The sequence below is a fragment of the Clinocottus analis genome, unplaced genomic scaffold (genome assembly GCF_023055335.1).
Source record: "Clinocottus analis isolate CAN_PGR_092001 unplaced genomic scaffold, fCliAna1.0.p SCAF_2, whole genome shotgun sequence".
Taxonomy (NCBI): Eukaryota; Metazoa; Chordata; class Actinopteri; order Perciformes; family Cottidae; genus Clinocottus; species Clinocottus analis.
In genome coordinates this window covers 19,522,756-19,789,599 of record NW_027175931.1, presented here as the reverse complement: position 1 = coordinate 19,789,599, position 266,844 = coordinate 19,522,756, and the positions used below count along the sequence as shown (strand labels likewise).

Below are 266,844 nucleotides of genomic sequence, written 5' to 3'. Positions count from 1 at the left end.
ATTAACGTCTGGCTCAATGACTCGGAGTAGCCAAGTTGTTCCTTCAAAGTGTTTCTTTGCCTTTTTTTTTTTTTTAAAGTCAGTCTCCTCTGACTCCTCTTGTCCTCCCTCCTCCACTCATTACTCAATATACATGTCAGCGTCAGCTTTTTGTCCAAAAAGAGACACTCCTTTTATTCTGTACTGTACATACTATCTGATTAATGTGCCAATTGTTTTTATTTCCATTCTATCACTCAGAGATCGAGTTGCAACCACTTTCTGTCCTGCTTCTTTAGTAATCTTTGCGCCAACGCTGCTTGGGATGGAAGGAGCAGAAGAAAGGGGGCTGAGGAAGTGAGGCATACCCCAGACCTGCTTTGAAGCGGTGCCAATATTTTTGCATAAGCTTGCAGTTTGGATGATGTTCGGTGCAGCAGGATTTAGGAAAGAGAAAAATGAGCTTTTAACGTTGAAGTCACGGAGAGGTCCCTCAGGAGGACAGTCCTGTTTTCCACTTAGTGCACAATGGCTGGCCAAAGTCGTCCTCAAACGTAAAATATAAACTCTCTCAGTCTACTACTTCTTCTGCATGAAAACAACATCTGTTTTAGAAATACAGCAGGACTTGTCTTTGCTTCTGTGTAAACGTTTCCTTTTTGAGGATATTGCCAAGATCCTTGAAAAAAACCTGAGCTTGTTTTCCATTCAGGATCGCTGTTTTGAAGTTTCCCTTCTGTGAGAGAGATCATTCGTTTCAGGGAGGGGTCCTCTGGCCCGGACAGTCCCCTCTGTCTCTCCTCAGACCGATACACAAAGGTCATAGCTGAAGTTGAAGAATATAAGACTCAAAAGCCAGCCTTAAACTTTCCTGGCGCAGGGTGTGCAACCAACAGCCCTGTGCTGCTTCAGGGCAATGCAGGATGAAAATAGCTAATTACATGTTAGCAAGCTCCATGTTTACCATGCGGAGCAGGGTCACGTGCAGCTCAGTGTTCAGCGCTGCCCTTTGGCTCTGCTCTCTTTCAAATGACTTGGTAAATGATCTGCAGGTACGGTGTCGTTCTTAAACACGCGGCGGCTCACACACTAGTGTCGTTCCGGCTTAGCGAGCTCCTCGGTCAACGTGCGCTGCAAGTCAGATGGCAGCCGGGCGGTGGAGAAGGAGGAGATGGTGGTAAAGGCGGAGAAAGGCCCAACCCATGAGGCTTTTTTCTCGCCCATGAAAAATAACACATCAAAGAGGAGCTGTGGTTTATTGAGTTAAACAGATCTGCCTCTCGGTGCAAGAACTGAAGCAGGGGCGTACTGTAAGTGAGTGAGTTGGTGAATCCACGTCCAACAGCAGTGGAAAAAAACACTCAGGTGTGGAAAACATCTCTATTCCTGAGTAGAATAACATTACATTTTACACTTGCAAATCATCTGACAACAAGCTTTGGTTGAGCATTAAACTTCGGTATGAACCTTGGAAACATTAGTTTGACCTACAGAAATCAACTTGGGTAACATTCTTGGTAAGGATTGAGATTACAGCCCCCAAAGTACATTGTAAATATACTTTTTACATTCAGGGGATTATTGAAGTATTTACTGGCTGTGCATGACTTAGGAGCTTTTAGGAGGGGGCTATAAATAAATACAACTCAAGAACATGTTTTAATACCTTACTACATGTCAAATATTTACGCATTTAAGATATATGTTTTAGATACACAATACAATAATTATCATTACAATTTCTAAACTGTTCCTTAAAAAAAGAAAAAGATCAAGTAAAAAGTACCGTGTGATTGTAGTTATTATTATTATAGAATTAAAAAACCCTCGTTGCCCAACTTCTTGTTTTAATTCTACGCACTTCCAAAGCATTTTGGTGCAGGTATCAGCCCTCATTCATTGTGTTATTGATCTCACACACGCACGAGTTACACTGCTGGGCCTTCACGTATATTCAGTCTCAAATCATCCCAAATCTAATCTTCTTCTACTGACAGGCAGCTCCAGCCCTCCAAAGCAAACGGCGTTAGCTGTGAGTCATTGGTATGAATCAACTTACCTGCAACAAACTGTAGCAGCTGTGAAGAATGTAAAATCATGTTTCAATATTGTGACGTCAGCTGAGTAAAAAACAAATAAGAAAGACAACCACAAATGAGTCATCAAATAAACGAGAGGCCTCCTTAATACACTCTACTGCAGGAGTAGATGATGTTTTCTATGCGAGACTTCATGTTTAGATTGATTTTTAAAAAAGTTTGGAGACGACAGATATTCCAGACAAAGGCTTGATTTCTCATAATTCTCCCATCTGTGTTCGAGAGCATCTCTGTGTTGCATCGCAGACTGGATGACAAAGAGTTGTAGCGCACAACTTTACATGATAAGGTTGTCTGATCACGCTGGCCCCACTGACCGGTTGGCTTCTCATGACGCAACAACTGGACTGCACGGGATCGTAAAATACAGCAGGAGGATTTATTATTTGGAAAGGAAAAGACTGCCTCTCCTGCATATTGATTCATGCATTCCCTCTGATGTACATCCATCCAGCGAGCTTTTGAAAACCAGTCAAGGAAGACCAGAGGCAATAAACTGGGGCCAAAGGTCATTCAGACCCACCGTGGCTACCTGCCAGAAGCATGATGCTGCGATGCTCGGATCAATCCCCGGCGTGGATTACTGAAATAACACACCAGCCCCGGGGGGAGAGAACCTGGAGGCGTCCACAGGCCATACGCTCGCCCATCCACACCGATGAAATCTCTGATTGATCATGATGAATGTGCTACAAACACTGTGTGGTTGATTCGACGAAACAGGATGAGCAACAGCAGAAGAGTAAATCCAGCGTGAGAAGCTGAAACCATAAAATATTCAATCCTATTTTTGCATTATTGAGACAGAGTTGCTGTTACTTTTTGGGCTACTTGAGTTACATTATGATGCGTGTAAAGTCTACTTTTTAGGCGAGGGTAGATGATTACGTTATCATCATGTGAAAATGCTAATTTAAAACACATAATGAGTATTAATATTGACCTAGTTTAGGTTGAATTAGAAGCAGAGGGGGGGTGTCCTTTTCACTTTGGATGTGACTGAAATTGAAGATCTGCCCAGGTAGCAGGGGAATTTGGGGAATAAAGTAGAGGATAGCAAGCCACAGGGACACCCAGGACAGTCAGAGTGACATTCTTTAACAGAGGTTTTGATGTGGAGGACCAGGAAGCCTCCAGAGGTTCACACGCTGCTGGAATGATTTGTCATTGTGAATGTCGACTCGTGTAAGCAACGGTCACTAGAGGCCTCCTCAGGTTCACCGGCTCGAACTGCAAATATCCTGCGTGTACCGCACGCATGGCCATCCGAGTTCAATAATGAATAAATAACAGAATAAATGTTTAATATAAATTTATGTTGATGTTAAATACCAAACGCCGTGAGTGAGTTTTATTCTGGGATCGACATAGCTTTGAAATAAATAAATTCACATGCGACACGGATGTCATCTTATGTAATGCATGCAACATTAAAGCATTAGTTTCCTCTCTGTAATAAATTAAACAGTGCAGTCAGAGACAAATCAGGGACTTACATTTTTGTTTTTTGTACTAAATACATGTTTTGAATCAACAGTTAACCATCTCTGTAGAAATGAATGCTATTCTCGCCTATTTTGACAACGCTATTTTGCGAATGTTTATGATAAATTGTTTAAAATCTTAATTTCGTACAGTCACAGTGCTGTGCTCTGTCTGCAAGGTTTAAGGCCCATGTAATAGCACAGGCGTGTTTGTGTACGCAGTCCAAACGATTCGAATTTTTTCGCATCACATAGACAAATCAGGAAGCAACAGATTTCCAGAAACCACAACTCAAAAACACACTTTTCTCGGCTGACAGTAACATTTCTTTCAATATGTATCAATATGACTTCCAGATCATCTGTACAGGTTCTAACATGCACTTGGCATGCACAACTGTTGAAAAAAAAGGTGTACAACAAAGAAAAGGAAACCCAAGAAGAGCATCAAGCAGTTAATATCATCATAATCATTATTCATAGTGAATAGTGGAGGAAGTATCAAGATCATTTACTGTATTAAAAGTAATAATACCACACTATTGGTATACTCTTATCATCATGGATGAATTTTGATGATTAATTTCTTCATTAATCAATTGATTGTAATCATTCAGAAGTGAGAGGATTCAGGATTACCCACAATATGTTTAATGTTGAATGTCTAACCAATAATGAAGAGCTCAACATGAAGTTAATTCAAACTATGGCATAAAATTAAAATTCAATACATTTGTGAACATGGAATTATGAAATTTTTTGCTTACAAAATGACTATAATGATTATCAACTGCAAATGAATTTACTGTTAATCGACTAAATGATTGGTCTCAAAAGTACAGTACGTAATTTGCTGGCCTACGTAAGTACTTACATAAATGTATTTAGTTTCATCACACCACTGTTAATAACCACAGTATATATTGCTATTCAACGGCCACAATGGGCATAAAAGTAGATATATTATTTTACCATGGATGGTTTGAAAGGGAGATGCCGGCAGTTTACTTCAAGGTGTCGGCCGGGTGAAGGAGCTTTTTTAACTTCACAAAAAGTCTGAATATTTATGAACCTCTCGTCCTACAAAGCAAACCAGACCCGGCCATGGATGACCAGACCACGGCTGGCTAACTCATGCGCGAGTGTCAAAGGTTACCGACTGCCCACACTAGTATTGTGGACTTCCGCAGATTTCCGCAGATATTTCTTGCTCAAAATAACGTTATCGTGGGAATAAATAGGGTGTATGAGAGTGTTAAACCTCAGGTGTGCAGAAACCAGTTTGCAAATGTGCAGCACCAGTCAGGTCACAAGGGACGTGTTGTTGTTCCTGTGTAGCGTAAATTAATTGATAAATTAAATGATGAAGTGATATGATATCGATGCATTGGCAGACATACTTGCCATTTCAGCACGTGAGCATGTATTGGAGGCCTTTCTGATACTGTTATTGGTATCGTGACAACTCTACGCTTTCTTTGAGGATTGATACTTTTTCAATAACACATGTTTTAATAATGTAATCTTCATTATTTACATTTGATAGTCACGAAAGTATCGAAGTAAAAGAAGAAAAAAAATACAATTACATTTTCAAGCCAAGGCTTCACAGATGAAGTAACATTTTCAAACAAACTCAACTAAAATGCTTATCAAACAGAATAAAATAAGAGCTTAATCTTGGATTTCACCTCCTCTTGAATCCTCTCACTACTAAACACATAGTTGTGTTTTGCTTGTGGAAACAAATCTCTTTGGCCTGAAGTATTGTAGATTATCTTAACTCCAGTCTTTAGCCCCTAAGTAATGGCTTTCTGTTACCCCAACCATGCAACCCATCATCTGGCAGCATGGTAAATGCCACATGGCAGATTCATGAGCAGCGCAAAAGACAAAAATATATATATTTTTTAGCCTATTTTTATCGCCTATTTCTGGAGTTCAAATGACATTTTTGTAAGACAACTAGCGGGTATCGGCTAGTAAAAAGTGATGCATAAGATTTTTTTTGAACACAGGATAAAACTCTTGTCTTCCATGTCCATTCATTGTAACCTCTTACCCCACAGATGAGGCATTAGTTTGAAGAGGAAAATAAACACATCATGTGCTATTGAGTCTGCCTAAATTTTACTTTTTTTCCAGTAATAACAATAACAACACAGAAACGTGAACAAAAAAAACATTGATTTTGAATTTGGGATTTGTTCATCTGACTAAAAGTCTTTGAAACATTACAGAAAAGAGTACATTATTGAAAAATATTCAAGTTTTATATCACAATAGCTCAGTCTGCTGGAAAGCTATGTGTGGGTAAAATACTGTGAATGTTAAACCAATAAAACTTGCATTTAAAAATGGTCAAAGTATACATGATTTGTTGTTAAGTCTCTTTAACCTGCAGATACTCTGGTTATAATTGTTTTATTTGTATAATTTGGGAAAATATACATGTTTTTTCTTTTTTTTTAAAGGATTTATGAATCAATACTTTTTTTCAGTCCTAGGCATGGTAAATACGCAGCGGGTTGCATACTACCAAGAGAATAATTCAGTGTTATACTCATGGAGTAAAGCCCGGCAGTAGCGATGTCACACTCCTGTCAAGCCCAGTTTAATCCTATTACAACCACTTTCATCATCACCAAGATATCTAGATTAAATTTCCTATGTCAACAGCGATTATACAGGGAGGGCAATGGGATTGCTGAAGCATCCAGATGGGCAGAGGCAACTGGAAGTGATCAGTAATAGTATAAGTATAGATTATATCGTTCGCCACTGGCTTTGGGATGCCGCACAAGACTTTGCCTTTTCTGCTACGCGTCTCTCAATTATCCAGTTGAAGAAGTGAAATCAAATCCATGTGAGTCTTTAGTTGCATCTCAGGACTGAAAAAGAAAAAAGAAAAAAAAACAATCATTGTTTCATGTTAAGGAAAAAAAGGAAATCAGAAATCCAGAGAAAATCTTGACCAGATGGTCAGGCCAAGATTATCCTCTGAACATGGCTTCCCTGTCTCTCTGAGCCCCCGATGGCGACACTGTCGTTTCAAAGGAGTCGTGGACTAAACACATTCAGCCCCGTGTCAAGCAGGTCCCTCCACCGGGGGTCGACATGTTTAGTATCTTTCTGTGTTTGCTGTAACGCGGTCAGGGAAGGGTTACTCAAATAAGTGTGGTTTGTCTTTAAGCCCAGCTGTATTGAAACACACAGCACCACCCACACTTGTCTCTAGCTTTATTCCCACATCTGCGCCGTGGCTCAAATATCACCACCTCCCCCCACAAGCTGCTGCCATAGGCGGAGGACACCGCCTTGCACAAGCTCGCAGGTTGTCTCATGTCTCGCTCATTTGGAGACACCACCCTCAACCCCTGTGATAACCTCACCTCCCGGAGTGGAACATTAGCTCTGCTTTATTTGGAAAATGCTTTTCCAGAAAGCAGGATGCCCAGATGTAAAGCAAGCACACACGCACGCACGCACACACACACACACACACACACACACACACACACACACACACACACACACACAAAGCCCCTCTCCTCTGCTCCTCCTGAGCTGCAGAAACAGTCAGTTTCATCTCTCCGGTGGGTGTTTTTTTTTTTGTTTTTTTTTGGACCACCTGACGGAGACGGAGAGGACGGTGTGAGGAGCACTTGATGCATCTATTGGAGAAGTGTCAGCGAGCAGAGGTAGAGGGGAGCGGTTGCCACGGTGAACATGCGCCATTCCACCAAGCCGGCCTCTGATTGGCCGACGCCACAGCTGAGGGACGGAAATTCTGCCAATTGGAAACAATTGATGTTTTGTTGCCGGGCCAAGCTGTCCTTGGCCCGGCAACAAAACCTGACATTTATCGGCAACAAGGTTGCTCATCAGGTTTAAAAAGGTGACACTTAAAGAAGGGCTCACACGTGTGGTCGTCTGTGCTGCTTGATGGGTTTATTTTGTTCCTGATTAAAGTGACTAACGATCCAATATAATTGGTGAAAGAACTATTTGGATTTTTTTTTATTCAAATAAAGTAGCAATACTTTACTTACAGTAGAATTAACAGTGAACCGTAAATAAGAAAACTTTTGCTTTCATGGTCATGAATCAGTCAAAATGCCATAATATATATATACATATATATATGTACATAATATAACTCTTAAGAGGCTATTATGCTGTATAACGATTACTTAATAAAGTGCCTTAAACATCAGAGGATGGCTGTTGTTCTGTTTTTATATTCTTAGACAATATCAGACAGGAAGGAAGTGATGAAAACTATCAAAGACCATAGAACATTTGAAAATGTCAAGTGTTGTTGCTATCCCAGTTGAACCAGCAGCCACTGTCTCTAGGAGCAAAATAAAACTGTACCTGAGTATTGATTACTGAGGGCTGCAAGCCAAACACAAAATCTAAGTCTGCAGTTCATGTGGCATACAGCAAGAAAAACAACCTTGAGATAAGCAGCCATTGTTTTTATGAATGAAGTATGAATACTATTATAACATTTGCCACATTGCAGGATTATGTGAATGCTGATCACATCTATTCTTAATATTAGATTACCTTCAAATGATGAATATGTCAAACTATATGTACATTTCAGGCTTGTAATGTTATAGTTAGGAATTATTTACATACTTTATTAAATCTGAGTAGTTCATACAAACAGATCCTCCCTGCTTTTATTAAAATACCATCTCTCTATGATTTCAAGCTGTTTGAAGCTGTGCGACATGAACTTTCTGAACTTGGTGCAAAAGATGAAAAGCAGTGGGCTCAGCATGCTCCACAGAGGTTTCTGCCTCTTCTAAGTATTATTTTTTTTTTATTACCTACTTTAAATAAGTTGGGTATAAGACTTTTATTTCCTTCTTGCAATGAAAAACTAAAGAAGTTGATGATGAAAGCCTCCTAAATCTAACATCAAATTAAACTTCTGATCTCGTTTACGTGATCATGTTACACATGAACATTACAGCCGCCTCAAAATCATCAAAGAATTTGTGAGTCTTTTTGTGTAACTTTCCTTTATTGCTGGGGTATTTCATGCTGACGAGAAAAGGTTTCTCCATGTGTTACTTAAAAGGAATCTGGTGTTATTTTGACACGTGTCAGTGTAAAGTCAGGTGTGCAGTAATGCAAGGTGGCAGCATGTCCCGATGTCATTCATTAGTCATGCATCTCCAACAGCCAGACACTGATTCGTCAGCAGCATGTGAGTAATTGATTCAGGCGGGCGTGCTTAAACAATTGGCTCTAATTGCATTACTCTTTTGGACCATGACAACTATTGTGAAGCTGAAATTTGCCCCTCCAGCTCCGCTAATTGCATATGTAAATCAGCTATATTTGCCCCCTAACAAGAGGGGAGAGTTAATGCGATAAAAGGAAGTTGTCCAATATGGTTGATTTACAGCCGGACTGGCAGGCGTCCACTGGTGGAGGTGGAAGCAGACAACACAGATCTGTTCACCTTGCACTGTGTCCATCAGACGAAATGATGGCATTGGCTGTGTTTTGGTATGAAAAATGTAAGGGAGTGAAGAGTGGCCAAAAAAGAGTGAGGGTAAATATGTTTTATTTTTCATGGCTAGTCTGACAGAGGAGCCTATTGTTGTTCTTATTAAGGGCAACGTGTGACCCATCAGATGCATGCAGGTTGTTGAATCTGCATTAAAACAGTCAGTTCACATCACCAATTAGTTCTCATTACCATATCACAGGCTACTTTTCTTTTTTATTTAGTTCTCAATTTCTTGTTGTAGTGACAAAAAAGGTAATCAGAAAAATCGTTTTGTATTGTCATTGTTGCTGACCAAAGAATTGAAAAAAGTGACAATTGTGTTGGTCGTTATTATTCCATTAAGATATGAAGCGATATCTGGGGCAATTAGACAGCACGATAACTCATTATTTCATATGAGTGGTTGCTAAATATGTACAGAAATATCCCCTCTATTGCGTCTCGGGAGTGTGGGGGGGTAACAGCATGGAAGTAGGTCGCATTGATCGGCCACTGTATTGAGAACTGACGGCAGCAGAGAAGGGAAACGTTTCACAGTTTGACAGCAGTGAGCTCATTCCCTCACAGAGGTGGTGGCTAATCGAGCGTGTTGAACTGAAAAACCTGAACCCCCATCAGTCAGCTGATTGTTTCAGTCAAGAGGAAGTTCCAAAGAAAATTAGGGCCCTTGCTTTTTTAAACAACCGACATGAACATAGATTTCAGTGCCAAAAATAATGTTGGTACGTTCCCTTGAAGGCTCAGACTCCTCAGGATGAGTTGTGTGTCACGCGTGGCGGCGCAAGGAGTGCTGAGGACGACAGGGTCACGTTTCAGTTTCCAGTCGGCGGTCCCTCCTGCCTCTCAACCCTGCTGCGGACTCTTCCTCCTACTCCTCCTCCGCCTCCTCCTCGGGGTGTGTTGAGCAGCCGTTCACATCTGGAGCTGCAAACATGGCGCCAGCCCAGCGCTGAGCCAACACCACAGAAACACACACTCGTTACTGTTTGTCCCAAGATGTTGTTGTGTGGTGGCACCAGAGAGAGTTTGCTCACACTTAACTCCTTATGTAGCCATACAGAAGATCTGATGCTGTTTAAGTCAAGCAGGAAAAAGAGTCAGTCTACTTTTAAAAAAATCCCTCCCGGTGAAGTGTCCTTAAAAGCGTCTTAAATTAATCCTGAGAAATTAACCTAAGCAGACGCCATTCCCTTCCCATTGAGGCAGAGCAGACCCTCATGCATGTTAATTGTTCACAGCTTTTATAATCCAGTCTTCCTCATGTGGGACCTCATCCAGTCTGCCTGTTTCTGATTAAGAATCAGCCACGTGGGACGAGAGATGCGGAGAGAGGGATCGGTGGGACTTTTTTTGGGGGGGGGATTGCATGATCCAAAGCTATTGTCTGAAACTTTCCTGTCATGCTCAAAGTTGTGATTATTGCTCATTTTCTCAGCTGAATGAAAGTAATTCATGCCAAATACAGCTGGTTAATTACATAAGTAGAAAAGGCAGGCAACAGAGAGATAAGGATTTTTTTTAAATTTTTGAACAGCCTGAAAACTTAAAACTGTAGTCTTTTACTTTCTTGGGATGCCATGTTCAGGGACAATGTCTACATTTTCTAGTATGTTGCTTAATGCATGTTTTACCTGAGTTATGTTCACTTCACTATTTCAGAGGTAGAGAAAAAAAGTGCCCTATAGCAAAAATAAGTACTGTAAAATCAACTACTTATACCATGCTTAAGTACTCATTTGTACTCATGGTTGAATGCACTTATTAGTAAGTCGCCTTCATACAGTACACGAGTGTTCTTATAACCTAACTTTATAATTTCTCTATATATATATATTTCTTTCTATTCTTTTCTGAAAGCACACAACAATCAAGCTTAAAGATCCTGAAAACTTGGTCTCCTCATTCATGCCTCACTGAGAAAGAGTCAGCTGCGTTAACATCTTTAGTTAGACTTTAACACTCAAAAACTCTGTTTTCTCAGGACTGGGTAGATGTGGTTTGTTTGAAGTAACTAAATTCAAATGTCGCAACACTCTGAGTGGTGCACGTGACATCTCCCCTTTACCCATTCAGACACTCCCACTTCAAACCAGTGAGAAAAGCAGAGAAAAAGAACAAAGATGTATATGTAAAAAAAAAAAACAGTTTATGTGAATCACCATAAGTGTTCTAACTTTGGGAGAAAATGTTTGTTTGTTTAAAATCAAAACACTCATATTAGGAAACTGGTGAAGATATGGTTTAAACGTGGGATTTATTGGCCCCGTGTGGTCTCTGGCTTTATGGCCCCTGGCTGTGTCCCACATGCTGGAGCAGACCAGGCTGCAGGTCTTGGGCTGACGGAAGATAAAGAATATGATCATTAGGCAGTAGTGTTTCTCTATTGATGGGTCACCAGGGAGCCCTCCATCACTGACAAGGCCATCCGCTCTGTCGTGCCTCCGCTCTCGGTCAGTGTGTCGGATTACAAACACATGGAGCAGATTAAGGATATGTGGCACTTTACCGGGGCGACGTCCACCACACCCTGACTAAGCAGTGGTTGGTTTGTTCGGAGGTCCTGCCTTGTTTTCTCTATAAACACAATGTACATTTAAGACTTGTTGTTGCAGGATGGTCCCCATTCACTGCAGCTGAGGTCACTGTTGTAAAGCCGTCTGAGGAATGTTGCTGGAATTTGGCCCTTATTGTTGAGAAGAAGAGTCATCTCATGAAAAATAAACCATAGCTTACATGTCGAGCGACTACTTTTGAAAAGTAGATCAGTCTTATCCAAGCACACTGCAAATACATTCGATTTAGGACGTTTTAATTTTTTTCTCGCCAAATGGGGCATCTTTACAAGCTGAAAATACGTCATGTTATCACATTTTAAAGCTAATGGCAACCATCTTAGCAAACAGTTGCCTATTTTATACATCCGGCAGACACGTAGTAACATTAACATTTATTTGGAGTCATAAATCTGGCTAACTGACAAACGTATGTCTAATATTGACTGACCTTTTAGTGCTGTATTTGGTCTCTACCAACTCCTGACGGCTGTATCTGTCTCTTTAGCTTTTAAATGATCTGCTTTGTTCAGCATCTACTTGCTAACTGTGTCTGTTTGTACCATGGTGCCATGAAAATCTACCAGTTTGTGAAACCATCAGCCTGGTGTCTTCCTGAATTTTCAAGGCAAATAGTACTGTTCAATTTCCCCCCCAAAAAAACAAGCACAGTTCATATGTGAGTTGTTAAACACAATTGTACCTTTGAAGGGAAATACATCAGAGGGATTCAAGTGCAAGGTCATCTGCAGCGCAGTGGTCCAAGCCTGTGTGTATCTTGCTCAAGGACACTTCAGAAATCCTGTGAGACTTCATTGAGCTTGTGTGTACATTGCACACATTGTCCAGTTTGGCCGGCACTCAACATTCCTGCTTTTTTAATACATTGTATAGTGACTCCAGCATCCTTTGTGTCGTTGTCGAAGCTGCTCAGCACGGTTTACACATAAAAGAAGAGTATAACGTTATGCCATGTCCAACAGTCGAGCAGCTCAGGGACTTTTTGCCACATCATGAGCCACAGTGATAAACCGATGGAGCCATTCATAAGCAAAAGGTGTTCTCGCGCAAATAAGTGCAAATATTTATAAAACAAGGGATTTTGCAAAGCTGCCGATGAAGCTCTGAGAGCTTGAGAGTGTGTCAGGAGACAACAGTGTCTTATTTCTAGTAACCTAACACATGAAACTCTTTGGCTGCTTGAGTTCAAAAAGCACAAACTGCTTTCAACTACTCAGGGTCAGTTTACCCAAATTACAATTCTATTGCCTATTGTAATTTTGCCAATAATATGTTTTGTAGTAAGCTAAGACAACTGACTGCTTCAGCGTGAGCGTGATATCCTTTCATCTAACGAGACTGAGATATTCTAACGAGAATATATATGATATATATTCTCAAAACTATTCCTTCAATACTATAACACATAAAAGTGGTGTGACGAGTATAATACTAAGTTAATCTGGTTGAATTGATTTTTAAAAGTTAAATATTTCAAACCTGACCTTTTGAATTCCGCAATTTCGCAATTATACTAAATGTTGTTTTCTCGCCTTCACGACTCTTTAAATCTTTGCTGTAGGGCTTTGTAAGAGAGTGTCAGACTATCTAAGCAAAATGGAATTTACCAGAAATACACAACCCGACCCGGGCTGGTGTTATTTGATTTAAAGAGAAAAGTGTGGGACTGAATGCACATGACTCATGGGTTGAAAGAGCTGTTTACGGCCTGCGAACAACCCAGCATATACAGCTTTAATAATCAGCAGCAAAAACAGAAATGAGTTGATCAGCACTGATCCGGTCTATCACCCTCCACGTCTCCACACTGCATATATAATAACAGCATAGACTCGGATAAGACGACTAAAAATAGATCACAAAGTGTTATCTCAGTCGCTGAGACGGTACAGTATGTACCACTGTCGCTGTCACGAAGGAAACATCAGCCCCGAAGTCTCCCGTTTCCATCGTGTTCCTTTAGATGTAGCTGTTAATATTAACGCCGCCTTATCAAGTTGTATACGTCTGTAACAGTGTCACACTGTGAAGGAGGGCACAGATGATACTTGGGGCAGGCGTGGGACGTTTGACACATGCTCGTGAGTGACTCAGAGACGGTTATCTTTAGTCTGGAAAGTACACATAAAGATGAAGTCATTTACATCTCAGAGTCTTTTCGTCCAGGATCGGCTCAACCGAATGCGTCCGGCCTTATGGGTAGTTTAGAATTTACTGGCAGAAATGTTGAGACACTTGCCAGGTTTCTTCCTCCACCATGGAAGTGAACAGACTCTCGTTTGTGGAGCTTGCAGGCCTCTGACATACAAATTCAACAGGGACTTATGATATCGTGATTACTTTGGATAATCCACTGAAAAGAGAGGTTGCGTGATAATTATTTAATGCCATTTCTTCAATTTGATGAGCTAAAACTGTCTGGAGGCAGATACATCAAAACCTCAGCATATAAAACCAAAGTATTGATTACTAAATCCACCTCTATTTTTTAAGCTCATACTGTTTTCATGATCAGATTTTAGCTTTGCAATTACATACAGATATAATTTGTCTTTTAATTGCTCTGAACTGCAGAATGAAACTGTTTCACATTTCATTTCATCTGAAAGAGACCAAACGTAAAGACCTCCTCTTACAGATATATTACATGTCTTAAAGCCAGAGGGGAAAAGGACACGCTCTCCAACTCAAATAATGAATCTACTGAACCAGTCTTGAAACTAGTTTGTGGTTGAAATGGGGTGACGCTGGATACGTTCAGCAACTGACTGATCAAACAAGTATTACGTCAGAAGCTGGAGAGAAATTAGGGCGATAACGTTGTAATGGCCTCCAGTGGGTATACATCTTAGTCAGCTGAGCCTGTCAAGACAACAGAGGGTGAAGGAGTTGAGGTCTGAAGGTCGTGAACTGTCGTTATGAGCTTCGTCATGACAGATGAAATAAAGATAGATAGGTAGAAGATGTGTCTCTCTCTCTCTCTCTCTCTCTCTCTCTCTCTCTCTCTCTCTCTTTCTCTCTCTCTCTCTCTCTCTCTTTCAGAATCATCAAAAGAGAACTTGTGTTGCCTCTTTGCGGGAAAAAAATAGCCATAAGAGACATAATGGAAACATTTTAAAATGAGGACTTGCACTGCAATCAAGCGCCACACTAGAAACCAGTGACAGAGGACGAAGAGTCGAAACCAAAGTTGTAGGTTTGATTTCAGCTTGCAGATGGAAACAGTTCTCTGTTAACACTCCTCTCCTCTGACCAACAGGGAGGGCCCTGACCTTTGACACCAGCTGGATGGCTATTCTTGTCGGGAGGGGTTTCTCCCTGCTGCCGGTGTGCCGCTGGTTTAACAGCATAATGAAAAAAGCCTTTCATCAGAAAAAACAGCCATATGTCTTCTAAGCCCCCGCCCAACCAGGGAACAACTCACGTGTTCATCTGCTTCAGTCAGGACATTATTGATTATTTCTCAGGAGATTTACATTGTGTGTCAAATGTGAATAAGATTTACTGCGGGGAGCAGTTCAGTAGGCTGACCTCTGCTGACAAATACATTTCACTGAAAGACTCGAGTGGGCCTTGTGTGCCTGTAATCTACGGGTATAATATTGAACAGCGGGGTTGGGATTGAAGAGATAAAGCTGTAATCCCGACCTGCAATTTTGAAATCCACTTGATAATCCTGGTTAAAATGTGGAGCTGCAGTTTTGTGTCAGCGTATGAAAACTCTGCTATCTGTTATATGTTTGATCAGTGCAACATTTGTCCCAATGCAGAACGTCACGTCACGCGTCCCTGATCAGATTCATGGTATTTGTCAAAGCTGGGAACACGCGTCTACATTTTAGATGTAGACGCGATACATCTAAAATCTAAGATAATGGATTAAGAAAACTATCAAAGTGATGTTTGCACTAACTTCATCTAACTCCACTACCTCACTGCTTGTTGCAGCAGAAATGTTGATATTGGGAACATTTTCAAGAGCTCTGATCCTAAAATCCCAATGGCCCACAATTAGACCACTTATTCTGTAGCACATTGGTATATATAATACAAAACAAATGCCTGTTATAGCAGTGCTTTAATGCTACTATGTAAATAACGGTTCTTCACGCAGTTTTATATTATAAAACTTGTCATATAATTGCTAAAATGTAGGCACATGATCACATGTATTCCCAGTTGCACATCCGGTGTTGTTCTCTGCAGGTTGTTGTACACGGATGACCCTTTTCCCATTGTCACATTGTTTTCGCATTTGATACAATCAAGTAGAGTCACTTTCAGAATTAAAATGTCCCAGATACTATTAACAGATAAGTAATCCAGTGATACCCAGACTGACCATGTCCCCTCCTGAAAGTGTGTATTGGAAATCTCTCTGTGAGGTTTATGAGGACCTGAAGCTGCTCGATACCCTCTCTGTGTGAAGCACCACTTCACAAGCACTCAAGCAAAGTGGCAGGCTTTCGCTGAATAACATCATTGGTTGTGGATGACAACAGAGAGAAAATATTAAAGACAAGCTTTTACCCCAAAAACTTGTTTTGCTTTTCTGCACTTATGTCACTGACCTGTCATTATAGTAGGGGAGTTTCTTCTTCTTCTTCCTCTAATACATTTAACTTCAGTGGTAAAGCATTAGCGGGAGCCGTGGCCTCTTCCTGAATTAAACATTGTGCCATCAAAGCCCAGAGGGAGTGTTACCTTGATACCCGCAGCAGTAGATGAAAAGCTAGGTCTGCCTGTACAAGACTCTCAAAACCTAACGTTACACATCATACTTTAGTTGCATCATATCACCGACTCTACTATTTATAACACACTGTAGTGCGTCCTGAGGCTGATTTAAAACATTAAGCATTATGAGCAGCCTCAGCGCTTCTTCCTCCTGATTAACACACAAGATCAGCACTTTTTAAACCACGCGCTAACTTTTGGCACACTTTCTTTCTCTCTTTGTTCCTGCAGTTTGAGTTGCCAGACCGACTTTGCTGTGGTGGAGGTGTCGCCCGGTGAGTTCCCGATGGCACAAAAGCCCGGGGGTCCCATTCCCAGTGATAGCAAATGGTCGCTGAGGGGTTGAAGAGAAGAAGTAAACAGGAGACGACCCTGCAGCTCAAACAGGGAGCCCTCTGTCAACGCGGTGGTCGTATGTCAGTGTCATTAGATACTGGAGTTGCATTCAGAAGGCGGGGGGAAAACAATAAGCACAAAAGAGCCGTCCAATGTACGGTAAAGCAGAAAATAGTACGCTACGGCATGGTTTTGCTCATCATTTAGAAATGTTATTTTGTCATTTTACATCAAAACATAGCATGAAGCAAGAACAAATGATGATTAAATTGCTTATTTTCTTTCTATAATAACGTTAGCATACCGAAAACAATACATAAATTGCTGCATTATAATGCACTTACCCCATGGACCTTTAAACTCAATAACGTTTTACAAAGAGCACTGTCTTTTGCTGGATTACTTTTATTGGTAATCCTTAAAGCATCTCTATAGGAGAATTATCTGTAAAATGACAAACTATTTATTTAGTTTGACCAAAAACGTAAAAGTGAGTTGGTAACCTTTTTTTTTTTTTTGAGTAGAAATGCTTTTAGTTCCACATTTTTATTTTTTTTGGTAATTGATAGACAAGAAACGTTATTGTTGGCATGTGCCTGTGTGTGTCCACCACAGAGCTCACATTTGTGTCACCGTGTGAAGAGCAGATAAGGAGATCGTTCAAAGAGTCGGTGCTATTGTGACTGTTGTGAGGCAAGTTTCTTTGGCTCATGCAGGAAGCGTGTAAACTGAGCTGGACTGCAAACAGGAAGTGAGTGATGGATTTCAGGTTTTGTTCCAGCAGAGACAGGACGCGTTCAAGACTTCCTCAATCGCTTCAGCACATGGTCGAGTTGTTAGAAAGCTGTTGAGTTGTTGCGATGTCGGAAAAATAATGCGGTTGAGTCCTGTGGTCACCGGGTAATTTCACAAAGTTCTTTTTAATCTTTTATATTAAACTTTAAGTGTGTCTTTTTTTTAAAGAGCTGTATTAGCAAAGAAAAAAAGGCCTCTTGTTTTTGTCCTTGTCGTGGCCGTCTTTGGAATAAAGAAATTGTGATCCTACAATATGAAGACGTGGCAGAAGAGGAGGACATACTGCAGTACTTCCACTGTTTGCAGTTCCTGGTGGTCCCAGAGTCGTGACCCCCGGTGCTGCAGCAGACAGGTGCTGCCACATTATCCTCATCCTGCTCCATCTGCTGCAGCCGGCCTCAAGTTAATTAAGAGGGGTTATGATTTTGGAATATTGGTTCACAATCAGTTTTTATGTCTCAAATATACCACACCTTGAAAAAAAAAATAATATTTAATATTTAGAAAGGACCTCATGGCAAAGAAAACATATTTTTTTAAACAGGAGACGTTTATCTTAACCAACATATTTTAAAGGAAACCATGAACTTCTTATATCCATGACACCTTCATTCATTTTCAGAAATGCCCTTTTCCACCTTCTCAGTATTGCAGTTGTATGCAATACAAACTATTCAACTACATTAAACTGACATCTTAAACAATACTTAACTTTGCAGCACCTTTTTGTAATCATCTGGGATGAAATGTAATGCTTGTTTAATTATCATCCAGTTGTAAATAGCCACTAACCTCCACTTCCTCATCCACCCTGGCTTAGTTTTTTTTGATTAAACAAACAAAACCTTCATCATTAAATTGCGCACCAAATGATGCAATCCCTGTGCCAGATAGCTTCCTCTCAATTTCAGTTGATTGTTTGAGATTCATTCAGGATACAATTCAATGTGTCTTCTGTGAGACTGCAAAGAGAGCAGAAATCCGAATAGTGGGCCGATGCTGTCTTTTTTACTGCCGGGGTTATTCAAATGCACCTTCGTGAGCTCTGTTTCAGAGGATCAACAACTGAGCCAAACCTTCTGATGAGACAAACAGAAACCTGGAGTTGGCTGGAGACCCTCAATAACAGCCCCACTTTTATCCTGTTTAATGTCAAATGCATGCATTGTATTTGTACACATTTCTTCATTCCTTGACGTTCATTGTATTCATGCCTTTGCGGTGCAATTTGTCAGGAAGAGAGAGACACACAAAATCCAGTCTGTTTCTCCAGCCTACAGGCCAACACCAGTGTTTGAGCTTTCTGTCAGTGTCGCTCATGCACTCCGTGAGCAGTGCCCCTCCATGGTACGGCTTCTTTACCCTCAGCTACAGAGTTCAAAGGTCAGATTCATCCCTCTTTTTTACTTACTCTGTCTCTGGTGTTACATTCCCCTGAAACTGATACAGCTGACACAAAAGTTCGACTTACTTTTCTGCTACAGCTGCAGAGGTTCAGAGGCAGCAGCCCGACTCACAACTGACACGCTGACGCAAAAGACACTTTGGACTTTTTGAATCCCAACACTTTAACACGGCAAACTGCTGCTGAAATGCTCTGAGAGCTTTGAGACTTCTAGTGATAGATCTGCTGACTTGCCGTTGTTTTGTTTTCTTCAATGTAGATTCAAAGCAATTCAATTGTTTGGCTGATTATACGAAAAAGGCATGGGTCGGTATCACCTATGGCAACACGAGTCTTGTCCACTATCCTATTCCAGTGACTGGCATAATAATGACTTTGAGCATATCCGCGGTGGTGTGACGGTAGATGCACAGCCGTGCTGTCTCTGACACAGTGCATGCCTGTACAGTCTCCCTGTAATCAGCATCCTGGCTGCTGGAGATAAGGCACAGTGCCACAGTGTGAGGCTGCGGCGAGCTTTCTGAAGGAGACTTCAGGGCAAAGCATCTACACCAGCAACCCCACTGCGGACGCTTCTGCCGGCCATTTTACCACTCCACCATCATTATCCAACACATTTCACCACTCTAACATCTTTGCTGTATGTAGTAATTACTGTAAATCCTTTCAAAAGACCAAAATAACTTTTTAGTTTGTCATCTAGGTCAGTGATTAGCAACCAGGGGCCCGCCATGGGGTACTGCTGCAGGCGCCAGGGGGTATGTGTAGAGGTTGTGGAGGAGCTCAGCCAATTTGAAAAGCTAGAAATAATGATTTGATTAAAATATATACATACACACATCAAGTCAGCTGCAATGAAAGTGCCTACAAATTAATTAGCAAGCGATCCAGCAGCCAACGGCAACAAATACAAAATAATATAAGCTAATAATGAGCTAAAAGTAAAGGAAACACATTTTAAATGATTAGCTTGTCGGTCCTGCTTCCAGGTGGTGGTACAGAAGCAAAACTGACCTCAATTTAAATTGACAGTTCAACTGTTACAACAATAATCTACTTTGATGTATTTAATTTCGAATGAAGACATTAAACATGTGGAGTCGCTGAGAGGTTACTTGAGTTCATCTGATATGGATAAGGGGGTATCATGTGGACAAAGACGGTTGGGAATCTGATATAGGTTGCTCCTTTTCTTTTAATAGTTCCTGTTTGTGTCAGTACACAGTCAGTAAATCCTGGATATATCAGGATTTGTCTTCCCTGGTTTCCCTCACCAGAACAGGCCATACAGTATACAATCCATCAGAGGAGACATGAAGGCTTAATCTTATTTTGTCAGTTTCTGTGCACCCGAGTTTTATGTCTCCATGTCAGTGCATATTATGTTCCGCAGAGCTTCCGGTCAATCACCTGACAACCACAGGAAGAAAAGAATAATCCCTTTTGAAATATATAACCTTATAAACCTTCATTTTCAGCTATAATGTACATCAAAGTGTGCATTTTTAATAACTGCAAACAAAAAATCTATGCACAGCAAAAAGTGAAGAAAATGTAAAGATCACTGTTTTACCACAAATGACACTACAGTACCAATATGTAACAATTAGGAAAAGAGCAATCACCTTTCTTAAAGCGTCTTGTATCACCTCTAAACAGTGATCTTTCCTCATGGCTTGGACTGTAATTTACTTTTTAATAGCTTCCATTCTTCCCTCGTTGCTGGACTGTCAGATAAAACCCCTAGATTAATTTCAACAACAGTCCTGTACTATATATCAGCTCCCAAACCCCTTAGTCAGTGAAAATACACTCCATGTGGACGTTGTCCATCAGCCAATAGAGTGGCAGGAAAAAAACATTTTTAACACATGCGAAGAGTGCTCCTTTATGGCTGCGTGTGCTCCATCTTTACAAACCCATGGACACAATCACACTGAAACATGTGGTTTTGATCGGCTCGCTTGCAAGACCGAGGCCAGTTAAAGCACCAATACACAACAATCACTCACTCTGCTGCAGCAACGAGAAACACATGCCAGTTTAAACCCTGAAGCCCTGATCCCAGTCCTTTTTTCAGTCATATCTTGTCCCGCGGGATCCTAGTTCCCAAGCTCGCAAACAATGGCTCTGCATTCATTCAACTTTTTCAAGGAGTTGTGGAACTGTAGATGCTCTCCCAAACATTGCGTTGTTATATTGCATTATATATCGGCTGATGTGTTAAATAGTTGGGGTGTAAATACATTTTCGTCTTCCATTGTTTCAGGATGTTTCTCAAACATCAGCAAACCTTTGATCAATTAAGATGTTAAGACAATACTGAACGTTAAATCAGCTTCACTGAGTTTGCCTGTGTTAGTATATTCACAGAGTAACATTATTATTCATTTATAGTCAAGTTTATGTTTCCACCTGATGAATGTAAAGATAAATCCATTGTTTTTTCCCTGCAATAAAACGTAAAAACAATGTTTTTGAATCAACTATGAAAATGAAATGAAAACAAAACATATTTCTGCCACTTTCATTCTCCTGTGAGAACTCTTCATTCTCTCTTAGCTCTTTTTTGGTCTCCATCAACTCTTCAGCTGCTAAATGCTCGATATGTTCACTGGCTTGTCGGTAACTCTGTTTGTATTTCTCGATTGCTGCTGAGCGAGTCGTGTACAATGAGGTTTTTAGATATATATATTTTTAGCTAAAACCACTTCTGGATGTGGCCAAAAACAATAAAAACAAAGTGTAAATTAAAAGAGCGAAGTTGCAGCCGAGCAGCTCGACAATGAGCTGAAATGTGCCATAAAGCTCTGTAAAGCCGAGAGGAGCCGCAGATAGGTTCATCTCTACAAGTGACTCCTTTCACACTCGTTCCCGAAACATTTCATGCCATGTTAACATCTTATTATATAAAACAAATTGATTATTGGCCCTTTACACATGCTTATTTAAAATCCTATTGGATTTTCCAAACTTTTCAAAGATACCAAAATATAATGGATTGTATTTTAAGGAAATGTGTATAAAATGATGCACAAGACATCTGGAATATTTCCATTTTGTAAAATAATTTAGCCATAAAAAACATTGGGCTCTTGGCTTTGAATATACACTCTGTAACATCATATAGTTTCAATGGAGATCTGCAACAAGCGGAGGAAATACCCATGAGGCTGCCAGACAGTGTGGAATAACATTATTTTCCAACTTTAGAGCCACAAGTGAAAAACAGGACGTTAAGGCCAAATTCCAGGCATTCTGTATTTCCAGATCTGTTTTTTTTCTCTTATAAAACAACTTGAAGATCACTGAGAATTGAAACATTTTTACTCTTCTTTTACCTGAGACTAGCAGAAAAAGAACACCATTATTTGAATTTCTAAAAAGCAAAGAAATCATGATAATTTTATTTTCCAAAACATCCCTTTTAGAGTAAAGTCACTTCCTGGGTCTTGGCTGACTTATCACACCTTCTCACAAACTGTGACGTACTTGTAAAAAATAGCCCGTTTGCCCGTCTCTTGGCTGTGATGTCTGTGAGTTGGCAACAGCATGGCATCCGTGTCCCTCTGCCATTTGGCATCGTTACACTGGGTCCATTGATTACAATCAGACCATCAATAGCACATTCCATACTCTTGTGAACTGTTAAAATAGACAAAAGAAACATCAACCCCCCCATCCAACAGCTGGCTTATCCCCCTCATGTGATCTGGTAAGAGTTCAAGCCGACAGGCCGTAGCCTACAACTGGTGGTTGTGTGGCAAGACTGGTGACGTCTAACCACCATGCTTGTGTCTATATCTCTCTCTGTCTCTCTCATGCTGTTGTCACTGCATTCCTGCTGTGACCCTGGTGGACATTCATTGCTCACTTCAGCACACAGTCACTTCGAACAGAGCAGGTGAAAAACAGGAATACTCTCACTCTACCGACAGGCTGCATACCGCTGTGCAAGGAGACTGTAGTGACGACGTCACACATTTTTAGCCACCCTGTAGAAAGAAGACGTGATACATTAACTTGACGCTCTCTTTAGTATTGAATGAGGTCATCCGGTCACACTCTGAGGATATTTTTCTTCCCACAGAGGCTCTAGGCCATTTATGCTCCAGCTACAACAGATCAGCCTTTATGAAAAAACGTTGTACATTGTTCTGTGTGAACCCTCCCTGTTATCTCTGTCCATTCTGTGAAACCCCACCATAGATAATGCATAATGCACATCACCATTCTTCCCCGAGATCCAGCCGAGGGGCATATTGTGTTAGGGAGCTCTCTACATTGTGCCGGGACCCAGGCAGGCTGAACACGGGCTGCGGGAGCAGGACTAAAGCAACAGGCCTGTGGTGTCTCTCCAGGGCGCCACTGGGAGATCCCCAGTGTGGAAACTATCAAGGCTCCAGCAGCTGATGTCTTCTGACAGTGTTGTGGTAGAGCCGCTCGGCCGTAAGAGGTACATGGGAAACGCAGTGCGGTTCACATAGGGAGCTCTGTTTCCATCCACACCTCTGCCTCAGTGGAGTCTTGACATTGCCCACTCTGGCCACATCTGTATATCTGCTGCAGTGGTGGTACTTTTACTCAGCATTTTAGGGGAATGTTGTACTTTTTATACTTAAAGTACATTCAGCTACTGCCACTGGAGTGGGATTTTAAATGCAGGGCTTTTTTTTAAAACTTGCAATTATGTATTTTATTAACTTTATGTAAGTAAAAGATCTGACTGCTTCCTCCACCACTGTTGTCCTGCTCCCTACAGTGTTTGAATTAACCTAATGGCTCCAAAAACGCTGTTGCCCTTTGGATAAAACGTCCACGTGGACTTTGTAGGGTTGCAGTCTGCTGAGCTGAGGCCTGACACGTGTTTTCTCAGGGCTCGCGTGTCGAGGTACGCCGCGTGGGAAACACTCGCATTCCACACCCACTTGTTGACCTCCCCGAACTCTCGCTGTGCTGATTCCTCGGTGTTACCTTGGCCGTGGGGACGGGATGTCCACCGAGCTCACGGAGAAGAGGAACATATGTAGTGGGAATCTCTCGTTCGGCAAAAATAAACTGATGACACATTTGTGTGGGAGGCATCTGTTTTCTATAATGTATTCACATCTAGCATTGCCTGGGTACTTTGCAGATATGGAGGGAAGTCATTGTGGATTATTATTGACATTTATGGAACACTTAATGCAGAGTCATTGTAATTTCACAAACGCCTCACGGCTCGTGCTTGAATGAAAATCATCAGTGTCAAGTGTTTCAGTTTCAAGAGCCATTTGAACCCAACTGAAAACTCTCCACTTATTACAAAACCTGGATGAAAGCAAACGTGCACAAGAGGAAAATAAAGAGCTGCGCCTCACAATGCCAAAAATGTGATACTTATCTAGAGTTTCCTCATGAGCGTTCTGTTTAAAGACACATAGTTCTGCCCTGAGTCACCATGTAGGACTCTGATAGTACGTTAACTTCTCTGCGTGACTCACGTTGGGTTTGGTATCGTAACAATCTTCTCACACAGCAGAGATTAGTTTATGATTAACAGCAGAATCTCAACTAACTGGAAACCCTGTGACGGGTGTTAATAAAATGGAACTTCATGCCATTTGTGTCACATGAGAGATGGAGGGAACAAGGCTTACCAAAGGTCAAGTCAAGGTCAAGAAAAGTCATGGTTTCAATTTCTTTCCCTGAACGGATACATAGCACATATTTAAGAAATACTGATGTGATTTCCTCTTGCACTTTTGTAAAGCTTGAGTATTTTTCAAGAGAGAGAGAAAGAATAAATGGTCCAATTATCCTGACTTTCAGTCCCTAATTCAGGTTAAGCTCCAAAACATCTATATACTACAATTCCCATAATGCAACTCAATAGCATATTGTGTTCCATTATGTTAATTTGGGTTTAATTACATGTCTGCTTGTTTTCAGGCACTATCATTGAGCACCAAGTGGGAGGTGGAGAGCCCCTTTATAAATGGAGGGTTGCTGCATCGTCTGTAAACTCCACACCTAATTGTCAAAATGCTCTCATTTAAGGCGTTGCAGGGCTATCATCTATCCTCCCTGCAGCTGTGTCGGAGGGACATTTTAGGAAATGATATAGAATAACTCATATTAAAAGTTATAGACATAATATATAATATTGCACCACACTACATGCCCTCGCTGCTCCCTTGTAAATCTTAATGTAATATATTCTAATGCGTAAGACAACAACAAAAAAATTGACTTAATTGCCAAAATTTAAGAGAGAATAAAAGTATTTGTTCCTTTTATTGAGTTACAAACAAGTTTGAACATAAGGTTTAATGCATTTTGTATTCATTGTGAATGAACTTAACCTGAAACCCATTTAATTGTGTATTCAATGTATTGACAGTAATACGCAACATAATAATCATAATAAAATAGCTGAACACTTTCTGTACACCAAAACAGCCTGTGTTTTCTCAATGAAGTATTTGTATTCAGTAAGTTAACATTTCCCTGTGAACACAGCAGCTGTATGTTGATGAGAGGTATTGCTGAGATGTGGACAGGTAGTCTAATACCTCAAATGATGACCGACATTACCACTCACATGTTCTTATTTTAGAACTAAATGAATGTAATTTTCTGTGCTTAACTGTACTCACAAATCCAATTTACAAAGCGAAGCTCTCAATGTGTACGACCGCTCCACGCAACCGCTCAATTGACAGGATATCGACGCTATCCAGGTGTCTCCACATGTTGCCTTTTGTCTGATCTTATTTAAGAGCGTGTGCCCATTTTACCTCTTTGCTTTTTTAAAGTGGCTTAATCTTGTTTCAGATCATTTCCATGACAGGAGCAGTTTAACACTTTTTCTTCGCCTCTAAGGCGTGCGCCAGATGCCCTCTTTTCTTCAGAGGGGCCCTCATATTCAAATCACAGCAGCTGGGAAGTGCTTTGGTAAGAAGCAAAAGAGTGGGCAGAGACTGGGGGAGTTTTTAAGGATGTAATGGGGTGGGGGTTGGGGGGTGTGAGTTTGTTTGGCCGGTGTATAATCTGGCACACGTCTATAGCAGAGAAACCCCAGGGCTCTCAGTCTTTGATCCACATTAGCAGTGCGAGGCCTGCAGGATGGTGGTGGTGGTGGGGGGGAAGGGGGGGGACCGCCTGGCCTTTCAGGGATTTTACTCTGGCAGTGACGACGTAGGAGAGAGAGGCACTTTAGGTAGGCGGGGGGTGGCATGTGGCTGGAGAGACAGCAGGTTGTCTGCCCACAGGCAGCGATGCTGCAGCAGGGGCCGCCGTAAGGGAGCACACATGTCACTGTGTGAGGCTGACTTTATTTTCTTTGTTAGTCTCCATGTTGATGATGGTTTCTACCCGCATTCACTGCCAAGATGAGATATTAAACACTATGCTCCCACATATGCTGACCCTGGCATTTCATATTGGCTGGCGGTGAGATTTGTGTTTTATTAAATTTATATAGAGACTACAGTACTGTCTTCATACAAATTGGTCTGCAGCAAAGATCAGCTTCCGAGCAATTATTTCCAGATTATATTTGACATGTTTATCTTTTATATATTGCTAAGAGTAGAGAGGGACGGGTCCTCGGATTTAAATTCGGGACATAGAGATCACATAATGTCGTATACGTTTCAGACTACTGATGCACCAGAACACCACCTTAGATGTAATGAACCCACCGTGTGCACTTTTGGTCTGGACCCCCTCAGGGAAATCGTAATACAACAAAATTTTAGACAAGAGCATGCTTCCCACTTTGTGGCAGCAGTTTGGTGAAGACGCTTTCTTGTTTCAACGTGACAAAGCCAGGAAATGGTTTTACTTAAGGGGCTTTCTGTGGAAGAACTTTACTGGTCTGACTCAACACCTTCCCAACACCTTCAGAAGTAACTGGAACATTGAAAGCAAAGCCGAGCCTTATCGCCCGACATCAGTGTTGGACTTCACTAACGCTCTTGTGACTGAATGGGAGCAAATCTCCGCAGCCAGAGGGCAAACTTTTCTTGTCTTCTCAGGAGAGCAGAGTGTTATTGCTGCCTATTGTCGCTCACTATTTTATTTGGATTGAGATGTTCAGAAGTCTCAAACGGGGACTAATGTGTGGGTGTTCGTAACATTTATGGTTAAATACAGTTGTTGTGAGCGTCAGGAAGGGCCGTTGAGGGTGAAACTGTCACAAAGAAAGAGAAGTTCCTCTTTTCAAGATAAGTAAATCATAACACTCTAACGAGATTGTTAAACAAACTGTCGTTCTGGCAGTTAGATGGAAATTCCTCCTAAAGGGAAACCACAACGGTGTCTTTATTGTGCAAAGTCTGTCGGGAGGAGGCCGCTTTGTCGTTACTCACAGATCTGTATGTTGCTCAGGGCACGATGACTGAGACTGTCCCCAGAGGTCTAAGGCAACCCTAGAGGGTCAGGAGACGGGACCCAGGGTACGCTGAACACACTTGTCACTGACGATTATCCTCACAGAGATGGCTCAGAGTAAAAAGACGAAAGGAGAGCATCTGTGTTTTAGTAGCCACACTCTGCCCCTTTTTATAAGCTAAGATTATTTGCTAAAAAATAAAGAGTCAGTTATCAGTTATAAAATAAAATCTCCCTTAAAAATCAAAGTTTCATCTTTGATTTTTAAGAGGTCTATAGTTTAACATTGCATTTACTTTGTCATATCAAATGGTTTCCAGATTTTTGTAAATGTCGCATCTCTACTGAATCAAAAGGTAATTTCATTCAAATCATACAGATTAAAACATACTTTCTTACTTATTTTGAGTGGTTTTGAGGCCAGCAGTTGAAGTTTTATGTATCGAGGCTCTGATATTATTGTTGTGCCAGATTTGCTGATATGCAGTTAACATGTGTGTGCCTGAGGATTAGGAGTTGTATTTGATTCAGGGGCCAAAGCTGGACCCATGGAGGCACTAAATATCAGGAATCAGATATTTATGGCATTAAAAAGAACTTTTTTCAGGGCAAGTCTTTCTATACTGGAGTGTATTTCAAGGCGGGGAAAACAATATGTTCGTCCATTATTCAATTTAACATGCGTTGGCCTGTAGAAGGCTAGTGTGGTGGTCTGCTCAGAAAAAGACAAAGAGAGACTTTCAAGGCGTTTATTGTTTTCTTAACAGAAACGGTGCAAGATCAACACCTTGTGGTAGAATGGAGAAAAGCCACCATCCCTTTATATGTCGAATTAAGAATAACATAATAAACTTCAAACAATAAATTAAAATATACCTTTTTTAAAGTTTTTGGGGGAATTTGTATTACTTTTTCTAATGTAACACAGAGAAGCATTTAAAAAGCACACTATTAGAGAGAGAGAGAGAGAGAGAGAGAGAGAGAGAGAGAGAGAGAGAGAGAGAGAGAAGAGAGAGAGAGAGAGAGAGAGAGAGAGAGAGAGAGAGAGAGAGAGAAAAGTAGGATCTAATGTGATAAATCCTATACTATTCTAAATTATTAATATGACAATTTTCATTAGAGAGAAACTTTTTGTTGAGAAATAAGGGCAAAATAGATTGTACCCACTGCGCTGTGAACAGGAAATAAGGGGAATCTATTTACATTTAAATGAAGTGGGTACTGTGAGAGAAATAGGGCAGAAATAGAAAAGCGAGGTAATGAATTTAGGATATAGGACGTGGGAGAGCCGAGGTTGGTCCATCTAGGGAGCCAGGTTATCGGATTTCCGGTCCGGTGTGACACGGTGGAGAAGGTTGTGGGCAGTTTCAGAATCACAATCACAATCAGAATCAGCTTTGTTGGCCATTTACATTTTCACATACATGGAATTTGACGCCGGATTCTGCGCTTCGTACTTCTTTTCAATGCAAGAGCTAGATATAAAAAGATAAATAAGAAATAAAGACCAAAAAATAAGACATTAGTGAAAATAGAAAAACAGTAAACAGTTGTCCAAAAAATGCAGCTTTTGTGAGATATTAAGTGATTTGTTGTATTAGGCGGTTGACAAGAACTGGTTTGTGACTGGGTTAGGGTGGCAAATCAGGACATAGATGGGGATAATAATGGGGATACAGATGGTTGGACTCCAGTCTCTAGTGGGAAAGGAGGACAAAAGAAGGGAGAGAACAGGCAAAGGGAGGGAAGTATGAAGGGCGGTCAACATCTGAAGAGAGGTTTGGAAGATAACAGTTCTGATGAAGGAAATAAAGCGGTGTGCAAGAAGAGGATGATGAGGGGGAATTCAAAATAACCCTTAAATTAAAAAAGGAAGATGAGCATATCGGTCTTAGCACGATAGCCTTATCTAGGGAAGTGTAAAAGAAGATCGGAGAGGTGGAAATGGCTAAAGTCCTGAGGGATGGAAACTTGTTGATAATATGTAAAACGGAAGAACAGAAAACCAAAGCTATGCTAATAGAAAGCATATGTAAGAACATGATAAGTGAGATAAGTGTGATGGAGTTTTTAATGCTTATAGCACATCATGGGGTAGTGGAAATTATGTGAATTAAATGGTAATATAATAATTAATGGGGAGAAACAATCTAGTATGCTTAAATCATGGAACTGGGATGGAAATAGGGAAGAAAAAAAAAACGAGAAAGAAGTACCACAAACATTGTCTTTCAGCAGCCGTGACTGAGAGAAATTTAGAAGGGTTAGTGACGAAGAAATGGAGAAAGTTAATGTCAATGAAGATGTTGAACAGCTAAATAAGTCTGTATGTCAAGCAATTCAATAAACCTTAAAGAATAAGAATAAGAACATGGCACACCTCCTTTCCTCCCGAAGGTGGCAGTAATGTAACACTGAGGACATCAGCTACCTTTAAATTGAAAGAAGAAGAAGTAAAAGAAGAAAACAATAATTGTGGTATTAGTTTTGTTGAAACTGTTCTCTTATGGACCGCCTGGCATCTTTTGGGAGTAAGTATGGATAGTATTACTCTAGCTAAATGTAACCGCTGCAGCTTTTATCTGAAAATGGCGCTCATTTGAGGATAAGTGCATCGGCTGCACTGCAGCAAGCATCGCCTCGCTAGCATTAGCACATATAGCTGTGTTTACATTTCAGCACATTTGCCAGTCTTTGAATATACGTTGTGGCAATAACAATATATGTCGTGTGTTCTACTGTCGGATAACTTCCAGACACGACAGATATGAAGGTGAGATAGTTAAATCGAGTGTCAGCACAGCTAGCATGAAGGCTAACGGTACCGTTTGTTTACAGCCGATGAGGCGATCAGGTGTATCAGTTAGTTTGACCACTAACAGCCTCGCCTCGTCTGGAGGTGATGAGGTTTGCATTATACCTCATGTTTGTCTTGTTAGTCGTGGGGATTAAAGACTAATCATGTTCGTTTCAGATGATCCTTTTGATAAACCACCGTGCAGAGGCTGCTCGTCTTTTCTCACTGAGCCGTACATTAAGTGTGCAGAGTGTGGACCGTCGCCTTTTTTACTCTGCCTCCAGGTGAGCACGTGCCAAATGTACTTAAATATTGTTAGTGCTCTTGTTTATTCACAGAATGAAATTACATTTTTATTCATTTTTATTTCAGTGTTTCACCAAAGGATTTGAATACAAGAAGCACGAGAGTGATCACAAATATGAAATCATGGTGAGTAAAATAAAAAGTATATTTCGCACATTCAGACACTCACACACTCACACTCTTTCTTCCCTATACAGACATCAGATTTCCCTGTGCTGGATCCTGGGTGGAAAGCACAGGAAGAGATGGCCTTGCTGGAAGCAGTCATGGACTGTGGCTTTGGAAACTGGTGAGAGCTTTGTCATCAACGTGTTGATGCAAAGATTGTCTGGAAGATATATTTACCTAACAGTCTATGTTTGTCTGAATATTACATTCCTCCCTCAATTTAAACACTCAAATTGTGACTGACTTTTATGACTGGTACTTTATACTATGACTTGTTTGATGTAATGTACAATATTTCAGCATGTAAAGACAACCACTTGCATATTGGCATTAAGATAATCCTTTTGTCCCAAAGCTGGGACATTTGCAACTCCTACAGCTGTTTACTGTTGGCTTTTAGGCCAAAATGTCGAGTTGGTTAGCTGCTCCTGGTTAAAAAAACTAACAAATAATAATGCTTCAAGACTTTTCATCATGAAATTGGTCTTTGAACAAATGCTACAAGTACAATACGTCTGCAGAGCTTTATAGGCTTTCATGAAAAAAGGGTTTAATGGGCTTGATTCCATCCTTTGAAACCTTGAGCGAAAGGCCTTTCCTGTTTTGTTTTTTTTTTGTTTTTTTAATGACTAAACTATATTTCCACCCCACTGTACTGTACTGTGTGACACGTATATAATAATTACAACCTGGTGGATTTAGGCATATGGTTTCCTTTGAGCTATGGTTGCACACTAACAATTTGTATTTGTGCTATTTGTCTCCTGCAGGCAGGATGTGGCGTATCAGATGCGCACTAAAACCAAGGAGGAATGCGAGAGCCACTATATGAAGAATTTTATCCATAACCCGCTATTCTCCTCCACCTTGCTCAGCCTCCGGAAGACAAAAGACTCGCGCTTTGCAGAGGGCGCCATTCCATTCAAACGTCAGTATCCACATTATCTGCCTTTGTTGTTGTCTTCACTAATGTTGCGGCAAGAATAAGACGCAACAAAATCAGACAAGTTTAGCAACAGGCATTTAATATTAGTCGGTTTTGTTGGGTGTTGCCGCCTCCCAGCCATGAGCCTTGAAAGCCTTTTTAATATTAAACTATATTTGGATAAAGTTTTGAAAATGATAGTAGCATCGATTATGGGCCTTCAGAGCAGCCTGACAAATTATTTTCATTAAGTAAACGAAAAGAGATTTAAAAACGTGCAGTCTGATACCTACTGACCAGTTGGACAGAAGGAGTTGGTGAGTCAGGAACTTGTCTTAGTTTCTCGAGGTCTCCATCTGTCACAACGTTTGAGAGCTCGACAAACATTTCACTGACTTGTTCAAGCAGCACAGACAGGAACTGTTCACATTTCTGATATTCCTTATGACTGCGATACGTATTCAAAAATCCATCCTTGGAAAGAGTTTGCAGGAAGATGATTTCTTGTTTTCGTACACAACACAAAGGAAATACTCAAATGTTGCATGTACTGTATCTCTCTGATCTCTGATTTTACAGCCACTGATGATCCTCCACGACCTACATTTGACTCTGTGCTGTCTCGCGATATGGCCGGATACATGCCCGCCAGAGCAGACTTCATGGAGGTGAGGGGATACATCCGTATTGTTCTTTATCATCTATGTGCTAACGGAGCCTTTCAATATGAACTAAAAAACAGAAATGGCAACAAGATGGCTATTATTGAAACCGTGTGTCTTATTGTTGTCTCCCAGCGTTTGCTTTTGTTAATGAATTGCTTTTGAATATGAGCACGCCTGGGATCATTGAACCACTGACTGTGACATTCAAACCACCAGATTATGAAAATAATTTTTCACTCTCCTGCTAGGAGTTTGACAACTATGCAGAATGGGACTTGAAAGACATCGACTTTGTGGATGATGATTCAGACATCCTACGTGGTGTGTAGAATCTAAATTGTTTTTAATTTTGAAAATTTGAAGGTGAACTTTGACTCATGTGTATTGTTTTATTTCAGCACTCAAGCTTTCAGTTGTTGATATTTATCATTCAAGACTAAGAGAGAGACAGCGAAGGAAAAAGTAGGTCATTCTTTTCTCCATTAAATGATGAATAATCAGTATTGATGTGTTTAGCATTATGTAATGACCCCAGTCTGTCAGTAGGTGGCACTTTAAGCTTCTACGTTGACCTTTTTAAAGCCTCATGCCCTACAGATCATTTTTATGCTTTCAGGTTGAATGAATGCATTTCATACTGAATTAAAATTTCTAAGGCAAACACATTTTGAACCACTATCTGTAGCTTCTTAATATTAATTAAATCAAATTTAAATGCTAATATATGTATCATTTCTAAACTGGATGAAGATTTTGTTATAAGCACTTTAAAGACACGAGTCCTGGGAGACTGCAATTGTTCAGCCGAGTGATTCTAATTGCATATTTTAGCCTTTTTTTTTTCAGGCTCTCATTACAAGCTCCAGGGAGTCATTTAGGTGCAATCAGAAAGGTCTCACGTCACCGGTGTTCATTATGATGGCAAAAGCATCGCATGGCAAAGGAGTTGACGTGACGATTGTAGGGTCAAAAGACTCGACCACTCTTAATATTTACTTATATTCAAACCTTAAATATCTTTGGGAACGGCGAAATGTGTCTGTTGTTCAGTGAATGCTGTGCATGTCAAACTGGCAATTTGTCAAGCTTTTGGCAGGTAAAGACAGCTTCTTCACTGCAGTAAAGTGTGTCAAATGTTTAAAACCCCACAGAATAGAAATGTTGCACATTTTGTGCGTTTAGTTTTCAGAGAAACGGTTATGCCCGACAATAAGAAAGAACACTCTTAGTGACTTTATATGACCCCTTTGCTCTCATGTACATTTGTCTTCAGAGCTGAAACAATTAGTTGATTTCAAGAAAAAAATAAAAATCAACATTTTTGATTGTCAACTCAAATGTCCATAAAATTACTATCAATGAGGGTAGACTAAATATTAGAAACACCTGCCCAGTAAAACATGTTACAGCTCAACAAACGTCAAACAAAACATACAGCTTGAAGAGAGTGATGAAAGTAACAGGTCATTGCAGCAGCCCCAGTTGCCTTGTTAGTTTTCTATGAAATAAATAATTTGCATTTGAAGGTGTTAGTTAGTTGGTACTCTTTCTAGAGAATCTCCTCCTTCAGCCCATTATCTGTCATTCTTTGACATCTGCAAGCAATCCTTGCTGTAATGGATCCATCACTAAATCAATTTTAATGTATTTGTGTTCCCTAAGCAGGGTGGAAAGGCACGTGTTACAGCTCCCTCCTCTTTCCTCTTATTGAACACATGTCACGGGCTGCTGTGTACAAGACAAGCCTATTTATTGGGCTTCCAATGCCACAATGGCTTTACGTACTGTAACAGCCAAGATTATTGCACATGGATAAATGCCAGGCTTAATGTTGCAGAGACATAGCGATCCAAAAAATATTGACTTGCAAACTAATAAATCTACATCTTGATTTCCTGCAGGGTTATCCGAGACCACGGACTGATCAACCTGCGGAAATTCCAGAGTAAGTCTTCTCGTGAAACTCTCACTGGCTCTTCTGTATTCTTAGCAACTCAGGGAGGCATCTGATACCTCGCGGCCAAATCTCTGCTTACGGTTTCTATGGATGCATGCAAACAACTGCAGCGTAATAACCACCGTTGACCTCTGTGCCTTAAGCTTGGCAACTGATGGAGTTTGCATTCATGATCGTGCTTGCAAATGGTCCGCTCGCCAGTATGCCTGGGCATGATTGCTTCCGCTAAGAATAGATCCCTGTGTGGGGAGCGCTGTTTCCACAATGAATGAAATGCAGGGCGCTCGTCATCGAAGGTTGGGTTTAAGCGGCGACCTCAGTGTCTTTTTTTTTTTTTTTGCGTCTCTTGGGTTTTTGCACCAAAGGTCGGACAGAAGGCGACGGCCTATATTTGTCTCTTTCTAACTACGTCCGACCACGCAGCCCGTTGTTGCAGCTCCACGTGTTGCTCTGTGAAATTGTCTGTGGTTTGGGGAGTTGAAGAGTTCTCCCCTCATGTTATATTTATGCGCCCTCCAGCCTCCAGTTAGCCTTCCTCCCTTGTTTCCTCCCTCCACTCCGTTATCTCCCTGGTCTTTCGAGACAAAGAGGAACTCTGAGTAGCTGTAGAGCTGCAGACTGGTTGTCATGGAGACTGTCAAAGACTGTGTGTCGGTACGGTGTGTGTGTGTGTGTGTGTGTGTGTGTATGTGTGTCACACGCAATAATGGAAGCAGTATCCGAGCCCGGGAGGCTCACGGTCTCATGTCTCAGTAAGTGCTGCAGGCAGATTGAGCACCTTTGTTGTGTTCAGGGCAGCGGGCCGTCTGATGTCCCGTGTGGGCGTGTTACAGTAAATGATTCAAGTCGGTGTTGTCTGTTTGCAGTCGGTGTTTGTGTGCACAGAAGTCTGGTGTTTGTCTCCAACATTGTTCTGTGTGTGTCCACTGTTTTGTTTCAGAGCATGACTTCATGTTTTTGGCTTGAGAGGCCAGCTGCTCCTTAGCAGATGCACACAAGAGCCTGGTGAAGGAACTTGACTGACACACACACTACCACCACTCCACTAACATACACACACTACCACCACTCTACTAACACACACACAACCGTCACACATGCTCACACACACTCCCGCCACACACAACCACTCCCTCCACATGTGCGAGCGCACACACACACACACACACACACACACACACACACACACACACACACACACACACACACACTCTACCACCACTCCACTAACATACACACACTACCACCACTCTACTAACACACACACAACCCTCACACACGCTCACACACACTCCCGCCACACACAACCACTCCCTCCACATGTGCGAGCACACACACACACACACACAGTACCACTACACAGACACACACACACACACACACACACTACCACCACTCCACACACACACACACGCACACACTGCTTTCCTCTCTGGCTCTGACACTTGTCCGTTACTCAGCAACACGGCCGACGCTTTAAGACAAACACAAAACACAACAAGCTCTTCAGAGCGTGAACAGTGTGTAGAGTTAAATGGTCGGTTACCCGTTGCTTTTTTTAATGCAGCGGGGTTGACTTGATCTGTGGGTTTATTACGTGTTCTTAAATCAGGCTCTGAATTCGTAAAAGGAGAAGACGAAAAAAATCCCAAACAAAACGTCATTTCGAACACTTTGGCTTCGACCAACACTTTGACTAAAATGCAGCAGTAAAAGGCAATGAAGCTTGAATTTCTGGACCCATTTTAGATGTTAGATCACTTGATTATTTATCAAGATAAGTCAAACAGCAGTGTTTTATTTAGAGATACCATTCTGCACCAATGTTCAATAATAATAATAATAAAGTGTTGACATAGAAATTTGCTTTGGTGCAGGTTCCAGTCCAGGAAATAAATAAATAAATGGAAGAATAAAATGATGAACTTACGGTTAGAATTAAAGGAGTTCAATAGAAACAAATGTGGATAAAGAGGATCTCTTCATATACTAATAATGGGGGTATGAGCTTGCTTGGCTGCTGAGCATCAGCATGTTAGCATGTTGACATTTCTCTCAAAACACCGCTCTGCTTGATTACAGCATGGCTGAAAACTTGGTTTTGTTAGGAGGATTGCAGGGTTTTTCTGTTAGTGTGAGCCTGTCAGTCAAACAGCATGCTGCTCTGTGCCGTCTGGTCGTAACCAGCCATGCAGTCTGATGCTCTGACAGATAGTCAATAGTCGTTAGCTTAACAGCAATGTATACAGCAGAGTTTACACAGGAAGTAGAGTTCTGTGTGACGCGTGATTTGTACAATGCAAGTGTGCAATGATTACCAGGAGGAAACTAAAATGTACAGATCCACACAGTCTGTTCTGTGAATCTCCACTCGGCAGCTTTACAAGATCATTATGGAGTTCAGCCACAGCGTTACTTTGATAATAGATCCTAATTATATATTGATAATATGCATCTAAATCCAGTGCTGAACCAGGTGATAAAGTAAACGATGCAATTTGTGTGAAATCAGGCAAACAAAAATAAACAAAATGACTGCACTTCCTTAAATCACATCAAACACTGATGTATAAAGAGGGTGGATTTTTCTTTCCTACTTCTTGTTGTATATGTTTATCTTCGACCCACTCACTTCTTTCCTCTCTCTCTCTTTCTCAGTGCTGGAGCGATGTTACCCAAAGGAGGTGCAGGAGCTGTATGACGTCATGAGACGATTCGCCAGAGTGGTTGGACCCGTTGAACACGACAAATTCATTGAAAGTCACGCACGTCAGTATCTGGTCGAGTATACATGACGGGCTCTGAAAGTCACAAACGCAGAATTCATGTGTGCCAAAGTGCCCGTTTCTCTTCATAGAGTCCCAGTAGAGTTTTATGTAGGAATAGGTGACAGAATATAGATAGATTGATAGATATGTACTTTATTAATCCCCAAGGGGATTTTTTTTTGTCAAAGTAGTAACAAATGAAATATGTATCTACATTTAGTGTATTCAGAGATGAAATAAAATGTAACGGAAATTAAATTAAATGCAGTGCCTTCAGCAGGTTAAAATAAATGTGAATGGAAATTAAATAAAATGTAAACAGGGAGTGCAAATATAGTAACATATATATTGTGCATAAAAAAAAAATAATAATCCACAGATCTGGCCGGAGGTGATTTGTTGTATAGTCTGATTGCTGTGGGCAGGAATGTTTTCCTGTAGCGGTCCTTGTGGCAGCGAAGCGTGATGAGTCTTTTGGAGAAATGTTGTTCCTCTGTCACCAGAACAGCTTCAATTGTTGGAGATTCTCCAAATTTCTGGGACTTTCTTTTTAACAAAATATTCTTTCATTTGGAGTTTTGATGACGGTGAAGAGTGCTGTCTGACACATTCGTTAAAGAATTGTGTTTCTGAACAGATTTCATTCTGGGTTTTTTCTGAAAAGTTTACAACTTTAGGACGTATGCCTGTTTGTTTTCTGGTTGGAAAGATTGATACCACTCGTATATCTGTCCCTTAGATATAAGGCCAGCAGCGGATTAGCTTAGCATTGCAGACTGTCAAATTGTTGTTTTCCTATTCTAGTGTTCTATATATGGAGTAAAACTGCAATCATTGTATTTTCTTTGAACGCTGAAGGAGCTGTGAAAACAAGTTGAGTCTTTGTTTCTGTTTCCATCAAATCCATAAAAGTCTATAGATGCTAAATGCTCCACTTTGTTCACCAGCAAGTCTCTAACTGTGTCTGTCTGTAGTTTGGTGCTGAGGAAGTCGTGTTCAGAGTTTTTAGCAACACAAACAGTGACGTTGTTGGGCAGACGGCTTAACAAGCAGAAACTGACCACTAAGCTGCCTCCTCACCCGACATCCGCTGAAACGCGAAACTCACTCCTCAAAGACGGATCCTAAGCTGAGGCTTTTGAGGTCAATGCCTTACCTCAACCATCTCTCGAGAGTTTAGAAAATGGAGGGTAACCATTTAGACACCGGTCTCTGTGCTGAGCTCAGCTAACCGGCTGCTCCACCAAGCAAAAAAGTTTCCCAAAATCTCAAACTGAAAACAATGTGCACACTGTGCATGTATGCATATTGATGGCTTTGGACTTTACATAACTCCTCATGAATCTTGAGTGAAGCCGAAATGCTTATTCATGATGTTGTCTGGAGTGTTGAGACTTTAGCCGTGGTTCAAGTGTCCCTCTTTTGAAAGAGTCTGTTCAGATTTGCCTTTCTCTCTTTTTCCTTGCAGTGGAGTTTGAGCTGAGGCGAGAGATCCGCAGGCTGCAGGAGTACAGAAAGGCCGGGATAAAATCTTTCTGCAGTGAGTTTAGTTTGACCTTTTCAATCCTCTGTTCAACAAAACTTTCATGCGTAAGCAGGGGAAATGTATTTATATTCAAATTTGGGCAGATGTCTTCATTTGGAGTTTGGTATGAAATTGTTTAATTTGCAGCAACAGCACAGTGAATCAGGTCTTTGAATCATTTTGGGGGAATTATAATGTTCGGCTCGGGTGTTTATGCATAACACACCAAGGTGATTAAAATTTTTAATGCGATGCAATAGACTTTGGAACGATATCAGAGAATTGCTGACAGACTTGAATATTCCCGTTTACATCGTGAATGATTTCAGTTACTTAAGCCTTCATAAATCATCAAGGCATCGTCCCACCTGGAAACGGCCCGTCGTCACCTTCAAGAGGATCGGTCACCACCCTTAACCCGTTGATGTGTCTGTGTAACCGCCTCCCAGGTGCCAAGGTGTACGAGCGGGCGAAGCGGATGCGGGAGGAGGAGCGGCGGAAGCGGACCATGTTGTGTGACGTGCTGCAGTACATCCAGGACGGCCGAGCCTGCCAGCAGTGGCTCAGCAAACAGGCGGCAATGTGAGGCGCTCCGCTTGTTATCCAGCATGTAGGAGAAGGGCTGCTGAAGTCGCACTCCTCGGAGACGCCGACCTCCGTCATCACACTCGCACACAGCCGCTCTGAGACGAGTAGAGCAGACGCTTATGTTGCTTTGCAGCCTCCTTAAACCTCAGTCTCCTCGGTATTTTAAGACGTTTTTGTGATCGTTGCTCTTTGGGTGAAACCAAGTTCCTCTAATCATTTTATAAAAAAATCTTGTATGTGCTGATGTTTTTTGGATGATGATTCAATTGAGTGCATATATATTGTGTGTGTGTGTGTGTGTGTGTGTGTGTGTGTGTGTGTGTGTGTGTGTGTGTGTGTGTGTGTGTGTGTGTGTGTGAGACTCTAACACTTGACTTTCTAATTTCAGAGACGCTGGCATCACTCCAGCTGTCACAACAATCACAGTCTCAGGTACGCAGCTTCTCTCCACCTTTCCGTCTGTACTCCCTCCTCTCGTTCCTCTACATGGGCCCCAGGCACAGTCACATTACTGCAGATGCTCCTCCATAAATACACTCGAAACATTGGCCCCTACGTGCATATTCATCCCGCCGTTCTTTTTTTTCACATTAGCGACCTTTACATAACCTTCAGAGCACAAATGGGAAGCACACTCCCATGCGGCTATATTTAAACAATTTGCTCATCGTAAATATTTGTTCCCCCTCTCGCCTCCAAGCAGAGTAATTAACTGCACGCAGTCGGTCTGCTGTTATGTTGTTTGTGGCGGAGAACAACACGAGGGTGCTTCGAATGTCTGTTTGACTGTTGTTGAATTTGTGCTCCACAGCAACAGGTAGGCGGAGCGCCCCTCCTCTCAATCTGACCGGGCTGCCGGGGACGGAGAAGCTCAACGAGCGGGAGAAAGAGGTATGCCTTTGCCTTATCTGTGCCTAAAGGGACATACAGATATACTGCAGTATGCTTCAAGTGAAGTAGAGTTGTCTCATGTGTCGCCCCGAATACCTCTAAAAGCAAAATGGATTATATTTTTACAGAACGGCCACAATCACACGCGAATAATCTCACCCTGTATGCATTTAATTAAGGATTACGCAACTATTTGTGGGAGACATCTTTTGTCTACGACTCAAAGTCCAGATAGTACCAAAAACATGAAATGGAATAAAATACATACAAAAGTACCATTGAAATACATAGACCTACCTGCTTTATAAATAGTCAGCTGTACCAATGTATCCACAGCTGGGACTGGTACTGTGTAGAACTAGACTTTGTTTGATAAAACCAAGATGATTTCGTTTTCAGAGCCATTAACTTGACAGGCACATTTCTACATACATTATTATGTATTCTAGTGGTGTATTATGTATCCTGGTAGTGTAATAAGGGCCATAGTTAGTTTCTCCTGTCCACAGGCTTGTTCCCAGCTGCACACGGCTAAATGGTCATCAGTATGCTAACCCGCTCTCAATGCTATCATGCTGATGTGTTGCAGGCATGATGTTTACCATGTTCACCATCATGATGTAGTGAGTTTGTGTGCTTACATGAACGGTTGTTTTGGGTCATAAAATGAACAGTCAGAGGATTACCAGAAGTTCCTCTTCTGGGGATCATGAATATCAATACAGAATGTCATAACGACAATAGTTATTTAGATTTCGGACGGACATTGGCACTTCCACACGTCTGTGTGTTCCTGCATACAGACGGTCTGATTCTCAAGCTCCCTCTGTTCGACCGGCGTTTCAGACGCCGCATTTTCATTTAAGCATACTGAGGCCTTAAATAAAACATTGCATATGTTTTGCAATGTCTCTTACTCCCATGCATTTGTTATGTGCTCGTAGTTATGCCAGGTCGTGCGGCTGGTGCCGGGGGCCTATCTGGAGTACAAGCAGGCTCTGCTGAACGAGTGCAGGCGGCAGGGCGGGCTGCGGCTGGCTCAGGCCCGAGCGCTCATCAAGATCGACGTCAACAAGACGCGCAAAATCTATGATTTCTTAATCAAGGAGGGCTACATCACTAAAGCCTAGGGAGCTTTCGTTTGACCTCAGGGGAGGTGGATTGTGGTTAGTGGTTCATGTTCTTTTTTTTGCTAATCTTGTAACATTGTGACTTGTGTTATGTTAGCGGTTCAGGTTGTTTGCTGCTCCTTTTTGAAATTTTGTAACATTTGTACGTTGTGTTTTGTCTAAAATGTATTAAAATGGAAAATCTCATATAATTTTGTCAGAAGAACAGGGGCTCATGCTAAATGAGGATGTATTTATTTCTCCTGTAATAAAATGTTTATGAAAAAAAAAGATGCATACTATATATTTTTATTTGCACTGAATTAATTGTCTTTACTTTGATAAACATGTCTGGGAAAACTATCTTACCGGCCCCATAGTTTCCCATAATTTACTGGAGATTAACTGTAAATCAATATAAAGTTTTTGTCAAGAATGTTGTTTTTATTCACTAATTTAAGGAAGGCAGAGACGGTTCAAATTAATTAATTCCAGTTAATTACAATGATAATCATTTAGTTCTTCAGTCAATTTACTTGCAGTCATACAATCAACATGTATGGTGGATAAAGTTCTCAATAATAGCAGTTCTGTCAAGAACATTTATCTAGAAATCAACAACTCCTAAACTTAACTAATCAAACACATTTGTTGGTAAAGCAAAGACAAAAAAAGTTATTTCAAGAAACCTCTTAAAACATTATTGGGAAATCAAATGTTCTTAAAGCAAACTTTGTTTGCAAAATAAAATGTAGCTGATGCAAGCAAGCAGGAGAGTCAATGTGTGGATCAACTGTATGAACAAGATGTATAATGATTCTGCCCCTCTAACGGTTTTCAATCCAATAAGTTAATGCATCATGTGTTCCTGTCTATAAATGTCCACTACAGCGTTCTAGAATATAAATTATACATCTTGTTGTACAGCCGTCCCATTCAGCCTGATCATTGATAAGCTGATGGTTCAGTCAGCATTTTTGTATGATGCTGCACAGTGACAGACAGCTCGTGACATCAGTGACTCGATCGGCTCTGTTTCCATCTGTGCACGTTTGCACGGTGAGACGTGGGATGGATCTGACACCGGCAGGAGGCCGTCAGCCTCCGTTGGGCTTATCTGAGCAGAGAGCAGCGGCAGCATCAACCTCGGTTAACGGCCTGATTACAACGGTAGATTCAAGCTTTGATTATAACAGACCGAGTCTGAGCTGAAATACTGAAATGCAGGGATAGGATCTGGATTTATGAGCATAATTATGCCTCCATCTTTATTAAATCACTGCGCCACAACAAACGAGGAGTAGCAGAGTTAAATTACTCGTTTCACTTCTGCTCATTTCACAGGAGGCAGGTTTCCTCTCGTGCCACAATTACCGTCTTTACCCAAAATATGGCCTCAACCGGCCTCAACAACCGAGGCTTTGACTCCATCCTCACTCCCTTTTTTTATTTTCTATTTAAAGCGTTCGGTTTGTGTTAGAGGAGATGTAGAAATGCCACTGAGAACTCGTCCATGTCACTGACAATAAAGCCACCATGTCACCTTTCAAGAGAACTGAAATCTATCGTACAATAGCTGCATCTTGCTTGATTGTGCGTCGCAGCACATTTAGAGTAGAGTGGGCACTTCTGGCCAAACGTCCCCTTACTTGTGAAGTGCATTGAAAAGAGAAAACGCTTTTAAAAGGTCAAACTCCAGCAACACATCTACAATTCAGATTCTTTTTTATTTTTCAAGGTGAGACATTTTGGGTTGTGGGTCATCACGAAAATATTCAGAGAAGGAAAAACGGCAGCCATCCAACAGCACAGGCACAGCGTGAAGACTGCATCCAATAGTGACCTCATAGTGTGCTGAGCACAATCACCCAGATATGGATATGGATGAGTTTGTTACATGATCCCGTTGCTTTATCAGAGGTGATTAAGGCCAGCTTCAGTCCACAATTATATTGCTCTTGATACTACAAGCGTCATTTGACTTCTGACCCAGACAATTTATTAAAAATGTCTCTAAATATTCTTATTTCCTCCACAGTTCTTTATTGTTGCTTTTTCACTTCAATTTATCTATGACCTGCAAGAGTAAATAGATTTTTTTTTAGGACAAGCTTATATGTCTGTTTGGTTATTACATGCTGCAAATGCTTTGCACAAGCTCTTGCTTGAGATTTATTTTGAGTGTTGCCTTCGATGCGACGGCTTTCTTTCTTTCTTTCTTGAAGGACGTGTGACTGGCTTTGTGTATCTCCACCAACTCGAGGAGAGGGATGTGAATGCAGACAACACTGGCAGATGACAGGAGGTGTTTTCCAGACATTAGTCAAGTGTAGTTAAATAAATGGGAGTCAAGTCACAAGTTAATAAGCCTCCCACGCCCCCGACTGCACTGGTTGCACATCGATTCACCATCCAGAGTACGACTTTCCAGCTGAGCAGGCTGCTCACCTGCTTCACCAGCGCGTGTTGTAGCACAGCCGTCTCTCTCGCTGCCGCCGTAGAGGCCGCGCTGTGGTGGCAGGGTCAGCAGACGGAGCAGATGTTGGTGTCAACGCTTTGCATGTGTGCAAAGATGCAACATTTCTCAATCCGCCCACCCGGTCTCCTTCTCAGATGCTCTTCTCTCTCTCTCTCTCTCTGTGCCTCCTGCTCTCTGCTGGTGTTGACGCCCTGCGACGGTCAATTGATGCCTTGTGCATCTGGTGGTCCAACAAACATCACACGGAGGCAATCAAACACGTGTTTTTGTAGTGATTTATTTTGGGGGGGGGGGGGGTTGTACTCGTGCTCTTGTCTTGTGGGTGTTCATGTGCCCACAAGCCATAAGACTTTATTGATGATTTTAACAATTTTGGCTCCAGACTCTGTGTTTGAGTCGTCGTAGAAACCGCAAATTAATTCCAATACGTGTGTTTCTTGTATGTATTTGTTCAGCAAAGTCTTGGGGGGGAAAAAGGTATATCTGCAAAAAAAAACAACACTTTTACAACATATTTTGATCGTAACTATGAACATCCAGCATGATATGAGCCAGAATTCCCAAAAATGCCTCATGGAGCGTCAATAAGACACATTTCTGGAAAGATTATGACCACAAGAATCAGAATGTGCAACAGAAATCACAATAAAACAAAGCCTTGGCCTGTTAGGAAGGAGTTTCAGTCAAAGGACTGTCGTTCGGTTAAAAAATGAAAAAAAAAATGTATTTTACGCAAAAAGATTGTGTAAATGGGGCATGCTGGGACTTAAAATGGGCGCGGGAGGATTTTCATGCACAGTTTCCTAAAGGTTAAGGAGAGGAAGCCCTCTTGCCTCAAACTCAGTTCTGCTATTTGACTTTTGGTGCTTTTCGTTCGCTCGTCATTGTTTTGTAATTGCAAATAGGCGTCGGAAACTGAATTGTTATGTCTTCATAAGAAAGACTTATAATCAAGATCACATACGTTTATCAGGATTAAATAATTTTCTTAATTTCAATCCGAGCCACTCGCCCTTCCTAACGTGCCTTTCTCGCTCGGTGGTGGTGAACCCATCAACAAAAGAGGTTACCGTGGCAACCAGGTCTGTGGCACGCTGGAGTCTGTGAGAGGAGAAGGGGGGGAGGAGGAGGGAGGAGGGCGGAGGAGCGGAGGGAGGGAGGAGGAGGGAAGGAGGGAGGGGACCGACATTCGCCCTGTTGCTCATGCTCATTTGCTGGGCAGAGGAGTCGTGACTAACCAGAGCCTCCCCCTCCCTCCTCACCCCCCCCCCCCCCCCCCCGCCTCCCTCCCCTCCCCGCCCATCTGTGTACGCGCTTTTTCTCACCGACTCACTAACATGGAAGAAAGGGAACAAGTGAAGACGAGCCATTAAGCTCTCAATAAGATATAATATAGAGGAAAGATGCCTCCACTGTGTTGTTATCCTCTCCGTGGATGGATTGTGTGTGCGTGTGTGTGTGCGTGCGTGCGTGTGTGTGTGTGTGTGTGTGTGTGCGTGTGTGTGTGTGTGTGTGTGTGTGTGTGTGTGTGTGTGTGTGTGGCGTCTCAGGTCTCGTTTGCACAGCAGCAAATGTGTTGGTTTGATGTCGGAGCATCACTGATCAGAGCGACGGGGAGTCTCCGCGCTGCGCTCAGCCACCTCGCTGCTCTCACGTGTTGCCTCGGCAAAAACACTCACATCTCGTGTCTATTTACCACCGTCACAGCTGGAGCCACGGGGGCCGCCTGTGGGATCAGCAGCAGACTTCGTTTAGACCCCCCCATCCATCCCATCTCCTCCCTCCTGGCTCAGCATCCCCACCACTGCTGGCCAGAGGACAGCCTCCATTCTCCAGTCTCACACATCCGCACAGACTGAAATAAAGGTATCTGGTGTTGCAAGCCAGCTGGAATCATGTTGGAGTCTTTGGTTTACTTTCTCGGGGATGATCATCCATCAACGTATGAGCAGACACCACTGCTCATCTGGACTCTTAGCGCGTGCCCGATATTTCCTGATACCACTTGTGTCTTTCTGCTTTCGTGCTTGCCGTCATCTTCCCACTCGAAGATTTTTCACGAGCAGCCTGAATGGGATCGCTGTGTCACGGCTGAGTTTGACGGCTGCCTTTAGGGAAGTGCCAAAACTGAACAGCACAGGTTATTATGTACTTGTGTATGAGAGATGTGCAAAGGATTTTACAGTCAAATCACCGTCTGCACTGACGATGCAATCTGTTATCCCGTGTAACAGGCGCTCAGGGTTAATCAATGTCACTCCCAGCTTCATTCAGAGCAGACAGCTCTGTCAGGACGAGGCTTCAGGTGCTTGTTATTACGGTGATGGTGTCATTGTAAATTTTCAGCCACCATGGCAGCCATATTAAACAGGAGCGTCTTCCCAGAATGCCTCTGACTCATCTGACATTTCACTCTGAACCCCAGTCGCTGTGTCTCCAGCCTGCAGCTCCCATCTTTCCCTCCCTTATCCCTCCATCCATCTCATCGATCGCTCGCTCACATTTCAGCGGTTCAAATTCAAGGTTGCCTGCCACTTCTTGAATAAGTGTTTTTTTTTAATTATTTTTTTATTTATTGTTCATTTACTCCAGTTCGTCAACATTAGCGCTTATGTTTGATGCCTTTAGCATTTTAAGTACATGGTTCAACAACAACAAAAATCAGTGTCAACGTCTTTTTTCTCCTATGTGCAGACTTTCACCTTTGCACCAGTTTGCGCTGCCTGCTACTGCGGCTGTTTGTTTCCAGTTGATTGAATTTGCAATGTAATTAGGAGCGACTGTGAGGCAAGGGGCCACGGGTTTATGGGTAGTGTAATATATCCCCCAGGAGCCCTTTGAAATAGGATTGACTTTGGACGGCATGTCTAATTATGGTTTTGTACACGGATATGTACACAAAGGGCTGCACAGCCCAGCTGAAGGTCTCCAATTGTGAGCACGGAGATGGTGGAAACGTCGACGAGTCTCGAAGGTCTGCAGGGATATCAAGCGGTTCCCTCCAGGGCATGCAGCGCATGATGAGATTTGCAATATCAGACCCATGTAACGGACAGTGTGTTTGTTTTCCATTCCCGCCTGCAGCCCACCATGTTAGGGCAACATTCAACTGGCCTATATGCGCGTATTTGAGTGTGCGTGAAAGAATTAGATAACTGAAATGGAAACATATTGCCCCTTCGGGGTTTGGTCATACATTGTTTATTACATCTCCAACTCCGAGTTTGCTCTCTGGGTTGTTTAGGTTCAAGACCTGCAACATGATCACACAGGTGGCTGCAGGCATTCAAATAAAGAGTTGTATGTGAACCGACTGTATCAGGTGCAGCTGCCTGTGCACTAGGAGGTCCAGGAATACAACCGATAGATGTGTGTAGATATCACACGAGTGTCAGGGAACTTCTGTTGTCTTGACGCCAAGTTGTTGGACTGCATTTGTGCGCAGTTTCTGTACGTGTCTGTCTGCCTGTCGCCACGGGGCAAGATGCAGTCATGAAACTAACGTGTTGTGTTGAGATCCAAATGAGTTTGAAGGTAGGGGAGGTTTGAGCACGGGCTCCAGAAGCGGGAAGGATATGAGTGCCGTGGAAGAGCTGAGGGGGCAAACCTTCCTCTGTTCAGGTGACGTTCAACATATCGATCAATCGTAGCTAATTTATCTGTCAAAGTCAATGAGTAGTGTGATTTATTTCAAAGAAGAATCTAATTGGGAATCAGAGCTGCATCACGGAGGACGTCAAGATCATGACGCCAGAATTTGGACGTCTATTGACATGATGTTGCATAGGTTTTTGGGCTGTTAAGGCTGGTTTGGATTTGTTCTGTGGGTTTTCCTGAAATACTCAGTTTGGTATATATATAATAGTTGTTTAGATAAGTGAGTTTTGACTGGGAAAATTTGATTCATGACCTCTTTTTTTCCACTCACTTCTAAAAAAAGAGCACCAGAAACATTTGGGGAAAACAAATGGTCTCTTGTTTAGGAAGAGACAGACTTGTGAAAGCCATCAAGATTGCATTTCAGCCAGGCTGCGATGATTCTCGAACCAGACATGAGGTTTGTTTGTTTTGTAGTTGATTCTCACCTGAGCTTTCATCATTGTGCTCTGGTGCTGGATCCCCACCAACTCTGTATGAGGAGCAAATGATGCCAGAAGAAAAAAAGAAAAGAATATACTCTGCACAATCAGCTTTCAGTAGCAGCATATTAATTGTAGACCCACTGCAAATATGTTTATTTTACAATGATAATCTGAAGTTGGGCGTTTCGCAACATTTGAAAGTCCCATTTATGTCATTGAGGGTTTTTACATCTCATTCATGTATAATAATCCAAGCAGAAAAGAAGGAAAGGATGATGTTTGGCTGCAGTGAGTGAAGGACATTAATGGAGGTTAATGTGAAGCCGTTTAGTTTACAGCTTTGTTGATGACTGCAGTAGATGTTTAGCACCCTATACTTTAAATGTGGGTTGAGATTAAACCAGGAATCCAAAGATGCATCACACTAAAAGCTCATTTAATCCCAATCTTATCATATTTTATAAAGTGAGTGTATGTGGTCCAACTTAAGCCGTCATATGATTGAAGTACAGTTAAAAACTACAATATTTCCCTCTGAAATGAAGGAAGGCGAGTAGAAAAAAAACAAGCTTAGTCTGGGTGTTTTCATCTGAATTCTATAATCCTACTTTTATTCTACATGTGCCACTAAACAACTTTCATAAGAATGAACGGGGCGCTGCCTCCAGGCTGGATCCTAGTGGTCCTACATGTCTCCTCCTCCTGCTCCTCCTTCTCTTCCTCCTCCTCCTCCTCCTCCTCCTCTGCGTGGCACGGATCACTCCTCATACAGAGGCTGCCCGGTGCGCGCCGCCGCTGTCAGCGTTGAAGCGGGCGGATGTACTGATGGCTCGTATTTCTGGCGACTTCCACATGATGTTGCTGAGTGTCGTGGTTGGTCTCCTGCTGCCTGGCCTCTCGCCCTCCTGCTGGACGTCTGTAAGAGCGGACTGACCGAAGAGAGAGGTGTGAGAACAGCGCGCCGGGTTGCTGCAGTCGGTGAAGGCGCTTTAATTGATAACCTCCATCTCTGCCCGGCTGAGAGTCGACTGGTAAGTTGAGTTCTACATCTAATGGAGGCAGTTCATCAGGCCATTTGTCATCATGACCTAGACTAACATGTTGTTGTCCCTCATGTAAACTCAAACAAAGCATTAACATATTGCAATATATGTTTGAGAGGCACTTATCCTTAGGATCAGTTTGCTGACGTAAGATGGGTGAAAGTGAAGAAACGAGCGGCACCTGCCACACTTCTTTCCGCGTGCCACATGTCGCTTAGTTTCGTCGTGTTCAAACAAGGACACTATCATCCCCCTATATATATATATATTGTACACTTCAAATAATCTGTTGTTCGCGGGGACGAGCAGCCCCGTGCGCGCACGAGCATTTCTACACGCTCTATTCCTCATCAAACTCTCTCAAAGCTCCGCATTTTCACACGCGCCATTGTCGCACTTCCGTCCACGGAGAGGCAGTGTGAATGTTTTAAAGTCTCTAAAACACCGATAGCTTTTAATGTTCCCGAGGAGGATGTCTGGATGTCAACTTTACGCGCACGAGCTCCACCTCGTGAAGCTGCTGCTCACGGGCATGCCGAGAGCGCACAGAGAAAGTCACCGACGCACGGTGTGGCTTTTCTTTGGAGATTCTCAAGTGTCAAACATATCTTGCTTTGAATCGATAATAATCATTTGATGAATAGGTGTGTCTGGTGCAGAAACAGTTGAAGACTAAACATGTGCAATGGCCTGGGCATCACATACGAACTATACCTGATATTAGGGCTGCAACTAACAATTAACTGAAGGAAATCCGCTCGTTGTCATCTTAAATTAGTTGTTCATTACTCGAAAGATTTGAACAACGCAATTGTGTATCATGATATTGTAATATATGATTTCATCGTGATATGATTCCATCTAAAGATGATCAATCTATTGATTATTGACCAGCATGACGAGAGCTTGTACACTCTGTTACTGATTCATTTTACAACTGAACCTGCTAATCGTTCCAGCTCCGTTTGATCCTCATTGCCTGGAGAACCAGTCATGTGTAAAAGTCTCCTTTGGCCTAAACAGAGTGTCATTGTTTAAACGTTAAGTGTCATAGTGATGGATGGTTGTTCCTCCTACTGTATAGCTTTTGAAGCCAAATGGATTTCTATGGCTACAAACAATGGGCTTCATTGTGTAATGCACCTGAAAGCAACGGCATTTCATCCACCGTGTGGTGTTGGGTTCGTAGTGCACACTCACCATCTCTCACTGCGCTGGCCCTGTGTCAAGCTCTCGCATTGGTGTCTGAGGTGCGACGTTGTGGTTGGAGTGCGTCGTTGCTTTTTGCAAGAAGATGTCAAAGCCCAACCCCGTCCTCAAGAGGAATGTGGCCCTGAACTCCCGTTGACCGACGCTCTATCTGTTGTTTTGTGGCTTGTAAAGTTGCACCCAGGTGTGTCCAGATAGATTTGAGAAGCTGTGTGACCGCTGCTCCTTTTTTTTTCTCCTGATAACTATCGAGACTGTTGGCAGCCGAGTCCCTTTCGGAGATCACACGGACAAAATAGATGGATTGCTTTCGACGGAGAGCTATACTGATGAGGGCTGCATGTCTGCTTGTGCACCTTTTTCTCCGCCGTTTGACTGTTTGTATTCTGTGGCGTGATGATGAGCGCCAGGCAATAATTTGATGCTGAGGTTCAGCTCAGAATCCAGTCGTCGTTGAGATTTTGACCAGAGAGAGAGAGAGAGAGAGATGGAGATGGAGAGGAAGAGGGAGAGGAAGAGGGAGGGAGGTCGCTGTCTGGTTTTGCTGCTCTAGTTTTCCTGCAGCAGGTGGGTCATGTTTCCAATTTGCGTGAGCGCCGGTGGAACCGGACCCTCGTGGAATCCCTCCCCCCCCCTTACCGAGAGAGAGTGAGAGAGACGTAGATGAGCAAAAAAAGATTTGTGAGGTGGGACCACCCGTAGACGGATTCACCTTGAATGACTGATAGCCGGGTTGTTTTTGTGACATCCGAAGAGGACGACGGGTTGATTTGTGAAACGCTGCTCTCGTCTCTGCTGTCCTTCGAATGCCACTGACCTTCCTCTGTGTTTTTCTTCTTTTCTTTGGAGAACCAATCCTCACAGTGAATTTGATTGACAGGCGGCTGCAGTATTCCCACTTTCTCCAGCATTACAGTAGATTGTTCTCGTTGCATAATCCTCCCTCCTCTGCTCTCCGGCCCGGCGCTGTGGTTCATCAGCACTTTGGAGACGGCACAGGATTATTCTGTTTCCTCATCTTCTTCATCTCTCTGTTGACTGTCTTATACTGTGGCCAGTAGGTTGCCATAGCGACTTTGTACCTATGTCAGCTGATGATGTACATGCTATTTATCAACATGAACTAATGCATCAGCTGTGCATCCCGCTGGAGCAAAAAAAATCAGCAAAGTTCCCCTTCCCCGCTCTAGCATCTGATTATATGATAAACCCTATTCACAAATAGTCAACAGCAAACACGCACTATATTGAAATTTGGTTCTTAAAATAATTGTGCTGTTAGTGCTAAGTTTCACTCACATCAGAATCAGAAAGAGAATCGGCTTTAATGGCCGTGTACATTTTCACATACATGGAATTTAACGCCGGTTTTACTTTGCTCTTTGTACTTGTATACATGAATTTCAAAAGATAAATATAAGAAAGACAAAAAAAAGACAAAAACGAGTAAACAGTGGTCCAGAAAGTGCAGATAGTGCAGGTGGAGGTGTCTGATTAATTGTTCATCTTCAGGTACTCAATTAACCTGAAGATCCTTTTTTAGATAAATCAATTAGTTATTTGGTGTGTTAATAAAGTAAAACAGGGAAACATGGTGATGTCATCAAACACCGTGACCAACAGTTTGAACACATCGACTCAATTTACTGTCACGTGAGACTAAAAAAAGCAGCGAATCCTCTGTGAGTATAAGGAGTGGAGAGTATCTCTGCTTGGAAAATGACTTGATTATTTATTAAAGGACCAATTGTTTGAGTTCAGCAAGACGTCCACAGGTTTGTACGAGACAAACTATCTGATGTAGGGCTTGTGTAGCAGTGACCGCCTCCTGCTTCGGTTGTTTCCCGGAGTCTGGAGCACTTGTGTATTGTGGGCCCGAAGTAATGCCTCTTCATGGCATTGTGCGTATGACACTTCCAGTACTCTGATCAGCTGAACTCTTTTGATTTGTTTTGGCTTCTGCATGTTTTCTCGCGTGTGGTTTGTGTACATAGCCGTGTTTCTGTCCCGGAAGCTTTGTCTTGCTGCTCCATGGCTGGAGGCTGACCTCAGCCGGGAGGCAGGTGGCGACCATTTCAGAGTCAAAGTGCATGCAGCGTAATTGGCAACAGGGAGAAACTGTGCCTCAACAGGAAGGAGGGAGTTGTTTTAGCCTTTTGATCCTTTTTTTTTCTTCCTCTGGTTGGTTTTCGGAAGGAGAAGCAGACCATGCTGAGGCGGCGAATCGATAGGAGGAGAGGCAGGAGAGAGAAAGGTGATGATGAAACACTGGAGCTCAGAACCTTCTGAAGATGAGGATGTACAAAATAACTCGTGATCATTTAGACCCCAAATGTATCTGAAAATGTTATTTAGAGGCACACGGAGGGAGATTTAGTTAATTATTCAGTAGTTAATGAGATTTTTGCTAATTCTGGAAACATCCATAATCTTGCCAAGCACCAACATTTCTGGTTTGGCTTCTCTATCTCGTTAATTATCTTGTTAATTAATAATACACCATAGTCATAATGTACCATGACAACCGATGAGATGCAGAAATCTGTCTTTCGATAACGAAGCTTCCAGCGAAATGTCTTTGCATTGTGCTGTTTGAATTCATCTCGTTCCACTTGTGTGTTGTGTGCTGTGGATCCGTGAATGAGCAGACTCTCAATCCCTGTTGTCAGCGTCTCTGCAGGGGGGTCAGGTGGTCGTTCTCATCACGCGCGTTGACTTCTTAGTTTAAAGCCGTTGACCCGTGTGTCTTGTTAACCAGACTGGAGCAGAAACTGAAAGGAAAAGACCTGCCGGCCACACTGGCGCACGAGGTGTGGATGACGCACGACAAGTGCAACAGTGTGTGAAGTAGCGCCCCGGAGCTGTGAGCTTTCTGCTGATAACTAAAGTATTCACGCGGCAAGGTGTTTCCATCACATACAGTGCAGCCAGAAATGTCACGTTACAGTTCATCTAAGATCCTTTTTTTCCAACGGAATATTATCTTTCTGCGCTTAAATGAGGGGTTGTTTTTTTTCACAGAATACGTCGGTGCGATCGTATTTGATGGAATAACTTTCAATTCGATGCCGAAGCATGAAAGCCAAATACACGGGAGACGTAATCTGTGTGTGAGGGCTGTGGATGGATGAACATGAGATGAGGTGCGTGCGCGTCTCCAGGGGGTCGGCGCTCACACGGCACAGAGGGAGGAGGCGCGTTCAGGACATTCAGACGGAAATGGAGAGAATCGTGCAGCCGAGATCTCTCAGGCGGAGACGGACACATTCATTCATCCGTCCGTGGAGTCACGGAAACCCTTTGATGTACCATGTAAAGTGTTGACTGCGGATCAGTCGGTCACTGCAGCATGTTTAAGAATTAGTGAACTGTCGTCTGATTTTCAACAGTTTTATCTTTTCTGTTTTTCTGGGCACAATGTCAAAAATGTAGCACTCTGTAGTCTTCAGCGAGTAGCGATGACGTGACTCGTCTTTGTGACGTGATTGTATGTTTGTCTGAAAGTAAAGTATAAAAATGTTGACTTTGGACTGAAGGGGGAACCTGTTTGTGTGTTACAGGAGCTGCTGGCCGCTCTACTATGACTCTGAGCTCCTGAAGGTTTCGCTTGAATAAAATTTAAATTGCAGCCCTTCTTGAAACCTACTTGAATCTTCGATGGGTTCCCACAGCCAAGGTTTCTTCCACCACCACCACCACCACCACCACCATCGTAGCACCATGGTGCCCACCATGGTGCCGCGGCTGCTTCCCGAGAACAGCAGCCTGCTGGGGGGCATCGCGCAGATCACCCCCAACCTCTTCCTCAGCAGAGGGAACGTAGCATCCAACCGCAGCCTGCTGCTGTCCAAAGGCATCACCTGCGTGGTCAACGCCACCATCGAGCTCCCCAACTTCAACTGGCCTCACATGGAGTATGTGAAGGTCCCTCTGGCGGACATGCCCCACTCCCCCCTCTCCCTGTACTTCGACAGCGTTGCGGATAAGATCCACAGTGTGGGGCGAAAGCGCGGCGCGGTGCTGGTGCACTGCGCGGCCGGGGTGAGCCGCTCGGCCTCCCTGTGCCTGGCGTACCTCATGAAGTATCACCGCGTGTCTCTGGCCGAGGCCCACGCCTGGGTCAAGGCCCGCCGCCCCATCATCCGGCCCAACGGCGGCTTCTGGCGCCAGCTCATCGAGTACGAGAGGAAGCTGTTCGGTCGAAACTCTGTTAAGATGGTGCAGACGCCCTACGGGGTCATACCCGATGTCTACGAGAGGGACCGCAGGAGCCTGGCTCCGTTCTGGGGCCTTTGAGAGCCACAGCTCAAGGAGATCAAGGAGGAAGTGAAGCGGAGCCCTTTCGCCCTCTTTGACTGCAGCTCAATGCATGTTCAGGACAGGCGAAGTGAGACGCATGTGAGTGTACATCTGTGTGAGGCTTGTGTAATGAATACTGGTGCGTCTGAACAAAGGGAGACCAAACACTGGTTGTTGATGCTTTTTGTCCAACCAGTTGGCTCTATGTAGTCTTCGCGCCGGGAGCAGAGCGACTTCAACCCAGCATCCGTCAGACCGGTGGATCAATCGGGACTACAGTGAGAGAAACGGAGATAAACGGCACCAACTTCCACACTCTGATCTTTTTTTCGGTGTCTGTAAACCAGTTCCATTGGAGGATGAAGCATCTGGTGAAGGCGTCGCACCGCTGACAGCGATGTGACTGAAGTCCCTTTCCTGACGTGATGATGTCATGTATTGTGCCAGTTCTGCAGTAATCTTTAGTTTGAAGGGAAGCAGCAAGCTCTCCATTTATGGTAGCATATAAGATAAGTGTACAGAAAAAAACTAACATATGCAGAAACATTATTCTATTGGGTTGTTCTGGTGGTGGGGAACAAATGGTACACGTTAACTCAACATTTTAAGGTGTTGTTATATGTACCTTCTTTAAGTGGAAAATCTGGGAGAAGTAAGCTAAAAGTCAAGATTTCGGGGAAAGTTCCTGTGTACCACAGGGTAGACTGTTTCATCCTGTGACCACACTATGTTATTGTAGTGCAGTTTGATGCTGTATTAACACAAAAAGATCTGCCGCCACAAGGGAATTGGTAGCTCTGGGGTAGATGCTTGGGAAAGTATTTTATATCCAACTTGTTTTGCCTTGTGTCCATAGGTTGCAACAACTCAAAGCAGTACGGAAAAGACATTTTATTTCTCTTTGTAAATCAGCCGAGAAGGGCCGTTGTCACACAGGCTGAAGATCACACTTCAGCTGTTGCTGCTGGTTTGCTGCACATCCTGCCCCTGCGCTTATCAAGGAGTTGTGGAGGTGAGACAACAAAAATACTGTGCACAGTAAATCACAGTGCACACCAGGAAAAGTATCACAAAAAAGTAATAATTGGCTTGTTGAAACTTTTTCTTCCTATTTTAGTGGAATATTCCCCTCCTGAAGTTACTCCTTTGAGTCTTCTTGTAAACAAACTAAAGTTGTGTTTGTTTGCGCAGCAAAACACATTGTGTGTGTATCCTTTGGGTCCCTCCCTTTCACATTGACAAAGCCGAGTTTTGAAGTATTTAACTTCATTAACAAACCTCTCATCAGGCCCAACGGAGGCTTCGGATGTTCTGATGTTGACCGATCATTAAATAAAGAGACTCAGGTGCTCAGGTGCTCTCAGACTCAAGGCCATCTGTAAATAATGCACGAGTACTGATCAAAAATGTCACAGGTTACATTTTGTTATGAAATGGTTAAAAGAAAAAGCCAATCAAACACAAAGCAGCAGCATCTGACAGGCTGCACACCAGTAGCAGCTTCATCCTCGTCCATACGGGTTTACTCTCAGCTTCGATTTGATCTCATCTGCTTTCCCAATTTGGCACTTCAAGGCTACCATACAATGACGGCTTCTTCTGTGTAGCAACGGTCTGGTCCAGAGACATTTTACACGCGCCGGATGATGCAACGCTTTGTTAAGAAGCCGGCGCGTGACGCAATTAAATCGACATCTTCAAATTGCTTCATTAGTCCGACTCCCTTTTGTCCACCAGAGCAAAAGCGGCATATTTTCACATTTTAAAAAGCTGAAGCCAGACGAGCATTGTTTTTAAAATGGTACACAATAATCAATATCAATGTTTTCCTTCTGTTGCCTAATCTCAGCTCATTGTGTCAGCACTAGATGTATCCAAGGACTCTGTGTGATGTATCAGAGGACAAACTGTGTGAGCCATCGTTGTTGTGGACAGTGAATGTATCGCGTTGGCTTTGTATCGTGTGTTACCTTCTACACTACTGCAGTGTGCATCACTTTTATGTGTGTTCATCTATACCAGAACGCACACTTGTGTTGTTGGATGTGACAGTTGACATTCTCAACCCACAGGGATCAGTGCAACAATGTTTTTTTTTAACAATGCCATGATAGATTAAATGTGATAATACAATAATATATAAAAGAATGAAAAGAATAAAAGGTCTGGGGTCAATACTTGTTAGTAGGAGGAAGATGTTCTGTAATATGACTTCTAATCATATTAAAATAATCAGAAAAAAGATCTCTTGTCACTGTTTGTTCAATGTGATTAAGTGGAACAGAAGAAACACGCCTCCAACACACAATATATTTTTTTTCATAATTACAGCAGCATATCGGAGATGTTTTCTCCTGAACAGATTGCGGCGCTTCCTCTCCAAACGCCTCTTGATCTCAGTTATGCATGCATGGCCGTTTCGCCCCTAAGAGACATCTTCAGACGTCAAAGAAACCTTTTATCATTCATTTCATATTTCTGCGGTTACAGAGCAGCCGGCAGATTATTGAAGACCATTTAATGTCTTGTGCCCACACTTTTCTGAGGGACCTCCGGAGTGGTGTCCACAATAAATGCCGTTACCCAGCGAGGCGCCTGATGGCGGGCCAACCGCCACGGAGACGCACAGGATCCCAAATTACACTGCACACTACTTTCTCACGGCAAAAATAAATCATCTTCTCCTCCTTTGTCTAACCAACGTGGAGATAATAAAATAAAGCAGAACATTTATAAATTGGAAAACACTGGAACCACCCAATATTTGTCCCATGTTGCCAAATACTGTGGAAATGATCCCAAACATATAATGGTTGTAGTATTTTTTCCTCCTGTGATAGTATTCTACTGTGAAATGGCATAAAGAAAGACAAAATGTACAAGAAATGCAGCTCAACAATTAGATTAATAAATACAATGTGGAAAAAAGGAACATTTTAGTCATTATTTCAGCCCTACTCAAGTTTTGCATATGTTATTGGTTTTATTTCAGCCACTCAAAGCAAATATGAACATCTGCTGTGTCTGCAATGAATTACAAAATCACGACTTCTTTGGGCTTTAAATTATACAGCCTTTAATAATTCACAATAATCACCATGAGCTGCAGCACTACTCCCATACCAATAGGTAAGAAAACCTGCATTTCCATTTTAACAAGACCATAAGCACAAAGCCAGTTATTAACCATGCTGCTTTCAATGCTGCTTCAATTTCAGGCTCGCTGCCCTCGTTTCAGTTATAATTTGACAACCTGATTTAGCCACACAGTAACATATGCTGTTGGATGTACTTCAAAGTATGTATTTCTTACAGCCACATGAAGAATGCAGAATATTTGGCTGCCAACAGTTCTTGTAAACCTTAATAAACGTCCCAGAGTTCATTTTCTTTATGTCTGGATTGTACAAAATACAGAATTGAAGGAGTGATGGAAAGAATGCATAACTGAAATGAGGATAAAGAGAGAGAGAGAGTAAAGAAAAGCCTTACAGTCGGAATAAAGAACATCTGAAACGCAATGGGAGATGTTGCCTTAAACAAGTCATTCGTGTGTGTCGTCTGTTGAAACAATGACTCATCCCTCCATCGCCTTCAAGTCTCAGTTGAATGAAATGATTGACGGAGTGGGCGCCGAGACAAAAGACCGTCAGCCACGGAAAGTGACTAAAATGACTAAAACAACATTTCAGGTTCATTAATGGTGAAATTTTGCTGTTCAGTTCTTATTTAAAACTACTAGTGTATCTCAAGCCTCTAGGGAGAAAATAATGCTCTCTCTCTCTCTCTCTCTCTCTCTCTCTCTCTCTCTCTCTCTCTCTCTCTCTCTCTATGAACTAGTATTAAAGTGTAATTTGAATATTGTCTGCAAAGCCAACAGTATGAAGATCCCACAGTAAGTTTGAAGAAGATTAAAAAAACACAATGTTGTACTGTAAAGGGGTGTCAAACATACGGATCCGGCCAGCCAGGGGTCCAGTACGGCCCGCCGGACAACTGTTAAAATGTCAGAAAAATTATAACAATTTGTATCTAAAATAATAATCAAAACAACATTGAATTAAAAAAAAGTCAGGCATGCTAACCACTGAGCCAGTGACAATTGATGGGAGCACTGATATTATAGAGATATATTGCTCAACTGGCCATATTCATTGGCGGTGTTGATGAGATCTTGGTGGTCCTCTTAACTTTTGTCTCCTTAACTAAAACGAGTTTGACACCCTGCTGTAAACCACCGTGTTTATTTGCGATCAAATGGTTTAGATGAGCGCCACAGACAAGGTAGGGAAGTCACGAAGCGTTCAGAGAAGTACTTACACGTAGCTGGTGGTTGATTATCTTGCAGCATTTGTGATGATTATAAATAAGGAATGAGAAAAATATGAAACACACAATCTGCAGTCGCCCCAAATGACCATAGAGGCTGTTTTAGTGATGAGTATCTAAAGTATCTAAGTATCTGTTTACACCTGCGATCGGTGTAAATGTTGACTGATACATATTAAGAAATGTCCATATGTTTGATGTGATGAGAAACCGGAACAACATTGTGTAGTTTGTCCACGAGAGATCTGACTAGTTTAATAGTTTAGTCATGGAAAGTGCACAGCTGACTTACAATCATTTCACAACTTGAGATTGTTCAGTATTACTTTTCATTACGTATCCATTCAAATAGCAATTGTTTATAAATGATCATTTAGTTTAATGTTTAATATGTAAATTTGTAAAAAATCCCAATAAGGCCAAGAGGAAATAGTTAGTGGCATCTTTTGTCTAACCAACAGCCCAACATCAAAATCATATCATAAAGTATATAATTTATGATTCGACAAAGCAGAGAAAATACCCACACAAGTGAAGCTGCAACCAGATTTTGATTATAAATAAATTGATGCTTGGCCATTTTCTGTTGCTTTCCTGGGCGATTTGTTTTTATTTTGTATTTATTATCTGTTATGTGTATGTTGGGGCTCAGCCAATAAACCCATGAGCATTTTCAAACTCTCAAATAACACGTTGGGCCTCTAAAATCTAGAATGAGTTACGTATCATGAACAGAAGACGACACTAAACTAAATGTTAAGCACTTCCTACCACAGTATGATTGTAATAAATGAAAATTGTTACTGGATGAAAGTAAAGCAGGAAGTACCTCCATTCACGAGAGCTTTTGAACAGTTGGATTGACCGCGGTCCTGAAGGAGCAAAGAGCAGCAGTCAGTATGGCTTCTCTCTCTCTGTGATGCTTTGCAACAAGCGGCGTGACGATGGCGGGCGGTCTGCACTTTGAATTACCGGCTCGATTCAGTAATTGATTTCAGCGTTTGTAATTTTCTGTAATCCCGGCGTTCACGGAGAGGAATTCATTTTCTGCAGGAAATGAATTAGGTCACAGCGAGAGATAAAATGGATGCTGGAGAGCACACCTGAACACACGTGTGGACACGATAATGAGACTGGTTCCACGGCAACGCGAGACATCTCCTTTGATTGGCTGAGCTGAACCGCCGGCAACGGCCCGGCAGACTCGTCGCGGGAGAATTTATTCCAGTTGATCGTGAATTGATGGAAACAAGGCCTCTCTGGCCGGAGAGAGAGCAAATTAAAGCAACATTTGTGCATTTGGCGAGAGGAAGCTTCTCGGGAAAAGAAGGCAAAATGAGATGAAAAGCAAATGAAATGACTTATTTCAATGTTGCAATACACTTAGACTTAAACATTAAACACAATTTGGAAAACAAATATATGGATTTTTTTATTAAGTGCTTAGTTGTCAAATTAAATAATCATCTTTTTTTTGAAGACCCTACAGACGTCCCACAATAAACTAGATTTGAAGACGAGCAAGAACCAATGAATTTAGCTGAGCACGAGACAAACTGTTGCTCTATTATTTTATATAAATTATTATCCCCTCACACACACACACACATATATATTGAATAAAAACACCATCGCCCTCTTAATATCCAGATATTTGCTCTCATTACATCCTCATGCACGGTTTCAATGTTTCTGTGCGGATTGCATCACCGCTGTTAGCAAACGGTTACAGTGATAAACCTGATGTTATGAGGGTATTGCTTAAAGACAGAGTTTAAAATCTGAAAAATATAACCACCTATGACACTTTAAATAAACAGTTTGCCTATTTATTTACATCACATTCACATGACAGTTAGTAATAATTACAATGCTACAGCATGACACATTAATATCCAAAAACTGCAATTTCAGTTTAGAATCCATCAACTTTTTCCAGACATTCAGCTCTAGTTGCACACAACAAAAGGACACAAAAACAAGACCGTTAACATGATTCCCTTCAGGACCCCAAACCACAACTCTTTTCCCCCTTAAAATATACATTTTAAATATCCCTGGAGGTGCTAAAATCTCCTCAACCGTGCAAAAACATTCAAAGCCGTCAATTTAACACAATTCAGGAAAATGTTTTTTACGCCAGCCTCTGATTGAATGTTTAAGATTTCTTATTAAAACCAAAACAGACAGTTTCATCAAACAGACCTGATTCACAAAGGTAATTCAAGCACAATAATAGGTTTATGATTCAACAGCTCTGGGTCAGAAAGGGAAGAAAGGAAGTAATGAATAAAAATCCTCTCAAACAGACGCAACAAGTGACATTAAATAATCCAGATTCTAAATTGCACATCTAACAATATAAATACTAGTCAATGAGGAGTGATTAATAATTAATTGTCTTTTTTCCTGCAGTTGAAAATCAGTAGAAACCATTTGTTAAACACATTACAAACAAATGGATTTACGTGTGATCTGTACAGCTGACCTGTGGCCGAGAAAACAAAAGGGTAACAATAACAACGGTTAATATTTACACAAAAGCTTGTAACAAACCACCAGATCCGATTGACAGCTAAGTTGTGACAAAAAGAGATAAAATACATAAACACAGAGGAATCCAGCGACTTTTAGCGTCCTTCTCTCAGTCCAAAAAGTGGCCGCCTGTACGTCGCGGACGTCAGAGCAGGTCGGGCAGGATGAGGCCGGGAGGTTTGGGCTCCACGCAGTTAGTCCAGAAATTGGCACAGCTGGCGTGGTACTGGTGGCCCCCGTACAGCAGTTTGAAGTTGTCCGTCTCCGAGTTGAACGCCTGTCAAAGTGAGACGGCAGACGTTACTCGCCAAGTCACAGCGACAATAAAGCCGTCTGCGCGCACACAGGAGGACGTAGACGCGCTGTTATGCCTCGACACTGAGTTACTGCGACTGAACAGAGAACCACTGACGCCGTGCTGAGTCCCCGCTGTACCTTTCAGCCACGTTGCATCTCAATAGACATATATGCAATAACAGCGATAAGAAAGACGTAGTTTTCTAATTTGTTTAGAGATAAAACTAGATGCAAGAACTAATAATGTAAAAAAATAAATAAAAAATAACCCTATTTTTAATATATATATATATATATATATATATATATATATATATATATATATATATATATATATATATATATATATATATATATATATATAGTGGTTGACCCGAGAACCTGCACATTATCGCCTTTGTTTTGTCGAAAAGTAAAACGTCTGAAAATGTTCCGTGTTTGGTCAAATTCCATTTTCTCTAAACGTTTAGGACGATGCAGGAAGTTTAAACCACATGTCATTGTTTCATAAAGGGCGAGGTTGCAGGACTAGATGACGTCTCTATCATTGCCTGTGCGTCTTGCTAGCAGATATGAATTCATTCATTCATTTAGCTCCACACAACCAAATGGTCACAATCTCACACAGCGGCGACAGCGTTTTCAGCCGAGACCGGTTGCTTCAAAACATGATGTGCTTTTTGCGACTGAAAGCTGAAAACTTCTGGAACGTATTATTCAAAACTACAATACAATGTCGCGGTTAAGAAAATAAAGAGCGGTGACCACGATCCCCGTTGGAGAGCTGTGCGTGTGCGTGTGTGCAATCAGGAGAAGCTAACGTGTGCGATGTGCGCGCTTCAACAGTTTGCATCCGTGATGAAATACTGGGAGCCGAAGCAGGGGAAGTGGAATGAGTCATGTGCAGTGAATCGCAGCCTCCCACACAGGAGGAGCGGGGAGACGCGTGCAGAAAGCAAGAACTGCATACAAATACAGCACCACGGTCCGCGTCAAACACATCTCCACCTGCCTGAACGCAGTCTGCAGCACACATGCCCGGCCGGAAGAAGAGCTTTCTCAAGCAAACTCAATGGTTTTTTCTCTCTCTCACATTTCACTAGCGGTGCAATTTTCTTTTCCGAGCTCTTTGGCGCCTCTGGCCTACTTGTCTCCACAGACGTGCATTTGCGGCTGCCAATGCTGGAAAATGTTGCAAATGAAAGGGTGGTCACACAAAAGATGCACTGTGATGCCTCCTCTTTTTACTGCGGACCCTTTCCCTGTCAAACCTGCATTTGTACACTCAGACTCCATCTCAGACTTCACCTGTATGGTAGTGAGAGTGGGTCAGTATTTCTTAACCAGGCAGATGTGTGTTATTCAGCCTTTAGGCAGACAGCCACTTGTAACATGAATGAGAGCATTCGTGCTTTCAAGCTGGAGCTGGTCAGATACAACTACAACTCTTCAATTGCAGATGGAATAGATAGTTACATGTAAAGGTTAGGGATTCAGACTGAGCCACTACCGGGTTTGATCATATTAAAAACTACCCTGAATCTACAATAGTTAAAAAAAAATAAGTAAGGCATAATTACCCATAACTTCCTGTCAGTGTCTTTAATCAATGCCTGTAAGTACAAGAACAGTCAGCATGTTCATGCAAAGCCCAGAGCAAAGTGTGCACAGCGAGAGCAGCAAGCAAACATTCAGATCAGCTGTTTACCAGAAAAGAGCTCTCTTTCCCCAGATTATTTAACAGTGAAAGTATGAAAGAGTCCAAGTTATTATCCCTCAGGGCTTTGATTTTCAATCTCAAAATTCAAGAGATTTGACCTTGATTGATCTATAATATGTATACATTACTCTGTTTAGCATGCTCACGGTAGCAGATCAGTGCAAGTCTATCTCAGAATTACTGCGTAAGACACTGATGTATGTACAAGATTTCTGTTTGGTTTTATGTTACATGCTCATCAAATGCCATTTTTCTGCTGCAGTTATCAGCAACAAATGGAGCTTCTGAACTATAAATTGATTTTTCCTTGATGAATTTACATTTAATGCTTGTGTTTCAGAACCGCTGCATATCTGTCTCTTGCTTGGTTGCCGTTTCTACATTTCCTGACATAAATTCCACCTTTACTGTCGCTTGTGTCCATAATACAGAATGTGCGTTTCTTCATATTATAATGAAATAAATTATGCCGTTTGGTAAAAAATTAATTCCAGCTGAGTTGAATGAGGTCATGTTACCGTTGCATCCAGACGGTGGAGATTCGTCCCCCATTGGTCATAAGCAGTTTCTGACTGATTAACCTCCATGTTCACGCGGCTCTTTTCAGACTTGGTGTTACCTCAGGAATTTATTTAACGGTGTACAGCAAGCTCCGACAGAGATGGGCCCCCAAAAAACAGATTTACAAATTAAAATTTTGAGGATGGGAACATTTGTGGAAAAAGCAGACAAAGCTTGGATCCAAACTTCTGTCAGTACTGCCGTCAGACCTCCTCAAGTCCCCGCTACACAGATCAATCAATCTAAATCCTGGAGGCTCTTCAGAAACCTGCATTAATATAAATAGCCAAATGTGCAAAATTATTCAATTTAAAATCTTTTTCTCGTGCTTCTCCCTGAAATTGCTCAAAATAACATTCATCGTTTCGGAGATGCGTTGGAGCATCATTAGCTAAAAAGTATCGCTTATGATGAAACGTAGCTGCTGCTGCCCTTGAGTGACAAACATTTGGGGTAAAAAATGTTATCAACCATTGGGATACATATTTTGCAGAAGCTCTTGAAAGATTACATTAAATTAAGGATGAGCCATCAAGCTCTTCAGCAGTCACATTTCTTTGACGCCACATCAACATCTCCTCCCTTCAGTACCTCGGTTGTGAAAACAAATCAGTACCTCTTCAGGAAAGGACAATGCAACAATCAGTGCCGTCTACTGCCAAAGCTGCTCTTTCACTTAATTATACTCTGAGGGGATGCTATTCTTCACTCGGCTTGTATTCGTTCTTACCAGTGTGGCTCTGCCAAAAAACAAAAATGCAATTAAAAGATGGGTTATTAATCTCATGCTAGTGGCACAGAGACAAAAGAAAACTGCGATAATTTCTACACACATCAGAGTGAGAGGTGAGATGGAGCGTGTGTGTGTGTGTGCAGGTCTAATTGTCAGTTGTACTCCCTGCTTATGACTAATGTGTAAGCCACATCTGCTCGCATCACAGATGCCTCTCCGTCAGCCATATCTTGCCTGGACAATTCATCTGTTTCTGGCTGAGCAGCAGAGAAACAATCTGCGGCGCTGCCCTGCTCTCTAAACCGCAGGGTCCAAGAATACCATTACAGGCCCACGTCTATGAAAAGCAAAGCCACCGCGGGCAAGGAGGTAGACGTACAGACATTTTTGCACACAGCGGCCCAGTCGGAGTTAATGACTGAACACTTATCAGAAACACCGGTGGTTGCGAGCTGCAGGTGGCGAGATGAGCAGTTGCTTCGCGTTAGAGGCGACAGAGTAGAAAATGAAACCCTTCCAAGACAAAGTGATGACCTTCGTGACCTTGAAGAACCAATCAAAGAGTGCAAGGACCAGCCCTGAGGTGCCAAAGTGACAACTCTCCTCTCTCACTTATTTGAAGAGTGCACGTTATTATCCTACGGATAGGTCTTATTTATTTTTGTCACCGTTCAGTACAAAAGCTGGGGCCGCTCGTTCACCCCTTCTCCGAACGTCCAATCACAGCTTAGCAACTGGAAGGAGACATGTCAGGCCTGTCAAGCATTGGATTTCTTCACATGTTGAAATGGTGCACACAGGTCTCTAGTAAGAGAGACATCCTGCATTAAAATAATTGAATAATAAAGTGTAACGAGTGTACTAAACCGTGTGTTTCTGTCTACCAAGCATAGCGTTAGTAACTTGGAGGTAATTCAGAAATCAAGGATCTTATAAATAACTGACTACATTATTTTATGGAGCTACAGGTTAAATTAAAACAATAGCATAGCATTTCTATCAGTGATTAGGCAAATGTTAGTTCTTTCCTGCTATGCATTTCATTTAGGGAAGTAAAAATGTATGGAAGTACACAGTACAAAGAAGCTAAGCTAATAGTAAAACTAGCTCCCAACAGCTAAATATCTGGACTGATACGTACAACGACATGAATGATCTGCTGGTGAGAGCGGTGAGTCTTTGCCTGGGCATTTCACATTTAGTTTCAGTCTTAGAGAGCCATAAAGAATAGCTGGTCTGCCAGCGACCGCTCTCATTATCAGTTGTTGGTTTGAAATGAGGTGCTGCTTTTGTCTACATGTAACACTCTGAATTTAAAGCGTCATTACAAACTGCATCTGTGAGAAACAGAAAGCTTGACAGGCAATTGATTTAAGTTCAAAAGAGGTATTTTGGCTGAAGACAACGGTTTGCTTGCAGGAGAGAATCAGTAGAGAGAAGTGAATTGTGTCACTCTGGCCCCCCGCCGGGCTCGTCGGTAAGAGTAGAAAAGGCCCCCTAAGGCCCCCAGTGGGAAAGAGTGGAATGAGATTTAGTTGACAGTTGAATGTCTCATACTCGTTTAAACAGACGTCCAATAGTGCTCTCTTCTTTGTTCTGTAAAACGTTTAAAAATCAAAGAAATTTCAGTCGTTATCCAGTGTGAGTGAGCACAAAATAAATTCACTAACGGTTATTTTGTGTGCGTGTGTGTGTGTGTGTGTGTGTGTGTGTGTGTGTGTGTGTGTGTGTGTGTGTGTGTGTGTGTGCGTGTGTGCGCAAACCTTGCTGCGTGCGTCAACGTTGAGTAGACACACCCCGCAGGCCAACTCCTTGGCATTTTTAATGCCATGCCTCAAAATACAGGAAGAGAAATCGAGGGAGCTTTCATCAGGCTACAGACGGGGAGAAAAAAAAAACACACACACAAACTAATTTTACTTCCTGCCGCAGGGCAAAATGTAGTCATTTCTATTCTTATAATAACAGCAGTGAGTGCATGTCTGCTCACAGTAAACATCTCTGAGCATCATCATCTTTCTCTAAAGACTCAGCTATGTGGAGTAAAAACAAACAAAACCAGCATAAATGACTTCCTTCTTTTATGAAACAAAGCTCTCCCCATGCTTCAATTAAACATCAGTTCCATTTTATGTTCTCGCTCTCCCTCCTCGAGATACTATGTGTCATCTTCTGCAATGTGAAAAACAATATTGCAAACTCTGGCGCCTCTATGAATGAGGACAGTCCTCCTCGATGTTTCTGCTTAAAAGGGCGGAAGCTGTAAAAATAGATAAATCTATATGTTCATGTCATCTGTTTTGATCCGAATACAGACCTCCCAAAAGGATCAAGCAGCAGTGCAACCAAAAGATTGATTTGTTTTATTAGCTCATGGAACATTATTGAATATCCTCCCATTACATTATGTCATTGGGAGCCTTACTAGAGTGCTCTATGGTCATGTGGATTTGTACACCTGCAGTTCAAACATGTCTGGGTGATAACCAAAGGCAGTAAAAGCATCTTCCGCATCTGTGTGCACGTCTTGTTGCTTAATTGTGTCAGGGTCCTGCGCTCTATTGTGTATTATTGTCTTACAGCGAGCTTGGCTAGCGACATGAAGCCCATGAGGTTGTTCCACACGCGGCTGATGTCCTTCAGCAGCTGCTGCAGCTTCTCGGAGCACACGGCCGTCGCCTTGATGCCCAGCTCCACGCGCCTGGTGACGCGATACACTTCCACCACGCCTATCAGAGAAAACACACAAGCGCACAAATCACAAAAACCTGTTTTGTTGCGCGTTTTTGTTTCATTTCCAAGTAAGCGCATGGTGTTCAGTCCCTCGCTGAGATATGTTTGCCACTCGCAGCTCATTAAAAAGCAGAGAAGCACAATGAGGGAACAGACCAGGCAGAGATAAGCCATCACAGCAGAGCTCTTTGTTTTTATCTTGTGCTCTCTGTCCTTCAGAGGGTGCAAAGCCACACACACACAAGCTTCTTTAACAGCATCTTGTTAACACAATATCGCTCGTCTTGGCTTGCTTGGTGGTGTATGTGTGTGCGTGACTTGTGGTTCCTCACCCAGCAGGTACTCCATGCCCTGAGCCGACTGGATGACCTCGGTGCAGACAGAGGAGCTGCTGATGCTGTTTAGGATGTTGTTGGCTTTGATGATGACCTTACATGTGGGAAGACAGTAGCCATCATTATGATACTGTATACATACATATTCATCACAATTATATCCTCTGCCAAGAATTGTATGCCAAAAGTAAAATCAAGCCCCTCTCCTATGGAACCAGCTTCCAGTTCCAGTTCAGGGAGATCTCTGCTCTCTTGCTCTCCCCAAAGTTTTTCCCCCTTTCAATTGAACTGATTTATTTGAATTCTCTGATGTAAGGGTCTAAAGACAAAGGATGTCATATACTGTATGGAATTTAAAACCCTTTAAGGAAAATGTGTAATAAATAATGATATTGGGCTATACAAATAAAATTGAAACGTCATGAATTAATCAATATCCCAGCGTATGGTAGTTTAGTTTACCAGTGACAGTCGCACATTCAAGTGTGTGAAGTATATTTTGTAAGTATAATTGGTTCAAATCCAAATCATAAAAAGGTACGTTTTCAGAGGGAAAGGAAATTATTTGTCCCAAAACGTCCACGATAAGAAAAATGTCCTTGGGTTGAAAAAAATTTCAGCAACTTATGGTTATCTTAATTATTCCTTCTATTTGTATAGTCATTCTCACAATGAAAAACTGCCATTGTGTCCTACTTTCAGCCTTGTCCCAAACAAATACAAACCTCTAAAGCGCTTTCCAGACACCTTTGCCACTCGTATGCATAGCGCTCGCTCTCCTGCAGCAACAGAGCACAAAGTTATCTTCAATGAACACAAAGGCAAAAGAAAACAGAGGAACATGTTCGTATTCTGTAGCCTTTTCACAGTCCTGATATTGTCCTGAGATCTGGTGCTTGATAACAGTTAACGCCGGGCCCGCCTCACCTCCACCTCCCCAGTCAGGTCCTTGTACTTGTCCCTGATGACGGGCAGGGCGGGCTTCTCGCTCAGGGTGTTGGATCGGTCTCTGAAGGGCTGATCTGGAGCTGGAGACGGGGGAGAACGCCCGATCTCCTTGTCGCCCAGACTGTGACTGCGTTTGTGGGAGCCTGAGACAAAGCGAGAACAGCAAACCTTTTTGGTTTTGTTTTTGTTTATCAGTACAGCAACCCTATGGTAATGACTCATTTTGAGGTATGTTAGTTTGCAATCATAGTTCCTCCTGGACAAGGACAGCATGAGTAAATACTTAATTTGTGACAATAATTACATACAAAACAGAGGCACAAATATGCAGGTATGAATTATTCATGGGGACTCGCAGGCAAATCCTGGCCGGTTACCACAACAAACATTGGCTATTCCATCGGTGTCTGGCAGTTAGTGCATGTGTGTGTGTGTGTGTGTGTGTGTGTGTGTGTGCGTGTGTGTCCAGACACAGGTAATCTATCCCCCCCCCTCAAACTTCTCCACCACCCGCAGAGACATGCGTCATCCGCCCCACAACCCAGAAGCTCCCCCAAGATCCGATTACTGTCCCACTGGGTGCTGAGAGGAAAGAAAGGGTCTCTTTCTCACACAAATTAAATCCAGCACAGGGAGATAAATCTATGGGGCAAATGGGCTTTTATCACAGTGCAGGAAAAACTGATGAATTATTCCTGGAACATGACAACCGTAAACAGCGGTTAAAAAATGATCAGTCTTTCAGTGGATACAGTTAATTTGTGCTCATGGATTTGTTGGCCTCTTCTAATCCATCTCCCTGCTCAATGCCACTACAGCAGAGCTGTCATCTCAACAGTGCCATCTATTGTCTGACAGCTGTATTGCTGATTTGAGGGGCTGTGGGGTGGAAGAAGAGGCCTGAGAAGAGTGTTGTTGCACCATTGTAGGGCCACAGGTTTTGAGTTGGTAAACACAGTTTTAAATAAAAATATGTAATTTTCGGTCAAAACGTTGATGTTTCCATTACTGTATAGAGCTAAAACTAATAAATTAGCTATATTAGATCCTCTTAAAATGAATTGAGAACATTCACTTATTTGTGCTTTTCTCCTTAAATTGTGATAGTCATTACCAATCAAACCTTATATTCTAAAACAAACATTACCAGAAATCACAGTGAAGATACATCACATAAATGAATGTTGAAGACGTTGTTACTTCTATCACAGACAGAAGGTTCAACACGATGATGATCGTGACTCACCTTGAACTGACAAGTCAAAAGTCGCCAGTTCGTTCTTGATCATCTCCTCGCTGGACTTGACATTGGTCTGAGCGCTGGCTTTGAGGAAGTCAGACTTGCCAAACTTAGGCTTGTCCCCCTGGAAAGCTCCAAACTCATCAGAGGCCTCACTTTGGTTTTCCTCGGAGCCGCCGCCATCAGCAGTGGCGGCTGGCGAGTCAGACTTTTCAGAAACCGTGCTCGCAAAGTCCCCAAAATCGTCCTCGTCACCACCCTGGTCGCCGGGGCCAAAATCAGCGAAGGCTTCAAACTTGTCATCTGTGGACAAGCTGTCCTCTGCGGGAAAGGAGGTCGTGACCTTTGCTACGGAGCTGCTTGTGATGTTTTCTGTGCTGCCAAATGTCAGCTCCTTCTTCTGTGCTGGCGCTAGAGATGGAAGGGACGCCCCCTCAAAGCCCTGCGGCTTCTTGACCTCACCGGGCAGAGATTCCTCGCGGTCTGACCAGTCGTAGCTGGACAGGGTGCTGAGGGCCGACGTCCCGAAGGGGTCAAATTTCATGTCGTCGCCTTCTGTAATGACAACACAGACATACCGGTGGTTCCTAGGAATAGCATAGATGCTGTCATGACAGAAGGTAGATTAATAAGCCTGGATGAGGGACTGAGCTCAAGGGTTGTATTTCCTCCCTTACCTCAAGTGGCGTTGAGCCCGAAGACAGTTTTGGTTTTATTTAGCAAGGTTTTGATGTATCATCCTGACACGTCTGCCTTCACCCCAATAATCGCTTTTTGTGGCGCTCACAAGATTGAGAACTACACTAAAAACAACAACAGAACCATCTCTTTCTAAAAAACCAACAACTCAACATTACCTGGATAATCCACACCTCTCTGTGGACAGTTTTCATTCGAAAAACATTCAACCATAGAAATAGTCCCTATAAAAACAGAGCATTATCCATAATAATTGTTATATTTATATGGAATCTTTGAATTTGAATCGTTCAATCCTGGAAGCACCACAAATGCATGTCCATTCACCTTAATTGTTCTAGGATGGAGGCAATCTCCAAGATATCAAAAAATAAACATGCAGATAAAACCTAAAGTACTACATCACCACAACTATAGGTTGTTTTGTTATTTGGGAAAACTGACCCTCTGGCATGTTGTGTAGCATCATCTGTGCTACATAGTCAACGATGAGCTGTGTTGTGAATTGAAACAAATATATTGCCCTTAAAAGATGTGAAAACTAATTTTGCAATACAGACAATCACATACACCGGAATTCAGAATATTTACAATGTCAACATCTTTATAATAATATATGCGCCTGACTAATATCATCGAAGACAGTTATACCGCTCATCGACATTTTTTAAAGTTCTGTTGAATAACTTCCTTCGCAAATTGTGGACAAAATGTTTTAATATCTAGGCTGAATTATGTTTATGAGAAGAAAATGACTGGTGTCATTTTACTGAAACACAATGAATACTGACACTGCCTTTTTTTGTAGTGGACAATTCTCTCTACACGGGCTACCACGCTGTTCTCATTCTCAGAGAGCTCTCCTAACATTAGCCATTGTTGATCTCTTTATAATGTCCTAAAAAGCAACCTGAAGAGTTGTGTGTCAAGGCGTGGACAACATCAATAAAACACCATGCCATTACATCTGCTGTGTTTCTTACACCGTGTCGCGATCTCTTTCTTTATCACCACTATTACTAACTGGCACATATTTGTCACAACACTTGAGGAATCACGTCTCTGTTTTTCTGAACCACAAACACACACGCACATATTGACCTTGTTGAACACTTCCTATTTTGCATGACAGAACCCCTTCAGATGTAAAAAGCAATTTGTGAAATTGACAAGGACCTAGTGCTGTAAGCCTCGTGTCACTTTGCGGCTTGTCAAGAAAAGGAAGGAGAAAATAAGACGGTACGCATTCCAGCAATACCAACAGTAATATTTATTACGACAACATGAGTTGAGAGAAAGAGAGAGAGAGAGAGAGATCACAAAGTACTGTGAAAGAGGTCTATCATTACAAGAGGTTTGTCAAACTAACACTTGTAAAATATTAGATTTCAGTCATTTAGAATACAAGGGCATGCAGAGTCAGGAGGAAAAAAAAGATTGAAAACAAACAGAAGGTAAAACCAAGATAATCTGAGGATATAGAAGCAGGAACCAGAATGAGAAGGCACATTCACAGACTAAAATCAGTAATTCTGGGAAGATGACAAATTGCGTTTTACTATTAGAATGTAAAGAAACAGGTGTTTTGGAAAAGATACGAGTACAGAACACTTGCAAAGCCAAGTTGAAAAGATAATTCGAAGAACAAGCTCGAGGCAGGAAGCATAAACCCTTTGAGGACTTGAGGTGACAAATTGGTTGGTTTGGAAAGGCTTTGAACAAACTGCATTTTAGGAGCAGTGAGGACTTAAAAGCCAAAATTTATGAGGCTGCCGTCGATACATTTACAAATAAGAAATAAGATTTACTTGAATAACAAATAAGGTCATCACAAAGTATGCATTAACCTCATAAACTGCATATTACAATGTGAAGTGATCTTGTTCAAGCACTCAAAGGGTTACAGGAAACAAAGAGGGTTATTCTTACACCTGACATCCCGGAAAAGGTTTTAATTACATCCAATCACAGATGCAGAAACAGATTTAAAGAGACAGTATCCTTTTTCTCTTGCTACAGTGATTGTTTGTCAAAGCAGGCTAATGTGCACAAACTCTGTTGATCCTCTAAATAATAGCACATCATCACTTGAGACAACAATGTTTAGTTTGGAATGTTGACCTAAAATATTTTTATCGTACTAAATACTGTAGGCTACATTTAATTTACATAGTTTGCAAATCACGCCAAGATCAAGGAGTCTTTCATAAAAAGAGCTCGTAGTCCTGTAATAAAAATACACTATTATATCTGTATACATTTGTTTCCTTTGATAAAAACAACTTGCAAATACTATTATGCATAAAATGATATCTTGTATTATGTTCTTGTCAATTTCACAAATTGAAAAGGCAGGCATACTGCAGCAAAAAGCAAGGCAGGAAGGGTAATACTAACGGCATCGTGTCCTCAGAGAGCCAAACCGGAGAGCCACACATGATAATTCATGCTGCAATATCACAGATAACGGTAAAAAATGAACAAACAAATAAATACAACTGGATTGCTAAAAAGGAACCTCACAAGAGAAATACTGTCTCTTTAAGATTACGTACATGTCCGAAAACCCAGTGCAAAGCGTGGTGAGGTGTTCAAACTGCTTGGCCTGCTACACTTTAAACAACAGATTAGTCCCAAAGCTCTCCGAAAAAAGAACATTTGATAAATAAGAATGAACGCCTGGGAAAGGTGGAGCTTCTGTTACAGTAGTGTGAAAGCTTCTTAGTAATGAGTTGATTCAAACTGGGCGCTGTTATCAGGAGTAGCCTCACTGCAGCTCTTTGGACTCTCAGTTAGATGAGGAACAAGTCACTAAATAGGAGACAGTTTTAGCTCAACCACTGTACAGAAGGATAAATAAGGCATGTTTGTTTCATGATTCTTCTGATTAGGGAGATGAATTATCAATTCCTTGGGTGAAATGATATAAGATACATGAGTGATGATAATTTAAGTGATGATCAACTGCCGTCCATCAAAAAGTTGAATGGATGAATAAAAAAATAAGAAGAATCAATATTGTCAGGTGAATACTTTGTCGACTGCCTTGACCCATAGAAAAGGGTTCAATAAAGGTTCAAACAAAAGAGTTTTTGAGTGGTTACATGTCGTCTCAGATTACATTCAGAATGTAACGTTTTCTGTGAAACATGAGCCATCGCATGGAGGGTGATATGTTCAATGAATAAATGATGAGCACCGGAGAGGGAAAGAGAGGGAACACTGGCATGAACATTACCGGATTACAACCGAAACTCGGTTAATTTCCTTTTAATCAAACTAAATACATGTATGCGAGTGTGTGCGCGTCCTATGCAAAACCCGGGAATACTTCTGGCGGAAAAAATTGTTTCGCGTCCAGCTATGATGCACTTAACATCTCAACTGCTTCTGTGGCACAGCGCTTTATTTATAAAAATAGCTTGTTTCCTGTTTCTCATTTAAAAGGAGCTGTATTTAACATTCTGAACATTAATATAGCATCAAACAACTATTTGCTGTGTGAAGATATATTGAAGTAATGTCTACCTGAGCAGAGAATGAAGTCGCTCTCCCTCTGTGTGTGTTGTTTTTCGAGCTTCTCTCTGTGCTTTGTTGACATACAGCTAGCTGTATGTGCTTTTGATGCATGTTAGTGCATGTGGGCGTATCCCACGGGTTAAATTATGGCCCTCGTTCTGCGCCGCTATCATATGGCGTCTACTGGCGATTATGCCGCCACGAGCAAAAACATCCTCCTACAAACTGCAGCGTCACCCACCAGTAGTTAGTTCTGTTAGTTGTGTAAGCTAAGAGCTCACTGTGTAGCCAATCAAAGGCAATCAAAATGCTCCCAATCTCGCATCTTGCACATTTAAGGAAACATTGTATGGAATCTAAGGAATCTAATTTCAGCAAATGCATATTATATTACGCACCCAGTTACAAAGTTGATTGATGGCTTACAGAGAACGCCTTTGGCAAACTGCAGCCAATTGTGTGAAACCTGTGATGACAATAAACAAGACGACTGTCACCGTAACAATCTCCTGTACTCGTAAGTATTCAATTCGGCCACTCTGTTGGCCTTGCACGAAACGTCAACAACACACTTGTAAAGTTCGGCCTGAGGAGGCAAAAGGTACATCAACGGGACGCACACGTCTGTTGCTGCAGCGTGGAAACGACACACACAAAGCTTATCAGAAAAATCTGTGCCCCGTCGGCACAGCTAGCCGACCGGGACCTCGTCTCTGAACTATGACTGCTAACACATCAAAACTAGGCAACCATAATATATATGCATGGTGGGACTGGAGGGAGGAGAAAGGAATTTGGGAATAAAAAGAAACGGGGGTCTAAGGGTTTAAATACATATATAATTAATAAATAAATAATAATTAAATGATTGATGAAATGTAGAATGAAAGATACAATCTAATCTGATATGTTATTCATGTAGTGTTACGTCTGTCTTCAGTATTTTAGCAGATTCAATTCAATTAGGACATCATTACTTGCCCTTTGACCTCTGTTTGGTGGTCTCATGTGGGCACTGAGGAGAAGAGGCCACTACTGGCCTTGGAATTAATACTGTGTGTAACTGGATGGGGCCTCACCAGAGCAATCGCACTAGTTCCTCACCTGTAGCGGGAGGCTGGTGAGCCGAGAGACCGGGCAAGTCCAGAGAGCTGTCCGACATCACATGTTTCAGGTCTCCGCCCATGTCCGAGAGCTTCATGTCCAGCTGCACAGAGAGTGCGTCTTCGGAGTCGTCCTTTCCTACACTGCTCCCCCCAATGGACGGGAGGTCGAGGGACTTGACAGAAGCGGAGTCCTCTTTGGCCTGTTTGAAAGCGGCCACCTTGTCCACCAGAGTCTTTTCCGAAGCCCCGAGCGCCGTGCAGAACTTTGAGGACTGAAAGTCGGCAAAGTCATCTGTGTCACTCTTGAGAGAAGAGAAGGAGCCACCGCCACTCTCCTTAGTATCATCGTAGGCCAGGCCTCCCTCCAGAGACAGCTGTTTGAACACGTCATACTTGTCTGAGGTCTGCTGAGGTCGCTGCTGAGTGGAGGTCTCCCCTTGGACGCCCACGCTGCCGCTCTCGCCTTTCGGCTCCCCACCAGAACTGCCAAACGCCATGAAATCTGCAAAGTCGTCCTGAGGCGCCGCCACAGCTCCTCCCGCTGCTGAAGCCTGAGCAGCATCAGAGGATGAGCCAAAGAGGGTAAAATCCCCAAAATCATCTGCACCTCCCCCTGGAGGTTTGGCTCCACCTGGTAAGAGCACTAGAGAGGGGGGCACAGACACTGAGGGGAATGTGCTGGGTTTTGTCTCAGTGGGGGCAGGAACAGAGGGGGCTATAGAAGAGAAAAGGTCCAGGTCGGCCATGTTGAGAGGATTTTTGGGCTGAGAAAGAGACACTGCTGGCTGTTGCTGCTGCTGTGGTAGATGTTGTAGAGACTGAGAAGTTGGGAAAGCAGAGGGGAAGGAAGGTTGAAAGATCTTGGCCTGGTCTGAAGGGTCTAATGGAGAGACGCTGTCTGCGGTTTTAAAGTCTGTGAAGCCATCATCAGCGCTGACAGACTTGAAATCTGCAAATCCTTCCCCTGCGAATCAAAGAAAACCATGTAAGATCATTGCAAAATATTTATCATGACAGAGACATAATCGAAAATGTACAGCTGCGGTCGCCATGATTCTGTTATAATATAATCCTACAAAAAAAGGAAGCGGGTAGTTATTAGTTGTGGTTCTGTCACTTAGTGAACGTTGATGGTGAACTTCCAGTCTTCTGATGAACAGTGAGAGTCCAATACACAGCACACTTCACTGCACAAAAAAGCGAGAGACATCCGCACGACCATGCAATGAGCTGTTTAACCTGGAACAGGAGATGAAGAAATTCTGCAAAAGTAATGTCCATCTTAACAAGTTATGTATCTCCCTATGTTTGATAATCCCAAAACTTTAACCCAGTGACGTCGACTTTAAAATTGCAAATTAAATATAGGGACTCAGCAAAATACATTTTTTAGTCACAATACTGACATCGTTACCTGGGTCCAATGTCACTGTTTTATTTAAGTAATTATCATGCAAGTAAGTATTTATGTAGGGGATAATGCCCAACGAGGTCTCCATGAGCAGGAATTAATAGACAACCTAGAGGCCAGAATGTCAGACACAACATGGAGGCCATTATAATTCCTGATAATCGACACCTCGAAGGTGATAAGTTTGTATATACAATGGTCCATAGTTAAAGAAAAAAATCACTAGTTAAAGAAAAAAGGAATTTTCTTCCGTTTCGCAACCAAAATCTGAAGTGTTTTTACAAGACATTCACTTAATTTCCTTGGGGGGGGGTGGCTAATACCTGGAACAATAGTTACCATCCCATAAAGTTAAAATGCAATGGAAACATTGTTCCCTTGGCAAAAGGAGATGTTGAAGCATATATCTCTTCCAACAATTAATTGGTCACACCAATTTATTTCCAGCTTCGGTTTAACCAAAATCAGTGCATCCCTAATTAAAGATGCAATTTTTAAGACAAACGTTACAATAGTTTGGAGAAGATAGATTTGACTTTACAATCTCGGAAACCACTATTAGCACTGGTTTGGTTGAAACACACATGAACTTGTTCTTTTCCTTTAGCTTCACTGTTTCGTTTTGGGCCTCAAGTCTAAAAGGGGAAGTCCCTTCAAACACAACCCGTTTATCATTGCAACCCATTCAATAGGCTGGAAGTATTTTCAAAGGCTCAAGTGGTTTCAGCCAGGTTGAGAAATTTAATATTTGTTCACTAAATGCATGATTTCAGGCTGGAAACAAATCTTAAAACAGCATGTAACAAAATGTAACAAACGGAAAGTGTTTGTTAAGATGGATGTTTGCATTGACAAAGCTGCATATATGCTATGAAAAGAGCACCAGAAAAAAACCTTTGGAACAGAATCTTTTTGTCTCAAATCTTTTTGAATAAGCAGCTGATATAAACCACAAAGAAAGCAAGTCTGAATGCATTCTTGAGTTTTCGGGGGTTGTTAATCCACTGCTGTATAATATATGCATGGATGGAAACAGAGAATCTGTTCACACTGCTGGTGCAGGGTGGAAAAGAGATAACTAATGGGCTCATTAAGGAGATGGAGCCTGACAATGCCAAGGAAAGGTCACCGCAAAGCATGACTTACTGGAGTTGTAAGAGCTGTCCCCATCGGAAACTGTTCTAATGAAACGGGGATGGGAAACACACTGGTATCAACACTGCAGGCTTGCAATACAAGATATAGTGTAAAGAAATGGCATTAAAATATGGCATTGTAGCGCCCGAGTCATGATACAATGTTTAATTAGGGGGGATTTCACAACGAGGGACCATATCAGAGCCCAAGGGCCCTCTTTGTTAATTGGCAAAGAGGCCAAAATATCTATTCTCAGGAATAACCAGACATGTATTTTTAAGACACTTTGATTTCTAAAGTGTGCGTTTTAGAAACAGGAGACTTGAATGTGCAAGAAAGTGTGGCTGAGTTTCTTACCGACTGGTTTCTTGACAGCAGGTGGCTCAAGCTGTCTGAATACACTGTATTTGTCCCCAAGATCTGGATCAGAACAAATAATGAAGAATGGGTCATGAACAGAAAATTCAACACATTAAACAGGTAGGCAGGTGTTGCCTTCATGCAGTTTGCTACTCTAAGATTTGCTAAGGGACCACTGAGATTACAAGTTAAAACAATGTCCAAAAACTGAAGGTGCCCTAATTGGAAATAATGTCCAAGACTAAAATTGCATTCGGAAACTTTCGGGGATCAATATTATTTCAGAAGTAATAAAACGCTCTATGGAGGTGGATAGAAAAGAATAATATATTAGAATCTAAGAAATAGTGGCCGCGCTATTCCTCAGCTGTATGATGGAGAAATGTGTGGAAACCCATATGAGCGACAAGACGTTATCTGTGTTGCTACATCTGAAGATTATAGTTCTTCCTTCCTAATCTGCATCATCTTTTCTTCCTAGAGTCGCCTGACTGGAGCATTTCCTGGAGAGCGGACAGTGATTCGTAACATACGTCCACTCCGTGTGAGTGAGACAAGGTACCTGAGGCGGTGGCTGTCGGCTCTGCAGGCTGCTCCACAGACAGCTGCTTGAAAACAGCGTACTTATCAGAGGAGGAGACGGAGGCGGACGAAGACCCAGACACTGGAGTCAGCATGGCAGACGCGCTGCAGGAGACACAATAGTTATAGCCAGACATCAGGAGAAGTGAGGTTCGATAAAAGAGTTTAATCCCCATAAGCTGATTAAACAGGCTGGAAAGTTTGGTGAGTGAGTGCTTTTTTTTAAGTGTTCTTATGTGATGTAGAACAAACCATTACGGTGGTGATGATGGACGCAGAGGGCAATTTTATCTATAACAGTGCTTTATTCATGAAAACATTGAAAAAGACTGAATCACACACAAAAAGAGTGCTATAAAAAGGTCATACGAGTATTCATCTACATTCATAACTGAGTGGCTGTTAGTTTTAATTGGAGTTTTGTCCAATTAGCACTGCAGTCTGTTAATGTTTGCTCTTATGCTCTTCGGATTTTAAGAAATACATTCTTGACTAATTAAACATCTGTGATGATTTGATTTGATTTTTTTAAACAATGCTCTAACTTGTGCACAGCTTACTGGGCGCCTATGAAGTGTTGCTGCCAAATGACATTCAGCTGAATAACGACAGCTCCAGTGTTTCCCCTACCATTATAATATGGGGGCGGGGCACCCCCCTGAACAAAAAACCCGCCCCCCTGTAATTTTTTCTATAGTGCCTGATCACAAAATGTCATTTACGGTTCTCTTTCCTGTAGAACAGATTTACACCATTATCTGTTATTAAACAAACTAAACGGCCGTATTTTATTGATCGGATCTACACACAGCTTGTCATGTATGTCTCTAACTGGTTGCGCGAGTTCCGCCCCCATGCGCAGAGACGCCTGCGCGCATAAAGGTGAGCACTGAGCACACGCACAGCAGCGGACAGAAAACGTCAAAAAATATGTCGCGTGAAAAGTAGACAACTTCACAAATTACAAAAGTACAAAGTACACGGACATAAAACAAAGTCATTAATAAACATGGAGAAATGCCTGTACTGTCGGGTAAATGTTTAGTTACGCCGTTAACAGGTTAAACTTGCGCATGCGCGACTCGCCGATTCTTGGCGTTTTGCCAAAAGTCAATCTCCAGAAGTCTCCGTCAGGTTTTTTTCTGCTGTTCCGTCTCTCGAAACAGAAAACACATCTCACATGAACATGGAGCCTGAACTGAGAGCGGCCGTATCAAATCTACAAGCCAGTTCATATTTGTAGAGGAAAGCAGCTGCTTTCCTCTACAAATACAGCTCACTGCAGCCACTAATACTGATACAACCTGATGCTCACATATCTGCACTCATTTCGTTTTGTCAAAAAAATATTAGCTCATTGTTTTCCACAATGAGCTATTTAGTAGTAACTGAATATTAGTTATTATTTTCATTGTTCTAAGTGATTGCAATTTAAAAAGAAATTGGTCTGATGGAGCAACCTGGTTTACTTGAAAGTTATTGTAATTTCCTTTATTCTGTCACTATAAAAGCACAGAGGGAGTCACAAAATGATGTTATTTACAGAAAAAGTTTGAGAACCACTGCATTAAGGGTCTGTGTCGTCGTCGCTGCCACTTAGATGTGAGATAAGTTCTGCTATCTTTTTGGCTTTTAAACGGATAATTGCCTTTCAGCCTCCTCTCCGTAGTAAGACAGTCTTCTCAACATGAGCTTGCAAAGTAATATAAAAAAGGGGCCTAGCCATTGAAAAGAATTAATTAAAAGAGCTAAACTCATTGCTATTCTACGGGAGGTTATTACAAGATATTAGGCCACAGTGCCTGACGGTATGGTTTCCCAGATAAACGATTGAAGACAAAAATATTATGCAGAATAGCTCAGCTATAAATCACCAACGAATGGCTTCATATGAATCCCTTATCACTACAAATAATGACATATTTTCCTTAGAAAATTAGAACTGATGAGAGTGCAAATAGATGTAAGAAATAAGACTGGAACTGGAAACGTAAACTCAGCATCAGGATCATATTAGATGGTGAACATCGACAACTACAACTTTGACCAAGACAATAAAGTAAGCTTGAATTAAAATTGGATTTTGCATGTCCACTGCACTGACAGCCAATACCTTTTTTGGTGCTGCGATGCAAGGGTGGTGGGGAAACTTCCACCCGACTCCCCCTGGAACTCAGTGAAGGACAGGTCTCCTGCTCCTGCCTTTGGAGCCTCCTGGAAATCCTGGAAGTCATCGTCATCGGCTTTGGGCCCCTGAGCCGACAACATGTCAGTGAGTAAGATGTGAATTATGATCAACTAATAGATAATGCGGAACTAAAAGGTTGTGTTACCTGTGCAGGCGGGAAACTAGCTACAAAGTTAGTGTTTGTGGGTGCTTGAGCCTGCGTTGCGGTAGTCATGCTCATAACTGGTGGTGCTGATGTGGGCATGGCCATAGAGACCGGGGGCTTGGTCATCATGGGCTGCTGATGCTGGTGCTGGGACCTGACGGAGGCCATGGCCATAGCCAGGGCCGGCAGGTTGGGCACTGGTGGGGAAGGGAACTGACTGAGAATGTCCACATTCATTGCTGGGAGGCCACTCTGAAACAAAGAAAACAGATTTTAAGAGACTGATGAGGGAAGCTAGTGTGGAAACACTCATGAAATTAATGATGTTCTGACCCAAAAAAAAAGTTAAGAAAAAATTAAGAAGCCCTACTGGAGATGTAAAGTATGCACTACAATCTCATTTTCTCAGGCATACTGGAAAAACACCACATCTAATGACCCAGAGGCCTTAATGCTCGCTCAGCAGAAATCTCCCTTTATAAGAACCTAGAAACAAAACCATCTTCCATCGTGTTCACAGACTCAGTAACCGCATCAATTGAAGCTCCTGACTAATCACTGGCAAACTGGAATACCATGAACAAAAATAACTTGTTAAAAGCAAAGATATTAACTTAAAAGGAACAAAATAGAGTGAAACTGTATTCACACCTGCACACATATTCCGACACTTTCTTTCTCCCCATTTCACATATTCACGGTTCAAAACACTATTTTTTAAATAGATTTCTTTTCTTTCCTTTTTATGCAGCCCCTATCTTTTTTAAAATGGGATGTACTTGGTATGCACTCACAGACAAAGAATACAAGTCATGGAACACCTAATCAAATTGGAAGTGAACATACGCCTTTTAAGACACTTACTGAAAACACTGATGAAGAAATCTTAAAATCCAACTCCGTTTTTTCAGCTACTACAACCATAAACAAAGAGGTGTGACCATTCTGATTGGTAAAAACATACATTTTACTCTTGATAGCTATATATTGGACCTACAGTAAAAAGATATCATAATACATGACTCAATCAACGATAAACTGTTCAGAGTTGAAACATATGGCCCAATGATAACGACATTATCACTCTTAGGACTATTACACAAATGCAAAACTCTAAAGCACAAGGACCAGGTGGATTTTCTATTGAATTCCTTTAATGGCAGACCCTGAACCTGCTATTCCTGAAAATTTTCTCAAGAATAGAAAAGGTCAATTCCCCCCTCAGAGGGACGTACTGCAATAAAAGTGTTATCAAACACTGAGAAGGACTGGACTCTTACCTCTAGTTACAGCCCCACATCATTATTCAATACTGACATAAAAGTTCATTTACAGGCATTCCAGTTGGAAACAATAGTTCCTTCTTCAATCTAAAGTCAAGAAGAATCTTAACCAAAGCACAGTAGTCCACTAACCCTCTGAACCCTAAAACCCACCAGCGGGGTGGAAAAGCATGTTTTCTTTAAACAATTACCAAAACTACACCATTAATCATAGCCAGAAGAAAACTTTTCTACAACAAATTTGCTTCTGAGAGTTGTGGATTCAATAGATATAAACAGAGTAAAATACAGCCATGGCCAGTCACTGTTAACAGGACTATATCGCAAAAATTCCCATTTCATCATTTTTATTGAACCCCTATACTTGTACCATCTGACAAAAGGATAACATAAAATGTACTATGAAAAACACAAAGCATCCTGCAGGAAGTTAATCAATATCATAAACAACTTCTCTCAACTTTCAGACTGCACCATGAAGTGGATCAAATCAACCAAAAACCTCTGAACACAAATCTGCAAAAATACTCACTCATACACCACCCACTACAAATGAACAAACAGGGCACTCTTTATGGATCTGTCCACCATGACAGCACTTTTGGTTTAAGGTAACACAATCTTAGGAGTAAGCATTCCTCTCTCCCCCTCAATGTGCTGAATTGGCGTTTTATCCTCAGTTGAGGAAAGAAACCGCAAAATCCACACTAGCTGATAAAGCTAATCCCAAGACCACCCTTAAAAACTGGAGGAAAAAATCAAACAACAATCAATTGGTCAAATCTGCTTGCAAAAAACATACTGTGGCAATGGAAGAAATAACTTTTAATTTTGCCCATTATCGAATTAACCTTTACATTCGCACATCCTCATACATACGAGTCAAATAGAAAATACTGGTTGATCAATTGAAATCATACGAGGTACTATGGCACGGTGGCTGGTGTGACCCCATTTAATTTGATGCCATAATGTATTTAATGAAAAAGCAAGATGTTCGCAGATAAATTATCCAACAAAGTAAAGAGAATGCACCTTGTTGTACTGGTGTTTTAAAGTTCCTGAAGATTTGCATTACCAGAGGGGTCCACACACACACACACACACACACACACACACATATATATATATATACACACACACACACACACACACACACACACACACACACACATATATATAAAAATAAATACAATAAGTTTGGCTTCAAATGCCCCACAAGCCCTAGGGCTGATTTCTAGCGCTGCCTCTTTCTACCCATTTCTAGCAAAGCCCGTCTAATTATAGTGTGGACTTGATGGCGAGGCTCTGTGGGAGCCATGCATGATGATTAGTGAAGTCGTTCTAAGGGGATAATTTGTCGTGACTCCAGTGTTTACCTGGGCCACACCAATTAGTGCAAGTACAGTGTAGAGCTCCTCTTTGGTCAGCATGCCAGGTGTTGTGCGGTTGGCTGTCGCCCAGATTTGCCCCAGTGCTTCCCTGGGAAGTCCTGATGACATTAGTATAGGGTAGAGATTGGCTGTGTCTATCCCTGCTGGAGTCATGGTGAATTCAAGAACCTTTTTGAACATTTCTGAGGAAAGACAAAACAGAAAGGACAATATTCATGCATGCTAAAAATAGAACTTAAATTCTCTCAAATTTAAATCATAATGAAAATGTATAAAGCTTCCTTCCTTTCTACAAAAAAAAACAGCATCCAATATGAATGTTTGAAACATTATACTGGACATATTCATGTGGAAATGTTTACCTGGGATGAGGCTGTCATTGTAAATCCAGGCTGGCAGCATGGGCTGAATGTGCTCTTGTTGTGGGTACACGCCAACACCTGCTGTCACAAGCGTGCACACACACACGCACACACACACACGCACACGCACACGAACACACATACACACACACTTACTTAGTGGTTATAGCAAAAGATTTTCCCAGGCATACGATTTGCCACGCCTCGTAAAAAAAAAAAAAATCATACATCTGATGGCTGGAAGACTGCATAATGTTATGCTCTAGTACACTGAATGACAAGAGTAAGACATGTCTTGCTTCAAGGAGGGGCAGACAAAAGAAAACTGCCTTGTAAGAAAAAATAACTAAAAATTTAATTTTAACTGCTAGTTTAAAAAAAAGAAAAATCAAAGTCAAACCTTTTCTTTTTTTTTACAACGCAAATGTTCAGTCCTTTACAAGACATGTTATTGAGTCTACAAAGCATCTGTTTACTCAGGAAGCCGCTTTACACAAATGAATCCCATCAGCGGGTAATTAAACAAATCTTATTACAAATCTCCCAGGTCTCCGAGACTAGCCTCTGCATTTCCTTTGATGACACGGAAGACACGGACACAGACAAACCAATGAAAGCAGGACGGAGTAGCCAAGTGGCATGCACAATCAGCCTCAAAGTTATGTTTGGGTATGTGTGGCGCCTGCCAATCCATGCGCATCCCTGTTAAACCGTAGCAGTCAGCATGCACCAGAGGTGGTTCTCTGAGAAGGTGTTACATAGCGAAGGAACAAACAGCAGCTTATTGAGTCACCTCAGGACCGCAACAGACACAGTCCATTTCCACAACGTGTGCAGAGAGCACCAACACGAGGAGCCCCTGTAACAAGATTTGGTCTGGAGGTGACAGAGGTATGAAGCGGGCAGATATAAGAGCAGAGACTTGGCTTGAGAGCAGTTGTTAAGACACCAGGGAGGATACCGCAAAGACACCTGCCACGTAGCAGAATATTGTTTCAGAGCACATAGGCTACACTAGCATAAAGACCAGCCCAGAATCTCATATAAAACAATTATGACGCAAATGTACAGAATCAGCTTTTGTTTGTTAGAAAGAGTGGAGATATTTTCCCAGGAAAGAAAGAAAGGTACTGCCTTGATTGTGTGCAGCAAAGCAATGGAGACAAGAAGAAGCTATGAAGACTAATAAACAGGCACGTCTCTCACCACTGTTACTACTGGTTAGAGGAACAGCTGATGGGGCGACGATTGGTGCCGACACTGGTACCTCAGGTATCTTTTCTGCGATGAAGATTGAACTCAAGTCTGCAGGGGCCGCAGCCCAGTTCCTCGCTTTAGTGCTGGAGTGAAACTGGGTTGACACTTTAGTTCCGGGACCAATTTCAGCCAAAATCGGCTTGGATGTAAAGCTAACCTGTGCCGTCTTACCAGCAGTAAAATCGCATGAGGAGAATAGCTTCTCATCCAGGGACGGGCCTAGAGGGGTGAATGAGGAACAGGTTTCTTGAAACACACACTGGCTATACAAAGCAGTTGAAGTTGTATTCAACTAATTACTAAATGAATATACAGTGTATCAATCTGTATTTCTACCGTGTACATTATTCAAATATCTTATCCAACCTGCAATTGATTCTACATTATCTGAAAAAGCAAATAAATCCTAAAATATATTGACAAAAGAAATATATTTTTGTCAGATGTAAGCGATGCTAGCCTGAGGACATCTAAACTGTTTATTCCAGATGCTAAACAACTAGGTCAGAAATGTCTCAGAGGACGGGTAGGGGGTGACACTCGATGAAGGCTTGCTGTTGGATTTCTCTGGACGTGAGGTGATCTCTCTGCCGTTCATAGTTTAAAGACTGAGAGCTGTCACAGAGCAGCTGCTCATTCGAAAGATTATATGGCAGATGACACATGTGTGACAGTCTTCTATCGAACCACAAAAAGATTTAGTATCAATGATGGATTCAGCTACGCTATGGTTGAAACCTACTGAGAAAAAATATACTTTTCTAGTGATGAAGCAAGGTCAGTTTCTTATTGATGCTGCATCCTTGGTTACCTAGTTTGTAGTGTCTGGTAGCTGTGTAGGTTTAGGTCATAAGGCCAGGTCATCTGCTGTGCTAGCTGCATGCTCTTATACTGTAACACAGGCCAAGGCCAATGCAGAACCCAGACGTGCCAGCGAAAAAAATATTCAGCACCAGCAGTAAAATAAAAAATCCATCCAGATTCATTCCAAATGTATATGGTTGAGTATATACTATGAGGAGGGGCAGGGAGGTGTCAACAAAGCAAAAAGACAGTTACCTTGAAATGTAGAGCTGTTGTTGACAGCAGAGTGTTGAGTGACAGTGGAAATGGACACAGAGGCAGGAAGGGACTGAGGGAGGGAAGAGGACAGTCCTGCTTTCAGGGAAGGGGATGAAGGTTGGACTTGGGCCTGAGAGGAGAGGTGGAAGTTGGGGGGAGGGAACGCATTTGGAGGACCCTGAACAAAGTCACTAAACTCGTCATCGTCCGGGGTGAAGGGGGCAGTGGACGAAGGCTGGGTGAGGGCCTGAGAGGAGAAGCCGGATGCAGAGGAAGTGGAGGAGGGCGAAGGGAAGGAGGCGAGGGCGTCTACAGGCCCTTGAAAGTCACTAAACTCGTCATTGTCTTCCGATAAAGGTGTCGGGAGGGAGGGAGTGGGGACAGAAGGATGTGGTGGCGATGAGTCTGTAAAAATGAACAAATAATGATGATGGCACAACACATGACACACACTGCAATGGAGTATGAATTATGGGCTGGACATACCGAGAGTAAGATAAAGACTGTATTGCGTAAGTCCAGAAACTATCGAACTGCAAATTCAACCAAAAGCATGTCATAAAACATTTAATTTATATTCAGATTCTATGAAATGCTTTTCGGGTTGAGAAGGTCGGCTGTAATACTACTTTAGACTGTTGGTTAAATGCAAAACTCCAATTTTGCTCAGGTAGTTTTAATGAGGGAAATCTGTCGTAAAACATGTTTTTACAACAATAGAGTGGCAGCTGTACAAATGTGAGTGACTGAAAAAATGATGTGATAAAAAGAAATGTGATCAAGAATCGGCCATTTTGTCGTACACTCTGACAATGTTTTGGCTCGTCTGGTTGCCAGCTGAGCAGTCATCATGCTGACTTGCCTCTAATCCAGCTATTATTTTTAGACAAGGCATTCCAACTCAGAGCAGATCTGCTGATGGAGAGAAACAACAGGAACAAAATCCCAGAGATTACAGGTAAAATCATTGGGGTGTAGGTACCTGGCTTCTTGGTCTGTGATGATGGATTAGGGTACATTTTAGCGTCTCTGCTGAAGCCATCTAGGTTGCCTTTGATTGCCTCCAAAGCATCATCCCGGCTCTTCTCAGCTGTCTGAGTGCGCAATAATAAAGGATCAAGAGCCCAGAAGGTTACAAAGATCAGCAGTCGACATGCCATAAGAATAGCAACATGAGCAGGATGTAGAGAGACACTCACCTTGGGTTTGACACTGCTGAGCAGCCTCAGCTTCTGTTTCTGCTCCTCAAATTGTCTCCTTTTCCTGTCCTCTTCCAGCATCTTCTGCTGCTGCCCCAGGCGTTTTCTAAAAGCCATGAAGAGGAGACATTATATGGAGAGCCAACGAAATAATATCCTTGAATGGGTTGGAAGTTGGAACTTGCTCAGAAAAACAGAGCCGATCTGATGCCTATGCCTCCAGAACCAAAAGACTACGGTGGCATATATGGACAGGGAGATTTATTCTCCAAAAAAAATGTTTCTTTCAAAAAAATTTCTTCAATGAAAAACTATGATTTCTGTCAATATTTTGAGCAAGACCAGGGCCGTGTCTACACTACTCGCACTGAACGGGCGCCATCTTGGCTACGTAGCGGAAGAGGAGGAGCCATTTCGCCAGCTTTTTATTAATTTATTTATATCCTCCTGCCACGATTGTGGAGGTGTCGCAGTTTCCACATAGCTTGGAGAAAGGGGAACACAAGTGACAAAAATAGGTTAAGAAGTGCGTTCATTTTGTCAGTTTTAGTTTCGCGGGTATCGCGAGCAGATTTGCGGACGTCACTTCTGGCTTAATTTTTGCGGGTACCGCAGACAGATTTGCAGTATCAGCCAAGTGGCTATGCCTCCAGCAACAAATGCTGCACAGAATCTGACCCGATGGCACCAGTTTACAGGCATTAGGAATAACTATATATAAATAGCAAATCTTCCCGCTGAGGGTTTTATTTTTAAAAGCCATATAGAGGCATCAGCATAATGGTTATAGACTTTTATAACCAGACAAAAGATCATCACAGTCTCTTTAAATTAGGATCCAGTCAAACTACACTCCAATGATGCACATGAGCACAAGTACAACACTCCTCTAATGATAAAAAATCATCTTGTAAAAAAATAACATTAAAATACTAAAAAGATGTCAGTTAGACTTGAGGGGTTAGGGAACAAAACAGTGATTCCAGCCTCTCATGCTTCATCTATTTAACAATGTAGTGTGTTAGTTACTCAGTTGGCTCTGCAGATGTGAGCATTCATGCTTTACACACAAACAAATAAACACAAACCAGAACCATGACATTATTTGAAAGATGTCTTACTGGTGCTCTTCAGCAATTTGTTTTTGCATGTCCGCAGTGTATTGGGGTCCAGCAGGTCTCATACCCATAAACTGTTGCTGTCCCAAGAACTGCATCCCAGGGTTCTGCATACCAATAGCTATCCCCCCCTGTGAGATACAAAAAAATAACACAGACAGCAGCTCAGACAACCCATTAGCATGAGGCCTAGCACGTGATATTAAATACTCACACTGAGGGAAAGCATTGCAAATCAGAATAAGATAAGCTCTTAAATCCAAGCCTTAAACAACAAACAAACCCAGAATCAAGAAGAAGCTCACCTGCATAGACATAGCTCCTGCGGGCATCTGTCCCCCAAAGTTCATTCCCATCATGCCCTGCATGTTCGGTTGCATGACTGGAACCATAGAGAAGCCCTGCTGTTGTTGCTGCTGCTGCTGCTGTTGTTGTTGTTGTTGTTGCTGCATGGGTACCATGCCTGCAGAAACACAAACACACACAAACACTGTTATAATATACTGCACACATGGCAAAGAAGTGTCTTTAATTACTATTTAAAGCATGAGTATGCCTAATTTAAAGTACACCTAAAAAAACATGAAAAAGAGCCTCGAGAGACTAGGGATGATTCAGTATTGCAAATCAATTTCCTAGACAGCTGGAAAAAGACACAGGCTCAGCAACAAACAAATCTATTTTTCTGGTGACTACAGTGACAGCTCACAGCAAAACAGGAGGAGAAAGCAAAGAAGAAAAAAATAGAAAAGTGTCTTGTGTTTGTTTTCACAGATGCTGTGTGAGCTGACAGCCAGAACTGTGCAGCCAGCTCCGACTCAAGCCTCTAGATGATTCACTATTTTACGGTTTAACCGGGCTGAATAAGTGGCTTGTTTAGCTGGCTACACACAATGTACTTAGTCTAAAATGACATTGCTAATGGGGGCATGTAATGGTGCTTGTCCTTAGTGGTATGTGGATGGTTTATCAGGAGTGAAAAGTCAAGAGTCTAAATATGACAATGTACGCACAGCTAAATGATAGTACATGTGTGGCCCACAATGCACCTCTCTGGGAACAGGTAACACATGGATGATGGATTTCTGATGGGCTGAATCTTTGCTGCTACTTAATTCTGTCCAAGCACTTATGGGGATTTTATGGGGCAAAGAGCTATTGTTAACAGGAAAGACTAATATGAAGTCTATTCGTAATAAATTATATAGATATATCACAAAACAATCAAAGTGACCTATTTCATAAGTATATATTTTTTTAATCAAAATATACTGATATGGTGTGCAAAATGATCAACGGGTCACCGTAAAAATGCTAAATCTTATGTCACTGATCAGATCAACATTCTGAGGGACAACGCTTTCCATTTGACGATCAGCTTTTGATGATGAAACGAGTGAAACATATTTTCAAAAACTCAGTTTGAAAGAATAGATAGGTAATAGGTAATATTGAGTGCAGGATGACTCACCTTGTGGCGGTCCCAGGCCCCCCCCAACAGGATACATGAAACTATGGGGAGAAAATAAACAGAATTGCAGGTTATGAGATTTCAACTGAGACATGAGTAAAGAAACCGACAGATAGCTTATTTAGGTGAGCTCGAAACCTTCATCACGTTGCCTGCTGCTTTGAACAATGCAAAGTATAAATCAAAATCACCGCATTTCTATCCTGCGATTGTTATTTGTGCTGTATAACAATACATTCAAAGCTATCCATTGATAGATAGATTTATATATATATATATATATATATATATATATATATATATATATATATATATATATATATACACATACATACATACATACACACAGAGAGAGAGAGAGAGAGAGAGAGAGAGAGAAATCTAAAATATCATAAGTATAATGTAATACTTATAACACAATAATAGAAGGTAAAAGACAAATTAAATGTTAAACTGTATTTGACTAAATATGATGATTGCTTAAAGTCAACAAACGGTTGCAACTACGACTTTAAATAATGTAATTGGATGTGGTTCCATTGTGCAAATCCCTGCTTGTACTTTAATTGTTGTTGACAAGAAATTAAGAGGGTACGTATGCATTTGACACAACTAAAAAATAAATAAAAGCCTTGATTGCTAGAGTGGAACCATATTTGAAGGCAAGGTCTTACTTCCACCATAAAAGCTGCTTTCACTACAAATACAACATCTGATTGGTTTACTGATGGAATTAATTGATCAGCAATGAACATTTGTTATACAAACTAGTTCATGCAAAAAGACCAGGGTAAATTGTCACTCACTTATCTTTTAAAATTTCAACATTAAGGCTCAAAAGGCAGAATAATTCATGCAGTTTCATTTCCACAGGCAACTTCTTTGTGCTGATAATCTGGCCTCTAAGAAACAATCAGAGGAAGTTTCTACAAGTCGGCCAAGTCACTACTTTCGAGCGCCAACCCACACAGGCCTTCGGCTATTTGTCAAATAACTTATTACAATCCAGTTCTTCAAGCTGAAGTTGATGATGCAAAGACAAACAAGAGAAAGAGCTAGCAAGACCTCTGTGTCCTGGACTGACTAATCCAATAGGTGACACTATCATACTGATAATATTAGTACCAACATAACTGTACTAACAAAAGAGATGCAGGGAACTCATCAGACAGTGCAAGCATTCACCAAGCAATTACAAACTCCCTGTGGCAAAAAGGAAATAATTTAGACCCAACTTTCACTTCTACATGAAAAAAATACTTTCGTAAACTATGACAGTCAAGTGTAAAATACTGGATTCTTTGGCCATAATAACTAACGATTATTTTTAAATAATCAATTCAGTCTACAAACTGCCACAAAAAGTAAGAAATGCTCCGTTAATGTGTTTGCATCACTTGTTTTCTCCGACCAACAATACAAAATTTAGAGATACTAAAATGAGATGCAAAATTCAGATATACTAAATGTAATACAGTGATATTCAATAGAGAAGAGCAGCAAATACAGACATCACTAAAATAAGAAAATGTCTTTGATCAATCAAGCTTTTTCTATACGCAAAATTGTGTTATACAAAAGTAATACGTTAATACATACATTTTAAAGCTGCTATATAATGAAAAATAAATAATTCAAACTGAGCAATGGCTTAAATGCACCCATGTGGTCAGAAAACAAAATTGGAGGGTTGAATAAAGGGGGTGACATTTTCAACAGAAATGCCATCACAGAATGATATTTTAATAAGATTTGATTGTATGAGTGTATGTGTATGAATGTTTGTCTTCATATACATACACACACACACACACACACACACACACACACACACACACACATATATGACTGATGATGCTCGACCGTAAGGTTTCAGAATCACATCTGCTCCCTGTAAGATTTGCAGCTTAAAAGCATTTAGATGAGCGCTACAGCACTGCTGCCCACCATCCTGCAGCAAATAACGGGTCATGGCTGGGCAGATTAACGTGGAAGGAGATAAGCAGTGATAGCAGCTGCGGACGCCAGCGCCTTGTAAAAGGCCTGTAATCATCCGACAGCTATCATTAAACCGTTTTGAAAGCTGGGAAACAGAAGGCAGGGTCAGGAGTTTTAGTCAATGTCATCACTACTGAGGAAGCTAAAATAAAAATAATTCAAGCTTATTCAAAAACTTCTCTCTCAGTGGAATACACAGTGGCCTGATGAGAACGCCTTCAAAGGGAAATACAGACTTAGAAGTGAAATGAAAAACTGAGTGGACAGTAAATTAACCCTTTATTAAAACTGAAACTAATAGTTAAATTAATACCATCATTATGTCTTTCATTCTCTGGTATCATCAAAATAAAATAGAGGAGTTGATGTTTTTTTTATCATTGTTCACTGAATAATCAATCTTTGGTTTTAAAATATCTGATCTCGTTCCTGTTCATCAGGTACACAGAAAGTGGCATGAGATCCTTCATAAAGTTAAATATTTTATTAACCAGCAACCACAGGCAATGAAACAGAGAAGAAGGCCCCTGCTCTGCTACACACACCAACCACAACTAAAATATTAAATTACAACTCTGGCTGCCATAGATTATAGTCACTGTAATAACCATGTATGCAGTTCTCCTGAACTGATGATTGGAGAGAGAACATTTGTTATAATTCCAATTTTGCAAAACACACCCCAGAATACAATACTCTCGACAAGCACAGTAGAGCATGAGACATTCAAGAGGTCAGACGTCTGACCATCATCACCTGACACAATAGAAGAGGCTATCAAGCATTTCTGTCACCGTCAGCCTTCCTTACAGTTTGATCTACTAGATCTTTGACCAATCAGCTTTGCATCATTACATACATTCACTAATACATTTACAAGTACAAACGTTCCTTGAACCAAGCTTCTAACAAGATATTTTTTAAGCTGCACTACTGCTCCACCTCCTGGCTTTCCACTCAGGCACTCCTGTCACCTTTTAATTTAGTATCGTTGTACTATCATGTCTGGCAGTTAAACACACGGCACTCACACAATCCAAAATGTAATTCCCTCATTTACATCCATTATATTTCTCATAGAAACAGATTTGAACATGGTGAGAGAAGAAAATATGCCCCAATGCAAGAAATATGAAGACTTTATTCATCTGACAGAAAGTCGTCTGTCAAAAAAAAAAGGGATACTGGTGGTTTTGAGTGAGCAATATGAATAAAATCCACTATCTGCGGTAGAATATACATTCAAATTTATGAATACAAAACTCCTTTAAAAATGTAATATAGCCATCAGACAGTGTCACGACGGCCTAATACACACAACAGCTCTAACATGACAGTTGACAAACTGTACAAATTCAGATTTTTTGTGGATTGTCCTCTACAAGTGCCTAAAGGTGACGCCGTATCCACAGCAGCCATTAGAAGAGCTATTACTGGCACATTCCTGTCTGACTAACTACATTAAGACATTTTCTTCTGCTCTCTATACTCATTTGTCACAAGTCAGTAACTGTCCACCAGACATCAGCAGCGTGATCAGCATTGTAAAAAGAACTAGTATAACCTTCTGGTCTTCACATTACACTAGCTTTTTCCTACTGCCCACACTGCAGCCATGGGGGCTTTGGTTTCACCTGTCAGATCAGTATCACCTGGCTCGTCGAGATGGCTAAAGCCAGAGCCTATTTATTATTCAAACTGCTCGAGCTCAGCTTTGAAAGAATCATGAGGCTCGTCTTCTCATCTCGCCTGCAGACCATCATCATCATCACACTACTTTAGTAAGACACCTGTACATCCTCTCAACATCTGCTACAACTACCTATGAACCCGGTAGAGATGAGAGACATGCGATACAGTAAACCAGTATAAAACAAACAATAAGCAGAGCAGTGGGACTGCAGAAGAGGACTTGCAGCTTGTGTGTGAGGAGGAGAGACATCTTTTAATTGATCTAGATGTCATGTACAGTGCGTTTTGCTCGATCTTTAATTCCCTCCTGCTCCACTTTCTTAAATACTTAATCAACAACCGACATGTTACTGAATAGCCTCCCCCTACGGCAGACTAAGAAAGTTGATAAGGCCAGATTGCAACATAGTCGGCCGTGCACAGGCCTGTCTGTATAGGTGCTAGCTTATTTTTCTGACAATGCTCAAGTTACCAGAGAGTACTGTGGACGTGTGTTTTGGTGAGTATCGGGATACGACACTGAGTACGGTGAACTGCGTGCACACTAACAGCTACAAGAGACATAACGCGTGAAATGTGTTTAATAAACGAGCACTGTGGCTTTGTTTTGGTCCCAGCGGAGCGTGGAGAAGCAGCAAAACCCAGCTAGCTAACGTTAGCTGACACCTGACAACCAGCCATCTCATCTCATCATCATCGCCCTGACAACAACAACCGTTTTCAACCGCTGTCTTTACGGTCCTTCTGTGCGAGTAGTGTGTTGCTGAGGGGCTGTCTGAGGTGGAGAGCTCACGAGTTGCTTACATTGTAGCGACATAGATGATTTAAAAATGCCAAATTACCTGCCGCCTCCCCCTGATCCTGGCCGCAGCGCCATCTTGATAACAGCAGTCACCAGTAGGAGATGACGTCAGCAGTGACGGTGGCCGCCATGGGGCAGTGATGCCCTGAGTTTGGTCTCACGGGCACAGCTCACTTCCTGCTAAATGACCGACGCTCTCTCATACCTGTGACACAATTCAAGGAATGAGGCTTTTTTTTTTTTTTTTAGAGCGGTAGGGGGTCATAATTATAAAAATATTGAGTACCAAACACTTTAATTTCCTTTCTCATTCTAGTGATTTTGTAAGCACCAGTGTGTGCCTTTACTGTATCAATTCATGGTGGCAATGTCTTTATTAATGTAAAAGAAAACATAAAGCACCGGTGACACGGTGGCAATCAAAATATAATAATATAAGAAAGCTCACCGGCATTCTGTATTGTTTCAATTAGTTATTCTCCTGTAGGTCAACTTCAGTTACAATTATATCCCTGAAGGATCAACATACACATAAGCATGATTTACTGTTCGCAATGATGACTGAATGAGACATCAAGCCATAGCGGACGGCGTTTGAGTAATATAGAAAGACGAGGGACTGATTATTCGCCTGGACGTCCTTTGAGGCATTACACAGGACTTGAAATGCCCTCAGCCCGTTTTGTATTTTGCTGCAATACAATATATTTTCCAACAGGTGTCAGTGTTAAGCTTGTTTTCAGGTTTGTTTATGTCCAGCCACACACAGGATGTATGATTAAACCTGTATGCATTTTGTACAGTCTGACACTGACTATGTGTCTGTCGAGAAAGACTGATCATTTGTCATTCTGGACAAGAAGTATGATGATGGGAATATGGACTATGCATGTAGATGCAGTCAGAAAGTTATTTATTAAAGGGCCTCTGACAATTTTCCTGTAGCACACCCTCCCTGTAAATCTACATATTTCCAATTTATAATGAAGTAGCTTCAAAGTGAAAATGTTTTCCTCACCACTAAGATGTCATGTATCCTTTTTTTTGACTGTGGCAGCACATCATTTAAGACAATGATGCTTCTGTTATTAAAATATTTAAATCCAAAATTGCAATATATGTTTTTTAAAACATATTTTGGTATACTTATGAAACAAAGTCATATTAATTTCTGATAAATGACAACAACAGTTGCCTTGTGAAATCAAGAAACCATTTTACATTTAAATTGCTATATTTTAAAGTGGTAAACAGCATTTAATCTTTCTTCACTACTCAAACAGGTAGATAACCAGTTTTTTTCTGTAAGTGTACGTTTTATTCTCTAAGTTAATGTATTTGAAATCTGTCATAAGTATACTACATATTTTGATATTTGTATTGCACGCCTATTGTGTCTGTCCACTGATGTCTTGTCTAACATTTTTACTGGCTGCTTGAAGCATTGAGGCCATTGTGCATCCTGACAAAGTGATTCACTTGGCAATTTCATTGTTACACCAATGACAAGGTGGAGCAACAAGGAAAAGCCTCTCTTGTATTGTCTTATAGCGGGTGCTGTTGTGAAAGATTTACAGCTTAATGAGAGCAGTGCAAGAGAGCCAATGACAAGCCCGGCTGCTATCCATCACCTGGTCTGCCCTCACGCTTTCCTATACCTCTGCTGTATTCAACAGCAATGATTCAAAGTCCATATACATGACAGAGGGACTAATGTGACCATTTAGGCTGTATAGTGACACATAACAAATAGAAAAAGTTCATTTTTAGTTTCACATATGAATATAAAGTTGTTAGACAGAAATGTTTTGTTTTCACAGTACTTTACCCACATGATAAAAACAGAGTGGAGACAGTTTTTCCGAAGGATTTGATTTATTTCACTTTCATTTAAGAGAGAACTGCAGCTTTAAATAAGAACACTGAGGATGTGTCCTTGGTAATTGTTTTGTGAATGGTGCAGGTAAATTTTACAGTTAAAAAACAGTCATGGCAGATGTTTTAAAGACTGATTCCATTATGTTCAGACTTAAAGAAAAGTCACATTTCACAATGTTTTGCCTAACATGAGTAATTTGATAAAGATCTCTGCCTCGTGTCAAAATGGTGTGCCTATATATTGACCGTACTACTGGTAATGTTCTCAGCATTGTCGCTAGGAAATAGCATTTTTCTTTTTTTAATGAGCTAAGTTTATACTGTACACTTACACATGGTGGGGGTTGGAGGCTAATTCTGGACTAATTAAAACTTAAAAATAAAGCAGCACTCAGATCAAAATGTGCATAGATGAAAATGGAAAAAAAATGTAATTGATCAGTCATACAGAAAAAACTAATATTTTTTCAGTAACAATCTCAAAGATTTGAATTTAAATACATGTCTGTTAAGTCACCCTCTATCGCCGAATGAGTTAATACAGTGTTGATTAAGCCTATGACCCACTGATGAAATCCCTCACGTTTGCAATATCACAAACTGGGTTTCAGTGGCGAGATTTCCGGGACATATCACAGCTGGACAGGAAACCTTTCTACAAATGTGAGAACAGCCTTCGTGTATCAAACTACATTCCTCCTCCTACACAGTGACGCTCAAACATTCACACTTTCAAGAGAAGGCAACTTTAATTATCGCCTGTGCGCATTGATTTGTTTATGTGAGCTCAATACAGTCGCATGGATTATTTTCTGCTGCTCTTTATTGCTTCTATTAAAACTCATTTAAAAGATGATTAGGCCTCGTCAGTTTTCTGTTCCCTCCACTTCTCTGAGAGCAGATCACGGTGTCCCTCCCTGCTGTGTGTGTCGGGTTTAGCTGGAGGCCGGCCGACTCAGTCAGTCAGTCAGTCAGTCACGTCCCCCTCCAGTGTTGGATGTGGACTGGCTGTGGGCAGCCCCCCCAGAGAGGAGGTCCGGCGAGAAAGGTGAACATTAACCCGGGTCCCATTCTGGGCATCACACTATTCCCCATAAATCATTAACCTGTCCAGCATCAAGCCTGTGACAGCATCAGAATGACAACATCAATCCATCAGGATTCCTCTAAACTGCAGATTTTCAGCCTCAGATGCAAATAGGGTAAATGTAGACTCATTCTGGTGGAAACAGACTTCTACTTCGGCTCTGCAGAGTCTTATCTGAAACACCTCCCGTGGTCCTGATATTTAGTTTAATGCTGGTTTATTGTAGATGATTTATTTCATGTAAAATCCTACATGATAGCCATAAAGAAGCCTCATGTATCAAGTGCTTGGATAGTGACAAAGTGAATTCTGTCTCAACATTTAAATATTTTACAAGCTCATCAAAGGGTAAATACATCTGGCATCAAGCACATGACAGGCTCTTAAGGTCTATGTAAGATCTATCACAGTCTGAGGCCATGCTTCTGACAGCTATTAGTATGTTATTGTTATAAATTCATTGAGTGGCCATTGCTAAATGTTCAATACCCCCTTTTGTTTTTGTTTTACATGTATATACTCTCAAATTATATTTATACAAACAATAGTAGGACATATGTGGATATTGAACAAAAGTATGGCACTGAACCATGTGTCGCCTAATTTATATATAGAAGCCAAATAACTTTAGTGTGCCATTGAATTTGGCAAAAACTATCCTGGAGAAAAAGGACTGGGTTTGCTGATTTGGGTGCACAGTGAGTTTCATTCAGGTTTGTGCAGATGATTGGAAATGGGGTTTTATGCGTTTACGTTTCCGTGTTCAAGTTTGTTAACTCTTAGGAAATAAGTCAAGGTATTATTACCTTAGTATTCATTCTGAGTTCCCAGTATTATTATGGATATCTCAATCACTATTCACAGCTTATGGATTTGGTTTTGGACTCAAATGTCTGAAAATTGGATCGTGGAAATGATTCAAGTTTGTTTTCTTTCTTTTTTTCTTTTTGACTAAGACACACTGCAGGAAACAAGCTCAAAATCATTAAAGTGTAGACTACAGATTAAGGTAAACCAAAAATACTTCTCACATTCAGCTTTCATTTTTCAACACTTTGAAAAAGAGAATGCCAATGAGCTGAATTTAATTGAATAAAAAAAAAACTTGAGATCAATAGCTCCCAATCTTTTCACGCGTCCAGCCTGGCTGTCACTGTAGGTGGTGCTGGTGGCGATGTACAGTGAAGGGTGCTGATTGTTACTGCAGAGGCCTGACTGATCTCCATGACTGTGCAGGGCACAACAGAGGCCTCCTTGATGAGGCCTTTTGATGGAAGACCTCTGTCAGAGCAGCTCCATACATGTGTATGTATTTCTCCATAGAAAGGTTGGCGTTAACTCTGGTCGCAGTGACCAATTAGCCCTGGCAGAGAGTGGCCTCCTGACCCTTGACCCCTGCTGGGTAGTCTTACCCATTAACCCCTCGGACCACAGCTGGAGTTGATGTAGTATCCTTTCTTCTGGCTCTGCTAAACACACGGCCACATTCACCCTGCAGCTTCCACTTTCTGTCTCTTTGCCCCTCTCCTCTGTTACCCGGGTGTCGTCTCGCTCCTCGTGTTGACCTCTCGAGTCCTTGACCGCACAGATCTGTTGGTCCACCTCCATCATCATCAGGAATTATAGGCCAATGCAGAAGTTAGCACCACACTGGTCACCCTGACAAAAAGCCAATGGTATTTTTTCTTTAGATTGCATACAATTAGGTCTGTCACAAACAAACATGAAGGATACCTTTTGACATCTTTTGTTCAGCGTGATAATCTTCACAGATTAACAAGAACGATTATGATTTTTCAGAGATTGAATGCAATCGCCAGGAGTAAAAAGCTAACGTTTGACTCAAACGTTATGTCGCCTCATTTAGCAAATTGATACCCTTTTTAAAGACACATAAACGCTTTCAAATTCACCAGACGGGTGTTCAAATAGGTATCTTAAGTTAGAGAAACGAAATGGTATAATCTCCTAAACTTGCATTAACCACTGACCTAGTATTAGTCATGTAAGGGAACCAGAAATTAAACATTCTGACTCATTTCCAGGTTTTAGGACTTACACCTGCAGCAATCCAGGACAGCTTGAATATAGGCCAATTGTTTTCTAGGTCACCTTTCTATATAGAAATCACCTGAGTCACTTTCCATATCAACATACCAAAGTATTAGAACTTGCATGATAATAGCAATGGAATCAATTTGAGTGGGATGTATATTTAATATCGCCGATAGCAGTTGCAGTATTTATGTTTTTATTGCAGTAAGTTGCACAGTATGTGTCTCGAAGTGTTAATACTGATTAAGAAACTTGAACTTGTCCCAAGTGCACATGTGTGAAGAGCAGGTTGAGAGTTAATAACTTAATATGACATTAACATGTGATGAACTAGTTTAAATTACAGGTGAAGGGATAAGGATCACTAGACATTATATTCTGACTGGCATCATTTCCCCAGATGAACTTTGTCTGGCCAAAGAAGAGGCAGCATCAGTCATGACCTTTCCTGTTTTACGCTCTGCTGCCTGGGAGTCATTCCAGTCGGCTTATAAGAGGTGAAAGGAGAGTCAATGATCCTCTGTTCCCTGGAAGGCTTTGATCAGATAGATGCGGCACAGAATTAGAAAGCCAAGGAGGAGTTGACGAAACTGTATGTCCTGAAGACCGGATGAAGCTTCCTGGAAGATGACAGCAGCCCTGCGTATGCGTCGACAAATTCATTGTGATATTTTAGTGTTGAACCAGTTTGTTTTGCTCCTCAAAATTGGGATATCTGATGAAAAATTAAGGAAGACATTAGTATAAAATGTTTTAGGATAATATTTACTGAGGCCTGTTAAGGTGAGAATACTTTTTTACATTCAGTTTAGTTGTCAAAAATATTCCCAAACTTACTAACACTATAGTGATTATTAAACAATTGTAGCAATGTATAATGTGTTTATTATTCCCTCTTGTTCACATTATTCCTAAATGATTAAAGCCTCGCCGCTGAAAGACGAGCAATAACACACTGAAGATGTTTCTTTCTGTTTGGTTGATAGAAAATAGTATTATTATAATTTGAATTATACTTTTGACCTTGTGCTGTAATTAATTTAACAATCGGCATGTATAATAAATAACAAATAAAAATAGCTGTCCATGTGCAAGTTGACTATGCGCATAATCAGAACATCAGATGGTTCAGATGATCATGCATCGTTGATTGTATTTAAAAAAAAGTGAGTTTTGGTAATACAATCCATAAAACATTCACCTGCATGTTTCCGGATTAATAAACTCATCCCTGAAATAACAAAACTAACAATGGAGCACACGGGAGGTGAAACAAAACAACAAGCTAGCTGCTGGGTTTAGCAAATATAACCTGTGTTTGAAGCCAGAATAGTCCGGAGCACATTTCCAACAGCTGTCTGAGAACGTGCTCCTGAATCGAGCTTGTATCCACACTCGAATTCACGGCTGAATTAAATGGCACATTTAGAGAGTTCAGTGTTGTGTCTCAAACTCTAACAGATGCTAATGGGCCTTTCAGTATTTCAGTTTCTTTTAGAGAAAAGAGTAAAAGAGACATAGTCAGACCTGTAGAGGCCTCCTGGGTCTGAAAATCAAAGGCCTCATTGAAAACCAAATAGAGCAACATCAGTGGATTACAAGGGCTCAAACAGCAGGGCTCCACGACGGAGGCTGCAGGTCAACACAGGGATAGAGAAGCAGAGTTAAGGGTCATATAAGCCACGAGGTTTTAAAGTGGTAAATGTTTTTATCATGATGCAAACTTTTATTTAAAAGTCGATGTCTTTAAAGCGCCTATGATCAATTTTCTTTGTAAGCAGAACAGGGTTAATAGTATTAAAACGACTGGCTTATATCACACTTCAGATGCAGATACAACCGAAAGAATTCTTATTCCAAAAATTTCTAGAAGTTGTCGTTTCAAAACCTCTTAAAATGAAGGTGTGTGTGTAATGACAGCTACTATATTTTTTTTTACAGTGGGCTTTGTCAGAACCAGATAAAGGCTCACATGAATTGTGCTATCAACATGTCGGGTTCAGTGAACCTGTTGCTGGAGTAGTAATGTGCACTTTAGATCTATGAACTTCAAAGAGGCAGTTTGTCTTATCGTGCAGCAACACCACAACATCTTTAGGAGTTATAAACATTTTGGAGCGGTGGAAAGTAACTCGAGCAGTGCACCTAAGTACACATTTGAAGTACTTACATTTTATGTTACTTCAAACTTCTAATCCATTGCATTTCAGTGGAAAATATTGTACTTTTTGCTCCACTACTTGTATCTTAGAGCTACTAGCTGAGATACAAGTAACCCTGCAAGTCAAGATTTGAAATAAGTTGGAAATGTATTATAAAATAGTCATCCAAATGTGTTTGATATGATACAAACGAAAATTCTTACAAATATATTGTTAACAATCCAAACAGTAAATCAAATAGTTAGACTGAGTATAATATAATAGTAATATTACAGCAAGGACATTTCTTTAAATGTGCACACAAAATAACCAAATCCACATATTCTTTTAGGAAAAAAAACTTTTACTTGAAATATCAACATTTTCTCAGAAAGTATAAATAATGATTTATGATTGATTTAAATTTTTATACAAAAATAATACATTAGGACGAGAAGAAAAAAATCATATTCTGTCACACAAGTGTGAGTGCCTTCTGATCAGATGGCAGTAGATGTGCCTATAATACAAACCAAGCGACCAACATAACAATAACAAATGAAATGACCTAATATTGAACCGGAGACTGGATCTGACACACGCAGTAATAGTGATTCTTGATGCCAAATGTGGTCGCGTCCATTGCTCGCGAGCTTACAGCTCCACGTCTGCACACGTGTACCTTTGCTGCTTGGGGAGGGGGTGGGGGGGGGGGCAAACACAAATGGCCAGTTCGCGTCCAAACATGCTTCGGTACAGTTAGCGTGGGCGTCTGAACCCACAGCAGCTGCTCCGCTCCCCAACGTTTCCCAGTCTCTGTGGATTCCTGTATGATTAGAGCAGCTGCTGTCACAACACTGCCCTCTGTCATGTCTCTCTCCTTCACAAAATACCAGACTAATTTGACTGTTTTGTTTCAGAATACTTGTCAATATTTCCATTCTAACCCCCCAAGTTGGGGTCCTGGTGTATGATGAGGAGTTATTAACAATATTTGTCCAATTTGGTTTCTCTTCACATCGAGGCAAGAAAGTGGGAGAAGGAGGCGGGTGAGTCCCATTCCTGAAATTCACCTGAACCAGTGTGTGCAAACAGCACAGTGAGGAAGGGCAACAGTTACAGTGTGAGTCAGTCCTCCCTCCGTAGACATTGCTGGCGGACGCTTTTTCTTTGGCATAGCTTTCACACATTCATCCATCTGCTTTTCTGTTATTTTACAGGCAACTTTATCAACAGCAGCTCCAGCATGCAGTCTAAACTGTAAGCTGCGGGCTAATTGTTGGTGGCTTCACTGATAGTGCATATTCATTTCCAGTCTCAAGTGTGTGGAGTTCTGTGAAGACTCCTGTCATACATAAAACACAAACATTGCATAGTCCTTTCAAGATTGTCAAAGTCTTTTCAATCACAGTATACACATTGAACGACTCCTGTAATGATGAATCCCCTGTATGCTAGCACAGTAAAGCTGCGTGTGACAGAATAATATGGAAGACTCCTTAAGGCCCAGTAATGCATGTCAAACACACGCTCAAGATGTGTACGGGGGAGATTGTGATTGTCACACTGTTCTGCTCACGTGCAAGACGTGTTGTGTTGGCTTCCAGGAACTTGTTGTGAGTCTTTCAGCCTTCACAGAGGCTAATCACTGTCTCTGTCGTAGTTTAAGGGTGACTTCATATTCCCACCTTAAATCACAGAGTAATGTCGGTTGTCCCCAGAGCTTCGTTCAAGTCTGTACCGCCGCAGCTTGTGAGCCATATCGGGGCGCTTGTTTTTTGTTCCATGGTAATGTCAGAAAAGAGGATGGCAGGTGGCATACAAAACTGAATACTGTTTTCAAAGATTGGGTTAAAATCATCTTTGTTGATCATGTGTGTGCGACAGAAGGAGGGGGTAGGTGAGAGGGTGAGGGTTGGGGGAGGGGGGGGTCTGGTGTCCTCACTTTTCAGGTGGAGCGACTTTTGTTTTTTTTACGCCCCCCCCCCCCCCCCCACTCTGCCCCCATTTCTCATTTTCACCGCTTGGCCCGCCGTCGTCGGCACTCCTCTAGTTTTGTTGACTGACTCATCATCCAGCACGGCGTTGCCGGTTATTAAGAGTTGTCATGGTTACCACGGTGAGAGGGTGGAAAAATGTGCTCCCGTTGCTGGGCACCGAGGAAGTCAGGTGGACGCTCTCACCAAGCTTGAAGAGGACACTGAAAGGAGAAGGGGAGAAGTGTGAGACAAAGTAGACCTGCATTACATAAAACAATAAATACAATCTGTCCAGTAACAAAGGCAGCCTTTGTTTGTTTGTATAAAGAGCATCAAGGCTTCCTGAAAGAAACACATTTTATACCAGTGGTGGAAAGCAACTTAGTACAGCTTTGAGGTACTTATATTCGAGTTTTACCCTACTTTATACTTCCATGTCACAACATTGTCAGATGTCACATTGTCATTGTCACTACATTTATTTTACAGATATTGTTGCTTTTCAGATTACAATTGTGCAAAATAAATCATAATTTTCTAAAATATGATAACTCATTATTGGTTAAACTATTATGCAGTTGGTGTAATTAGCTCCATCTTGACTAAACTAGAAAGTTAACACGTTTAAAACTGCAGAACCAATTTTGTCTCCAGACCTCTTTCTCCCTGGGTTTGAGTCGTCGTAGGAACCCCAAATTGATTACAATACTTGTGTTTATTGTATGTATTTGTTCAGCAAGTCTTGGGGAAAAAAATGTATATCAGCAAAAAAAAAACACTTAAAAAAAATATTTTGATCATAACTATGAACATCCAGCATGATGTGAGCCAGAATCCCCAAAAATGCCTCCTGGAGCATCAATAAGACACCTTTTTGGAAAGATTAGGACCTAAAGAATCGGAATCTGCAAAATCACAATAAAACAAAGCATTGGTCTGTTAGGAAGGAGTTTCAGTCAAAAAACTGTGTCGTTCGGTTCAAAAATGGAAATATTATGTATTTTATGGCAAAATATTGTCTGAATAGTGCATGCTGGGACTTCTGCTGGGTTTCCTAAAGGTTAAAGTACCATTTACATGATTCAATAATATTAAACGGATATTATATGTATTTGCTTTTCAATCTTTAGGTACAGGCAGTACAATGCGTTTGCTTCAATAAAATTCTGAATGCAGGACTTTTACTTGCAATGGAGTATTTTTTATAGTGTGGTACTTTTACTTAAGTAAACCATTCAAATACTTCTTCCACCACTGGTAAACACATCACCCCTGCACCTTCATGTGCCACACCTGACCAAATACATTCCTCATCCCTCTTTCTCCCAACTCTCAAAAGCCTCGTTTCCATTGAAACGCTCTCTCTTTTTTTGGATTGTTTGTGGAATTTATTTTTCCACCTGCCTCTCTAGGGGTGGAGACCAGGTGACCCTGGTTTGACCCAGCGTCCAGCAAACAGCTTCACCTGATAAAGGCGACCCGCAGGGTAAGACTTGAGTCATTAGACGCCGGGCTCCGAGCAAAGGTGAGCTTGAAACAGACGCAGGTATAATGGAGGGTTCTGGGTAAACAATGATCGTTATAAAGCCTGAGCATGCTGGTTGTCTCACGAGGAGAAGGCTGACCCATCGAAATAAAGTCCTGATAAGAAAATACCTGAGAGAGCCTACTGGCTAATTGCTCTCTAAATAATTGTGAAATGCCAGTGTGATGCTGCCTGTGGTGGAAAATAACCACCAGTGCATCAACTCAAGTACTGCACCTACAGTTCAATTTTTAGGTACTCACTCGGCAGATGGAGTTAGCAGTTAGTTAGCATATTTAAATTTGACACAATGAAACACAGGACTTAGTTGATCAGCAAAAAATAAGTTAAAATGTTAAAATGTGAATAGGTGCTGCTTTTCTTGGTAGCAATTTAGAGTAAATGTATTAGTATTGGGTTTTGGACGGCTTGATGAAGTCACCACAGGCATTCACACTGCTTTTCTAATGTTTTTAACACTTTAATTGAAATAATCAAATAAAAAATCATTGTTAAACCAGTCCTGCCTTCTGACTCCTTAATCCTCTTGTCATGACAATCTTAAATCCACATAAACCAGATTTGTTTCATTACCGATGCATCACACTTCTACAATATTTACATAATTTGAGCATTCCTTGGGTATGTTATCACAACTAAACTATATCATCAAACGTATAAGCGATTTAGAATTTAGAATACCGTGTGTATTTGTTTACGCAGGTAAATCATTTGAATACTTCTTCCACCTCCAGCTTTTATCACAGCGTATACCTTAATTGTTTTGCAAAAGTATATCAATAAATGTCTGATTGTCCCCCGAGAAAGAGCAACACCCTGACCAAAATGCACCTTTATTTTAAAGCCTCGGAGCGTTTTGTTTTACTTCCTTCCTCCACTGAGGATTCCCTGTTCTGAGCTATCATCCCATCACCCCATCTGTCGCTCAGTAGCGCGGCGGTACGAGCGCTCTGCCTCAGCGTGGGAAATTGAGCGTGTGAAAGCACCGTGGACAACATTTCAGGCTAGAGCGAACACTGAGAGCAGGGAGAAGTAGGAAAGAGGAAGAGGTGTAATTACCCCACCACCCCCATCTCATCTCCAGCCTCACTGTAGCATGGAGGAAAGTAGCAGCACACCCGGCCTGAGAACTTTGATTAACAGCAGGGTTAATTTCCTGATCGCACAGGAAACACTCAGCAGGGAGATGAAAGTGAAAGGAGGCAGCATTAATCAAGAGGCGTTCAGGCTGAGGGAGCAGGTGATTGATTAGATGTCTGTTTAAGAGGAAATAGGAATTCTGAAGAGTACACTTTCCACATATCTACCTCGTCTATTTGTGCAAATGCAAACATGTAAACATCAGCAACAGCCCCAACAGCAGCCCTGAAAGTCTTCAATCTGCTTGCTACGTTGGTCATTTTATTCATTTCAAGTGTGTGACTGAACTGATTAAATTGGATTTACCCAGGAGAGACCGCCGAGTTGCACCATCTTGTTTACAGCAGTGTCCTAATGTAGGAGGAATACAAATTGGTCAACACACAATCATAACACACGCACACACACACACACACACACACACACACACACACACACACACACTCACGACTTCCTGTGATTCTTTACTTCCTGCTGCAAAGTGTGCTTTTGGATTGTGTTGTTTCTCTCACAGGGTGAGGGTCATTCCTGTGCATCGATAGGTGATGCGTGAGCTAATCAAGTGAAACAGTACTTTTCAAATTAAAAGAAATGATTCTATATGTTGCAAAATGTAAGAATTATAACAAGAATTGCGAAAAAGACTGATTCTCATGCAGATGCCCGACACTGATTACAGATTTCACTTTGAAAGCGACGGTAGCAGGCGGGCTGAGGCGAGAACATGCATCTCCCTGTGGCCTCCGGGATGGGACTGACCGTCTTGTTCGAGGACATGGAGCTGAGGGTGCTGAGGCTGCTGAGGCCGTTGCCGTCTGTGACGACCATGGCCGAAGGGAAGCGTGACGGGTGGGAATATTGCGGTGGCTCTTGCTTATGAGGATACACTGCAAAATAAAGTCACACAGATACTAAGATGTACACACTTGCACGCACATGGATTTAATTTTTTTTAAGTACTCAGTTTTAAGGTTGATATCAGGTCTAAAGCAACTCCAGATAACAAAGCGGGAAGAGAAATAAGATCCCATCATATTTAAATAGTAAGTCATGATAGAATTATTTTTTTAGGCTTTATTTGACATAGGGGTTCCCAATTTGAGAATCGTACCTACCAAGATAGGAGATCGTGAAAAACATATTTCCGCCGCACTTTATGTTTTTAGGCCTCGAGAGTTATTGAAGTGAAACCATTTCAAACTGTTTTAACTGGTCACAGATAGTGATAGTGGACTGGACTGTGCACACTAGAGCAGTTGTTCTTAACCTTATTGGAGGTACTGAACCCCGCAAGCATCATTACTGTATTCAACGAACCCTTCATAATTGTAAAAATAACATATGATTTCTTCAAACCATAGGTATATGTAGCTATTTTGTTAGTGCACATAATGAACCATGCATCAGTTGCACACAAAATCACTGTGTTTAAAGAACAAAACCAACAAAACCTGAATTTCACACAAACATAACTGAATTATATACACAACTTTCTTCACATCGACGGTCTTGGTTGTTGTTGTAAAAGGCTGACCCCTGCCGAACCCCCAAGAGTGACTCACCGAACCCCTGGGGTTCAATCGAACCCAGGTGAAGAACCACTACACTAGAGGCTTGCATCCAAAGAAGATGAGAGTAGAAACGAGTGTTACTCACTGTGCGAGTGCGTGACAGCAGCCATGAACGGCTGCTGACTCATGTGACTGGGGGACTGCTGCATCAGGCTCTGGTGGTGGGGGCTGTGGAGCTGCTGGGAAAACTGCACCGGCTGCAGCGCCGCTAAGCTGCCCGCCACGCTGTTGATCACGGGCACCGACTGAGATTGCGATGTGTTTAAACCTAGTGGGACACGAGAGAAACCGCCGTCCGTCAAAACCATGCCGCGATGAAATACATTCAAAGACTTCCACTTCTTGGTGTGGGACTTACTCTGCGCTATGGCCATGACTCCAGATAGAGGCATGATGAGGTTCTGCGTCTGCTGATGGCTGTGATGGGAACTGTGGATGTTGGTCAGTGTGCTGACTGGAGGAAGACCTCCACCTGAACCTGAAATCTAGGAAGAGATGAAGGAAATCAATGCAACTCAAGTTCTGATTTACTGATGTGTAATGTTTTACAACAAAGTACCCCACTTCAAGTTCTGAGTGTCTGGTATGTAAATTCACATAAATGTAGTTTCAAAGTGAAACAGATGTTGGCTGCAAAACAAACAACAGACATAAATGTTGACTTAGTTCAGATTTTTTTGTATAACACTGTAGTTGTGTAACTCCACTCACACACAGCACACAAGCAAACATTGATAAGAAACAAAAGGTCAAGAAGAAAAAGAATTGTGCTAAAATTGTCGGCAGAAGACTGTGCGGGAGTTTGTGTAGCACATTGTTAGTGTTTGTATATCTGTGTGTTGGATCATGATTACGTGAACATTTGAAAAAATACACAATATATGCATTACGGTAATGGCTATCTTGATCCTCCCACTCGGTGGGGCTGCGACTATTTGACTACTGCCAACTGTCCAAAAACGACAGATCGGCCAAACACACATCTGCAGATAAGAAACTGTCAGCTCTGACCAGCTGTGGTCATTTCACCGAATGTCGCTCCAAAAGACAGAAGTATTTTGAACTAACGGGGAAGTTATTAAACTTCAGTTACATGACATTATATTTCATGTGACCCTGAACAAGGTAATTAAAATAATACAGAATAGAATTTAGGGTTGTATGGCAATTCAATTTTGGTCAGAAGAAAAATATTGTATTTTGACAGTAAATCACACATCTTATATCAAAAGTTGTGTTGCGCCATGACTCAAACGCTGTGGGTCAATGCACAGGTCTCCTTGTCACTGATCAAATATTGGACTAGGGCAGAAGGGAGAAACTCTGAAGTAGACACAAACCAAAAGAACACATTGGATATAATCAAATGTTGGCGTCATTTCTCTAGAAGAACAAGCAGGGCTCCGCCTGTGTCTCCTCTTTGGGAGGCATTTAATCAATAAGAACAGAATGTTTCTTTGTCAGGTTTATTGGCTGATGCCTGAACACTCTGGTCTGGTGAAGGCTGCATGTGTGCGAGTGCAGCCATGGCCTGCCACCTTTCAAACAGAGCCACACAATGTACTAATTGTTGGCTCTTGCCCGTGGGTCCATGGGAGAGGAGGTTCAGCAAACTGCTTTGTACGTTTATGCTAAACGCAGGCCTGGGCCTTATCTAATCTGAGGCCCACGGGGGCCCAGGTGTGTTCACTCACCATCTTGCCGTCAGGTGACAGCAGACTGTGGCCGTGGTCCAATCCTCCCGGAGACACCTGCTGGAGCACCGACTGGCTGGTCACCATTGCGTTGTTGCTGTGGTGGCTGATGGTCGTGGAGGAGGTGACCTCACCGGGGCCTTGGCTGTAACGCACTGAGAAAGAGACAGACAGTTAGTTTCACTTGTCGCATCCCGAGCAACTGTAACAGCGGCTGCGTCCTACAACTATCACAGTTATGTAGGGCAGAGAGACAGAAGTGTAGAGAAACACCGCCGTTAAGTTAATCTACCTGCTCTTTGACGCAGACGGGGGAGGCCAGAGCAAACAAACACAGTGACCCGTCTGCTGCTATCTGCGTCGCTCAGCCAAGGCCATTCACCATGTTCACTCAACAGATCTCTCATCAGACTCTCTGATCAGCACACAGCATTTTAAGTGTTTGACACAAAATGTGTATATGTAGAAATGAAAGTACTCATTCTGCAGAAAAATGGCCTCTGTGTGTGTTATATTATTATATATCACATTGTCAGATTGGTGATACCGACGCATCAATGTGTACGCAGCATTGTTGTAGCTGCTCGGGCTGTTTTCACTACTTTAAATCCAGTTTGTTAGTTTAGTTCAGTGATTCACAACCTCGGGGTCGCACTCCCTCCAAAAGGTCACAAGATATATATATTTTTTTAAATCTCCTTGGGGATTAATAAAGTACTTTTCATTGTATTCAACATAAATGTCTTTGCTTTTTTTTCCTCTTTTTTTTTTTTTTAAATGTTCACATTTTTAAAGGAAAGAAATTACATTTCCTTTTGATTTGTTGTACAGAAGGATGAAGTGGCAGATTAAACAGAAAAGTCTAAGTACAGTGCTCAAGTAAATATCACAGTGATGTTTCAATGAAAATGCAATTCTTCTTTTAGTGCCATTACTTGATCCTGTGTCTAGACTTCTTGTTGTCCCTCACTGGAGGCCCAAAGGAATGCCTCACCCGACTACAACCGACAATCAAATGCCTGTTTGCCGATGTAGGCCCCCTCTGATACCAACAGAGTAAACATTACACAATTACAAGCAATGTCAAACACATTCTTATCCTGTGGTCTCAGCCTGACACAGACACAGAGAGCCTCCCTCTCTCTGTGACAGATCTCCCTTCTTCCACGAGCCCTTCGTCCCTGACCCGGGTGTGACAGCCTGAACGCCCTGGCAAAGTCGGTCGGGCGTGTGAGGATGCATTGATATATAGCCATGTTAAGATAAAAGGGAGGGAGAGGCACTGACACTAAATGTGACCAATGTGTTCTCGTTGCTGCAGGATCTGACAGTTCGGTTCAGGTTCTCTGAGTTGTTGTATGCAAACAGATTCATAAATATCAACCTGGAATAAGTCGCAGCTGTTATTGTAATACTCTTGCATACGATTCTGCACATTTAAAGCAATACTTTGACATTTTCTGACATAGATGCAGACATTCAGCTCTCTGAAAGATAATTGACAAGCATATTTCCCATACTGTTGAACTATTCCTTCGACTACACAGACAATTAAAATACCAATACCACGATGTCTGAAGACACAGCGCCATATTTCACCCGCTAAATTAGCTGTCCTCCATTTTGTTCAGACCACAGACTTCATATTGTCTACTGCAACCTCTGGCAACCCCGCAACTCTCCACCGTGCCTTGTAAACACTGCCGCAGAACAATAAAGCACTCCATTGGACTCATGACCCCCATTGCCACACAATAGAGGAGGACTCATAAAAAGGCAGTTATCTCAGTGCTGGACGACCTCCTAAAGTGTCAGACACAGAAAAGGATGCTATTGAGGCCAGTTTTGTTTCTTTGGGTTCGGCAGTAATCCAGCTGCACAGAGCCTCGGAGTAAGTAAGGACGACTTCCAGGATCTGTACAAAGAAACTCTGGGTTTCTCGAAAGCAAGTTTTTTTTAGAGACAGGCTTTACAATTGTTTTACTTAAGAGATTCTGTAAAACTAAAGATTTGCTCAGGCAACATGGGTAATCCCTGAAAACCTGAAGCGTCTTTTTTGAGAGCAGGGGGAGGGTGAGAACTTCGGAGGGGGAGTGGTAGCAAGGATCTTCAGCAGGTTTTAAAGGCTCTAGCTCCCTGTGTGACCCATGTTATATCAAAGCCTGCCTCCCCAACCCCAGGCAGTGCTCATTGTAGTGCCGCTGCATATGACAGACCTCCTGGGTCTCCGCAGGACGTATCCAGTCTCTTCTTTGTGGCTCGTTGGGAGTCAGAGAGCAGTGGAAAGTGCAGAGCTAAGGCCATTATTTTGTGTGTGAGTGAGTGTGTGTCTTGTTTCAAGCTTGCCTGAGGTGACGGAAAGCAACACAACCCACGGATAATCCCCCCCACTGCTGTGTCCGATCAGGAACTTCTGAGTCTGCTAGTTTTGTATTGGGCAAATCAGCAATGATTCCATTTCATGGTGACTTTAGCTGCTAAATGATCACTGCTGCAAGAAGTACTCATCTAATACTTACAAGTTAAGCTCCTGCATTCAGAATGATTTGCAAGTAATAGTAGGTAAGTATTGGCAAAATGTACTTAAAGTATCAAATGTAAAAGCACTTGTCAAGCAAGAAAGCGGCCCTCGTGACAGAAGTGTGATTATAGTTTTATTATGAGATCGTGTCAGCTGTGAACAGCTCCAGAGGAATCAGAGGTGGGCCGTACACTTGTGTAAGGCCTGCCGGGACGCCGATATGAGCTGTAAGCACCAAAAGAAAACAGAAATATCTCTTTGAGCAGCTAACAACAAGACATCTGAAAAAGGGCCCCCAACCAGACACCGGATTTTTGATCAGCAAAGGAGTTTGGAAAGAAACATTTACTCCTTAACAATTTTTTGTTGATAAAATCTTTTCTCAGCTGTTAACTACATATAGTGACGTTTCAAGTACAATAATTTACCTTTAAAATGTAAACATTAACATGCAATGGAATACATACGAGCATAACTATACTTAGTAACTTACAACTACTACTATCAACCTTTCTTTTTCATTATTGTGTTAAATGTTAAATGCATAAACATGATTGTAATTATAAAATTCATGTGAAAATCTATTATTGGAAAATACATAGTTGTATATTATGATTTAGTCTGCATATGTATCACATTAACTAGCTTGTTAGAGGAGGTTAATGCTTCAAAGTAAAAATGCCGTAAATAAGATGAAATACTTGAGCTCAGTAAACGGTATTAACGGATGACCAGTTGGTAAATATTACAAAGGAAAACACAGGTGCGGGCACACATACGCCATCTGACAAACGATGTAATCTACCTGAGATCAGTTTCATTGCTAAAAGTAAAAAAGGTCACCACCAAAACTGCACGTCACACAGTTTGACTGTCTATCCAGTTGTGACCAACGGATCAATGAACTGAAACAGAATCAATAAAAACTCCCAGAGTAAGAGGAGTTTCTTTGATCCGACCCAGCGGTGACCTCTCTTGTATGACTGAAGGTGTGGCGACAGTTTAGAAGGGTGGGGGCGAGGTTTCTCTGTAGGCAAAGAAGGGGTCATCAGTCCTGTCTGGCCAGAAAAGGGCCTTTACCCCAGTGGACAGCTCCTGCTGCTCCATGTCTGCACCCAGCCTCAGCAACTATGCCAATGCCCATAAAGATGAGGGGGGAGGCTTTTAAAATCAGTCCTCCTCAAGGCCCAGCAGAGATAAATGAACCTAGGTTACAGTCACTGCAGCCTTCTAATACACCACAGACAATGAGACCTCCTGCTGGGGCGGAGTATAGAGAATAGGAGTCAGAGGAGCCCCTTATCAAAGGCCTAGGAGATGTAGTAGCAAAGGATTTTAATTGTCTATTAAGCATGCATAATACAGGCCGTGCCCTAGCAACGCAATGAGACGCCCTGCTGGGATATTATTGTCAGGCCAGAGGCTGACACTGAAAAACAGCTGATGCTGTCGGCAGGATGCCAGCAGGACACCTTGTAAGCAGCCAGCTGAGGGGTTTTTTTTCTGGGGAGAGCAAACTGCTTTCCACCATGCACTGACCCTTCCCTTCTGCAACCTTATCGCTGACCCTCTGGCTTGGCAACCTGAGGTCAATGCCTGGTCAGGTGTTCTGAGCAACAACAAAAAAAAACCCAAAAAAACTCAAGCAAACAGACAACCACCAAAGGTAAAAGAGCAAGCCAGGGCAAACAGTTTTCCCTTCAAAGCGTACTCTTGTTCGAACACGAGAGGAACACAATAGGCTCTGCGTGTGACTCTCAAATCACAGTTTTATGGAGGGTGAGTGATGGCACGGGGGATAATGCCCTGCGAGGCCTATCAGCTTTGTTTTTATGCTGTATACACCAGGTAGACTCGGTCAATACTAATTACTGCAAATGCAAACATCAGGTCAGGGTGAAATGGTCAGAGCAATAACGCACAGCCTTTCCTTGTTTTGAAGACTCTCTGAGTGGAGTCATTAGCAACCTGCATGGGAGGAGGAAATGTGGAAATGTCGGCGTTATGTTGAGGTAACCTGGATGTGTCTGTCCCCCCCTCCCTGACCCTGGCCTGACCCTGGCCTGTCACAGGGTTGCTGCCCTTTGTGTCATGCTTCTCCATGCTGACTTTGGAGTGGAGATTGCAGGTACAATGTGGATTGTTCTCAGTGTGTTTTCAAAGATCAGAATAACAATGGCATTTGCTCAGCTCACTCACTGACGCTCATTGATCACTTGTCCCCTCTTTCTCTGCCTCTCTGATCACATCAACTGTGCTTAGTAGTTTCACGCCCCAAGACAACTAAATCACAGGCTTCTTTGCAATATTTTGCCAGAAAACAACATAAATGCGATGTGGCGTGTGGTCATGTGAAACGTATCAACATCAGCGATTAATCTGCACACATCACATTCAAAGACATTGAAGTCTGACGTAGGCCCCGGAACGTGTGGAATAATAAGGACGATATCTCGGGCTGCTGTATAGATTTTTGCAATTTTTTCTGTCTGACGGTGTTATAGAAGTACAACTTGAAATGGGTGGTGTACTCTTTAAAAGCAAATTCAGTCATGACACATCCTGTCTTCTCTCTGTGATGCTGCACTGCATGCAAAGCGTTGCCACTTGGGATCTTACTGGGAGGTGAAAGGCTGGTCTGGGGATGATGTGGCGAGTTGTGGGACAGCAGAGGGTTCATGCTGTGGGGCGGCAGGCTGGAGTCCATGGCCAACTTCTGTCTGAAGGCTTCCTCTTTACGCCGGTTGGCAAACCAGTTATATACTCGCACTTCAGTCACCAGATTCGAGCCGAGGCCCTGAGCTTTGGAAGGGGAGACGCCTCTTTGAAGACATTCGGCTCTGCAGGACACAGGCGAACAGGGTGAACAAAATTGGGGTTAATTTAGTTTGGGTGACATTTTTCAAAGAAGAGTCAAAGAAGGTGTCATGGTTATCTACCTGTTGCACTCTTCTACCAAAGCTTCCCTCTCTTCCTTGCTGGGGTTCTTCTGGCGTTCGTAGGCCTGGTACAGGATCTGCTGGGACGCAGGCCCCCATTTGAAGCGGTTACGTCTCATTTTCTTGCAGGACGGTTCGCTGCCGACCTCTTCGCCAGGCGGACCCATGCCCTGACCAGACGGGTTAAACTCTGGGAAAAAAAACACCGGATCCTGATTGCCTTTGTCTGTCATGTTGCACATAGAGCCTTGGACTGCCTGGTTGAACTCTGCAAAACAAGATGAGGAACATTCAATGAAACACAATTTAAAAGGAAAATACACATTACACATACAAAGGAGAAGTTAGTTAGGTACATGCATAACATTTATTTTCGTTGGATGCATTATTAAAAACATAGGCTCTAGCACCTATATTGCTGAAGGTGCTGTAAATGTTACCCAGCATGATGAGGAAACGTCCAACCCACAATTGATATCCCTACAGATTTTAAGCCCAAATAAAGTGCCAAAATGTTTACACATTACAGGCCGGGGCAAAGCGGTGAGAAACTCAAATATTAACTTACGTCGGAGAATTTCCCGCTGTTTCCTAACATACCAGGTGTAGAGGGCCGCTCGCTTCTGTGTTTTCATGGGCGTGCCTTTGTTGAGGTGCTGGGAGAGGTGAGACTGGTTCAGCCCTGTGACGTCCACCACCTCCCGTTGGGGGATGTTGTGCTGCTGCATGTAACCTTTGATCATGCGGGCAGCACGCCATGGATCCTCTCTGGGTTCAGATAAAACACAGGAGCAGAGAACACTCATTTCACCACCCATCTAACTGTAGCTTTTGGAGGGAGGTTGTAAACAGCTGTAGCAACGTTTTCTGTCTATTTCAAACCATTAAATGAACGTGAACACGTGACGAAATTATTATTATTATTCATGCAAGTGGGAAGATTTGGTTATATTTGTTGATATTAAAATGAGTTATACAAAATATACAAATATGGAAATACTCTGTTGAAGCACACATGAACTTGTTCCTTTCCTTTAGCTTCACTGTTTCGTTTTGGGCCTCGAGTCTAAAAGGGGAAGTCCCTTCAAAGACAACCCGTTTATCATTGCAACCCATTCAATAGGCTGGAAGTATTTTCAAAGGTTCAAGTGGTTTCAGCCAGGTTGAGAAATTTAGTGTTTGTTCACTAAATGCATGATTTCAGGCTGGAAACACTCGGTCTGGGTTTGTGTGAATTTAAAGAAAGCATAAACACAGAGAAGTCTAGATTGAAAAGAACACCAAAACTGTGAAACAGATCTTAAAACAGCTTGACAAAATTAAAAAAATAGGAAAAAGATACTTGTCAGATCTTTCAATAGTATTTGGAAAAATACATAATATTTATATATATAAAAATACACATAAAATACATATAAATACATATAAAAATACATATACTTATATATATATATATAAATATATATATATATATATACATATGTGTGTGTGTGTGTGTGTGTGTGTGTGTGTGTGTGTGTGTGTGTGTGTGTGTGTGTGTGTATGTTTGTGTGTGTGTGTGTGTGTGTGTGTGTGTGTACGTATATATCCTATATTTAAATAAAACAGAAGTTCAAATATTCTTTAATTGTTAATCAACGAAACTTGAGGTCAGTATTGTGTACTTGTCTGTAATATTAGATATCTCAATATCATAATGATAATATTCTGAAAAGAAAATTTTATTTTTCGTTTTAAAGAGTGTTGCATGAATATATATATATATATATATATATATATATATATATATATATATATATATATATATATATATATATATATATAACATGCTCTTACTTGCATAATTAGTCTTTAAAATTATAAATTAATTATTCAGATGTCTGCAGCAGTGGAACAGTATCCGAAGAAAATACTCGGAGGTAAAAACGGATCCGAGATTAGCAGGCCTGACACGCTGACATCGGTAATTGCAGCAAATCTACACATATCTGTTTGTTTTGGAGAATGTGGAGGCCTACATTTAAGTCGGCGGGTTAAGTGGGAGATGTTAGTTTATAACTTTTGACAATGAATAACCAGATCTCCATTCACTCTAATCACACGCCACTGTGTATCTTTCAGTTGATGATTTATAGAATAAAATTAATAGTAACTTAACTACACGTGGGTTAGTTTTGATATTCTTCCGGTCCATGTTAGAACCTCAAATATTAGTTTTACAGTGAAATAAGTGGATTGAGTGGATTGAAGGGATTAGAAGCGTGAGGTCCAATTAACACGTTTTTTTTTCTCACGATGTGTTTACTGACGCGTCGATAAATGGGACAACAATAAAACTTTAATTCTAAGTTATAAGTATGTACTAAATTGATTGTATTATTATTACTACGAATGTATTACCATATTTATTAATATTTTATATCTAAATTCTTAGCCAGAAGTGGGTTTTTTTCGATTCACTTTCTCTTCGTGTCGTCCATTGCGATGTTCAGTGTGCAGGAGTCAGCCTAGAGTTAATAATACATAGATCTAAATTCATCTGCTATTTTCCAAAGGTAAAGAAAATTATAACACATGTGGATGATAAGTGACCAGATGGTGAACACACCATAATTTTTAAAACGTTAAACAGAGAAGGGAAAGCCTTTTGTACATAAAGGTTCAATTTGAAGCTTTATTTTCTGACCTTTAGGACGCAAGAAATAGAGCGTTTGATGAAAGCCACAGGAAACAAAGTACTGCTTCTTTTCCCTTTATCATTTCACCCGGTATGCTGCGATTTCAAATAGATTTAAACTAGTTTGTGCACTTTAAAACAAGGTAAAGCAACTCACGCCAACATGCGGTCCACCTCCGCCCTCTGCTCCGCGGCCTCCTCCGTGTTGAGCGACTGGAGCTCCTTCAGTATCGGCGGGGTGTCGTAGTCGTCCCCGTCCTCGGAGCCCTCGTCCCCGGACATCTTGCCCTTGCTGTGGCCGTTGGTGAGCGTGTGGAAGACGGGCTTCGAGTCGACGTCCGAGCCGTTCATTTTGCCGCTCTGAGGCGGAGCGGGGGACATGGGCAGACTCTCCAGTTTTACTCCAAAGCCAGGCGGACTGGGGTCCATATCATCCAGGGCCTGGATCAGAACATCTTTGGTAACTCCAGAGTCCAGCAAGGCGCTGAGGAGCTCCTGCTGCAGAGATGTCAGCTTGGATACCATTTTGGAGAACATTAAAAACTCAACATAGGCCTGCTGTTTTAGCGCGCTGCAGCAGTGGGGGGGTGGGGGGGGAAAGGAAAGAAATAGAAAGATGTAATAAAAGTTTAAAAAAATAAAAAAAAAAAAAAGTAAAGTTCCTGTCTGCCTCTCTGCTCCAGTGGTGTGAGGAGTTCGCGGCTGCTGACACCTGCTCCGAGAAGCTGCTTCACTTCCCTGTTGGAGGGGAGGATGGAGCTACTTTGTCATGATGCTTTCTGAGTGCAGGGGGATATAAAACGTGGTAATGAGTGGGCCGGCTGATGGGAGCCTTATGTAAATCCACTGAATAAGGCCCTCTCTGGGCCGTGGTAGACATGTGTTTACACTGCTGCACTGCTGCTTTTATTGGCTCCCCTTATCAGCAAAACTTTACTGGACTTTGGACCCTGTTGTATATGCCATAAAGACTTTTAAGAAAGGCGAGCTGCACATATTCACACCGCTGGATCTTTTATTCTAGTGGGAGGCCTTGAAGTGTAGCAGCCACAGGTTACTCTTGTGTATTTATTTGACTTATTTAGTTGCTCAAGTGCTCTCATTATTACTTGATGGGATACTCGTATCGGTGTTATGAGCTGTCGTTGTTCTCATTCATTCAGTTTGTTTCCTTTAATGAAGCCCATAAAGGAAATAGTTTGAGGCAAATAGTCTCACATCACGGTATCATAACGCTTATACATTTTTAATACTGCGAGAAGAAATGTATTTAACTTTTTTTAAACTTTCTTTGAATAAGCAGCTAACAATTATCATTAATAATATTTGCAAAGATCTACCGGACTCACAGAATTACAGTAATACAAATTTTAAAAAATCGTTTTTTTTAAACTTAAAATATGACGTAGCGACAGTATTTTATTGATTCATAGTTTAAAAACGTGGGACAAAAACAAATCCGTTTTAGTAGTTGTATATTGTCTCATGTCCCCACGCGGTACAACATATTTGGGTTCCTTAAATTGCGAAATGAAACGCCTCAGTTTTGCTCTCACTTCGCAAATTTAGAAAAAAAATCCATAAACCTACAATTCACTCAGAGAATAAACAAACTTTCAACCAATAATGTAAGAACAGAGCGACACTATTAGGGACCGTTTCAGCTTTGTTTCCTCGTGGAACTGTTCCGTAAATAAAACAGTAATAAAGTTGTTCATCTTATCCTCCTTTGGGTCAAGCACAACAAAGACAGAGAGGTCAACACACAGGTGCAGCGATGTTGAAGGTGACCAATCGGACTTACAGTCCAAGTAAACCCATTCAAATGTGTGTTGTAAACTTTATTAAACAACGTTTCTTGCAAGAGAATATTAATAAATCTTGAAAAGCAGAACACAATACGTGGATGACCGTTTATAACATGCGTTAGTCTGGATTTTGTTACTGGATTATTCAAAAGTGGTTTAAATGGTATCTGTGACATGTACCTTACTGTAAACTTACATCTGCTCAACTGTCCTGCATGAGCTCGTGAGGCTGAGCGTGTTGTTATAATGCTTTTACTGGTGAAAATGACTGCGCAATCAAAGTTAAACTCAAATTGGACTCGAGCGAAACACATCTGCAATGTTCACAGATACAATAGATCTATTAAACAAGGAGTATGAACAATGGAAACAAAATAGATTAAATAAATCAATAAAACCCACATCTTTAAATTAAAGCAAAGACCAGATGTGCATCAAGGTGCGTTGCGCCTCTTCAGCTGAGTCTGCAGCCAGGTGACATAGGTTACATATAGAAAATTATATTGCATAATCAATGTATTGCAGTTTCTACAAACTATAGGGGGAGATGTTCACATCTGCAGTTATTCTTTTAAGGGTCTATCGTACAACATAGTACATTAATTGCATTAACTATCTATATTCAAAATCAAATTAGTTGACTTGACTTGAAGTTAGCTGCTATTACATCGTTTTCATGCTGCAATGATTGAATTATCATATTGTATTGATGCAATTACAAATATTCATAAATTCTGAATATTACTGTATACCCACAATATCATGAGAATAATGATATGTAGCCCAGTGTTTCAGTCAGAAAAATGTTGGTTAAAAGTGGAAAAACTGACCTGAGATCAGTCTTCTGTGCAGCAGGTTGGTTTTCTGGCATTAGCTGTCAGAGTAAACAGCTATAATCAACAAACACTCTGTTTGGAACATACAATTGAAACACTACATGTGTAAACATTGTTTTAATGATAGAACTTTGCCTTAGCAAATTGTGTCCAAAAAAACTAACCCAGGAAAAATAATCTTTTCGAAACTTGTCAGTAAACAAAATCAACATGAAAACAGAAGCCACTGACCTCCTCTTTAACTATGCGTGATGGCTTACAAGATACGTAGCAACGCATTGGTTAGACGTGTAATCTTTCAGTGTAGTATCAATGTGGTTGATCATTAGTAATACAGGATTGCCCTCAGACTATTAGCACCACAGCTAATATGATGCAGCAACAAAACAAGTGCTGTTAGTAGTTTCGCCTAGCAGGGAATGTTTATGATGATCCGAATGTAAGCGATAGAATATGATTATAACAACAGTTACAGGAAGAGATAAAAACATAAAGTTCAATAAAGTCATCAACCCATCACTGCTGAATCCTGGAGAGACAATTCTCCGTTGGAATGTTAATGACTTTTAAAAATGATTTAGTTCTCCTGGGACACATCATCAAACAGTGGTTTTCTTCAGTCGTCGGTGTCATTACAGATCACACTCTTTTCTCCGGGCTGCTATTCTGGTACAAAGTTTCCCTGTGTTGTGCACCTCAGCCAGTGTGTTAAGAGTCACAGACGCTTTGTAACCCCGTGGAAACACATAAATTACAGTCGGTCTGCTCCCCTGTCATGTGTGGCTGACAAGTTAATCACTCAAGTGTTTTTAGGGCCCAAACAAATATTCTTGGAATAAACTGGGCCATTTGCTGTCTGACAATAAATCTTCTGACATAATCGGAGGAGAACGTAAAAATAAAAGTTATATGTGGTAAAAGAAAGATGATCTGAAAAATAGTCACGTTTATTGAGCTCACTGCCAGTGTTTAAGAATTATACCACTTTGAACAAAGAAAGGGATGGTACACTGAATACTCTGATACTCTGAATCTAGTAGAAAATATCTCAGCCCCAAAATATAAAAGAAGTCTTTTATCTGAGAGGTAATAACTAAACAAGCAACAGTAGCATTAACAGACATATGCATGATAACTTATAAAAAACATACATCTTGTCTCCTCTGGGTGGCAACATGTTGACATATATTTTTCTGGCAATTTCGCATGTTTCCATTTCAAATCTGTCAACCATTAACAACAAATAATAACAAGCAGCAAAAAACAGTTTATCCAGTACCGAGACCGTCACGTCTCTTGTGAAATCGGCCTGTGCGCCAGAGCGTGATGTGGAACATGCACTGCCCATTAACACTTTCACACAGATGACACGCGGGTTGAGTAACCGTAGGACAAGTACCATCCGGGGCCGGGACATGTCCACTCGTTTCCTGTAACGATACCTGTCCGTGCACCTGAGCGTCGACCAACAATCCCACAAAAAGACCGAAACCAAAAATGTATTTCTTATTTAAAATATGTATTAATCCTCAGCTGAAAATAGTCCCAAACAAACACATGCACTACTTACTTCTGTTTAAGAAACCTTTGCTAAAAACTAGCATCTGTTTCACTTAATTAGTCTTAATATGCCTAAGACAACCTCAAAACTAAATAGAGGATACGTTGGACGTTTACTTTGAAAATAGACGATGCAGAAAACGAGTAGTCCAAAACTGACGCGAGGGGCTACCTAGAGGGGTGCTTAGAGGGGTACCTAGAGGGGTACCAGAGGGGTACCTAGAGTGTTGTAATTTGAAGCTCAGTGCCACTGACCAAGTTGTAGTATTTGACGATTTGGGAGTGAAAGCCATAGGCTGTTTCCGTGATGCCACCCGTAGGTTTCTGAAGAGCTGCGGTGACCAGCCAAAATGGCCGAAGAGGTGCTACGTTGGCGGAAATGAGGCGAGGGTGACGCAGCCGAGGAGAGAGCGACTGATCTAGTACGACTCAAAGCTGCCACACGCTCAATTATGCGTACAGCTTCAATCTGATTTAAACAGGTTAGTTATTTTAAAGTTCACCCCCTTACAGTTCTCATTAATGGAAAATTTCATATAGAGACCAAAACCGTTTTTGTAATAGCGGACTATAAAAACCAACCAGAGGTTGGAGCTTTAGACCGTGTTGGTCTGTCTCACGAAGCCGGCGTGAATCAAAGGTTTCCAACGTTGAGGTTGGGAATTTAATAGGAAGCAAAAGTCTAAGAACAGAGGGCGTCGTATGTTGTACTGAATGTAAAGCCTCCTGAGGCAAATTGTGGTATGTGGGCCATAAAACACTGACTTGACTTGATGATAGATCATCTAACATAATAAAGTATACATCTTAACACTAAAAGAATAACATGAGGGGGAGAAGAAAGCAGTCTACACCTGAATTGTGTTTCTACAATAGACCGAATAAACGTGCTTCTTTCAATCGCCCGGTTATCATCACACTCTCAATCTGGATTCAGCCAGACTTGACTGGTTCCCGCTGTCATTTTAATGCTTCATCTCCAGGGACTGTGAGTTACTGATGTTGGGTCAAGGAGTGCTTAGCTGCTCTGCGTGTGTGTATCTGACCTCTCGACCTCTCGCTCCTCACCCAACGTCCTGGTCAGTGCACTGACTGGAACATTTTGGAAAGCGACTGAAATAAAAAGGGTAAAGTCTACAAGTTATGTACGTGAGAATCCGGAACCATCGACTATTTTCCGTTCCACAGACTGAGCAGGACCTTACCCTCTCCTGGAACTACCCGGCTACTCATCCTCTTCTCAGAGACTGGAGATGACTGTTTGCTGCCAATCTTGCGGTTTGCTGTGTCTGCGTGAAGAGACAAATGTGTTGAAATATTTTTTAAATTCTGCACACAACTCTAAAGTTTTCACTTAATGGAATAGTTCCACATTGTTTGAAAATAAGTCATTTACTTTCCTGCCAGGAATTAAACGGAAAATTTTACACCACTCTAATTTCTGTACGCAAAATATGAAAGTACAGATGTAAGTAGCCGCTTAGCTTAGCTGAGCACAAAGATTGGAAACAGGGGGAAATAGCTGGATGGGCTCAGTCAAACAAATCAGCCATGCAGCATCTCTAAAGCTCACGAGCAGCTCGGTGAGTGCTCCTAGGATTCAAGCTATAACCCTCTACGTACCTATGGGGTCAGTTTTGGACGTGTCAGGGATGGCTTGTCAATTTTTCTAAATAAATTTCCGTCTTCACAGCAAGTTGGGTTTAGGCAACAAAACTTAGTTAGGTTGCGGTAAAGATGGTGTTTGAAGCTAACGTCACCAACTAAAGACTCTCGTGCCAAACTATAAACTAAATTTAAAGTGCTGTGTTTGTTTAATCTGCGTCCATCTCGCTCTCCACCCGCCATACATAGGATGAGGGTGTGTTGCATTGGAGTTAACTGCAGTGTCTCGACGTGTCTGTGTCAGAAGATCAAAATGCTGTATTGGACGCATTGGGAGTGAGAACAGTTTGTTTGACCCGTACTATGAGTAAAAAAATTACAAAGTCTCCTACACCCTGTAGTTCATGGTAACACACTCCGAAAAAAAAAGGCAAAGTCATCAATATCTATTGTTGTGTACTGTACAACCAATACAATCATGAGCAATAACGTTTGTCTTTAGTAATGTAAAAAGAGAAAACAGACTTTTATCAACACTAACTTATGAAGTCTCTAACTGAGTTTAGGTCATAGGTCAACTTAACACAGGGGCAGGATGCAGCAATCTGGTAACCAACAGATGGTGCACAATAAACTAAGAAAAATAAAATAATAATCAACCAAATAAATAGAAATGCAGTGTAATGGATAGTAGCTACAGGTTCACAACGTAGGTCACGGCATCCCGCAAAGAAAATACACATAACTAACATTTTTACACTTGAGTTTTTGCACGAAATCAATAAAGTGAGATATAACGTGTTGCTGTACAGTGCTGAGTGACTGTTTTCTTTTTCTTGGAACAGAGCAAGGCAAACTGTTTTCTGCTGTTTCCTTACGCTAAGCTATGCTAACAAGCTGCTGGATGTAGCTTTAGCATACCCTCAAATAAAATAGATAAAGCAAATAAGGACATTACACCCTGTAAATGTTGCAGAAAAAAGACAAACAACATATTGCCCAACATGGCAAACTATTTCTCTTCAAGGAGAGGCAGTGTTAACAAAATACAGGACAAAAGTTTCAAAACTACCCTCAAAAAGGAACAGCGGATACATTCAGTGCGTCTTGAAGCTAGGAGCATTGTCTCTGTTGACCTAACCAGGAAGTGTCAGCAAGAAAAAGCAGCCGTCTAAGGAGAACCTAATATAAAAATAAAAGATAAGTCTAGAGTTCCCAATTCTCATCGGTTTTTTTGTCAACTCCCCTCACAAAAGCTCATTAATCATGCAAATCCTCGAGCTATTTTAATGATACTGAGCGGTTGTAAAGGTGTATCTGTTGTAAATCCATCAGTGATCAGACTTTTCCACTGGCGCTTTGATTTCATCACAGTTTCTTCTCATCGGAAGGAGCAGCAGCTTTGATCTCTATCAGTGCAATAAGATGTCGTCACCGCGCCCATGAATCACAGGACGATGGCTGCACACACAGAGAGGACAGTTTAGTTTGCAGGTTGACTGATACAAGTGAGGATAAGGAAGAGGAAAGTGATGGAACACGCCGACATCCATCCACCCCTCCCGATTCATAAACATGACCTATAGATGATCCTGCACTGGGAGAAGTGGGGAGCTCTGCCAGCCTGCTGCGCTGGAGATGTGTGTGAGAGTGTGTCGACACACTCTGCAGCAGGGTGTGTGTGTGTGGATGTGTATGGATGTATGTGTGTGACAGATTGTTTCTGTTCGTTTGAATCAAACCCAAGACTTGAAAGTCTTTGGACTGTGTTTGCTCTTCATGCGAAAGGTGTGTGTGTGTGTCGTCAGGGATTGAGCTTCTCCTCCTCTTTTCTTTTGTTAAATCATGTGAGATCAGAGCAGCTTTGAGGTTTTGGCTGTTAGTCACTGCACGGCAAATTGGTTTCTGTCTCAGTGTTGTTTGATTACCTCTTAACTTTTTGCCTGTGTAGTATTCTTCTTTTTTTTAAATATATTTATTTTGCAATGACAGAGAAGCTGATAAGAAACACTGAACAGATTTGTGATTTTCCTTCCTGTGAAGCTCTGAGATGCAGTATTTTGTTCGTCAGAGCAGCACGACCTCTGGCATCGTACAGCCCCCTTGATGCTCCCACCCGTTTACTGTAACTGAGCCAAGCTGATGTATTTGCACATTTTTTTATATGTCCAGCAAGAAGAATGATTAGTGCGCCTGTGCAAGCCCCTGCAGTGCACAAAACGACTTACTTAGATAAAGAGTTGCCCATTCGGATGAAGACTGCGCAATATGGCAACGCTGGCAGCAACTGCTCAGGGTGCACAACTCGGACGAGGATGACACTGGCATACAATAATAATACAGTAATACAGTAATACAAGTAATAATTCCAGTGTCCTCAAAGAAAGCTTTAGTCCTGGAGCTATACATTGTTCAACTTTACCTAACTTTCACATATCGAGGAATCAATTGCAAGGGACACTTATTTTATCAGATGGACGAGGCCATGTCATTTACTTACTTATTTACATTGTCCATTTGAGTTTTACATATTTTTAGTTCTGACACTGTGCTCCCGCCTACCGGGGCCATTTCCTTACTTTTTACAAAAAGAATGTCTCAAATGTCTCACACAACTTGTACAAATCAATTGCAAACTCAAAACTAATGAAAAATGACAAAACCTATGACTCGGGATACATTTGCAGTTTTTCTTTAGTAAATTGTAAGCAAAGTGTAAAATCATAACATGGAATCCAAATGCTGCCATATATGAAATAATATGACAATGTATGTAAGAGAGAGGATGAAGAATCAATGATCACATCATATTGACAGTATGCTGTTTTTGTGGTTTCAGAAGTTTGTGGGTGTGCGTGTGTGTGTCGGTGTATGTCTGTAAGTGATGATGATCTCCTGGCTGTCCTCCCAGCTGCTGCTGCTGCTGCTGCTGCTTCTCTCTCCTGCAGGCTGGTGGTCAATATTGACTCAGGGATCGAAGCAACAGCCACTTTGTCAGGGTGCACAGGGGGGCAGACCTGCTATCGCTATGGCATCAGGTGAAAACAGAAGAAAGGGCTGCTTATAGTATGATGCCGAAGTAAAGGAAACTTCAATTAAGGCAACACAACTTGCACAATCACAGCAACATTTTAAAATATAAGTAAAGTAAGTAAAGAAAGGTTTCTTTTGTCAACAACAGGCCCTTTTCTTTTGTCAGCAGACATTTTGACTTGTCACAGTAGGAAAAAAATCAAGGTTTTAACTAACAATGTTTGTTACACACACACACACACACACACACACACACACACACACACACACACACACACACACACACACACACCTTTCACGGCCCTATGCACAATGCCAAGGCTGTGAAAGGTAAGCAGCTGAATGGAATTTAGCTGTTATTATTGTAATTATTAACACCTGTGTGTGTCTTTTGTGTCTCACAGATCCAACACTGTGATATATATATATATATATATATATATATATATATATATATATATATATATATATATATATATATATATATATATATATATATGTGTGTGTGTGTATTGGGGAGAACACCCACTCAAAATGTGTGAAGCAAAGCTACTGAAAGGCGTCTCAGCAGGACCCAGCACACAGAAAGGGTCCGTTGTTCATTTCATTTCACTGAAATAATGCTTCTATTTTTTGGGTGAGTCTGGAGATGGAATCATGTAATCCTTCCTGAAAGCACAACTATACCTAAATGTTCCCAACGGTGTGCAAGATGTGCCATCATCAAAATGTGATCCCTGGTTATCTATTAGCGACTGTTGAACTGGTCAACTATATGGAGATTTGCATGACTCGGACACTGGCTCATGAGCTTCGGTTTCATACCAGTTGTTTCATTTTGCATAGTCCTGTGGTGAAGGCATAGAAGCCTTTTGTAAAGGCCAGCTGCAGAATGTAAAGCTCCTCTGAACCTCTTGTTGAACTCACTGCTGTCACCTAGTGAACGACAGGACATCATGCAGGTATGACTGGCCCACTATCACGCACCTGCACAGCAGTTCATGATGGTTTGGTACACTTTCGGCAACAATTGATTGAATCCCTCTATTAAAATTCTGTATATTTTAGGAGCACAGTGTGCACCCGTAGCATACGACAACACAGTTCAAACACACACTCACATCGACCCTGACCTTATTTTGAGCCAAAAAACGGTGCCAGGTCCACGTAAGGTGTGTCGCTGTGTGCAATAAATCTCCTGAGAAAAGAACATGAGGGCATCAGATCCAAGCCATTTGCTGTTGTACTCAGCGGGAAGTCAAACACATGCCTACAAGGAAGAGTTTGTGAGGAATTATGGCGCACGATAAGAAGTCTCTTTATTTAGCAGCGCATTTTGAAACGAGGCTGGAATGCAGTTATCAGATATTTGCTTTGTGCTCGTTAACATACAAATGCTGTGTGAACTCTTTGTTGTTCTTTGCAAGAAAGGCAAGACCGACGATATTTGCAAATTGGACCCATTATGACAACAACAGAGTAAAACTGGGGTTCATCAGCTTTGTAGAGAGAGAGAGAGAGAAAGAGAGAGAGAGAGAGAGAGAGAGAGATGTGAGAGGCAGTGATGGATGAAATTAGGTATTCATCTAATTCTTCTTATGTTTTTGGGGTTCCTGACAGCTTTGCCATTAACGTGACAGGACGATAGCTCAGACTATACATAACTGAGCACAAACACAAAAAAAAGAACGCTTAGAAGGTCAGCCAAAATTAATCAAAATCAACCTGAACTCAGGCGTTAATGGTGCAGGTCATGGTGGAGCTCACCAGCTGACACTAGACTGTTAAACCTGCAATACATTTACAACAGTTGTCAGATGAACACAGTGCAACATTTACCTTTGTACGGTCTGACCTATCATATTGGAAATATAAGTAAAGTACAAGTACCTCAAAGGGTTGCCTATGTAAATATACTTGAGTTAAACATTCCGCCACAGATTCAAATAAATCACGATTGATTGCAGCAGGACTGTTTTATTAGATTGCAGATGCAGCTTTCAATCTAATAAAACTCTTATTAGGATCTGAGTGTGCTTTCCATTTGATCTGTTTGTACCTTGAATCACAACAAGACATATAGAACGAGCTTGAGTAGCTTCAGTCTCCCATGTCCCTCCCACCTGCATCGATGAGCCAGAGATCCGAGGGTTGGGATGCTGTTTCAGGAGCTCGGTCTGATATTCAGGGACAATTTAGGAGTCAGCAGTAGGATACATCTGATTTTGGTCGGCTGCTCCCTGCCCAGCGTTTTTCTTTCTCCTCGTCTGCGCAATTAGAGATTCAAAAGTAATTACCTGCTCGGCTTCCTCTGCGATTAAACAGCAGGTTCACAGCACCCTGATTAATGCAGCGGCATGTACACCTGCCATGAGCGGCCATGAGAGGTGGAACGTTGTGACTGAAACGCTGCAGAACAAACTCAGAATTACACGACAAGAGCAAAGACACAAAAGTTATTAAAATGCATAAAAGGTCACATACTCTGATCAAATGCAGTCATATACACATTTTTCATTAATCTGTTTCACTCCACATATTGTATGAAGTAAATATATATATATATATACACAATCGTATTATATCCTGATTGTCAGATGTTTTCAGTCATGAAAAGTAACAAAGTACATTCACCGCCCCAACTACATTGTAAAGTACTTGTACTTTACTTGAGTTTCCATTTTCTGCTTCTTTAGACTTTGCTCCTCTACATTTCAGGGGAAAAGTATTCTCCTTTTTACTCCACTGCAGCAAATACAGAATAAAATTACCAGTTATAACATTAAAATGCCGGAAATCTCTTTTCACTTTAGATTAATCACAGAAGCGAGAACGTCTCTGAGTTGCCAGCTCCGGACCGTCTTTAACAGCTTTAAAACTATACTTAACATTACTCTACCAGCGTGATACTCCTTGACTCTTCTTAGTTGTATTATTATATTGTATTATTAAAAAATTAAGGAGAAAAAAAACGAGTTCAAGGGATCTATTTAGATTGGTTTGAACATGTTCCGAGGCAAATGCAACTCCACAACAGCTGTAGTTGCAACCAATATAATAATCTCACAAAGGATAATGTAATATAAAATAATTGTCCAACAGCAAACGACAACATTCAAGAGAGCTACAAGTCCTCCTCTCTGTCCTCCTCTCTGTCCTCCTCTCTGTCTCTCCTCCCACTGTTCGACCCTCGTAGATCTTTATTTTGGCCATAAATGCACCAATAACACAAAAAAATGTGACGGTAGCAACAATGACCTTTAGTGTCAAGATAATTTTTTCTGTCAGCAATTTATTTGCCTGGTCTGACAGACGCAGTAGGAGGTTATCTGTCCAAGTCTATAAGCTGTTTTTATTTCTTTTCTTTTTTTGTGAACAGTTAATGTGTAACCGAGTGTGTGAGGAATCAGCACATTTCCTCTTACTTCATATACCGATCGATGTTGGTCCGGCTTCACTGCGAGAGCGCTAAATGGGATCATTGTCAAGAAAAGCTACAGTAACTTATCTCATCCTGTCATGAAATAAATGATGTCACACTGTGTGTTTTACACAGTGAACTGGGGGAGAAATATAGCCACAAAAACTCTTTCTTCAACAACAGGATGAACATTATGAAACACCTGTCATCAACCAGTGACACGGACGACTAAACTTCATTTGGTTGTCATGATGAGTTCCCATCTTTCTTTAAGTGTATAATCGTTTTTTCACTGTAAACATGAACTTTTATATGAAAGGTCTCGCAGCAGCTTTTGAACAATTAAAATTCTGGCCCTGTGCCACTTAATGTGGAACTCAGTTATCTATTATTTCGCGAGTAAAGAGAAAATCTTCACACTCAGTTAACTGTGGTGTCTTTCTTGTCCCCCGTGATGGCCTAAAGCGCCTGCAGTTACCGTCTTTGTAGAGTCATCAGAGGTGACTCTCTATTCAGTGAACCTTAGGAACGTTGCTTTATACCCTATTTGTGTTATATTTGTGATCAGATCCTGGTGGTTCACTTTTTCAGGCCTTAAAAAATGAGCTGCTCAGCCCAGATAGCGAGCTAACTCACCATATTCGCTGTTTGTATGGCTTCTGATTGGAATGAAGAACTCATCTGTTGAGCATTTTAACATAAATTGTTTGATTGTGTTGAATCAAAAAACCCAAAATACAGCGGGTCCAACAGACCCACGACACCTGCTGAGTAACAGAAAAAAAGAGCACCATACGAGAGTTAAAAACAGTTTCATATGAAATAATCCAAGAAAGAATCGAGACACAGCCACGCCTGCAGCTCTGTGAGCCCCCCCTCTCACCACCCCGTCCTTCTCCAACAACTCCACCGCCAGTGGACTTTAGACCTCTGTCTCCACGCCGGTCTGCTCATCCCTAAAATTAATTCATCCGCACATCTCTGTCCCTCCAACACCACATTAACCCCGACCACAGGAGGCATCCTGTTGGAAAGAAATGTCCCTCTCTGGCTTCACGGTGAAACATCAGGTTGACCTTTTCACCTCAGACCCGCTCTCTGCTCTTTTCCCACCCTCACTGGCTTCATCCAGATATCAACATGCTCGTGCTGCTGACTGATTTTGAGGACTACGGGTTATAATTGTCACCCAAAAAAGATTTAAAGCAAGTGTAAATGCGTCGCTTTATCTCGGTTGTGAAAAACAACATCGAGCCCCCTCACTCTCTAAACATGCCTGTGGTTACCATGCTTTTGTGAGGAAGACTCATTTCAGAGGGTCACGCCACACTGGCTGCTTTCTGGAGGACAGAGAAACTGTAATTGGGGGCCATTAGCTTTCGCCCAAGGCCAGTCATGCAGGGTCAGTTTGTAGATTGAGACATGGTGACTGCACAGTCCCACCGCCTGGATCCGTGTCCCCTACCTGTGTGACCTCCCCACCGCACGACCTCCCTGACCAAACCCCCTGCATGACCCCTCCGCCCCCCTTCCTCCACACACACACATCCCCAAGTCCTTTTATTTTGCATTGTCTTCAAACGAACCTTGAATGGAGTCAGGGGCCAGTAAGCCTCAGGAGTAATCAAATAAAATGTGACTTTTATACCATCCCCATTTTATAACCCCATCCGTTACCTGTCTGACAGCACCTGCACTGCTTTGTTGTGGGGATCAGCTCTAATTCAACCCTGATTCAAGGTTTTCATGTTGAAAATTAACATGTACTATTACAAAACGGAATGTCGCGATGGGGATGTATGTTTATTCATGAGCAACAAATAAACAACTCAGTTCACAAAAGCTAAGATAAACTAAGCTAAGTGAAACTAAACTAGACTAAATAAAGCTAAACTAATCCAAATTCCCCCAGAAGACTTTAAACTGATCTAAATGAATTAAGAAAAGTGTCTGTGGTTATGCACAATACCCTCCACTGGGCTTAACAGCAGCTTCTTAGGATGAGGTCAAACTTCACGTATCTGTATGTATGATACATGTAATTAAATTGTTTTAAGCTAGCCAAGATAAACTAAACTAAGGTAAACAAAGTTTAGATATACTAAAATAGACTATATCAAGATAGGATCAGCTTACCTGAGTCAGCAAAAGTCCACCAAGCTGAACTAAGAACTAATCTAAATTAAAACAAAGCGGAGCTAAACTAAACTACACTGTAACTAAACTCAGCTAATTGTGAAGCTCAACTAAATCAAGCTAAGCTTACCTAAAATAAAATAAAATAAGCTAAGTTTATTGCTAAACTAAACTAATACTTGCATAACATAAAGTAGCCAAAAATTACAAAACATATTTAAGATATATATATATATATATATATATATATATATATATATATATATATATATATATATATATATATATATATATATATATATATATATATATATATATATATACATATATTAAATCTGCAACATGTGAGGAAAAACCTGCAACAGGACAGAATCAGGACTGCAGGCCTATTCAAATAGCATATTAATAATCAGTGTTACAAGATGAGTAACATTTGACTGACTCTGTAGCCAGAGTCAGTGAGGGAGGCAGGAGTTTCACAGTCCCTCTCGTAAAGAGTTGCCCTGCTTTATGACCCTATTGCCCAACATCACATGCCTTCAGTGCTTGGATATGATCTGAGATAAGGCAAGAAAGTACCGAAACAAGTCTTCCTCTCCTCCTTCCTTACGCGGCCCGTTCAGGCGAATGAACGGGATGGGGAACGCGTTGAAGTTTGGTTTTAAAACGGCCGCGACAGTAAATGCAAAGTCAACTGAGTGGAAGAAAGTCTTGTGTCTCATTATTTCTTGAAAAAAGGTGAAAAAGAGGAAAGTGAGACCACTTCTTTGGAGGTTAAGAAGGTCTGAATCCCTGAGATGCCCTTATTGCACACAAGTTTTATAAATCATGTCTTTATGATAAGCTGATTACCTTATCCTTGACAGCAGCGCACAGCAAAGGCAGTAAAGGTGCAGGATTACAAGGTGATGGTTCATAAAGGTTTGGCTCAGATAAGATGGTTTGTGGGAGCGAGAGACAGAACTGGTGACTTTAGGTCAACAGAAACCTGGTTTTCTTATTGCCAATGAGGCGGATTGAGCCACATGTTATTGCAAAACATATGAACGTGCGGCCCATTTTTTCAATTTAGGAATCAACTTTGGTTTTAGCACACTTTTATGTGTTTCCAGTAGTGCCTCTGCTGACAAGGTCATAAAAATATAGCGGCCCATGAAAGGCAGCCATTCCAACCTTTAACCTGCTCCTCACTTAGTCATGCAGGATGTTTGCTCGGATCTGGTGACTTTAAAACTGATTATGTACGTTTTTGCATGTGTATGTTGTTTTTTTTAGGGTTTTTTCTTTAGGAAAAAGGTCGATTATTCCAATCCGATGAGCTTTTGTTTGTATTGTTATGCCAACAGTCACAATGAAAAGCCTCACTGCTCATGTCCACCGTTCCAATCTTCAGAATGGCTCTATTAATGAGCCTAATGGCACATGAGCGATACCCCACCTGAGTGAAACTGCTTCAGCAACTTCCCGGTTTGCAATGCAAGCCTTTGTGGATGCGCTCCATTCAAGGGAAACCATTAGAACAAACTGCTCTCAGGTGCAGCAAAGCAGACCGGGCACCATCATTTATGAACCAAATCACCTCTGGGTGCCCTACACGCAAGGACAAAGCACCCATGGTCTGCATGCAGACTCTCACAGAGCAACACTCTCTCGCTTTTTCATCTGTTCACATATCCACATTTTTGTTCGATTTCCAGTTTAGTAGTTTTCCTTTCGTGTTGTGAAATTCCACTTTTTAAGTCACTTCCTGTTACATATAAAGAGATTTCTTTATGAATAATTTTCTGTACACAATTTTTTGTGTGTGTGTTTTTTTCCTGAGTCAAACAGCACATTATTTGAATTGGCTTATTCCTTCATTCATATTTCTTACTCTTAAAATTACATTATTTTTTATTGAAGACATGTTAATTAGTGAATGCATCGAATTTGTTGAATGTTGTTGACTCTGAGGTGTGTGGCTTTTCACAAAAAAAGAAAAGAAGAATGTTTGATATGCAAATGTATTGTCGAACAGAGCTGTCAGTTACTCACAGCACAGAACACGTACAACTATGTCTTATTAGCATTAGAAGCTAAATCAAAGCTTTACTAAATTCTCATTAATGTGTAACTAATTGAAGATTGAATTGTATTTCTGCTCCAAAATATGGTGATTATTGTGATTATTGTGAAGCTTTTCATCGATGTTTATGTCAAACACCGATCACATCGACTCCGACAGTCAAAGCGCAACAAAAAGAGATTTGTTATGAAGAGAAATGTTTCCCTCTTGTGGCTAAAATGTGGAAGTGCATATGTATATACATACACATATATACACACATATGTGTGTATTATATATATATATATATATATATATATATATATATATATATATATATATATATATATATATATATATATATATATATATATATAATACACACATATGTGTGTATATGTGTGTGTGTATGTGTGTGTATGTATGTATGTATGTATGTATGTATGTATGTATGTATGTATGTATGTATGTATGTATGTATTTAGTTATTTATTCATATATACAGTATATAATATGATCCTTACCATGTGATTTCATGTGATTTAATTTCTTCATGAACCAACACGGCCCTTCTTCCTATCTTCATGGTTAGGTGGTAAATATTACACACATTCTCCAGTTTTTCCACTTTGTACCTTAATTCTGCATCTTCCAATGTAAATCAGCATCGACCAGAGGCAACGCCGGCAGCTAAAGCCAGGAAGTGATCTTCCTCATATTTCCATTGTTGCACATGTCAATATGTCCCTGTCAAAAGAAAGAATATCTCCTGATGCGTTTTCATTTTTTCAACCACGAAACACACAGCAAGCATGAGTGTAAAATGAATTTAATGCAATGATGTATTCAACGTTGATTCCCCCTGAAAATAAAACTTCAACCTACACATCGTGACATCATGGTGGTCCATGTGTCCAGTTGCTACAATTACCATATTCATGTGGGCACCTTTCTTTTTTTTTTTATCGACATCCCTGATGTTTGGGTCTGAGTCATTCGCCTCCTTGTACTGCCGGTGTTAATTTCGCCCACTGGTCATCTCAAAGACTATGAGGCATCTGCAGAGTACACGCATTCAACACATCAATGACAGCGAACAAAGCAGGGTGGTATTTTTGGCCTGAGCCAAAACAACAGTGTGCTTGTTGCAATTCAGGTTATTCAAATGTTTTTCAGACTGGGGCATGTGAGGAGCTACAGAGGAGTTTGAGAGCACACGGGTAAAAATATGTTGCAATGAAAGGACCTTTGGATTTGAACGTCTCAGTATGACGGCCATTGAACAGCGTGTGAACGAGCTGGATGTGTTTGTACGCCAGAATAAAGTTAGCAGTTTAAAGAAAAAAAGGAACACTGTAATTTCGGCTGAACGTATTAGATACATAGACTGAATTTCCATCATCTGAATGATCAAACTTTTGTTTAAATTTGGCATTTATTTGTCCAGTCAATTGTCTGTGTGATGTACATGTGAATGTGATCTGACCATGAATTACAGCGTGTGGGAAGATGGATGAAGGCAGCCAGAGGCTACAGTGTGAAAGAGAAGCGGGCGGGTGTGTGTGTGTGTGTGTGTGTGTGTGTGTGTGTGTGTGTGTGTGTGTGTGTGTGTGTGTGTGTGTGTGTGTGTGTGGTGATGGAAAAAACAGGAGCGCAACACATCAGTGAAGGTTTGGTGGAAAAGCAGACAAGCCTCTGCCACACTTCTATTTTAAAGTGTGAATGAACTAACTCGAGACTGTTGTGTTACATCTAGTCTTTTTTTTAAGTATTCAGTATTTCTGTGAATAAAAGCTCTGATTGCCTATTTATTTCCCTCGTGAAAGAGAGCTAGCTGCAAGTGAATCCCAAGGCATTAATGCATTCAAATGATTTATTTTTTTTTTAGCTTTAAAACCTTGTAGCGGTGACTACAAAAAGCATTTCTAATATTTAGACAAAGGGTTCCAGTTAAGTCAACAGCATGTCTCATTTAACTTCCACTTTGACCTCAGTCTGTCTCTAGAAATTATTCATCACTCACTTGACCATTCATTTGTCTGCGTTCCCAGCTCTCCTGGCTCCAGCTTGCTCTCGTTTCTACAGATCTACACCTACAGACATCAAATAATTTCAGCACAAACTCAAGACTTTTTCTGTCAATAACAAAAACATCACTAACACGTTTCAGGTGATGGTCCTGTTGTATGTTTTATCGAAGGAAAACATAAATCCCGTAATTGTTCCTTTAATTACATCACATTGAAACGTACACCATTACATCAGCCCTGATCCTGACACACAATCTCTGGATTGAAACTGAGGTCACACGTCTGTTCCAGTTTGTCGTCTGCAGATTTTCGTGCCAGCCCACACAGCACCTGCTCTGCTCACGGAGTTCACCCTGACTGGAGGTTTATGGGTGAAATCAGCTGTTGTATTATTTAAACATGGCTCTGGATGGCACATTGTTGGACATCATTTTGTGTCATATTAATCGGAAAATGAATCAAAGAAGCATTTCTACTAGGAGTGGGATGATGCAACTGAGAAGCAAAACTATTATTGATGTGCCTGAACGTGGATGACAATTATATTATGTAACAGACTGGAGTAAAAGTTTTACTTCCATAATGTTGGGGGCTCGCACGATTTTATAGAAACAACGGTGTCATTTTATTCCACAGAGGCGGAAATATCCTGAATTACTCGCTTGGGGAGTTGAAAATAGTTGGATTATTTCTCATAATGCAACGTGAAAGCATCTTTTTGGAGAACCTTCCTGGTGAACACCAACATTCTTTCATTTTTATTCAACTCCCACCCCAAGGTTTAGATGATGAAAGACTTGCAGGTATTCTGTCAAAACTTATCATCAGAGTGATTTTATCTAGATTCTATAAAATATATATTTTTTGTTTCGGGTTCATGGTCAGCACCATAATGCTTCGTCCACTAACTAGAACGCCAATCATTAAGGTTTTTGTTGTTGATCAGTGCGCTGCGTGATGCAACATTTTTTACATTTTAATATGTAGTGCCCTTAAATACTTAATATGGGAAATGTGTGAATCAAAAAAGAATAAGTGACTTGAGCGTAGCATCAGTGCATCCCACAGATGAGGGGTGAGCAGCAAAGTGTTTGTGGCGAGCCATATGGGCTATCAGCACAACACCACAGCGACTGATGTTACCATTACGTGGTTTGTGCTTCTCATCTCTGAGTGAAGGTCTCACACACTTGTTGGACTGTTTTTCACACCAGAGCACTTGAGCCACAGTTATTCAGAGTAAACACACAGTGAATCCAACACTGCAAACATACTCTGTGCCCTGCAGCTTTCACGCATGAATACTGAAATCTACATGGTGTGTTCATCTGTTTGTCATCAATCAGTGGATTACTGTTGTGGCATTCTGTTGTCTATTGTAGTGATGTGTTTTAGAATCTGCATAAAATGTTACCAGACAACTAGTAAAAAGCATTATGGCAGCATTTTTATTGGAAGGATATGTCTCAAGGACTGTTTGGAAGCTGCAAAAAGAGCAGCAGCATATCCGTACATTTGAGGAACTATCCGTAATGGCTTCAATAATATATTGATGTAATAAAATGTCTTAATGTTTGTTACGAGAGCTGAATTATCGTAGAATAAAAAGAAAAGTGATCCGATGTGATTCAATGTCACCTAAAGAAATCTGGCCTTTTCCGACAAACAGTTCAAAACGTAGATCTGAGATGATATAAATACAGAGAAAACTGCTAAAGAAGCTAAAATAGTAGTATTAGTTAGTTACCATTTCTGCTTCAAGTTAAACCTGTAAATGGACGCGGTGTAACACTGGGAAAAGAAAGCAACAAATGAAAAGTTTAACTCATAAGAAATCAGGAACTAAAAACAAGCCCATTTAGAAATGTTTATAGGGTGAAGTTTGAAAAGGTCTATACATAAACAACCGACTACACCTGGTACCGTTCTGCTACAGTTTAGCATGTGCTAGCATAACATGTTTGTAGATAGTAGCTGCTGGCAAAACATACATACTCTGGCTTTAGTTAAATGATTTGACATTTTTGGAAATAAAATTACACTCAATCCTTTTCTTGCTGAGCTCAATGGGGAGATTGATCGACTCGTGTCTCTAGTGGACATGAACGGTCTAGCTTAGCATACGTATTGCAAACGGGCTAAAAGCTAGCCTGGGTCCGCCAAAAGGGAAACAAATCTACCCACCAGCACCTGTTAAGCTCAAGTTAAGTTATATTTTTGGTTTCATATCTCGAACTTTGTCCATCTCTATGCTAAGCTAAGATAACACGCTGCCGGTGCTAGCTTCAAATTGACTGCGGAGACATGTGAGCGACGTATAAATGGGTCAAACAAGGGACAACAACAACAAAAAACGCCACTATGTAATAAGTCAACAATTATGTTTATTTTATTTTATCGAGTTTATACGATTTTGGTTCTGTAGCAACCTACTGGATAACTCTAATGAAGTGCAATTGTACTCAAGCCGGTTACAGTTGAGAGCAATGACAGGCACACGTTTTGTGCAAATTTAACAGCATTGGAACGGCTCCTACATATACACAGCAAAAATACATGCCAGAGGAAAACAATACTAAATCAGTTTACATTGACAATAGTTAGGAAGACTTCCCTCGATGTCAATCCAGACTAACACTTGAGATACACATTTTACCCACTGTAGGATTATGGGAGTTAGCGACTGAAAACATTGTCTTTACACACAGCAAGAAATGTGTGGTGTTAACCAACTCCATGGACTACATGCCTCCAACCTGCCCTCCTAAAGGATCCAAACATGCATTGCTCTCTCAAAATAATTATGCTGACATGACAAAAAGTAAACCCCAAATCAGTAAGGTAGACAAGAGGTAAGCCGCCTTCCATTTGCTTTAAGAAGTACTCTTAAATGTGTCATATTTCCTACATGTCTGGCAGTACACATGTTAAAAAAGATTCAAATTAAATAAAAAATTAAACGTTTGAAGGTAAATGCAACTTTAAAGTATCACAAGCCACACATGACAATACAACCATCTGAAACACACGGGTGTTGGTAGCATCGGCGGAGTGACACGGCAGATGGTTTTAGCTAAATCGCCTTCCTAAAGCTCAGTCCAATATTTACATACTCAAAAGTTACATAAATGATTTAGCGTCATGATGAGCTTAGGTTTTGTGTTTGATGACAGTTAAATAAATTGTGTTTATTATCCTCCAAACATGCAGAAACACAGGATTACAAGAATGAAATCTAGGTAGGTGAGTTTGAAGATTTTGGTGACCAGTATGTCGCGTTGTTACTCGGACATTACAGGCTTAAGGTCTGTGTTTGAGCTTCGTTTGCTCTCTTGTCCCTCACAGTGAAAACCAAACATCCCTGTAAATGTGTGCACTGGCTCGTGTTAGGTCCAAAATGTCAAGTTTGTTGGACATTTTATTTGAAATCCAAATTGGAAACGTTAAAGGTTTTGCATTTGCATGTACAGACAACATAATTCCTTTAAACAAGTAAAATAGTTATAAACAGAAACTACGCTGCTTGTTAGCGTGGAAATAACTCATCTGAAGACTATTTTGCCCCATTGTTCAACTTCTTTCCATGACCACACGTTAAAATCTTGATGATGAATAGTTAAACTGGTGCACGCAGAACGATTTTACCATCGAAACCGACAGATGGAGTCTCATAACAGGGTCTGGCGATGCCACTTGTGAAGGAAAGCAGATGCACCACTACATTCTACAGCTTTCCTTTATTATACAATCAAGGGCCACGTTGAAATCTTTTACAACCTAAAATTTAACAGCATCAACAAAAACTACTTCAGTTGCATTCAAATGGCAACTATCGAAAAGTAAACTTACTGTAACATACATATTAAAGTGTATAGTCCATGCAATTGCGCACGGCCGGGTTTGCATCATTATGGTATGTCGTTATTAGTGTATGGGAGACATCAGCCACCGGTGCATCTTCCGATTTAGGTTCAGGGAGCAAAACTCCTCAACACTCAGCAGAAACTTCTCAGCCAGACTTGAAGAGCAAGATGGCCACTTGGCCCAAGTAGAAGTAAATGAAGTGCTTTGTCTCGTGGGTGACGTAGCTGCCGAAGTTCCTCCCGACGATGCAGTGCCAGGTGGGGTTGTACTTTTTGTCAAACTCCTGAAACAGGTCGAAAGAAGACAATTAGTGTAAACCAAAAAGAAACACAAAATGGATGCAAGTTACAAATGCTGGCGTACATGTCATAATCAGGGATGTAGGTACCATTGAGGATATGAAGGGAATAGATATTTTCACTGCTCGCCTATTTCTTCAATTCATGTATTAATTACTTGTGGTAAAAACAAAAGCATATCCCTTATAATTCCCCAGAGCCCGGAGAGAAATCTTCATATCTTTTATCCGAACCGAGGCACGCTCGACAATCAGAATCCTCACGTTTGAGGAGCTGAAACGAGCAAAGATTTGGTATTTTTGTTTGGGAAATGACATAAAAAAACGTGTGATGATTTACTTTCTTGGAATTTGAACTAAGGCAATACATAAATGAGTAAGTCAATAAAGAAGGGGAAAGCAAACAAAAATCCCGATACGGCTGAATTCAAAAAGCAGGAACCGAAATGTAGACTGGCTTTTTTAATAACACATGTTTTCGGACCATTATCAAGTTTTAATAACATGATGTTGTATTGCCTGTTTAAGTGAAAATACATCCATGTTGTGACATCATAAAATGTGAAAAATACTTGAGCGTGATGTGTAGGAGTGTGTGTGTGTGTGTGTGTGCGTGTGTGTGTGTGTGTGTGTGTGTGTGTGTGTGTGTGTGTGTGTGTGTGTGTGTGTGTGTGTGTGTGTGGTAGGGGTACTTGAGAACTCCTGATAATAAAAATTAAAAAAAAACCTGGCTCCGGCCCTGATCACAAGCGCCTCGTCTCCACATTGTAACGAAAATAGATCTGAGAATAAAAAAAGCCTCTGAATGTGCAGCTCATGTGCCAGTGATGTAAGCGCGCAGAGGACCGTCCTGTCTCACCTTCTTGATGTAGGCTGCTATGTCCTTCTCTATGTTGTACTTCTCCATGGCTTGGGTGGCACAGTCCACCGCGTCCTGCTGCATGTCCTCGGACATGTCTGCGTTCTTGATCACAGCTTTCCTGTCAGTCATGGTTGAGGACGAGGAGGAGGAGGAGGATGCCTGCCTTGAGGGAAGAGGAAGAAAAGCAGCACATTCACTGCACTGAAAATGAACACCGCACGTGGGGTGATGAGGGGGATTTGTTTAGGCCAGCTGGATCATCGCGAAAACATCACTCATACGCAGAATAATGGCCGTTTGACAGCGTCCCCCCCCCACCCCCTACCCCCCAACATGTGCACAGATTCACAATCGGAACTTGCGCTCATGTGTGATACAGAAACGACGACTTGAGTGTTGCATAGATTGGCTGCGAAACTTGATACAGGTGGAGTTATATTACTTGGCAAAATCACTTTCCGGATAAAAAGCAGCATCAGGAGACCAGAAGTATCGAGATGTATCTAATTACTCATGTGCTCAGGAACAAAATACACCTGCTGTCCCCCGTGTCAGTCCAGCCCCGCGTCTTGCCAGTCGAGATACAGTAAGCCGTACAGTGTAACGCTCAGCATCACGAGGAACTCGAGTCAGAAATATATGGCATGACATGCGAGTCAATCTTTCACACACACAAAAAAGGAATCTGCAACTCACCTTTTCTTGAGCCGAATGAAAACACTTATTTCCCCCAGAAAAAAAAAATGTATTTCACCCAGCCAGCTGAAGGGTGGGGGGAGGTTTAGATGATGCTGCGGCTAATTGCTTTTTAAAGATTTACACAATAAGCATGTAGGTAGGTTGTCTCTCTCTGCTGCGCTCCAACAGCTCCCCGCCCCTCTGCTGCATGCTGCACCCTGCCATTGGCTGAGCTGCAGCCTCCCCGTGTGTTGCAAGCGTTTTTCTCCAGCTCCTGTCTGCCGGCATCTTATTTCATCCCACAATGCATCATTCACAGTGTACACCACCCGACTGTGGGCTCAAAGGAAACGAGACCTTGGCCACGAGTAGGTATCGTTTGGCTGCGCGTAAAAGGCTTTTTCATCAGTTTGTCGTCACAGATGAGACGAGATGAGAGATGAGCTTTGAGTGCTGAACGTATGGGCTGCTACTGCGTCGGCGTGTTGTCGCTTATATCGGAAGTGATGGTTTAATGCAAATGAGCAACTTCATTTTCTACTCTATTGGGTTCAGTTTTGCGAATACAACATCTATAATTCTTTCTTTAAGACAAAACAGTGGTTATAGATGGTGGAAGGAATGTGTGACCGTGTTGATTATTGAGGGAAACATTTTTCAAAATTATAAATACAGTAAGACATTTGGGTTCAAATAAAAACAAAGTAAAGTGTTTCTTGTTTGAAAGTGTTTTATTGAAAACGCTAAGAGAAAAAGTAAAGATTAAGCAAAATGAAACATACAAACTACTCCCACATGAAACCCCCTCCCCAACCTCCCCAATTTTTAATGCTTTCATACCAGGCATCTACGACTCCATCCTTTGATCCAACTTCCTGGTCCTCAGTTTCGTTTTCTTGTAAAATAAAGACATTACCAATGAAACACTTTAAATAGGCATTGGGGGCCTAATGGAAAAGAATGTTGCTCTAATCATGTTGCTTTTAATTAGTTCTGAAATCAAACTCATTTGAATCCTGGAAAACTGATCCCGTTCCGAGCATCCATCCTTGCCTATCCCTGTCCTAATCGATCCACTCATCCAGCTCCAAGGATTGGGATCCACTGAGCCACTCCTCCAATCAAAACCTTGAAATACCAGGAAGAAAATCAGAGGCAGACTGTTAGAATATAACGTCAAAATGTTTGGGCCTAATTTTTCCATTTTTGTGCACTTATGTCAGATCAAGAAAGAAAAAAAAATGCCACTGAGCACAAAAACTGTAGCGCTCTGAAGTTAAAACATTTTAACTAATGAGGACATTTTAAAAGTTAAAAGTGGGATGTTTTTGCAACAAAGTGATTCAGATTTTTTTTTACATTTGACAGCAACAATGTTACACTTACATCACAACACTTGATCTAGGACTGCGTATTCTGTCACAAGCCAGAGTAGCAAGTTAAAAATAGTGTAAATAACAAAGCACAGCACATATGGCTTTATTAAATATGACATGCATGATATGGCAACCTATCAAAACGTTCAATTTATGGAATATGAAGCGTACCATTGCCCCGACCTGATTGCTCCTCATTTAGATGTCCTATCCTGACCATACAAATGAAATGTGCTCCACAATGGTTTTATTCCAAATCACTTTAATCCTTCGCTTCAGATGTCTAAGAGGAAGACAGAAGGATAAAATACAGTTAAACATTGGGCTTCCTGTCCAAACAGCCCACCCCACATATCAAATGAGAGAAACTATTTGTCTTTTTTTTTCTTTTCTTTTTTTTTAAATAAACAAAAACAAAACTCAATCTTCAATACTTGCAAAAACATTGTGCAGCTTATAAAAACTCAACCTTTTTGAAGTCCCACACAGCACAATTCCTAATGTTGCAAAAATTGAGAAGAACAGAGAGAGGAAGAGAAAACAAAAAGGACAAAGCAGCTGAAGAGGGTAGGGGAGAGGGTGAAAAAGGAGAAGAGGGAGAGGGGGGGGGGGGGCGTTACATCTACGTACCAAGATCATCCACAAGGACATCGGGACATGAAATGCAAAAATTTAAATCCAATTGCTGACATCTGGAGAAACTCATGAAAGAGGTAAAAACAGGAAGGTATACATCAAAAGAGCAAAAACATCGGTGGTAGGAAGGTTTAAGAACGGGAGCGAGAGCGGCTGTGACGTGGCGAGTAGCGGGGCGATCCTCTGCCACGGCAGCGGGAATTGCTGCGGCTGCGGCTGGCGCTGCGACTCCGGCTCCTGCTCCGACTGCCACGGCTGCGGGAGCGGGATCTTCCGTAACTTGGGCTGCGGGGACCGTCTAATTTCACACGAATGTAAGCGGTCTCTCCCTGGCGGACACAAGAGAACTTGACATTGAAAAGGCAACTTTCCTTTCCTATGGCGGAAATACCATAGATGGAAATGAGGGCCAGGTGTGCTTCAAACATGGAGCATTTCTTGAAGTACTCACCTGGACACAGCAAAGAAACACTATCCATGAGAGTGAATCAAATCAGGACACATACCTCATGCGAGCGGAATTTGGTGTTGTCCAGCTTTCGTACGGCATAGGTCATGTCTTCTTTGCGCACAAACTCTACAACCCCGGTTCCGTCTCTGAAAACGTCGGCGTAGCATACGTCGCCCGCTTCGCGCATGTGGTCCTTCAGGTCCTGCCAGCTGCCACTCTGAGGGAGTCCTAAAACATTAGCCAGAGTTACATTAGCGAACGCGTGGTGAACTTTCCAGCTTGCTTTATGTGTGAAAACTTCAACATATGTCAGAATGACAAAACTTATTTGTTTTCCCAAACAGAAACTGCAAGAGTTAGGGACACAAGCGTTTCAATTCATTTAATTGAGACTAACTGACCAACAAGGAACATAAACATGCAAACAGGTTGAAACTGGTTTAGCGTGAAGACACAAATGGTTGGTTAATAACAACCCTGTATGCCTTATTAATTAAAAAAAAATATACAGCAGAACATGTGCTATACTGTGGCAAAATGTATTGATGAAATGCACTGCATTTATATTTTCATATTTATGACACTGTAGGCTTAGAAGTACAGTACCAGTCAAAAGTGTGTGAATTCAATGTGAATATAAAGGGGTATTCAAACTTTTCACTGGTACTCTATATAATGTGTCATTTTTATTCCATTTGCCTTCTCAATGTTACCACCACTGAAACGGCTTCACCAGAGTTGAGTTGTGTTTCTATAACCTTTTTACACAGTGTGTTCAAAGAGGAAATGTTGTGTCATTATTCTGACATGGAACGGGGGACATTATTGCTTTGCCGCGACAATCGAGGAAGTCACAGAACCAAATCGACGTTAGTGTCAAAAGCGACAGCCAGCGCGGTGGGGCTAGACACACACTAGACGCAGAGACTGTTGTGTTCAGGTTAGTTCATACGCTAGTGTTCACAACGCTTGGTCGTGCATCTCTTCTATTATCACAACTGGGGCAGCATTATCAGATTTCTTTGGTTTAGTGTAAAAAAAGCAAAGCCGGTGCCGTAAGGGGTAATTTTAAAAACAATTCAGCGAAATCGCCGGAGAAAAAGAGGTTCTGAGCGAGTGAAATATGTTGCTTACTGACTGTACGTTTACTATTGACACCAAACAGTCAATGTAATTATACTTTCTCAACTCTGTGATTTGTATCGGCCGATACTGCTTCCAGTGATCAGATGATGCCTTCAGCAATCTGCCGGAAAAGTCACAATTGGAGCCTCCTTATCAGCTTTGTTGATCAATGCGCATTGTACTTGTCTACAAATCATATTACCAAGCCTGACTTTGTGGAGATTATTAATTTTGCTTTACTGTCACAACAGAATGTGAGGACACATAGGTTTACATTTTCAGTGGTACTATTGGTGCTGCACAGTATTCTGATATGAGATAAATATGTCAACAACCTCGTTGTTTAAACCGTACAATATCCTGTTTAATTAGTGTCATCAATGTGAAACAGCGGAGCTCTGCTTCCACTTGATGCTGGCGTTCTGATTGTTTTGCTCCAATATGCACATTACAATTACAAATGTTCTTGCCAAATGTAGCTTGTCTACAAAAGGGAGGATTTGTTTTCTGAACCAAGACTGGAAACGTGTGTCAACACACCTTATCAACAGCAGTGGTGGCACAGTGAAGCTTCACTTGATCAATTCTTACCTTCCACAATAAAAGGCCCCAATATATATATATATATATATATATATATATATATATATATATATATATATATATATATATATATATATATATATAGCATTGCTGCTGAAGAGAGGGTACCTGAAGTCTTTCAGATCATTTCACTAAGAGGAAACTCGAGAGATAGCCTGTAATGTTGTTACTACTTATCTTTGCAAGGATTTATTGGCAGAAATGCAACATATGAGGGTGGAGATATGTAAATGTATAGCTGATCTAAGAGAGTTTCACTAGTCCTGGAAGGGTATTAAAATGTATGAATCCACTATGGTTATACATCAGTCCTGTTTTGTGACTTTTCCCACCCTCTCTGGTCTTGCATTGACAAAATGTGTTCTTTATGAACAAACAGAAAAATTGTATGTTCCATGTTCTATCCTCTAATATTCTATTAACGTTTACAATATACTACACACAGGTAGCATATTAAAGACATACTTTTGGTGTCATGACAGCACTATGAATACCAACCAATACCAGGCCCCACCACTTTACAATTACCTCCCTGCTTTAACAACCAACTTTTTAATCACAATACATTCAACAAATTGATATAAATTATTCTGTTAAATAATGTCTTAATTCAACCATTTGTTTAACGTTAATGTGATAAAGCACACTACTGTCAACCAAGAGTTTAACCTTAATGTTCGATTTACAATAATGCTCCATATTTAACCTCTTTGAGAATAAAACATGTCGAACACACCGATCATACCAGAGCTCAACTTTTCACAAACATTTGTTGGGACCTCTCAAACTCCCTATAAAAAGACCTAACCTCCTCGACTCTGACGTACAACTAAGCTGCGTTCAGCTAATGACACTTCAGACAGCGGATCAACAGACAGACTTCTGCGATTACACGTTTGTGTATGAGCTATTTTAACGGCTGCTTACCCGACACGATGACCCGGTACTCGGAGCGTCTGGAGGGAGGCCCGTATCTTCCTCTGGGAGCCCCACCGATCCCACCGAAGCCGCCTCTCGAGCCCCTGCCGCTCCGAGGGAACTCCACCCGCAGCCGGTAGCCGTCATAATCGTACCCATCTCGCCCATAGACCGCGTCATCGGCGTCCCTTGTGACAAAATGGCACAGTTTGAGGATAAAGCACGCGGAGGGCGGGCAGCTAAGTTTGACACATACACATACTTAGAGGAACTGCAGTGACGGACGGGGGTCAGCCACGCTAGCGGCTAACGTTAGCCTGATCCGCTTTACGGTAGCTAATCCGCCGTGCAGACGTCCAGGGCAAAACGGTCATTGTGCCTCCATTTGTGCTAAGACAAACACAATGTTATTTGTTATTCGTTGCACTCTGCAGTGAATACTCCATCAAGCGTAGCGTCACTCCACGGGGTGCTTTGACTGACCTACAATGCACAGTGTGACGTTAGCTGTCAGGGCATTAAAACGCGGCGGGAACTAAACGAAGGCTGTTAGGCGCGTGAGCACAGACGTTAGACCTCGTTCAGAAACACACATTAAAAACCGGAACCGCATACACCAAACTCCAATAAGAGGACGCGGTCCGGTTATAGCGAGTCCAGGAACTAGTCCGTGCCCGCGTCAGAGCGCGAGTGTGTGGGGCTGGCCTAACTGTCAGCACCTTACCTCGGGTCCTCAAATTCAATGAAGGCGAAAGGCGGACCGCCCCTCCGGTTTTTCAGATCGATATCTCGAATTGTCCCGTATTTGTAGAACACGTCCTCCACGTCTTTGGTGCGAATATCAGGGGGGAGATTCCCCACATAAATCCGGCAGTCGTTGTTACCAGCGGGGCCTCGCACTACACCCGACATCGCGGCGGCGCACGTCAGCTCCTTAACCTAACAGTTAGTTGAGGTCCTACGGGGTTGGCGGAGCAACACGGAGATGAACTCCGTGCACTTTGGCACGTTGTCGAGCGGAGAGAAGAAAGCAACAAAACGCGTCGTTCAATTGGGCAATCTGGAGGGTGTGAAGTGGGGAGACTGTACTTTCAATAAGGCGCCCACTACTCCAGCGTCTCGCGCTCCTTTACAGAAGCTTTCATGAATACCGCAAACATCGCAGCCAGCGCGGACACATCCGCCTTACAAAATAGTCCGCGGAAAGTCCAAGTGTTGTGATGACCGTCAATCATTTATTCAGTAACAAACGTGTAAGTAAAATAATTATAGTAATTATATTTCTTTTAATTCATTGGTTTATTAACAGTGACTGGGTATATCGGTGAGCATGTCGGTGAAATGCTTAAAAATTAAAAAAATATATATACCTTATTGAAAGAAAAATAACACGTAAACAAGCATGTATGCGTCTAACTTTTGTTCTGTTGTCTACATAAAATATTTAACTGCGTGGTATGCAGTTGAGACTGTTTCTCCCTTTTATTACGATCTACTGTTCCGTGAAAGAATGTGATAACTCAGTGGTGAGAAGTAAATCTATCCTAAATAAATAATGTATAGACCCCAAATACAATATACCATATTTTCTTAGAATCTGACGCTAACCTTAGTGTCAAGTTCTATAAACAGCATATCATCAATGTAGTGTTTGTGTGTGTGTGTGTGTGTGTGTGTGTGTGTGTGTGTGTGTGTGTGTGTGTGTGTGTGTGTATGGCGGGTGGGAGGCGGGGGCAAAGGGAATGCAAAACATAGTTATGTATACTCTTATATTCACAATGTTATAATAGCATAGCAGTTTATTGTCACAGTTTAACCCTTGTGTGGTGCTCATATTTTTTTTTAATTTTTAATAGTTTTTAATTCAACAAAATTGGACAATTTTACGTTAAAATATCGCAATTACAAGCAATATAAACAGCATATATGCTTAATATTTGCTCTTTACCTTTGTTAGATCACATGTATGAATTAATGTGCTACTCTTTTTTTTATAAAATGTAATAAAAGAAAATCAATTCTAATCAAGATATGAGTGATGCTCCTGGCCACATATTCTCCCATCCCTGTGTGTGGTGTGCTCATGAGTACCACATTCCTGCCTTTCTTTGGCACATACACACACTTAAAGAGTTGATGGGCTTATGTTGGAACTAGCTGAGGTCAAAGCATAAAACCCTGAGGTTAGAGCATTGAACCCTGAGGTTAGAGCATAGAACCCTCATACTGCATGCATTACATCACTACATCCCTTGAGAAATCACATGGTCATTCTTTGTTTGCGAACTAATAGATATTGTCTGTTTTTTTCTAAATCTCTCTCTCTCTCTCTCTCTCTCTCTCTCTCTCTCTCTCTCTCTCTCTCTCTCTCTCTCTCTCTTTATCTCTCTCTCTCTCCCTCTCTCTCTCTCTCTCTCTCTCTCTCTCTTTCTCTCTCTTACTACTGTTTACTGACTATTGTGTCTACATTAGGATCATTATTGTTGTTTGTTTTTTGTAACATGCAATAAAGGGACACTCAACTTTTTGAATTAACCACATGCGTCCCTACTTCTCATTTTGCACTCTCATACTGTATATTTTGGATATTATTGATTTCCCATATCTGTTTATTGCAAATAAAAACACAAGCAAAACTCCCACACCACACTGAACCTGTACATGGTTTTATTGCTTGATTGCATACATTTGATCTATGTTCATCAGACTATTTGAAATTTAGAAGGACAACCGGCACACAATCACATTGTGTTATAAATGTCTGCTGTGTGGATTGCACTTTTTACCTGGTACTGCAGAGACTGAGTAGCTTGAAGCTAATTCAGGTGCAATATTTATAATTGTGCATTGTCACTAACCAAACTAAAGTACACACACTCATACACAGAGAAGTTTTGCACAGCTTGAAGATATTTCCACCTGAATGTCAGAAATTCTCAATTTTCCCCTATTTTTCAAACAAACCTACGTCTTTGCTCAGCAGCAAAGATCCAATTGTCAAAAAGCAAATGTCTTAGTATTTGTGTTAATAAATGCAAGATTTGAAATTTTTTACGATACTGTAACAAGAGCATGTACATACATCCATAATTAAAGTAAAGCAAACATCCGGCAATACATTAGACATATCCACAGCCATGTTCTGATTGTCCTCCTTCGTCAAGACCAGAAGACACGCTGTCACTTGTTTTTTTTATTGAACATCATCATGAGAGTCAGAATTCTGAAACAACCTAATTATCCACATTACAACTCCTCTTTGCCATGGTGATGAAAGACAACACAGTGCTTATGGAAACACCACTTCTCAGTATGCGTGACAAGACCCGTAGCTGCGCTGGCCAGACTCGCCACAGTTATCACCACCAGTGTACTTCCCCTGACACGCCAGACTGTTCGCCTGTGGACAGAGGAGTCATTAAGCAAGCAGATAAACACAGAACAGGAAACATACACTGGTTAGTGGTCCACGTAAGGATCACGATCTGCAAGAAAGCAAGAGGCGGAAGTACCTCGGCTCTCTTAATGAACTGCTCAGTGGCAGATTTCTCGTTCTCTTTATGTCCTCTCCAGGCTCTGAGGGCGGACGCCTGCAGGGCGCGGCCGAAGGAGAACGTTAGGATCCAGGGTTTGGCCAGAGGACAGTTGTTGATGGCACTGAGGTGAACAGAGGCCTCTTCTTCACTCTGACCACCTGAGAGAAAAGCCACTCCTGTGTGTGAACAAAATAATAATATGGTTTTACTTTCATTTTCTTGCTGCAAACATTCAGAAACATCCCTGTAAAAAAAAAAAAAAATCCTCTCCAGAGACGAAAGCACTCAAGGGTCACCTGTTACCGCCGGGGGGACAGTGCGGCGCAAGGCGGTGACAGTTGCCATAGCCACTTCCTCCGGGCTGTACTTAGTGGGGCAGCTGTGTCCAGCGGTGACCATGTTGGGTTTAAGAAGAGTACCTTCCAGGTACACATGGTGGTCCGACATGGCCTTGTACACTGCAGTCAGGACCTGCGACACACACATTGTTTCACCAAAGAGCCGGCAGACTGGTGCTTCCCTCTCTTGAAGTAACAATGCCTCACATGCAGTGCAGTGTGTAAGAGGTAGAAACCTTCTCAGTGATGTACTGGCTGCGTTTCAGGTCATGATCTCCGTCGGGCAAAATCTCCGGCTCTATGATGGGCACGATGCCATGCTGGCCGAGAAAATGAAAGATTATCAGAGCAAGGCAGACGCATCAAAAACTTGTATCCACATGGTTTTTACGCTGTCGGGTGCTGACCTGCTGGCAGATGCTGGAGTAGCGCGCGAGAACATTTGCATTTTCTGTGATTGCCAGTTTAGATGGATTGGTGTCACTGACTTTAAGCACGCAGCGCCACTTTGCAAAGACAGCTCCATCCTTTTTATACTGCGCACAGCGCTCTGACAATCCATCCAGACCTGTGAAGTTCAGAAAAGAGTGATTGTTTGTAATATGCGTTCCTCTGAACAGTGATATCAGAGGAAAACCCAAATGTTTTTGGTCTGACCCTGCGTGGTGGTTTCTCCACAAGTTCCCGCCAGAGGTACAACACCTTTGTCTACCTGTGGAATAATGTATAGAAAAGCAATGTTAAATTCTCAAATACAGCCTAATAAGGCGACTAATAATCAGAATGCATTGCCGTGATGACACATTTGATCAGAACCTCAAGGGTTGGTATGATTTGACGCCCCACATTTATATCTTTTGGAACTAAACTGCCAGACCTTGATGCCGACCATGATGCCCCTCTCCCTGATCATTTTGACAAAGGCGACGCCGTTATCAGAGTGCTGGTACAGCGTCTCGTGGAAGAAGATGACCCCTCCAATGCATCTGTTGATGCGATCGTCTGCACTGAAGAGAATCTGCCGGAACTGCCTGCGGTTCTCCTCTGCGTTCTCCACCCCGACCTGGGCCAGGCGCTTAGCCATGCTGCCTGCAGTTAACATACATATGAGTTTGTTTAATATCCATACTGTGCACTCTTTGAACAGGAGGGTCGTTATCAGTCACAGCACTGACCTTCTAGTGGGATTGTCAGAGTGGGACATTAATGGCGTGCATGTTTTCTACGGTTAAAAGAAAAGAGAGAGTGCTACAGACCCACAGATTCATCTGCAGCCAGGATGCCCTTCCCTGGAGAAACTATGCGTAGAGCGGTCTCATGCAGCTCCTTCTTCTGCGCCTCGGAGAGTGTGGGGCACTGGTGCGTCATCACGGGTGACTGATTGTCCTACAGCCTTTGGAAGTTGATGCGATTTTATTATTCACATGTTAATGACTAAAAGACCAATATCACCCATCCATGAAGTTCCTTGGGACAAAAAATTGGCGGGGGGGGGGGGAGGGCTGTTGTAAACAATGCAACTAGTGGAGGTGGCAAGGTGCTCAGTGTTGCCAGATTGGAAATGGAGAAGTGTCGTACCGGAGGCTCAAGACGGTCCTATTTAGAGGATAATTATCATGCATCCTGCAACACTGAGATCGATTAACCAATGACAGTTCTCTCTACAGTCAGAGCTTGCGCAAGAAGGTGGAACGCAAGATACCGTTTCCAAAACTTGTAAGAGTGTAATAACTAGTTTGTGAAAGACCCAGAGAAACACAAATATCCAACGAGGCAAAATCCCGGACGTTTTGGAATCCCTGCCGGACGCATTTCGTAGGTCTCAAAAAGAGGACATGTCCGGGAAAAAGAGAATGTTTGGTCACCCTATTTGAGGAGGTATGATATTGTGACAACAGTCAACTTATTAGCTTTTTCTCAACTGCTGATGTATGAGCTTCTGTGGACGATGTGTTAAAAATGTTGAAACCAATGTTTAAACACTGAGTACACGATTACTTGATAATCTAAAAGAAAGATAGATTACATTAACATCCCATGATTGTACATCAAAGGAATCAAAGCACTCAACAAATACCAAAAGAATTAAGATAATGCAAGATTATCTTTTTTTTGATCCTGAGAGGTGAAATTCACATGTTAGTGTCGCAAGAAAAATGCTAAAGAGTTTGGAAACAGATACAACAGAGGCATAACAAGTTAAATATTGTTTTATGGTGTATAATATAAAGTGCAGTTTAGAGTTAAAGTAAAACATATTAGTTATCTGTGAATTTAAGTTAAATATCATTTAAACTTGCAATTTGCGGCAACTTTGCAACAACTGCGAGCGTTAACAGCTTAAACAGGTGCAAAGAGATGTGCTACTCACTGTCAGTGATGGAACCACAGATTAAAAACAGAGATGAGCAGTTCTTACCTGACAGAACTCAAAGGTGTCTCGTCCGCTGATGTGATGAACACTAACTGGAGACTCTCAGTCAGCTCTGGTTTGTATCCAGCTCAAGTGTGTCACACCCCATAAGCCCACACCCCTGGGCGGCGCTTGTACACCCGCCTCTGCCCCAAATACTATGAATTATAAGATTGGTGATGAATCATTGTTCTATTTAAATAAATACATTTTTTGTTTTCTACAGCTATGCTGATACGGCCGCTTTTGCATTTTTTTCTGTCACTCAATCTCAATCTAATGCTTGTAAACTTGCAGTACTGATGTGAGTGTGTGTGTGTATATATATATATATATATATATATATATATATATATATATATATATATATATATATATATATATATATATATATATATATATATATATATATATATATATATGGATAGCAAACTAATTTAAGCGTTTACTTATTACCCTATGACGTGCTATTTTCATTCTAATTAGTAAAAATGTGCCCAGAGGAAAGTTTGAAGTCTCCTGATAATTTGGTCTTCTTCTTCGAATCCTCTGGGGTGTTTCAGTCTCAAAGCAATTCGTGCCCTCGGTGGCTTCTTTTTGTGAGCTTTAAACTGTAAAGAAAGCGATGGAACAGCTTCTGAAATAGAAATCATTTTCAAGTTCCAGTCAATATAAATGAACATTGTGATAAGACCCAAATGAGATCAAAATGAGGTCAACTGCATCATTTCCATTTTGATGAAGCAATTTTCTACTTTTTGTTTTCATACTGTAGCAGACAATGTAGTTAAAAAAATGACAACACAGAGAAAAAACCTTATGTGATTACATTTCTGTGAGCGAAATAGGATCATCCTTTATGTCGTTTACACAGTCATTGAATGATGTTGGTCTGCATCATTGCAGTATAAGCTATGTTACGAACATTTGTGTTATTCTGCTACAAGCTGAAGGTAATCAGTGTGACTCATGGCTCGCCTCCATTTGGGGACTCCTCTCTTATTGTGGGTCAGTGTGCCTCGGAAACTAGAAGTGGGTCACTGGACTGCCTGCCGCAACACAGACATGGTGGACCTGTCTAAGACAAGGGCCTGAGAGGGAATTTAATGTCAGGGAGGCGGTGGGATGCGGAGTGCTCCCTTTCAGGAAGATACAGATTTAAATAGATACAAGAAGTAAAGCAATTATATGCGGATCTCTCCTCCGGGGCTCTTTTTTTCTTCTTTTTTTCTGTTACCTAATTAAAAACATTTAATGATGATACTTTATCTGGCCCTCAATTATTTTTTTTGTCCTATTAAGGTTGTCCTCTATGGGTTTGTGAGCGCTTCTCTAAATAGGTCGAGCCAAGGCTGAAAGTTGGCCATAATGTATCCAGGTACGACATTAATAGGATAACTGGTTTAGAATTAGACACTCGGTATGTTTTGCCCAACGGCAAACACCACAGTAGAGCTGCTTAACGCTGGTGTCACCGATCCCGACAGGAAGATATTGTTCTTCCTAAATTTGATTGGTACAGGTTAAGGATGGTTTTATATACATGAAAAAAAAAGAGAATGTTCATATGTTCATAATCTTGCCCGTATTCCTATTAAATTAGACTTTGTCACTTTTTCTCAGAGAGTATCTGTCTGTCACCTTTAGTTGTGGTTTTTAGATTTACATTTAGCATCTTTCTATGTCGGTTATGTGTCTTGTTGTCTTGTTTCATATGGCATTTTCTGGTGTGTAATATGTTTTTGTCCATTGTGCACTGTCAACCTTGTCTATTGTTGTCTGCATGAGTCTGTTGTTGTCTATATATAACGTTTTCTATCTATCTATCTTTCTATCCATCTATTTATCTATCTATGTATCTGCAGGAAAGGACAATTCGTCATGTGAACTGCTTATTTTCACTGCAATCCAACTTCTGTGTTTAATTTGCAACTGACTTTGAGACTGAAGGTTCAATCTTGAGCAAACAATGTCACCACAACATCCATTCAATAGGCGTTCTGGAGCTTTCTACTATATCACACAAACTTATCAAGTCCATGTTATATCTGCAGTATAATCGCAAAGCACAAGTTGCCTCAAGGGACTTTACAATGTGTGCAGCATGCAGCACCCTTTTTGTTTAAAAGTAACAAGTGTTTTCACGAGTGTTCAGAGAAAAATAGAAATTTGAACACAGAGTGGACCTTGAGTCAAGATTGATTTGTCAACTGCAAATGTATAGATATATTTAAAAAAAAAAACCTTAACTCAAAATCCACTGACAATCTTTTCCCAGAGCTCTCAACTGCATCTTCCTCAGCTGATGGGGTTTTCCTCCACCTGCTATGATGGTTCAATTGCCCTCATGTGGCACCACACAGATGAACTGATCATACTCATGTAAACTACATCTGCTGAGGAAGACCATGAGATGTTACCGAAAGTTGTGAAAAAAACAGAATAAGTGGACCTTGAGTCAACAAACAAACTAATGTTCTTTAACACAAGTTCAAGGAAATGTTGTAATAATGTTCCAGGACAAGAGAAATAATAATATATTATATTTTATTTTGAGAATCCTTAGAGGAAAACACAATTCATGCATATATGAGGATTTAAATTAACTCACTAGACTCAGTAAAGAAATGAATGAGCTTTTCATTGTGTAGACTAACTGTCTGTTATCTGAGCATATGACATTAAAACATCTTGAAACTTGAAAAAGCTTCTAGATCTTAACTGTCCTAAGCAGGGCAAAATGTTTGCTTATAAAAATTTAAAAATTGAGGATGAACCTCAAAAGGTTTGAATAGAACTGCAACATCGTAAATAAATAAAAAATAATCATAATAACGTAAAAGGTATCCTACAGCTTTGCTTCATTTAAACACGCAGCAATAACATGATCAGTACAACTCTAAAAGCAAGTACGAGAGGTGACACATGGATCAGAGAAATATTTCTCACTTCCAATCAGCTTCTTCATAAAACATATTTCAGTCTTGTGCTTTACAATTCTGCTCCGTAGCCGAGCTCAGGTCCATGTTGGCCCATGTAGGAGACAGCTCAGTGGGAGAATATAGGATGTTATCGCAGTCAAAGTTATCAAAATAGTCCAATGAAAGGCCTCTTGTTGCTTTGGCCGCCCAATCAGGTCGAGTCCTGAGTTCCAGGATGACGTGGACGGGCATCTTCTGAAGGATGAGAGAATCAAACGAGGTGCCGCGAAAGAAAGCCCGCATCTTGAAACACTCCAGGTTACGAAGCCGGTTCACTGGATTCTTGCACAGAAGCTGTAAAGATGATGTGACATTTCCTTGAGGGCGATTCCCAGCGGGCATGTTAGGGAGAGAGGACGATCACAATCACAAACCTCAGTGAGCAGCAAGATCAGAGAAGAGCTGAAGGTCTCAGGTAGGACATACGGAAAACCCGTGACCTTGGTCAACATGGTGCCGTGGTCCGGCTCTGCTGGTAACGGAAACTGCGAAGTGCAAGTTGAAAAAAAACAAACTCAGACAGGTAACACGGCACCACGTAGAGAGCAATAATATCACACGTATGCGCCCTCACCTCTCCTGTCACCAATGAGAACAACATAATGCCAAAAGACCACCAGTCAGCAGCGTGGTTGTACGGACCGCCGCTTAAAACCTCAGGAGCTGTTCAGACGAACCAGGAAAACAATCATGAAATAAAATAAGCTCAAGATGAGAGGTGAAAGGGGGACATTACAGATATGCAACACAAATTGCAGCACAATGGAGCACAAACAAAACAAAAGGTCCATCCCAGGTGCTTGACATTCATAACTGGGTCTACTGAATCCAGTGGGAGCAAAACGCAGGTGCGGCTGAAATGTTGCTCTCATGCAGTCCACCACTATGCAGCGTGCCGTCCCTCAAACAGCCGCTAACTGTCTTTATGCAAGTGTGGAAAGGAAACCAAAATCTCACCCATGTATTGGATGGTCCCACATATCGTAAACGCTCTTCCGCCTCGTTTCAGCCGCCGGGACAGTCCAAAATCAGACAGGCGAAGGTGACCTGAACCATTGAAGATACACGCTGATACCTTATCATGTTGTCTGCTGGGACATGAGTAATTTGTGTCTCTTTTGTTATTTGTTAGTCGTTTTTTTTTAATCTACTAACTACTCTAATGTTGGCTCTTACAGGCCAAAAGGGTAAAAAAAAATATATATGGACAAGCATTACCTTGATCACTTAAAAGAATGTTCTCCATCTGAAAAAAAGGTACAATTATTATCACAGAAAGTCATGAATACAAATGTGTATAAACTACAATACACGTCAAATCAATTATACCTTTATATCTCTATGTATGATGCCTAAGTCATGAAGAAATCCTAAAAAATGAACAAACAGAAGACATACAATGAGAACACATCACGTAGATACAAGATGCTCCATGTTTAAAATGCCCTTTTAACTCTCGCATGTCTGTGGTCAATGCTAAAAGGTCAATATGGTGAACTCTTAATGATTGTCGCCGCATGTGAACACTCACCCAGCGCACTGCCCAGCTCCGCAGCAAAGAGCCGGACATCATCCTCCCCAAACTGGCCCTTTAGTAACCAGTAAGTGTACAAGTCTCCGGTGGTGCAGTAGTCGCACACTGCAGAGGACACACACATACACACACACACAAACACACACACACACAGACACTTGTTAGGTCTTTGAAAGCGGCTACTGAGCTTATGTAGGCCAACATCCTCTGAAATTAAATATCAGCAATGAGAAGCAGAAAATAGAACATTTTGCTCATCACACTGTTGCTCTGGAGGAGAAGGAAGAAGGGTTGAATTACAAGAATCACACATGCATCTGTCTTCTGTTAGCTGAGTTACATATTTTATATACAACTTCAGTAATGTATAATCAGGGTTGGTATAAGGTGTAAAAAGGCATGCAGGCAGTGCAGCAGCACTCTGATTAGATGGCAGCGTACCGCTTCAACATCCAGCACTGACATTTTGTATTCAGACTCAGGGATGCAGCGCAGTTGCTCAACGACGTAACTTCTCTGTGTTCTATGGGAGCGGCATGGCAGCAGGGGGAACTTAAAGAAGGACGGGACAGTAGATAGTTGAGGGGTTGAACTGTGCCATCGTTTATGCTCATTGACTCACTAATGAAGAGATGCTGCTGCGTCTGCCAGCAGTCCTGCAGATTGTGGATGAATGGGTGTTTGAGCTGCCGCTGCAATTCAACAGTCAACACACACACACACACACACACACACACACACACACACACACACACACACACAGAGGGAGAGTGAAAGTGAATTTAACAGTAAGAGATGATCCTGTAATCCAGATTATGTATTGTAAAGAAGAGTTAGGACAGAAAAATACTGAATCATTCAGACATCATTCAAACATTTTCCTCTTTTTTTTAACTGCACGTGAAACATCACTTTTAGCAGCGATATTGCTGAGTAGCCATATTTGAATGTTTCATTACGATTTTTCTGTTGGCATTAACCCAAAATACTGTCCTTAGATTGATTATTTTAACCAACCAACAAAAAAACTATACTTTACCTTATAAGTGCCAGCACATATTTGGCATTTCTACTTGAAAACTGATAAACTGATGATCAAAATAGTTTTTCCAATCAATTAATCAACTGATGGGAAGTCTAATTTAAGTATATAAGAACAGTAAAGCGACAATGCTTTCACTGACTGGTACTTTCTTCCAAAACCATACCTGAATGATGACTTCTTCTTTCGACTGCTCCAGCAGTCCATGCTTTAAGATATCAGACTTTGGTAGAACCTGTGCAACAATGAAGAAGTATTCAATGTATTGTTATTATAGCACAAATTATCACAGCTGAACTAACCTTAACAGCGTAGATCTTCTCTTTGACAACGTCCTTCACTTTCAAGATGGGTCCATATGAGCCTTTGGCGATGAAGCCCAGGATCTGTGAGCATAGACGTTACATTATGTTTTTACTGCCGGCTTTTTTTTCTCATTTTGTCGAACGTTCTGGTGTTGTGGTACCTGGAAATGGCCTCGTCCAGGAAGTTTACGCTGTGGGAATTCAGGCAGAAAGACAGAGATGGACGCTGGAGGAGTCGCCTGTGTGTCCTCTGCAGGCCGGAGGGGTTTGGGGACGGGCGGCCCGCCGTCCGGTCCCACGGGCCGAGAAAACACAGCCGAGTGTGCGAGCCTGTGATGGACGAACCCCACGTTTGAGAGGAACCCGTGACTCAGTCGACGCGGAGAAGGTGCTCCTTCTCTCTAGATGATAAAATATGTATTTGAATCTTTTTTTTATTGTGATCAGGGGTTGAATGTAATTAAGAAAAATAATGTAAAGTAGTTTAATTTGAAGCTACTTGAGGGAAATTGTTACTTTTCAATTATTCCACAGCTAAAGTTCATCAATAAAACAATGCAGTGTTAAAGACTAAAACAATCAAATCAGCTAGATGTTTATACAAGGAAGTAAACTGTACTAATATCACACATAACACATTTACTGTACAGTACTGTAAAACAGTATCATGTTCCCAATCATATTTACAAAATCATATTGTAAACCACAATGACTGTAGAGCAGTTATAATGTAAAGCACAATCACTGTAAAGCTGCTTTAAGCCAATCATAAAACAGTAAATGATGGTGGTAACTTCTGCAAAAAACACAATTCAAATCATAACTGTATAGTTTAACCTGAAAGGTTATAATAAATGCAAAGGGACATCTTTATGAAAAAATACTAAAATAAACTTTTTGCAGAACTTTAACTTGTGATTGACTATTACATCTTTACACTCTTTCACCACCGTCTGCATGGATGAGTTCATAAGATACTTCCTTGTAGCATTGGCCAATATCGTTTGTAATCATCGATCTACTCTATAATTACAATTTATAGCTTCTGCAGTTTTGTTGAAAGATCTAAGAACAAAAAACACGACATATAGTGTAATTTTTTTAACCATACTTTCATAAGCTACACGAATACAGAACATATAACTGCAGAAGCTTCATATTTTGAGTGAACAAAAGTGTGCCGTTTCGTTTTGAACAAGACGTTATGAAGCATCTCACTCTGCGCTGCACAAAATCACAGCGTGCTTCTCTTGTTGTGTTGTTTGTCACGCAGCTGCACAGGAAGCTCATGACCACTTAACTCATCAATACCTCTATTTATGACTGCGCTCTGTTCCACTGTGTTGCATCGACAAAGCAGTGCGCTATCTTCATTTCTTAAAAACCTACAGACAGATTTTTCTACTCATTCTTCAGAAAATAAAACTCAGTATCTTTTTCTTCGCATGTCGTCATTACTTCTTAGAGCACAGCTCATGTGGTTTAGTGTTTTTAAAACATATTTTTACTCTGTCTCTTGTGTGCACTTTACTCGTCTTCTGCTGTAATCCTGCAAATGTCCCCACTGCGGGACTAATAAAGACATGTCTTATCTTGTCAACCTCCTCCGAGTCCTCTTCTAAATCAAATCGACTCACCGTACTCTTCTTGCTGGCGTCGCTGCCCATACATAAACCAAAAGTATCACACACACAAATGTGTGCAAAGGCAACAAACAGTCAGCTCTTCCTCCCGCGTCCTGCTCTCGCTTTCCGTCTCGTCCATCTCCGAAGCTCCGGTCCACGTGTTGTGTTGTGTTTTGTGTGTGTGTGTGTTGTTGTGTCCAGCGTGTTCGCAGAGTGCTGCGCAAAGGCCAGGGCTCGATTCCGCTCCAGTTCAGGCTGTCAGATCAATGATCTCAGTGCGCTCACCAAGTTCCCACTGCCCCCAAACGCAACACCAAACACCGCTGCGAGAGCATATAGGACCGTGTTTTATTGACAAGAGAAACAATAAGCCACAGAGCACAGCAATGTGAAGACATCTGCTTTTGCGATATGATTTAACTGAACATTTAGGGGCATTTTTATTTTAAATTGGGTTTTTTCGTAAGAAAAAAAAAAGTGACAGAAACAAGCTTAGCGCAACAGATCCGCAATAAATTCAAAGGAAAGGAGACGTGGTTACAAAAATATCAAAATACTTTGCATTAAAAGTGCTTCAGTAATAAAATTACAAAACATACACTCGGTGATTAGCTGCAACATATTTGCTTTTGCCACCAAAGCCAAGTGCGACATTGTCCGACACAATACATGTTTGCTGCTCTAGTGATGACGTATTGCACCGGGGTGAGGATCAGTACACCAGCTAGCAGAGGGTGCACAGTGCACAGAATTATAAAATAATCTGTGGTCATTTAGGAAAAGGCCTTCCTGTCAGAGTGACACTCATACAGCCAATTACAATACCTTTCATTAGTAAAACATATACTGATATTTATTTCTGATATCTTTTTTTTTTTTTTACAGCATTGAAGGTTCTTCCTACTTATCCAGGCAGACATACAGTGTTCCTGAGCCAGCAGGAGAAGGCGCTTTTTATCTTGCATTTACAGAATGCAACGAAAACGGTAACAGTGAAGTGCTTGCTACGCACTGTAGATCTTCTTCCTCGCTACACACTAAAGATATTCTTCTTCGCTACACACTGAAGATCTTCTTCCTCGCTACATCCAATGTAACGCAAGCGGTCATTATTTTGTCTAAAATGAGTGAAATTTTAATGGCACACATAAATGAGATAATAATATGCGTTTGGTCTAGATGGCACCCTGTTAATTCCTGAAGCTCTTTAATTTTGTATAGTTAATTTAAGCTGCATTTATACAGGTGATCTCATTGAGACACTATCTCGTTCTTAAAGAGAGACCTGTTTGAGTTCCTAGTGGGGAATTTGGAGAAACAAAAACATTACATAAAGTTCAGCAGGCTCATATGAGACAGTGGGATATCTCCATAAACAATTTGAAATGCTCGACCGTTTCCCTTTACGATTCACAAAGCCAGACTGATATTCTAACCCCGAAGAGGCAGTTTTCCCTGATCCTCGTAGCGAGGGAGTGTGGCAGCTGCTGCTGGGGATCGTCCGTTGGAGCTCAGGCTTGAAAGTGTGAGTGTTTGCTGCTTCATTTGCGCCGACTGAAGATGCTCTTCTTGCCGGAGCTCTTGTCTGCGGCGCTGAGGCCGATGAGGAGCCGAGCCTTCTCATCTTCCTCCTGCTGCTGCAGGTTGTTGTCTGACTTCCCTTCAGACGGCTTCCCCCGCAGCTCGGAGCCTGAAGCGGGCTTCAGACGCAGCTTCTCCTTTATCATCTGAGAAGTGAGACGCAAAACAAATGAATACATTTCTTCTTTTTTTTAAAAATAAAAACTGAACTTTTTAATGTATGTTGTTTCTGCTGCTAGACATTTTTGACAATGATAAATATATTTAAACAATAAGCACACTCTAAACTTAAAGAAACAATCAAAATTGCAGAGAGAAACTACAGATCACAGTCACACAGCTGAAGTGTGTTTCAATATTGTGTACCTGTGCTACGAGAGCTTTCCGGCTGTCCCTTTTCACAGCCATTGCAAAGTCGAGCCATGTCCAGGTGTTGTTATGGTACTCCAAACAGGGCAGAACCAGGTTCAGGTCCTTCCAGTCCACACTACTCTTTTCTCCCTGAATAAGTGGGATTTAAATAGAACCAAACATTTGTTAAACATCATTTTTGGGGGGCCTTTTAGACATCAGAAACATGTCAAATCAGCAGCTGTGAAGAAACATTACCATTAATCTGGAGTTGTGTTTGTGTCTACCTGAGGACTTACTTCTAGCTCGGTTTCTGGTCTCCACCACTTGAGGGAGATGTGCAGCTTATTAGCTGCTAAATGTTCCCCTGTGTTCTCCAGCTAGTTGCTAACTGTGTCCAGTGGGTTTATCAGAGCGTTATTTTGCTAACAGCTGCTTGCGGCTGCTGCTACTACTACAATGAGAGCGGTGAGTCAACCGTGTTTCACTTTGTATTTTCATCTCTTTTTCTACTCTTATTCAAATGATGCTTTATAGAATACTAGCGATTTTTTTTTTAGTACCGTCACTGAAAAATGTGACCTTTAAATCTTATTTACTTTAATTCTATCTTTAGTTTTCCTGCAAATCCAAAAGGCCAAAATCTACAAGTTAATAAAGTGTCAGGTAGCCATGACCATAATGATTTCCTATACTTAGAGATAATTTAGTCTGGAAGCTGTTTCAAGGTGCAGATGTATAGAAGTCATTTTCAGTCCTATTCAAGTTGATTATCAATACAAATAATCAGGGATTGAATCAACAATAACAGTCAGTGTGGCGCTCAGTCACAGCTGTTACCTTATAGCTGACACAGAGGGGCACTTGGGGAATCTTGACGTAGATGAAGGAGTTGTTCATAGCAGCTCGCTCCTTCATCTTATCAATGTCATCAACAGGATGCTGGCGGGAGGCAATCATAAATCATAAGCAATTATATTTCTCTATTTTCTAATATTTGGACATCTGAGCACCAATAATCAGAACGCAGAAATACCTCTGGAGGTTTCCTGAATGACCTCCTGACCCCCGCAGTGCGGTTCAGTCCTTGGGTGACACCTTTGCTGGGGCCCATAGCACCCATGGTGTCCTCTGATGACTGCCGAGACTTGACAGCGATACCTGTTACACAGATCGCATCAGCACTGTGGCCTCTGGATGACTCTGCACCCTACACGTATACTCCCAGTTGGTGACACTGACACACACACACTGACACACACCCCTCCCTCACCCCTTCAAGGTCAGAGCCATCATGACAGAGCCTTTTAATAGCTCAGAGGGATGATGCAACACAGTAATGGGCTATTTGATATCACACACATTGTTGAGAGAAAATGGAAACCATTATTGATCAGTTTGTTGGTAGAGATTAAAGGCTGGTGACCTCACAGAGAGACTACTGCAGTCATATTCTCCCTGTTGACAACAACATACCTGTAGTGACCAATCTGAACTTGTCTTCTTCATCAGTGACCTCTTCCTCTTCAACATTTCTCCCCGGGAAGAAAAATCCCATCATCCTTTTGAAGAACTGGTACATCAGCTGGATGGTGAGAGGCACCACGTTCACCTAACGAAGGAAACAATAAATTGTCAAATAAAACACACTCCAGATGTTTCCGTGAATGTGGCCTGCATGTGAATGTGATGCTCTTCACCTCAAAGTGCTCCTTAACAGAGATTCCTCCCACAGGGGGGCGCACTTTACTGAAGATACGCAAAGCAAACTGGCGTCCAGACTGGCAGTTACTCTGAGGTCGAAGTACAACCTAGAAAACAAAAGGGAGTTTACGACATCACAACTAAAGCTCTAAATATATTGTGTGTGAAAATCTTACTTTGATGACTTGTAACAGCAGAAATCATTGATGATGTAATGAACACAGCATGGACAAAACCACGAGGTTAACATACACTTGTAATAAGTCCTTGTTCACACATGCATCAAGGAATCCTTGAGTGTGCATGCAACACTGAATATGAAAGTCTGAAGATGGAGTCAACACAGATGACAAGTCTTGTCACTGTACGAGCACTGTACATACCCTCACACGCTGCACAGAGAAAACCAGGCAGAGAGTCATAAATATCGCATCATGTAGGCTTTTTAGAAATACATGTAAGCATCAAAAGGGTGTTTTTCATCACGGATGTCACTGCATTTTGTTGTATAATTAAAGCAGGATTGGTAATCTAGAAGACAAGCGTACACTAGATAAAAAAAGGTATCCATTCCAATAGGCGCAGCCCAGTGTTATCAACTCTTTTCCAATAAAAGCATCGAGCACTAGATCCAAAATTAAGCAAAAAAGTAATTAAATTGGAGCCACGCCCCCAAATTATCATGACAAATGTAAACAACAAACATGGCTATTTTTAGTACTCTTAGCTGTCAAGCTAGCAGCTTGTGGAAGACTCCAGAAAAGAGCAAGAAATGCATGGTCTTAATATAGTCATGCGAAGGCCACATATACTGGATTCTGTTTTTGGATTTATTGATTGCTGTCAGGGTGTAATAAGAATTTAAGAAAAGCATATTTTTGAAAATTACCAACCCTCCTTTAAGGCTCAAATTAATTAATATTATTATTTATTTCCCTTGTCTGACTTATATAAGAAACGTACCTTGTATGCTGCATTGGGGAGGAGGTTGTTCATAGTGAACCACCCCAACTCCAACAGATGCTCGGCCGTGTCGTCAGACTTGTTAAGCTGTTGTCAGAAAGAATTCACACATCAACATTCACCATCCAGCAGTGATGCATTATCAGTGATTAGAGTGAGGGTTAAAACGACATAAGATATTGTGGTGCAAATGTGATACATAATCCTGTTATTCTAGGAAGGTTCTTCAAATACAGAAGGCTTTAAAAAGGGAAAATAAAAGCTACAGACGGAGGCAGAGGAAACGTTTTTTTTTTAAGCGCAAATATTAAAAGAAGATAGGAGAGGAGACAAATTAGTTTGGTGGGATGTCAGGTTTCAACCCTGGACGACTGATAAGAAGCAATTCTGCTGTCCTGTCAGCAGTGCTTACCTTACTGTACATAAATCTCTGCAGCTCCAGCTCAGCAATGCCGAGCTGGCCGTCCTCTTCTGTCAAACACCAGCGGGCCTGTGCAAAGTAGATCTCCGTTCTTCTCACCACACTCACGTCCTCTGGGGGCTTACGCAGCTCCAGCTTGTTTGTCCGTTGCAGCTGAAAGTCCTTAAAACACCTGAAAGAAAGAAAATGTATATATTTTTTTGACCCATATGACATATCTCGTCAGTATTTTATGTGAATGAGTGCAGATGTGAGACCTGATGAGAATGTTGAGCTCTTCGCTCTTCATCTGCATGTCGTTCTTCTCCTGATTTAGCTGGTTTTGCAGTCTTGTGTTGACCTCCATCAGTTCATCGCCGTACAGTTCTTCGGATTGTGCCTGCAGTTTCATTAAAATAATAAATAATCTTTTTTATTGATAGTTTTTTCTCTCAATTGCAGTTTAAGGAGTGAAACACTACATGACTTACCCTGACGTTGGAGTAAATCTGTTTCTCAAGGCGTCTAATCAGGGCGAGGTGCTGCCTGACGGCTTCTTGGAGGTGCAAGATGCTGCTGCGCTGCTCCTCTGGGTTACTGGAGATTTCCAGCTGGAAACGAACACGCTGCTTTTTCTCACTGTGTTCCTACATGTTCAGAAGATCAAAAAAAACAATACGGAATGAGTAAGGAGGAAACATTACTAAGGACTCATAAAATGTTTTATAAATTGGGATCATGTGGTGCTCCAGCCTACCTTGCGTCTGGGCTCCACGTGTAACAACAGGTTGTTGACAATGTCCAGGATCATAGCGTACTGAACCGGGTTAGTGGATATCTCCAGATCGTGGTGAATGAGGGTGAAGGTGTCCACTGCCCCTGTTAAACCAAAATACTTAATTTTTTTTAAACTCATTTATGGTAATTTAGTAATATTATATCCTTCACTGAACCCAGATGCATTATTCCTTGCAGGCTAAAGGTGCACAGTGAGGTAGTCTGACATACCAGCCTGTTTTTTTAGAAGGTCCTCCTTCTCGTGGCTATTCCTCAGCTCTGGCGGTTTGATCTGTGTGGCCACCTCTGGGTTGATGTCGTGACTGTAACTGATGTAATGCATCCGACAGCTACAGCGTGAAATGATGCGCTGAACCTGCTGAGCCTCGTTCACCTGGGCTGGCTGGTTCCAGTCTACAGACACAGATGAGGGAATTTAGAGTCTGTGTGGTCAGTGTCCTGCAATGCATCATTTTTTTTCCATGTGGTAATGAAGAGCAATCCCTGCATTTGAGAAGTAACTTACCTGTAGTGGTACACACCATTCCTCCCACAGCCTGGCCGCTCTCCATCAGCTCCAGCACCGAGTCGAGGTTACGCTGCCTGTGCTCCTCTATGTTTTTCACCTAAACACAACATGGCATCAGAAGAAGCAAAGCAGAGCAGGAAGAGCAACCCCACACAAATGAGTTACTATGAAATTTCTTCATTTTCAAACCTGGTGTATTATACAATAAAACTAAAAAAAAACTTGTTTGCCGTGTTATTTATTCATGATCTTAAATCATGTGTCATATATTCATGATCTGAAATCATATAATATAATACAAAAACTTTCCATCCTTTGATAAGGCATTGCTTACGAGGCGAAAATGTTTAATCCCTTGTTTATCAACTGCAAGAAGGAAGTGTAATGTTATAAATTGTACCACTAAACAAAAGCTAAACTAAACTAAGAAAACTGGATGTTCATGAATATTCTGCTTTATGCTTTTATAATGACATTCTGTCTCTTTCAGGTCTTAAGACTGTAACTACAGAGCTGTGTTTACCTCCAGCCACAACTGCCTGTCCTCTTGCTCAGATGGGTTGGGCTCCATGGTGGCAAAGTACTGCATCCCATCCAGCAGACAGGTCCAAGTGGTTTTCTGCTTCAGGGTGTCGTTGTACCAGGCCGGGTGGTGCTCACACTGAAGCAGCTGAGCCTTCGCTGCAGACACCAGCACACAGCCTGCAGTCTCGGTGCCGCGCAGCATCATCTGGGGAAAGCAGATTAATGAAACATCGGGCCAGATCGACCATCAATCAACCAGCTTTTCTGAGTAAATAGGAATTAGGAAAAATAGAAGCCTTTTAATATCTAAGAAGGTATTTTTAAACTGCTTTTTCAGCCCTTTTGTCTTTCCATTAGTAGTATACATGATTTTCAATAACATGGAAAACAAACAAATTGGTGACATTAAGTTGGAATTTGATTGAACTTGCAACAAGGAAAGCTAAACAACAAATCAAGGCAGCTACCTGACAATTGACCAACTCAATAAACCAGTTGCGGTTAAAGACATCATCCGTCTGGCAGGCTGCGATGCCACACAGCTGGTCGCTGACACCTGAATCCTCCTCTGAAAACACCACAAACTTGTCCGTTTCCTCAATCAGTTTCTGAAGCATTGACGTTCCTAAACAAATTGAAAAGGGGGAGAAAAAAAAAGCGGGTTACGGGTATTAATTAACAGACTCTGCTTTCGTCTTTTACATTGTTAAGCTGTTTCCTTACCTTCATTTTGACTTTTTTCTGCTCGGTTGACGGTGGGCGTAACTGGTGTGGTGGGGGCTGTGGTGGGAGAGTAGTTGGAAGGAGAGCGTTTGAGCTTCTTGGTTTGCAGCTGTGTGTCGATCCTCAGACCCTTTAACGCTTCAGTCGAGAGATTTCTTTTTAGCACAGACGCCTTTTTGTAACCATCGTACAGCCCGAAGGCTATGTTCCTGTTCGTGGTGGTCCAGGAAGCACGTAGGTCCACCAGGCGCAGTTTGTGTGTGTAAGACGCATTCGTCTCATCCTTCTGGTTCACCTCCTGTCAGAAACAAACAAAAAGAGCTTAATTACAAATTCACCGACAGCGAAGAACAGGCTTTTGGTGCAGCCAACTCTGGGCTTTTACCTCCTCCATGCGGTTGCTCTGTCGCTGGTAGCTCAGGGAGGACAGGCTGAGCAGGTGAGTCTTCTTCACCTGTGCGTTGATCTGGTGGTCGGCTGTCTCATCCCAGGTGGAGGCCATTAGGTGAACTGTCTCCTGAGATAGCTCACTAACCATCTGGGTCACATTCCACTCAGATATCAGCCTTCTCATCACAGTGCCAGCTGAGAGATGATATAAAACACACACACACAAATCAATATAAAAATCAAACATCTCCATGTATGAATAAGTAGTTTTTACTGAATGGTATGTCAACACGTGTACCCTGTGGAATAAGTCTCTGTGCTCCTCGAGTGAAGATGTGGCCTTTGTTGCACTCCACTTGGACGCCTCTCTGTTGGGCAAAGGAGGCCCAGTAATGCACCTGGAGGACACATAATATGTAAAAATTGCAAAAAGTTCATGAAATAAAGAACAGTATTTCCACATTATTCATCGACATCAACTATTACGAGTTATCCTCAGACGTCTAGCGCTGTTTGTTGTATCCAAAGTACCAAAACGCAGCCTAAGCTTTGAATATAGGCTAACACGTTTCACTAATGCTTCAAAACTCCAAAATATTGAACTTTTATATTTGGGACAACACCAACTGATTCAGATTTCACGGTAAAAGCAAGAAGATTTTTAGTGCACCGTTGCTTTAAGGCAGACTAGACAAGCACTTACTTGTAGTTGTGGAAAGGCAGCTGTGTAGGACATCTGTTTGTAGTGCTGACCCAGCTTCTTGCGGATAGGCCTGAGGCTGTGGAAGAGCTTGCCTCTGCAGATAGGTCGAGAGACACCCGTCCATGTGGCCCAAAAGTTCTGCATCCAGCGCAAAGTGCTGCTATACAGCAGAATTCTCGGCTGGGAGGATTCTACAAAGAAAGAAGTATATAGTTCTCTATAGCACAATATAATGACACTGGCTTTAAAGAGCAAAGCGCTTAGCGTGGCTCGACAGAATATCTAACAGAGTTGCACGTACCTGTGCCACAGTGCTGGTTAAGGTCCATGGTGATGGAGAGATTGAGGTTCTCAGAGCGAAAGGCTCTGTAGGAGTCATGAGGTTGTCCTGAGGTCACATCTGCAATGTTCTCCGCACAGCAGAGCATTACAGCGTAGTGGTCATGGGGATTACCATGGCAAAGCCATTGGAGGTCAAGGGTCATACACAGGTTGGGCAGGTGTAGAAAACAGATATCATCATACCTAATATGGAAACAAGGGGACTTGTTATACTGATTTAATAAAGATTGCATTTGAACGCTTCACAGCTGATGCCTTTACTTACTTTGATGCCGTCCTGACATTTACATCCAAATCCCCTTTATAAACAAACTGGCCTGGGTTCCAGTCAAAGTTCAACTTGTTCCACTCCCAATGCAGGTTTTCTGTAGTATTGTAAGGGTCCTGTAATAATGTAAGGTTCACCATTATATGAGATTAGGTCATTCATTGTATTCTGCATCACATAGCTCAGTTACATAAACATGTGCAGGCCATGAAGCATTCATTCAGTGACACGCTAAGTGTAAAGATCCACTGATTGGAAAGTGAGTTGTCAAACACAACTTTGCTGAACCTGTTCATGCGTAAATTCACAGTTTTTAGGTGTACATTCTTTTACCTCTGTAGCCAGCTGATGAAGATTGGCATGGTCAATGTCCATAACCCAGCGCCCGTGCAGAAGGAGACGACTTTTGTCCCACCAGGCCAGCAGAGGTGAGGGATCAACTGTGGGTTTGGTCAGTAGGTCAACAGATTGGCCAATCAAAGTCCAGGCAGGGTCCCAACATGGCCCCCACACAATGGTGTACAGAGAGATGGTCGCTGCATGAAGAGAATATTCAGTAAGGTTTGATTTGAAGTTTACTCTTTGAAACACTTATCTAACAATTGCATGTCGACAGCATGATTCCCATAACTCACATTTGAAATCATAGTAGAACTTGAGTGGGGGCATGTTCCTGTGGACCGTCACATCTCCCCATGGCGGACCAAGCGGGACAATCTCTTTGCGATGAGCCCTTGCCTGTCCGTCCTGCTCCGTTCCAATCAGACGCCCTGACAGCTCCCAGTCCCGGATCTCAAACAGGTAGCGAGGATAATCCCGAATTCTCACTGGCACAGCGTAAAGAGAGACGAGACATGAGAGATTTTTGTAAAAGTAAGCTAAAACTGTGAGACCTTTAATGACATGTTATTTCCAATTGAGTCATCTAAATTCCTTCTAATATCTGCAAATTAATGCTGTATATTTTGTATCCGCTTACCCAAAAAAGCAACTAGTTTGAACTTGACTGCACGGCACCACTGGACCACCAGAGGGAGTCCATCCCTGGGAAAGGGGCTGATCCTGTCGATGTCCCTCAGCTGCTCTCTCACCATCTCTGGCCCATGAAGACATTGATCAGCCAGGACTACTAGCTCCAAGTCGGACACAGTCCAGGTCAACAGCGATTTCCTCATGGGTGTGTTGACGTAGAGGCGGCGTGAGCGCTGGATGTAGATCTCAATGTGCTTTTTCTCCAGTGAACTATACAACTCTTCAATCTTTCTGGCAGGAAGAAGTTCTCCATGTTGCTTGCGCAGATCTGCCACCTTCTTGTCCAGAAGCTGAAGACGCTTTGCACTTTCCTTACTCTCATCCTTCATCAGCTCGTAGTTGTCTCGCAGCTTTATTTCAAATATGTCGTCCAGGAAGACAAAGGAGAACTGGCTGATTTTGAACACGAGGTCAGGAGGCAAACGTTGGACGGTGGCAGCTTGGTTAGGAGAGCGATGCAGAGTCTTCAGCCACTTCTGCACATTAATGGCCATGTCAAAGGTGTTTGAGAAGTTGTACTGGTAGGGAAACTCGATAGCCAGAGAAGGGCAAGTGAGGACCCAGACACAGTTGTGAGGAGTGGTGAGGAAGGGGAATGTGTCTCTGTGCGGCTGCATTTCAGTCAGCTCGGTGTGCATTTCAACATCCAGACTGTTAAAGGTGACGATGTCGTTGCCATCCAAGTTGAGGATCATGGAGGGAGAACGTATTTGCATGAAACCAGCATGTTTGGAGACTGTGAGGGCTTTATTGTGTAGGAGAATGTAGTTTTGTTCACTAACATGTGCTGTCAAACGAGTGCATCCCATTTCAACATGCACACACAGCCCTCTACTCTGGCCAGGAATGCTTTCACTTTCTGTGGGTTCGACTGGACTGTCCTCTCCTTTGTCTCCACAAAGCATATGCCAACAAGCCTGAGCTTCAGTCATGTGCTGGTATAACACCATGTGGTCGGGTGGCGTCCACTCGACAGTGAGCTCCTCTTCACATTGAACCTGATTGAGACAACAAAAAAAATATTGACACAGAGATTCAGTCCATCCAGAGAAGTAAAAATGATGGAGATCTGTATACCTGTAAGCTGTGGGTGGTGATGAAGTAAGAAAAGGCTATCTTGGTGAGTTTGAGCACAGGATTGGGGGTTTGGGAGGCAGGGCAACATGACTCCATGTTATCTGTGAGTGCTTTGATTGCTGACAAGCTAATACTTTGAAGGGACACCATGGATCTATCTGCCGAGCTGTGGACTTCAACAGTGTCCATCCGCAAAGACACAGCTCCTAAAGAGAACAAGAGGAAATAAAAGATAACGAAAGATAATTCAATAGTGATGATAGACTGAAGAGCAGACAGTTTTGTGTATGCTGTGATCTTTTACACTACAAGATAAAAATGCAGTTAGGATTTTGTAAGACCTGTTGCTTCATGGGTTAGCTTTAAAAATCAATTGCTGACATTTGCCAGAAAATAGTGCCGAAGGTTGTGTCTTCAAATGGCTTGTTTTGTTAAAGAAAGAGTACAAAACACAAAGAAATTCAGTTAATTGTTACATTAGAGCAAGTACTGTTTGGTACTTTTGCTTGAAAAATTAAAAAAAGATAGTTCCTGAGTAATCATAGACCTCGTAATTGACTAATCGTTTGAGCTACACCGAAATCTATTTTGGCCTTGTAGTCCCTTGTAGACAAAAACAACTATAAGCACACGATAAATATACTACTTACTGTATCATACATAGTTATTTACGGCTCAAAGCCATGCAACAATCTGCAAAAAATAACTTACCTGCTAGATTAGACAGTGTGAACACATTGACATCCTCCAGACAACAGTCCAGTTTGAACAGTAGCTGGAGCTCCGTGGAGGGGATGGGTGGAACGGCATCATCACTGGAGGGAGACGCTGAGGCCACATCGGACAGATGTGGCTCAGAGTCAAGAGGAACACAGATGAGGGACAGCAGGCGAGACAGACACAGTGCACAGGTCTCTGAGAGCTCCACTTGAAGCCCTTTCAGGCTAGACTCCACACTCAAACTTGGATTCCTGCTACTCGACTCCATGTGCGCTCGGTTGAAACTCCCCTGGAGGGATGAGATTAAAAGTACAATAACATTAGCATTTTTGTATACAAATAAATCCAAACCACCAGCAACATACATGAAAATTAATCATTAAAAATGCATTTAAAAATACTTAGTAATGCTCCTACCTGTAGACTGAGTGTGTCTAAAATTAGCGCTTCTCCCCACACATGTTTACCAGGAGGATGGGGTGCTTGCTGGATATGAGAGCCCTGACCCACTCTCCACCAGAAGTTGTCCAGCGACAGTGAGACACGCCGGTGCACGTTCTGGGACTCTGTGTCCACTTTAATGTCAAGAAGATGCTGCAGTTCTACAGACACAGGAAGTGCAAGTCATCTCAAAAAGATAATTTTTTTGGACTATATTCATTTTATCAATTGCAGCAGTATAGAGAAGTTATTTTCCCAAAAACAAAAGCCACTAAAGGTTATGGATATAAAAGGAGCACAAGTTAATGTGTAACATTTAAAGGGCACCATAAGAAAGAACCTTATCTTATCTAGTTTGGCATGTTTGGAAAAAGTGACACAAAAATTTGCCTACAGAATAAAACCCACAAAGATTTACTGAATGTACCAACAGGACTTTAACACAATGTAAAGCAATAACATTAAGCGCTGTTGCTTCGGACGTTAAGGTTATACATTAATGCAACAATGCCCTCCTATTGCTTTGTAGCAGCAACATCATGTGACGTTCACATCTTTTTCTCTGTGCACGTGTGCAGCATGTGAACGACCTTACAGTACCTGCACTAGCAGAGAGGAAGCCGAGAGCAAACGGCGTGGTGTCCCCCAGCTGAACGGATACATTAACGTTGGACACGGTGGAGGTGATCATCACAGGAGCATCCAAGTGAGGGAGGCGCCTGAGGTAAAGGAGGGTGGGCAAATAATCTAATGGACTACACAACACATTTACACCATGGAACATGGAGTGATGCACAAACACAAACATGATTAAGAAAGAGAAGACAGTAAAAAATATATTAGATTAGACAGAACACAGATCCAATCATTCCAGTAAACGTTTAGATGTGTCACGGAAGATGTCTGGTTATAATCCCCCTAACCTGAGTGTTACAAAAATTAAAAAAATGGATCTTGTCACCCCTCCCTCCTCCAGATAGTCCTGGCCTCTCAAATACAGTAAACTACCCTCCTGCGAGTGTAGGCCGGAGGGCTTTCTGTCAGAGTCCTGGACTCCCCGTGCACAGTTTCAGGAAAGAAACTCTGAAGGAAGGAGGAGGTATTGAGTCCGACTCGAAAGGACCAAGTACGTTAGAAAAATGTACTCGACACCTGGTGGTAAAATCATCAATCAGGACATTTATTCGTTGCAAGGAAGGTGCAGAGTACAACGTGATCGACAAATTGCATATCCAAGACTGCTCAAAGAATGAGCGAAGCACTACCTTCTTAAATAGCTTAAGGTTATCAATACACCGAGGCCACCGTGACTTCTTCATGGCTTCATCCCACCACGACGTCTTTAGATTGGCCTCGGCATGATATGATAACAATGGAATTGCACGTTCTTTCAGACAGAGACATACAGATTCCTCTGTCTCATGGCTATCAGGAGACATGCCAAGTTTGTGGGTAAGATTAAACAAAGATGGTAAGATGAGAAGTCTGAATATAACAGTGAAACAGTAACTGATTAAGAGTGAATACGTTTTTCCTCCAACACTGAGCCACCAAACAAACAATCGAAACCTTTGAGTTTCTTTTTTTTGCAATTTACCTTTTTCTATTTGCTGCCTTCCTGTGGATTAGCTGTTCCCATGGAAATAGATGTAGCCAATGGGAGAACTCCTGATGACGGTAGTGGATGATGCAAGTGTTGATTGTAAATGACCCCGAGATGTCAACTGACGTAATCTAAATGTCAGAAAATATAAAGAGACAAAGTCAAAATAATGTAAAAAAACAACAACTAGTTATGGATTCAATCATTTTTGCTCTCACCTGCAGGGCTGTCTTCAGCGTGTTCACACAAAGGATTCTTTGCCTACTTTGTGAAAGGAGAAGTCCATCTGTCAGTTAAAACAAACAAAAAGATGTCAGAATGTGTTAAATCACAGCTTTCTCCTTCCTCTAACTGTCTCTTCATCGTGTGCGGCACCAAGCTGTCCACTAACCTTCGAGAAGGAGCTCCAGGCTGCTCTGGGGAAAGCTCAGCTCAGGTGTGAAATTGTTAAGAGGAAGCTGCTCGTCATCACGTCCATAGCAGACTTTTAAAGATTTCAGAGTCCAGTTCAGGTGTCTGTGCCGACAGGAAATAGAATCATACAGAATAGGTTATTCAACAGGGAATCCAATTATGCAAAACAACAACTATATGCATTTGATGGTAACATGTTGACTCACTTTTTCTGACTGTGCATGGACAAGGTTACATTTGTATTATCAAATTCCATGTTGACCTTCTGGGGAACCAGCCGATGAAGCCGCTCCACAGTCTCAGTTTGGATGTACGCAGTGTTTTCACACTCTGAAAGAAAACAGATACCAATACTATTAAATCAAAAAAGTATGTACGACACAATCATAAATGTTGAGTCTGCCACAGTTAAATAATCACTAAAAAAGTAAGCTTATACAATCAAATATGAATTAAAAGTAAATCTTTTGACTTTGTCTATAAGCCAGCTGATATTTTTTTGCTGATGCATATTGTCGAGGCCTACTTCATATTCCCCTTCATTGTTTAGCCGTCTGATGATCCCAAAATGTGTTTGGCATGAAAATACCAAAGTGAGCTAATGTGTCATGTCCTTCCCCTTTCCTGTTTTTAGTGTGTATTTACATCGGCAAAACTGTCAAGCTTAACCTTAACGTCTGTGCTGAGACTCTTGTTTTGAAAATACATTTCTGAGATGTTTCAGTGAGTGAATAAAACCTCCGAGGACAAACAGATATATAAACAAAAACTGAGAAAAAACATTAAATAATTGACATTGTTTTCCAATGTTTTCTTTCTTTTGAAAATAATTGCATAACTTAATTTTTTTTTCTGGGTAGGTCAAATTTGAGTCATTCATTATTCAGCATGTGGACACGTCAAGCACCTACAAAGTCAATACAGCACTATGATGTGACCTTGTCCTCATTTTCTTGGTGTTTTAGCAAAACAGCTAAAAATATCACAGACAACAGACATACCTGTGTTTTAGAATAAGCAGAAGCTCACTGATGCAAATCCAATGGAAAATAACTCGAAGTGCCATCATACTTATTTGGCAATAAAGGACCAATGCAGCTAATAGTTGTAGATGTGCTGAATATACTGATTATACAAACTGACAAGCTTCCCCATTCGTACAATAAACCAGCATTCCAGACGTAACATGAACATCCCAAGATTGGTTGGATATTGCCGAGCTTGTTTGTTCAAATATTTTCATAACAACTTCATGGCATTTCAGAGTTTTTACTTTGCATTTGTTTCCTCACCATATGCTTCCTGGTTGCTCTTGTTGGGAGAAGGAGGCAGCAGGAGTTGGCTAAGAAACAGTCCCTCATGGAGCTCTGCTATAAGTGTCCTCACATTGAGGGATAGACAACCAGGCTTCATCTCCGGGAGGCTCACATCTCCAGACAGCAGCAGGCTTAGGGCCACTTCAGCCAAACATATATCCTACAGTGGAAAGCATGTTAGTCCCTCACACCCAATCACAAGTTTCTACCTAAAGGGAAATACAATAACTTACCAACTGACTGCTTTTAAGCACTTTACTGCTTAGCTGTCCGACTGAGAAGTCCCACGCCAACCTGTAATGAAAGATACAAAGTACATACCATTAGATATTGATCCTCCTTTCTTTTCTATTAAATGTAATAATTAAATTCGATCATTGGAGTGTTAACGGGTCAATTACCTATTACTCTGGTGATCTAGTAACAAGGTGATGCCTGTAACTGTCATGTGCCATAAAGACTCTGACAATGCCAGGTTCAGGACCATCACATTGATGGAGCTGACGTGAAACGACAGCAGCTGAAAACACAGGACCACAAGAAGTGAGATGCTGACAACAAATGCGTTTTGCAAAAGATTGACCTTTAGTGAGGCTCCATACTTGTGACAGAAAGCGTAGCATTGTGGGGCTGACGGAAATCTTCCCAGACTTCTTTCCATGGCTCTCCTTCCCCAAAGGTCGGAGTGGTGCTTGCAAGTCGAACCTGACTCTGGTTTCGCCAACACACAACGCCAGGTATCTCCTGAAACACAACCATGCAGCAGCTGTCTCAAATAACATAGTTGCATAATTTCATACATATAAGGCTGAAATATTTCCTCTCAAACTATACAACCGACACAAAAATAATGTGACAACTTACGGCAAATCCTGGTTTAGAAGTTTACTCGAAATCCATATTCTGTCAATTTCCTGTTATAAAGAGAGTCCCTGTTAGCGAGTCAAAATAGTATCTTTGAGATAATTCAGGACAGTTGACAAACAACACAACATGTGTTCTGGCCATTACTGAACCAAACATGAACCCCTGAAATGGGAGTGGCCGCCTTGAATGAGCTCCCTACATAAATGTCATGTAAACACCGTGTGTCTTACCAGAGTATGCTGAGGGTGAAACTGGATACTAACTCCTTGGACAGAAAACAGCCCGACTGATTTGATCTTCAGATCCGCATTCAGTGCAGTCAGGAAGAATCGCACAGCCAGAGTGCATATGAGCCACCTAGAAGCAAAAAAGGCAAGAGCATACATTTGTAATTTTGTAAATAAATTGTTCATGAAATAAAGATAATTAAGGACAACACACGTGTTAAATCATATCAATAAATGTTGCCTTGTAGAAGATAATGTGCAACCCAAAGTACAATGAATCTAACACATTACAGTTCTTACCTGAAAACGATACATAACAACACAATCCCAAGCAGAAGAATAAGCAGGAAGGACATCAGCAAGAGAGACATTGTGTCCAGAGTTGTGCACACCCAAACCTCGGACCTAAGTCTGGCTCTTTTTCCATCAGCTGCTGTCAAAGAGGAAGAGATGCACGTCAGCTGGCCACACCTGACATGCAGGTGTGAGAGGCGTGTGACTGTTTGCTAAAAAAAAAACTAAACAAATAAAAATTTAAACAATAGTCAATAACTGTGCTGACGCAACATTTATTCTACAGATTAACGCCCGTTACTCGCGGTCCTTCAGAAAACAGTAGCGCCTCACAGGGAAGTAGCACGTAGCCTCACGTCATCACTCAGTGTGAGTGTGTGAGTGTGTACACGTTACCTAAACTTAGTCCTCGAGCCACAAAACACACGGAACCTGCAGCGTCGGCCTAAAGTAACACAAGCGCCAAGTAGTTTGAAGGCGTTGGTCGACGCGTCATCCAGAAAATCACTAGCAATCTGTGTTAGCAGGCTAACGCTATACAGCTACTTTAGCTAGCGGCGGACACTCAAACCGGGCGTTCGTTTTGCGGAGCAGGAGACACGTCTCCGCTCCGGTCGGCCCGGGATAATGGGTCGCTTACCGGGACGCCTTCATGGCACCGTGTTCGCGCTGCAGAGGGCAGTGTCATCTGACAGGTAACTCTCTGCCCGGGCAGAGTGAAGGCTCGGTGGCGGTGCTGGTCTGCCCCGCTCAGCTGGCAGCTCAAAGACTAGTGGGAGAAGAGCGGAAGGCTGCTCGCGCTCATATTAATCTTTGACTGTGTCATGCACTCAAACGTTAAGGGTCATAACGAAGGCCACCCCCACTTCATACACAGATAAACACGGTCATAATCAAACTGCTTCACAGTGGTGACAAAGAAACAAAAGCAATGTTCATTCACTTTTTAAACATGTTTTATTCATCTTTACAGGTGTTTAGATTCTGTGTAACTCAACCACATGACTTAAATATGTATAGCTGCTACATGGTTCTGAAGGGCGATTAAAACATATTTGATCCTTTTAAGTGGAGTAAGTACTTTTATTCCCCCTCTCTGTGTTACAGATGGGAACAATATTCATTGGAGAAGAAATGTCAAAATTAAACAAGTGGTCCTTTTCACAAAGTCAATGCATCTGTGCATCACACATCCAGGGAAGAATCACTCTCGTAGGACCCAGAAAAGGATAATTGAGTTGTCACTACAGCACCAAGGGTGCTTTGTGCAGAGTCTTGTACATCATATGAACGGAAACAGATGGTATACAATTTTCCCGACCAGCTCTTTAATCTCACGCAGCAGCTTTCTGTCTGTTGTGTTTGGCAAACCACTCATCACTTTTATCTTCAGCCATAGCCTAAAAAACAAGTTTAAAAGCAGAAAGAGCGCAGGTACGGTTAATATTCAATACATGTAGCATTTTCTATGCTACATGTAAAAATACAGGAAAATATTGGAGCAACACCAACCTTATCAAGCAGTTCCTTTCCTTCGGGGTCCACCTTGGACAGTTGCCTGAATGCCTTGTCTCCCACAAAGCAGATTTCATGACCATCCTAAAACAAACAATGTCCAGGTAAGTCTATTTTAAGAATAGCAACTAATTCAACTTCATTACAGCATTGCACTGATAACGGACTTACTGGATCAGACAATATAACCACTTCTACTGTGGCCTTTCCAGGTGTGTCTAGGCTGACTAATGGAGTGATAATCTTCTGATTTTCCTTTTTCATCAAAGCTTCCAGGTCAGGCAGCTGTGGGATGTAATACAACATTCATGATGAATATAATAATTATTTTCTCCATTATTAACAATTACTAAAATATATCCATGAAATAATGTTTTACTTGGTCCCGTGGGCATGAAAATGCGATTCTCCCAAACGCTGTTCCGTGATCTACTGTTCCACCGTTGTCATGAAGCTCCAGTTTACACTGCATACAAATAATAAAAAGAAACAATCATAGTAGAAGACATTGCAGCTTCATTAACCCTAAACATAATTATTTATATGATACTTGACTCACATGAGTGTCTGCAAATCCCAAAAGCACTGTTTTCTTTTCCTCATTCTTTTCCATCACCTTCATTCCCAAAAGTGTAGTCCAGTAGTGAGTCGATCTCTGGAGGTTTGATACTCCAAGACAAACCTTCTGCACCGGGTCTGGGAACAAAATACCAAAGCTTAGTGCTGAGCGCTCTCTTCTTCAGGATACTGCACACATGTCTGCACCAGCTGCCACCACTGCATGAGGGATAACGCCACGTGACATGTTTCATGTGGGTTCATGTCATGCATTTTAAATCAAGAAAATAATGAGCATTAGCTTCACTCCAAGAAACTAAAAGTTACTGTGGAGGCTTTAAGATGAAATCATGACATGGCGTTATATTACAATATATATTTTTTTAGTTAAAAAAAATATGTGTGGCAGGGGATCACACATTCTTTGTTAAATAGTATGCATGTGTGGATTGATCAATAACATACAACATATATTGACATATGCTTAATTTGTTTGACTAATATAATAAAAGGACATAGTATTGATATAAATAAATGTATAATGCTATGAAACCAAGCAACTCTTTGCTTTAGTGAAGCTGTAACACGCTTGGTACTTTTCACTTGATAGATGTAACAAAATGACGACAATTATTCTCATTTGAGTACTGGATAAACTACAATGATAACTCCCCATGCTGATACCAAAAAATACCCGTGTCGGGACACTTACCGCTGGGAGGCTGCTCTTTGTCCACGAGGTAGAAAGGATACCCTCCTGGAGCCTGGGTCCGATACAGAGCATCTCCTACCTCAGTCAGAGGCCATCCCAGACGTTTAGCGTTGCTCACAGCCTGGCTCGACTGCAGAGTGAGCCCCTAAAGTGAAGATATTTACGACAATGACCCTTTACAAGGCGGCTGTCCTCTATAACAGAAACATGGTGCTGTGCTCTGTAAAATCTTTCACTAAACTCTCACCCACCAAGAAGTCATTGCCAAGTTGATACTCTCCCACTCCATAATTGTATGTCAGTTCAGCAACAAAATGGTCATCTTCAGGGCCAAAGCCAACCATTGTCTTGCTCCATTTGCCATCGTATGGGCTGTAAGGACAAAGGATGCATGCAGCGGGTATGAACAGCTCTGCATAACTCTGTTATACAGATCTGAGTACAAAGTTCAGATACTTCTAGAAGTCTGAAGTTACCCATTACACGTTGCTTTGCAGCCTTCCTCAAACTCTTCATGACGCAAAATCTAAAATGAACGAGAAGAGATGAGAAAATATGCATTTAATATTAGTACACAGTATTGGTATCAAACATCCCTTCCTCTGACAGGAGGAATTGACTGTCGCTAACTGACATGTGAAATACAACACAGGTAATTAATTGCTTTCGGCGGTACTTCAAGGAAACTCAGAAAATGTACCTTCATACCAAGAACATCTTGGTAAAACGTGGCCGTTTTGGTCCTGTCACCAACTTTGAAAACAAAATGCAACGCTCGTCTCAAAGCCATATTTCGAGACAGATATAAGTTAATGAGGTCTGTGCGTAAAGATCGGCGAGCAGGGAACGATTAAGCGTCCTTGATGATCGATTTATCTGGCGTCGATTGGTGGTAAGTAAATACCTGTAAGAAAACAGCAGGAATTTCAATTGTAAATACAATTAGTAATTATTATGTTAGTCTTTGTTGATTGATTTACATTGTTAAATCCTTATGGGGACGGACGACGTCTTCTTTACGTAAGATAAACATAAATTCAACTACGTTCGACCCCCCTATCCATTCAGGTTAATGGTATCTCCCAGAATGTTACACTCCATCGCGAGGTTACAGCACCAGACACCAGACTTCTTTTACATTGAGAAGAAGTCAAATGGTTAATCATAAGAAAAAAAGTACAATTAGACATAACAGGTATTCTGCAGAATAACTCAAGTAAATGCTATCGAGTACTATTTCAGTATCTTAGAAGAACAAATATTATTGGGAAAATATGAGCTCTGGGTTATATTTTTTTGATGCTATATTTTATTTTTTTTACTTTTTTGTTTTAATTGTATTATTATAGTGCAACTGGTTTGCTAATCACGCAGTTAATTATTACCCATTAAACGAGACTTATTTTAGAAAACTTAAATGTAGTACGGTCTTCACTACAGATGGTGGCGGTAAGGAGATTAGTTTGTATGATGCGAACCTTTATGGAAACCAGAGAAGAAGAAACAGGGCAAACATGGCTGCGTACATGAGAAGCGTGATATGTCTGGTTTCCACGGAGCGAAGTGCTTTTCTATCAAGGGGAAGCGGTGTTGTTGCAGAAGCGAGGCGGTATGTCCGCGCACTGAAGAGGAAACCTGTCCGGGTGTTGATGCCCGACACCGAGACGGAGAGAGTCATCAAGCCGACAGCGGGGCGAGACGTCCACGGGCAGAAGGGGCGACAAGTCCCAGCTCCAATGAAGCATCGTGAAGAGGACTTCGTTAAAGCGAGGCGTGATAAGCATTCAGCTGTAAAGGTGTCTGTTACAAAGGATCACATCGATGGACTTCGCTTTGAGAGGGCGTTACCTGGAGATAAACGACTCGGGTAAGTGTCTCTCTGTGAAGGTGGTGAATTATTGCCATGTGTATTACAGATACAGCATTTAAACTTAAGGTACGGTCTGATTGATCGTGACCTTTTTTCATCTTTGTCATTCGCCAAGCGGATGAAAAAAAGGTCGTTTAGAAAGCAGTTTCTTGTGTTTGAGTACCAAAAACTAACATTAATTATTAGATTTCGAATCTGATTTACAATTTTTTTTTTAAATCAGGTATTTAAAAAAATTCACTATTCATATGTACACTGCATTTGATCATCTCTGCCTCTCCATCTCTTCTTATCTGTCCTTCAGGAAGTTGGTGAGTGTTGCTCGTTCCAGGACGTTTCGCGAGCACCAGGGTAAAATCCTCCTGGAGGGCAGGCGCTTGATCTGCGACGCCCTGGATGCTGGAGCCAACCCACAGATGGTGTTCTTCAGTACCGTGGATCGGCTCCGGGAGCTGCCTTTAGACAAGCTGAAAAGGGCCACGCTAGTCAAAGTCAAGTTTGAAGACCTCAAGATCTGGTCTGATCTTGTGGCCCCACAAGGGGTGATCGGTGAGGGTCACATGTTTTTTGTTTCGGTTCATCATGAAACCACAGGTGCTCGGAGTTGTTTCTGACTTTGACTTCTTCATCTGCAGCCATATTTTCCCGCCCGGACCCGTCACGTTTGATCTTTGCTAGTAAAGGTCATTCGGTGCCGTTGTCCTTGATCTGCGACAACATCAGAGACCCGGGCAACCTCGGGACCATGTTGAGATGTGCTGCCGCTGCTGGCTGCCACAACGTCCTTCTCACAAAAGGTATGCTCATCAATTAACTGTGCAAATAAGTGATATCTATCATTAAACATTAGGGGTGCAATTTTTCGTTTTTCGTTTTTCTCCGACGTCTCCATTTCTGTTTTGACCAACTTCCTACCAATCACGCTGACCCCGTGACCTCTACTGAACTCACCAGAATACAACACAGCACCATCTAGTGGACTGAAAAAGCAATTGATTTGATTATTCTAGGACCGAAAAATGTATAATTGATATAATAAAAGATAGATACTTTGTTTCTGTGGATTGATACAATATCGTCATGCAAAATATGATACTATGCTGTATACATTTTCTTCCCCCAACCCGGTTGAACATGGATTTGTTTCTCAGCTTTTGGTTCTTCAAATCTGTTTGCTTTTTTTTACACCGACAGGTTGTGTTGACGCTTGGGAGCCTAAGGTTCTGCGTGCAGCTATGGGCGCCCATTTCCGCCTGCCCATTTACTCCAGCTTGGACTGGGATGACATGGAAAAACATCTCCCAAAGCCTGTGACAGTCCATGTGGCTGACAGCAGCTGTGGAACCGACAGAAGTAGAGAAACGGAGGATTCACAAGTTGACGCGTCTCATAGAACCTCGAAAGCAGGAGACTACGGCTGGGTCAGCGCAAAGCCGAATCACAAAAACATGAGATACGAGGAATACGACTCTGATTCGGACTCTGATTCGGACTCTGATTGTGAGGATGGGGGACTTCAGCTTCCCAGAGTGGACTTAAAGCTGTACCACGAGAGCTGGGCCCGGAGTGCCACTGCTCTTGTGATAGGTGGAGAGACGTGCGGTCTGAGTGTAGAGTCGGTCCAGTTGGCTGAGAAAACCGCCGGTCGCCGCCTCTTTATTCCTGTCGCTCCTTTGGTGGACAGCTTGAATTCAGCCATGGCTGCCAGCATCCTTTTATTTGAGGGCAGGAAGCAATTGTTAAAACTAATGCAGACACCTGGAGGGAAATCTAAAGCAGGACAGCAGCTTTCATGATGTGTATTTGTGTGTATTTGTCAGTTGCTACAGAATGAACTGAATTATTTCAATGTTATAAGTCATGTCCTGTAAACAATAAATCACTAAACATCAATTAGAGATTTCTGAAGAGTGTCTGATTCAACGTCAAGGGAATTTGCATTTTTTAGGGGTACTTTAATTAATCTGAAATGTTCTTGTTCAAATCGATTTTAGTAAAATGTAAGAAAGTTGTGAAAACTTCAGGGTAGCATCTTTTTATTATTTCATCGAATTAGCAGCCCAAACCAAAATTTGAATGTGCTACCATAAACAAAAAGATGCAACATATTTAGACTCTTCCTGCTCATTGGAAAAGACACTATGCTCCCCTCCCTTTCCAAAAATAAAATAAAATAACTAAACTCCTTTTTCTCCATTTCCATAGAGCTTTAAATAGATTCATCCACTTGAGGCATAATAACTCTAGAAAGGACACAGCTTTGACAAGTCCATCCCAGCTTATGCAAATATTCAGAACCTACCAAACTTCCATCCCACCTGGAGCCTGCACATTAACCAAAAAGATCTGCATACTATCTCCCATAATGAATGCAGCACGGGTTTTGAGTGCTTCAACAAAAGTAACTTTGAGTTTTACATATCCAAGAGCTACATTTATTAATAGAACTTAAAAGAAGCAACACTTTGTGCTTGCCAGTGAGTTTTAATGGGTGCGAGTAATGACTGAAGTAACAGAATACAGGGATTTCTACAACCAACACTTTTCAAATGCCATTTCTGTGCCTTCAGAATTAACTTGGTCTTTTCATCATGGGACCTTCACAGAAAATCCTCATGACTTTGAGATGAAAACCACCAACAACTGGCAAGAGATGACTTTCACTTACATCCACATACATCCACACACACATCCACACACACAGGTTTTAAAATGTCAGTCATTGGTCTTTTACAAGCAAGTTTAATGTGATCTTTACTGTATGTGCACCTTTTTTTCTTTCTTTAAATAGGGCCAGAAAGGCTTACGGCTACATCCAACTGAGGTTGAGCATTTTTGCACTACATGTGAATTACAACTGTAAAAATGCATTTTATTCTCATTCAGAAACCAAAAGTAACACGGATCTCACAGACAAAACAGAAAGCAAAGAATCAGCTGAATAAGTAGGTCCACTGGGTAATTCTCTGGTTTTCTCTAGAGTTCAGAAATGCTATAGAGTGAAAAAAAGTACAGATATTTTTCTTGATAAAAAAAAAAAAAAGAACCAACAGAATCTCCATATATATTACTGTAGGGACTATTGTCAATGCAAGGCACCACAGGAGATAAACAGGACTCTGTGAAAAGAGAACATGTCTAAAAAAAAAAAAGTTAAAATGTCAGTTAAAAACTGTCTGACAAAGTCAGAGGGGATGTGAGAGGGATTGTACGAGGATGGGAAAGGCGAGGGGGGAGTCGCAACAGGTCAGGGATGCGGTGATGGACCGAGTCTCATATAGCGTGTCCGATTTAGATTTTGACTTCCTATTTAGATGGGCTCTGGTTTGAGCTCTTCAGCCAGGAAGTCGCTGACAAATTGCTCCACTACGGCCGGTGTGATCTCCTCCACGTCGCGTACATACTTGGCACGAGCCGACATGTCCAGGATGGTGAGCAGAGGTGCAGCTTCGGGGAGGTTGGTGTAGTCCCGCAGGGAGTCACTCATGTCATCCTGAGGTTGAAGGAGAAACAAATACAGTGATTAGGGGTGACAGGTCATGGTGGTTCAGTGGTTCCCCACATTTATAGATAGATTACTGGGCACAGGCCCCAAAAGAGACAGATTTCCTCATAATGTTTCTTATAATAATGTGCATAATGGTCTGCAGTTTGTCCCCAAGGTGGGGTTGGACACAAATCTGAGGGTTTTTAGAAGATGACAAAGAGGACAGGATGAACAGAAAATAGTTGACTATTTAGGAATTTCTCAGGGTTTCTCTTTCTTTCTTTTTGTTTAAGAAAGTGCTGAATCACTGTACACTGTGATCTCCAAGTATACAGAACAAAAAATATTGAACGTTTATTGTGAACGCAACATCGCACGCAGACAGTGTGCAGGAACTCCACTTCCTCTTTTGCTGTGATCACATTTTCTTGCCCACCTGCTGACAACAAGCTGCTTTTCTTGTAAATTACTGGACAGTCTGACTTCTTCAAGACTCTTCTACAAAGAAAGAAAAGCTGGGAACAATTGGTTTAGACATCCCATCTTCATCGACAGCATGATGAAACTTTCATCTTTTATAATCAGCCCTTGTCTCATAATCTGGAGGCATTTGAATCGCTGGGTACGTTCCAGGGGAGAAGACACTTGAAATTACACATTTCTCTGCAGCTCATCAGTTCAGACTTGCTTTTGGCAACCACGCACCCATTACTTGAACAACACCACGATACAGTCGCCTTATAACATTCAGATCTGCGTGGCACAATCTTTATTCATGCACACTTCTTGAAAGGGAATATGAAACTCTCTCCCGTCTTCCTGCCGGCAGCCTGCCCAGAGAGACCGGAGCGTTGGTGCTTCGTCACACATCCTGCTGTATTGAAAGACAGGAAGGAGCACCATGTGGGGGTCCAACAACATCCCTCCGGTTTCAAGCGCTCACTCGCATCAGATATACGAAGGTGCCGCCATCACAAAGCTCTGAATGTTACATGTGGGCAGGAGAGGGAGAGAGAGAGAGAGCAGTGCAGAGGTGTGAAGGAATGCAATCACAAATAGATTGCTGCAGGAGTTTGAGGGCATTCACACCCTTTTTTTTCTTTTCTTGGCAGTTATTTTGATGGAGCTTCACCCATTTTCTGCCGGAGGCTTGATGTCACCATTCACCCTTTAACAAGTCAGGATTACCCCCCCTGTAGCCCCAGGTAACAAAATGAATTGGCAGCTGGCAGGCAGGCAGCAACTTCCAAACAAGCTTGAAAAAAAAGACCATTAATTATTGAGACTGAATTTACAGAAGGGTGAGATTTCTTATTCAGCTTCAGTTGTTCAGTTGCAGCCGAAAGGGCTTCTGGAAATGGCATTCCTACCATGACGGAGATCCATTATTCTCATCATACCTTCCCTAAATCAAGCGGATCTCAGGTGTTGCGTTTTGTAAGGTCACACAGTTCATGTGTTAGGTGTGCACACAGCCACTTTCATTCGCGTCTTTCATGACGGCGCGACCTGATTTCCCCCCAGCTTAGTTTGCTGGCTCGGAGCGAGACTCGCGAAGATTACAGATCAGCTTCACATGGAAAAGATTATGTGGAGAAATGCAAAACTAACAAGAACAGGCCAGAGGGTGGCACTGCAACAAAGAGTTGGACTTCCCATGGAGGCAGCAGGGCCTCTGATGTTAAGACGGTTACTGATTTATGTGCCAGTGTGAGTTTTGTTAAAACAAAGTCAATGATGAAACACCTTTGGATTTCCTTCTACGTATAAACGCTCAAGATCTTTGTTGCGTCTTCCCCGCTATCAGACGAGCCGCAGCTATTCTTTCCAAATGGATCGAACCACATCATCCATCAGACTTCTCATTGAATCGCTTGGCTGTGCTGCTACCTAAAAAGGATAAGTGTGCCAAGAAGAAGTCGGTGACCTCTTCTTTGCAGAACTGTGAACAGATGGAACAGATGAGCAGCAGTGTGGTACTTTGTCATCGGCGGCTAACTTCCGCTAAATAGAGCCCATTTTAATCACGCCATACATTGGCCACTTAAATAATTACAGATGTAATCTGTGATGTAAACAGTGGCTCGTGTTGTTGTTACGAGTGAAATGCTGCTTGATTGTGCGACTACAAATGGAGGCCTCGCTCTGCATTCTCTCTTGGAGCCATACTAAGTGTAGATTATAGAGGATCTGGGCACACAGTGTAAGGAAACCACAAAGGGAGAAATTCCACAATCCGTCACTGTGGCCTTTCCTCGACGATATGAGAAGATGTAATCTCTGCATCAGTCTTCGCCTCCGTAGGAAGTCACGCATCTTCTTTTGTGCGCCTTCTCTGCTTGTGTAAACGGCCTCTCGTGAGGTGCAGCCATTCCCCCGCCCTCTGCAGCTCAGCTCAGAACAAAAAAAGACAAAGGGCCTCTCTGCTCCAGCCCGCACTCACAGCTGTGATAAGGCTCAGCGTGTGTTTACTGTGTGTGGAACCTGCTGGGCCGTGTCGGGCTTATTCGGATTATTGATGCGCCGTGGCATTTCACAGATGATGGCCAGCTGATAAGGCCTAACCTGATAGTGATGAACAAACCTCCCCACTGGCCGCTCAGCCGGGGCTGCGTCCATCTCACTGGCCAGCTTTGATGTCTTGAAGAAAAGCCAAAATTGTGCAATTTTGGATGACCTCAACAGCAATTGCACAACGGTTTTACATCTTCACAAAAAAAAATAGCAGAATTATTTAAACTTTAGTGATACCGCTCGTTTATAGGCAATGCAACAGTTACGCTTTCTTCTTTTTTGGAGCAAAGAAACATTCAGTGCGTTTATAATTAAACACCAAATGTCTCCATGCAATATTACGGCCTCTGTACCGGTAGTATGTTTACCTTGTTCATGCCATTTAGTTTAGTGCATTGCTCATGTTAAACTAAATATGTTAATATGTGCTACTCAGCACTAAACACATATTGATATTTGCAGGTATGGTAGCATTGAACAATTTTGACCTGATGATGGCGCCTGACAACATGTTACTGGGTCATCGAGTGATTACGACTCATCCTGTGGGGGGCATGGACGTCTCTAACTCATTCCATTTCATTGCTGCTGAGACATTTCGTGTCACCAGAAATGTAACAGTTGTATTAATTATCGAAGAGACTATTTATTTGATTAATTGGTTGGTCAATAAAGCATTAGAAAACAATGGAACATGGACTTCACAATAGTCCAAAACCGTAAAGTACTGAAGGTACAGTAAGAGACACATTTTCACATTTGTGAGCCTGAACCTATTAAATTATTGCTTACAAAGAGACGATTAATTGATAATCAAAATTACTTTAAAGTGTGAACCTTATTAACCTATAATCTGAGGAATCGCAAAAGTCATTAGGATTCATCCTCTGGGCAAATTAAAAATCCTTTGCACTATTGCAGCATCCTGGTTCAAGCTGCGCTTGACGGGCAAACTGCAGGACAGACTGCAGGACTCCTTTGTGACGAGATGGACACCTGATGTTGAAATGTTTAATGTTAAGGTGCCGGCCAAGTTTATCCGCCTATCGAAGAGTTTTTGTTGCTGCTGTTTACATTCCTCCTGATGCAAATTTAAAAAAAAATGCACATTGTCTTTTTACGTTTGTTGTAATTACCCTTTAATTCCTGCCACAAAAATCTGTTGAAATTGTTAAAGAGACTAGTCGATACCTCAAGAGTACAATGTGCGTGCAAAGGCCAGTACACGGCAGAAATGAAAGGACAAAAAGACCTTTCATTCGGCATTTTTACCATGAGTATACTACTCTGTGGCGTATGCTTTTTTTTCTTCGTAGGGTAAGAAGATCTTGTGTCATTTTGCTCAGCCTGGCCTCCCCCCTGAGAGACTGCCAACATACTGCTGTCTCATGGACACAGAAAACCCAGCAGCTGGCCTGGCAAGGAGCGTGCGACTATCATGGTTAAACCGGGCCAAGGAGCAGGAGTCTGAGCCCGGAGCCAGGAAGCTCCGCTCTCTGAGCGCCTCTAACGGGAAGTGATATCGGACCCTGAATCCGATCTGGAAGTGAAACCCGGTGATTTCATAGCGAACGCCCGGAAACTATATCTGCACTGTGTGGATGTAAAAAGATCTGCCTTCGCATGTGTGCCGCAAGGGAAACAAAAGCAAACCTGGACTTGTGAATCAGTTCAAGCTCCAGTGACACAATGTATCTTTGTGTGAGGTCAAATCAATATTGTCACTCAGACAATGAGCATGAAACACGCATGTCAACTCTAGAGGGCTTCCTTGTTCTGTGCGTGTACGTCAGGGGCATTTCGAGGCTGACGGGCGGCCTCGGACCGACACACACACAGGGTCGGAAAATAAGCACATGTGCAAGCCCCGCGGCCACAAAACCTTAGCTTGCCCTCAGTGTGTGATACGAGAGGCCAGCGTTGTCCTCCCAGACTGCCCAGCAGAGAGAACTGGGAGGAAGGGGAGCTAAAGGGTAGATGGCAAGGCAACTGGGGAGAGGTAGCTAATCTGGTAATTATGTCTGCCGCTGCTGCTAACTCCACCAGCTCTGGAAAGGTCGAGACAGAACAACATGAGCCAACAGGAGTTATGCAAACTTCTAAGTTAAGATGCGAGAGGTGATAAAGTACGGAGATGAAAGGATTATTTGGAAGAGAGTAAGCCTGCTGGCACGCTCTACCCATTATGATAAAGGCACCAAGTTGAATTTGGGGTCATAGATAGGAGCAAGTGTTACTTTTGCGGGTTCAAGAGGCTCAGAGGGGCCTCTAATGCAGTCATTTCAACAACGGCTGAGGTGTTGGGTGAAAATTCAAACAGAGGGAGGGACTGATGTGATCAGAGCCTGACTGCTGGGCCAAGCATTGGCTGAACCTAACAAATGTAGAAACACATGTTGGACTCTTCTGTTGCTTTATCGTTGTCTACAGCATTTCCACGACTTTGTCTATTTCTACTTGTTATATTTACTGAGTGTCCAGCTCAGTAAATATATCTCAGAATAATTTAATAACCAAAGTTAACGTGGCTATGAATATTTCAATATACACTATGGACTAACAAGCTGTCATTGTGGTAAACCCATTGACTGATCACCTGACTGCATGTTTGTGTCAGCTTTAAAGAACATTTCAGCGTCTTTTAGCTCATCATTTTGGTTCAACATTTGTTCATTCTCATTACTTCCAATTTAAGCAAACATGCCCTAAAAACACAAGGAGCACCCACCTTCAGCTCTGCAAGTTTGTGTGAAATTACATTTTACTCCGTCTTGAGTGTCTTGTCTCACCTCTCCAGCCACAAAGAACAGCAGCGGCATCTCCTCCTCCTTTGCTTTGTACTTGATCATAAGCTTCTCCGCTATTGGCTGAATCAGCTCCTTGGCTGGCTCCAATTCACCTTCCTCCTCCGCGTCTGAACCAAGCAGAAGAAAGACAAAGAAACGCGTTCAAAGAATTGGAAACAACAGCCACCTGAGGTGAAATGCACAGAGGAGCGAAATGTGAAGCAGGGAAAGAGAGATGGCTTGTGAACAGATGGGTGAGGTCATAAAAGGAAGTGCACAGATGGACTTTGTCTCATTCTGTTATCCAGTTTGACCGCCAGAGACACAAGGATGGTCTCAAATTGTGAGGCTCACCATTGACTAACCTTGGCATTTAGTTCCTCACAAAACCAATAACTGTCGTTCATTCATGTCCTGTTTCTATGCTACTCACAAACCTCCAGCATTTGGTTTCTTTGCACCTTCTGTATTAGCATATAAATAGATAAATACTAAAACATTTCCTCCAGACCTTTGGACCTTTGAACACTGCAAGAATTTTCCATAGAGTCTGACATTCAATATGCTCCACATAAATGCCACTCCATTCACGCGCAAGGAACTCCAGGCGGAGCCCCATGTGGAGCTGAATCCTAAATGCCGGTCTCCTCACCCACAAACAGGACGAGGCAGGGCCCCTCGTGTAGCTGCACGGCGTTTGACTCGCTGAGCTCCAGCACGGGCCGAGGGTGCCAGGGAAAGAGCCGGCACTCGGGGTCGTTCAGCACCTCCACGCGGCCCTGTCGCGTGATCATGTGACCCTCTGCGTCCAGCAGAATCAGCGTGGGGATACCTGGCGGGGGGAGGAAGGGGAGGTGAAGATGGTGGGAGAGGAAGACAAAAAGAGTGGTCGGCAGGAAAATGGGCAAGAGCGTCAAGAGGTGGTTGGGTTCTTTTCCGCGTACTAATCGCTTCATGATTCAGACCGTTTCCTCTCCCACGGAGATTTTCTTTGTGGTGTGGATGTTTTTGATCAGTTTTTGCCTCTCTCGCTGTGCTTTCCCCCCCCATGCCTCCGCCCCCTATGTCATCGGTTCCCACCATCCTTCTGATTAAAATCTCCTTGCTTTATTTCCAGTCTTATCAGAAACAGACACCATCCGGGAGCGACCCGTGTACGTGAGCGAGTGCGTTCCTGCAGTCAACAGAGGTGGGGGCCGACATGAACTGCGTGGGTTTGGAAATGCGGGAGGGAGGGTTCGGAGAGGGTCGGCGGGGGGGGAGGGCAGTGTTGACTTGTCTTCCATGCATTCCTCACATACTTTGCAGGAGAGGCCGAGAGCCAGCTCTTGCTAACTTCATCCAAAGTTCTCTGCATGCACACGCGCACACAAACACACGAGGGAATCAGGAGGCAAAGAGTTAGGCATAGAAAGGCGCAGCACTTCCGTAGAAAACAAGACTGTAAACTTGATCACCGGCCCGCATTCCTCCGGCTGTGGGGGCAATCTAAGTTGCGGTTTGCTACGCTCGCTCCTCCCAGTTTGAAGACTGGAGACAACATTGATAAGGATGAGCTGGAGGTGAATTACCTTGTATTCCATATAGTCTGTTGAGACGTGACCGCCGAGCCTCGTCTGAATACGGCACCGCCAACCAAGGCATCTCGCTGAAGTACTGCTGAAAGGACTCCTCGGACCTAAGAGGGGAAAGCGCCCAGACGGCAACGCCGCAGTTGGTGATTTAACAGCTGAATATAAAGAAGACTTCATTTGTGATGGACGCGTGTGTCACTAAATATGATCTTGTGTGTGTTGTTGCTGAATCTTACCTGTCAGCGCTGACAAACACAATCTCAAACTTCTGACCCGCCTCTTTTACAATTTGATACGATTCCACCAACACTCGGGTCAAACTGCGGCATGGGGGGCACTAACAGAGAGAGAAAGAGAAGATAGAGAATGTGAAAAGGAGTGAATGAGTTAATACAAAGTACACAAATTTGATTGGTGGCTTTCATTACTTTGGGTATTTCCAAAACACCATTCCACAAACTAGTAATTGTCTCTTGATTTGTCTCCAGCTTCTATCCAATATCCCTTAAACCAGTAATCCTGCTCTGTTACTGGAGTGTTAGAATGTGTTCGCGTGTGTGAGTTTGGAGAGCTCACACTCTTTGCAGGCAGGGTGGCATGGCTGCCATTAAAAGATGACATCAGGGTCTATTTCCATCAGACTGAGAAAGGCATTTATGCAATTTGTGTTTTTGTGGGTAACATTTTTGGACAACCTCCTCGATGTTTGCTTTCTGGCAAATGAGACGTTGGGAAAGGTCGAGTAGATTTCACACAAGACTTTTCTGGTCTGGACGGCTCCATCACAGATAAGCAATACTATATTCTGAATACAGACTTCTCTAACTAAGAGAAATGATAATCTATTTGGTCATCTTGTCAAGTTTCTTTTCAATCTGGCAAAAAAAATCTTATAGAAGCACCAAGATATCAAATAATGGCAGATTATAAATAAAAATATTTGGTCAAACATAATGATTTAATAATAAACAATTCAACAGTATGTTAGCAAGTTTGGAATCCAAATACATAAGATTTATTGTTATAAACATTATATTTTACATTATTTTTGTCATCCAATCATAATTCCAATCCAATTCATATAATCTCTTTTCATTAAACTTTCGGAGAGGTCTTTATTTTAGCTTTCCTAAATCTCCCTGCACAGGCTTTTATTTTGAAGTACATGTGAGTATATGAAGGTGTAAGTGGGTTTTGTATATTGAACGTATTTGTGTACATATATATTTTATAATAGTTGTATTTGTGTCATATGCATGTAAAAACAAATACATCAAATACGTTTCAATGAATAGTATCATCTATTCAATGTATTGCCAAAGAGAAGGTGGTGGTTCATCACAGTTCAAGCTGTTTGTAGTGGACACAGTATGACGAGCACTTTCATTGATCGAGTGATCATACTCACACAAAGGGCCTGTGGGAGTGAGAAGCACAAAACCTCGATCAATTCACTGCTTATTAATTGACTTCTTCCTCTTCTCAAAGAAGTAAACACTATACATTGTAGTTATAATATGTAACAGTCCAAATTGGGCTTTTTTTTTTTTTTTTTACCAATGTTTGTGACTAAAACGTTTCGCTAAAGTTTTACTGTAATGAGTTGTTACCTAAAATGTTCTGTTTGTTTGCTTTTGTCTTCCCATTTTTGTTCTGTTCTGTTTGTCATTGTCTCTTCTTGCGGATCTAGAAAAGCACGATTTAAGTTTAAATTATTATTGTTATTATTATCATTATTATTAAAAGAAACAGTCTCTCACCCTGCAGGCGAAAAAGCAAATGCAAAATGAAATGTACAGTAAGTCATTTCATGTCCCCAGAACTTAAGGAAGAAAAAAATGGATGCTAAGGCGAGGTGCTGGCATTCCATGCCTTTACACTTTCTGTAATAGTGGATAGATTTACATAACCAGCTAATGTGGTGTAAATAAACTACTATAATGTCTTTAGTGACATGTCCTTTTCAGTCTGGTATGGCTCTGGGGAGTGAGCCGGTCTTCAGGCGTTACCGCTCTGAGGCTGCGGCTGTGGCAGCTGCTGCGCTGCCTGGCCTCAGTCGCTAGCGCTGCATCTCATCAGGAACAGTCCACTGATGATACAAACGCCCAGCATGCATCACTGAGTCATGACCTCCACTGGCTATCAGCAGGTCCAGCAGAGAAAGAGACAATGGTGATGATGTCAGTGGGGCGTGGTGACCGATCCCCACTTTAAAAAAAAAGGTCCAGAGGTGGTGGTGAAAGGACCGACGGGGATGGCTAACCACCGTCAGTGTAAACACACAAACACAATGAGTCGCCCCGACCCTCCTGCTGCTCTCGCCTATCTGTCTTGACTAACTGCGGTCCCTTCCTGCTCCGCTCTGCCGCCGGTGCCCTTCCCCACCAATGTCTCAGAGTTCTGACAGAGCCAGGAGGCCAGATTTGTAAAAAAATAAATAAAATAAAAACAAGAAGAAGAAGAAATAATCAGGTTCCGTCTTTGTCCTTTTTCTCCGTCTCCTCTACTCACCCAGTGTGCTGAGAAGTACACTCCCACATAGTGTCCCTCCAGAGAGCTGCTGTCAGTTGTCTGCCTGTTGTTCCTGAGCAGAGGCCCTGCCACCACCTCCGCAAATGGCTTCGGCCCCCAGGGGAACTCCAGGCCTGGGAGTGGGTACAAAAGCGGAGGGGGCAAAGGAGGGAAGGGGCGGATGAGAAAGAAAAGCATCAGAAAGAGAGAGATAAGAAAATGCGACTGCTATGCTAGCTGCTATGTGAAGCTGTACAGAGACCCAGCAGGGCTTTGAGCTAAACGCCAACATATGCACGCCAACATGCTCACATTGACAACGACTAGTGTTTACCATGTCTTAGTTTAGAGTGCCAATAATAATAATAATAATTATAATTAGCTGAGGCCATCAGAAAAAACATGTGTTTAGCAGATTTTTAGTTAAAAACAAACATACTGGACAAAATTTGAGCTGCCGATGGCGACAGATGTAAAGTCAGTTATTGCAATTTATCTTGAGGGGAACGTGAATGTTATTACAAAATATTATTGAAATTTATTGAATCTGTGGACTGACAGGCACTGCCATCCCTTGCCGGCACGAGTTTAAAAGTTTAAAAACATTTCAGGTAGGAGGGGAAAAAAAAGAGCTTTTTTATTACTGAATAATCAGTCAAATACTTTCTGGATTAATCATTCTCCCAAAATCCAAGGTGACGTCCTCAAATGTCTTGTTTTGTCCGACATCAAGTTCAAAGTAATTCAAGTCACAGTGGTAGATAACCAGGAAAATATTCACATTTAAGGAGGTGAAACCACAAAGGCTGACTCACTTGGAGTAATTTGGAAGACTTTAAAGAGCAACTCTGACACAGAAACCGTTCCCTTAGTGAGGCGGTGTGGCTGAACCTATTGATAGTGTGACACATCCTTTTAAGGAGTTGTAATTGAAAGACTCCTGTCTTGATTAAGGGCATAGGATGGATGGTGTCTATTCAAACACTTTGTAACTATAAATACTATTTTATGGAATGAACATTTCCGTCGAATGAAGTTTGAGCCACAGGCCTCGATTGTATGTAGTCAACTAAATGTTTTGATAGTTGTTATATTTATTTGCTTGTGTGTATTCGATCAATTTATTTGCTGATCATTTTTGCATTTAATCTATTTGATATTAACGGGAGGATGTCTCTACCTCTACAAGTAGCGTTATGGGTTGGCATACAAAAATATGAACCAGCGAACACAGCTGCATTTTTCCAGTTGCCAAATACCAAAGTGTTGTGCTCACTTTCTTTTCTTTCTCTTCCTTTGGGTGGAAGACGTGCGCGCATCTCTAATCTCTAATAAGATCGACAACAAACATTACCTCTGCACCATGTAATTTGTAGCGTTTCATTAACTCACAATCACTCAGCATTTGGAGAATATGTTTGTATCTGCTTAAGAAACTCTTTTTTTTTTTTTTAACCAGAAAAACAATTAAAGATTATGAAAAACAGTTCTGACAATTAACCAATCATTGCAGCTCTAAACCAGAGACGCTTGTTTGTGTGTCATGGCTGTTGGATAACAAAAAGTCACGTAGGCTTGTCACGTTCACGCCATTTAAAAAGGCTTTTTTTCTTCACATCTGCGACTGGAAATGCACTTTGGATTTAAAATATGGTTTTAATGAAAGCCATGCCTCTCAAGCATATGAAGGTTACCAGACTCTCTCTCCCCGGTTCTCCCTCACACTTTATTTCCTTTTCAAGGTGTCTTCATTGTTACTGTCAAGCTCTAGAGATGCATTTGTTGCAGCTGAATTAGAAAGGAGGTAATCATAACTAAAACCTTGTATGGCTGGTTCAGAATGGACTCTTCATGTGAGCGTGGCTGTCTAGGGCTTCATTAGGCAGGAATGACACATCTGCACCGCACGTAGCCTTTTAGTGTTGTCCCGATTATAAAAGTGCCCTCCATCTTTGTGCTGCAGGCGAGTCTGTCGCCACTCAAGTCCGGCCTTTCATCGGGAGTGAAAGGCAGAGAGCCCTGAACCGTTCACCCGCCCCTCCCAGTCTTGATGCACGGGAAACTTAGTGCATGTACCCCATTTCCAACCGATACTGCTGCAGCTGAATTGATTTGTCACGTCAGGAACTGCTCCAAGTCTGCCTTTTCCAGTAATATGAACGGATCAAAATGTCCAATAAAAAACAAAAAAATGAGCCTGTTAAGACATAATTAAGTGCCTGGGCACATATTTGCAACTCAGTCCGCAGACATTAATTTGTTCTCCTCCAGCGACGTCTAGTTAGGAAGAACAGCTAATGAATCCTGGATAATTCTGCAGGCTCCGACTGGCTTTCATTACGCAGGCAGCAAAAATCTGTCACAATTCTCACGTGAAATCCATTCTGCTTCCCCTCTGCGCCCGCCACAGAGCTACTATTCTCCCTTCTCACGTGACTAAAAGCACTCCCTTTCACATTGACCTAACGGGGTGTGAAGAGGCACCGGCTTTTCAAATATTGAGATCGTGACAGCCACAGAGGACTTCCTCTGTACAGGGAGAGGAATGCAAGTTCACTCTTGTTAATTCTCCGGCTCCACTTCAAAGTGAGGAAATTATAGGGTTTGCAGATGAGGGAGTGAGACATGGACACGCTATAATATTCATGCGGCACCATAATTATGGCGGGATATACACAAACGAGAGTGGGGGAAGGCGGGGGGGGGAGAAAAAAGTTTTCTTGCAAAATGTTTTAGCCAAATGCTGCATGATGTGGCACTGCAATGTCTCCGCAGGTAACTCTTAGCAGGCGTTCGGTAAAGAGTGTTGCGTCTGTGGGCATGCAGGTGGGACTTTTGTACATCGTTCATTGGTTTACTTACATTTTTGAGGTTAATCTCACTTATGTGTTGTATAACTAAGCAGTACAAAACACTGTGGCAGGTTAGTTTGGAATAACATACCATTTTAGGTGTTATTATTACTCCGATTGTTATTACTCAAAAGCACATTCAGTAATTTTCATGCAGAGTTACAAAGGTTTGTCCCTTTGACCTTCAAATGGCTTCTTATTATCTCATTATACTGAGATATCTTTGTGTTGAATGGTGGGCGGTTGGGGTTAACCATTTAATAAAAGAGGATTAAGGTCAGAGCTTGAGGTCAGGGGATAAACATAAATCAGCCAGATGCCTTTAATAACAATACACCAGAAGTGCATGTGTGTGGCTGAGCTCACCTTTCGGGTCATCTCTGACCACCAGCAGACCGTTTCGACACACCACCTTTCCCGTTGTCGTGTCCACAAACACCAGAGATGGGATACTGGTGACTTTGTACTTGTTCCACAGCTTCATCTGCGGAGAGAAAGAGACGAGGAGAGGTTGGGGAAACCTTGATGAAAACATTTATATTTGGTTCAATTTCACAACTGGAAAAGAATGCTTAACTCAGTCATAAAGTATGTCTTTAGCAGCTACGCAGCGTAGCATTTTCACCTGAAATACTGCAGAATCAACGAAACAAACGTCAGTCGAGTACTATATATGTATTTTATAGGATAAACACCCCCTCTTTTGTTTAAAAAAGGAATCTCAGGAGTCTAAGTGGGTAGAATAAAAAAAACACAAGAGCCCTGAGGTGAATTAGCAGAGGGGGAGAAAACACTGCTGCACTTTTTAAAAGCAGGCTGAATTGGAGCAAACTCATGCTGTCCCTGCTGTGTCATGAATACGAGTAAAAGCAGCTGTAAAAATAAACACTTTTGCTCCGCAGTAAAGAAGAAATGTCTGAATCCTAAGTGTGCAACACTATGAATTATTGGAGCTTCTTGGATAGACATTTCAAGCTTCCATAGGAATTTATGAGCACCCATTGGCCTTAAATTTAATCATAATAAATGAGCTGATATGAATACGGCCTCATAAAGTCAGAAAAGATCCTTTAAAGTCAGAAATCTCTGCGTGAACTGACGCTATTTATATAGCTCAGCGATCAGTGTCGTCCTTAACATCAAAGAGCAGATCAAGCATTCCACATATCTGAGACTCGCTTTACATATCAGAGGGAAGAGTCCTACGCCGTGAATAGAAAATAGCCAGGACTTGTAAAGAGCTGCAATCGGCACTGTGTATTGTTGCTGCTATAGGGAGCGCAGAGGAGGAAGTGGGGAATCCCTCGCATGAAATCCCATACCAGCTCAGAAAAAGAAAAAAAAATCAGGCCGAAAACTTCATACTACCACAGTGTCGTGCCCTTATTTAACTTATACGCTTTAGGTTCTGTTGCTGTGATTTAATCCTTGCCAAATAAAACGCGTTAAATACCATACAATTTATTACCTGCTGTAGCCAGCCAAACGCTGAAGCATCCATATAATATAATGATTTGTGTTGTCTGGATGCTGCAGTAGCGATGTTAACCGTGCCAAATGAAGTGAGCGCTGCCGTTCTTGAGGCTCGGGGTACTTAAGCTTGGCGTTTGCTTCCAGGTTGATGACGGGTTTTTTGTGACAACAGTGAGCAGGAGCCGTGCACGGAGGCTCTGATGTGCATGCAGGCGGAATAAGCGAGAGGAAAACTTGCACACACTGTATGCATTACTCATATTGTGCGTCTCTTGGCAAATATACGCCTCAGAGGTCAACCACAGGCCCGTCCTGACGGCAGGTCAGACGGTCCGCCCCATGGACAAGACAACCCGGAGCCTCCCGACTATGTCGGTCTGGAAGTCCCTCAAAAGCAAACTTTGGCGTATGCCACAGTCAACAGCTTTACCACACGCTCCACGCTGCTCTGGAAACTCAATCTCAGCTCACAAATTGATGAGGTTTAGGGGCAGTAACCGTGACCGTCTGCGAAAGCCAACGTGCCCCGACACCGAATCCGTTTAACTGCAGCCAATTCACTCCCGTCCGCCTGCCGCCGTCATCTGGGACTAATGTGAGATTGAAGGCCGGATATTTGGCCGAAAGAGTGCAAGAGGGTCACGTGAGAGAAGGTGGAAAGGCAGAGAGAAGGAGCGAAAAAAAGATGTGTGTGGGGTGGGAGGTGGGGGGGGGGGGGACTTCAAGAAATGCATCCCATGTCAAGGCCCAGATGTATCCACGCTGAGGTTATGTGATTTTTAAAAAACCATGCGACAAGCGAGGTTAAAAATAGAAATACGTTACTACTACTGCACACGCCAGGTTAATGTACAGCCTCTTAAATCCTTTGAAGCTAATTGATACTCAGAGATACTCATCTTGGGAGGAAAGGAAGCTGTGTACCAAATCTAAGGCTTTCCAAGTCGTTTTAGTGTTCTCATGTTGCAGCATCAAGACAGCAGAGGAGAGCAACGTCAGCTCAGGGGCAGAACCAATTCCTCCTTTTTGTCCTGCCACTAATTTACTGCATCCTCGAACCATGTCTGCCTGGTGATTTGGCTGCAGATCAGAGTGTTTGCCCCGTATGCAAAATCCTTCGAGCCTTTAGAATGAAAGGGCTGTTATGATTTTGATGGGGTGGACGGGGGGAGGGGGCTGACCTTGTAACTACAAAAGCTACATGTCCTACAGTCTGTCGCAAACAAACGACAAATGGCTTTCAGCAACTTGAAAAACATGAATTGAAGGGTGGGGCAGAAGAGGGGGGAATATTAAACATCCGAGAGTTTTCATTGTACTTGTAAATCCCAAGTCTTCGTCTGAAACACAGAGGACGATAGTTCTCACAATAACCGCGTTAGGAAACATGAGGATCGCATGCCACAGCAATCCATTTCCCCCCCCCCCCGAAAACACAGTTTCATTGTCCAGAGCCGCAGGCTATCCATTATAACTGAGACCATAAATACACAATGTGACATGGTACTAAAAAAAAAACTGAAATCTGCACTCATCCCTTGGCTTGGGTGAAAAAAAGACTTGTCAAAGTGATATTTTTGTGATCTTGTGAAGTGTTATTAGTCTGGAAAGGGACTCGTTTGGTGAAATTGTTTTCTTATGTGCTGCTGTGTGTAAAGTCAAGTTTGGGGAAATACATCTTTTTGCCAGGCTAGCGTTTCCTTTCTTCGTCTAGTCTTCATGCTAAGCTAAGCTACTGGGCTGTAGCTTCGTATTTCACGAACAGCTGTGTAACTGGTATCAATCTTCTTATCTCCTCAAAAAATAGTGTATATGATTGTCTGAACTTTCCTGACTAATACATTCACAACTTTTTGGATAATGTATTGTATCAAATATTATACTATGTTCTAAATAAAATTATTAATGAACAAAATATTTAGAATATTAACATGCAAATAATAGTAAATTGCAGCCCAAGGTGTTTTTGTTTCGTTACAGATTAAATGTAAAACATTCTGTCAATAGAACAGTCAGGAGCCAATTCACTGCTTCAAGATCGCATGTTGCCATCCACTTCTATTCATTATCAAATTCAACAGACTGTAACTATATAGCTGAGCAGGAGGCCTGGCTATAACGTTACACACCGGTTTTAAGATGCCAATAACCCTTGTGGAGAGCCCTCCAATTGTTAAGGCTCCAGGGAGAGCTGGAAATCCATACTAACAATCCATTAACTCTTTTGGACATGCAGACATTAGCCTTGCCCAGTGCTCATCATGCTAATTGGATCACACATGGCTGCGGATCCATATCCAGAAGAGGAGCAAATCAGCCCACTGTGGGGCCAGTGGACATACCAAGGTTGAAACCGCATCGCTTCACTGATCAAAGAAAATGCTGATTATTTTTAGATAAGATGCTACGCCTATATTTTTTAAAATTGGGGATCAATGCCTGCATTGATTTCCGCCGAGTACATACATTATATATATATATATATATATATATATATATATATATATATATATATATATATATATATATATATATATATATATATATATGTATGTTTTGGACTGCAAGTGAGCAAGAATGAGTGAAACGAAGAAGAGGAGGAAACCAACCCCCTCCAGTGATCCACATATCCATGTTTATGTCATGCGTGGCGATTGCTTTCATGCCTCATTGCACTTTATGGCAACGTTCTGCTCTTTAAAAAAAAGCAGGTTAGCTTACGTAGGTAGAGGGCACGAGACGGATTTGAGGCCTAAACGTTTTTCAGCTGTAAACGTCTGCTTTAGTTTTGAATCTGTCCTTTTCGAAACCCCTTCCAGTCTGCGGTGAAATTGGGCCTCTGTGAGTAACTGGTGGCGGTAGCTCTCGGCAGTGGCTTTGGCGTGGTGTGTGTCACCCTGTTGAGAGAACTAGAGTGGAAGGAATTTCATCATTCAACGTGCTCAATTCACCCGTCACCGTTTGAGCCCTGTCTCCTCACAGATCTGCTTTCACTGTGCCGGTTAGGGCCGAGAGCATCTGCCAGACGCTCCCGTCGCCGCTTTATTACAACAGTGCTGCTACAAAGGAAAGTCAACCCTCTGCAACAGAGGACATCAGAGGTATCCTGCTGCGATGCTGATAGCAGTATTGTACAAGGGACAAATGGTAACAATCCAATCCTTAGTGAAAAATAGAGGGGCTTAAACTAAATGTTCATGTTATTAATCCCATTTCATTCAGATATACAACATTAAGTATTTACACTTCATGACTTCACACCGTAGATTTGTGGAATCTAATTTAACCTACGCAGGAATTCTCAACTGCATTTATCGTGGGGGAAAAAGGTCCCACACATAATCTTTTTATTCATGTCGAGTGGAATTTATTGGCACAGTTCACTGCGCAGATTGAGAAAAAGCACGAGGGACAAAGAGGATTGTCCCAGTTTGATTAACATCTCTAAAAAGAGGAGAGTTTTTGACAATGTTATGAAATGTTTTTATTTGCACAATGATCTCCTGCACAGAAGAGATAAGTCATGTGATCAGTGGCTTCTTCTGATAGAGAGATGGAAGCTGTGCTATCTGATGGACTGACCCTCCCCCACAAGACATGAACCCATTCCAGTAAAATAAATGTGTCTTTTACTGGGACGAGAGAGCCTGCAGGCGGTCCGATATCTGACGGTAAAGATTATACTGTGGTGACGTGCAGGCTGGACTGCACTCTTGGCAGGGGCCAACAAGATAATAAAAATAATAACTACATTGATAACTTAATCTGCGAATGGATTCAAAGCAACATGCTGGTACACAGCAGTTGCAGCAATTTATTCATCATGCGTTATGCTAGCTTTCAGGTTAAAAAAAGAAGAAAAAAAACCAAAACCATCATGCATTCTCTTCTAGGTCTCCGGTCGAAGACAGACGAGAAACAAACGCCTCCTGTCTGCTAACTCGTTACTGGCTCCCTACATCTCCTTGCTACACCGCTGCAACTCCCTTTTGGCTGGGCCCCTGCAGCCAGCTTTGACTTGCATTCCTCCATGCTGCACCCTGCCTCTGCTCAGTCTGCTCCTCAGGCTCTCAGTCGCTGCCTGTATCCACTTCAAAACTCTGTTGCTGCTCTTCATAGCTACAAAGGGAGCCTTTCCCTCCCACCTCTGAGCCATACTTCAACCAACACTATGCGGGCTAGTGTGTGTTACTTTGCGTTTCCATGTGCCGCTGTGACCAGACTATCGCTTTACCCGGTCAAGAGTCTTCACCGCCGTGGCTCCCCCGGTGGTGAAATACACATCTCAAACCCTGTGACAGCTGCACAGTCGCTGCCCTTTCTCAAAGCCAGACTGATGACCTCTCGCTCGCTCAATACGCTTCATCTTGCTTTGCATGCGCAGGTCATGTTGCATTACAATAACAAACACATGAAATAGGCTTTGACAAAAAAAAAAAGTTCGTTCAATTTTTCTATTTTCTGACCACTTTTCTCTTGAGTGTCTATCATATTCATCCAATAAGAAAAGTACAGGCCAGTCACTCCAGCCCACTCCACTGTGCTCATTACAGAGGCTCATCCTGCACTACACAGCCATTGTGATGGGAAAATGCCCTTTCCTTGAAAATTGCCGAGCTGAAGGAAGACAGCCGGCTCTCGCATCGTGCCTCTTCAATGCAAAACACTGCAGCTATCTCGTGCATTTCATTAAGCCTATAACACTCTTCGGCCAAGACATTTTTGTGGTGAATCCTCCAAACCGCAGGCCGGATACGCTGGCTAAAGTGCTTTTTTTCGATAAAGAGGCCCCCCTGTTACTACGGCAACCCCACCCCCCTTCACACACAAACACACACACACACACACACACACACACACAGAAAGTCAGGACATGTCACCGAGTGCCAGACACATTGTGGGCTCTTAGTTAATAATTCAGTGATAAATTAACGGTTTTGTGCGGAAAACAGGTGCCAGAATGTCAGAGGGCTTAGCTCGGGGGAAAAAAAACGAGCAGAAAAAAGAGAGAGAGAGAGAGGGAGAGGGAGATGTGTGTGGGTGTTTCCCCCCTGAAGCCTTGTGTGGAGGCACAAAAGAGACCCCCTGAATACCGTCTCTAAAGCCAAACTTGGACCCTGTATGACGAGAAGTTTTTATGTAGTAAAGAACCCGACGTAAAAAAAGCAGGGGGGGGGGATTGTAAAGGAGTAAAAAGCCAGAGCTCAATAGGTATCTGCAGCATTGTCTCTCCACAGGCGTGGGCTGCCCCTGAGGCCTACATTCGGCAAGGCCAAAGGTTAAGACGGCAGGGGGTGCATTCTTTACTCCCAGTGGTGCTTAGACCAGTCTGCCTGCCTCCCTGCCCCCCATAGATATAGTTGTACTGTTCTTTATTCTTCTCTCCGTCTATCTCTGACACACTTATGTGGGAAATGTTTTAATTGCATCCTTTGTCTCTCCACTTTACTCATCCATGCATGCTAAAGAGACGTTCTCAAACGCAGAGCGTATCTCTGTCGGGAGAGGATGAAATGCACCAGTCTTCTAGACACTGATGTGTGATTATCATGGGATTAGAGGTTGTTAGTCGAGTCTGTAATACATGTTGGAGAACCCTGATTTGCCGTCCCATTCACTTCTCATGTTTTATTGTTGCAGGTACAAATCCAGTTGAAAGCAGCATGGCGGAGACTGGAAGACACTTCAGCAACATTTATTAATTTAGCATGGACTAAAAATAAAGAAATGCTACGCCTCAGCTTTCGGTTCATGCACGGCATGTAAAGACCGTTTTAACAGTAAAATACACCGACATTTTTTTATTTCTTGATTTTAGACAGGTGGTAGACAAAAAGGGGCGACTCATTCATAAATCTGCACTTGTCCATACCAGATTGTATCACCTGAAGCTAAATAGTTAATTAAGATAACGTTAGCTTAATAAATTTGTTAAACACCCTCGTCTGAGTTTAAGTTTTGAGGCATACTTGGGAAAGCAAGATGGTCGCTTGATTCAAGCTTTATTTGTTCATACTTCACTTCTATTGCTTTAAGAGAAAAAGCTTTGAGGGAAAGAACAAAAAAATATTATGCCACCTCGGATAACTAGTTTGGCGTAAACGTCCCCCAAATAAAGTGCAGAACAGATCAGCTGAAGTTAGCATCCATGAACATCACACAATATGGAAATACTGCACAGTGGAATGTTTTTTTTTGAAATAACCAAATCCACCAAAATGTAATTTGCCAGTGAAATAATAACTGGAGTCATTCGAACGCTGAGTTAGCATGACTACGGCAATGTCTGTGGTCATGCTAACGCTGAGTTAGCGCGACTACAGCAATGATATAGTAGCTGTAGTATTGCCAATGCTGGAATTAAAATATTAAAACAATTTGTCTGCACAAGTGTGGAAACCAAAACAAACAGAAACAGTATATTTGTACGTGAGAAGTAAAGTGTAGTCACGGTACCATACTCATTCAGGTCAATCTCTGTAAGTCAATCATTGAATGAGCGGTAATGATTTACCTGAAAGCTGTTAACAGGACGACAGGAGCTTGTTGTAAAAAAAAAGTGAGTCAAGATTTCTCAGTTAGTTGTAACTCACACCTTCTACACCATCAACAGCCTGTATTTCATTGAGATATGAAGCTGGTATGGCTCTGGACCAGGTAGACTTGCAGCTACCTTAGCATGACCCTGGCATGATACACTCAGTCATCTGCCAACTCATGACTTGTAAAGCCTGCAGCATTTTACAGAGTTTTTATTATTATTTTTTCACGGTGTTTGCCAAAAGGTAATATAGCGCACTCGACTCTCTCTCTCTCTCATTTGTAACCCACCACAGTATGGAGGATGCTGGCGTCAAATAAAGTCAGATATGCTTTAGATAAGCACTTTGTGCAGCCTCATTAAGTCTGCCCCTGCACTTGGGGAATCCCAGGCAATTACATATTAATAATGCGACAAAACACACATTAGAATAAGCCTTTCAGCACAACTTGATTTTTATGCATGTGCTCGATTAGCTACCCACAGCAGCCGTGCATTCATTCTACCCATAAGCCAACATTGCCGTTTTAGTGGTACCCCAGTTTCCTGGATCGCCGGCGGTGAAGAGGAAGGGGGGGTTCAGATAGCTTCCCTGTTGTGCCCTCTGTTTGACCCCACATTTAACTCCCACCACTCCTCCTCATGCTGGAGCTCTGGGAAGTCTCCCGGAGCCGCAGCTCAATCCCTGATCCCATCACAACACAAGGCATTAATATTTATGGAAATTTGAGGGGAACATTGCAGACACATTATCAGCGTTTTGTGCATAATCAGGGCAGTGCTGAATTCTATACACGACAATCTTTGTAAGACATCTTTACATTTCGGCCGCTGTTTAGCGCTCCATTGTGTATTTGTCTGCGCTCACACTTTTAGACAATCTACAGCAGGAAAATAGACAGCATGCATGCAGGATTTATAATGGTATTCAAATGGAGACTATATTGCATCCAGGCATTACTGAGCAGAAGCAAACCTTTGACACTACACAAAACACAGACCCCATGTCAAAATAAAGGCACCTTTAAGACTGCAAAAACAATCTAGACAAACAAACAAGATCACTGCATATCACATTGTGTGAAAATGGGTTATAACTCAATAAACAAGCTTTGGTCGTATAGCACTGGCTCATATATGCAATCAAAACCCTCAGAAAGAGGAAAAGTGGAGAGAGTGAAGCTGGATGCAGACCAGGAACAATATGAAAACATGAAATCATGACTTTGCATTGCGAGTTTACGCTAAACCAGTCTTTAGCACTAGCATTATGCTAGCTCACTATTTCACTGTCGTGAGTTATGATTGATTGTAAATGTGGGTTATAGCAGCAGTCAGAATTTGGTAAAACCCTTCTTTACTGACAAAAGATTTTCCCAGGTGCCCCAAAAATCACCAATAACACCACCAAGGGGTTTTACAGTCGTCCTAAAAAAGCATGAGAGGCTTTTTAGATGTTGCGTTAGGTTCTGAACATATCCAGTAAAGCGTTATAAACACAATAAGTGGGATGCTGTTTAGATGCAGAGTAAAATATCATGCATTTCTTGTCTTTTTGTTCCCTCCACAGCCAGCAAGGAGCCCCATAAATCACAATGACACCCTGCGTCTGCTCTGCCTCATAAAACACTTCACGACCTCGCCCCAGCATGGGAACATATACACAAACAAACACACAGTCACAGATATACATTCTCTCATACACCATTTTTACACACACACACACACACACACACACACACACACACACACACACACACACACACACACACACACACACACACACACACACACACACACACACTTTATATCCATCTATTAGCTTGTTTCCTCCTCTTGTGTTACGTCTGTTTGGCTGTCGCTGCAGACTGGCTCCGTGCATTTTATTTTTATGGCCGAGCTGTACAGCTGGACCCCTTTCGTAGCTCGCACTGCCCCCCCCCCCCCCCCACCCCTTTCCCCCTGCCACCCGGCCTACCCCGTGCACGCCTCGTTCTCGGCTTATCCCCCCCCCCACATCCGCCCACACGTTTCACAGCAGGGGCGACGGATTCAGACTCTCATAAGCTCCCTCTCCAACAGAATCAGCTCATATTGGCCAGAGACTCTTGGGTACAGATTTCATTTCATCCAGATTAAATATTGCGCAAAACGTCATATAAATCAAATACCCATCAAGCCTGAGCCACGTGCCGAGGGATGCACTGGGGAAAAAAAACAACTAAACAGGCAAATGCTTTCAGTCACTAAAATGATATATATTTATGCTATTTTAAAATTGCTGAATAACATCTCAATTATGGCCCATGATGAATGCGGGTGAACATTAAAAATGGTCAAATGTCTGACAGTTTGAATGTTCTTAGATTTCATCTTTGATCACAATTTAATTGGGACATTGTGGTTGATGTAAACGCAGTGAAATAGTATCCCTAGAGTGCCTTACCAAGCAGGATTGCAAGAATACGGACAAAGAGGAGATAAAAGGACACAAAGACGATGGAAATAAAAACTGAGAGGAGACAGACGGGCTTTGAACGGCGATAATATAAGATATAATAGCACATTGTAAAAATGCTTCCCTGTACAACGCAGCTTTAAGAAGGGTGTTTAAAAAAGGTGCTCCTGATCTGGCTAGCCTCAGAGCGCTGCAGACTTCAGGAGCCTCGACAGCAAAGACTAGGTCACTTTTTGTTATAAGTCCTTGGAACAAGCTGCGGTGCTCTGCCAGAGGACCAGAGGCTACGCTCCTCCTCATGAGCACTTATAAAAAGGTCTGATATGTAGCTCGGAGCCAAACCCCTGCTGAGCCTCAAAATAAACATCCATCAATTGTCTAGATACTTAAGGTCAGGACTGTGGTGGCAGCACAGCAAGCAAAGTGTCTTTTTTCCTCTTACAACTTCCTCTAGCTTCTCTTGGGGGACCTCCTTGAGCTCCCAGCGCAGTTGAAAGTCTGGGGGAATCAGGTGCCTGAACCACCTCAACTGGCTCTGTTCAGTCTATCAAAGCAGTGCCTCGCTGTCTGCAGACGTTGCTTTTCAGCACAACTAGACAAATCGTAGCCGAGGATTGATTGTTCTTGAACGCATCAGCGGGGAGTTTTAAAAACAGTCCCTGCCCACGATTACCACAAACGTGATGCGTAATATGAAACAATAAAATACATGACAAATATATAGTGATGGATTATGTACCTGGCTCTGGAAGTTGACTTTTTAAAAAAGGAGAAAAAATGTGCATTTATCATATGCTTTGGAGAATGGTTGGCAGGAAAGCAAAAGCATATTGAATTTGTAGCTGAAAATCGTCAAAACCAGCAGTGCAGCTTTGACGCCAAGCTCATTCAAGGCATCTCGTTTCATTTTGTTTTGTCACAAATGACGAGTTCCACTAATGATACTGTAGCCATACGTGTGTATTTGTTATCCTGTCAAGCCAATGAAACACTGAAAGTATAGCTACTACATTATTGTATCACGTCGTTGATTTATGAGAGTAAATTGTTGTCAGACCTCGTGTGGTCGGGTGTGAAGAAACACAAGTAAAAGCATGTGTATTTGTAACATGACTTAACACAAGCTTATTCTAAAAAAAAGAAGTGCAAATCATGTTGCTTTTCACACATGGGAAAACCCTCAAATAAGCACCATAAAGTCATTTCCTGTTTTATGCTGCTAAAATGCTGTGTTGTAAAAGAAAAAAAAAAATGCTAACAGGAGGGTTTGCCGATAGTGTAAACACAAATCGTCCCGTGAAAGTGAGCGAGCGGCGGCAACAGAGATGATGAAAGAAGGGGAGGACAGAGAGGAGTCAAAGAGACATTAGTGTCAGTTTTCAAGGTCACGTCACCCTGGAGGGCTGACTGACACGGGTTCAAAGTTCAGGCCTTTAATAGCCCGGCTGAAACAGCTTGGCCTTCATGTCATCCGTTTACGCCTCAGTGCCACGCAACCCCCTGATCCTCCCTGACACCACGGCCTCAGCTCCTTGAATGAAACCCTTACAACAACAAAAACGGAAAGAAAAATACTTTCACGCAAACAGTCAGTAATCTCACCACTTTCCCCATGTTGTGAACCTGAGGGCTTCTTTTTGTCTTGCACACACCTGTAAAGACTTTCAGAAGGAAAAACAAAGCAAAGAATAAAACGTAGCTTTTTTTTAAAAAAAAATTTACGCCAAGAGATTTCCACTCGGAGCAAAAGCTGTCCAGCGTCTGAGCTTTCAAAGCTTCCTCTGCATCAAAAACATGTGCAACATCAGAGGAAAGTGTGCGCTCGGCGATGTGTTTGTAATTCAGGTCCACAAGCCTGACATACAGATCTGAGGCCTCCCACGGATGCAGGCAGAGATCGCCAGCCCCTCGCTAAGCCTGGGCTTCCTCCAGAATCTTCTTGTATCTTATTTCAGCCGTTCAAGGGCTTTCTAGACATGATGATGTAATCCTCTGGCACCAATGCTCCCCACGCAATCAAACACATTCATTGACTCTTATTTACTGTTCAAGGCAATTAAATAATGAAATAAGCCCGGTGACGTTTGGTGGGAAGCAGTGGCCTCGCAGCAGAGGCAGGAAGTGAAGCACAATGTCGAGGAAATTACAAGCTTGACATGGATTTATGCTGCAAACGGTTGGCAAATGTTGAAGACTAACGAGCCAACAGCCCTAATCAGATTTCTTGTTTCTAAGATACCATTTTGAATTCCAGCAGCCTGTCGCACCAGCTATGTGTCGATTCATACCACGGATTAGTTGCAATGTGGAGTTAAAATAGACAGAACATTCCTTGTTAACGGTTTGATTAACAGCTCGACAGATGGGAGAGAGGCCGACGTTACAGCTGGAAGAAATGGTTCTCTAAAACTGCATTTTCCATGACATCCCATTGGCACTCGTCACATGAGGGTTTTTTACGCCGCATTCACTTGTTATGGAAATTGCCGACCATTTGGCCGCAGTGGAAACACAAGCGTGGAGTTCAAGCGCCTTTTGTTGAAGTTGTTGTTAAATCTTTCCGACCCCACAGGGGGTGAAGGAGCGTGGGGGGTTTCCAATGATTTCTGTTACTTTCACAGTGTCAGTGGACATCTGTGTAGAGACGGGAAAAGGAGCCAGAGTTTGAACTTCTGTCTTTGCTCTTTTTTTTCTTCTCTCCAATTCTTGAAGCACTTGAGTTTAAACACTACAGCTGCCTTTGCAGAAGAGAATGTCTTAAAATATACACCATTACCATACAATGGTTATCTTTTCACTCCGCCTTGCGGCGTAGCAATTTATTTCTGATGTGTTCGGACAACATGTTGCCAACACTTTGTTTCTAAAGGACCTTACTGTTCATCAGTGTGTAAGTAGCTTTGGTCCAACCGTACTTGAATGTCTCACTTGATGAAACGTCGCTTTCCACAACAACGCTTTGATTACAGTCGAGTAATCAAAGCATATAATTCGCCCTTAAAAAGGGCGATATACACTCTTGCAACTACAACTGCGGCTGGCCACGCAGTTAGATCAACATTCGTTTTAGTTTATAGTTCCCGTGTGTTTTCCATACGCCAGAACAGTAGGTGGCGCAACAGCCGTAGAGTCAACCTGCACACCGACATTCGCTGATATTTCCTTCCAGGAATGTACCTCCATCTGCGTGTCCTTATACTCCGTCTGACGGGTTATATAAATGCTCATATTTGCGGACCTCTCTAGCCAAACGTTCTTCAACGGGATCCATTGTTCGTGTTTGTGCTCTGGCTTTTAAAAACGGCGGTATTATTCTACGAAACCGGAAATGCGAGACTCAGGACGTGGTTAGCGGACCAATCGGTCTTGCGGGCTGCAAACGGCTCGCGTAGCTTTGACAGTCAGAAATTTTGGGTTACGCACACAAAATGGCTGATTTGGCTACGTAAGGGCAGCCATGTGTGTCTCGCGTGCTTGCGTCTCTGCGTAAAACCCGAGTATAAATCAGCCTTGAATCCCCCTTAAGTAGCCACTGGCCAAAGTGGCAAGTTTAGTGTAAAAGTAAATAGTGTTAGTGTTGACTTTACACTGGGACTCACAATTTAATTATGCTCAGCTGGTGCAAAAGGTTGCTGGTCTGAAATCGCATAGCAATGTGTTGAGATATACTACAGTATGGGTTTACAAAAGCTGACGTTGTTTGGAGCAGCTCATAAACAATATGTTTTCATGACTAAAGCTCTTGGCTGAGATGGAGAGACTCATTTTTTAACTACAGCTCATCTACAATGTTTTTTTCAGGCCACGCAGCACAGCAAAGCAGGCCGTAAGATTTGTAGTCAGGCTTCAACATTTGAAAAAGGAGCGGATAACTGTTTTAAAAGCCTTCCAATAATCAGGAAGGTAATGGAAAAATAAAAAAAAAACCAGCATGGCTTTGTGTTTTAAAGGTCGGTTCATTCCTTTTATAGGCATTTAGACACGAGTGCCGGAGCAACGGATCTTTATCTCTCTGTTTGTAGTCCAAATGAAAGCATCCTTTGGAGAGCAGAATACAATACAAGGCAAACAAACACATCCAGAAGTTAAATTAAAAGCAGGATTATTTCGCTTCCACTACATGTATAACCATTAGCTTATGGGACCCAAGTAGAAAATGGAAGTTTGGTTCAAAGGGTGGGGAAGAGGAGTCTTTTAGTGCTTGGACTTCCTCCAACAGTTATCTGGACTCTGCTACAGGAAACCTGCACATAACTGCAGCCAGAAACAAAATGGAAGAGGATTAACCTTAAATGACTATCCTGAGCAGCTCGTGTGAGAGAAAAAAAATAAAAAAAATCCCCAAACGGTTTATTTCATGTCATCATCAGTGACTGCCGTGTTAAAAAAAAAAAAAAAAAACTTCAATAAAGAAAATGGTTTAGATGGTTTCTTTAGCGTCATCCATGCTAAGGCTGAAAATATGACGTCCTGCTAACAAGAAAACATCTGATGCATTACCCGAGCTGGTTTGGAAAAGCTGTCCAGGGAAATGTGATTAATCTTTTCCACAAACTCTGAAGAGTAATTCTCAGAAGATTTGAACAGAGAAAGAGAGAGAGAGAGAGAGAAGCACTTTTCAAAAGTAGTCAAGTTCAGTAATGGCTAACATTAAACTGACAAATCCATTGCCAAAGAAGGCCCTCCCATTAATATGAGTCATGGAAGACCACAAGTAGCGGTCATAAAACAGCAACAGCCAAGAGCAAAATTGAATTCAAAAAGAAGAAACACAAAAAAGGGAGTCACAGGGTTTTTCGTGCACATCTAGATTTCGTGAATAAATCACAAATCAGCGGCTATTTTTTTGGTCTCCTCCACACCGAGCGACGTCAGCCCCCCCCCGGTCCCGACCGCTAGGATCGAGCTCCTCGCAGACACAAAGGGGACACACATGGGTGAGGTGCAACTCTCCCTGCGTCTGGGGCAGCCAGGAATGTGCAGTGGGTTTACTGGGTTTATAAATAACCCTCAGAAACAGCGGCGCCTTTTGTGTCTGCCTGTTTCCAAGCCGGACCGCTCTCGTAGAGCACCACCCCCCCCCCCCCCCCCCCCGCTGCCCTCCTGGTTACCACCGCCGTCTCACCGGAGCGGTTAGCACCCCCGCCTGACCCAACCCACCCAAGCCATGTGTGCATCCCTGCAGCTCCCGCATCAGCAGTCCTGTTAGGTCTGAAGACAGAAAAAGAATAGTCAAAGAAACCTTTAAGGGCGAACAAGGTGGCAGTGTATGAATGTGTGTGTGTGTGTGGGGGGGATGTAGGTTAAGTATGGGAGGAGGTGAGGAAATAGCTTCGAATAAGGGGCTGCAACCTCAATTATTTCTACAACTTCTCTATTTTTTACGCTGAATGAATAATTGTTCAGTCCAGTGGTGCCTAACCTTTTTTGTCTGATGTGGCGTACATGCACACGCAGATGAACTAAACCCAGTTGCTTCCTCACTGGAGGTTGTTTGAAGTGAGAGAGAGCCATTATGAATTTAGGGGAATAAGCATGTTCAATGTCTCGGCTGTTTATTCATTTTCATGTGCATTTTGTTTTTGGAAAATTGATAACGACACTATCAATATAAAAGTTGCTTTTATTTTGAAAATGAACAGTTATCGTTCGGCTCAGTTTGGTTTTGTACGAGCAAAATTTAGTGTGGCAGAAGCTATAAACTGTTGTGTTTAACCATTTATTCATTAGTTTGAGTCAACAACAAGAACATCAGATGTATTAATCTATTTCAACCACTTAGTCATTACTTTAAATTTTTTCTCCATTTTACATCATTACTTAAATTCACCTTTTAAAAAGGCACTGGCATATGTGATATACAACCATGCGTTACAGAAAAATTGCAGAAGAATCAGCTCTGTATATAATTAAGGCATCATTGTCATAAGTGTAAAGTGATAATATGACCCTAAAGCTGAGAAATTTAATCTCAATTTCTTCACATCTCTTGTGAAAACATAACTTTACTCATGTGGACGACCCATTTTGGTGATGGAAATTTGTTTACCAAAGGTCTTAGCTTCACAAAAGTTTTTTTTTTTTTGAAAAGACATAAATATTTAAAAAACGTAAACACTGACCACAAAAGGGCTATTAAGTCATCTACTTGAACCATTTCTCCATTATTCCATCTTTGCTAACGTCAAAACATTTAGTTCGCCAAACACATTAGACAAATGCGAGCAGGGAGGTTTAGTTTACTGCATTTTGTCAGGGATCATGTTAATGGTGTTTACATTAAGTTCGCACAAAGAAAGAATGCCAAATATGTACTAAAGCAGATTTAGCTACTCGGCAATTTTCATCTCACCGTTTCTGCACTCATTCACAATATGTGGGTTGCTTCCTTGATTCAAAATGTAATTTATAAGTTTTTCCATTTTGTTGAGCTACTTCACAATCTTTCCTCATAACCGACTGTAAAAGCAGAGATACAACCTATCTGACTGGGCTTAAACCGCAAGACTACATATCAGCTCGCACAGCAATGAGGTAGCTTGGGAAATAATGAGACCGTGTGGCGGTAAGGATGTGGTTGCATGGCACAATGGCATGAAAAGTGGCAGACAGCCTTTTTTTGGAAAAGCAGCGAGTGCTTCTGAATATGCGCTGCCGCAGAGCTGATAGGAACAGATTATGACGAGAATCAATCCGCGCTGCCACATTACATCCTTCATCCCTTTTCTCCTGGTACCTGCAGGGGAGCAGAAGCGTGCTGATACCTGGAGCTCAATCAAGATAGAAATCAGCTGGTTTTCTTATCTCTCAGTCCTCTCGTCGGTTTTCCAGCTCTCCATTCCTTCTCTCCCTCCTTTTCTTTTTTTTTTTCCCATTTAAAAAAAAAGGGCTGTAATGGCATGTATTGAGCGCGCAAGAGAGGCAGGGACTGAGGGAGGACGGGGTGAAAAGGTGATGGGCTGCACAATGGCCAGTCACGCCGCATTTAAATGCTTTTCTCTCCGACACACACAGTAGAAATGGAAAATGAGGAGGGCTGGACAATATGTACTTATGTATGTCCTGTTCTCCGGGCTGTGGAAAATTGGATTGTGATGCCGATTCTGCTTTCCAGCGTGATTCGTCAGTGACACAGTTTTCTCTCAAAAAAAAACACCACAGAGAAAAAATACATCAGCCGAACCCGCTCCATTTCCCCCGGCCAGGAAGCAAGGTTCCTCTCCTTTTTAGGGGGCGCTAACACCGAGAGAATCAACAATGACATAGAGGTTGAAAATAGATGCGTCTGCTTCAAATGTATCATGTCCGTGATCGCCTCGATCCAACTTTTTCCCTCCTAAACGCAAAGAAAAACTATATCTCAGGGACATCTATCCTGGAATGTTACTGCTTCAAATGTAACTAAAACCATCAATTTTAATTACGAACAGGAAATGCACGAGTAAATGTTACCTCAAAAGATGACTTAATGTTATCTCCAATAACTGGATTAGACCAGGTTTGTGTGTTTTTTGTAAAAGAACATTTCCTGTTCGAGGTTTCCATTTCTTCCTGTGTGCGTATGTGTGTGTGTGCGCGTATGTGTGTGTGTGTGTGTGATGTGATTGACAGCGAGCAGAGTGCAGTTGATGAGAAAATAGTCAACGTGAAAGTGAAATCCCATTACAACGGGGAAACTCCTGACCAAACCTTAATGTTTGATGTGATGATTATCAAATATGACCTAATGGCTCCTCTGAACATGACGATTATCGATTAAAAAAATCCAAACTTATCGATGAATAAGAAAAATTTTATCTACAGGTTGAATCGATAAAGTAAATAAGTTGTTAGAAGAAAAAAAAACAGCGCTGAAGAAATAATCTTGCGCTTAAGGACTTAATTGAATACTTCAAAAAATAATTAAAAAATCAAAAAATGATAATCATTGCTGCCCTGATATGTAATTTGTAGCGATGGTAAGATTAAAATCACGTCACTCACCATCATGGAGTCCATCGAGCTGCAAACAAAGTTGCAGTTAAAATGTTCTTTACACTCTCGCAGCCAGTGAGCCCATAACAAAACTTTTACAGGTTCATTCAAAGCGATCGGCGCATTAACGCCAGTGTTTGGCGACATGCACAGTGTCGTTACTTTGCAGACGCGGATGCAGCTGCTCGATGTGGAGCGAATCTAATTAAATGCTGTTCCACATTAACAGGATTGAGCGAAACCTACAGATTTCTGCCCGCTCCCTCCGGCCTGAGTGGCACTCGGTTTAATGCATACGAGCAGGAACCGGACGAGGTAGCTTCCTCCAATATACACACATCCTGCCAGACGCAAGCGAAACCGACATCCCGACGCGCGAGATGACCGGCATGCATTGTGCCTTGGGGTGGGGGAACACGGCGGCAGCGTTACAGTTGCACAAAGGCCGAGTAGAAGCTGCTTTTCAAGGTCTTTATGTAGCCCCGGGCGATATCTAGAGGTGTAACCTGTAACGTCACACTCCATTTCTAATTACAGGTTTAGCTCCACCTAACTCATCTGGATTGAACTTAATATATTCCGTCTTTGCCTGCAGTCATTTTGTTGTCACTGGGCTTTAGGGCTTTAGATCAAGCCCCGTGCAGCTCATGTTTTGCTCTGATTGCTGCCAAATACCGACCAGGAAACTGTGGTCTGTCAAACACACAGTATGTGTGGTGGCCTACAGCGCACACTGTTAGTAAGCGGTTGCATTCCCCAACACAAACCACCAGCTACAATCTCAGTGCCGAATGTGGGTTTAGCTCATGTTGGATGGAGCAGGTCTCCATGAGAGCAGACAGTAAGCTGCATGCTAATTAACATGTGCCGCACGTGTGAAATCAACTCCGTCGTACTCGACAAACAAACTCTGCGACGTAGCGCTCACTTATGGCATTGTATCCAGCTGGAGAACGACAGTCTAGATGTACAAAATTGAAGAAAAAAAGTACGACGATATCGGAGCCGAGAGCTCTGAGACGTAAACAGCAGGCCGGCGTTCGGACAGATAGAGATACCATATGGGAGTCTGCTGCACGCCCGGCTCTGTTTACGCGCTCACTCACATTTGTTGAGACAACAGGACCAACTGGTCAAGATCTCCCCCGGTTTGCCGCTTCCCATGACGGACCGCAGCGATCGAGCGAGAGACAAGTTTGCTCAAATAATGTTGAGAATTTCTGGCAGATGAACCTACCGCGAGAAGACCGCACAGTCTGCTTTTTCGCTGCTGCGCGTCAGTCCCGCGAGCAGCAGAATTTATGAAATTGAAACACATCCTGCTATTTCATTTCCTCCTGTATAGCATAACAGCCCACTTCAAAACAGCTTGAATTCACTCGGTACCCTCCTGGGGTGACTGGAACAAGATTCTGACATTAATAATCTTCACAATAGTTGTACTGTAAGCCTGCAATGCAATTACAACGCGGTTAAGACATGCCTGAAGTGCAGCATTATGAATTTACTGAGGAAAAACAAACACAGCAAACCAATGCATTTCACCAAGTAGCAATTAATAGCTAAATAAATAGTTTGTTAACATTTTCCAAATCAGAACTGAAAGTGCTAAACTTCCTGTCCCACCTTTTCTTTTTCGGAAAAGCATCTTAATTTGTGTTACGGTACCATTTTCAAACTTTGTGCAACAGAGTTGTAATTTGATATTTTCATTGCCGTTTTAATCGCCTGCCTACACGGTTTTGTTTGTTGGGATGTGCGCAACCACTCTTACGTTGCTTAAGTGTCGATTCACTCGCATCCCATGAGAAAAGCGAAGAGGGGCTTTGCAGAACCTTGCGTCTCACAAGCAAGTCTCGACCGGTGCTGGAGAAGAGAAATGTCATGGCGAAGATTCCCTTTGAGAAATCTCGTGTTAAACGCTGACATTTTGGCTCGTTGGTGGTGAAAACAAAAGCCGAGAAACTCTCTGAGAATCAATATGGTTCACCTTATGGAGGGAGAATGAATACGTTTGGGCCATCTGCCCATCAGATTAATACTTGGGGGAGAGATGAGGGGTAGCATTCCTTGCCTGAGGACTTTGACCTGGAATTGTCCTTGTTTGGTAAGTTAGGGCGTTTTTTTGATATTTGAGATTCCTCCGTGAACTTTGGTCAAAGAGGGGATTTTGACACTCGGACAAAAAAGAGCAGCTGATCAATGAACATATTAGGAGTCATCATCAGGGGACCACGGATATCCACACCGTTCGTCAATCTGGCCAGGAGTCGTCGAGCTGCATCCGTTAAGAGACCGTATGATTACCAGCCACGATCATTTGACATGAGATGTGTCGGGACACCGTGTTCAGCTTTTTCGTGATTAATCCTTTTGTCTCGGGCCAGAAATTAATCTGGGAACCAACTCTGCTACATGATCTTTTTTCCCAGAGGAATACAATGTTCACTTGTGTGAGCCTACCAGATCAGTCTGGGTGGTCCAGCCAAGTGAGTAACAAACGGACCAGCCGGGACCAGTTCAGCCCAGATTGGACTTTTGTATGGGACACTTCCTTTTTTTTTCCACCCCCTCCAACGCATTTCGCTCCTGTGAAGTGACCGATCTGACAATGCCGCCGTCCCCCCCCCTCCACCCCCCTTCTTCTTCCATTTTTAATGAGCTCACAAACATCCTGAATTGCCTTCCTGTTTCCACGGGGAGATTCAGTCAGCATTTTTCATACAACACACAAAAGAAACAAAACACTCAGGACTACAAGGAATAATTGTGGAAAATGAAAACAAAAAAGGGACATGAGGCTTCAATAATTGATTTTCTTTCACGGCCCGTTCCATAATGGTCTACAGAAAGCCAATATCCACTAATTGCTCTTCCAAACATGAACGGTTGGCTCGTAATGACTCCGTGTCTTTCACACAGTGTCAATTTTTCCTTGTCTCTACAACTGCGACTCATCTCGGGCTTCAACCCCCGTAATGAATTCACAGCGCAGCGCCACTCCCTTCTTCAGATCTCAATGATTAGGTAAAGTAATTGCCCAGGATTGCTCGGGGTCCACTCAGCCATTAGGAGCCCACCCGTCTGGTCCCTTAGCAACAAAGATCTGGAGCCTGAAGAAGATTTCCTGTTTTAGTCAAATTGCAATCAGAGTTGCATCTGCTATGAGAGCATCTATTTTCTACAGCTGCATCCTTCGTTGAGTTGCATAGTCCTTTTGACTCCGAGTGGACAGTTTGCGGACAAAAATATAAATAAATTGGAGCAGTTAATATGATGTACGAAGGAGAAAAAGCTGACTCCTCATACTTAATCTTAACCTTCAAACCATCCATCTGTTTGCAGATAGTTTTGTGCAACACAAACGTCTTAGCAATGGACAGCAGGGGTGGAGGAAAAAAAAGACGTGTTGCAGATATAGATCGGCTTAAAATCACAGCCTATTTTCCTAATTTGGACACTCTAATGGCCCTCTATACTTCTAAACGTCTGTGTCTCCTTTCTCTGCATTTTCTGGGAAAAGCTAACATCTATAGGGTTTATTTGATTCATCCCAAACAGCTGCTAAATTGCTGCAGTGTTGTGTTCAATTAGGCCGTGATGAGCAGCACTGACAACAGTGAAAAATGAAGCCGACAACACAGTCAAAGACCCCTTTCATGGTACCAATATGGCTAAAGGCGAGTTATTTGGAGGAGAAAGAAGAAAAAGGATACTTTGAAGAGACTGGTGGAAACGGAAGACAAACCGCTCCTCTTGTCTGTATTTCTATATAGCGCTGTTGTTAAATCATCAATAATGTATTCTTTATGTGAAGGAAAAAATAAAATTGCATGGTATTAGCACATTAAATGGATTGAAATGAGTTTCACTGCTTGCTTGAGGCTACCTGCTGGTAAAACCTCTGCAGCCAGATACGGACACTTGCATCCGCATATTTTGCAAAGATGATCATTCACACGCACACACACACAAAACAAATGAGTGGGATGAAGATTTGGATGTCAAATGAATGTGTATTTTCCTACTGTGTCATGATTTCCCTTCCACTGAATGTTGAAACTTGATATTCCAGCCGCTCACGCGTTAGCCTGTAATTTAATGTTTAACAGCATGTCATCTCCCTCATTTCAAAGCCGTTCATGAACTGATCATAATAGTGACAACGCTGGATTGTTTGCTTGTAGAGACAATTGGGAGCGTGGCTCCTTTAAGGATCGTGAAGTCACAAAGGGGGTGAGCAGTCGGCTGAGCGGGGACTTTATCAATGGTAATGGCCCGTATTGAAATAAATCTCCGGAGCAGGAGTTTATATTGATGCTTAACAAGCCCTGTCAAGAGAAGGCTTTGCATATATTGAGCAGCATTGTGGGAGCTGATGAGGCGCCGCTCCAGTACTCGGGAAGAACACCGTTTACATCCCACAACTGCGACTTCCAAACCCACAGTATCCACAGACTGAAACTACTTCCTGCGCATCACCTGGAAAAGCGAAATGGATTTCCCCTCGCGGCGCCATAAAAACCTGCTAATAATTAATACCATATCAGCAGCGAGGCTTCCTCTAAGTATCCTCCATAAAAGCCCATCGGGCCCACGCATCGGCATGCTCTAATTGTTAGTTTGAAGTGGGTTCCTGGAGTGTCACTGCCTTTCAAGGCCCTCCTCCCCTCCAGCGCTCGCTCTCACTCAACTTGATTGACACCGAGGCTCGTGGCGGCCCGGGGCAGAGGGCAGGAATCACTTCTCGTGAGCGCCGGAATGAAAAGAGCAGCCCGTGTACGGCTGGCATGGGGGCAAACCGCCACAGCAGACGCTTGCGAGGAGGGTTTTGACTTCAGAAGCGGCACCGTTTTTTTAGTTCCCACCACGGGCAGCGGCACGTCGGTGGTTCAGGGGCAGCCGGCCACCAAAAGCCTTAGCGCCAGCTCCCCCCCCCCCCTCAGTCCCTCCAGCCGGCCTTGATCTACAATTACCACCCGTCACTTGCCATTCCATTGAAGCCAAAAAAGGCTGTTTGATGCATAAAAAGGGATAAATGGGTGAATAATTACATTTTGAATGACGCTAAAATAATCTCCTCAGCGATAAGACGGGGCAGAGTTTCATCTGGAGAAGACGTCTGCTCATTTGGACGGGGAAATAAAAAGCTCCACAGACCCCCCTGTGTGATAGGACGCCTCATCTATACGGAGATGCTTAACCTTTAAGTGCCTCTGGACAAATAAACCACACAAGAGTATTTCTGCTGAGTCCTGCAAACACAGACCGGCATTCATTGTATTTGAACAAAGGCGACAAAAGGAGGAATGGGACTAAATACTTTTCAGCAACTTTTGACTTTCTGTTCCACGTGGAATCTGAGCACAGAGACCAAAAGAGTGCGATAACAAAGCAGATGATGAACACAATGCATGACAAAGATACTGCATCCTGAAGCCATCTATAGCTGCCGTGAGGCATAAACAAAATTTGAAAAAAAGAAAGAAAACCACTGGGATGGAGTGGGGCAATATCTACGGTCTTGATCAGCTGTGAGACGTGCAAGCTGCGCAAACAAATACATTTAAAAATATCCTACACTCAAGCTTATACACTACCTATGAGTCGGCATCCCCTCATGTTCACTTCGACCATTTCAGTTAAATATCTAAAGAAAAGTTTTACAATTTGCAGCAGATCTCTGCATGATTGGTGGATGTTGACGACACCGTGGGGAGTCTGGCCTTTGGAGGGAGCTGAGAGGTTGGACAGAGGAAAGAGGGGAAGGGGGGGGGGGGGGGCGACTGAAGAGGATTAGGAGAGGCCAGCGACGAGGGGACTATTGTTTGAGCCTGAGAAAGTGTGCAGGAAGACTGGCACACACTGGAAACAAACTAGAAACTCTGGCCTCCCTGATGAATAACAGGAAACTGTTAGATACAGGTCTGCACACTAATGCACAAGGCGCATGATCACTGAAATGACTTTCCTGTTCACAGCTCCATCGAAAATAGATCCTCATCATGGGGGCGATGCAGTGTAGCATGCCGTTTAGCATCATTTTGACCGAAGCGATTGCCTTTTGGAGTGGTGCCGTTTTTCAGCAGCTGCGTTTGGCAGGCGGAGATGACAGAGCGCTGCTCATCTGGGAAAAGGCTGGACAGAAGGATGATGCCGAGAGGTAAAAGCCACCCTGTCTGCGAATGCAATTATTATAAAAACCTTGAGCTGGGGGCCATGAACGAGGATTATGAGCTTGCATTAAAGCACTGCAAATTCTGTTGTTAATACACATTAAAAAGACCTTGAAAAACATATTTCACAACCAGATTATGACTATAAAACGACAAGGTATACGACCACAGACGTCACTGCTCTGCCAAAGATGAAGGTTTTGATTATTTCTGTTTGTTTTGTTCTTTTTTTTTTAAACTCTTCTTACTGGTTTTGAAGTGGGCTCATGTGGGAAAAGCAGACGTTACAAACTTTCCATGCGCCAATTTGAATAAAAATGGGATGACCGTTGTGGGGGTTGTTTGCTTATGTGGCCGGGCCATCGCCAATGAAACATGTTCAAACCAAGCCCAGACACTCCTCATGAAGCAGATTGTCCGAGGACAGAGGACGTTCTTTACTCCAAACTTTAACTTCATCTTATTGTATTAAGCCATGGTAATTTATGGGATGAAAAGTACGTTGGAACCACGTTTTCAGGGGGCCTTGAGGATTCATAGTAGTTTAAAAGCTGCTTTGGGAGCTTTTTACACCTCTGCAGAAACAAAAACATCCAAATGTTTAAAGACCAGCGAGGAGAGCGTCGTCGCCAGCAGAAGAGAAAAACACAAACATGTCATAAAGAGAGAGAAAGCTGACCCAGTTTACTCGTCCTGCTCTCCTTTGTGTTGGGAGGAAGAGGACACTGCCGCGGGAGTGGAGGCGGGAGGGGAGGAGGGGTGTAGTCTATAAAAAAACATCGCGAAACGGTGTGAGCGCACAAGTGTGCGCCCGAGCCCATCAGGTTGACGATAAATCCCTGAAGTGGTCCTGTCCGCACTTAAGCGTCAGCTCCGACATGGCACCACGGACCAGCAAAACCCGGTTAGGTAGTTTTGACTCCCTGTGCTAAGATAAATGTTTAAAAAAAAACATCTTTTAGCTGCATCACATCCTTTGAAATTCTTTCAACGGCAAAAGGAAACAGCTGCAGCTGAACAGTGTTGACCAAGCCAGCATACTGCAGTAATTATTTCAGTCCTCATGCTGGCATCCTCTTCCAGCTGCTCACTCCCCACCACTGGCAAACACAAGGAGAGCGGGCCGGGATCGTGAATGAAGCCTCGCTCTTGTTTTCTCTCCCCCCCCCAACCCCCCGTCTCTAAACTTAATGCCAAGTACACAAACTGTACTAACCGTTGACTGAATCACTAAACCCCCACCTCCCACAAACCACCGGCACATTTCCCTCTGGCATCTATATAACCGTGACTGCAACACATTTCTGTTATTCAGATAAAGAAGCGCTATCTGGACGTTTGTTTAATGAGCGGTGTGATTGTATGGCGTAAATAGCTGCACGAGAATCTGAAGTTACATTCCCAGTCACAGCCCGGTGACATCAAAGCAGAGTCTGAATGCACATCAAAAGCATGGAAATATGAGGGATTGTACATGGAACATTATGACACGCAGTGGCTGCGATTTGACTTTGCATCTTTGAAAATGCAGCACTTCCATATTTCCGTTTCATCGCCGTCTTTCAGCAAAAAAGGAAAAACAAAAAAAAGGTTGTGGGGACGCGTCGGACTCTCGTGGCTTATTCTGACGTCCTGTGGTCGAGACGATGAGAAGCAGGAACCGTCAATGAAGAGGAAGCAGCCTGATTAAAAGGATGGTCTCAACAGGAGGCCGTAAAGCCAGACATAATAACCAACTGAGCCACGGTAAAAAAATATATATTTGACTAGGTCTCACCTGACTCTTAATGAATGAATATCAGACTCAACATAAGACACACTCTTGCTCCGTTTCGTCAAGGTTCGCGGCACCGCTCTGATACCAGCAGACTCGTGTTCAAAGTGGTCACACTTGAGAAACCCCAGTGTGTTATTACCTAATATTCCAGGGCAGTGTGTGACACACCCAAAGACTCACAACCACCCGGCTGCAAAAGACAACCAATCTGTTATCTCCGTCCAAGAACTCTGCTTTCCACGGAAATGTTCTGAGCTTTGAGGCCACGCCAGGTTTTTAATTTTTTTTTTTTTAAACTTGGGTCCGCTTTCACTTTGTGAGAACGGATAAAAGGAAGAACACGTTACAATGTGAAGAGAAAGAACAGTCGGTCCCACAATTTACTTCCAAAGCGTTATATACATGGTGATGTACTTCAAACTGTCACTTCAGCTTTGCGTCTTTGGAATGGCTTCAATAAAAGAGAAAAGAAAAAAAAAAAAAAAAATCAATAATAGCCCGTTAGTGCGTGATGTTTAACTGCTTTCATATTTTGTGATTATGCTCTGATGCCAGTAATTAGAGCATAATTACAGTAAACATTATGAGCATATCTCCACCCCGCCGGTGGATTCCTCCCTGGATTTGTTTTTCTCCCACCACAGCAAAGTCAAGAGGATTCCTCGCACTCACTGAGCCTCTCAAGCTTAAAGAAGTCCAACTGAGGGAAAGCAGAGTTTCATAAAGCCCCTGTGAGAGCCTTGCAGGAAGTTCAGCCTATTTCTTTTTTTCCCCCCTCCTCCTCTCTCTCTTTTCCCAACTGTATCTTTGCACAAGGTTTCTATCTGCAGTTCATCTCGACTGCTCAGACACCTGGAGCAACAAAGCGTTGAAGGGAGGCGATGAAGTGATGGAGATGCTTTTGTTTCTCGAGGGGTTTGGCCACGCTGCAGAACTCGGCGGACGGGGGAAGAATTATTCCACATGTCGGGCTTTTTTCCCGCTGCAGCCAGCTCCTCTTTGCGCTCTTCAGAAAGACGCATGGGCCTCCTGGTCCGGGCATCACCTTTTATCTTTCCAGTGTGGTTTCATTTATACCGAAGAAAAGTTATTTGCAACACTGATTCTTTAGTTTTATTCCCTTTCACTCTTTGAGTAGATGGTATACACCTCCGAGCTGCACACCATAATTATATGTGCTGAAAAAGGGAGGGAAAGGTATAGGACTTGGCACAAAGACACAGACATTCCTGACATGAAACCTTCATCTGGCCTTTCTTTCTGCTTCAGTTCATCAGCTTATATGGGGGACTGTGTGCACACAAAACACTCGGCTATTGATGCAGCCACACTTAATGATCCCGACATAGTGTATAGTCGACCTTTAGAGACAGCCGGCTCACTGACCACAGCGCACAGACCGCTGTTGCTACCACTGGACTTGAAGAGCACACCTGCTGCTTCCAAGAGCAGCAGTGCTGTCAAATGAGCAGGTGGCGAGTGACATACTGGTGAACTGTGGAGCAGAGGGAGGGTCTGTGTTTACCCACTCCCTAAGCTCGCACGGTCTCTGGACTCAATTTAACACCCGGGAGGCTCCGAGTCACATCAGGAGGGTCTTCCCGTGAAGCTGGTTCGCTTTCTAATAGTTCATTTCCTTCAGGAGGAGGAAACCATAAAACCTTAGCGTCAAGTCCTTTTCCCAGAGTTGCAAACAGCGAATGTGTGTGAATACATTACTTTATATTTCCATGGTCATCTTCAAGGGAATGGTTCTTCAGCTTTAACCTTTAAGGACACAAAGCAGGTCTTGTGTGCTAGTATCACAACTCTTATCTTTTGACAAGCTTTTTTTTTTTTTTATAAAAAAGGTCGTCACATGAAAGTAATAAAACTAGAGATCATTATGGAATTAAAAAGTGACACGTGGGTGTAAACTGAACATCTATATTGTTTTTTTTCTTTCTCTTAGTGAGTTTGTTAGATGAAATTCAGAAATCAAATGCAAAAGTTGAGTTATAATCCTGATTAATTTGATAGATATAATGGCTTAACCTAGAAGTTGCCATGTTTATCTAACTAAATATAGAATAGTACTGTGTAAATCAGCCTTCTTTGACTAAAATAGCAAGATGGGAACATCTGCTTTGGCTAATCCAGAAAATCAGATACCTAACAAATTAAGTTAGTTCAGTTCTGCAGTCTTTGTCCCTGACGTGCATCCTGACCTATAAAACTCAAATGGAGACATTGAGCAGAGCAGTAAAGCGCTGTCGTCTCGCTGTATGTAGCGTTAAACCTGAGGTAACAACCGTTTCTAATACGACTGTCAGGCTAACTTACCATTGAGCAAAGTAGCACACTGGACTAAAAAGCACAACAAGCTCGGCTAAAGTCAACATCTGTAATCAAATCCCTGCCATTCTGCTGGCAATCAACAAACCAGATATTATTTGGAGGTCGTTTTGGCTCGTGGAATGAGTGATTACAGAGAAGTCAATCAAAAAAAAAAGACTTTTATCAACACAAAAATCGGGGACAGTGACTTTTATTTAGCACCTTGAGGTTCCTTACACACAGCTAACTAGCATGCAAACTGCACTACAATGCTACCTTGATGTGATGTTGCCAAACAAAGCCCAGGTAACAAAACCAAAGATAACAAAATAGATTCACACTAGCAACTGACTGGAAATGATGCCGAAAGTCTGAAAAACCAAACAAAGAGGAAGTTGCTCCTCTGAAAGCGTGGATACTTCCACTACATTAGAAAGCAAGCACTCTGGTAGCCATCATTTAGTGGGAAAACAATTTACAGCATTGAAGTCTATCATTTTTTTTAGGTTGCCTCCGAAGAATCTGCCCCAGATGAGAGCCCTGCGACTGGTTATCTCCTCTGCTGCCGTTTCAGAAACCAGCACCGAGCATCGCGTGTCTCAACGCCCGAGTGAACAATGCGCGGGACTAGAAAGACGCCGGCACACAGCTCTGCGCGCCAGTAATCTCCCTTTGAGGCCCCCGGCGGCTCTAATTGCCTGGACACTTGTGTCCGAGGGCCGCTCTCGTTCCACGGTGAAAAGATGAGACCTCTCGTGCGCCTTACAACAGGCTTAAGCTGATAAACCCTTTCATTCAACATGGCCGCGGGATCGGCGGTCCGTGCAAACAGATTGGGTAAAAAAAAAAAAAAAGAAAGACTAATCAAAACAGCGATTAGCCCCCAACGCGGGGCCAGAGCTAAGCCAGAGAGCAGCCTCGGCAGGGGGTCCGCTCGCTCAAACGACTTCAAGCGTGTGATGATTTGTGTGAGGCCCGTCCGACGACCACGCTCCTTATTGAAACTACACGAGCGTGGAAGGCGTGCGGCTGGGTTTTTATTGAAGACATGGCGGAGTTGATGTCAAAAAAAAAAAAAAAAAAATATGGGACGTTACACCTGAAGACGAGCACGCCTCAGAAGACAGAACACACGCCCACCCGCTCGCGCCATATCCGAAAGCTACGTCTTCACTCTGTGTTCAATCCCTCTCACTCAGACGATCGGCACGCTCGCTTCCCGTCATGGTTTGCGTTACCCGGCTTTCATCGAGTCCTCATTCCGACTAGTTCCCCCGCTACGGCCAAGCAACATTGCCAACAACTCCATGTGGACAAGCATCAGTGAATCCTCTGGGCTGTTGCTCTGGTATGTTACACAGACTCTGTGTTTCTCAGCAGCAAGGTCAAGTTGTGTGCTTGTTTACTTTACTTGCTGAAGCTGAAGGGAAGAAACAAGCCAGAATTCAACACTCGCTACATTCTGGAGAACTACTGTTTGCATTTTTTTTTTATATGGCCTGTTTTGTGGAGAGCAGATTTTAGAACGCAGCCTCAAAGTAAAGTCATTATTTAAAAAACAATCACTAAATGGTATTTCCCTAAAAACATGGGCCCATGGATCCAATGACAACATTTATTGTGAATGGTATCGCTTGAAATGACAAACCCGTAGATCACCCAACTCTGCAGAAAGCTCCCCCCGGTCCAGAGCTTTTCTCGCTTATCTTAATTGTTTTCTTTCCCTCCCGTGTCTCTTATCGGTGTTGCAGTTCGAAAATTTGAAAAGCCAAGTGATACAAAGTCAGCAACTAGCTGGTGAACACAGTGGAGAATTTAGCAGCGAAGGAGAAAATCGGTGGCGAACAAAACGGAGCGGAAAATGAAAATAAAGATGGTGCCAGCTGGCTCCATGCGACTAGGATGTGTTGATATGAAATCCTTTGCTCTGTTCGTCTCATCGTGATGACAATGTTTTGTTTTTCAGCTTGTTGCAATGCTTCCAATTATACATTTTTTTATTTTTTTCTCAATTATTGATGTTGTTATTGCTCTAGTTGAGCAGGTTTAAGGAGTCCATTAATGTTTTACTTCGAAGATGTCAGAACGGTTACTGTTGAAGATAATGTTGGTAGAATTGGGACATTTACAAATATACGACGCCCAAAAGGTAGCATTAAAAACATTGTTGTTGTAGTCATTGTACTACAAGGTGGCCTCGTTTTTTCTACAAAAAACCTAAACTTATATTTTTTTATATTTAGATGCTTTAATCACATATGGAATCTACAAGTGATGGCATTGCCAACAGCGGAATAGATCTTATTATTACATACCGTCACTGACAAAGGCGTAGAGTCTCCACCTATTAATTATCATGGTACTTCGCCACAGGCTTTCAGGGCCAGTGAATATTTTGTAGCCTGCTAACAAAAGAGTCCGCTTTATATTGTCAATGTAGTGCACCAACATAAATCAATGTATTGGCAGCCCTGCAGCAACATTATTAGTTTTCCAGATTAGCTGGCCCACCAGTGACCTTGAGTAATGGCTCACAAATGTATTCTAAAGAATCACATGACTCGGCCGTACACACACACACACACACACACACACACACACACACACAATGTGCAATTACTGAGGAGCTAGCTGTTACATTGGTGTCAAATAACAGCAGCGCGGTAAACTCAGTTAACCTGGCTGCAGACGGTTTTGAATATTTAGAGATTTAAGAATTAAAAATAACAAACGTTTCAAATTCAAGAATGCTTGTTTGTGTGCAATCTCCTGGAGGAGCAGGGGATGGGCGCGCCTGGAAATGATTCCAAGTGACTCTGGTTATTATTAAATATAATGAGCCAACTACAGGCCATGAGGTCTTCTCCAGCCAGACTCCCCTCAATTATTCTCTACTGTTACTTCACGCAACATGTCAACTTAGCAAGAACAGCATTTAAATTAGCTACGCAGCTCGTTGGGCTGCAGAGCTACGGGGTAAAAAAAAAATAAAAATACTTTGAGGGTGCTTACCTATACATTCGTGGTACGTTTCAGCAACTTGCTCGTATGCTAAGCCATGAAAACTGAGAACGACGTATCATGGAAGCCGTCTGCGACCTTTCAGACGTGATACAGCCTCAGCTGGCTCGCTGTCCGGTGTGAGATTAACAGTTTACTGTAAACGTGACATCTGCCTCGGCGCAAAGTGAGGCTCAAGCAACAGTAAGAACCAACTGATCTGAAATACAGAAACTGAGCACTGTGTTTACATTTACCACCTAGAAACAGAAAAAAGATAGATAGATAGATAGATAGATAGATAGATAGATAGATAGATAGATAGATAGATAGATAGATAGATAGATAGATAGATAGATAGATAGATAGATAGATAGATAGATAGTCTTGGTGTAAGTTTCTTTGAGCTGTCAAAAAACAAAACAAAGTGCTTTTCTGGATTTTAATATTGTTCAGTTTCCTGTGGTTCTCAGTGAACACCTTCAGGCTGCCTGTTGCTGAGTGACCGGGGTTGTCGACCGTGTGAGTGCATGTGCATGCTGACAGGTTGTCATAGAGTGTGACAGATTTGGTATATTGCAAATGCGATCCAGTTCGACTGTCAATACTTCATTAAAAGGAATAACTCAACATTTTGGGAAATATGCTCGTTTAACCTTCTTGAGTGTGATACTGAAGATATCTCAGCCTACTACTCTCTTCATCCCTCTCTACTTATGTGATCTAGGACTTTCGTTTTCCACAGTCTTGCTTATTATATAAGACTTAGGATGGGTTGAAAAAACAAAACCCTAAATGTAAACCAGATGATCTTCATCTATATACAGTATACCGTGATACATGTTAAGGTATTTGAAGGGAAAATAAATACATCACAAAGTTGTCTCACAATTTGATCCACAAAATCAAAATCCCACAATGTGGTTACAGTGGCAGACAATAAGTAGGTGCATCGCCCACATTAAATCGATCCCGTTGAATCAGAAGATGTGGGCTGCCCACAGAGCCCATCAGAGCAGAAATACTCTGAGCTTGAGGGAAGGACCACTACCTCGTTTTCCTCCGTCTTTATCGTTCCACCCTCACAATACAGCACAGCAGTTAATGTACACAGTGGTTCCCAGTGGAGAGGACTCATTCGATCCAATTCAGACGGCTTCAATGCGATTCTAAAATTATTATAGATTCATCTTGATGCGTAAAAAGTATTGATTGAAGAGAATACTTGTGTTTCTCAATGTGACTGCTATTTTTAAAAACACTATACGATATTTGTAAAGATTCTTAATAAAAAAAACAAAAAAACAGATGAATTTACTTTCTTTTATTAATACAATTTTAGTAACAAATAGAAGAGATGTGTCAATATCTAAGCATTGCAATGAGAACCGCAGCAGCATCCTTGTAGTAAATACTGTCGTTGTTCCCAAATTAAAACATAGAGATTTCTCTTCAAACAAATTCCCATTATAGGCAATGAGCGGTCAATGCTTTTGTGCAAAAACTGGACATAGTGGCACTGTTTTTAAAAGGACTCAGAAGTTCATTCAGTGAGCGAGTCAGGATGCCAAAGTGTTCGACTGAGAAGCTCTTTTGTCCCGGCAGCAGTTTGATTTTTTAATGAACACCTTTAGTTGTGGTTTTTGGATTTAAATTTAGCATCTTTCTATGTTGGTTATGTGTCTTGTTGTCTTCTTTCATATGGCATTTTCTGGTGTTTGTTCTTGTAATGTGTCTTCTGTTACTGTGAACCTTGTCTGTGAATAAGGTTTTCTATCCATCCACAATGATTTATTCCTTACTTTTAGCCAACTATTTCAACTCTTTATCCATTGTTTTCCTCACACCAGCTTGTTTTGCTTCATCTTCCTCCAAAAAACACAAACATGTCAATAAGTCTTCTGTTTTTAATTAGTTGAGCGACTCCGCCGTCTTTCCACGACTTGCGGCGGTACAGCCTGGGTTAGTGGTTGGGAATCGCCAATGTACATTATGCAAGTGTAACCAAGCGCAACAACCTGGTTGTTAGGGAAGCATAACAAATAACAGCTTTGCACACAAGAAATCAAGCTACAGCTCGTCAGCTGCTAGAGAAAAGTCCCCTCGCTACCAGCAGCAGCTAAACTGGAGGCGAGACAGCAGGGCCGGTGCCAGTGTACCATGCTACACAATGAGACAGTGGGTCTCTTTGTATGGCGAGCTTCTGTTCAGACAGGAGCTACAGGAGCACCTATGGAAACACCCCAGTGAGGGTGGTCACATGGAAGGTAAGGGGTTACCGTCCGAGGGGGAAACTTGTCACGGCAGAAATGTTTATACGATGAACACATTTACGTCAAATCAACACTGCCAATCCCTGATACAGCGTCGCGATGTCCTGAAGGCGATCGGTTTCATCGACTTGTCGGAGATAAAGATGAACATTTTCAGCACCATGTCTTTTTTATTTCGCTGAAGACGTATGATCAGTGCTGGTGATAAGGGGGGAAACTGGGCAATCACAAAAGAGCCAACATTCAATCTAGGAGAGATAACAAAAGGAAGAGGAAAGACAGCTCTGGATGGCAGGATGCCCCAGGGGCGGCTATGCTGTTATTATGTTGGAAGGGGCTGCTGAGCTGCGGTGTGGGGCAATTAGAGACCGGAGGATTGAGTGGGGGAGGGTCCAGGCACAACAACCCGCCTGCGACGGGTTCTCAGCTCTGAGGAAAACGAGCAAACCTCCCCGATACGGCCGCAGTAGCATTAGAAAAAGACAGAAAGAAAGAAAAAACATGGCAGATGATGGTGGATTTAGGAATTGAAGTAACAAACAGCTGGGTTTTTTTTCCATGGAAAGAAGCTTGGTCTGAGCTGCTTTGCAGTCATCAGTAGAGTCCAAAATGAACAGCAAGTGATCCCATGTTGAACTTTATGCTGCACTGGTTTGGATGATTTGACTGGCAAGCACGAGGCAGATGGGCTGGTTTGGGGTGATGTGCACAAGCGGAGGAATCATCTGTTGTTCTCATCGAGAGCTAATGCGAGACTCTGCGGTGAACACATCAGCAACGGCCATTATCTTTAACGTCACTCCGCTTTGGAAAGTCCTGACTGAAAACCGCACGGTCCAGCTGGAGGACTCGGGCGGAGCGAAAGAGGGGGTGGAGGGGGGGACAAAGAAGGAAAAATTCAATCCCAGAGTATCGCTTCAGGGGTCTTTGGAACTCAGACGGAGGTCGAAGCCTTACAGCTATTGTGTGTTGTCTCCTGACGAGCAGATAACGGAAGTGAAAACAGATAGAGTTGCAACCCGGGAGTGGGTTTTTTAACGAGACACACAGTGCGACTGTTCCCTAATCTTTCACTTGGGTAACGCGAGCATCCGAACTTCACCTCTGATGAGATCTCCATTGTGGCCTCTCATAATATTACATCTCTCCCAATAAAAGAGGACACAATGGGCAGTGAGAGAAGACGGTAACACAAGCTTGCTGGTGCGAGATGTAACAGTTGGCATTGCCAAGTATCCCGAGAAGCTTTCAAGCACACATTGTTGCCATGCCCTCTGGCCCTGAATGGCTTCAGTGGAGCAGGTGTCTGCCCACATTCTTTACATAAGCTCTTGTCAAACATGGCGCACAGCAACAAGGCCTCGCAGCTGCAGGACAATGGAGACACGTTAAAAGTACAGCACTGCGACCAGGCATGCACACTTCCAGCCAGAGCTTCTACAAGGTCAGCTCACACTAAACCCAATAGAATGTAGAAATGGTCGGAAATTGCAAAAGCCATGGCGTTTCAACACTATACCCGTGTTCATAGCACACCTTTGTTGTCCGAGGTTGCTACACTGTCGGCGCTAAAAAAAAAAAAAAAGGGATCTATATTTCACAACCGGTGGAACAAAAAAAACAACAAAAAAAAACCTTTATAAGAAAACACATACAATCATACCTGAGGAGCAGATTTCAGAGATGCTAAATAAATCAGTTAAATGCCTGATGAATGTCTGTGGTATTTCCTGTTTTTTGTATCTTCGAAATGAAGACACCGTAATATGTAATTTGGACAGGGAGTTAGTTATTATGCCAACACGCAGAACTTCCTTTGCCCAAGTAAGGCGTCTGAGTATTGTTGGCCTGAGGCGAGCTGGGTGGAGTAAAAAGCCCTTTATTGTGGTCACGAACCAGCGTACTGTACATTAAACCAGAAAACACATGTGTCACAATTAAGTTTGGCAATGACAAACTTGAAGAGGAAATACATTAATAATCGGTGTTCAAAATATATTGTAAATATAAGTACTCATGACACATTTCTTGGGTGAGGTATTCATCTTTAAATGTTATTAAAACAACATGAAACTTGAGGTTAAGTGTCCTTTTTCCTTAGTCATTTTATCTGCCAGAGTCAAATGCCTTAAAGTTAGGATTATTGCACTTCAGATTAGGCCGCTTAAAGCCTCCGTACTTTGATCCGTTAGGACTCTAAGAGAGGTTCACTGCTTCATGTGGAGTAGGGCACGTTAGAAGACTAATCTCCTGTATGTACGTGTCCAATGTGCTCTCGAGGTTTTTACAATGATTTATAAAATGTACCTTTTGTGAATTATGATTAGACCTACTGTGTAGCAGTACATCGATCTGGATTAAAAATAAGATTCAATGTTATTGTGGGAAAGAGAAAACATCAATGTCCGTCATCAAGATGCACGCCTGCGTCACCATGATCTTCTAAGCGCACCTCGTTCCTACAGAGCCCAGAAATAAGCCAAATCATATCCTAGTTGCTTTTTGTGAGTTGATATATGCACCCGAGCGTCTTAAAATGGACAAATTATACCGAATTGAATCAAAATTGTATCGCTGCAGATTCTGTAATAAACAATTATTGTAGCCATCTGGGTTCAAAGAATTCCTATAAAACCGTATCGTGATGAGACACTTCTACTACCAACCTGGTGATCTTAAAGACCTCAGTTTGACGTCTGGCTGACGTCTGGCCCCACAGGCTGCAGCCCCGGCATGCGGAGCAGAGCCTGGTGACAAACACATCCTCTCCGAATCCTATAATTACATTTCTGAAGCTCTCAAATACAGATGTTCCACATCACAGAAACCTAAAAAAAAAAAAAAAGTCACATTCTCTTGACATTATTAACCCACACTGTGCGAACGAAAGAAGAAAGATCTAACGGCACGGTCCCACAGAAACCAAAAGCAACTTGGACAGATCAAGAGGAGGGAATTACCACCTGCAGATAAAAGGGTTCCTTTTCAAGACGTTTCTGCTGTCGCAGTGCAAGAAGCGATAATGGGCTAAATGCTCTGCAGTTTTCAGCAGATCAGTGACCTATTGATGGAAGACGTCCTCAGCCTCTCTCTGAAGCTCCTTGGACCCTCAGCCCCTTTCTGAAGCCCCTTGGACCCTCAGCCCCTTGAACCCTCAGCCCCTCTCTGCAGCCCTTCAGACCCTGCCTACGAACAGGGTGAGCGACCGTCCCGCCCTTGGGAGCGTCGCTGCCGAGCAGAACCACCGGCCAGGAGGACTCGAACAAGAGGCCTCTCTCTCCCCGGGATGTGATCCTCCCCCATCCGACTCTCCTGTTGCAGGATCAGCTCTTGCAGGGTCTCAGCTCGCTCTTAGTCAAGTTGGGTTTTGACATGGCGTTGGCCGAGGCTTTAATTGATTTACATACAACTCGCTCTCCCTCCTGCTGCACAAGGCCATGTAAGGCATTGCCAGCAAGCCGAGATTGCCAGACAGCTGGGCCGACCACTAGACAACAAGCAGAATTCCACTCACTAAGAACATGCTATTCGAGGATTACCGGAGACAAACACTCGTGGATATCCTCTCAGAATAGAGAATATCAAACTAAGAAAGACTACTAACATGATTCAGTCTGTTAAGCAGTCTCTGACCGGCCCACGTGTCAGACACGCACATGAGGATATAACTAAATTAAATCCAGTGGGCTATTTATGTGGGCTATAAAATCATCAGAGAATTACACAAACTTTTTCACCCTGTTTTTCCGAGAACAGATTGAATGAAGATTGGTCTCGACTTTAAGTTAACAACAGCAGACTTTCCTTTCAATCTGTATTTAATCAAGAATATTATCCCCTCTTGATTAAACACACACTTTCTGCAAGAGGAAGAGGAAAAAGAAAGGAGGAGACAGTTTCCAATGAGATTTAGGCAAGTAAGTACAGGGTGTAGGGGTTATGGTAGAGTCAGCGATTCTCAGGTGGGCGACGAGGATCTGAAAGAGAAAGTGCACCCTTCGGGGGGGGGGATGCGCTCAGCTTGCACCAAGTCAAATAGAGAGGGCCACTTTGTTTCTGCAGACCGGCAACATCAACAAGGCCCCCCCACCGAGTCAACATCAGTCACCAGTTAGGTGCGTCGATGGTGCACGCACGCATTAGATCCTCTTCACTGACTGTTCACTTCACATGCAGACGCGACTTCTTCAGTGCTCTCGTTCCTCCGTTACTTAGAGCCAAATGAGACTGTTGTCCGATCTCGTCGCCAGCTGACTTTCATGCCCTCACCTGAAGTAGACACGTCCAATTATAGCCGCAAAAAAATGCAAATGTGTGCATTTTCATCCACCACCTTGTGTTGAACCAAGACGCATAAATCCCCACACAATGGGCAATTAATTACAGCTGCAACTGACAATTATGTTCATTATATTCATATGTTTTGTTTCATTGTTGTCAGAAAATGGTCACCAACATCTAACAAATTCCCAACAGTCTAATTTTGATGTATTCACAATGCTCGTTTTAGTCTGCCAACAGTCCAAACCCCGACGATATTAACTTCCCTATCATGCATGACACAGAAATGCATCTAAACAATCACATTTAAGAAGCTGTAACAAGCACATATTTGGCATTACCATTTGAACAATAACAATACTTGCCAATTCATTTTATGTTGATTAATTGTAGCAGCGCTACAACCAAATCAAACCAACAATATCTAATGGGGAAATGAATCATCAAAAAGACAAACACCAACCATTTCGACAGGTCAAAGGCTGCAGTACGAATTAATGTGCACATCCCAGCATACATACACGTATCATTATAATATAATTGAAATGCCAACATGCATAAATCATACATGAACTAGTGGATGATGAGGGGTAACAACACGCTCTGTGCGCCTCTCACATTTATAAAATAGTGTTCCTGCTCATGCTCACATGCGTTCCCACTGCTGTGTTGCGATGATGAGAGAGAGAATAGGCCGAGAGGTTGGAGGAAGCCCAGACTGGACCAGAACTGTGCATCTCTGCAAAAAACACAGATACACAACAACAGCGTTGCTGTGCTCTCATAAGGCCGAGGCAGCCAATAGACCACCAACAAGAGTGTGGACAATGGTTATGTTGATGCCGCAGACAGACATTCTCCACCAAAAAAAAAAAAAAAAACACAATATCGCTGCACTGTGGCAATGGACGTGCTCAGCCCCAAATGCCAACAAGACAACCCCCCCCCCCCCATCACTCTCCCCCAGCTCCCCTGCCATCTCTGAGCCTCATTCCCGCCTGGACTTCATTATGAGGCGCAACGGAAATCATCATTGGCAAGCTAAAAGAATTTACAAGACAATGATGCAGTCCGAGTCATGCCTCACCGACACAAAGAGCACTTAGGGGGGAATTGGCTAAACGTGGCGAGTCCGAAAAACATGCATCCGTTCTGACAAAATGCAGACTTTTAAAGACCAGATGTGGGCTGATAAAACATTTGAGGCCACTATGGTTTGTAACACGTATTGTACGTCATGAGAAAGGTATTTCTTTTTTTCTGAAAAAGCAGAATCTAGCTGCAGCTTAAAAAACAAAAAAAAGGGGTCAAAATCCTCTGGCATTTTTTTGGTAATGTTGATTCCATAGCATCCATTTAAATTTGGGTGAAAAAAACAATTGCATTCACCTACATGGATAGTGGATACGATGCTAAAAACAGACTTTAGTGATGCCTCATCTGTACCTACATTTAGATTTAGTGACAGAGAAAGACCCGTGCTGCAGGAACAACACTGGGATTGCCCACAGACGTCCTGCAACACACACACACACACACACACACACACACACACACACACACACACACACACACACACACACACACACACACACACACACACACACACACATTTGAAAAGACCTCATGTTTAGGCAGCTGTAAATATCCCTTACTAACTGGTAAAGGAAACCTCTACCATGTATATTATTTTTATATTTTGCATAAGTTATGTTTGCGTGTGATTTTTTGGTTTTTAACCATGAACAAAAGAAACTAGCAATAATTTTCTTACATTTGAAACACAATTAAATTATATTACAGTCAAATGTATGACACTATAAATAATGCAATTTGATACTAGTGACAACAACAAAGAATTGAAAATAATTTTATTTGTTTATTTCCACTGTAAAGCTATAGTATTTCCACTACATTTTCAAACTAAATATTACAGAAATATAATTCAAGCTGTCTCATAATTCACAAAAAAATAAGACAAATATAAATATACTTCATAAGTGGGACAAAGCAAAGGACTGAACGAGCACTGCATTGTTGTAGGAAACCAGTAAAAGCTATAAATGAGATGATGGCAAAAAATAAATAAAAGGCCTTGAATGGGCACATGGATAATGGTTTATGCACAAATACCAGTGCTCTGAGACGTCAACCTGAAATATGTGCCAATAACCATTCCTTGAACAGAAATGTTAGTCAGTGGAGAGATCAAAAGTATATTAAGTTTCCTGATAATACGTTAGGAACGTCTGGTCTGCCACATTCTTGATAAAAAAAAAAGGAAGTCATGAACAAAAAGGACAAAGGCTTTTTCACAGCTGAAAGTGTTAGTATTAAAAATGGGTGAAATATGTTTTCTTGAAAATAATTTCTCATTAAATTGCTCATAAGTCTTTGCTAACAGCGCTGATGTCTCACAGATTATTTTTTTTACCCCTGGCTTTATCAAATTAGTTTTTTTCTGAATGTGTGTGCGTTACTAATAACTAAATTTGGTGTATTTTAAGAAGACATTAGTCAATATAATTGGAGTCAGATTGGATGAAACCTGATTATAAACACGGTGATGATGTAAGGAAACTAATGTAAGGACCCATAATAAACCTCGTACACCTGTGCACGGGCAGAAGTAGCAGACACGGGCTCTTCCTCACTGATTCCCAGCCCACTGAACACAGGCAGCCCTCTTCATCGCCACAGCCCCATCTTACCTTTTTGTGTCGGTCTTTGAAAGGTAACGCAGGCCATGGCATCTCCTGCAAAAAGTCCTGCCAGTGTTTCTGATCCTGATCGGACGAGATGAAGACGATTTCCAATTTGTCCTTGTGTTCGGACGCCTTCTTGAACCTGCTGTAAAACTCGCACAGGCTGCCGTTGAACTGCTTGCACGGCGCGTTCATGCTGCACCCGAAGAAGAGCCCGACCAGGGAGAGCTTGGTGCCCAGCGACTGCACGTCCACTTCGGCGTTCTCGCTGTTGACGAGCCGCTCCCCGAGTAGACTCACCAGGAACTCCGACATCGCGGCGCACAGGGTCCTCCTCGAGCACGCACACACACACACACACACACGCGCGCGCACACACACACACACACGCTCACACTACGTTTACCCTCAACCGAGGCGGCTGCACATGTGACCGCTATGTGTTGGTGCAACACCCGGCACTTCCTCCCACCTCCAATTTGAGGTTTTCGGTGAGCTGTGAGCCCCTGTGAGGCGTTGCGGTCTGCGTCTCACCGCGGCGCGTCCTCCGGTGTGAGCGCTGTGCAGGAATGCGCTCCGCTTAAATCGCCCCGACTGCAACAGCGGTCGCCCTCCCCAAACCCCCCCCACCCACCCCTCCTACACCCACACACACACATACACACCAAGCAAAAAAAGCGTATGCTTTAATCACGGTTATCATCTGGTTATTCTAGCTACAGACATGACATGTCATCACGATAGTCAAGGGTTTTGTTTTTTTTTGTGTCTGCGTTTAGAATAGAAAGTGCGGGTTAAGTCTGACAATGATCAAACTTGTGTACATTTCAGATTTAAAAAAAAGGAGTTTGGCGTTTAAATTGTATTTCATTAAGTGCTGATAGATTTGATTATTTTATTTATTCATTCGGCAACTCTGCAAAAATATTTCTGCAAATGCAACAAAGATTAAGGCTGGGGTAAATTACCCTCTATTTCTAGGGATATGCTTCCACCTTGTGGTCACAAGTGAGAACTACATGGGCTGGAACAGACGTTAAAGTGGAGTAAAGATTTTTCTGGCACAACTTCACCTACTTCCAAGGTGCATTGAAGGGGAACAACTTGCAGTTTAAATAACAATTTAGTTAACATGTCAAGAATAAAACCATTGAGAGACTTGCACATTTTAAGCTTGTGGCCTTCATCGGAGTAATCATCACTACATTGAATGTTTTCTTCAGCTATCATGAACATCAAGAATCATGAACATCAAGTGTTACTTTATTTGAATCTTACTGCAAGGCAACATACATAATCACATAAAAATGATCACAATAAAGAAAATCCAAAATAAAATAAAAAAAAGTAATCAACGAGTGTTTAAGATTAGCGTTACATTTGAAGAAACATATCAAACTCAAATTACAAATAAGAATTGAGTGATTGCACATAAAGCAGCCCAAGAAGAATTAATATGAGAGTTACATCCATTCCTCATGTTTCTCTTTGCAGACGTTCAAGTACTGAATTAAAGTAATAGCTGTGTCTTACGCTGAATGCTCATTATTTTGGTTGTGAACTTACACAGTTGCTGATTTGCATCACATCCCAGAAGGAGATGTACCATGTGAATGGTTGTCAATAATGCTGGAATTGAATGGTGGAGAATTTAACGGTTTAACATTGAAGAAATGATGAGATGACGGATGTGAACAGCGGATCCCTCAGTCCTCAGTGAACATCATCCTCACCAGCTCGGATTTGAAGCATTCTTCCTCCACCAGCTTCTGAGGCTGAAACAGGATTACAAGGGAAGGGGGGAGAGATTATGAATCTCCTTCAACATTTTCATATACAACATTTCATATGAGACGAGATGATACATGAATAATGTCTCTTATTATCTAATTCCTATGGATTTTTCAGAAAAACACCTACAGCAAAACACATTTCAGGGTAAGTATGTCAATAATGATTGTCAGGCAAATTATTCTTACTGTGCCATATCGCAGCAGAGTGGGAACTCCACTCAACTTCAGTGTCTTCTTGAAGTCGTTTGTTGAATCCTTCCAACTAAAGCATGAAAAAAACAAAACATTATTAGGCAGCTAATGTAATTCATCAACATGAAACTGCATTTGCATTTTTTAGGGGAGAGTGGGCGGGGAGGGGCAGTAAATGATTATGAAGGCCATGAATAAGCATTATTTGGTGCTGTAATTTATAGAGCATATCATTCAAACATAGTACAGAAAACCACTTTTTCTATTGTATGTGTCTTAGCATTATGGCCATATCAAATCCATGCATGCAGATGGTCAACATGTGATACATATTATTGACTGAATATGTCAAATATCTCATTTATCAAATGTAATAAATATAACGTTTCCTAAAGAAACACTTCTGCTGTGACTATTGCAAGCTCAATGTTTTTCTCTAAAGTTATTTTATTAGGTGCGTTGATTATTTATATGCATTACATTTATTCTGGTGGCACAAGATGTTTTGCTGTCTAAATATGTAATATTTTAATATTTTACAACCAAGCTCACTGTGACTTGCTCTGTAGTTTGTTAGTTCCCTAAAATGTAAATGAAAATGAGATTTAGTTTCCTAAGGTCATTTTGAAGCCATTAGTTGCTAAAATAGCCAGTTGAACAACAAACCATGCTTGAATTTGATGTTGTTGAATAATAATAATAATAATAATAATAATAATAATAATAATGATGATGATGATGATGATAATAATAATAATAATAATAATAATAATTTTATTTATAGAGCACATTTCACAGACAAAGGTCACAAACTGCTGTACAGTAATAATAAAAAAAACACAAAAAAACACGGTATAACACATTAATTAATGGAGCAGCCCAAACATATTAAAAACAAATTTAAAAAAAACACATACAAACATAAAAACAACTAAAAACAGAAATGGCTTTAGTTGTTTTTTAAAACACATCACCGAGTCAGCTGCGTACTATTTCATTCTAATTTAGCAAGTACGTTATGTATCATATTTCATAGAGCAGATGATTCAGCTGATCATTTAGGTGTTAGTTGCAGCCCCGATGTGAGCCGCGCTTTTGTTTTGTGACACTTTGCTTTAAAGAAAGAAGAGTAAAACACTGACTAGGTCCTTTCTCCCACTTGACAGTAGATGAAGACAGAGCCCTCCGGAAGATGCGTCATCTGCCCTCTGACAACTGGCTCCGCTAAGAGGAACAATGCACCAAATGTAAAAATAAGTAAAGACCACTCAAAGAAATGCAGGTTACGAACATCTCAATACTAGAATAATGACAAGTGTGTCCCATACAGTTAGATGATCATACATTGCATTACATCTACGCCAAATGAAAGTAACTTACACACATCTAACTTAGTGGATATATTATACAGGTTCATTCCAGGTAGACATTACCTTTCACACAGTCCGGGCACCAGCTCTTTCCTTGGCCGTCTTTAGTACCAGAGAAGTACACGAAAATGTCCTTTCCCTTTCTCTCAGATACAGCCTGACAGAATTCGTCGTATCCGTGCACAGCCACTTCTTCGTACGAGGCCATCGTTTAGACCGAGTTATTACTACCTAATACGAAGCACTAACAAGTGTGATCAGAAATACTACTCCTCTGAAAACTGGACCTGATAGAAATACTCAAGAGGTGAAAGTAGCACTTCCGTTCTGTGCAAAGGTTCTTAAAGTGACCACGTCCCTTTAGTTTTTTTTAGCCTTTTAAAATGGTCCTTTATCATGAATACTTTTTACATTATTATTACAGTACATACTATGTGCTACACGAATTAATATAGCGGAAGGTGCATATTTTTATACTAGAACATTGTATTTGTTTAATGCGGTTGCGTTGATGTTTGACTTCTTGGACGATCCGTACTTACGAAAAAAAAAGAAAAAAGAAAAAGGAACTTCCGTTCAGCTGCGATCTGTTATCGTCATGGCGGCGATTCAAACACTTGAAAAGCTTGAATTAATATTGAATCAGTTAACCATGTTCTATATTTTAGTTCACTTCCAGTTAGCGACGCTACGTGCATAGCTAATTTATATTTCTTTATAAACAAAAAAAGACGACACAAGTGATGGTCGAGTGGGTTATGTTGAGATTAATTTAGCTAATGTTTACAAACAGTTAACAAGTGTAGTTAGCTTGCTAATGCTAACCCTTTTGCATTCAGCATTGTTAGCTATTTTTTCAAGAGCTCCGCGGTTGTTTCTGCTGTGATGACTGCACAGTTTCTGCTGAGTGGCCACTCGGTTTCTGAAGGACCGCAAAGTCGAGAGAGGAACTGGGTTGTTTCAGGTCCGAGCCGAAACAATTTAACTCCTGTCATGTCCCAGACCAAGGTAAACAACAATGGATTGATGTGCGACACCTAAAGAATCAGATTCAGTCTGACACGACAGCGCTGCAATACATCCTACATTCATGAATATGGCGTTATATTTTGTTGAAACTGTGTTCGAGAGAGGAAGAGAGTTTTGATTAAAGTTAACAACATATGCTTATTTATGGGATTGTAATGTGTAGTGCTGTTGGATTGGATCGCGTTGTACAAAGAGGTCTTCCTAATATTTAGTTTACCTATATAAGGGTGAATATTATAATCACCTCTCTTACTAAACAAATACTTTTAAAAAAAGAGCTGGTTGAATGTTTATGTTTAGCTGGTCCTCTTTCCAGGTTCCCTCTGTTGACTCCTAAGAGCTTTTTGACATTCTCCTGGATCCATATTCATTATATCTTTATATGAATTTGAACGTATCAAATTGTGACAATGTGCTGTTTACATCACATACAAGGTGAATTAAGACATTGTGGTATCTTACACACCACAGCTATTGTTCCATAAAGACTTCCCTTCAAGTACCAGCAATCGTGCCACCCATGTATGGCCGCCAGCCCCCATTGTGATAGAAAGGCTGCTGCCTCCGCCGTCAGAGCAGTGTGAGAAATTGGAAAGCACCAGAAGCTCCATCAGCTTCACCACTCTGTCAGAGGAGAGACTGCAGGCTGCGGTGCGGCTGGCTAAGCGAGATCTGAGTAGAAGGCGCTTTGAGTCACTGACTAAATCCCCAGCAAAACCCTCTCAGGAGGCCTCCCTCCATGAAACTAGTGATAAAGAGCTGCTTCAGGTAAGTGAGGTAGAATAGTGGCACACATTTTATAATTGATAGTTAGCAGGTTTATTTGTTTTTAAGGAATTATTGCCACTTTGTTCAGTAAATAACTTTTTTCTCTCTCCATAGGAGCTTACCGCCACTCCGAATAAGATCAATTTGAAGACCTCTACTCCTAAAAATAACTCAACCCGATCTGGAGCCAAATTGTCAGCAAACACACCCCGGAAGCGTCCCATTTGTCCTATGCCCCCGACTGGCCTGTCACCGCCGACCAGAGACCTTGGCACAAGGCAATTAGAAGAAGGCAGACATGCACCTTTGAGCAAGGAGATTGGCAAGCTGCAAAATGAGCTGGAAGTGTATATTCGCAGAGTTGAAGCGCTCTCCAACAGAGGTAACTCACAAAAACAGCTTGTTACATTAGGATTGTGTCTTACTGTTGATAAGATTATTACATGATTGTACCCACCAAAATCAATACACTTTTCATATGATATTACATTACAAGTCTAATGATGAATAATGGTATTTAAACATCAGGGGGGGAAGTAGAGGAGCCACTCGAGCCTGAAGAGCAAGACAAGTTGGAGGTGCGCAGGCAGAAGCAGGCAGGACGCTCAGCACGTGACATCTATGTTCTTCAGCAACAGGTATTTAAATCTTCACCACGTCATTGAAATAGACCTTTTACTGACTTTTTAATCTTTATCAATAAACACTATTCCTCTAAATTGCTATTTAAAAGGTAAAAGAGATACAAGAAGATGTTGAAAAACTACAAAGCCAGAAAATGGGGAACACTAAAAAGGTATGTCTTTAGCATTGTCACACATGTACTGCTATTTAGAGCTCATTTTTTTGTTGATGATAAAACATTTATAACACTTTGTACAATAGCTTTTTTTTGGTCCCTCGAAAGATAAATGTTCTTCACGCCATTTATGTATATATACACACCAATGAGTGGTGTGAAAACACAATATATTAGTTTTATTTCTTTCTAAGAGAGGTGTTCAACAAAAGACCAAGCTGTTTGTTATATACATGAAACTCAAATAACAGTTTTTAATGTGCCAACATTTTACCACATTATATAATCCTCTAAATTAATATTGTTTTTCGCTAAAAGGAGATTTCATATAGTTTTGAATGCTGAGAAAAACTCATCAATCTATATGTTTTACTTAATGGTAAACTGATTTACTGGTTGTTCTTCTTTCAGTCCATAATAATAAACAGGCTTGCAGCTGCACACCGTGGGACACTTCGGGTCTTACAGTTGGTGGTCAATCAGCTTTCAGATCTTTCTCATGGCAAGGTACCGCCTTATCACAAAGCGCTGAGCCAGCTGATTCGCCAGCTCTCTCTGTGCTCAGCTAAGGTTGATGCAGAACAGGGTTCAGAGATGGCCTTCGACATCTTGCAGAAACTAGCGGTAAGGAGCATAAAGTACAAATCAAAAAGTATTTGAACTATAATGCAGATGTTCATTGTTTTGGCAGCATTCTAGCAAAGTAGACTTGTCATGTAACAACTATTGTATTGATGCCTACTTTTTAGATTTATTTATCACTGTGTAATTGGAGGCCTTTCCAAATAGGTCTCCAAACAATATTAACGGAATATATAACGGTATAGTACAGCACAAAAAAACCCTCCTATTTCCTATAATCCCTATATATATATATATATATATTTATATTTGTTAATAGCACTTCATAATAACTGCTATGAAGCATTATATAATATAATTTACAAATGGTGAATCCATAATTTATAAAGTCTGGAACAATGCTTTATAAATGATGAATGACGTGTTTACTCCCACCTCACTATTGCTTCATAGCATGCAGTTATTATAAAGTGTTGCATTTTTTAGAATGACAATTAATTTAACAAATCTTGTTGTTTTTTCTACCATGTTTTCTTATTTGATATTTCTACAAATACATCTTATTTTATGGAAGCATCGTTTAATGTTTTGTAACTCTATTGTGCTTAGACTTTGGATTCTGCCCTTCATAAGCAACAGCTGCTCGAAAAGATGCAGCAGATGCAGGCCCAAGCACATCCTCCATGTAGTAAGTCTCCACAACACAGCACTTATCCTATAAGTGCACCCAAGGGTCCCAGCACCTCAACTTTTCGAGATCCTCGCAAACCAGGAAATCCCAAAAGAGCAGTCCACGGTAAGTGCTCTTTTGCCTGGACTTAGTTAGCATGTTTAAAAGAGTTTACTTCTATTTAGTCTGCCATTTGTACATGTTTTTTTTCATTTCTACCATCAGCAACAGTAGTAACCTATATCATTTATAAACCTTATGTTGTATTTCCCTTCATAATTACCTGCCCAGAAAGTACATGATGTTTCGGCCTTTTGATGAATGACAACCAGTTAAGTCTCCAGAGTATCTGGAAGTCACCGCAGGGCTTTCGTGCGGTTGTGTTGGGCCTCCCACTGTGCTTAAACGGCTGCAAAGGGCTTAAAATTGATAAGGAGCCATAAAGAAGTGATAGGAATAACAGGACCTTAAGTGCAGGACTCCGACTGATGGTCCCCCACTGCTTCATCTTATGAGCAGCCAACTCCTGCTGGCACCCATTGGGTTGAGAGGCATCCCGTGGAAGAGATAGCACAAACACCTACAATGAGCTTAGGGATTCAACTGGTTGTCAAGAGTGTTATCTTATTGTTTTTATTGGAGTTGTGGTGTTGTGTCATGCCTTAGCCTCCCAGGCTCCAAGCTGATTTACTCAAGTTTAATAGTGATAAAGGGCTAAAGCTATTCCTTAATTAATTTTTATATGGGATACAATTTGTTAAGATCACAACAAGTCAAATGTTTCATTTTCATTTGTGTCATCAGGTAAGAAAATGACCTCACAGAAGCCCAGGAGTGCTTCTCACCAGCTCATGAACAGAAGAGAGGTGCCCGGGGCTGGCCTGCAGAGCCTGGCCCAAAGAGAGCTGCAGGGACGACCTCAGAAAAACCACACCTGCAGAAAAGGAGGGGCTCCACACTGTGGGAGAAGCAAGGCTGACATTATAATTAAGGTGTTGGCTTTACATCTACAAAGCTGAAAACTGTATACAGATATGTTGTAACATACAATAAATTCTTCCTATTATATTAGACACAGTGGGATATCAGTTTCATTAAAACCCACTGTAAAAAAAAACATATGAAGGTTTGCCAGAGGTCAAGATTTAAACAATGTGTGTCATGAAAACAATCTTAACATGTATTTTGTGGTTGTTTTTTTTTTATCGCCCCGGAATCAGATACAAGAAGCCGGTTTCCAGCAGCCTACAGTCTCCTCTCAGCTCAGAGTGAACCAGGTCTCTCCCAAAGAGCACTCTGTGCCCTGGATACCTACATCCCCTCACTCTCCTACTCTACAGCGGTAAGCCTTTTACCACTCGGTACAACTGATGACATGTTGATTAAAAAAAAAAAAAAGAAGCAGAAGCTATTCTTGTTCACAAATGTGCCCTCAATGCACACCAGATGATTAAAGTCATTATAGTTGTCTATGTTATGTACTGTAGAGCTGGAAACTCTAATGTCAAGGTAACAGTGTTCCGGTATGAATATATTAATGCATTGTGCATTAATGTGTCCATGACACGATAACATAAAAATATTTAAGGAGGGAAAGTGCGTGGAGAGACCACTAAAAGGTTGTTCAGTTTCCAGCCAGAAGGTGGATGTGAGCAGGCTGCATTATAAAAATAGTGTTTCTAGACTAATAGCTCAATATAACTTATATTCACTATGTAATTGGAAGCCTTTCCAAATCGGTCTCCAAACAATATTAACGGAATATGTAACGGCATAGTACAGCACAAAAAAAATCACTCCTATTCCCTATAATCCCTATATATATATATATATATATATATATATATATATATATATATATATATATATATATATATATATATATATATATATATATATATATATAAAATCCCAATCCCACTCTTATTATCCCACCAGATCTCCTCAAAGGGGAAGACCAGAGCCTCGATGTCTCTTTTCTCCCATCAAGCCCTTGTCCAGCCCTCCTAAGCAGCTGGTGGACGCTGGTCTGGGACCAAAGCTGGCCCTAAGCTCCGAAAAAAAGATACAGGCTCAGAATGAAGCATTAAGGTGAAGCCCATCGCCTGCTAATCATATCCAACTTTTAATCTCTTCTATTTATGAGATATTTCATAACGAAATGTTATACTTCCTTAGATGAGTGATAGATCATGATAGATGAGTGGGGGGTGGGTCGTCTTTTATACTGCACATACTGTACATCATGAAGTCTGTCCTCGCAAGAGAAATAAAAAATAAAAAAAAGCAATATGAATGGAATCTTAATGAGTCCTTTCTCTGTATTTATGGAGTTATTTCCAGCCTCTTTGTCAGATCCCACTTGCTGAGAGCCACAGGCTATACTCTGACTCTAATTCAAAGTTAATTCTTTCCCATAAATTAATCGAGGTGGTTGCTTGATTGAGGCCGTTTCTCTTTGTGATTCATAGCAGCCCGGTTTTCAGTCGTTATAAGCGACACATTGATTGAGTGTTCCACATGTCTTTGTTTAATCAAATCTTAATGACTACAATTGTGCGTTCCAATTAATTGGGAGCTAAGAGCCTGATTTTAGAGATGAGGATATAAGTATTTATGTGAAATGGTAAATTGCTTGCATTTTGCTTTATTTGATGATTGCTGGCTTGGTACAGGAACGCCTGGCTGGATAAGATGATGACGCAGAGACCGAAGGAGCTCAACCAGCTGAGTAAAGAAGAGGCTCAACACATTCAAACATTAAGGTACAGAAGCAGTATAATTATAGAATCAGCATTATATGAGGGGATGTAAGTTGATGGTCATAATGTTGTATCAGTTGTTGAATATAAATCAAGCCAAACAACAATGCGTTATTGATCCCATCTGTCCCCAGATTGCCAACTTGTATATTAAAACAAGAAATATAAAACACAGAAAAACATGCTGACAGCGAGACCAGTTGACTTAAAAATTAAATAGAATTCCCCATAAGACAAGTTGAATATATGTTAAAGCTGCTACGAGGAACTTTAATTTTGTGTTGATTTTGTCAGTCCCTGTGGACAAATGCAGTAGAGTTCCCTTTAGAAAACCTCTCATTTTACTGCAGCATCATCTCACAGTTTGCCCTGCTCAGTCCTGGTGAATAATAATAATATATGTGTGAATGTATCCTGTTTGAATGCTTGTCATTAAAGTTATTTAAGAAGAAGAAAAAATGTCCCATCAATAATATTTAAGGTCTCTTGCTGTCAACCCGAGCCAGTAATCCACACAGTAATCTGCCATACAACTCAATGCCTCACAATTATAAGAACAGTTACAGCGGGAACTACCGCATGGACATAATTACCTACAAACAATAGAACATAAAATAATGCAGGTTGTGATTGCAGCAGCATCCCATCAGCACCAGAGGGAACATATGCTCTTATAGATCAGCTCACATTTTCTAATTACTCATTGGACAGTTTAATTCACAGCGTGAGCAGTGCACGGCTTGTAGTCAACATTAGGGCCATAAAACTTTAATTGCGTTTGAGCAAATGTGTGGGTTTGCCCTTGTTGCTTTCTGCTTCCTCACAAATGAAGAAACAGCCAATAGGGCTAAAACTTGCCAAGTCCCAAGGCTCCTTTTGCCTCGTGGGTCATTGGGACGCATTAATGGAATTCCTCCAACGTTAATGTTATTAGTTTGACTATAGTTTTTTCTCAGATACACATTAATTTAGGACTGAACTTTTTTTTTAATAGTACAAATCTTCTAATAAACTTCATGGCAAATAGTTGAAATCAGTCTCTCTTTTGAAACTTATCTGAGCCGTAGTCGTTGTAATAATCAGCCTCTCCAGTTACATATATCAGGATTAATTCACTACACTTCACAAGTTTGCTTCTCTGTCGAGTGTTGACAGTTTGATGCTGTTGATCCGTTTCTTTCGCAGTAAATATTAACAAGCCCGACAAATCCGGCTGTTTTTCTGTAGAACCCCATCGAGCTTGAAAACCAATTAAAATGTGTTTGGATTTCTCTAGCTTCTGTGACAGCTTGCAGTGTGGGTGTGTTTTGGTTTACAGGTCAGAAATTGTCTCGCCAACTCAGTGGGCTGAGAGCGCTGAGCAGAAGGCCAGAGAGAGAATTCAGCCGCTTCTGGATGTAGCGCAGGTAGGAAGACTTGTCTGTTGTCTCCGCAGTGACAGGTTTTTACTTCCCTTTCCTTCCTCTTACATGCCACCTTATAAGAAGGGATACAATCAATGCATCTTATTGGTTAAAATAAAACATTTAGCAAGTTGTATGTCACAAAAGTCAAATAAGATGCCACTCTTTTAGTAACTGCGTTGTATTTATAGACTGTGAGGAAGTACATAATGCTTGATTGGTGGGACTGAGTTTGTTTTTGTCCGTTTATTTCAGCAGATCGGGGAGTCCAGGCCGAGGATCAGCCCCTCGCTGAGGATCCGGCTGCCTTGGCAGGCTGCAGAGGGGGTGAGCTGTGGCAAAGTTGCCAATACTTCCCAGGGGAAAAGAATATTGGTCTATAAGCTATGATTCAGCCCAATATTCTGCTCATATTCTTTTGTGTGCGTGTGCGTGTGCGTGTGTGTGTGTTTTCCTCCACAGGCAGCAGGGAGTGCTGAGCAGCTGAGTGAGGCGCTGCTGGAGGATCTGCTGGAGGACACAGCGAGGGCGGCGTGGGCAGCTGAGACAGACAGGCAGGTTGAGGGCATGGCCCAGAGTCGGCTGCAGGCCCCCACCGTGGAGAGTATGCTGCTTCGTATGGAGGAGATACAGGTGAGAGCTGAACCAATAAAAGGCCAGAAGCGCAACGTGGAACCCGAAAGGTCACCCGTGATTGAGTTGATACTGTGCCTGTCTGTTGTTTACTGATGCGTGTCTGCTGGCATGTCTGCTGGTGTTTTCTCAATGTTTAAAAAAAATAATTGATTTTCACTTTTTTTATTATTAGCTGTATTCATGTTATATGTTGGACAGGAGAGAAATGTTTTTCCAACTCCTCTGTATATTTGACACATGTTGAGGAATTGAAAATAAAGCTGACTTTGACTTTTTATTTTATATGCACGTGTGTTTTTTTCTGAGCAGAAAGACCAGGAAGAAGTGAGGAGGCGGGTTGCTTCCATTGCCTATTCAGACCCTCTTTACTGGGACCGACCAGGAGCAGCAGGTACAAAAAACAACAACAAAAACACACTCCTCCTCATCCTCTGTGACTGCGTTGGGAAAAGTGATTACCCTCATGTCTCCTGCAGGTGGAGACAGCGCTACAACTGACAAGAGTAGGTGAATGTGTCATTCTGACTCTCTGCTCTGCTTGCTTTTTGCATCCGTCTTTCCCCTGCTCCACTCCATCCCTCTCTCTTTTTCCCAGGACCTCAGTGCTCCAGGCCAGGATCTCCTCAGCCAATTAAGCTCACAAGGCCAGTGCCGATTCAGAGCTCCGCAGCGGATATTGTCCTAGAGAAACCTGTGGAGACTGGGTGGGTTACTATGTCCTTTACCTGTTTTTCTTTTGCAATCATACGACGCATCATTTCTACCTGTCGTATTTTGCTGATTGACTTCTCCTCCTCCTCCAGAATATTACCTGGAGTGCAGTGTCAAGATTTGACCTTTTTAATCTTTTAAATATGCTAAGTAGCCGGCTCCAACGCAATACTAACATGACACTAATATGACACTTTGCTGAAATAGAAATATACACATTTGAAATGTTGGGTTTTTATCACTTAGAGAGTCTAGGTCACTTTTTTCAATGCACAGTTTTAGACTCCTGTTGTTGTGCTTCGAAACTATGCACAGCAGCAGCAGCATCATCATCCACAGGAAATCATTAACCATATTGGTTTGATTAGGCTTTAATGAAAAGTAAACTGGTTAATGTTTTTCCAGCGACGCACAGTCAGTGTTAGTTTTTTCTCTCCCACATGACGTGTTGTTGCCCTGTAATCACTCTCCCACCAGGACTCATCCTGCAAAAACTCACTTGGTGACTCCCGTACTAAGGGCACAGTCTATTCCTGACTTGGGCTACAGACTCCACAGAGAGACCCTCCACTGCCCAAGGCTCCTCTGGCTGCAGCTGCTCTTATGCTCAAGTTAATGAGAAACTTGGAAGGAGGAGAGAAGAGAGTGTAAGGACTAGAAACTGTTGACACAGACAAGCCAACAGTACGCCGCTTTTAACACATTCAAGTGGCAGCATCAGCCAAATGAAGTCAGTGCCTCAGGCTTCGGTCCCTCATTGGATACCTGGGCTCGCATCCACTGTGACTCATCATAGACTCTGTCTTCGTAAGACATCCATCAACTAAGAGCTCTATTTCTTTTTGCAAACAAGGGCTCGGAAGTCAGCTATCTAGTGGCTTGTCTTTTTGAAGAGTTGTTGTGTTGAAAGTCATTACTTATTCTTTCATCAAAAGTATTCTTGCAGCTTCTTAACAGCGACAAAGTCATTTGAGAGCTGCCAGCCCCTTTGCTTTGGAACGGCCTGAATGCCTGCAGCACAAAACAGACAAACCTGGCTCCATCGCTTTTATCCTCAGTCCAAATTACAGCACCTTTTAGAAAAAGCGTCGGCACCTGCGTGGACATTTTCAGTTACTCACTGTCGATGTAATTAGGATCCTTTTTTGCATTGATCAGTTGGAAAAAAAATGTTGATGTCAGAGTGAATACAAATCTCTTTTTAAATGCAGCTAAAGTTAATGAATACAAGACGTCATCGATTAATTAAGTAGCTCATCATTTCAGCACAAGTCTGTTCATGTAATATGTTTATGTATTCTCTATAAAGTTCAACTATTGGTTGACGTTTTCAATGGAAACGTTAGATCTGTTTTCTGTCGGTACATTGATCAGCAAAGTCCTTCTGTTAACATTGACAGTATTTTTATTGATTATCATTTGTAAAACTACGTACCATAGCTTCTAAAACATTGTCCACATTAGTCATGTTTTTTCCCCTCTGAATGAAGACTCCTATGATTTAAATTTGTTCAAAATCTGAGAGACAGCGAGTGCGATTACTGGCGGCGGCGAGTCCGCGGCAAACGTGTGGCAGGCGTCAGCCATGTGCCAGGAGCGCGGGGACTCAGTGGCACCTGTCTGACTACTGGCCCCCCATTGTGGCACCTGACTGACTACTGGTGGCACTTCTCTGACAGCTCCTGGCACTGGCAGTACGTGACACTTCCCGACACCTGACTACATACAAGAAGAGGACAAGTGGAGATTTCTTTTGTATTTAATTAAAAAAGTATTGTGGCCTAAATTAGTTTCCTCCGTAGAGTGGCCAGGCTCCTATTTATATTCAAGGGTTTAAGATCTACGTGATGAAAAAAAGGGTATTCTCCAGTTAATTATAATGTATATAATTATGTGGTTATAATCGCTGTTGCGTGTGCGTGTTCAGGTTTACCTTGTGGAAAAATTATTCCAGTGTTTATCTTAAACTAACAGTGCCGTCTCCTTTAAGTAGAATCTCATAATTGTTGTGTTTTATATATACACATAAGACGTGAGAACAATTGCTTGTAATTATAACTCTTTATTCCTCAATATACTAATATGACACGATATCGTCAAATAAAAAAGGCTGGTACAATATACATATTATATAAGTGTAATATATTATGAAGTGAAATGTGAGTTAAGTTTTCAAAAATACATTATATATCTATCTAATATATTTATCTATTTGTACACTTAGGTATTGACAAAAAAGGGGAAAAAAACACAGCTCCTCCATACTATGATCATAAAACAGATTCAGGAAATGTGGCTCCACCCACTCAGCTTATGAGCTTCTCAACGAGTGACATTTGCTTTCCGCTGTTCGGCACTTGCAGCGGACACGACGCACCACAGACACGTCGCACACGCCGCAGACACGTTGCACACGCCGCAGACACGCCACAGACACGCCACAGACACGCCACAGACACGTCAGAGACACGTCAGAGACTTGCCGCTTGGCTGACACTTGGCTGACGTCTGCCACACACTTGCCGCTAGGAGCCAGTTCCGAAAGGAGGAGCTCGGTCTTGCTGGTGAATCTTCTTCGCCGAGTGCCATTGGGATTCTTTCTGTGCTGGCAAACAATTATACGTTTGTTTCCAACGAGCAGACGGAGAAAGGTCCTTTTAAAAAGTAATAAAGTCGGACATAGGGAGTCATTTGGTGTGCCATGGAAAGGGAGGAAGTGTGTTAATTAGGCGCATTGTTTTATGGAGCTGTCTTTTGAGGCCAAGAAGTTGCCTTGTAAACGGACAGTCGATGAGCAGGCTCTCTGTGTCGAAGGCGCTTAAATGACCCCGGGGACACATTTCACATCACTTAACAGGACATGAGGTGAAGAAAAAGAAGAGTCAAACCCAAATTTTACCTCACATTCAAGATGGAAAAAAAAATGACATTAATAGGCACAAAAGTAACAGTGATAATTTGTTATAACATAAAATATCATCTGAAATGTGTTATGTCATAGTACCTTATTGAATCTAATAAATGAAGTTGAAACATTATACATTTGTAATTTTACATTTTGCCAAATAACTAACTATTTAGCCAATTTATTTAAAATAGTCAATTGTGATAATATTTAAAATATCTATTGATAGCTTCAGTTCACTGAATAACACATTTTACCATATTCTTGGCAAAGCAATACAACAATAAACAATATGGAAGAACGGCATATTTGCCACAGATCATGTGAGTTTCAGATGAATTTCAAACGAGACACTAGCCGACACTGACTTGCTAAAACTGGTACATGCATGTTTTTTGTATTCGCATAGCTTTTCCCTCAGTTCTGCCGATGTGATTTTTTTTCTTCTCAGTTATCAGGTTCTCTCTTTCTTTTCTGTCCTCTTGTCTCGTCTCAGTGTGACTAATATCAAGATTACGTGTTTTCCTTTTAAATTTCCATGTACCTCTTTGGCGGGCGGGTGTGTGCGTGTGTTTGTGCGTGACAAACCCTTACATCCTAGCTATTTGTATACCTGCCAACAAATATGTTTGTGCAGCATAAACTACCTGGGGCTTTGGGAGAAAGGGAAACGTGGCTACGACGGAGAAGAGGGGCATGCTTTCATGTTGCTTGTACATCACTTGCATCAGCATGAAGGCAAATGGCCTTCAAATGCAGTTTGTTTGTGTGTTAATCCTCCGTCAGCGTTGGCTCCTCTCTAGTGTTCAGTGTAGCCGCATAGCAAGGTTTGATTTTAAGGGGTTTCTAACAGCAAAATGAGCTTGGAGCTATTCATGTGTGCCGTCTCAGCCCTGATTGGCTGTTTACAACCCACATCGCTCAGCCCAGAGGGACACATCAGTCGTTGCCATCAGTAGGAAAAACAAGTAATGTGTGCGATCTTATACCCCTCACACATGCTTGTAAACACCCAAAGGAAGGAAATTAGTGACAGCAGGCAATTTTTTTTTAAAGCTTCTTTAATTTGTATTGCCTGATGACTTTGAGTTTATTGCTTCCCGATTTTTATTTTAGGGGCTTTTATGTCGTCGGTGAAAGGAAGACTAATGGGGAATGCGCTTTTCAAACATAATACTTTCAGATGATTCGGTAATAAATGAAACGAAGCAGATTTTAATTGAGTTGTTTCTGGTTGCTCAAGCTACGGTTGTGGTCAGCGCTGAGGCTCGTGGTTACCTATGAGTCACGACGTCCGACATCCGGGCCTCTCAGAAGAGAGTTCTACGAGGTAGTTGTTTACTTTACGGCAATATTTCAACCCTTCCGTTTTGACATGTCACCGGGGCCGAGCTCCTGGAGAGCGTTTCCAAAAATACGACAATACCTCGGCTGCTTTTGTGCTCGAGCTATCAAGCGACCACACAGACAATAGGGTGAGGGATTTCATCTTTGGAAACATCAGCAGATCGCCAGATAAGATGTATGTATCCATGGTGAGGAGCCCAGAAACACACACACACACACACACACACTCTTTCTCACTCGGCTGATGCTGAACAACCAAACTGCAGCCGCATCAGCAGGTCAAACAAATCAATGAAAAGATGAAAGCCCCACTCAGCAATATTTTAAACCTTTCATGCAGTTTTTTTTCATCTGCTCTCTCACTCCACGGCCCCTTTGTGCACAGCGACGGTTGTCCTCACAGGCCAAGTGTCACGTGTAGTACAAACATGCCGCGTTGCACAGTAAACAGCCGCTTGGTAGATTTTGCACTCGTGACGGCTCCCACCCTGTGCAACCAGTCGTGGCCTCACATTCACAATGAAGACGACGTGATTTAGAAGGTTGTCCTTCTGGAATATCACACCTGTCACAACACTGTGTATTTTCCTCCCCACTATTCGTCCTCCGGCTTTTTCTTTCTGGCTCACCGGGGCTTCAGTGAACCTCGCTCCGATCGGCCCTTTCTTTCTCTGAGTCACACTCGTCTTTGTTCGACTTGGCTCCCTTTTGACGCATCGCATATGGCACTGTCCTTTTGCCAAGTCCCTGGTTTCCTGGGTGATACGTGGCTGCAGTTTACTTGAGAAACTAGAACACATACTTGAAAGGGGATCTTGCTCACAGCTCTCACTCTGTCCATTTGTTTTAATGGTTCAGACGTCTCGTCTGTGCTCCCCTTTCAGTCACACACACGCATACACACACCCGTTGAATGGAATGTTTAGCGGAGATGTTGTACATTGTTCTTTCTTGGCCTTTAGCTCTCTAATTGAGCTTCTTAAGCCATTACTCTTGTATAGTTAATCGCCTATTCACAGACATGTATTCAAGGTTAATCTCGGTCTTGGCAGTTTTCTCGCAACAATCTGTGAGTTGTGTTTTGTTGTTGGGAAAACTAGACTGGTTCACATTTCTTTTTGTCTATGGCACAACACCGGCGTCGGTGCTATTCTGACTGATTCAATCGGAAGTGAATTCACAGAGTGCCGTGTTGTTGCTTTTGCCACATCGGTCCTCAGATGCCCATCAGACTTTAAATCGACCCATTTCAGATTGGATGCCAAGTCGACTGTGCTGACCTTTTGATATTTATGGCCTCGCCGCAGTGTGCAGCCGCCAGAGTCAAAACAGAAACAAGTTCAGCTGAGGCCGGTGGAGCACAAAAGAGAGGCACTTCGCTTTGGGAACCGCTGCAACACTAAATATAGCACCGACGGCCAGGCTGATTTGTTCAAGCAGCCGGGATTATAAAGCCTGACCATGCCAATGCCCAGCTGTGCCTCTACTCTACTCTGATCATGGGGGGGCAGGCGAGAAACACCTCTCGCCAAAATTCATCATCCTCTGTGCCGTTATATCCTTCTAACGTCAAGTGTTTCTCGTCAATCACGGCGCTGCACTCCATTGTGGTCTCCCTGCGATAAATGACTTTTTCACTCAGGAAAACCTTTTACCCAGAACGCTCGGGTGTCGCGGAAATCCTCCCGTTGAGCTTTGTCTTGTGTTCTCTCAGACACAGCGTCCTCTCCGAGAACAGCCTGGCCGACGAGGCTCCCCAAGACGAACGGCGGCCCAGACACAACACCGTGTTCCCAGGCGCAGCGGAGAGAAGCACCGCTCTCTCTGTGCCAGGCGGCATGCTGGGAAACATCCGGCAGTACCGGGAAGACTACGAGACCTACCTGCGCGTTGTGGCCCACGAGGCCGTCGGCAGCTTCAACCCCTGGGCCGTCACAGACCGGTAAAAGACTAACAGGGATCCTTTCCCCCCGTGTGTGACAGAACCTGTAGTTAAACTGCGCTTTTAATGAATTCTGTCATCCGTTTTTGTCTTTTGATGTCTTATAAGAATATCTCTACTACGTATAAACAGCGTCGCACATAGAAACAGGATCTGTCCCCCCACCGCTCTCTGTTTTGACCATAGATGTGTTCAGTCTTCCCACTCTTGAGAGGATCACACAGTTAATGGTTTGCATAGTGCGTCTCTGGTGTTCACCAGTATTCTTCTCTCCCACTCACAAATTTGCATCCCTAACAGAATTCTTAAGTTGCTGCAATGCAGAAGACTCCGTCTCATCTGTGGGAACATACTGGATCTGAATACGTTTGATATACCAGCTCTAAACTTCCCAGAGATAAACTATTCTCTCGCTCTCTCTGCGTCACAGATGTGTGTGTGTGTGTGTGTGTGGGATTGTGAGCAGCTCGATAAATTGACGCTGCCCAGTCCCACCCATGGGACCTGACGGCTGGCGCGGCTGGCTTATTAACAATCCCACATCAATTAATTCACATTTTCAAGAGATGGATTTTTACTTTTCTGAATTTGGAGGGAAAATGAGGATATTTTGTGAGGGCAAAAGCCAGCCAATAACCTCAGTGTCTTAGCAGAGAGAACACAAACAAATAGACATCCAAACCCCCCGCGATTCTGGAAATGGGCCTCCCAGCAGAATGAAAGAGCGCCGCTCTTTCATGATGTCTGCTAACGGATTGATTGCAGAATTGAAAAACTTTAGCACAGAAAACATTCATACTTCGAGCTATTTTTTATTTTTTTTTTGTACTGGTGGACATATTAATATGCAAATACACAGGAATACAGAGTATTAGGATAATACTTCTTTTATACATGAATATCAAGCGTGTGGCGTACTTGTGCATTTTGAACTGAAAAGCTAATTTAGTTTTTGTGATGGGATTTCATTATATTTTGGCAGGTTAAACATCCTGAGTCATGAGGAGAGCTTATTAGTGTTATGCATAGTTTCTAGTGTCTGTTCCGCATCCATTCTTCACCGTTGTACCCTGTGTCTGGTGTCGAGAGCAAGCATTCTTGTTTTGAATCTTGAAAGGTCATGGTAGATCAACAACACACAATTAACTCCTGCACTTATCTCCTGTGTCTCTGCTTCAGGGCCCTGGTGTGTGTCTTGACCCAGATATTAACAACACTGACGTTTAGCTTGGTGCTGCACCGGTCTTCTGAGTTCTTTTGCTTTTTGAATGAAGGACAAAATTAGTTTTGATATCAAGCTCAGAAGGTCAATAGAAACTCTGTTTCGGAAAAACCTGTTTCCATTACACTTTCAGTATTTAAAATGAAAATAATGGCAAAAGGTTGATTTAACATGTTTCAGGTCCCGAGCCATTATTTTTTTATTGTGTCCAACTTCCTTATATATTGGCCAGAACAATACATAATAATAATAATAGGGAATAATACAACCATCATCACCGTCTGGATCATTTCTAGTTTTATGAAATAGTTGTCACATGTTTTATTGGTTGGGATGCATATTAAATTGTCAGATATTAGAATCTGACATTTCCATGAAACTCAAGTGTGTTCATAAGTGTATTCAAGCGACTGTGTTTAAGCGATCTCCTGTCCCTGTGCTCCCTCAGCCTGGCAGAGGAGCTGCTGTCTGAGGCTCTGGCCGACGTGGCAGCAGAGTTTCAGGATGTCGTGGAGGAGTACGCCGAGGCCATCTTCACCTCCGAGTTCCTCCAGCCGACCCAGTCGCCTCCTGCTTCGGCTGCGGTCAGCCAATAATGCGACGTTCCGGCATCATGAATGTAGCAGCTTCTCGTGTGTTTATTTCAGCACAAAAGATGTAAATATCAAAGACTTTGAGTCTTTTTGTCGACCGAGGATGATGATTACTTGTAATCTTTCTCTAGTTTCCTGGGTGGATGTTTCACTTCTGAATGAAACTCTTTCACGTTTGTACTTATTTTGTTAATTTACAAAGATCTATATTTAATTGTGATTGTAGATAAATGTTTTTTAATGAAGCCACGGCAGAAGAGATTGTTGAATTGCACAAGGAGCATTATTCACACAACTCTTTATGGTCCATCTGTAACTGTGATTGATTTCCGCTGCGAAAGTTAGTTTAGTTTCGATAAGCTTGGAGAGACCATTACAACATTACAGCAGATTATAAGATTACCCCCCCCCCCCGTCCCTCCCCTGCACTTGGTTTAAATCTGAGGATTACGCAGTCTTTCTATGGAATACGGGAATAAATGAATTGCATACGGTCCACGTTAAAACGATCTTGGAAGCTATGGACAAGTTGATTTCCTCTTTTGTAATGATGTCTAATAAAGGATCTAAACGCAGCAAAACACTTTATCTCCTCTCACTTATGAACATGTTATCCCACTAAATTTTGACCACAATGATTTTTTTATTTTTTTTAAATTCCTGTTTATTTATTTCCTCGGAGCCAAATAAACTACGGCCTCCGACCAACTGGATCCCGCACAATAATGGGCAGAAAAGTCACTTCTGAATGCATGCAAAATAAACGTGACAGACTCGGCAGACCAAGGAAATGTCGGAGTCCCTTGAGAGCAACATGAAAGCCGTGCAGTAAAAGCGGTGGGGACACAGCCAGATGTTGCGCTGGCCTGTGGGGACCAGCCTCTGACAGGGGACATCCAGTGACTGAACGAATTAGCTCACATTGAATCAGCTGCCTTCACTCTCCACCCGGCTGACTTCTGTGTGGGCGTCTGCATACGTGCAGGCTTTCACAGGCTCCAGCCCTGTTTCTTTCCTCCTGAACCAGGACTGATGGAGCTCGGGTTGGCCTTGAGCGAAGGACCCGTCATCACCCTGACGAACAGGCCTGAGGTTGTCCTGACATTGGCGGCTGGGAAATTACTGATCTTTTTCAAGTGCAAATTTCTGAGAATCTTTTGCCTTTGTTATGGTTCAGAAATGTCAAACGAGTCTGCCAAGAGAATTTTGAAAGATAATATATTTTCAGTTAACACCACTTAGCATTCGACTGTGAGACTTGTCAACGAACCAGAGTTAGCTCCTGACTTTCTTCATGTACATCTGTCGCATAAGCGTTAACATTCAGTAGCAGATGTTACAGTTCAGAGACCAGAATCAGCACTGGTTTGCACATATTAGAATTGCAAATGGTCAAAGAGCTTTTGACCTTGCCACTAGCCAGCACTGACTCATTGTCAAAGCTATAATTCAGAATTGGTGAGGACACAGATAGTGTATTGAGTGAGAGCACAGGTGCATCGGGGCTGCGCTGTGACGTGGGTCGCTTATAGATAGCTAGAGAGATAGAAAACTTTATTAATCCCCAGTGGGGAAACTCATTTGTCATTATAGACAACAACAGACTCATACAGACAACAGACAAAAAACACATAAGAACACCAAAAAATGCCATGAAACAAGACAACAAAACACATAACCGACATAGAGAGATGCTAAATTTTAAAAAAACAAACACACAACTAAAGGTGTTCATTGAAAAATCCAACTGCTGGCGAGACAAAAGAGCTTCTCAGTCACTCGGTCGAACACTTTGGCATCCTGACTCGCTCACTGAATGAACTTCTGAGTCCTTTAAAAACACAGCGTAGTGAATTCCTTTCAGAGGGAACAATATTTTTTAACTTGGCTCCTTGATCTCTTTTCCAGACCTCCAGTGAGCAACCTTTAATCATGTATGCAACCTTTTCAGCTAATGCTCCGGACTCTAACTAGATCAAATTGGCTCATCATGTCTGCTGTTCGCTCCATGATGTTCTGTTGGAGGGAAGGTTTTCTCCCGGAGCCATCTGTCATGCAAATACTTTGCATTGTTTGCTTTTTTACGCCTGGTGAAAGTTCATTTTCGTCAAATATATTTTGAGGCTTCATTCTCAGACACCTGGGAAAGCTGGGCAGCTTTCGACTGTTAGCCATCTGTTTGTCATTAATTCATGGCGTTGCTTTTTGGGGATAATCAACGGTCTCAGAGCCAGAAGCTGGTTATAAAAGAAGTGAAGAAATGGAGTCCCTGCAGAGAGTCAGCTGAATTCACAGTGCCGGATTGTGAGACTGTAAAGCTTGTCTGTCGGCCTCAAAGCAGATGTGAGTCTGAAGCAGTGGATACAGCAGAGTTATGGAGAAAACCCCATTACGGTGTTAAGATGGAGAAGGAACATAACAACGCACTACAGCAGGAGGAGCAGCACCTCTTTCTTTGACTCATTGATCATTCTGCTTTCTCTCCTGAACTGACCTCTCTAGTCTATTTAATGGTTTCAGATTGGAGCAAAAAATGATCACTTGATCGTTAGATCAAGTGATCATTTTTTGCAAAAGAAATTGAGATGGAGATTTAATAATGGTCTTTGATATTGTGCTTCATCAAAAGATGGATGAAGAATTGGAGAAGTATACCGCAACCATATATGTAACCTTAAAAAGCACAAAACCTGAATTTAGAAAGATATTTCAGTAAAATAAAAGAAGGAAAATACCCTTCTTGAAGAATTAAGTTAAAAAACATTCTGCAAAAATTGTTGCATTTGTTTCTAGACATCATGCAACCCTTGGAGCTGTAACAAATGTATTTGATTCAACAAAGCATGACATTATTTGAGTCTATTAATATATTTGGTACATCAAATATTGATCTGCAAAGTAGTACATCAAATATTGATCTGCAAAATAACCGGTAACTATACAGCTGTGAATTAAATGCATATTTGCAGTCAAAGGTTCCCTTGTGTAAAGCACACACACACACACACACACACACACACACACACACACACACACACACACACACACACACACACGCACACTTTACGTCTCTGATCTGATTTGACATTGCGGCTGGTGGTCTCTATAGTCTCATTTTTAAATAATTGTTTTCTCTCCCTTTTCTGATGTTGCTGTAAAATCAATCCCTCCTGATGTGGACCTGCTTTAGGGTTGGGAGTGATGTCCACACGGCATGGAGAGCATTCTTCTGGCAGAAGAAATTCCCTTAATGCAATTAGGCTCTTGTTTATTTTCTACTTGTATCCAGTCAGTGCAGCCATTTGGTGTAATCAGTGCGATCAGTCTTGCTGGCTTCCTGGCCTTCAGGCTTTCTCCAATGAGTTTTTCTGTGTGGGATCTCCCTCAGTGTTCTGGGCCAGAAGTGTATTGTCACAGGCTTTCATGATGAATACAAATTGGCTTCATCTATTCCTAGACTTTGGTAATGTAGCGTGATCAGCTGTCAGATGCCAGGGCAATGTTTTCGGCCACGGGCATTATCAATATTCATTTGTGTGCATGCGGTTGCCAAATGATGCCCCGGCAAGACCATCGCTCTGGGACCGTGTGACCTGATGTGTGGAGGAGGAAGAGGAGGGCTAAACACAGTAGGCGTTAACGTCACTACGGCTGCAGAGTGTAGCATTGGTCATAAGCGCTCAGTGAGAAATCCTATTTTGCAGCAATTAGGTCAAGTTTTGCAGTAGTGCAGGTCAAGATGAGGTTAAACATGAATTGGAGGCACCCATTAGCATCCGCCAGATTAGACCAGATCACACAACTGGATTTAAAGGATTTAAAGTTGAGGGAACATGTGCTTCATTTCTCCCCGAGTAAATGAAAGGGGACTAAATAAATCAGTCTTGTGCAGAGGGATTTATTTTGATAGATTTTCTGGATTTCCTGGGTGACTGGCCCGATGTGACCAAGGTGGCACCTGCTGCTTCAGTGATGGATGTTTGACAGGTGTGTTAGCTGTCACCCACTTCATCCTTAGTTTGCAGTGATTTATCGTCCTCCTGCTCTTCATCCTTATCATCTTTTCTTCATCCTCTTAAAAAGGCTTTGTCACAGCCATCTTGTCGGCTACAATACAGGCTTTTGTGTGACACTCAAGGATTTTACCTAGTTTGTATTCAATAGTATGTGTAATTATTCTAATATTATTGCACACACACTCAGGCTTACTTTAATTTTAAATAGCCATCTGTGTAGAACCTCCAATATTCCAGATTAGTGGTTCTTATTGTGTTGGTTATGTGTTTTGTCCCTCTGCACATCATCTCCTTTACCTAGAAACTAAAGCCTACACACGGGGACTACAGGTGTGACATACAGCATACAGGTGTGACAAGAGGACAGACACCATTCAGCCATGCGCAGAGAGGCACTGAAGACTGGTCTTGTTTAAAGGAACTCTGGCTGATGTTTGCAGCTGGAGGGAGAGAGAGAGAGAGAGAGACAGAGAGAGAGAGAGAGAGAGAGAGAGACGGAAACACGAGATTTTTTTTTTGCCACGCAACCCCCCCCCCCACACCGCCATCCTTGTGAGCCCCCCCCCCCCCCCCGCCCCTCCCCGCCCGCCCCTGCGGTGCGGAGGCAATCTCTACTGGGGTGCATGTGAGCCAAGTCTGCACAGATGCAACACATAGCCAAAGTATGTCTGCGGCATGGGCGGGTCGACGCACTGAGGCTGTGAGACTTGACACAGGTAAAGGAGAGCACATCTGCAGAATTGTTATTTCATTCCCCCTCCTCCTCCTCCTCCTCCTCCTCCTCCTCCTCCATCTCCTCCTCCTGCCCTCCCTTGTCCTACCCCCACCCCCTCCGCGGTGAGGAGAACCGACGCGGCAGCTGGAGCTCTCTCCGTGCCTGCTTCACCCCGCTTTCAGTCGGGGCTGGCGTCAATGTGCAGCAGGCGGGAGAGGCACGGAGGAAGAGGCGCCGTCTAATTAACTGTCCGACGAGACGTTGACGCGCAGACTGACGTGACGGCTTTGCTGAGTGACCGCAGAGAGACGTGGGGGGTGGGGACACGCGGGAGAGGACACTATGTCAAAAGAGACGAGAGGAAAAGGTAAGGACACACTACGCGTATAGTCTAACAGGTAGACAGTCCCGCGTCTCGTGCTGTTGGATGCTGGCGCGCGCGCGCCCGCGCACCGCCGCGTGCTGCATGTTTGACGGCAAATCTGTAGGAATGTGCAACGGTATGGAAACAGACGTCTGTGTGTGTCAAACGGCGGGGACCGGTGGACTGTCCTCATACTGTCAATCTGTCTGTCTGTCTGTCTGTCTGTGCGCGTGTGACCCGTCACATTCTGTGACGCCGCAGGGTCACATAGACAAAAACCAAAAAAAAAAAAAAAAAAAAAGGGCAGCAGATGACACGTCTTACCATTCACAGGTGTAAGCGTCTCTGGTATTGAGGAAAACTTTTGCTGAAATGCCCAATTAGGTCACAGAATCTGGAGATACAAGACAGAAACGGCGCACAGTGCCTGCTGTTCTGCTTTGTTCATAACATCTCACAATAAATCCGGAAATAAATATCCTGGACGAGGTTAGGAGGGGGAGGGGGGCAACACAGAGGAGTTCAGTGCGTTGCTATAAATAGCAGCCAGTTTTCTATCGCAGCTCATTTGATTGTTAATTGATACAAGGTGTGCGGGACAGTGTTTACAGGACACTGAGGTTGGGACATTACAGGACAATAGTAGCTTTATTGTTGCCCATTCCATAGTACAGTACTTTGGCAATAAAATGATGCTCAAAGAAGGAGGATATCCTAACAATGGATGAAATATAAAGCACTGCAATGTTCAGACTTTGAGCAAGTCAATAAGACCACTCAACAGAGTTCTAACCCGATAATCATGCTGAGGGCTTTGTGACTAGTCCGGCTTTTCTTTAGTCTGGGGTCCTTTTTCTTGTGACGCCGAGCATCTCTCTGCTCGGCTAAAGAGCCTTTGAGCAAGTCGCTGAATCTCTCTCGGTATGTTAGGCTTGCTGAGTGTTTGCATGTGGGGTTTGTGTTCCGCCCTTTCCCACAAGGTGAGGGGCAGAAACAAAAACTCCCTGCAGAGATCAATAAAATATCAGATCATTATTACTCTCAGCACGAGTTGCAATACGTTTTACAAAAGAGAGGAGGATTTATTCAGTATGGTAAAGGATTTACATTATTGCTGTCTCTGATTCAAAGTAACATCCTCACTAGGGTGCACTGCCGTACGAAGTGGAAAGCCTCTCAGATAGAATATAGATAATATAATAGTAGCCTGTCGGCAAGAAGGCTAAGATCAAGAGTTGAATGAATCCGTTAAATCTTCGCTTGGGCTCCCTAAATTTAGCTGAAATGTATTTTCTGTATCTGGATTTATCGCGAGCCCTTTCGTTTTTAAAACTTTCTGAGGCCAACAATTAGTTTTTCAAGTTTGAAATGGAGTCATGAGGATGTGAACAAAGACTGGCAGCACGGTAGATTCAACATAAGGCACGAGCCAGTAAATTGGTTAAAAAGCAAAATTGTTGGCGAAACAAATATGAATAAATAAGGGATAAATCCAAGCATAAAACGCTAAAGATCATGATGACACCGAGGCACAGTTGTAGAGTTGATTCCACACTAGAACTCAAGCAAATACCTAGAATGTAAATACCTGTTTATACTGTCAATACTGTCTATATCAATATCATTATCTACCACACTGCACCTTAACTGCTTCTTTTGCACTCTGGACTGACGCAAACTACATTTCGTTATCACAGTACTTGTACTATATGCAATGACAATAGAATTGAATCTTAATCTGAAGTAGTCAAGTTTTTTAGGAGGCAAAGTTTGTACTTTGAATGCATGGAAGACT

General features: G+C 42.0%; 14 protein-coding genes and 1 pseudogene across 32 annotated transcripts in view; 5 read left to right on the top strand and 10 right to left on the bottom strand.

The window, feature by feature from the left end:
* Positions 1-29,741: 29,741 nt before the first annotated feature.
* Positions 29,742-41,286, top strand: tada2a (transcriptional adaptor 2A). Its single transcript, XM_068585795.1, has 15 exons — positions 29,742-29,848; positions 30,292-30,398; positions 30,487-30,546; positions 30,618-30,709; positions 31,359-31,516; positions 32,093-32,181; positions 32,427-32,499; positions 32,577-32,640; positions 34,080-34,123; positions 36,794-36,904; positions 38,372-38,443; positions 38,878-39,010; positions 39,405-39,448; positions 39,828-39,907; positions 40,852-41,286. Exons 1-15 carry the CDS (start codon positions 29,824-29,826, stop codon positions 41,035-41,037), a joined length of 1,338 nt encoding a protein of 445 aa, XP_068441896.1. The 5' UTR covers positions 29,742-29,823; the 3' UTR covers positions 41,038-41,286.
* Positions 41,287-48,360: 7,074 nt separating this feature from the next.
* On the top strand, positions 48,361-56,317 carry dusp14 (dual specificity phosphatase 14). Its single transcript, XM_068585743.1, has 2 exons — positions 48,361-48,608; positions 53,390-56,317. The coding sequence occupies exon 2, from the start codon at positions 53,487-53,489 to the stop codon at positions 54,123-54,125; it is 639 nt and encodes a 212-aa protein (XP_068441844.1). The 5' UTR covers positions 48,361-48,608; positions 53,390-53,486; the 3' UTR covers positions 54,126-56,317.
* A 3,601-nt stretch (positions 56,318-59,918) lies between these two features.
* synrg (synergin, gamma) lies at positions 59,919-94,466 on the bottom strand. Of its 6 annotated transcripts, XM_068584271.1 has the most exons (23): positions 94,385-94,466; positions 89,853-89,893; positions 88,687-88,844; positions 88,385-88,512; positions 87,264-87,369; positions 87,047-87,158; positions 86,062-86,469; positions 84,952-85,221; positions 83,746-83,823; positions 83,369-83,565; positions 80,707-80,958; positions 80,487-80,626; positions 78,354-78,478; positions 77,789-77,851; positions 74,882-75,847; positions 69,566-70,114; positions 68,299-68,462; positions 68,097-68,150; positions 67,369-67,465; positions 66,884-67,032; positions 66,067-66,177; positions 62,870-62,902; positions 59,919-61,269 (listed from the first exon to the last, which is right to left on the bottom strand). In XM_068584271.1, the coding sequence occupies exons 1-23, from the start codon at positions 94,417-94,419 to the stop codon at positions 61,138-61,140; spliced, it is 4,368 nt and encodes a 1,455-aa protein (XP_068440372.1). In that variant the 5' UTR covers positions 94,420-94,466; the 3' UTR covers positions 59,919-61,137. The 6 variants fall into 6 exon arrangements, with proteins under 6 accessions (XP_068440372.1, XP_068440373.1, XP_068440374.1 ...); XM_068584272.1 differs by lacking the exon at positions 62,870-62,902 and having other exon boundaries at positions 83,746-83,826; XM_068584273.1 differs by lacking the exon at positions 84,952-85,221.
* Positions 94,467-103,684: 9,218 nt separating this feature from the next.
* hnf1ba (HNF1 homeobox Ba) lies at positions 103,685-118,109 on the bottom strand. Its single transcript, XM_068585368.1, has 10 exons — positions 117,730-118,109; positions 115,464-115,663; positions 114,896-115,163; positions 114,576-114,796; positions 109,436-109,590; positions 108,100-108,226; positions 107,827-108,009; positions 106,930-107,057; positions 106,477-106,521; positions 103,685-103,705 (listed from the first exon to the last, which is right to left on the bottom strand). Exons 1-10 carry the CDS (start codon positions 118,107-118,109, stop codon positions 103,685-103,687), a joined length of 1,728 nt encoding a protein of 575 aa, XP_068441469.1.
* A 20,303-nt stretch (positions 118,110-138,412) lies between these two features.
* On the bottom strand, positions 138,413-141,956 carry dynll2a (dynein, light chain, LC8-type 2a). 3 transcript variants are annotated; one of them, XM_068584648.1, is made up of 3 exons: positions 141,766-141,956; positions 141,067-141,228; positions 138,413-140,192 (listed from the first exon to the last, which is right to left on the bottom strand). In XM_068584648.1, exons 2-3 carry the CDS (start codon positions 141,196-141,198, stop codon positions 140,055-140,057), a joined length of 270 nt encoding a protein of 89 aa, XP_068440749.1. In that variant the 5' UTR covers positions 141,199-141,228; positions 141,766-141,956; the 3' UTR covers positions 138,413-140,054. The 3 variants fall into 3 exon arrangements, with proteins under 3 accessions (XP_068440749.1, XP_068440748.1, XP_068440750.1); XM_068584647.1 differs by having other exon boundaries at positions 141,067-141,232; positions 141,766-141,955; XM_068584649.1 differs by lacking the exon at positions 141,766-141,956 and adding an exon at positions 141,606-141,624 and having other exon boundaries at positions 141,067-141,232.
* Positions 141,957-142,472: 516 nt separating this feature from the next.
* srsf1a (serine and arginine rich splicing factor 1a) lies at positions 142,473-147,983 on the bottom strand. Of its 4 annotated transcripts, none has more exons than XM_068584644.1 (6): positions 147,581-147,983; positions 146,866-147,044; positions 144,266-144,438; positions 143,754-144,088; positions 143,295-143,406; positions 142,473-142,875 (listed from the first exon to the last, which is right to left on the bottom strand). In XM_068584644.1, the coding sequence occupies exons 1-4, from the start codon at positions 147,766-147,768 to the stop codon at positions 143,891-143,893; spliced, it is 738 nt and encodes a 245-aa protein (XP_068440745.1). In that variant the 5' UTR covers positions 147,769-147,983; the 3' UTR covers positions 142,473-142,875; positions 143,295-143,406; positions 143,754-143,890. The 4 variants fall into 4 exon arrangements, with proteins under 4 accessions (XP_068440745.1, XP_068440747.1, XP_068440744.1 ...); XM_068584646.1 differs by having other exon boundaries at positions 143,307-143,406; XM_068584643.1 differs by having other exon boundaries at positions 143,295-144,088.
* Positions 147,984-149,516: 1,533 nt separating this feature from the next.
* On the bottom strand, positions 149,517-153,281 carry aldoca (aldolase C, fructose-bisphosphate, a). Its single transcript, XM_068584416.1, has 9 exons — positions 153,150-153,281; positions 151,987-152,123; positions 151,608-151,819; positions 151,388-151,442; positions 151,138-151,298; positions 150,967-151,050; positions 150,689-150,863; positions 150,369-150,568; positions 149,517-150,256 (listed from the first exon to the last, which is right to left on the bottom strand). The coding sequence occupies exons 2-9, from the start codon at positions 152,096-152,098 to the stop codon at positions 150,164-150,166; spliced, it is 1,092 nt and encodes a 363-aa protein (XP_068440517.1). The 5' UTR covers positions 152,099-152,123; positions 153,150-153,281; the 3' UTR covers positions 149,517-150,163.
* Positions 153,282-155,733: 2,452 nt separating this feature from the next.
* On the bottom strand, positions 155,734-160,744 carry LOC137790880 (ribosomal protein S6 kinase-related protein-like; annotated as a pseudogene).
* A 230-nt stretch (positions 160,745-160,974) lies between these two features.
* Positions 160,975-178,699, bottom strand: LOC137790445 (bridge-like lipid transfer protein family member 2). 4 transcript variants are annotated; one of them, XM_068584690.1, is made up of 40 exons: positions 178,518-178,699; positions 177,884-178,016; positions 177,587-177,713; positions 177,354-177,403; positions 177,092-177,233; positions 176,891-177,009; positions 176,723-176,783; positions 176,466-176,649; positions 175,380-175,503; positions 175,151-175,275; positions 174,978-175,045; positions 174,754-174,890; positions 173,757-173,911; positions 173,133-173,317; positions 172,707-173,004; positions 171,996-172,201; positions 170,866-171,916; positions 170,522-170,713; positions 170,220-170,422; positions 169,884-170,002; positions 169,578-169,801; positions 169,277-169,467; positions 168,872-168,971; positions 168,569-168,768; positions 168,184-168,481; positions 167,928-168,085; positions 167,459-167,665; positions 166,933-167,032; positions 166,638-166,820; positions 166,387-166,508; positions 166,121-166,276; positions 165,908-166,029; positions 165,642-165,822; positions 165,230-165,316; positions 164,263-164,373; positions 164,039-164,174; positions 163,599-163,723; positions 163,403-163,504; positions 162,578-162,712; positions 160,975-162,357 (listed from the first exon to the last, which is right to left on the bottom strand). In XM_068584690.1, exons 2-40 carry the CDS (start codon positions 177,952-177,954, stop codon positions 162,172-162,174), a joined length of 6,741 nt encoding a protein of 2,246 aa, XP_068440791.1. In that variant the 5' UTR covers positions 177,955-178,016; positions 178,518-178,699; the 3' UTR covers positions 160,975-162,171. The 4 variants fall into 4 exon arrangements, with proteins under 4 accessions (XP_068440791.1, XP_068440794.1, XP_068440792.1 ...); XM_068584693.1 differs by having other exon boundaries at positions 173,757-173,875; XM_068584691.1 differs by lacking the exon at positions 178,518-178,699 and adding an exon at positions 178,274-178,411.
* Positions 178,700-178,815: 116 nt separating this feature from the next.
* glod4 (glyoxalase domain containing 4) lies at positions 178,816-181,546 on the bottom strand. Its single transcript, XM_068585105.1, has 9 exons — positions 181,363-181,546; positions 181,139-181,188; positions 180,914-181,034; positions 180,663-180,807; positions 179,952-180,088; positions 179,772-179,858; positions 179,564-179,677; positions 179,390-179,476; positions 178,816-179,277 (listed from the first exon to the last, which is right to left on the bottom strand). The coding sequence occupies exons 1-9, from the start codon at positions 181,450-181,452 to the stop codon at positions 179,212-179,214; spliced, it is 897 nt and encodes a 298-aa protein (XP_068441206.1). The 5' UTR covers positions 181,453-181,546; the 3' UTR covers positions 178,816-179,211.
* Positions 181,547-182,146: 600 nt separating this feature from the next.
* mrm3a (mitochondrial rRNA methyltransferase 3a) lies at positions 182,147-184,425 on the top strand. Its single transcript, XM_068585377.1, has 4 exons — positions 182,147-182,529; positions 182,837-183,081; positions 183,168-183,329; positions 183,727-184,425. The coding sequence occupies exons 1-4, from the start codon at positions 182,177-182,179 to the stop codon at positions 184,326-184,328; spliced, it is 1,362 nt and encodes a 453-aa protein (XP_068441478.1). The 5' UTR covers positions 182,147-182,176; the 3' UTR covers positions 184,329-184,425.
* Positions 184,426-184,924: 499 nt separating this feature from the next.
* Positions 184,925-239,783, bottom strand: nxn (nucleoredoxin). Its single transcript, XM_068585019.1, has 8 exons — positions 239,237-239,783; positions 198,623-198,740; positions 195,405-195,538; positions 193,130-193,230; positions 192,891-192,997; positions 191,972-192,151; positions 191,323-191,447; positions 184,925-186,025 (listed from the first exon to the last, which is right to left on the bottom strand). Exons 1-8 carry the CDS (start codon positions 239,543-239,545, stop codon positions 185,843-185,845), a joined length of 1,257 nt encoding a protein of 418 aa, XP_068441120.1. The 5' UTR covers positions 239,546-239,783; the 3' UTR covers positions 184,925-185,842.
* A 694-nt stretch (positions 239,784-240,477) lies between these two features.
* Positions 240,478-242,896, bottom strand: txndc17 (thioredoxin domain containing 17). Its single transcript, XM_068585240.1, has 4 exons — positions 242,649-242,896; positions 242,358-242,439; positions 241,210-241,285; positions 240,478-241,005 (listed from the first exon to the last, which is right to left on the bottom strand). Exons 1-4 carry the CDS (start codon positions 242,791-242,793, stop codon positions 240,937-240,939), a joined length of 372 nt encoding a protein of 123 aa, XP_068441341.1. The 5' UTR covers positions 242,794-242,896; the 3' UTR covers positions 240,478-240,936.
* Positions 242,897-243,178: 282 nt separating this feature from the next.
* On the top strand, positions 243,179-260,510 carry kiaa0753 (KIAA0753 ortholog). Of its 3 annotated transcripts, XM_068585675.1 has the most exons (19): positions 243,179-243,593; positions 244,086-244,382; positions 244,497-244,764; positions 244,911-245,020; positions 245,116-245,178; positions 245,593-245,805; positions 246,373-246,559; positions 247,238-247,425; positions 247,654-247,775; positions 248,372-248,524; positions 249,109-249,198; positions 250,514-250,601; positions 250,854-250,925; positions 251,061-251,231; positions 251,544-251,625; positions 251,711-251,737; positions 251,830-251,938; positions 257,912-258,139; positions 259,810-260,510. In XM_068585675.1, the coding sequence occupies exons 1-19, from the start codon at positions 243,471-243,473 to the stop codon at positions 259,955-259,957; spliced, it is 2,739 nt and encodes a 912-aa protein (XP_068441776.1). In that variant the 5' UTR covers positions 243,179-243,470; the 3' UTR covers positions 259,958-260,510. The 3 variants fall into 3 exon arrangements, with proteins under 3 accessions (XP_068441776.1, XP_068441778.1, XP_068441777.1); XM_068585677.1 differs by lacking the exon at positions 248,372-248,524 and having other exon boundaries at positions 259,810-260,509; XM_068585676.1 differs by lacking the exon at positions 251,711-251,737 and having other exon boundaries at positions 259,810-260,509.
* A 4,107-nt stretch (positions 260,511-264,617) lies between these two features.
* Positions 264,618-266,844, top strand: part of pitpnm3 (PITPNM family member 3) — a 70,161-nt gene continuing 67,934 nt past the window's right edge. For 3 of the 4 annotated variants that reach the window (XM_068585253.1, XM_068585251.1, XM_068585250.1), the window contains exon 1: positions 264,618-264,686. In XM_068585253.1, the coding sequence (XP_068441354.1) occupies positions 264,635-264,686 (52 nt within the window). In that variant the 5' untranslated portion in view covers positions 264,618-264,634. Of the gene's footprint in view, positions 264,687-264,817; positions 265,053-266,844 lie in introns of those variants that run through there. The other variant, XM_068585252.1, reaches the window with a different exon arrangement.

Coding starts and splice junctions, on each gene's coding strand:
- tada2a (XM_068585795.1), top strand. CDS start 29,824: ATGGACCGCCTGGCATCTTTTGGGA. Junction 30,399..30,486: donor CTTTTTTACTCTGCCTCCAG/GTGAGCACGTGC, acceptor TTTTTATTTCAG/TGTTTCACCAAAGGATTTGA. Junction 36,905..38,371: donor ATTCATTGAAAGTCACGCAC/GTCAGTATCTGG, acceptor TTTTCCTTGCAG/TGGAGTTTGAGCTGAGGCGA.
- dusp14 (XM_068585743.1), top strand. CDS start 53,487: ATGGGTTCCCACAGCCAAGGTTTCTTCCACCACCACCACCACCACCAC.
- synrg (XM_068584271.1), bottom strand. CDS start 94,419: ATGGCGCTGCGGCCAGGATCAGGGGGAGGCGGCAG. Junction 83,824..84,951: donor TCTAACCAGTAGTAACAGTG/GTGAGAGACGTG, acceptor TTGTGACAGCAG/GTGTTGGCGTGTACCCACAA. Junction 67,033..67,368: donor GGGCATGGAGTACCTGCTGG/GTGAGGAACCAC, acceptor TTTCTCTGATAG/GCGTGGTGGAAGTGTATCGC.
- hnf1ba (XM_068585368.1), bottom strand. CDS start 118,109: ATGTTCTCCAAAATGGTATCCAAGCTGACATCTCTGCAGCAGGAGCTC. Junction 108,227..109,435: donor TGTCACCTGACGGCAAGATG/GTGAGTGAACAC, acceptor ATCTCTTCCTAG/ATTTCAGGTTCAGGTGGAGG. Junction 103,706..106,476: donor AACTCGGCGGTCTCTCCTGG/GTAAATCCAATT, acceptor TTCTCCTTTCAG/TGTCCTCTTCAAGCTTGGTG.
- dynll2a (XM_068584648.1), bottom strand. CDS start 141,198: ATGACTGACAGGAAAGCTGTGATCAAGAACGCAGACATGTCCGAGGAC. Junction 140,193..141,066: donor TAGCAGCCTACATCAAGAAG/GTGAGACAGGAC, acceptor GACCTGTTTCAG/GAGTTTGACAAAAAGTACAA.
- srsf1a (XM_068584643.1), bottom strand. CDS start 147,768: ATGTCGGGTGTAGTGCGAGGCCCCGCTGGTAACAACGACTGCCGGATT. Junction 147,045..147,580: donor ATTGAATTTGAGGACCCGAG/GTAAGGTGCTGA, acceptor TTTTGTCACAAG/GGACGCCGATGACGCGGTCT. Junction 144,089..144,265: donor CCAAATTCCGCTCGCATGAG/GTATGTGTCCTG, acceptor TGTGTCCGCCAG/GGAGAGACCGCTTACATTCG.
- aldoca (XM_068584416.1), bottom strand. CDS start 152,098: ATGACGCACCAGTGCCCCACACTCTCCGAGGCGCAGAAGAAGGAGCTG. Junction 151,443..151,607: donor GCATCATGGTCGGCATCAAG/GTCTGGCAGTTT, acceptor ATTATTCCACAG/GTAGACAAAGGTGTTGTACC. Junction 151,299..151,387: donor TGGAGAAACCACCACGCAGG/GTCAGACCAAAA, acceptor TGAACTTCACAG/GTCTGGATGGATTGTCAGAG.
- LOC137790445 (XM_068584690.1), bottom strand. CDS start 177,954: ATGTCTCTCTTGCTGATGTCCTTCCTGCTTATTCTTCTGCTTGGGATT. Junction 173,912..174,753: donor AAGGCAGCAAATAGAAAAAG/GTAAATTGCAAA, acceptor TGTGTTGTGTAG/TCCATTAGATTATTTGCCCA. Junction 169,802..169,883: donor AATGTCAGGACGGCATCAAA/GTAAGTAAAGGC, acceptor TTTCCATATTAG/GTATGATGATATCTGTTTTC.
- glod4 (XM_068585105.1), bottom strand. CDS start 181,452: ATGGCTTTGAGACGAGCGTTGCATTTTGTTTTCAAAGTTGGTGACAGG. Junction 180,808..180,913: donor AACTTGGCAATGACTTCTTG/GTGGGTGAGAGT, acceptor TCTTCACTTTAG/GGGCTCACTCTGCAGTCGAG. Junction 179,859..179,951: donor TGGGATTTGCAGACACTCAT/GTGAGTCAAGTA, acceptor ATTTGTATGCAG/TGTAAACTGGAGCTTCATGA.
- mrm3a (XM_068585377.1), top strand. CDS start 182,177: ATGGCTGCGTACATGAGAAGCGTGATATGTCTGGTTTCCACGGAGCGA. Junction 183,082..183,167: donor GGCCCCACAAGGGGTGATCG/GTGAGGGTCACA, acceptor CTTCATCTGCAG/CCATATTTTCCCGCCCGGAC. Junction 183,330..183,726: donor CAACGTCCTTCTCACAAAAG/GTATGCTCATCA, acceptor TTACACCGACAG/GTTGTGTTGACGCTTGGGAG.
- nxn (XM_068585019.1), bottom strand. CDS start 239,545: ATGTCGGAGTTCCTGGTGAGTCTACTCGGGGAGCGGCTCGTCAACAGC. Junction 195,539..198,622: donor GGTCAGAGATGACCCGAAAG/GTGAGCTCAGCC, acceptor ACCCACTCCCAG/GCCTGGAGTTCCCCTGGGGG. Junction 186,026..191,322: donor TGTTCTTTGTGGCTGGAGAG/GTGAGACAAGAC, acceptor CTTCAACCTCAG/GATGACATGAGTGACTCCCT.
- txndc17 (XM_068585240.1), bottom strand. CDS start 242,793: ATGGCCTCGTACGAAGAAGTGGCTGTGCACGGATACGACGAATTCTGT. Junction 242,440..242,648: donor GTGCCCGGACTGTGTGAAAG/GTAATGTCTACC, acceptor TGTTCCTCTTAG/CGGAGCCAGTTGTCAGAGGG. Junction 241,006..241,209: donor CTCTGCTGCGATATGGCACA/GTAAGAATAATT, acceptor ATCCTGTTTCAG/CCTCAGAAGCTGGTGGAGGA.
- kiaa0753 (XM_068585675.1), top strand. CDS start 243,471: ATGACTGCACAGTTTCTGCTGAGTGGCCACTCGGTTTCTGAAGGACCG. Junction 245,021..245,115: donor TCTATGTTCTTCAGCAACAG/GTATTTAAATCT, acceptor GCTATTTAAAAG/GTAAAAGAGATACAAGAAGA. Junction 251,738..251,829: donor CAGCGCTACAACTGACAAGA/GTAGGTGAATGT, acceptor TCTTTTTCCCAG/GACCTCAGTGCTCCAGGCCA.